This window comes from Giraffa tippelskirchi, chromosome 11 (genome assembly GCF_054371585.1).
Source record: "Giraffa tippelskirchi isolate mGirTip1 chromosome 11, T2T-mGirTip1v1.2.pri, whole genome shotgun sequence".
Lineage (NCBI taxonomy): Eukaryota > Metazoa > Chordata > Mammalia > Artiodactyla > Giraffidae > Giraffa > Giraffa tippelskirchi.
In genome coordinates this window covers 142,293,178-142,581,535 of record NC_137285.1, presented here as the reverse complement: position 1 = coordinate 142,581,535, position 288,358 = coordinate 142,293,178, and the positions used below count along the sequence as shown (strand labels likewise).

General features: G+C 39.5%; 2 long non-coding RNA genes across 3 annotated transcripts; one reads left to right on the top strand and one right to left on the bottom strand.

Annotated features, from left to right (window-relative positions):
- Positions 1-54,290: 54,290 nt before the first annotated feature.
- On the bottom strand, positions 54,291-73,814 carry LOC145527279 (uncharacterized). 2 transcript variants are annotated; one of them, XR_014069628.1, is made up of 4 exons: positions 73,717-73,814; positions 65,265-65,489; positions 60,803-60,864; positions 54,291-55,951 (listed from the first exon to the last, which is right to left on the bottom strand). It is a non-coding gene; the product is annotated as an uncharacterized LOC145527279 (long non-coding RNA). The 2 variants fall into 2 exon arrangements; XR_014069629.1 differs by lacking the exons at positions 54,291-55,951; positions 60,803-60,864 and adding an exon at positions 67,397-67,582 and having other exon boundaries at positions 65,195-65,489.
- Positions 73,815-73,881: 67 nt separating this feature from the next.
- On the top strand, positions 73,882-222,399 carry LOC145527283 (uncharacterized). The gene is made up of 2 exons (XR_014069633.1): positions 73,882-73,975; positions 219,566-222,399. It is a non-coding gene; the product is annotated as an uncharacterized LOC145527283 (long non-coding RNA).
- Positions 222,400-288,358: the final 65,959 nt, after the last annotated feature.

The window sequence follows — 288,358 nt, the reverse complement described above, 5'->3', positions numbered from 1 at the left end:
ACTTTGGGGCTTCCCAAGTGGAGTCAAGACCATTTCTACTCCCTAATCTGCTCACCCCACTCTGCCTGCCAAAGTGGCTACAACCACTGAGATTCCAAGATTTGATGTTAGTTAGTGTTAACACCTTAATTACAGTGGTGATAAGAGAAGCTGATATTTTTGAGCCCTTGCATTAAGATAAGCCTTGGGATCCCATGAACTGTCTCTTCTGCTTTGTAAAACAGCAACTTTATAAGTTCTTTTTTTTTAAATTGGAGTATAATTGCTTTAAAATGTTGTGTTAGTTTCTGCTGTATGGGGAAGTGAATCAGCTCTATGTATACATATATCCCCCCTCCTCAGACCTCCCTCCCACTTCCCCACCCAATCCCACCCTTCTAAGTCACTGCAGGGCACCACACTGAGCTCCCCTGTGCTTTATAGCAGGTTCACATTAGCTAGATATTTTACACATGGTAGTGCATATATGTCAATCCTAATCTTCCAATTTGTCCCACTATCCCCTTTTCCTGCTGTGTCCAGATGTCTGTTTTCTATGTCTAAGCCTCTATTCCTGACCTGGAAATAAGTCCATCTGTACCATTTTTCTAGATTCCACATATATGCGTTAATACACTGTTTTTCTCTTTCTGACTTACTTCACTCTGTATGACAGACTCTAGGTCCATCCACCTCTCTACAAATGACGCAATTTCATTCCTTATAAGTTCAACTAATGTTCCTATTTCAGATTTGAAAGTGACACATACATAGAGGTAAGATACCTTGTCTGATCTCACACACTTAATGTGTGGTTAGAGCAGTGACTTGCTTGAAACCTCAGTCTCCTCTGCATAATAAAATGATAATCTCTGCCCCATTTACCTAAAACCTTATCACATATGTCACAGAAGTTAGGTGGTAGAAACGCACTTGGAAGACTAAAAGCATCACATAAATGCCAAACGTTATTATTATTGATCTCTCTGAGTCTCAATTTCCATAACTGTAACATTTGTTCTACTTAATCAGTCTTTTTAACGCAGTAACACGAACCATTTATGTCTCCATGGAGGCAGGTGATGGTGAAAATCTAATATTCCTTGCCACGTGAATGGCATTTAGGGATAATAGGTACAGGACAGATCAGGGAGCATTTAGGGTGAGTATAAGCAGAAAGATGAAGCAAGAATAGGTATTTATAAGGATTCTTCTCTTACCTCGCCCTCTTCTCTTCTGTTCCCCAACTCTGTAATTAGGTATGCTGTCACCAACTAGTACATGGCATCCTGAATAACCCTGATATTTCTCAAGTGGCTGATATAATACTTACAGAAGTCCAGATCTTAGAACTTAAGGGGACAGGAGAATTCGGCTTTTATAGGTTTTTCTTTAAAGAAAATATCGAAACTATTTTAGCACATGCTAGTTGATACTGATATTCAATTCTGAAATAATTCTCAGTCTAGGCCAGTTCTTAGGACATAAAGAAACGGGGAATATCGGGTTTTTCCTTTAGAAAAAAAGTAACTGTACCACATACCAATTATCTCTGAAGTTTGATTCAAACTTAGAAGGGAGAGATTCATGACAGATGATTGAGATACATTTTTAGCATGTCTGTCATCTAAATTTTAATTCAAACATCACAAGCTATAGGACTCCAATATGTTTCTGACTTTCAGAAGTATTTTGTTTAACTTAAAGACTGACATTCATGAAATGGAGTGTTAAGTTAGTGTCAGGAAATTTCTTACATCCACACAATCTGTACCTGCTTGGCAATAAGAAAGATCTAGAAATTTTGAGGCTGTGTTCCTGCATGACAACAATTTTTTGGAACCGAAGAGTGCTGTACATGTATATAGGCCCTGTACTATCTGCTTGGACACAATCTTCACCACTCCCTCTTGCCTCTCAACATGGCAGCCCAGTGTCAACTCCAATTTAACCCCATCCATCCTGACTGTTTGCTTCATTAACACTGATTTTATGCTTCCTATGCTGAATCTGCTGCCTGAGCATTAGAATATAGCCTCACTAGGAAGAAAATATTTAGGGCTAATGAAATTACACTCTCCTTCCCTGCTGCTTCTGGAGCAGAGAGAATCTACTACTCATTCTGGTTATTGAGTAAGGCAAGCTTTCCAATGTATTGGAAAGAGTACTCCAGTATTCCTGCCTGGAGAATTCCATGGACAGAGGAGCCTGGAGGGCTCTGGTCCACAGGGTCACAAAGAGCTGGACATGACTGAAGTGACTTTGTATGCACACACAGTATGCCTGGCATATAATAGATGTTATGTGTGTGTGTGTGTGTGTGTGTGTGTGTGTGTATGTGTATGGAAGACAGGAAGGAAGGAAGGAAGGAAGGAATTTCTTAGTAACAAATTAGGCTGTTAGCCAAGTTCCCATTGTTATCCTCTACCTTCGTCTCTGTCATTCCAAATCCAGTTGGGCTGCTGCTCATTTCTCATTGAATACCGTTGATGTTTTCTGGTCTGGCTTCCCTTCTCTATTGCTTAGAAAATTTTTAAATAAAACTATCACACAGTGTCTTATTTTATCATACAACCTCTCAGTGGCTTTCGTGATTGTGTGAGTCCCCTTGTTTTGGAAAAGTGAAAGTCGCTCAGTCGTGTCTGACTCTTTGCAACCCCAAGGACTAAACAGTCCATGGAATTCTCCAGGCCAGAATACTGGAGTGGGTAGCCTTTCCCTTCTCCAAGAGATTTTCCCGACCTAGGGATCGAACCCAGGTCTCTGGCATTGCAGGTGGATTCTTTACCTGCTGAGCCACAAGGGAAGCCCAAGAATACTGGAGTGGGTAGCCTCTCCCTTCTCCAGCAGATCTTCCCAACCCAGGAACTGAACTGGGGTCTCCTGTACTGCAGGCAGATTCTTTACCAACTGAGCAATGAGGGAAGCTCCTGTTTCAGAGAAGTCCTTGGTAAATGTTTGTAGTTCTGTAGTTTAGTGTTGGGGCTTCCCTGCTGGCTCAGACAGTAAAGAATCTGCCTGCAATATGGGAGATGTGGGTTCAATCCTTGGGTCTGGAAGACCCTCTGGAGAAGGGAATGGCTACCCACTCCAGTATTCTTGCCTGGAGAATTCCATTACTCATCCTTCTTTATTCCTCAGGCTCTAACATCACCTGCGTCTTTTATCAGAATGATCTCTGCAATTATTAAGGCTCTTTTGGAAGTAAGTGACAAAACTCCACCTTGAACAGTTTGAGAAAAAAAAAGCATTAGATGTTTGCTTTCCCAGATATCGTACAGCACAACTGCATCACGGAAAGAACAAATTTTCAACTTAACGTAAGGGACAGTTGCACTAAAAAACCTAGGGTCATCATGACTATCTCCTGCCTTAATTTGTTCATCTAACAACTCTAGTTAATCAACTTCATTCACTGTGTTGTAAATCCAAAAATTCTAAGAAAGAGCTAGAATTAGCAGTTTGATTATGATTTCTCTTCCTTGGACTCATCAACTCCAGTTAGGGGAAAGTCACACATTTTGTAAAAGGTCTACTTCTGAAGTTTCCATATGTGGAGTGGGGAAAGAGCCAGAAGAATAGGGCAGAGCAGGCAAATAGTATGTCTATTTCATTCCCTGGCTAGACATTTGGAAACTGGTTCCCTGGTGGCTCAGTGATAAAGAATCCATCTGTCAACGCAGGAGGCACAGGTTTGATCCCTGGGTCAGGAAGATCCCTTGGAAAAGGAAATGTCAACCCACTTATTCTTGCCTGGAAAATCCCTTGGACAGAGGCAGGCTATAGTCCCTGGGGTTGCAAAAGAGTCAAACATGTCTTATCGACTAAACAACAACAATCCATGAACTTTAGAGTCACTTGTTGACTCTCTACCATGTGTAGACACAAAGAAATGCAGCAATGAGTAAACTAGATAAAATCACTCCTCTCATAAAATGGACAATTTTTCCATTCATCAACAAAAAATTTCCTGGTTACTTTCTGTATACAAAGGCTGTACTGGAAGCTATGGTGAGGTGAAAATGAAAGATGCAAAAATATACGTATGGTCTCAGCTCTCACAGCGTTTCCAAACTGAATGGGAAATAGGATGTCTGAACAAGTAAATGTTACACAAGACCGGTCAGTTCATCCGTTTAAGCAGACATTCACCGAGTATGCAGCACATGCCATTGTGTTAGACACTGAGGATGTAAAGATGGATGAGAAGCTATTGTGGTTATTAAGATGCTCATAGTCTAGAAAAGCACTCTGAGATATAAACAGCTAATTCCAACCTAGGATAATACAATATTTTCTGACAAAGTTGTATGAAAAAAGGAGATATCTTTATGAAGAAAAATGTTTTAAGAGAATCCAGGAGAAATTGTACAGGTGGCAGAAAAGCCTAAATGAAAAGAATAAATCTCAGCCCACTGGAAGTAACTGGAGCAAAAATGCAGAAGCAGGAGGGTACAGGATAGATGTTTAAAATGGTAACAACCAGTCAGGACTTTTAAAAGAGAGGAAGGAGATAAACCTGGAAATGTAGGTGGGACCAGATTACAGCTTCTTAATGAGTTCAGAGTTTTTGCTTAATAATGAGAAGTCACTGAATCTTTGGGGGCTCAGAGTAGACTGCCCTGGAATATACCACAGTGGTATATTGATTATTCTGAATTAAAGTTACATAAACTTATGTTAGAAATGGCCAATAAATAAGGTACATTCTGACCCTCGCTGATGGCAGGAGATAAATCCCCCTTGTGAAAGGTGCACTACCTGAGTCTAGAGAAGTAAGGACTTTTAGTGACAGAGGCAGGGAATTCAGTCCTCAAAGCCTATAAAAACAGATCTTGTTTCTTCTTTAATTTACCACCCCAACCCCAAACTCTGTGTAGCTGCTGCTCCTGCTATGTCACTTCAGTCATGTCCGACGCTGTGCGACCCCATAGATGGCAGCCCACCAGGCTCCTCTGTCCCTGGGATTCTCCAGGCAAGAATACTGGAGTGGGTTGCCATTGCAGTGTAGAGGCATCATTAATTGAGCACCCAAAATCCAAGTTTCTTTGTCCTGTTAATTTCTTGCAAATGTATTGCTTCTCAATCCAAAAAAAGAGCTGTTTGCTTTGATTACTTCTTAGGTCCTATTTCTATGAGACAAATTGCACCAAATTAAAATTTGTTTCATTTTTTTCTCTTAATCTGTCTTATGTTAATTTTACTGTTAGTCCAAGCCAGAAGAATTTAAGAGGGGTAGAGGGGAAAGTTTCCTCCTCCCTGACAACAGGCAGTACCTTGATCAAAATGCATTTTAATTGATTAAATAAAAGAGGTGCTTCTTCTTGGATTCCTGCTGGGGGAGCAGGTGGGGTACTATTTGGGCAATGGAAAGAAACAAAACGGTCTGTTTAAAAACTGCTGTGATCGAGATTTTTTTCTGCTTTAATTTCTATTACATGTCATAGCTTTTGAGGGATTTAACTTCTAATGCAGCTGAGTTGTCATCTTTCCATTTAAATAGCAAGCTCTTTGAAAATAAGGGGTATTGTTCATTTTTGGATCCTCATGGAGCCTCACGCTCCTGTGCACTAAGTTGCTTCAGTCGTGTCCAGTTCGTGTGACTCTATGGATTGTAGCCCACCAGGCTCCTCTGTCCATGATATTCTCCAGGCAAGAATACTGCAGTGGGTTGCCATGCCCTGCTCCAGGGGATCTTCTAGACCCAGCGATCAAACTCGCGTCTCTTATGTCTCCTGCATTGGCAGGTAAGTTCTTTACCACTAGTGCCACCTGGGAAGCCTTACACAGACCCCACTTAAAGTAGTTTCTAAATAAATACCAAATAGATGTGAAAATTGGTAGATGTACGAATGAATGAAAAATAAATATTTCAAGTTAAGTTGAGTTCAGTCACTCAGTCGTGTCTGACTCTTTGCAACCCCATGAATTGCAGCACGCCAGGCCTCTCTGTCCATCACCAACTCCTGGAGTCTGCCCAAACTCATGTCCATCGAGTCAGTGATGCCATCCAACCATCTCATCCTCTGTCGTCCCCTTCTCCTCCTGCCCCCAATCCTACCCAGCATTAGGGTCTTCTCCAATGAGTCAACTTTTCACATGAGGTGGCCAAAGTATTGGAGTTTCAGCTTCAACATCAGTCCTTCCAATGAACACCCAGGGCTGATCTCCTTTAGGATGGATTGATTGGATCTCCTTGCAGTCCAAGGGACTCTCAAGAGTCTTCTCTAACACCACAGTTCAAAAGCATCAATTCTTCGGCGCTCAGCTTTCTTTCTAGTCCAACTCTCTCATCCATACATGACTACTGGAAAAACCATAGCCTTGACTAGACGGACTTTTGTTGGCAAAGTAATGTCTCTGCTTTTAAATATGCTATCTAGGTTGGCCATAACCTTCCTTCCAAGAAGTAAGCATCTTTTAATTTCATGGCTGCAATCACCATCTGCAGTGATTTTGGAGCCCCAAAAAATAAAGTCTGACACTGTTTCCACTGTTTCCCCATCTATTTCCCATGAAGTGATGGGGCCAGATGCCAATATCTTAGTTTTCTGAACGTTGAGCTTTAAGCCAACTTTTTCACTCTCCTCTTTCACTTTCCTCAAGAGGCTCTTTAGTTCTTCTTCACTTTCTGCCATAAGGGTGGTGTCATTTGCATATCTGAGGTTATTGATGTTTCTCCTGGCAATCTTGATTCCAGCTTGTGTTTCTTCCAGCCCAGCGTTTCTCATAATGTACTCTGCATATAAGTTGAATAAGCAGGGTGACAATATACAGCCTTGACGTACTCCTTTTCCTATTTGGAACCAGTCTGTTGTTCCAGGTCCAGTTCTAACTGTTGCTTCCTGACCTGCATACAGGTTTCTCAAGAGACAGGTCAGATGGTCTGGTATTCCCATCTCTTTCAGAATTTTCCACAGTTTATTGTGATCCACACAGTCAAAGGCTTTGGCATAGTCAATAAAGCAGAAATAGATGTTTTTCTGGAACTCTCTTGCTTTTTCGATGATCCAGCGGATATTGGCAGTTTGATCTCTGGTTCCTCTGCCAAGAGGGACTTAAATATTCTATACCTGGAGTGTCCCCAGCATTTGTTCAAACTTTGAATATTACAGGGAGACAACACATCGTGATGCAAATCCTGACTGTTGCTCTCTGAACGTATGAACTTGTATAAGGTTCTCTGTTTCCCGAGCCTCTAATTATTATTTTTTTCCTGCTGAAATGAGGCTAATAATTTTGACTATCTCACAGTGGTAGTGTGAAGATGAAAAGGAACATTGTGTATAAAGCACTTAGCTTGTTACCAGCACAAGTGAGAACTCATTAAATGGTATGGCTTAATATGTTTTCAAGAGCCTACCAGTGATAGGGCTGGAAACAACCTTTTCTGATTCTTTTATTCGTTCACTCAGACATTTAGTATTCAGTCAAAATATTAATAAGAAGGCACAAGAATGAAAAAGATCCAGCCCACTAGGCTCAAAGAACTCACCGTATCAGGGAGAAGAGAGGTTAGAAAACAGGCATTTCCAATACACTGGGATAAGTGCTTCTAAAAGGGGATGTATTTGGAGGACACGTTTTTGAGCAGACGTGGAGTGTGAGAGCAGGCATGGCTAGTTTAAGGAACTGAGAATTCAATCAGCTGGAGCTTCAAGGGCAGGAAAGTGCAGTCATGGGGCTGGAGAAGCGAGCTAAGTCAAGTCACGGCGAACTTCTCAGTTTTTCACAGCCTTGAGAAGGGACTCCTAAATTCCCTACTGTTCATCCGGCTTCCCTGGTGGCTCAGAAGGTAAAGAATCTGCCTGCAGTGTGGGAGACCCAGGTTCAATCCCTGTGTTGGGAAGATCTGCTGGAGAAGGGCATGGCAACGCACTTCAGTATTCTCGTCTGGAGAATCCCATGGACAGAGGAGGCTGGCGGGCTACAGTCCGTGGGGTCACAAACAGCCGGACATGACTGAGCGGCTAACACTCACTCCATCCATTTCAACCCCAAATATCTTTTTACTCAGGTCTAACCTGTAGTTCCCTTTTTGACTCTGTAGAGTAACCCATGTCTCAGGAAGTACGGGGATTCTCAGAAAGCTGTGGCCGCCCTGGGTAGCAGATTGCCCTTTGTTGGGGTCCAGGCTGCCTTGCTGGGCTTGCCTTGGCAGCAGGAGAAGGGATCCAGCCGGGGCTGACTTGACTCAACATGCAAAATTCATTCTACACACATGTGTTCCCTAGGGCCGACTAAGGAGTACTTCACTGGTGGTGTTAACAATCAGTATTCATCAGTCTGTTTGAATATGGGAGGTCTGGTGCTGGCTGTGCAAGGAGAATCTGAATAGAGCCAAAGAATCAGGCATCAGTTGGTTTCACTGAGCACCAGAAGTCTTTGAAAATGGTTTTGTTTTAGTTCCCTGAACAAAGCCATCATTTTCTTTTTAAAGGCAGGTAAAACAGGGTTGCATTGCTGTGTTTCACCACCAGCCACTTTCCTTTCCAAGATGTCACGGTATAACCAGTTTGGCACCACAGGGTTCTTCTGTTCCTGTTGTCTTCCTTTGTTTGGATTGCTAGCTTGGAAAATTGATTTTTTTTTTTTTTTCAAATTGAGTGAGGTAACCAAAACATGATTGGGCTGGACGAAGGCGGGGGGCTTCACCTTGTAAACCTGATAGTGTCAACTGAGAAAAAAGCACAATGTGGGAGTTGTGAATTAAATTTCATTTGGGGCAAAATATGGGCTCTAGCCCAGGAGGGAGCCTCTCAGAAAGCTCTGAGGAAGTGCTCTGAAGGGAAGGTCAGTATATACGTGATTTTGGTGAAGGGGGACATGGGCAGTCAAGCACACATTTTGGTAGAGGTTTTCTCCTAGTCACAAGAAGGTCACTGCTAGTCATGAGGAAGAGATGTCCCCATCAATGATTTTTAGTACTTTTGTAGATATGAGAAGATGCAAGCAATTGGGTTCATAAAATCCTCTCCAGAAAATATCTAATTATCTGAAGGTCCATTCTGCCTGATTTTCCCAGAGCACAGAGTGCCTCATTCCTGATCTCCTCCTTCAACTCTTTCAGGGTGTGTTGAAGGTCAGGAACTGCAGTGATTAGTGACTTCATTCTTACAGAGGCTGATGTCCAGTGACAATTTTTAGTTGGCAATAAAAAGAGATTAAAAATGAAGTCCAAATTAGGATATCCAGTCCGATACTTTGGCTTCCTAAGTGGCTCAGTGGTAAAAAACCTGCCTCCCAGTGGAGGAGACATGGGTTCGAGCCCTGGGTCTGGAAGATCCTTTGGAGAAGGAAATGGCGACCCACTCCAGTATTCTTGCCTGAAGAATCCCGTGGACAGAGGAGCGTGGTGGCTGCAGTCCATGGGGTTGCAGAGTTGGACACGACTGAGAGACTAAACAACAAGAGTCTGATACTTAAGCTGAAAAATGGACATTATCCTCAGGCTGGTCACTGTGATTCCACCCTGGTCACATTAGTGGTCTTTGCCAAGTGATATTTATTTTCAAAATGGATTCTGTCATAAACCTATGGTCACCCAGCATAGTATTTTGGAATATGTCCGAAATAAAGTTGGATAAACAAATGCTCAGGTTTTTCATGCTGGATTATCTCAAGCCAAGAGGGCAGCTTCTGTTGGCAGCCCATGCCTGGCTAAGACACGCCAGAATTAAATTGTATCTTCTAAGGTGGTTGCTAGCTCATCAAATAAGGGCTACTGACACATTTGTTTAGTTCTTGACCTATGCCACAGGCTTTACCTACACAAGGTTATTTAATCCTCACCACCATCCAGTGAAGCAGGTGGTATTATTTCTCTTTTATCAGATGATAAAAATGGCTCAGAGAGACCAGTGATCTGTCAGCGATCACAAGTCAGTACAATACATGGGGAGTTGGATGAAAATCTGGATTTATTTGATTCCTAAACTTGTGTTTATTCTGCTGTACCCATAGGTAAAAGAAAATTTGGTTGGCAGTCTCAGCAATCTCTTTCTGCGATACATGCCCCTCTTTTTGTGTGTCTGTAGAAGTGAAAGTTTCAGAGTTTTTTAGAGAAATGGCAACACACTGATCTGCTGCTGAGGGGAACACTGTTATGGGTGGGACTCTGGATGGCTGTTCACGTTTCCTCTAGATCTCACAGGCAGTTTTGGAAAGAGGCCAGGTTCAAATAAATAAACCAGTAACTTCTCCTCAGAGCTCAAATACCCAGTATGATGATCCTGGAATCTTAACAGTAACTTGAGAGAATTGAAACTGGGATTTCAATGACGAGACTGGCCTTTGGGGCAGAGAATTCAGCTCTATTTCTGGATAAAGATTTTACTTGCTGTGTTTTCCTGGGCAAGTTACTGCTTGTCTCTGACATTCAGATTCTTTGCCTATAAAATGGTGATATAAAAAAATACATATAAAATAAAATGGTGATTTAAGTTACTTTCTCGCAGTTAATTTGATGATTTAATGTGATAATTAATTCAGGTGCCTGGCACATTATAGGCTGTTCATAAATGGTACCTATTATTAACTTGAAGTCAAAACAATTGGGATCTGATTCTGGTTCTTCTTTTTTGCTTACTCTTAAGTCTTTGCTTAGTTACTTAATATTTATGGAACTAATCTAATGCAAAACTGGGGTTCCCTGGTGGCTCAGATGGTAAAGAATCCGCCTGCAGTGCAGGAGACCTGGGTTTGTTTGATCCCTGGGTCAGGAAGATGCCCTGGAGAATGGAATGGCAACCCACTCCAGTATTCTTGCCTGGAGAGTCCCATGGACAGAGGAGCCTGATGGGCTATACAGTCCATGGGTTTGCAAGGAGTTGGACACGACTGAGTGAATAACTCTTTCTTAATGCAAAACCAGTGCACAAACCCCACAAAAGATAAAACAAAGCAACAAATAAAAACAACTCCATGAAATAAGGGGTTTGAATTAGTTCCCAACACTTTCACTACCAAGTATTCCTCCTCTTAATTTCCATCTACTGCTTGAACTGCATTATTAATACTTAATTTGTTTTCCTATCCTTAATCATATATATATATATATATATATATATATATATATATATATATATATATATATATATATATGAGCAGACAGCACGGACAGGAAAGTTAAGCCAATGGTAGGAACAAAGGAGTCTTAAATATTTTTTTAATGAGTCTGGATTTTCATTGGTAAATGAGGCCTTATCGTATAAGTATTCAATTTCTTACAGTTATTTTTTTAATATCTAAAATAATTCAAAGACCTTCCCTGCTGCTTTCTTGGACCCCTGGAGACATGAAAACTCCAGATTTCATACTACTGCCTTTGTCTAAGGTCCCTTCAGCTAAGTTAGGTCTTCAAAACCCTGGTCCTGTCCTTAAATTTTAAGGTTGATTTTCCCCCAATTTTCTACTATTTTCCCCTCTAGTTTATGATAAACTAATTCACCATTGCTAGCATCTGTGTATTGATTCCCACACTCCCCCCCCTCCCCCCGCCATATAATGCACACATCTAGGGCAAGGACATCACTCTGGATCCTTGTTACTCAAAGCCAGGTCCGTGAACCAGCAGTATCTGTGTCGTCAGACAGCTTGTTAGAAACGTTGACTTTCAGACCCCACTTCAGACTGAATAAAGCTGAATGTATAATTGAACAAGATCCCCAAGTGGTTTTTAGATTCATTAATTTTGAGAAACACTGGATTAGAATCCAGATTCAAACTGAGATCAAGCAGTTCCCTAGTAAATTAAAATTCCTGACCTATTGCCTCGCACAAGCCATTAGACCTCGGTAAGCCTCCATAAAATAAGGATAAAAGTGCTTGCTCATCTCACCTGGAGGTTTTGTTGTTAGTCTCAAGAAAATAAACAACAATAAAATATTTTATAAGCTTGTTAACTAGTCTGAAACTCAGAGTGCCTGTTGTTTCATAACTGAAACATTTTCCCCTAAGAATCAGAGTGAAAAATATACTCAAACTCCTTTTATCATTCAGAAAACTCATCATAACCACATCACTACTCCCTTGCATTTCCCTGGAGGGTTATGCATACCTCCCTCTCAGTTCTGTCCAGATCCAATTAGAGTTATCTGTTTACCCGTCTGCCTCCTCTGGAGATTTATTAACTCCTTGAAAACATTGACATGGAGGCTGTATTTGACTCACCTCCGCTTTCTCTCCTTCCTTCTCTGTGCTCCTCCATCTCCCCCCAGCCCCTAGAACCGACCTGACCCTCCATACATTCTCGCCGTACACAGTACTACTTGACAGCATCTCTCTGGGAAACAAAATGCGGCCAGCGCAGTCCGTACCTGCACCACCTGTTTAATAGGGTTGTTAAGAGAATCAAATGACTGGGCATGCGGTGGCCCTCTGTGAGCTGTAAAACACTAGGTAAAAATGAGGGGCCATTATTAGGCATATGTGGTCTGGCAGGGTCTTACAGATGGCAGTCACCTGTCGTTATGAAAACTGTCTTGGGCCAAAGCCGAACCGGTAGTGACTTTCATGGCTCTTGAGGCAGGGAATGGTAAGTTGTTGCTGCCGCTCCATCCTTCGCCGGAGTTTTCATTTGCCATCTCTGTTTTCTCCTGGGCCGTGTGTCTGCCTCTGCGCTAGGGTGGTGAAGACAACCTCGTTAAGCTGGTGTGCGTACCCTGCTTGCAGCGGCTGTGGGTGGCCTTCTGGGCCTCTGTGTGCGGTTGGCAAGGGCTGGTCCCTGCCTCGTGCTTGCTGTGTTTACGTGCCCTGTTGCTTCATCAGGGAGGCTGGCTCAGACCGTTTCACCAAAAACGATAAAGCCCTCACTGGAATAGAACAGAGTCAAATAGACATTTATCTTTTTCCAGGGCAAATCAGTGAGTCATTTTCTGGTTTGAATGCAATATTTAACATTCTGTCTGGGGAAATGCTGTCAACCATGTCCTATCCCAAGGTGGCTTTATTAAAAAGATTGTAAAAAAAACAAACAAACTTTGGATTCTTAGAATATACTTTTTCCTTTGTTTAAACCTTTCCAGGGAGTAGCTGCTCCCCACATCTTGTTCTCATGTGTAGTCCTCTGAAGTGGGCTCAGAGGTGGGCCCCGTGCTGCCAACACGCATTTGTGCAGGTTAGCTTTCTCTGAATGCTACGAAGCAGGAAGGCAGACAGGCTCTTCAGGCCATCAAATTCAAAGCCATTTCCCATACTGCATGTCAGAGGCAAGGATGGAAAGATGCTTCCTCTTGTCAATAATTGACCTTCTGCCCAAAGCAGAGAGGTGGATTGGAGGTGTCCAAGGATGATCAGTGCCTTGTATTGTCATAAACAGTATAATAGTCCAGTTGTATTTGGCTACTTTTACTCACTGAATCACTTCCAATTTTCAGTATCTTAAAAAAAAGATGTTCCACTTCTATTCTAGCATCCCAAAGCTAATTCATTCACCCAACCGTATCAGTGTACAGGCAAAAATAAGGAAGGCTCAGAGAGGTCAAGTGACCGGTTCAAAGTCACATAGCTTATACTAGCAGAGCTGGGATGACATCCTTTGCTGGTATATTAGCCCCATTGTCTTCATAGAGGAATAGCAGTGTTCATGGAGCCTGGGAGGATGACATTATATTATTGATTGAACCAAAGTTTGAAGGAAATTTGTAGCTGTGGGACCTTGGGGGAGCTACCTAGATATTTTTGAAAACCTCTCATCTAAATTATTCTCATCTATAAATTGGGAATTTCCCTATTACTTAGATTTTATGTGTATTAAATGAGATGATGTCTGTAAACTCAGTACACTTTAGGAATTTGTTGAGTAACAGAAATTCCAAATAGACCATTCTATTCCTGACATACTAGAATCTAGGGCTGTTCAAATACTGAGTTATTATTCATCACATATTAGAAAGTATTCAGGTGTTAAGTATAATGCGACTTGGAGACTATGACTCCATAAACTTAAAACTGAGATGTCCTTACATTGAATATAGCAACATAAAGAGATTTTAACACTGAGTTTGAACACTTTGAAGACTGATTTCAAAGAAAGGTCCAACACAGTGCAGCAGCCTCCTCTAACTGGGTAAACTGCGGATATGAGGACAAGCTGCTGTTTTTTCTCTAGGGACAAAAGAGGACCTGCAATTGATTTTATGGGAACCTGTACTTTATGGCATATTTCCATTGGCAGTAGCTGACTCTTGTCAGGTGAAGACGCTGTCCGGGCCGAACACCAATTACCTGCCTTACGGCAGGGAGTCCTGTGTCATGGAAGCCAGTGTAGTCCTGCCTCCCTGGCCAGCGGGGCGTTTGCTGAAGCCACCGGATCGGCAAGTGATGTGAAGTCGGCGCCTTCTCTGGCGCTCAGCGACTCCCTCGGAGCAGTTCGCTAGGTTGGCTGTAGATGGCGATGTTGCACCAAGAACCTCCGCAGAGGCCGCGGCAGGCGGGGAGCGTCCAGCTGTGGCCTGCTGAGGCTCAACTCTGTGGATCCTGTTTTAAGTTCCTCTGGTTGGTCATGACACAGCGATACCCGCCTGGACCCCCTGCTTACGCATCATCCTCCCCCGCTGCAAGCCCAGAAGGAGAGCTCTGTCTCCCCTCCCTGCTCCCTACGCGCCTTCTCTTTACAGTAGTCTGTGATTAATGGCAGCGCCACCGAACAGTCGAGAGGGAGAAGGTACTGGCGTAATGGAACAGTGGATAGATTAAATGCAACCGGGTGCCGAACCTCTTTAGCGAGAGCATCCTTGCAAATTTGTTTTCCCTTGCCTCCCACGGTGGCCCCACCTCCTCGGAGCCCAGGCAGGCACAGCGACTTCATTAATCACGGCGCTTTGCAGGGGCCGATGAATTTTAACAGGAGATTGTCACTTACAATACTTTGCGGTCTCATGTATCCCTGAGCACTGGTTATTTCATCGTCACCAATTAATCAAGGCAGTCACAAAAGCCACCTTAGAGTTTATTAGCAGAAAACAGGTTGTCTCTTGCCCCAGTGACAAGCTTTTTCTGTTACTTCCAATGCAAAGAGTACCTTTGCTTTAGTCTTTTGGGGTAAGGGACACCCAGGTGGCTTATCTTCCTGTCTTTCTAAGGTGGTCATTTATCACATTGTCCCCAGATCTTATTATATTCTTCGCGGTGAGGACTGGAGCACCTTGAATGGAAGGTTGACAAGAACAAACCTGATACAAGATACTTTTTACCTATAATGGTTCTCAAACCCGGCTGCACATTGGGAGAATTTTAGTGAGCTTTTCAAGAGCACCCATGCTCTTGGGCCACTGAAGGGCAAATTATGACAGTTTCTGGAGCTGTCATCTGGGCATGGGTATTTTAAATTTTTTTCCTTGTGTAATTTGCAGTCTGGCAACTCTTGAAAAGTTTCCTTGCTCCCCTGGAGTGGATATGTTCATTTAGAAAATGAGAGACTTAAAGATTTTCATCATAAGACTATAATCCTCTTTAATTTTCAACATAGATGTTTTGAGGAGCTGCACTTGCTGAAGCAGTAACGTGTGCGTGAAGCTTCAGAGATGCCTTAGAGTGAGGTTGCTTATCCCTTTCCTCTATCACCTTTCCCCAAAATAGAACCACTTTTGTGGTCCGGTATTAGAACCATGCATTTATATTCTATTCTTCTATTTATTCATTCATTATTTTGAACAAATGTTTATTGAACATTTGCCTCTGAACCAGATTAAATCTCTGCCATCGTGGATCTTAAAATTCAACACATACACAAATTTCATTTTGTTACGATTATGATAAGTGCTAGGAAGGAAACAGGCAGGGTGCTTGTGAGAGCGTTTGATAGATTGAATCTAGCTTGTGAGTCAGAGAAGGCTCCCTGGGAGATAGCATTTACTGGGAGAACTGAGAAGTAGGAATTAGTTGATAGGAATGAGGGGTGGAATGGGGAAAGGGAGTTATATAGGTGAAAGAATGATTTGTGCAAAAGGCCAGTGGGAAGAAGGTTTATGGTAGGGACTGAAAAAGGAGTCCAGGCGGAGAACATGAAGTTTGAGACTAAAAGGGAAGGAGGGGCCAGAGTATTGGGGGGCTTTGTAGGTCACTTTGGGGATTTTACCTGAAAATTAAAGGGAAGCTATTGCATACTTTTAAGAAGAGTTAAATACTTAGATAGCTTCTAAAGATACTGCTTTAGGAGAAGAATTTCCAGAATGACAAAGTAAGAACATCAAAAACCCACTCCTTATAATAGCAATAGTGGCAAGAATTGCAAAAATCAGCCTTTCAGAACTTGAAATTAACCGAAGGTTTGCAAAAATTTAAGGACTGTTTTGTTAAGAAAAATAGTTGAAACTCAATATGAACAATGAGTTGGTGTATTTTAACTTGCCTCTTTCCTGTCTCCCACTCTCCAGCTCTCTGATAGCTTTGAAAAGTGGCAGCCTTGCAAACATGGTAGCTACAAAATCCAGAAGGCTAACAGCCCTTGGAAGGCATGCAAAGGTTATGGAGCCTCTCAAAAAGCCTTATCCTCAGAGACTTGTCACTATTTGACCTGCCTGGCAGCTCCCTGGAAAAAGCGATTCACGGAGCTTGTTTTTTTTTTTTTTAATCTGACTCAGTGATCACTCAGTGGGAAAAGCTCCATTTTTCAGGGCATCTGCTGATAATCATTGACATTTGTTTAACACCACAACTGCCTAAGGCAATTTTGCCAATTGAGGGAAACAAGAGACTGACCAAAAAACAAATCAAAACAAAACACCTGGTGTATAACATGTCTATGGGGGGCTTTGGAAAGCTGTGAAATATTCCTGGGGATTTAGAAGGCCGTGCACATGTACAGGGCAGTGCACACACCCAAAAAGACCTAAGAAAGTCTTTTCACCTCTGCTGACCTTAAAGACCTGTACAAGCAGGAAGTAAAGGCCGAGACAGATTTGTAAACTTGAGGGGTTGAGGATGCCCCCTACCACATAATCAGAGCCCCATAGCAAAGAGTGAGAGACTGCTTGGTTCAAGGCATTTAAAGAAAATCTCTGTCTAGTCATTAACTGACCACTGAGATAATTATGGAGAGATTTCAATCAGCAGTCAGACATAGCAAGGAATACAGACTTTGCAGAATTAGATAAAGTAATTCACTAAACAAACAGTAACAAAAGCAGCGGCAACACAAAAACCCTACAGGGTGTGGGGGTTCTGATTTTCAGAGTCGCCACAGTGTAATAATTTTTATGCCAAAGTATTTTTAATGTCCAGTTTTAAAAATAAAAATGTTAGAAAACATGCAAAGAAACAGAGAAGTGTGGCCTATACACAAGGGAAAAAAGCAATAGAAATTGTCCCTGAGGGAGTCCAGATATTAGGCTTACTACAAAGACTTTAAACCAGCTATTATGAATATGTTCAAAGAACTAAAAGAAAATGTACAATGGTTTACAAATAGTGTAAATATATATGTCCCTAACAACAGAGCCCCAAAATATGTGAAGGTGAAGCAAAATTGGACAAAATTGAAAGGAAAAGCAATATTTTTTTGGAAAAAAATCAACAAAGTTAACTAAACCTTAGCTAAACTGAACATGGGAAAATGAAATAATAAATAGAGACTTAAATACCACACTTTCAATAATGGATATAACAAAGTAGGCAGAAGATTAACAAGGAAATGAAAGGCTCATAAAACACTGTAACCTGACTATACCTAACAGATATTTATAGAAGATTCCATCCAACAACAGCAGAATATACATTGATATAGAATATCAATGCAGATATTCTGTATTCTTGATATTGATACAGAATATCAAGGTCAGTGCTACCTTGATACCAAAACATGACAAAGACATCACAAGAGAAGAAAACTACAGATCAAAGTCTCTTTTAAATATAGATGCAAAAGTCCTTTGAAAGATGATAGAAAACTAAAACAACATACATAAAACAAAATTTATACCACAACCAACTGGAATTTATTCTGGGAGTAAAAGGTTAGTTTAACATCTGAAAACTAATTAATGTAATACAGTATATAAATAGAATAATAGATAAAAATCATATGATCATATCAATAAATGCAGAAAAAAGATTTGAAAAAATTCATGATATAAAGCTCAATAAACTAGGAAAAGAAGGGAATTTCTTCAATGTGAAAAAGGATAACTACAAAACACCACAGCTAGCATCAGAATCCCAGGGATGGGGGAGCCTGGTGGGCTGCCATCTATGGGGTCGCACAGAGTCGGACATGACTGAAGCAACTTAGCAGCGACTTAGACGGCAGCTCACCAGGCTCCGCCGTCCCTGGGATTCTCCAGGCAAGAATACTGGAGTGGGTTGCCATTTCCTTCTCCAGTGCATGAAAGGGAAAAGTAAAAGTGAAGTTGCTCAGTTGTGTCCGACTCTTAGTGACCCCATGGACTGTAGCCTACCAGGCTCCTCTGTCCATGGGATTTTCCAGGCAAGAGGACTGGAGTGGGGTGCCATTGCCTTCTCTGCTTAGCAGCAGCAGCAGCAGCAGCATCATACTAAGAAATAAAAGCCTGAGCATTTTCTCCCTAAAATCAGAAGCAACACAGTGATGTACACTCACATGTAATCATCCTTGCACTGGAGATTGTATTCAGAGCAATTAGCAAGAAAATGAAATAAAACAAATATCAAAGAAAAAGAAAGAAGTAAAACTATCCTTGTTCACAGATGACATGAAGTTGTACATAGAGATTCCTAAGAAATCCACAAAAATCTGTTAGAACTAATAAATGAGTACAGAAATATTGGAAAATACAGGTTCAATATATAGAAATTAATTACAATTTTGCATGCTAGCTATAAACATATAAACAAAATTAATTCCCTTTACAGTAGCATCGAAAAGAATAAATACTTAGAAATAAATTTCATACAAAAATGCAAAATGTATAGTCTGAAACCTACAAAGTGTTGAAAGAAGCTAAAGATGATCTAAATTAAAGTCATTCTGTGTTCATGGATAAGAAGAATTAGTATTGTTAAGATGATGTAATCTCCAAATTGACCTACAGATTCAATGCAATTCATAGCAAAAATCCCATCTGGATTGTATGTAGAAATGAGTGAGCTGATTCTAAGATTCACATGGAATTTTAAGGGACCTAGAATAGCAAAAAAAAAAAAAAAGAAAAGAAAAGAAAAAAATCTGGCAAAGAACAATTTGAGAGCTTACGCTTTACAATTTGAAAACTTACTGAAAAGTGATAGAACTCAAACAGTGTGGTACTTGTATAAGGGTGAACATGTAGATCAGTGAAGCAGACTTCAGAGTCCAGAAATAAATCTTGATGTTTATGGTCAATTGATTTTTGACAAGGATGCCAAGACCATGTTACGGGGAAATAAGTTTTTTTCCAAAACAAATAGTCCAGAAAGAACTGGATAGTCACATACAGAAGGATAAAGTTGGATCCCTATGTTATTCTCTGTTCAAAAAATATTTAACAATGGGTTATAGACCTAAGTATGAGCTAAAAATAGAAAACTCTTGGAAGAAAACAGGAGTACATCTTCAGAACCTTTAGTAGGCAACAGTCTCTTAATTCTCATATCAAAAGTACAAGTGACAAGAGAGCAAATAGGCAAATTGGATTTCATAAAAATTAAAAAAAAAAAGAGTATATTTACATCAAAGGATTGCACTTAGGAAGTGAAAAGACAATCTGCTGATTGGGAGAAAATATTTGAAAATCATATATCTGATAAGGGACACTTATCCAGAATAATGAGGATATTTATAGCTCACCCATAAAGACAAACCAGCCACAAAATGGGCCGTAATTTGAATAGACATTTCTGTAAAGACTATATACTGTTGTTGTTTAGTCACTCAGTCATGTCTTTTGGAACCCCGTGGACGGGAGCCCGCCAGGATCCTCTGTCCATGGGATCTCCCAAGCAGAAACACTGGAGTAGGTTGCCATTTCCTTCTCCAGGGGATCTTCCCAAGCCAGGGGTTGAACATGCCCCTCCTGCATTGCAGGTGGATTATTTACTACTGAGCTGCCACGGGAGTGCGCGTACTGACCAGCAATTTAGAGGCAAATTACAGCAAGTCAGGGTGAGTGATGATGGCAACCAGGACTAAAGCAGTAGCAGTAGAAATATATAGAATTGGAAGGTGGCAGATTTGAAAACTATTTTGGCAGGATGTATAATATCAAGAATATAACATTTATAGATATTTAAAAATTATTTGACTTTGTGCTAGCTTCTTTGTGAATACCAGTTCATAATCGTCCCAACAACCCTTTGTGGTAGACTCTATTTTAAACGACATTTTCCTAAGAGGGAAACTGATATATACAGAGATGAAGTCAGTCTATGCTGACTCTGTGTAAAGAGCTTAATTAAACTTTGGTATCATCTATTAATGGAGGAAATGTTTTAGGAAATGTCAGATGACCCTGCTCTCAATTTGGAGGCTGCTTAGCTAGTTCATCATTCCATGTTGTTTCACCTTGGTACTTTAGTGCCTTCTAAATATATGCTCTTAGATAATGTCTCTTAGATTTATGCCCTCCATAATAATAGCTCACGGCCTGGGACTAAGCCTGCTCCCCCAATGGAAAAGATCAAGAGAAAAATTCCAGAAACTCACAACTCTCGACTTCACAATACTCTCAACTTACCATGCTGTATGCTTCCAACTGACCAGCACTGATATCATCATGAACCTTATCCTTTATGTCAGTCATGACAAGAAGCCTGAAACAACTTGGTTATTCCTTACCTCCTGGTTCTTTTTACTCTAATTCTCTGCGTCCCCTCTTTTTTCCTCCTAACTCTCCACTCTCCCTAAACTGCTGAATCTTCTCCACTCTGACATCCGGAGTTTGTGGTCTATCATCAGCAAAACCTCTATTTTTGAAATCTCTTCTTTGAACTTTTTTTTCCCCCCAGTCTTCTTGCTTTGAATAAAACCTTGTTTCTTACCTCTTTTTTCTCTGTACTCTCTTTTTCATGATTTCATTCAGAATTATATCGATTCTATACTCACGACTCTCAAATTTATATATTGATCAGGACCTCTTTTCCAAAGTCTAGATATGTGTATCTATCTGAATTTGTGTGTTCCTCTTTCTCTGTTTTTTCTGTATCTCCTCTGCTTCCACTAGGCTTTGAGTCATCATTATCTGTCTTCCGAAGTACTCTCACTTCATTTTTGCTTTGTTCCTTATACTCTGTTCACATGACTGCTGAAGAGATTCTTTAAAATCCTGAGTCAAATCTTGCCACTCCCCTGCTCAAAAGTCCTGCATTGATTCCCCGTTTCAACCAAAGTATGTCATTGCATGTAATAGCTTTCTATCCATCTGTTACTCTTCTGACTTAAATGCCTCTTTCTCTTCATCTTGGTCATTCTCTTCTCTGTAAAAACTCAAGAGTATAACTCTGACCCAGGACACATACTGCCTGGAACTGTCTTCCCTTAAATATCTACATAGCTCACTAATTCAGTTTCTTCAGATCATTCCTCAAATGCCACCTCTCCCTGAGGCCTATTTTAAGGAACTTTCTTAAAATTGTATCTTCCTTGGCCTTCACAGACCTGGCTTTCCTGATTCTCCTTTTTTTGCTCAACTTTCCCTTTTAGAAAAATGCTGATAATCATTGAATGCTTTGGGCTCTTCAGTCACATATTATGCTTAGTGCTTGTTTTCAGCTCTATCTGCTAGAAGATAAGCTTCTTTAGGAAAGAAAGTTCTCTTCAATTTGGTTTATTCTGCAGTATCTTGCAAGTAATACCTAGAAGAGTATATGGCACAGAGTAGGTGCTTAATCAACATATTTTGAATGGATATGAAAAAACATTTATTGGAGAATATAATGAAAGGTTCTTGATCCCTTTGGAAACATACAACTAATCTCCACTCATTGCAGATAGAAAGGAGGACAATGTTGGACTTTTTTTTTTTTTTAAACAGACAAGTAACAGCATCTATAAAACTAGCCAGGTATACCCCAGCATATACTGTATTGAAGCAACTACAGAGGCACAATTTATTTTATTGCACTTTGCTTTCTTGTGCTTCCCAGATCATGTGATCTTTACAAGTTGAGGATGTGTGACAATGCTGAATCAAGCAAGTCCATCGATACCAGTTTTCAAGCTGCATTTTCTCACCTTGTGTCTCCATGTCTCGTTTTGGTAAGTTTCACAGTATTTCAGACTTTTTCCCTATTAGTTGTTATGGTGATCTGTGGTCAGTGATCTCTCATGTGCATATTATTGTCCTGGTGCACCAAGAACCATGCCTGCATAAGACGATGAACATGGTTGATAAACGTTCTGTGTGCTTTGACTGCTCCACCGGCCGGTCACTCCCCATCGCCCTCTCCTCAGGCTCCCTATTCATAGGATGCAACGATATAGAACTTAGACCTGTTAATAATCCTATGGTGGCCTCTAACTGTTCAATGAAAGAAAGAGTCAATTCATGTGGGCAACCTTCACCTTTCTTATTTTTAAGAAATTGCCACAGCCATCCAACTTTTGCAACCACAACCCTGATTAACTGCAGCCATCAACACTGAGGCAAGACCCTCCGCCAGCCAAAAGACCCTCAGTGAAGGTTCAGATGATGTTTAGAAATTTTTAACAATAAAGTATTTGTAAATTAAGGTTTGTATGTTGTTTTCAGACATAAGTATTGCACACTTAATGGACTATAGCATAGTGTAGGCATACTTTCACAGGCACTGGCTATGAAATGAAACAACCCTTGTGACTTCCTTTATTGGGATGTTTGCTTTATTTTGGTTGTCTGCAACCAAACCACAATATCTCCAAGGCATAATTATAATTAACTTTCAAAAATCTTTGCCTTCTTTATGAGTTTTTATGCTTCATTAAATTAGGCCACCTTACTGGGAAGTTTAGTCTTATATAATTGCCTTTTGAACATCGTACTTTTTGTTTTCATATGGAATATCAGGTTTCCTTGCTATAATTTTCTTCTTTGCATTGCCTATTCTCTTTATTTTATGGCTGCTTTAAATAATCCTTCTGTTCTTTTTAATTTCATATTGAACTTTATCTGCCTACTGCCTGGGTTCTTTCCTCAGATGGTATTAGGTCTTCAGCACTCTGCCTTTCTCCCTGCTCATCTCAGTTTTCAGTTCAATTGAGTCGCTCAGTTGTGTCCGACTCTTTGCATCCCCATGGACTGCAGCACACCAGGCCTCCCTGTCCATCACCAACTCCCAGAGCTTGCTCAAACTCATGTCCATCGAGTCAGTGTCCAGATTAATGGACTAGATACCTATGGTATAGCTGTCTTCTGTGTATCAAACTCTGTCTTAGATTTTACAGGACTTCCCAAATGTAACAAAACATGTGATCCATATTTGCTAGGGCTTTCTTTATTGTGCTTGCTTGCTCAGTCGCTTCAGTTGTGTCCGACTCTTTGTCACCCTATGGGCTGTGGCCTGCCAGGCCCCTCTGTCTATGAGATTCTCCAGGCAAGAATACTGGAGTGGGTTGCCATGCCCTCCTCCAGAGGATCTTGCCAACCCAAGAATCAAACCAGCGACCTATGAGTCTCTTGCATTGTGGATTCTTTGCTGCTGAGCTACTGAGGAAGCCTTTCTTAATTGTAAGTGATATCAAACCCAAAGGAAAGCTGAATAATCAGCTGACTGTGTAGGGTAGTGCTGGGACTCAGAAACAATTAGGGACTCCAGTACCATCAGTCCTCTCTTCATCTTTTGCCACTCCTGAGAATTTTGCTTCATTTTCTTTCCCTGCAGTTTTGCTTTATTCACATGGTAGGAAACCTAGTTTTTGACAACTCACAAATTTTATATTATAGTTTTATCACTGAAAAGAGACTATTCTGCTATTCTCTGTGGCTCAAATACTATGTACACCTGGAGGAAGGGTCTTATCATCCTAGCCAGGGTCTGCTGTTTACCTCTGTGAAAAATGTGTTAGGATGATATTGTACAGAAATTGCTGCTTCCGTGGAAGCCAAGTGGATGGGTGCTTTCATTTCTCATAGAAGCTGGTGCTGTTTAGATGAATCAATATATCCTCTACTTGAAACCTATAATCTCATAGTTTATGTTAGAAGAAAAAGACCAAATGGTAATTGAGGGAAATATACATTTAGAGGAAAGTTTATATTCAATCAAGCTGCATGGAAGGGTTGCTTAAACATAATGAAGCAACTATGAGCTGATGGCATCAATCTTTAGAGTTTGGGGAGGTTAGTATTAAACCAGTATCGTGTAAAGTTAAATTTTAGAAAGATAAGGGACCCAAGATTATTTACTCCAGTTATTCACATAACTGGAGTGTCTGACCCCTTCAGAATCCTGGAAATGGAGAGAGAGTTTTCTGTGAACTATTTCTTAAATGTATCTTTCCTATTAAATTTCTTGCACATGGTACAAAACAACAGCCAAAAAGTCAACCACAAAGCTTTATTTACTGAAACTGCTGATATAACATAAAGTTGTAAAAAACAAAATCTTCCCCTTCACCATTTTCATTGCTTCCACATCACAGAAAGTTATATAATTATATAGAGACACATAGGGGTTATTTCTTTTGACAAAACAGTCAGTATCATATTTTGCATGTTACTTTGAAAATTGATTTTTCTCTCTTAATGTGTTGTGGCCATCCCTTAAAGTCAATAACTATAACCCTAAAGCATTATATTTCAAGGAGCTGCATAAGTTTTCTCAGCAGTAAACTACTACACTTTTTAAAATTAATTGTTACTGGAGTATAGTTGTTTTACAATGTTTCTACTGTACAGCAGACTGAATCCGCTATATGTGTTCATACATGCCCTCTTTTTTTGGATTTCCTTCCCATTTAAGTCACCACAGAGCCCTGGGCAGAGTTCCCTGAGCTATACAGTAAGTTCTCATTCATTATCTGTTTTTATTTAACCATTCATTTATTGATGTTGCTCAGATTATTTCCAGTTTTTCCTCCTTTTCAAACAATGATACACTAAAACTTCCCTTAGTACTTTGATTTGACAACTTGTACTTTTATTTCAAAATGACAGAGTCCTAAGACTTTTATTTCTGTGTCAAATTTTATATATATTTTAATTTTTAATGGATACTACCATACCATTTACAAGGAAGTTGCAGCAATATACATATAAGAATAGCCTTTTTTTATGTCTTCAAAGATGTGATAGTGTGTTCCATTTTAAGTGTGGAAATATAATTTCATCATTTACTTGCTTTGTTCTGATGATTTTTCCACTTGGATATGTTATTATGTTTATTGCCAACTGAAATTTTTCTTTTGAGAACTGCAAATATATCTCCATCACTTCATGGCAAATAGATGAGGAAACAATGGAAACAGTGACAGATTTTATTTTGGTGGACTCCAAAATCACTGCAGATGGTGACTGCAGCCATGAAATTAAAAGATACTTGCTCCTTGGAAGAAAAGCTATGACCAACCTAGACAGCATGTTAAAAAGCAGAGACATTACCAACAAAGGTCCATATAGTCAAACCTATGTCTTTTCCAGTAGTTATGTATGGATGTGAGAGTTGGACTATAAAGAAAGCTGAGTGCCAAAGAATTGATGCTTTTGAAGTGTGGTGTTGGAGAAGACTCTTGAGAGTCCCTTGAACTGCAAGGAGATCCAATCAGTCCATCCTAAAGGAAATAAGTCCCGAATATTCATTAAAGTGACTGATGCTGAAGCTGACACTCCAATACTTTGGCCACCTGATGCAAAGAGCTGAGTTATTGGAAAAGACCCTGATCCTGGGAAAGATTGAAGGCAGGAGGAGAAGGGGACAACAGAGAATGAGATGGTTGAATGGCATCACCAACGCAATGGACATGAGTTGGAGTAGGCTCTGGGAGTTGGTGATGGGCAGGGAGGCCTGGGGTGCTGCAGTCCATGGGGTCGCAAAGAGTCTGACACGACTGAGCGACTGAACTGAACTGATCAGTTGTCCCTTGATTGGTTTGTCAGTTTTTCTGATCAGTTTGGATGAGTTACTTGTATATTGCACAGTAATAATTATTTCTGTTGCATGTGTTGGAAATTTTCTTTAGCTTAATATATGTAATATGATTTTTTGTTGTTTTTTTTCTATGCACACAAACACACATATTTTGCTATCATAGATATACTTTTCCTTTATAACATTTGAGTTTTTGTGTTTTGAAAAACCTAGCAAGAAGATCCCACATAGCTCATTACAAGCTCTCATTTCGAGAGTACAAATATAATTTTGATGAATAAAAAATTATGAAATGAGATAGCTGCTTAATAAATGGGGTTTTCTTAGTAGTGTTCATCTTTCAAAATATGGAGATTATGGTAACTTCAGCAAAAGCTTCCTCAGCTAAATTGTTTGGAAGTTTCTGGTTTAATACAGCTGACTCATTTTAAGGTAAAGCAAAAAAGACAAAAATAGCGAAATGGCTTTTATCAGTCTCTGTTGGTGAAAATGAGCAAATTTAATGAATCTGTGAAATAAAATATCTGCAAATACACTTAATGAGAAGAAGGTGAAACTGGCTACGTATACCTTCCAACTGACTTTTGCCTTGCTACATACGTCTTCCTACTAATTCCTGCATGGCTTTACAGGAAAAAAAAAAAAACCTAGTTCAGCAAAGTGGGTTGAGGGGAGGGTTAATGCTATACAGGTCTTTAAGGGCACACTTGGGAGTTCAGTTACCTTAACCAGACAGAGACAACAAAACTAACTTGATAACACCTGACGGATTTCTGGCAACAGGAGGACATGAGTGTTACAGGCATGATTCAGAAGAAGGGAAGACAGTTTATTTGAATAGTAGAAGTAAAAATCCAAGTCCTTAAGGGACATAGTACTAGCAAGCAGAATAATTTTGAAACTTTATTCTTCTTGTCACCTTTGACAGAGCATGGCATTGTGAGCAAGTCAATAGGACCCACTTTCCAAGGCAGCGTTTGGAATGCTTGAGTCAAGGTTCTAAGAGTTTCTTATACACAAGTGTAAATGTAAGAACAGCTCAGCATGTCCCAGTGGAAGGGAACTCTAAGGATTTGAGTTCAGTAGGAAGCAGAACTTGAAATAAGATCTAAACGTCTCAAATATCAGTCCGACACTAACGATCACTTTCAAAAGTAATCTGGAGCCTGCTCAAAAATTCACCTGAATTATGAGTTACTTTCCTATGATAACTTCTCTTCCTTGATGCGATCTACTCGATGCACTCCTATAATTGTCAGAGACTCCATTTTCAAAAATGGTCCACAGGTTCAATCTTTTCCATGTTGAGGGGCCTTTTTATCTTATGCTACTTATTAGACCTGCTATGGTTGTTTTGGCAGAATCCAAATCAGATATGATATTGAAGAAATGTAAGCTGGCAATATAATTTTTTCCCACTAAGGATTGCATGATGGGCCTCCCAGGTGACACCAGTGGTAAAGAATCCATGTACCAATGCAGGAGACACAAGAGACATAGGTTTGATCCCTGGGTTGGGAAGATCCCCTGGAATAGGAAATGGCAACCCACTCCAGTATTCTTGCCTAGAAAACTCCATGGACAGAGCAGTATGGCAGGCTACAGTCCATGGGATCCAAAGAGCTGGACACAGCTGAGCGACTGAGCACACGAGGATTGCATGTCTCTCAGGTTTTTCTCTGTGCCTCTACACGATCTTTTCAGAGCCTCCAAGAATCTCTATTTTGGAGCTCCCATCAACTCTACCTGTATCACTGCAATAACCTAAATATTCTCCTGATCTTCTGTGTCAAGCTCCTGTTACTTTCTCCACAATGCAGAAATCATTATTCATTTTGATTCTGCAAATATTGAGCCAGATCAATACTTCTAAAATATAAATCTCATCATGATTAAAATACTTCAAGAATCTCCCACGCACACCTTTTAATAGAGTTTGAACACTTTGGGATGATTTTCTATAATAGAGTCAGGCTCCAGTTTTTAGTGCTGGAGTTCTAATAAGTATTAATCATCATCCCTCCCTCTTCTCCTTCTGCTTATATCTGGTCAGGCTTGTAAGAGAGCCTGGGTGCTGCTTCCTTGGTTGACATGAGATTCAATCTGTGTAAGCCGCTATCCACATGTGAGAATCCTTGCCCCAGCCCTACATCCTAACCACAGTGAAAACCCCTACGTGAATCTCCTGACCTTGGTCTCTCAAGTCAGTTTTGGGCCAGCTTGGAAACCCTTCTCTGTCCTCTCTCAGATGTCTCATTATATCATTAATAAACATTTTCATACCCATTTGGTGTGTGTGGCATCATCAGTGTTGACACCTGAACCACATTTTGGTTGAGGGTCCATCCTGTTTATCAGTGTGACTACAACATATTCCAGGCTTTTCTGTCTAGTGCTGGCCCACTACATTTTTCTATATTTCATCCAGCAAATGCTTGTTGAGGACCTCCCTTCTACATGCCGTATACTCTCTAGGCATTGAGGAAATGTTGGAAAACAGCATAAATAAGATTTGTATTCTATCACAGTGAAACAAGCAATAAGCAAATGAATTAATAAATGAATCTCTATAGTGGTAATTACTATATCCAAAAAGAGGGTGATGTGATATAATCTGAGCAGATAAGATTAGATTGAATTGTTAAATAAGGATTCGTTGAGGTGATGAGACTTGAATACTACAAGTAAGAAATTCTCAGTCCTGCAAATGTTTAGGATAAAGTCATTCCAGGCAAGGAAAATAATAAGTATAAAGTCCCTATGGTGTGAAAGAAAGGATATATTGTATTTTAGAAGTAGAATACAGATTATTTGTTCTGAAAATACTGAACAGGAAAAAAAAAAAACAAACAAAAAACAAGAGGAAAGGCCCAGATCATAGCTTCTGGTAGGTCATGTCAAGGAAGATGAATGTTATTCTAAGTTCAGTGGATAGCTAATGAAGGGTTTGAGCATGATCTGATCTGCTTTTTAACCAATTATCCTGGCTGCTAAGAGGAGAATAAATTATACTTAACAAGAGTGGGGACAGAGAACAATTAGTATGCCAAGGAAAATAATTCAGGTTAAGAGATGGTGGAGGTCTGGACAACAGCGGTCATATTAGGTAAGAGAAGTGGATAGGTTTTGAATATATTTAGGAAGTAAAATAAAGAAAGTTTACTATTTTAAGGAAAAAGGAAGGAAGCATCCTTTTCCTGGTCATAGGCAACACCAGGCAGTCCCTGAACACTCCTCTTCCAGGTTTACACTTGATGTGCCCTGTGAAGGTCGTACAGCTCTGCTGAGAGGCCTTTCTTGCCTGGCCCTTTCGTGTTGGGCTTCACACAAAAGCCCGCGAATGCTTTTATCACAGCACTTATCAGGACATGTTGTAATTGTTGTGTCCCTCTCTCTGAGTGGGAGGCTGACCCAGTGGTGAACACAGTGTCTGACATTGTCAGCGTTTAATAAATCTCTGTCAAATGAATAAGTGAGAGCATGTCTTATGAGGCACCGCACCGGAGGTTGTATGTAAGGCTCTGAGCCTCGCCCCGGTCCTGAAGCATTTGATGAGTACTGCCCAAGGCCTGGAGCCATCCGGGGGATTTCTTTTAATTACTTCAGGAATTCTCAAGAAGGATGATCAGAACATCTTAAATGGTAATGATCTGGAAAATGGAAAGGGGCTTACAAATTGGAAAATGAAAATAGTAACCTCAGAAGCTACAAAATTAGCTTAAAAGGCAGACTAACTGGAGGGTGGAAAGCAAGTCATCCCAAGAGAAAAGATTAAATTCCCCTGAGTACAGGTCAAGTCCTATTTTCTAGTACATTAATTTTGCAGAGTTTTTTTTTCATTTCCAAAAATTACTTTTTAAACTCTGACTGATGTCCTATTATTTCAAGGTGTATTTCATACTACAAGATTCCCATGGGGGGAAAAAAACCAGATTTTTGAATAGTATGGTAGTGCAAAGTTACACAAAACTGGTATTTCTGATTCCAGTCATATCTTTACCTTGCTCTGTGGAATAAGTGGGTCTCTGGGACTTGATCTCCTCATACATTATAGAAAAACATAACAATATATAAGTAGTATTTTACCTTCTTTCCAACTCTAATAGTGCATAGGTTTTAGGAATTCACTTTTTTAGGATTTGCCTTATTGACTTGGTGATGATGTGATAAGAAGCAGAGAACATAATACCACTTAAAATATATATAAAATATTAGTGTAGGTATGGTAAATATAGAAGTGTAATAATTGGATTTCTGGTGAGAACACAGACATTAAAATATGTATCTGCTGAATAGTCACTGTTCTTTGCATGAATGTTACCTTGAATTTGTGACTAACACTTTTACAGTTTACAAAGTACTTCCATATCCATCATTTAAATATATTATCAAAGAAATTGGCTACTACATAAAGTTGCTGCTGTCAGTTCCACTTTAGAGATGTGCACACTGGGGCTAGGACTTCCCAGGTGGTGCTAGTGGTGAAGATCATATCTGCCAGTGCAGAAGTCGTAAGAGACACAGGTTCAATCCCTGGGTCAGGAAGATCCCCTGGAGATCTTCTGGCAACCCACTCCAGAATTCTTGACTGGAGAATCCTCATGGACAGAGGAACCTGGCAGGCTACAGCCCACAGGGTTGCAAAGAATTGGGCACGACTGAAGTGACTGAGCACGCACACACACTGAGTCTAACAAAGGTCATATCATAAGACTAGATAACTTTCATGATGCATAACCACAGCTTGAACCCAGATCTTTTGGTATGCAGTCTGGAATTCTTTTCCTAACTCTAGAAAATCTCAATGGCTAAGATTTTTCCCTGTAATACATTATGAAATCCTATGATATAGGACTTATGTCCAGTCCAATTAAGTAGGTATTTACAATTCCCACTGACAAATGAGGAAACCATAAATCTGAGAATTCAAGTGACTTGCCCAAGATTTCAGAGACATCAAGTAACTGAGTTGAGATCTAATTTTAAAGACTGCCCTAAAGGACTGTCTTTCCAAATGCTTGGGAAATAAATGCCAAACTCTTAAGGAATTTTAAAAAAGACTAAGTAGACTTGCCCAGGTATGGACAGTAGTGTTAAAAAAAAAAAAACAAAACATAAGTTAAATTGTAAAGTCAGGATTTTTCCTAGGATGACACAGATGATGCCATTTTTGGCATGCACTAGACATAAAATCCCATCTATTTATCTCCATGTGTCTGTGGAGCAAAGATATCTAAGCCTAATTTAGGGGTACATAAAAGTAATCACCGTGACATAAGGATTCATAATATTTTATATTTAGAGACTGCATCATTCCTTCTAGAAAAAATCTGTAGGTATGAATGATTATGAAATATGATGATGTTCTCCAGGCACATGTTGTTTTTATATCCTACTGCTTCACTGATAATGGCTTATCATATTCTTATGAAGAGTCCATGAACTATATCCCCTAACTATGTAAGTGTTGGTGTTATACCCAATTTCTCCCTTTTCCTGTGTATCAAGATAACTTTTTCAAATTAATTGCTAGTGATTTACGAAGTTCATTGATTAAGTTCTGAAAAGCTCAGGATCATCTCTGCCAGACTGAGTGGCTTCTAAATCCTGTACAGTTTGGTCTTGACATATGCAAGTTTGCTGTTTTTCGGTAATAGCACGTTTTTCTTTTGAAGCTATGTTATTCCAAAATGTCAGTACCATTGTGCCTTTCCTGTTGAGATTGCACCTTTAAAGAAAACAGTTTAGAAACACTTTCTGTCTGTTAGTTACCCTTCTTTGGGGGAGTGTCAGGGCAATCCCTTACCTTATTATACTTTAATTCCTTCTTCAGTCTTTCTGATGAAATCAGAAATCAGATTGATTATATTCTTTGCAGCCAAAGATGGAGAAGCTCTATACAGTCAGCAAAAACAAGACCAGGAGCAGACTGTGGCTCAGATCATGAACTGCTTATTGCCAAATTCAGACTTAAATTGAAGAAAGTAGGGAAAACCACTAGACCATTCAGGTATGACCTAGATCAAATCCCTTATGAGTATACAGTGGAAGTGACAAATAGATTTAAGGGACTAGACCTGATAGACAGAGTGCTTGACGAACTATGGACAGAGGTTCGTGACATTGTACAGGAGACAGGGATCAAGAAAATCCCCATGGAAAAGAAATGCAAGAAAGCAAAATGGCTGTCTGAGGAGGCCTTACAGATAGCTTGGAAGAGAAGAGAAGCAAAAGGCAAAGGAGGAAAGGAAAGATATTCCCATCTCAATGCAGAGTTCCAAAGAATAGCAAGGAGAGATAAGAAAGCCTTCCTCAGCGATCAGTGCAAAGAAATAGAGGGAAACAACAGATTGGGAAAGACTAGAGATCTCTTCAAGAAAATTAGAGATACCAAAGGAACATTTCATGCAAAGATAGGCTCGATAAAGGACAGAAATGGTATGGACCAAACAGAAGCAGAAGATATTAAGAAGAGATGGCAAGAATACACAGAAGAACTGTACAAAAAAGATTTTCACGACCCAGATAATCATGATGGTGTGATCACTCACCTAGAGCCAGACATCCTGGAATGTGAAGTCAAGTGGGCCTTGGAAAGCATCACTACGAACAAAGCTAGTGGAGGTGATGGAATTCCAGTTGAGCTATTTCAAATCCTCAAAGGTGATGCTGTGAAAGTGCTGCACTCGATATGCCAGCAAATCTGGAAAACTCAGCAGTGGCCACAGGACTGGAAAAGGTCAGTTTTCGTTCCAATCCCAAAGAAAGGCAATGCCAAAGAATGCTCAAACTACCGCACAATTGCACTCATCTCACATGCTAGTAAAGTAATGCTCAAAATTCTCCAAGCCAGGCTTCAGCAATACGTGAACCGTGAACTTCCAGATGTTCAAGCTGGTTTTAGAAAAGGCAGAGGAACCAGAGATCAAATTGCCAATATCCGCTGGATCATCGAAAAAGCAAGAGAGTTTCAGAAAAACATCTATTTCTGCTTTATTGACTATGCCAAAGCCTTTGACTGTGTGGATCACAATAAACTGTGTAAAATTCTGAAAGAGATGGGAATACCAGACCACCTGACCTGTCTCTTGAGAAACCTGTATGCAGGTCAGGAAGCAACAGTTAGAACTGGACATGGAACAACAGACTGGTTCCAAATAGGAAAAAGAGTACGTCAAGGCTGTATATTGTCACCCTGCTTATTTAACTTATATGCAGAGTACATCGTGAGAAACGCTGGGCTGGAAGAAACACAAGCTGGAATCAAGATTGCTGGGAGAAATATCAATAACCTCAGATATGCGGATGACACCACCCTTATGGCAGAGAGTGAAGAAGAACTAAAGAGCCTCTTGATGAAGGTGAAGGAGGAGAGTGAAAAAGTTGGCTTAAAGCTCAACGTTCAGAAAACTAAGATCATGGCATCTGGTCCCATCACTCCATGGGAAATAGATGGGGAAACAGTGGAAACAGTGTCAGACTTTATTTTTTGGGGCTCCAGAATCACTGCTGATGGTGACTGCAGCCATGAAATTAAAAGATGCTTACTCCTTGGAAGGAAGGTTATGGCCAACCTAGATAGCATATTTAAAAGCAGAGACATTACTTTGCCAACAAAAGTCCATCTAGTCAAGGCTATGGTTTTTCCAGTGGTCATGTATGGATGTGAGAGTTGGACGGTGAAGAAAGCTGAGCGCTGCAGAATTGATGCTTTTGAGCTGTGGTGTTGAAGAAGACTCTTGAGAGTCCCTTGGACTGCAAGGAGATCCAATCAATCCATCCTAAAAGAGATCAATCCTGGGTGTTCATTGGAAGGCCTGATGTTGAAGCTGAAACTCCAATACTTTGGCCACCTCATGCGAAGGGTTGACTCATTGGAAAAGACCCTCATGCTGGGTAGGATTGGGGGCGGGAGGAGAAGGGGACGACAGAGGATGAGATGGTTGGATGGCATCACCGACTCGATGAACATGGGTTTGGGTGGACTCCGGGAGTTGGCGATGGACAGAGAGGCCTGGCGTGCTGCAATTCATGGGGTCGCAAAGAGTCGGACACGACTGAGCGACTGAACTGAACTCAGTCTTTCTGATGATGTTGCCTCTTTTTGCTGTGTTACTAGACCTTTTGTTCTCCCTTTCATCTCTAAGGGATTCAAGTTACAGAATCATTTTCCTTGTATGCCTACTAACCTCTCTCATCATATCTTAGCATATTCTAGAACAAATAAAAGGCATTGCATAGAGGGAAAAATGATTTCTTACTTTTGTTTATGGGTTAGATTTATATGTCTATTTTATAACTGCAAATATCATGTAAATAATAAATAACATTGATTAAGCAAATAGTATATACCCAGACCTTTAGATAATCAGGAAGATATTTGTAGTTTTTTTTTCTGCTTCCAAGAAATGAAAATTCCGAAAGGAAATATGAGTCAGCTACATGGAATTTCACATTCCTCGCCTTGCTGAATTTAGGGAAAATAATAGGCTTTGGAGTCGATGTTGTCTGGATTCAAATCATAAATTGATCAAATGATATTTTTGTAACCTTGAACACATTCCTCCTTTGCAACTCAGTTTTCTCCTCCTTGTGTTGATCACAAAGGTTTGCAATGAGAATAAAATGGAATATGTATGTGAAAACGTCAACTACCACAGTCTTTTTGAAAGACTTTTGATGTTATCCTTTTGACTGTTCAGCATCCAACCCTTGGCCTATTAGCTACCTGATCTCCCTTCTGGGGAACTTTCTCTTAATGTGCTGCCTAAGTGGGAAGGGAGAGTTGGACCATAAAGAAGGCTGAACACTGAAGAATTGATGTTTTTGAATTGTGGTGCTGGGAAGACTTGAGAGTCCCATGGACTGCAAGGAGATCAAACAATCTATTCTGAAGGAAACCGACCCTGAATATTCATTGGAAGGACTGATACTGAAGTTAAACTCCAATACTTTGGCCACCTGATGCAAAGAATGGACTCATTGGAAAAGACCCTGATGCTGGGAAAAATTGAAGGCAAAAAGAGAAGAGGATGGTAGCAGAGGATGAGATGGTTAGAGAGCATCACCAACTCAGTGGACAGGAATTTGAGCAAGCTCTGGTAGATAGTGAAGGACAGGGAAACCTGGTGTTCTACAGTCCATGGGGTCGCGAAAAGCTGGGCAGAACTTAGAGACTGAACAACAGCAAAGTGAGAAGGGATGTCCTAGTCCCTGTCTCTTCCTGATGTCTCACTCAAAGTAAATAGTGGGAAGCTTGATATTTCCTCTACATATTTTATTGAGGGAATGAGCAAAGGACGTAAGCTTGGCCAAGCAAACTATTGTCTATAGGACAGTGTGCATTGAGTTAGTGAACTCAGTGGAGAAAATGTTTGAAGTTTGAGTGATTACAGAGGTAGTAATGCTCTATCAATCTCTTTCTATGGCACGATGGCAGTAGAGTGTCTTATTCTTTAAAAAGAATCTATATTATGGATATTTCACTGTAGGTAGAAGTTAAGTGTCTTTCAGTATCTTGAATTAAAATGTCTAGTTTGTAAGTTGCACAAAGGACTTGTACAGAAAGCAGTGATTCTGACATTTTGACTCCTATTTTCTCTTTGAAAGGGGAAATAATAATACATATCATATTGATGTGGAATTCAAATAAGAAAACAGAAAGACTGTGTTCCATATGGGCCTAACAGAATGCGCCATTCCTGCTGCTGTTTAGTCGCTAAGTCATGTCTGACTCTTTGCAACTTCATGGACAATATCCCACTAGGTTCCTCTGTCCATGGGGTTTCCCAGGCAAGAATACTGGAGTGAGTTGCCATTTTCCTCTCCAGAGGATCTTGCCTAGAGTTTATGTTGATAGGTGGAAATGAGGGTCTAAGGGTTGAAAGGAGTAATAGTGTCTGCCCCATGCCATTGTAGGAGACTTATCAAATATGGCAAAGCTTTAAATAAGGATCTTACCTGAAATAATAGAAAGCAGTAGTTTTCTTTTGTCTTCATATATGAAAAATATTTGTAGAAAAGAGTAAAAGTGTAATGATACATTTTATACAACAAATTTGAATAACACATGCAACTAAAAGATAATGTAGCTTTTGGATTTTGATCACACCAATTAATGCCATATAGTTATCATGTTTAATTTTACTATTTCTCTTTTTCTCCTGGATGAAGAAACCATGTATCCTCTTTCCAATGCCTGTTCCCCAAGACCACTGCAGTGCTTTCTACTAGTGGGATTTCCTCACTAGCTGTATATTTGCATACTGAGTATTGCTATGTTCTATTGTTTCTCATCAGTAAATTTGTTTAGCAGCACATTAAGACCAAATTAGAAAGGAACAACAGTGAAAGGATTCCCAACTGGTTTTCTTCCCAGGAAAAATAAATGACACCAATGAGATATTTTTCAAGAGTAAGAATTATTGACAAAAAAAATCTGCTCTGTGTCTCTCTGTATCAGTCCTGAGAAGAATAACACTAAGTTTTGTGTAGATGGTGTAGTCTGAAACCACAGCTGTTGACAAGTTTGGGGAAATCAGATGCTTTATGAGCAGATTTCACTTTGCAACCCCCAAATGTAAGCTCGATGGGAAATGGTGAATGAAATCTTTCAAGGTGACAAAGTTTTACATACACTCAGGTGAGCTTAGCAATTTATACCTGTTTAGGAAGAGTCACTTTCATCTCAACTATCAGATATATGTGCAAAAATAAATTTATATCTCAGTGGTGGCCAAAGTTTGTATTCACAAATACAGCCTACTGCTGTGGATGTTCCTGAGCAGTCAGCTGAAATTGCATGAGTGTACACACACACAGACACACACTGACACACACACACACAAGTGAGGTATTGAAATATGTGCTTTTATGGTGAGAAAATGTATAGCTTCTATTAGATTCCCAAAATGTTGTCACCCATAAAAATTTAAGAACTGTTATTCATCCATGTTTATCTCCCACTTACTAAAATATATGAAAATTCAAGTAACTAATAGTTGACTTAATGAATGGAATAACTTTGAACAGATTTTAAATGTTTCACTCATATGCAGGTTTAGCTATTTCTAATAAAATCCGTAGAGTTCATTGTTAACCACCACTCTGTAGCTAGGTTGAGAATCACTGCCCTAGGAAACTACAGGAAATCAAAGAAGCCCAGACTTTCAGAGTTGGATATCACAGTTCATTTATTGCAAATAATTTCCAAATTCATTTTGTGCAAAAAACATAATGTAACCCCCTTCTCAAGTAAAATATGGAAAAATCTCAATATATAAATCACACAGAAAAGCAACCATCTTGGCTGAAGTCTGTGGCCTTGGATTGTTCTTGTTCAGCCTCCTCTACACTTCACACAGCGCAACTACAGAAGCTCCCAAAGTTCTATTTCCTTTATAGTAAGTTATTTTCTACAATCTTCAACCCAGATAAGCACGATGGTGTGATCACTCACCTAGAGCCAGATATCCTAGAATGCAAAGTCAAGTGGGCCTTAGGAAGGTCACTACGAACAAAGCTAGTGGAGGTGATGGAATTCCAGTTGAGCTATTTCAAATCCTCAAAGGTGATGCTGTGGAAGTGCTGCACTCAATATGCCAGCAAATTTGGAAAACTCAGCAGTGGCCCCAGGACTGGAAAAGGTCAATTTTCATTCTAATCCCAAAGAAGGGCAATGCCAAACAATGCTCAAACTACCGCACAATTGCACTCATCTCACACGCTAGTAAAGTAATGCTCAAAATCCTCCAAGTCAAGCTGCAACAGTACATGAACTGTGAACTTCCAAATGTTCAAGCTGTATTTAGAAAAGTCAGAGGAACCGGAGTTCAAACTGCCAACATCTGTTGGATCATTGAAAAAGCAAGAGAGTTCTAGAACAACATCTACTTCTGCTATATTGACTATACCAAAGCTTTTGACTGTGTGGATCACAACAAACTGTGGAAAATTCTGAAAGACATGGGAATACCAGACCACCTTATCTGCCTCCTGAAAATCTGTATGCAGGTCAAGAAGCAACAAGTAGAACTGGACATGGAACAACAGACTGGTTCCAAATAGGGAAAGGAGTACATCAAGGCTATATGTTGTCACCCTGCTAATTTAAATTATATGCAGAGTACATCAGGAGAAATGCTGGGCTGAATGAAGCACAAGCTGGAATCAAGATAACCAGGAGAAATATCAATAACCTCAGATACGCAGATGACACCACCCTTATGGCAGAAAGTGAAGAAGAACTAAAGTGCCTCTTGATGAAAGTGAAAGAAGAGTGTGAAAAAGTTGTCTTAAAACTCAGTATTCAGAAAACTAAGATCATGGCATCTGGTCCCATCTCTTCATGGCAAATAGATGGGGAACCAGTGGAGACAGTGACAGACTTTTTTGGGCTCCAGAACCACTGCAGATGGTGACTGCAGCCATGAAATTAAAAGACACTTGTTCCTTGGAAGAAAAGCTATGACCAAGCTAGACAGCATATTAAAAAGCAGAGACATTGCTTTACCAACCAAGTTCCATCTAGTTAAAGCTGTGGTTTTCCCATAGTCATGTGTGGGTGTGAGAGTTGGAGTATAAAGAAAGCTGAGTACCAAGGAATTAATGCTTTTGAAATGTGGTGTTGGAGAAGAGTTTTGAGAGTCCCTTGGACTGCAAGGAGATCCAACCAGTCAGTCCTGAAGGAATCAGTCCTGAATATTCATTGGAAGGACTGATGCTGAAGCTGAAACTCCAGTCCTTTGGCCACCTGATGTGAAGAACTGACTGATTTGCAGAGACCCTGATGCTGGGAAAGATGGAAAGCGGGAGGAGAAGGGGACGACAGAGGATGAGATGGTTGGATGGCACCATTGACTCGATGGACATGAGTTTGAGTAAGCTCTGGGAGTTGGTGATGGACAGGGAGGCCTGTCATGCTGCAGTCCATGGGGTCACAAAGAGTCGGACACAACTGAATGACTGAACTGAGTGATTTTCTACAGTATCCGTTGTAATTGTTTCAGAGTTTTGTTAGTGAACTTTCAAAGTGTGAATTATGTCATGTAGCTTTTTTACGGGAGAGTTAGAAACTAAAGATCCTGGTTGACTCCTTGTGAACTTTTGCTCATGTTGACTTGAATGCCCTCAGTATTGATCTTTGAGTCAGGTGAATTTTAAATGGAATAATGGTTCTGGGCTTCTCAGGTGGCACTAGTGGTAAAGAACCTGCCTTCCAATACAGGAGCCATGACCTTTCAGCTCTACTCCCTGGGTCAGGAAGATCCTCTGTAAGAAGGCATGGCAGTTCACTCCAGTATTCTTGCCTGGAGAATCTCATAGCTAGAGGAGTCTGGTTGGCTACAGTCCATAGGGTCACCAAGGTCACCAAGAGTTGGACATGACCGAGGTGACTCAGCACTCACGCACACAATCGCTCTGTCATTCATTAGCCGTGTGATCTTGGGCAAATCCCACAACTACTTTATGCTTCAGTTTCCGTACCTGGGAATTGTGATAAAAATTAAAGTAATTATGGTGATGATGGTAATAATGCCAATGATGATAAAAACAATAATGTTGATAATGGTAATACATACCCATGAGGTTGCCATGAAATTGAACTGAAAGAGTGCTCATAACAGGTCATTTCCTTATTCATTTTCTTATTCAATTTCTCATTCATTCCTGATGACCCTGCCTGTAGCTGAAAACTATTCAATATAAATATAGTTTTATTAATTTCAATGGGAAAGTTATGAAACTGTGGCTCCCAATCTAAGACGATTTTCAAAAATAGAAGAATATATCAATTGTTAATGAAAAAATGATAAAAAGTATATGCAAATAAATTGTCATGATTTGTAGTTAAAATTTAATATAACAAAGATTTAGTTTCTGAAGAAGTCAGGGAAAGTTGGATGGGTAATGGATAGTTGTAAAATAAGGTGCAGAGAGTTGTTCTTTACAAGTGCATTATATTTGTTCATATTTCAGCTTTTTTTCAGGTATAATTGACATACAATATAGTAAGAAATTTCAAGTGAATGTTGTATGATTTGATATACATAGACATTTTGAAAGGATTCCCTTGTCAAGTTAATTATCAATAACACATCCTTCACCTCACATACTTACATTTTTTGGGGTATGAGAACATTTAACTTATACTCTCTCAGAAGATTTCAATTAACAATACAGTGTTATCAACTGTAGTCACATGTTTTACAGCAGATCTTCAGTCCTTGTTTTTCCTTTAGCTGCAAGTTTTCACCCTTTCATCAGTCTCTCACTATTTTCCCCACTCCTCAGCCTCTGACAACCACTTTACTCTGTATTTTTATGAGTTTGACTTTTTATAAAAAGCTTCCACATGTGAGTGACACAATGTGATCTTTGTCTTTCTGTCTGGCTGATTTCACTTAGCATAATGCCCACGAATTCCATCCATATTGTTGCAAGTGGCAGGATTTCCCTCTTTCTCATGGCTGAGTTTTATATGTAATTGCATATGAATATATAAACAGGGCTTCTATGGTGGTTCAGTGGTAAAGAATCCACCTGCCAATGCAGGAGATGCAGGTTCGATCACTGGGTCAGGAAGATCCCCTGGAGAAGGGAATGACAACCCACTTCAGTGTTCTTGCCTGGGAAATCCCATGGACAGAGGAGCCTGGTGGGCTACAGTCCAAGAGGTCGCAGAGTCAGACATGAGTTAGCAACTTGTCATTTTTCAGTCACTAAGTTGTGTCCAACTCTTTGCAGCCCCATGAACTGCAGCATGCCAGGCTCTCTTGTCCTTCACTATCTCCCTGAGTTTGCTCAAACTCATGTCCATTGAGTGAGTGATACCATCCAACCACCTCATCCTCTGTTGCCCCCTTCTTCTCTTGCCCTCAATCTTTTCCAGCATCGGGGTCCTTTCCAATGAGTTAGCGTTCGCATCAGGTGGCCAAAGTATCGGAGCTTCAGCTTCAGCATCAGTCCTTCCAAAGAATATTCAGGACTGATTTCCTTTAGGATTGACTGGTTTGGTCTCCTTGCAGTCCAAGGGACTCTCAAGAGTCTTATTCAGCACCACAGTTCAAAAGCATCAATTCTCTGGCACTGCTAAACAACAATAAATATAGATAGATACACAGATACATAGATATATATACCTCACATCTTCTTATCCATTCATCCATTGATACACACTTAGGTTGTTTCTGTAAATTGCTATTGTGAATAATGCTTCAGTGAACAGCAGAATTCACATAAGGGTTTGGATATCTCTTCAATATCCTGTTTTCATTTCCTTTGGAGATGTATATATATATATATATATATATATATATATATATATATATATATATATATATATATACACACACACACACACATATATATATTATACAACTTCATTCTTTTAAAACTATTTTCCCCAACAAATGTTTAGCCTTTTAGGGACTTTAGTGATTCTACCCTCAGTCTACATTTAATAAGATGATAACTTAGAAAACAAACCCTTTTATGCCAAAATAAAAGCTACAACAGTGGTGCTTTGAAACACACGAGAACACCATTCACATAGAGCAAACTGAGGAGTCTTAGTGCCGCCTTGTTATCGCACTTGCTGAGCATTTATATGCAAAACAAACTCATTTAAGTTTATTAAAAATATAACTCATCAAATTTATTCTTTATGATATTCTCTAACTGGAAGCTTTGGTTCAAGTAAATTGGTGAATATGTCTTTGCCTGAAGCCATAATGTTGAAATATTACTTTTATCCTGTATTTATTTAATGTGTTTTGGGAAGGAAAAAAGTCATCATCCTGAAAAAAAAAAAAAAAGAGAGTCAGTGTCCAGACAGCAGAATCACTTCTGAGTAGGATGCTTATGCTTTGACTGAACTGTCATTATGTGTGGTTAAGTCTGTGTACTTCACACAATTCCAGGCACCAGAGAAGGAAATCAACAAATCTAATTGTCTCCTTCAGCACAATTCCCTTTCTCTTCTTATATTCCTTCCATCTCTAACTACTACCTTTAAGACTTCAGCTTCACAGAATAACTCAAAAAGGACCTACAGTTTCTGTGAACTGTAAAACCATGTCTCAAAACCGTGCAAAACAATGTCTCCCTTTCATCTCAGGAGAAACTCAAGCTGACTTTAAATCTGCATCCAGGCTGTGTCTTTTTCCTAAGAATACTGAAATATTTCATAGGCATGTCATGTTGTTTTTTGACATCCCTGTGAGGTATAGTGATAAATAGATACTATTTTTCAGATGAAGAATCCCAGCAGGGCAAAATGAACTGTCTGGGTTTACAAAAGCTGGATTCCAACAGTGTCCCTACCCATCTCTATTGCTGTGTTTCCTCATTTGTGCTTTTCTCAAAGTGTGCACATTGACTGGAGACAGCAGAAGTTCAAACAAACATATCTTTCCCCATAGTATTCTCAGCCTCAGAAGATAAATTATAATTACCAGAAGCATCTGCTTGATATTCTCCCATTAGAAACTCACAATTTATTGCTCATTCTTCCTTCTAGTCCTAACATATTCACAGACTCACATAAGGAAGAATCCATACCTAGAGGTCTGTCACATTTTGCAACTCTACACCGCTGTCTCTAGTAGTGGCTCACTACTGGAATTGTGTTCAATGTGGTGGAAGGAGGAGTCCTAAGGGGCTCCAGAATTATAATTTGAAACACACTGTAACAGCCATGAGTATGTGCTTTGAAAGCTTCAACTTTGGATTGTTTAATTGACTCACAAGTTCCCCAGCTGTGCTCTCTGAAATCCATGCTTTCCATGGCTGCTTGCAGCCAGTGATGATGCACAGCATGGTTCCTAAAGCAGACTTGTTACTGGGAGACATGTTGTGATATGATGGCTAACTTTCCTCAGACTGTAGAAAACTCTAGGATGATTCCACCCATCCTTCTTTCCTTTAGGGTAGACTTCTATCTCGTTGTGTTGGCTTTCCCAGTCTTTAGTTGTGTCGAAAAAGAAATAGATCCAGACTTGCATAAGGAGAAACTTACTCAAAAAGACTGTTGCAAAAAGGGGAGGGAGAGTTCTCTGACCTTGAGACTTACAGGGTCAGGCAGAAAAGGGCCTTTTTTTTCTTTTTTTTTTTTTAATGCTGTTGTTTAGTCACTAAGTCGTGCCCAACTCTTTTGCAGCCCCATGGACTGTAGCCCGCCAGCTTCCAATGTCTATGGAACTTCCCAGGCAAGAATAATAGAATGGATTGCAATTCCTTTCTCCAGGGGTTCTTACTGACCCGGGAATGGAACCCACATCTCCTGCATTGGCTGGCAGATTCTTTACCGCTAAGCCACCAGGGAAGTAAGGTTAATGGGTGTTTTATCCAGTTGGACAGTGGTAACAGTTGAGTCAATAATTTAGGTGACAAAGAATAGGAATTTGCAGTCTGTGTCTGGTTTTGTCATAAATAAAATTTTGGCATAGACTGTTTATCCACCAGTCTTAGATAAGTCAAGGGTGTATTTTTTGCAGGAAGCCATTTCTTGGAACACAGAAAGGATTGGGTTTCTTAACCATCACAGTTTTCCAGGAGCACAGAGCTTAGGTAGAGTTCAACATTGTCAATTGCTTCCTCCTCATTTTTTCTCACAGGCTTAAAAAATTCTTGCATATTTAATCCTATTTGCTGTCTGCTTCTTGGAGAACCTGAACTAGCATACATTTCCTATATTCCTTTTCTTACCTTCCTCATTAGTGTAATGCTCTTTATACCAGTGGTACTCAAATTTTATTTTGTGTAGAATTGATATGTTGAGTTTGCTACAATGTAAATTCCTAAAGACTAGTAGACAAAGATTCCTGGATCTGGGGTGGAACAATGAATTAAACATTCATGTTAGTTAATTGTGAAAGATCTTCAAACCACACATTGAATAATAGTGCTGAAATCAGTCAGTGCAACGTGGGAAAGACATATTTTACTAAAGCTTAACAGTAATTTTCATGTCTCATAGGAATGTGTTTGATACATTTCCTTGATTGAGACTACTGTGGCCTTGCTGCTCATCCATGGAAATTCTTTTGGAAGCAGCTCTATTAGTACTGTGGAAATAATACAACATTATGTAACTGGCCTTGAGTTTGCTCTAATTCAGGGGAAGAGTTTCATCAGTGAAAAATTTTCTCAACCTGTGTTAATCATAATATGAATTGCACACATTATTCCCTGCACCTCTGAGAATAGTTCAGTACAGTAAATGAAGGGCTATCCATTTTGTACTCCAGAAATTCATATTATGATTAGTTTAGCTCATGATAGTGAAGAATTTAATAGTTATATGCCAAATTTAATGAGTTTCTGGAGTGAAAAATGTTTCTCTTTGTGAGTTAGGTAAATCTGTTAGATGCTAATTCAAGAAATCTAAGTAATCAGATTAAGATATAAGTCCCAGCAACAACACATAATGAGTCACACACTATTATAGAGTTGGTGAGACATTAGTCTCAGAACCAAAGACTTTAAATCTAGAAGAGTCAGTTACTACACCAAAAAAAAAAAAAAAAATCAAATAAAAAAAACAATGATCCCAGTTTGTGAGTAAGCATAATTATGCTCTTTAGCCCTTAACATAATTCTGGAATGACATAAAAAATAGTGACTGTTTGGGAATTCTCAAAATTTTTGTCCTTCTCATGATGTGACCTAGGGCACTTATAGAGTAAGTGCAATGCTAAGGTCAAACAAAATCAAATATAAACAAACAAGCATTTTCCTGGATGCATTTACATATATAGAAATCTGTTAACCTGGATCCTCTTGAAAATTATGGAGAAATTACTTGATGATGAATTATTTCTCATTGATCCTACTATCAAAATTTACCTCTGATGTAATTGTAAATATCAAACAATGCCCAGAAGCATGTTGACATATTCAGATCCGTCTACTTGCAACTCAGTATTATAAGGCAATTCTTCTGTCTTTTCTTGATTTCCTCTGACAACCTGGAACTTCCCAGAAGTGCAGCTAGTGCTGGGCATCAGTGAAGCTCTCTGTTTAAAACTGGAATGAAGCAATATGTCTGTTGTTTCAGATTGGTCACCTCTGAGGTTCTGGCTGTTGTTGGGGGTATACATCTGAATAAAAAGACTTCCTGACTTAGGTCATTACTTCTCTAATGGTTGACCCATCCTAGGAATGCCCACAAGCCACCTTCATACTTTCATACCTTTTGATGTAAAACTAAAGAGACTAGCATGGATGAAAGTCATTTTTGTGTGGGACTGGGGAGTTGCCTTCCTGCCTTAGTTTCTCTTCATATTCTCAGTCATCATAAGACTACTAAGAAACCTAATATGAAACTTCAGGCATGACTCATGTACTTCCACATTCCCTTTGAAACTCTTAGAGAACAGAATAACTGTTATCTTATCCCCAAGAAATTTTATTTTTTTGGATAGTCTCTTCTGAAATTTGTGAACATCTTAGGTGTTCCAGTTTCACCCTTATTTTACTTACATTCTCAGTATCATCTTGATGTCCTTTCTTCTGCATTCAAACTGCAACGACCAACAAACAAAAAGAGATGGTGGTAGATTCCCAGGAGGAGTCTTGCCTTTTGTAATATAATGACCTTTGAAATCCTTACTTGTCACTGAAGGCACCATTGGCTGCCTGGCTAATATTCAGTCTTGAGTTGCACCCGGCTAAGAGCCTTTCCTGTTATGGGACTATCACCTTTACCACTGCATTTCCTTTCTTCTTAAAACTCCTGAATAGCAATGTTGCTTTAAGTTTTTCTCCTTTGAAATCTTGACCTCTCAGAGGAATGCATACCTGTCTATGGGACTCCATGACAATGGTAGGCAATTGTCATCTGAGAATCTTAAGTGTACGTCAATTTTACTTTTGTAAGAAAGACAGCGGGTAATTTCTACTCCTAGGAACCCTTCCTTTATTAGAATTATCTTCCTTGAGATATATATTCATCTCAGGGAATACCATACAACCCAGAGTTAGTGTTTGTTTTACCTTGTTTCTACTGATATTCTTAATTGTTATGGAAGTGTCCCTATGCCTAATGTAACATCATCCCATTTAAATTTCCTCAGGGCAATGGGAAATCTTTTACTTCCCAATTAGGTTGATCTCCTATGAGACTCTTGGTCATTATGGGAGTGACCATGAGCACCATGACTCCCACAGGTTGTTCTATTTTAATCAATTTAAAAGACAGATTGTAAGAAAATATAACCATTTTCCTATCTGAATAACTAATTTGTAAAAACATCAAAAGAAGTTTGTAAAATGGAACGATCACAACTGAGTACTAAATCAATATTCTAAAGGACAAAGCATGAAATATCTGAAAGTAAAATTAGAGGGGGAAAGTGAAAACACACATTCAGTATGAAAACTAGCCCACAACTCTTCTCTCTTTTTAATCTTGATGTGATTTTTATCTTAGGGACATCATTTCTTTCCTTGCATTAGTATATTGAACATGTCCGTTCCTCTCTTTCCCCTACCCACTCCCATAGGTTTCAACAATTTGAATTCAAAGGGAGATAGGCGGGTGTCTCCATTCATTTCCACGTACACCCTGGACTCCATACAAGAATTTGACTATTACTTTCTCTGCATGCTTCTAATGCTGCATCTTCAGCATTTCTTCTCTCCCCTTTGCCAAAGTAAGATTTCTGTTTCGTAGAACAAGATTTTACTTAGGATTTATAGTGTCATCTTTCTCAAAAGAATATTAAGACCATGTGGGACACTATAGCTATCTTCTCCATTGCACTGAGGAAGGAGCCTGAAGACACAACCAACTGCATTTAGGAATTTTCAACTTTTCCACTTTTATCAGTTCATGTTATATAAAAGAGAATAAATGGCACTTTAATTGTGCTCTCAGATGATACTAATTTAGGAATGTTGCAAAACCAGGAGAGAGAGAATAATGACTCTGCAGGGACTAAAGAGGTTTAGCTATGTGGGTGGGTAGAACCAAGAGAGCGCAAATCACCCCAGAAAAGATTCCAAGTAATTTAAACCTACCCTATGTTCATATGCATGTGGATTTATGTGGGTTTCTATATGCACCTGTTCTGTTACACTATTTAAGTTTAAACACATATAACTTTATGGAGAAAAAGCAAGCTAGCACTGGCCATAATAACATAGGGTACCTACTGCTTCCTCTCTGCAGTGATTTGGCCATGGTATTAGCTTGTATCAAATAAAAAGTTCCGTTTTCTTATTTATAATATGAGGGGCTTGCATAAAATTAATGAGTCATCCAGCCTTTAAAAGTACATGAATAAACATTTGAGTCATAGTTTTTATGGCATCTAGATTATAGAACATGGAACAATTTGGAAATAAAATATTGACTAAATTATTTCCTGATGTTCTTATTCTTCAAGTGCCCCTTTATGACTTCTTTGCATCATCCCATTTTCATCAGAAATTATTTGCTCAGGCTCAAGCCACACTCATGACTTCTGCCAAAAAGCTTGCAAATATTTTGACCTCATGATATCTATGGGATGGAGGGCATTCTTAGGCATCATTTGGAGGTAAAAGAGGGCACCGAAGTCAATATCCACAAGTTGATCTAAGGATGATCTGCCTAATTGTAGAAACTGAGCTGCACCCTGGGGAAATTTGATTATTATAAATGTAGGAAATAAGAAATACCAAGAGGCCAATTACTTGAAACTGATGAGCTCCAAGTGGATAGAAATAAGCAGAGTTTCTAGGACAGTAAGTTCACTGATACACTGATTCACTGCCCCAGGAGGATGCCACCTACGATACATTCAATATTTACATCTCCCTCTGAGTCACTGCTTGATGAGGTTAGGACAGATTGGAATCGGGATCAAGAGACTAGAAAGGAGTGTGCTGGTTAGACTGTTGTGTTTGAAAGGAAGGAGGTGAGAAGTTCTGATATACCAGAAAATGAAGTTGTTTTCAAAACACAACTGAGCAGTATTTGCAGGTGGAACCTTGTCTGTTCAAAGGTACTTGGGTCTTTTGGAAACAAATAGTTTGGGTTTTGACCTTCCTCTTACTAACTGGTTTGTAGGAAAACCTACTCAGAAGGAGCTACCAACTTAATCTAGTCCAGGGAATGACCAGTAATTACTGGTATCTCCTAGTGGCTGAAGGAATGTTGACATCTGTCATATAGAGCCGGCAGGGATCTTCAGAACTGAAGACTTTGTAGGTCTCTATGTCCCATTGCAGGCTTCCCAGATGGTGCTAGTGGTAAAGAACCTATCTGCCAATGCAGAAGACATAAGAGATGCGGGTTCGATCCTTGGGTCGGGAAGATCCCCTGGAGGAGGGCATGGAAACTCACTCCAGTATTCTTGCCTGGAGAATCCCATGGGCAGAGGAGCCTGGCAGGCTACAGTCCATAGGGTCACATAGGGTTGGACACAACTGAAACAACTTAGCATGCATGCATGCAGGCTCCATTGCTCCTGGTGGCTCAGATGGTAAAGAATCTGCCTGCAATGCAGGAAATCCTGTTTCCATCCCTGGGTTGGGAAGATCCCCTGGAGAAGGGAATAGCCGGCTACCCTCTCCAGTATTCTTGCCTGGAGAATTCTACGGACCAAAGAGCCTAATGGGCTACAGTTCATGGGGTTTCAGAGAGTCAGACATGACTCACTAGTGAGTGACTAACACTTTAACTTTCACATACTCCCTTGCTTCCAGTAGTTGGCTTTTCATATCTTTCACAGTCTTAGAGCATGAGGAAAGGAACCCCAAATGAGTGGCTTCTCTTTTGTGTGTTTTTGCCTTTCTTCTACAAGTAAGTTCTTATTTTTGTTAAAATCACTGTGGGTTGAGTCCATCATATTGGGAATTATTGGTTCTTTCAATCTCTTTATATTCTATCACTGAATGGCCCATCTTGAGGTTGCCTGACATTCCAAAAGGCTTGTGTATATCAAACCTCTCTGTTTTCATTGTCTGACATGAATTTGAGCAAGCTCTGGGAGTTGGTGATGGACAAGGAATCCTGGAGTGCTGCAGTCCATGGGGTTGCAAAGAGTCAGACATGACTGAGTGAATGACTGAACCATACCTTTAAACATTGCCATCTGTCTATGACCAGTACACAAAGGAGTGAATAAATGTGTTCTCATTGGCTTATTAGTCTGTAACATTTTTCAAAGCAAGTATAAAATAGAAAGATATGATGATGATGAGAAAATGACAGATACTTCTTATTAGCTATATATTATGTGTAAGATGTCTCTTTGTTGACTACTCACACAGAAACATACTTACATACCATTAGTTAATATTATTTCTGCTTCCATTTTACAGTTTAGGAAACTAACTTGATGCAATGAAATTAGCCAAATTTTCCAAGACTACACATTTTTTATTTGCAAGTGTTGATGCCCATCTCAAACTGGCACAGATCATTGGGCAATCCATTGGCCCACATTATTGCAATGTCTGTTGGTGGTTCTCTCCAGCCTAAGATGGACTCAGAGGCTTCAGTTATGAATACAAATTTGCTTTCCCTCCATATTTTGATCTAATTTCTTTTGTATTTTTCTGTATCATTTTAACACAGACTCCCTCAATATGCTTTCAGTAATGGCCAGGATAGCTCTAAGTTTGTATTGCACTTTTAATGTGCAATCAGGAGAAAAGACAAAGCACCTCAATCTCTGTAGCTTCAGAAAATGCCTCAGGATGGGCACTGATGGACCAGATTTGGATCATGTACCCAGTGATCCAATCACTATGACCCAAGTGGTGTAAAACTTCAGTTTAGTAAGGCATGGTTACATACCCACCTCTGAAGTACAGACTGGGGAGGAGTGACCTTCATATAAATTACATATTTTGTTCCCTATCAAAGCAGGACTGTTCATACAGGGAAGGTTTAAGGAAGGGAATGCACATGAGTAGTCATAATTTATACATTTTAGCATCCTGTACTGTCAGTCAGATGGTGTGAGATCCAGGATTTAGAAATGGGTAGGTGGCTCAGACGGTAAAGAATCTGCCCGCAGTGCAGGAGATCTGGCTTCAATCCCTGGGTCAGGAAGATCCCTTGAAGAAGGAAATGACAACCCACTCCAGTATTCTTGCCAGGAGAATTTCACGGTCAGAGGACCCTGGTGGGCTACAGTCCATTTAGTCTCAAAGAGTGAGACAGGACTGAGCGACTAACACTTTTGCATCCTGTCCATGGGCATTTTACTGGCTGAAGTGAGATACACGGGCCAGATCTGCATTCATGAACTAGGGAGACACACTCTACCCACAGTAGGAGGAGGGGATTAAATAGTCCAGATAATCTTGCGATACTTTGAAGAACCTAGAGGGAAAGTGAAAGAGAAAGTAAATGTATTCAGACTTGTGCTATTTACTGTTGTTTCAAACGCAACTTGTTAGAAAAGCATTGACAACTAGTAAACCTAGAAGCATAGAGGTCACAAGTCAAATGCAGGAAGTGTTGGTAGTGGAACTGAGATCATATAATGGTAAACCTATGAAATAATATTATTTCTAACAGCCTCTGAGACATGGCTGCTGTGTTGCAAGTCTCTTCAGTCACGTCTTACTCTGTGCGACTCTGTGGACTTGAGCACACCAGGCTCCTCAGTCCATGGGATTCTCCAGGCAGTAATACTGGAGAGGGTTCATGGCCTCCTCCGGGGGATCTTCCCAACCTAGGTCTCTTGCATATCCTACATTGGCAGGCTGGTCCTTTACCTCTAGTGCCACCTGGGAAATCCCTGAAACATGGCTAATACCTATTTACATATTACTGTCTGACATGGATATGAGAATCAAAATGCTCTTTTGTGTGTTGGTGGCGGTGGGAGGGGGAGGAATATATTATGCTTTGGGAAAGTATTTTAAGCTAACATTGAAGGAGATATGGAACTCTGGAGGGAAAAATTGCTGTGACCACTGACAGCTGGGGAGCTAAATGCAACTGTTTGTTGAGGTGTGAAGTAATAGCTATCAAAGTCTTTTTATTCTAGCATCAATTCAGGACTCTGAGGCTTAATAGATAAATTATGTTCTACTGGCTTTATGCATGACTAATAGTTTAAATTCATTCCATTCAAAAGTTCTCTTTATTCATGAAGAGCTACAGCCTGCTTATTTTTTAACCAGTTTTACTTTTCCACTCTACCCCAAAGCCATGGAAGAAAGCCACTAAGGGTGATTCTAACAGTATCTGTGTTCAAGAAAAGGCAATATTTTTCCTATAATTGAAACTGCAGACAATATTATTAAGAGAAAAAGGGTCAGAATTTCAGATGGAATTGAAAGTGCTAAGTTGGTTTCATTATGGAGGGTGAGAGATGTTGAATACATTTGATTGTCTGTTCAATAAGAAGTAAGTGTTCCATGTACCAGTGTACCTAGTATGATTATAGGTACTTTGGAGGAGAAAAAAAAAAAAAAAGCAAAAACAGAAGGTAGGATTTCTAACCGTGGTGGAATGAGAAAACTACAAGTGTTAGTCGCTGAGTCATGTTTGACTCTTTGCTGACCTTATGCACTGTAGCTGCCAGGCTCCTCTGTCCATGGAATCCTCCAGGCGAGAATACTGGAGTGGGTTGCCACTCCCTTCTCCAGGGATCTTCCCGACCCAGAGACTGAACCCTGGTTTCCTGCGTTGCAGGCAGTTTCTTTACAGTCTGAGCCACCAGGGAAGCCACTGGTGGAGAGCGAAGATTCTCAAAAGGAAAGAGACTTGCTGGGAGTCAGAAGTCCTGAATTTTACCAGTAACTCGATTTTGGAGTCTAAAGGCATCATAAAACCTTTCTAACTTTTTTAGGATGTTACTTCTTTATCTTGAAAATAAGACAGTTTTTCCAGATTTACTCCGGTGACAGCTCTGACTCAAACATCAGAGAATGTTAAGGAGTTTTCCTGCCTAACTGGAAAGGCATAAAACAAATAAAGACTTCATGTTTTCAATAACTGTGTGTTGACCACCTGCTAGCTTATAGTAGGTTTTATTCTCCGTGTTGGGAATACGGTCGTAAAGGAGGAAATCTCTGGCCCTGGAGAGCTTAAATTCTAGTGGAGTGACTGTCAGCAAACAAGTAAACAAATAATTATATGATTTATGTTCAGCTATTAATAAATACCATAAAAAATAGGTTTTGAGAGAGTAACTGGGCAGGAGAGTTTATTTCAGGTAATTAGGAAAGTCCTATCTGAGAGATAGCAGTGGAGAATTGAATTAAATTATCTGATTAGTTTTGCAATTATTTTGGGAAAAATCATCTTTCTAGCAAATTCAGTGAGTCTGAGGTCAGACTGTATTTGGTATATTTAAGGAAAAGCAAAAGCAATACCTTAATTACACAGCATAATCTAGATGTAACAAGGTAAAGTATAGATTGTATTCTGTGGCATGACATAAAGGTGTGCTGAATTAATCAGAGGAGGAGGTGAGCTGAATGATTCCTGTGATCAAGTCTTTGTTTCATTTTTGTTGTCTCGTTGGTCACCAAGTTCTGGGTATTTTAACTTCTTAACCTCTTGTATTCACCCCTCATTTTTATTCCAGTATCTGGACTTGAACTCAGCTGGATTGTCCCAGATGGCTTTGAGCCATCTTCTACCCTAAATAAACCTAATCATATAATTCCCCTTCTAAAAAAATATGTATTTTAGATGCATCCCTATCAACCTCAGAAAAAAGTCAATTCGAACTACTTAGCATAAGATGACTTTCATGATTTGTCCCTGCTGACTTCTTTACCCTCCTCCAGTTCCAAACTTCCCTACTTACTCTAATTCTGTGTCCATGCTAAACTAGTTAATCTAGTAAAGAAGTGTTAGTCGCTCAGTTGTGTCCAACTCTTTGTGACCCCATGGACTATATAGCCTGCTAGGCTCCTCTGTCCATGGGATTCTCCTGGCAAGAATACTGGAGTGGGTCGCTAAGATCCTCCAGGGGATCTTCCCAACCCAGGGATCAAAACCACATCTCCTGCTTTGCAGGCAGATTCTTTACTGTCTGAACCACCAGAATCCCAATCTAGTAAGTCACTCTAGTAAATCTAGATTGACTTGTGACAACTCTGATTTCCAGAATGCCTTGCTTCCTTATACGCTTATCTAAGATCTCTGTCCACCCTTCTGTCTAACTTCTTTCACATGTTTTAGGAACCAGTTAGGGTATGTGTCTGCTGGAGTCTTTCCCTTAATGTTACAGTCTGTTTCTGTAGCACTTAGCATGCTCTAGAAGTATGTAGTAGAATTGTCGTCTCATCACCTCATTTGCTTCACCAGACTGTGAGTTCCCTGAGAGTCTGGGAAATGTTATTAATCTCTGTATTCCTGGCATCCAGTTCAACGCCTGGCACCTGGTTCAATAAATGTTTCTAAAAACAATGAATGTGGGACATAATACATGGAGTATTTAATTTTAAGAGCCAGGCTGTGTTTTTAAACCAGTTATTTTGCCCCATTTATTTCTCTTCCCTTTCTCCTGCCTTCCATATCTAAATTCATGTTTTTACAGAAATGCAAGTGATTGTTCCATAAACTGGTTTTTCAGGCTACATGAGAGAACCACATACCATGTGGAAGAGTGGTCTTTGTTAAGGACCAATGATTCTTTTTTTACTTAAACTCTACTCATGGATATTCCATTGGTGGACATTATTATTGCATTAGCAGTCTTTTTAGTTATTTCATTTGCTTCCATGAACAATGAACATTTTGCTTTAGTATTTTCATGTGTAGTCCAGCTTTTATGAAATGTGGCAGGATTAGTTTTCTCACTAAGGTAAATGGCCATAGATTAAGTTAGACTAAGAAAAATCTCATCATCTTTTCGGTTATTATCACCACAGTAACTTTTTCAGATTGTTTCCCCTTGTCCTTTGATCACTGAGTATTGTTTTATCCTTTTTTAAGAAGTAAAAAGAAGGGAACTTGAGAGAAGATTGTAGATCTTTCCTGCTGCTTTTCACAACCAGGGAGGTAGGTGGCTTTATCTCCATTTTCCAGCTGACACAAATGAAATTCAAAGTATAGGGCAGCCCGTTGGTGGAAGATATAGAAACTAACCTAAACAATTCTCTTTTTACTCAATCATGTTCCCTCATTAAAGAGTGACATAAAGCAAAAGATCTATATATTCCCATGTACAGTACCACATAAAAATAACATACACATGTATACACAAAAATTAACTACATTCTCTAAATGGCAGACATACGTTACTGAGAAAGTCTGGAAAATTATTAAGAAAACTTTCTGATATTAGCATGAAGGCAATGATTCATAGACACCCACAATTTCTCTGAGCCAATTATGAACTCATATTTATAACAGAAAGTAAATTTAGAAACATGATGTAAGCAACATCTACAGCTGGAAGAATGAACTTGTTGATTTATTTTGAAATAACCTGTTCTGATTCATAATTACTAGTAAGAAAAACACATGGCAATGCTTGTTCTTGGCTTCTTCACCATGGTCAATGGCATCATCATTGTAAAAATTTCCTTCTTGAATGTGGAGTTGTTAGTGAAGAGTCTGACATCCAATATTTATCGATCTCTTGCAATATTTCAGATAGTGTGTTAGAGTCTTTATTTCTGTTTATTATCAGTATATTCCTTAAGATGGGTGCCCTTTTCTGACAAAAGAAGTGAGGCTTAAAAATAAGTAACTCATTCAAGCTGTACCTACTGAAAAATGACAAGGCAAGACTTGAATCCAGTTCCTCTGACTAGGCAGGCTGAACTCTGACTTTCTATTCTTTGTGCAGTTCTAGAGAATGCACTTGAGCTGAACTCAAGTACTTTAGTTTCAGATTTGGTACTGGCAGACTATGTGAATTCAGGCAAGTCACTTTCTTTCCTTGATCTCGTTTTCTCTTTTGGTAAGGGGAATGGATGATGAGAGCAATGATTTCTGATGTGTCTTGCAACTGAAGAATTAAATGATTGAAATGCCAGAAATGAAAGCTCATTAACTCACAGCAGAATAGAGTAATTTCCCAAGATCATCCTGGCATAAATATCAGTACTGTTACACCACAATACTTTTTAAATTAAAATTCATTTTTACTTAATATTTAGGTTATTCTCCTTATTATCATCTCCTATAGAATTCCTTCAGAGTACTCATCATATTTTATTAATTCCAAATCAGGATGCACAACATAGAGTGTGGAAATGTATTTATGAAATCTGCAGGACTGGATATTTAAATGAGAACTGTCCTTGAGAAGTAGGCATTCTCTTCCATATTTTGCCAGTGAAGAAACCACATCTTTGAAAGCTCAAAGGATGACATGAAATTTTCAGATAGATAGTCTGACTACTTGCAACACTGATTTTCTAGGTCTGGACTTGCCATGTTCTGGGGGTAAATATATTTATTTTACTGAAGCTTCAGTTTTAGCAGCACCTTCCTCTATGAATTAGGAGAGAGATGATTAGTATCTTGTGATGTTTTATAAATCCAAGAAGAAGAAATTTGACAATGACCATAGTGGCTTGGAAGGTACTGATATAAGATAATTTTTTTTAAATGCCAAAAGCTCTAGATATAGTTCCAGTTTCTTGATAGTTATTTTTCCTTGTCTCTGCATAAATATGTTCATAATATACTGCATTCATTACCTATGTAATTATTTGTTGCTTACAACTTAGACCAAAATTCATGAGAAAGGAGTTTCTAAGGGTGTGGATACAGATAATGTTAATGAGGATTTCACCTGATCATGTTCCTAGATTAACTGAAATATTCTCAGCCTCCTCGCCCTTCCCCCTTTCCTTGCCATCGTCTTAACAGCAATATGAAAAAGGATTGCTTGCATAAATCATTGGCTTGTACTAGTCTTTATTAAGTCCCTCTATAGATATTATTTCATTAATTCTTCACTGTAATTCTAGAAGGAAAATATGGTTTTCACCACTACAAATGAGGAAACTGATTATGAGTGAGATTCAAGAAGGAGGGAATATATGTGTACTTATAGCTGACTTGGGGCTTCCCTGATGGCTCAGATGGTGAAGAATCTGCCTGCAATGCAAGAGACCTGAGTTCAGTACCTAAGTCTGGAAGATCCCCTGAAGAAGGGAGTGGCTACCGACTCCAGTATTCTTGCCTGGAGAATTGCATAGACAGAGGAGCCTGGCTGGCTACAGTCCATGGGGTTGCAAAGAGTTGGACATGACTGAGCGACTAACATAGCATAACATACATGTAGCTGACTCACGTTATTGTGCAGAAGAAACAAACACAGCATCATAAAGCAACTATCCTCCAATTTAACCACCCCCCCAAATTTATCTAAGAACACTTAGGTCACCAGCCATTAAAAAGTGATCAAGTTCCTTTTGACTTACAAGCTTACAATCTTTCTACGATGCTATATCATCTGCAAACTGAAACACTCACATCAGCATGATAATCTTGCTATCTTAGCAACATCTGTCTTCATAGGCAACCCCCAACTGTATGTCTATAATATATTTTTATGCATTTTTATTGAAGTAATTATCTATCTATACATCTTATCTATCAACTGTAGTATATACAAATATATTACATCCACAGCTCAGTAAAATTTTATAAAGTCAAAACATACATGCTACTAATATGCATATCAATATGTAGGAACTATCCTCATCCAGCAGAGTTTTGTAGACAGTGCCTAATTCTCAAGCAATGGTGTGTAATGACATCTCTAAGGTATGGCCACCCAAGGGAGCTCTCTCAAGACTTAATGGTATAAGGTTTTTAATGAGAATGAGTCAATAGGCATGGACCCACATGACTACTTGGTTACTCAATCTCAATTTCCAGCCCTACCAGAAGTCAAACTGATATAGTGTGTTGCAAAGATCAAGATCACATCATTAGCATAAACCATCTGGCATGGCTCATGGCCCTGGGTATACAGATCCTCTAATCAGGAATAGTATTCCAAAGACTTAGAGATTATCACCCAGGAGCCAGACCTTTCTTTGGAATGTGCACATTTTGAACACCTATGAATTAACTATTCGTTGCTAATTCTTTATTGCACACCAGGTCTCCTAAAAATAAATTTTCTTAGTCTTTGTTTACCTGAAAAATCTACTTTATTTTTGAAAGTCATTTCCACAGGATATAGAATTCTGGGCTTATAGTGTTTTCCTCTCTATATTCTAAATGCATCACTCGTTTCTCTTGCATAGTTTTGAATGATGAATCTACTATATTTCTTATCATTGTACTTCTGTAGTTAATGTTTCTTTTTTCTTTGAGACTTTCAAGATTTTTTAAAAAAAATCTTGTGGTGTGATAATTATGTATCTAAGTGTATGTGTGTGTCTGGGTACTCACATTTGCTCTATTCATCCTGCCTGAAATTTTCTAAAATTCTTGAAGTAATAATTAACATACCCAGCTTCCACATCTCTTTGATTGCTCTTTATATTTTTTCTCTGCTTTTGTTTATCAGTATTTTTATTATGATATAATATGATATGTCTAGATATCTTTTGTTATGTATATATACTGCTCTGGTTCACAATGTGTCTTGAGTCTGTGGTTTTATCACTATTTTGTAGCAATCTCATCATGCTGTGCCTTCTTGTCTTCATAGTGTTTATCTAGATTGGGGTTTGCTGAGCTTCCTGGAACAGTAGCTCTGAAGTTTTATAAAAGATTGAAAACTTTGATACACTAATGACACATATTAATTGACCTTTCCTCCTTTTTCTCTTCTTTACTTCTTGTACTCTCATATTTCACACCACCCACAGGTCACTGAGACTCAGGTCATTGTTTTCAGTCTTTTATTTCTTATCCTTTATTTCAAATATAACTTCCATTGCCTTGTTTTCAAGGTTACTGATCTTTTCTTCTACAGAATCTAATCTTCCATTAGGCTCTTCTAATTCATTTTCACTTTTACGTATCCTGTCTTTTAGCTCTGCATGTTCTTTCGATTATTTCCCAGTTTGAATGTTTCTGTTTGTTAGGGTTCATGTTTTTACTTCATATCTTTGATGATATTTACAATAGCAGTTTTAAAGTCCTTGTCTTCTACTCCCATTATTTCTGTCATCTTGGGGCCTGGTTTTACTCACTGATTTCTCTTTATTTATAAATAATATTTTGTGAGTAATTTGATATTTATAGTAACGTTTGTCTGATTCTTTGCATGTCACTATTTTTTGAAATACATGGCACTATGCATATAATATTAAGGGTTTGGATGTTTTTGGTTTTCCTTATCAATTGTAAGATGGGCTTCCCTGGTAAAGAATCTGCCTGCCAAGCAGGAGACATGGGTTCAAACCCTGTTTCCGGAAGATACCCTGGAGAAGGAAATGGCAACCAACTCCAGTATGCTTGCCTGAGAAATCCCAAGGAGAGAAGAGCCTAGTGGGTTACAGTCCTTGGGATCACAAAAGAGTCAGACATGACTTCTCGACTAACAGCAACAACAACAATATAGATTGGGGGAATTTGTTTTGATGAGTAGCTTAATTTAATTGTAGTTCAGTTTAATACTTTCAAATGCTCCTTTTGGAGCTCTCTGAATTTGTGTATAAAGTGTATCTGCCATGTCCTGTAAGACTTTCCGTCATCTGGTTTATAACTGTGTCTTTTCCTCCATATCCCATATGCGTTTGACTTTGTTCCATCTGTTTCAGGTAAATCTGTCTTTCTGCTATTCTTTTTTTTTTTTTTTTTTTGACAGGATCTTAGTTGCTCAACCAGGGATTGAACTTGCAGTGAAAATGCTGAGTACTAAGCAATGGAAAACCACAGAAATTCCCTTTTTGCTATTCTTAAAATATGCAAAGTTTGCTTCGGACTTGGTTCTTTATTCTTGCTTTTCTCTTGTCCATGATACTCTTGTTCAACTTGTTTTTAACACTTGTACCCTCACTTCAAGATTTGTTTTGTTGTTATCTCTTCAGAGTGTATTTCTCTGACTACCATTTTAAAAACAGATACCTTTCACTCTCTCACCTAATCACAATTTCCTTCCCTACTTATTTTTTATTCATAGCAATGTTACTACCTGATATAATAAATTCATTTACCTAAAGCACCCTGCTTGTAACATGCACGCCTGAATTTTGTCTTTTTCATATGCATCCCAAGTGACTAACAGGATGCCTGGCACATTCAAAAAACATTTGTTGAATGAGTTAATAAATGATTTCCTAGTTTCTTATGCATCAGATAGTTAGGAAAATACCTACCCTGGAAATCTCGTGTTTATTTTTCTTGAGTGTTAAATAAAATATTATCTGTGTTGTACATGTTTGTTATTTTTTAATATTCTCTTTCTGTACTTGGGGAAATATTTGATTTACCTGTCTCAGGGGTAAACAAGGACCTACATATTGCTCTTGAAAGCTGAAGAATCAGATATTCATTTCCCCAGATATCTTAGGTGGGGTAACAGCTGTTCTGGTTTTATTGGAACTAACGAGTTCCCTAATTTGTGAGGTTTTTAGTGCACATATACTTCTGCACTATTTTGTAGAAATTGCATCATGTTCTGCTTTGTTGTCTTCTTATTATTTATCCAGATTGGGGTTTGCTGAGCTTCTTGAAGCAGTAGCTCTATAAGTTTTAGAAAAGATTGAAAATTTTGCTACTACCTCAGAATCTGACTCTGTAGTGAGTGGTGTAAAGAAGTCAGTGGAGAATTCATTCCAGCCACAGCAGGAATATCCAGTGTCCAAGTACTGTGATGGAGGCAGCAGTGGTTTCTGGTGCTCAATGCCAGTGGTGTTCTGACCAAACTCACCCTATATCTCACTCTTCTCTGTGAATTAAGCCATCTACCTGCTTAATATTAAATATTTTTCCCCAAACCTTCATTTCTGGTTAATTTAATAAAGAGAAATTTCTGTTGCTTGTAGGCAAGAGCCCTGGCTGATATATTCTTTAAACAATTTATAAGAGATAAGTTGTTGAAAAATATAAAAACATTCATTATCACTTTTTATTAGAGCAGAACAGAACTCAGTTGAACATCTAGATAGCCGGTGGGAAACAACTGCAAATACTAGGAGTTTTGCTGAAATGGGTATTGTGTGTGCTTTAAGGAGTCTGATGATAGCAACTCAGGCTGTGTAGGAAAATCACTTTATTTTCTAGTTGTTATACTTGTTGTCTTCTGGTCAAATACATTCCCATGGTATAAAAAGTAGAGATGAGTTTAGTTCCCTTAAAATGTATAGTAGTAGCTGATCATGTATGAGCCATTTGAGAAGAAAATAAAATACATTTTAAATGTCAAGGGAACCAAGGACTTGACCTTCAGAGTTGACTAATAATGCAGCTGTGTCTACCAGGGGTGGGTGGGAATAGCTCATCATAGCATTTCTTGTTAAACTGGAAGATCTTCCTGTTAATGCAATTTTATATTGTCCCTCTTTGTCATAAAGAGAAGCTTGAAGAACATTTTAGAGGGAATTTGAAAGGTTGTGTTTATCAGTTTGGTTTTGATGTTAAATGAACAACCACATAAGCTCAGTGACATATAACAGCAAGTGTTTATTACACATGAATAAGTGTTCAGTGGGCTTCCCTGATGGCTCAGATGATAAAGAATCTGCCTGCAGTGTAGGAGACCTGGGTTAGAACCCTGGGTTGGGAAGATCCCCTGGAGAAGGGAATGACTATCCACTCCAGTATTCTTGCCTGGAGAATTCCATGGACAGAGGAGTCTGGTGGGTTACAGTCCATGGGATTGCAGAGTCAGACACAACTGAGTGACTAATATGTGTTCAGTGTGGGTTGAATAGGTGGCCCTGCTGATTTTGGCTTGTTTCTGTTGGAATGACTGGGGTGACTCAAGTTCTGTTCCATGTGTCTTGAAACTCAAGTTTAGACCTGGCACATGGTCAATCTCACCTTATTCTCTCTTAGGCAAGCCACACAGGCAAGCTCCAAAACCAGAGGCAATGCAGGTCATCCTGTGTACAGGGAAAAAACATTAAACAGTTTCATGGCAAAGGACCATCATGGATCTGGGGATGGGGGAAGAATTGAGTCATTACTGCAGCCTACAATCATGTGTTTTATACCTTCTGAATGTGTAAACTGGGCTTATGCTGGAAAGTTACTTAAACAGTTGAAGGTAAGTGTTGTCACATTGCCTGAGGTTTCCTTGGCTATACCAGTTTATGTATCCTACATAAGTTGCCTTGAAATCCTTGTCCTAAAGTTCTCTTCGTGGGAAAACTGGACAAGCCGGACTATCAGCTCTTGGCCACCCTCTGTCATCCCTTATTTATTTCTCCTTCCTTGCTTTCATTTGTGCATAAAATAAAACTTACCTCATTAATGTAAATTTTGGGCAAACCATCTTTTTAGTCCCTGGAGACAGAGTAGTACAAAAGATAAACATGGTTCATGTTTTCATAGGCTTTAAATTCTAATGATGAAGACAGGCATTCATATGTGATAAACACAATTAAATTTTAATTATAATTCCTTCTATTTTTTCTCTTATTCACTCCTCTCTACTGTTGCCTTACTGCATTCAGTAAACTGTCTCTGCAAGGCCTTTGTATTATACTTACTGCTTCCATTTGGAATATTCATCCTACAGATATCCATATGGGTTACTCCTAAGTGACCCACATGGCTCAGAATGACCCAGGTTGTTCAATGGGTAAAGAATCTGCCTGCAATACAGGAGACACAGGTTCGATCTCTAGGTTAGGAAGATCCCTGGGCTGAGAAGACCTCCTGGAAGAGGGCACAGCAACCCATTCCAGTATTCTTGACTGGAGAATCCCCATGGACAGAGGAGCCTAGTGGGCCACAGTCCATGGGGGTCACAAAGAGTTGGACATGACTGAAGCACTTGAGCTCACACATACTCCTAAATGTCATAACCTCTACAAAAAAATCAGAGGGGCTCTCATGAATGACACACCTTCAACCATTCACTTCCCTCAATCCTGCTTTACGAGTCTCATTATAGAGACTGTATGTGTTCATTATATTTTATTATATATTATAGAGACTATTATATTTATTAAAAATATATATATATACATAATATATTATACTATAGAGACTGTATGTGTATGTATCTTAAAGAGATGGGAATATCAGACTACCTAACTTGCCTCCTGATAAATCTGTATGCAGGTCAAGAAGCAACAGTGAGAACCAGATATGGAACAACAGACTGGTTCCAAATAAGAAAAGGAGTACATCAAGGCTGTTTATTGTCACTCTGCTTATTTAACTTATATTCAGAGTACATCATGTGAAATGCTGGGCTGGATGAAGCACAAGCTGGAATCAAGATTGCTGGGAGAAATATCAATAACATCAGACCTGCAGATGATACCACCCTTATGACAGAAAGTGAAGAAGAACTCAAGAGCCTCCTGATGAAAGTGGAAAAGGAGAGAGAAAAGTTGGCTTAAAGCTCAATATTCAAAAAACTGAGATCACGGCATCCGGTCCCATCACTTCATGGTTAATAGATGGGGAAACAATAGAAACAGTGACAGACTTTATTTTTTTGGGCTCCAAAATCACTACAGATGGTGACTGCAGCCATGAAATTAAAAGACACTTGCTTCTTAGATGAAAAGCTATGACCAACCTAGACAGCACATTAAAAAGCAGAGACATTGCCGACAAAGGTCCATCTAGTCAGAGCTATGGTTTTTCCAGTAGTCATGTATGGATGTGAGAGTTGGACTATAAAGAAAGCTGAGCGCAGAAGAATTGATGCTTTTGAACTGTGGTGCTGGAGAAGACTCTTGAGAGTCCCTTGGACTGCAAGGAGATCAAACCAGTCAATCCAAAAGGAGATAAGTCCTGAATATTCATTGGAAGGACTGATGTTGAAGCTGAAACTCCAATATTTTGGCCACCTGATGTGAAGAACTGACTTATTGGAAAAGACTCTGATGTGGGGAAAGATTGAAGGCAGGAGGGGAAGGGGAAGACAAAGGATGAGATGGTTGGATGGCATCACTGACTCAGTGGACATGAGTTTGGGTAAGCTCCGGGAGTTGGTGATGGACAGGGAAGCCTGGCATGCTGCAGTCCATGGGGTCAGAGAGTCGGACATGAATGAGCAACTGGATTGAACTTGATGTATTCATTATCTCTGTCCACCATCCTTCTCAGATAATAAACTCCATGAAACCCAGGACTTAGGTTGATTTGTGTTCTGATATTTCATGTACGTTCAACAGTGAGTAGCATGTAGTAGTCTTCAACATTTTAAAAATGCCTTATGCCTATATGTCATCATTGCTGCTGCTGCTGCTGCTAAGTCGCTTCAGTCGTGTCCGACTCTGTGCGACCCCATAGACGGCAGCCCATCAGGCTCCGCTGTCCCTGGGATTCTCCAGGCAAGAATACTGGAGTGGGCTGCCATTTCCTTCTCCAGTGCATGAAAGGGAAAAGTGAAAGTGAAGTCGCTCAGTCGTGTCCGACTCTTAGCGACCTCATGGACTGTAGCCTACCCGGCTCCTCCATCCATGGGATTTTCCAGGCAAGAGTACTGGAGTGGTATGTCATCATTACTAAACTTATAAAGCAGTACATTCTTATTCTTATGCTTTCTCAATGATTATGGCCACTAAATGTGTGAGGTGACCACCATAATGTTCCTCCTTTGCTGATGTTGTATGAGTTGACAAGAACGAGACAAAAGTGATATTCCAGCCTTGCTTGTAGGGCCCTTGGACTTTCTGGCTCCTATATCCAACTTTAATAGCTACCTATGTAAGAATATGCAGACATATCAATATTAAATCTTTGATTAGGGTAACACTAAAAATTTACTCCTCAGATACATTTTGAACCACATCTCCTGGCAGTATAACTCTACCAGAGTCAGTATGCTAACCATGATCTTAACTCTACTCTTTATGTCCAGGGAAGGAAAACTAAGCTACTTTCCCACAGTTAAAGATCACTGTGTAAGTGGAATAAAAATCATGGTTCCTTTCTATTATAATTAACCAATCCACCTTCTTGAGCAAGGAAAAATATATTCAGCAATGAAATAAGGCACTTCAAACAAATCTGGCACAATTTGACACCAAATGCAGAGACAACAAAGAAGGAGCAAACTGGATTTCAGGAAAACTAAAAAACCTCTGTGCATAAAGACATTATCAACAGAGTGATAAGGAACAGAGTAACAAAGCAACTCACGAGGGGAGAAAATATTTATAAATCGTGTTACCTGAGAAGATTGATTCAGAATATATAGAGAACTTCTAAAACTCAACAATTCTGATATTAAAATGGGCAAAAGACTTAAATAGACATCTTTCCAAAGAAGATATACAAATGGCCAATAAGCACATGAAAGGTGTTCGCTACTTATTGTTGTTGTTTAGTTGCTAAGTTGTATATCCAGTGGCTACCACACTGGGTAGCAGATCTGTAACGCATCAGACATCAGACATGTGAGAACCAGGAAGATTCAGATGGAGGAGAGGCTGCTATCCCTGATCACAGTATTGACTTTGGTACACCTGGAATCCCTGCTCTTCTTTCTGGATATGGCCCTGTCGTTAAAGAGTGCTGAAGACAATGGAGACATTGAGAAATTATTCTTGAAGCTAGTGTTTTAAAAGAACTCTCAGGTTAAGTTCTGAAACTGCTCTCAGGTCTCAAAAACCATACTTGCCCTGCATTGGATGTATTCTTCCTTCACAGAGCCCAAGTCCAGCAGAGTCTCAAAGGAGTTTCATCACCATCATCATCATCACATTAATGAATAGCAACAGCATGCATAATTAAAGCAGCTAACGTTTGTTTAGTGAGAGCCAAGTGCCATAATCTCTTTATTAGCTTGTTTAATAAAAGAATCCTGTGAGTTTGGTGTAATTATTATTAAAGAGAATATGAAACAAAGGTATGAATGAAAAATAACCAAATTCACATAGCCAGAAAAAGTAAGGGGACTGGGCTCCACCCTCCTTGTCTTGCGCCTACACACCCCTGCTCCTGAGGCCTGACCCATTATCACCATCATTCAGTTCATGTCAAAGCGAACAGTCAAAGCCGAGGGTCAGGGGATACTCTATCAACCTTTCTATGTAGACTCAGGCAGACCGCAGACTCCCACTGATTCTGTTGCCACCTAACTTTTTTTTTGCCTTATTCATTTAATTTCTCTGGACCCCAACTGCAAAATATCTAAAATGGGCATAACGATCCCTACCTCACAGTAGACTTGGGAGAACTGAACGAGACATTGAGCAGCATCCCGTAACTGAAAGTGATTCGTGAAATAGAAAGAAAAATGCATGCTTTGTTTCTGCTATTACTACTATTGTTAGGTTTACTACACCACCAGATGCACAAATTTTATAGTACCTACACTGCCACTGGCAGACAGGATGTGGTGGTTCTTCCTGGTTTGTCTTCCATTTTCATCTGTTCATGGTAGACACTAAATACAAGGCTGATAATCTAGTTTGGTTTCCCTGGGGCCTTCAGGTTTTACACCGTTCTCTGTTCTTCATGAAATGCCCACCTTTTGGCCCATGTTATGCTTCACCATCTTGTTATCACTTGGAGGCAAGAAGTGGGCAAGCGGAGGTGTCTAGAGGTGAGAAAATGAAGAATATGCTTACTCAGGGCAGTTTGAGTCAGCAACATGGCAAGAAGGGCCTGGGTGGAGGTCAAAAGTTATCCTTGAAGATGAAGAAGGTGGAAAGCACGAAAGACAGGCAGTGCGGGGGGCAGAGGAAGCCAGAGGAGCCACAGCAGGCTAGAAGGTGGTCCCAGCGAGGCATCGGGGTTCCAGGCTGTAACGGGTGAAGGCAACAGCAAAGGGACTCACTGTCCCCTTTTTGTTGGGTGAGGTCTCGAACAAGGATGGAAGGATTGTGTTTAGAGTGGCTTTAAATGAACTTTCCTGGGCGTGACTGGTTTCCTGATAGCAGGCTAACAAGAAGCTATTTGAATTTTAAGAGAAAACAAGCCTCAAGGTAAAGCATGAGGGTTTCAGTTCAGCTGCAGGAAGAACATGTCACTTGAGGCCTGTTTTCCTAGCCGTCCTGAAATTCCACTACTGGGTAGTCTGTGGCCCTACCTGTGGGGGTGCCAGCTCTTAGCTTGCAGGGACTCTGGCGTTCTGACTAAACACTGAGTGTGCCTGGATGCTCAAGCAGAAAATCGGAATAACTCTGGGTCCAGTTCTAACCCTTCCTGTGTTTCAGCTGCCTTGATTTTGCAGAAACAAATTCGGGATCTTAGAGAGTTTGCCCATCTGCTCAGTGATATTCAGACTAAAGACCTCTGAATCTGATTTCTCGGGAGCTGAGCTCAATCTCTGGAGGAATCAGCTAGAATGCGAGAGCTGAGAGCATTCCCAAATGCGAAAGGCTTCCTCACTTTTATTATGTTCATTAGAAGCTTCCACAGGTCACGGGGGCATCCGAATTAGCTTTTAATGATGAACTCCACTAACGAAACCGAAAAGAGTGGGTGGAAGGGGAATGGAATGAAACCACGGGATCCCTGCCTGACATCTCCACACAGTCAATCATTAGCTGGTGCTTGAAGATGGAAGAGATCTGTGTGGGAAGAAAACGGAGAGTGGGTGGGTACATATTGTGAGTACATATGATGAAGTTAGAAAGGTTTGGTTTGCATCCACGTGCACAGTCTGTGTGACCCTGGGCAAGCAGTTAACTTTGACTCCATTTCTTTAGGTGTACAATGGAATTATAGCATGAAGCATTTTTTATTAATTATATTTATTTTTAAATATATTTTGATTGATAATAGCTTTACAGTATTGGTTTGATTTCTGTCCTACATCCATATGAGTTAGTCATAAAAACATGAAGTGTTTTTGAAACCATCAATTGTGCTAAATGTATATAAAGTATTTAGCACATTTTCTGATACTTCATATGACACTTAATGCATTATCTGATTATTGTTATTCCTAAATTATGTTCTTTTGTTCTTTTCAAGTTTATACTAATTTATCAATTTGATCCCCCCTGCCTTCTCCCCACCTGTCTCCCCTCCACATCTATATCATATATGATCTTATCAAATGCTACCTGGATCCTTATCCATCATGAGAAACACCTCAGGACTGGGGGTCAAATCAGCATTGGGTTAGGATATGATAGAAATCTTAGCTAATTCCTCAGTCTGATTAAAATTCATATGTTGGGGTGACACCTTAGGACTGGAAGTGTGAACTACGTCTGTGAAATGTGGATCATGATTTTCAGCAGTGGAAGGAATTTGTGCAAACTTTGGCAGGCAACAGGCTTCCCTGGTGGCTTAGCGGTAAAGAATCTACCTGCCAATGCAGGAGATGCAGGTTCCTGAGTCAGGAAGATCCCCTGGAGAAGGCAATGCAACCCACTCCAGTATTCTTGCTTGAGAAATCCCACGGACAGGCGCCTAGCGGGCTACAGCCCATGATTCACAAAAAGAGTCCATGTGTTGCAAAAGACATGGGTTAGTGACTAAACAACAACATACCTGGTAATAGACTCCTCATTCACATAGTATAATGCTTCACCTTCTTCTCAGTAGACATGCTCCTCTCTGGGAAATTAAGGCTCACTAAATTTTATTTTAAATATAATTTTTCTCCCTTTTCAGTAACAACCGTCTTTTCTGGTTCTCATTGTTTCAGTTCTGTTCTTCGGTTAGCATGAGACAAAACTGTCAAAAAAGACAAAGGTCATTTTAACGTTTTCTGAGGTCACCCACCAAAGGCCTGGAAGAGAGCAGCTGTTCAAAAATCTCTGCTCTTCCTTTCTGCTCTTTAGTGAGTCACTGTGGGACTCATGAGGAAGAGACCTGGTCTTTAAAGTAAGAGAGAACTAGCCGTCTGTCTTACCACTCAGAAATTTTGTGGCTTGAGCCAGTTGTGCAGTCTTTTATATTTAGAGTTCTCATCTGAACACGCAAAATGATAAACTTATGTCCACGTGTTGAAGTAAGGGGAGACTGTCATGGAGTAATCCAGTGATTCTCACTTCCCTTATGCTCAAATATTCGTGATTTCTGAAAGCTCTCCAGGTGGTTCTGCTGTCTACCCAGGATTGAGAACTCGTGATTTAGATGGAAGTAACATTAACTCCTTTTCCTTTATTTCTATCTAGACTGAAAAGGGTCTAATATTCTAACTTGCACTAAGGCATAATTTATTTAAATAGAATCATATTATTTCAGAATTAGAGTATGTCTTAAAGGTCACTGTTCAAAATCCTCCTTGATTTTATTTTATTTTTACAACGTTCTTGACAAATGGTCATTCAACTTTTCTTTAAATGCCTTCAGTTATTAAAAAAAATTGACTGTTCTATTAGGGGTCTGGGACTAACAGATATAAACTAATATACATATATATATAAAGATAAGCAACAATAGCATCTGTACAGCACAGGGTATTATATTCATTATATATAGGTAACAACCTATAATGGAGTATAAACTGCAAAAAACACTGAAGGACTGTTCTCTACACATGAAACTAACACAATATTGTGGGTATTATATTCATTATATATAGGTAACAACCTATAATGGAGTATAAACTGCAAAAAACACTGAAGGACTGTTCTCTACACATGAAACTAACACAATATTGTAAACCAACTATACTTCACTTAAAAAAATTACTGTTCTATTAGAATTATTTTTATGTTATTTTGTTTTTTAATTTAGTTTGAGCTCTCTTTTCTTTATAGCTACTCAGAAAAAGTTGAGTCTCATTTCTACAGGTAAATTTTTAGATATTTGAAGATGGCTATAAGGTCCCTTTGAGTCAATTCTTGTTCATGGTTAGTAACCAAAAAGTGACTTCCAAACTGTCTGATGATCAGAGCTCTGAGAAACTCTTAAGACATACTGTTTTCTACTCCTTTGGGGTCAGAATCACCACAGTGGATCCTTGGAGTCAATCATTTTCACAAGTTCTTCGGGAATTCTGTACAGGAATTTCACTTTCCAGTAGTTCTCAACTGGAAATACTTTTGTATTCAGAGGACATGTGGCAATGTCTGGAGACATTTTTGGCTGTTATAACTGGGGAAGGGGGCCACTTATATCTAGAAAGTAGAGGCCAGGGGTGCTGCTAAACATTAAAAAGTACACAGGAGAGCTCCCACAGTAAAGAATCATCCAGTCCAAAATGTCAGCTCTATAGCTCTATACCTCGCCAGGCTCCTCTGTCCATGCGATTTCCCAGGCAAGAATACTGGAATGGGTTGCCATTTTCTTCTCCGAGGGATCTGCCTGACCCAGGAATCGAACCTGCATCTCCTGCTTGGTAGGCAGACTCTTTACCACTGAGCCACCTGGAAAGCCCTGAGAATCTTTTAGGTGCCATTAAGTATCATATGATTTCAGTTCAGCAAATATATTCATGGCCCTAGGCTGCCTGTGGAAACTGGAAGGTTTCTTTGAACTGACTTGGCACAGAGCTTTCTCTCTTCTTCTTTGTCTTTTTTATTATCTCCCCATGAAGAAAACTGCAAAAGGACTTCTCAGGTTGAGTCATCAAGATTTCCTTGACTTGAGTAATTTAGGATCTCGCCTGTGAAGCAGTATTTTGGAATTTAGAAATCCCTTTTCTGTTTTTGCAGAAGCTGATATTCTAGAGACTATTGTCTTTAGAGTAATTTAATTTAAAATACATTTAAAATTTAATTTAAAAATAAAATCTGAGCAGTAGCCTCATTGTTGCAGCCTATCTCTACCCTTTCCCTGAATCCTTGAAACAGATGGTGAGATTTGGTGGGGGAGGTCCAGGTGGTCATTTGCTTAAGAGAAATGAAAACTGCCGAAGTGAATACACCGGATATACAAACAGATATTGGCCAGATCATATGTAAAGACAGAACTCTTACCCATAGTCTGCAGCAAGTGTCCCAGGACACGAACTCATGATCTGCAGTAACCAACCTGGAAGCCAGCCTACTGTAAGTCAGTCTTGCAGGAAGTCAGACCACTATCTCTGGCTAAACAGTGACCTTGTAACAATTGGCCTCAAATGGCTGGAATTTGATTAATAACTGACATCTTTACAAAATTTGTCCCTGCTTCCAACTTACGGACAATTAGAAATAGCTAAATATACTGTCTAACTAATTGTGTAGGATGTCCCACTTCTAGTCAGCTCCCCTCTAGCTTCCACACTCCAACAGATTTCAGAGCTTACCTGAAGTCTTTCCCTTTTTCCATTAGAAAGCTTTCCCATTCCTCTGGCTGCCTTGGAGTCTCTGCCAAAGTGATGGTGGCTGACCCACTCGGTAGAGCAAGCTCTAATTAAATAGCTTTGGCTTATTCTCATTGATTGGTCTTTTTATTTGCATAGGAGTTTAGTATTTTAAACAATACTCATCCCAGTAAGTACCATTATGTCATTTAATCCTCATCTTAACCTTTGAGGAAGATGGCATCACCGACTCAATGGACATGAAGTTTCACAAACTCCAGGAGATAGTATAGGACAGGGAATCTCGGCGTGCTGCAGTCCATGGGGTCTCAGAGTTGGACACGACTTAAGGGACTGAACAACAACAGCAATAACAACACTACATTAGTTAAATGATGAAAAAACGGAGGTTTACAATAGTTTCAGAAAGTTACCCAAAGCCCTCTAGTCAGTCAGTAGCTGCCCTGGAATTTGAACCCAGAATGTTTTATCTCCTTCCTCCCCCCAAATACCTGTCTCACACACTTGATTCCCTAGCTTCTAACTTCTGGATTTGTATCACATTTACAGCTCTTACTTATCCCTAGGATTTGAGGCTTGGCTTTGCTTCCTCTCTAATGATTTTGGGTTCTTTGCCCCAACTCAGTTCCCATCATGTCCAAGTTATGCTGGACCAAGCTTGCTTCTTATGACCTCAATAACAGCAGTCTGTCCCCAGACAGGTGGGGTGGATGTTCTTTACAGGTTTGCCTTCTCTCCAGGGGAGAGATGGAACGTTGGAATGTGTGTTTATCCTTTGGTTAATGAGGCCACCTCTGGGGAGAGATGGCTCACTCAGTAAACTATTGCCTGAAGTTCTAGTATAAGCTATGCTGAGCATTCATTTCACGATTGCACTTCAATCACTTCCCACCCACAACAGTTTTGTTGAGCTCTTTCTCCTGCCACATTAAAATTCCTAAATAAAATGTGCAATTGGAAAGCTTGATATGGGACAGAGAAGAAGTGAACAGAAGTGATTTTCAGAAAGGAAGGGGTGAGAGACCTTGGCAGCCTGCAGTGAGAGTAAATCAAATGGAAGTCAAAGCTGAGAGGTGTCCTGGAATGTCAAAGAAACAGGCAATGGGGCCTAGGAAGATGGAAAAGACTTTAATAGAATGACTCCAAGCTGTGGCTCTGGAGAGGAAATTTCCTTTTCATGCTCTATAATGATATGGAAATGGATCTGTTTAGTGAGGCTCATGCTGGGGAAGAGAAATGAAATGGGGAGCTTTCTGAAAGATCACGAGTCCTTCAGCTTATTGTCAGCCTGAAAGTGCTCCTCAAACTCATTACCATGCAGCAATCTTGCCCTTTAAGATTTTTTTTCAGCACTGATGGCTAAACTTGACCTTTTATGTAAGCATATGTGAAACTGCTAGGACTCTGCCTCTGTTGACTAAAGAAATGACAGAGATGGGACTGAAAAAATAGATGTACCTTTAATCATTTTGCATTTTACAAGCTCAGACAATAAAAACGGCCATCAATCCTCAGAGAAAGCACACCCTGGAAAGAGGGACTGCATTAAGAAGTAAATATCACTGGTTTTATTAGACTCCAACTGCTGTTACAACCTGGTTCTAGAATCAGTCTCAAAGACCAGACTTTGCAAAGTGCCAACTAGTTGTGTCTGCAAGTGAAATCCAGCCATTCTGGTGGAATTCAGATGCTGTGGTGCTGTCTGGGGACGCTTATTTCATATAGGATCAGCAGAACTGAGATGGAAAGTAGCCTTATGGTATTTAACAAAGTTCAAAGCACAGCACTTGCCCAACTATTGAAGTTTTGCCTTCTCTGTATTGTCTCTTACCATTTAATGAATGGTTTGTCAAAATATACTACCATATATAAAGTTTACGAAGTTGAGATCTCATTCAGAAGAGCATTTTGAGACCAATGGATGATCTGAATACTGCAAATGACATTCTTGGAACAAAGATAAAGGAAAAGTCAACTTAGAAATAATAGAGAATTTTCATGGTATTTAGTAGTAGTAGCAGTAATTGCTGGGTTTCCCAGGTGGCACTAGAGGTAAAGAATCTGCCTGCCAATGCGGGAGATGCGGGTTCAATCTCTGGGTCAGGAAGATCCCCTGTAATAGCAAGTGGCAACCCACCCTAGTATTCTTGCCTGGAAAATTCCATGTACAGAGGAGCCTGGAGGGCTACAGTCCATGGGGTCACAAAGAGTCGGACACGACTGAGTGAGCACAAACACACACACACACACACACACACACACGAGTAATAACTACCATATATTGAACACTCATTATAGGTCAGTATCTAGAATAAATAACCTCTAATTGTCATTTAGATTGATGTCTCTGTGAATCTGTGAAAGTCGATCAGTTATGTCTGATTCTTTGTGACCCCATGGACTATACAGTCCACGGAATTCTCCAGGCCAGAGTACTGAAGTGAGTAGCCTTGCCATTCTCCAGGGTATCTTCCCAACCCAGGGATCGAACCCAGGTCTCCTGCATTGTGGAAGATTCTTTACCAGCTGAACCACAAGGGAAGCCCAAGGACTTTTGAGGACTTCCTTGGTGGCTCACATGGTAAAGAATCTGCCTGCCAATACAGGAGATCTGGGTTTGATTCCTGGGTTAGGAAGATTGTTTGGAGAAGGAAATGACAACCCACTCCAGTGGAGAATTCCTGGGCATGCCTGGAGAATTCCATGGACAGAGGAGCCTGGTGGGCTACACTCCATGGAGTCACAAAGAGTCAGACATGACTGAGCGACTAAGCACACTCTGAATTTATCTAGTAAGTTGACATTTAGGAGCACATATCTACTGTTTTGAAAGCTCAGATCCTCTCTAGGGATTAGTGAGCTGGCTGATAGACCAAAAGCTTCATTACCAGACATACAGTGAAAAGACTACAATTTGAAATCTGGAGACTTGAGTTCTAAACTGTTACAGCTCTTCCACAGATTGCATTGTTCCTTGCTTACTTGGTTTACTTTAGGGAGAATGGCACTGAAGCATGTAAATTATCATATGTGAAACAAATCGCCAGTCCAGGGTTGATGCATGATACAGGGTGCTCAGGGCTGGTGCACCGGGATGACCCGAGGGATGGGATGCGGAGGGAGGTGGGAGGGGGGTTCTGGAAAGGGAAATCATGTACACCCATGGTGGATTCATGTCAATGTATGGCAAAACAAATACAATATTGTAAAGTTAAAAAAATAGATAAACTAATTTAAAAAATCAAATAAAATAAAAAAATAGAAAGGCAAGGAGAAGTTCATATGAATGAGTACTTGTAAAAATGTCTTCAACGCATGAAAGGCTAAAGAAATATAAGGGTGATACTAAGTTTTAAGATATTAATTTAACTAACCTGAATACTGACTTAATATTTTCCCTTTATATGTTGATTATACCCATTATATATCTTTAACTATGACTGTAGATTCACTGTCTTTTTCTTGAATGTCTGTAGTGTTTATTCAATGTATTTTGAAATTATATAGTTAATGCCTAATGATTGGTGACTGCTGTCTCCTCACACTCACTGAGCTTACATTCTAATGTTTATGGGTAGCCCCACCCTGGTGGTGCTAGTGGTAAAGAACCCACCTGCCAATGTAGGAGTTGTAAGAGACATGGGTTTGATCCCTGGGTTGGGAAGATCCCTTGAAGGAGGGTATGGCAACTTACTCCAGGATTCTTGACTGGAGAATTCCATGGACAGAGAAGTCTGGCAGGCTATGGTCCATGAGGTCACAAAGAGTTGGACATGACTAAAGTGACTTAGGATGCACCACTCATTGTTCCAATTTTGATGTCTGTTAGGATCCGTTGGTGTTGTTTTGAAGAAATAGAAAGTGGTGCTATGGTGAGTAGCAGCAACAAATCAACACTAAAAGGTGGCTAACGAAGTCAGAGAAAACACTCTGAAAGACTATGTTTAAGAAAGCTTAGAATAAAAGTGCTAGGGAAGATTTAAATATTAGAAGTTGCAGGGTACCCACATCAGGAAACATGTAGAACAAACGATTTTCATCTTTGTTTCACATTTCTTATGATTTAAATTCTATAGGAAAAGCATTATTGGTCTAGATCAAGTAATGTATCTACTTCTTGGCCAAAAAAAAAAAAAAAAAGTAACGGGGTCTTTGGTTGACAGTCCCAGAGTACTATATCCAAAGGGAGAAGGATGAATTCTTAAAGAAAAAAAAAAGTCAATATGCTATTAACAGAAGGAGAAATGAATCCTGAAGAAGACAAAATCAACAGAACTCTGCAACTACTAAACATAATATATCTGCCCCAAATTATATTTTATCATGTTAATCAAATAGGATCTCAAATATATTAGTCGCTTTGGGCTGCTGTAACAAAACATCATAGCCTGGGTGGCTTAAACAACAGAAATTTATTTTCTCACAGTTCTAGGGGTCAGGAAGTCCAAGATCAAATGGTGCCTTCCTTCCTAGCTTGAAGATTGTTGCCTTATCCTCACGTGGCCTTTCCTGAGTGTGTGGGATTGGGGAGGAGGGGGAGAGCAAGAGAGCTCTTCTTCTTATAAGAATACTAGTCCTAGGGATTAGGGCCCAATCTTTACAACCTTGTGTGTGTGTGTGTGTATTCTCAGTTGTGTCTGACTCTTTTCAACCCCATGGACTGTAGCCTTCCAGGCTCCTCTGTCCATGGCATTTTCCCGGCAAGCAGGTTGCTATTTCCTACTCCAGGGGATCTTCCCAACCCAGTGATCGAACCCGAGTCTCTTGCATCTCCTGCATTTGCAGGTGGATTCTTTACCGCTAGTGACACCTGGGAAGGCCTTTTACAACCTTGAAAGGGAAACTTATTGGCTCAGTCGTGTCCGACTCTTTGCGATCCCATGGACTGTAGCCTGCCAGGCTCCTCTCTCCTTGAATATGTGCTCACCTTGATAACTAGCTTAAATAAAAAGCATGGATGGAGGGACATCTTGGAATTTGTAAGATGCAGCTTCTATCAGTCTTTTGGATTTTCTGTGAAAGAAATTCATCTATGCTGAGGCAATCCTGCTCTTAGAAAAATCCAACCCAGAGAACAGGTTCTGAAGGATGAGTCGCTATGTGGAGTAAGGCTCTGTGTGTAGCACTAAGTTGTTGGATATATGCATGGAGAGGCCCTCTTGGGAGTTGATCCTACATTTTTGGCTGCCTCCAGCAATGGCACATGGCACGTAGACAAACCAGCCAGCCAAGCCCATCCCAAAATTCTTACCCACAAAACTGTGAGTGAAAAACTATTGTTTTTTAAATTACTCAGTTTTAGAAATCATTTTGTACTAAAGACTTTAGAAAAAGCATCTGTGTGAGAAAAGAAAATGTTAATATCTAATTTCTAAACATTTTTTTTTCCAAGAAAAATGGTTTTAAGTCTAGAATAGCTCTTAAAATGTTGGTGTAAGGTTAAAATCTCATTTGAGAACTATTGTGCCTTCATGATTTCTAAGGTTCCCTATGTTTATGACAATAAAAATAGGGGGAAATTTCTCCAGGATATACAATGACAAAGGAATGAAAAACCAATAGTCTATGGTTGATGAGATAATTGCCTCAAGGGAAAGATTTTATTTCCACATGAGTAGAAGAACAGCAGAAAGAAACTGAAGGAAAAAACACATAAGATTTCTATATTCTTTTGATTAAAGCCTGTTTCCTCTTTTCTAATAATGAATTTCTTCAGAGAAGTGAAACATAAATGATGCCTCTTAGAAATAATTAATGAAAACTCTACCTGGCATTCAGATGGAGAAAGACTCTTCTATGGACCTATAACTACCCATTAATTTACATTTGGCATGACAACAAAGTTAAAAGTTTCATTTTATTAAAAAGTAAGTAGGAATTACCACTACCTTCCAAATAGGATAAAAACAAACACATTTGCTTCAAACTGCAGAAAATAGGGGGGGCTATAAATGTTCTCTTTATTAGGCCTTTCAAATGGAATATTTTGAAGAAAACAAACAACAATTGTAAGATTATAAAGAGAAATTAGCATTTTGCTTGAGAGAAATGGCAATTAACAATGATGACAATGTGATTTATACTAATTGAGATTAAGTCAGACAAAATGGCAACATTAGTAATCATTTGAAGTGCTGTATTACTCATTACACTGTGCTTTGTAAACATCTCTCTTGAAATTAAAAAGTAATTAGTAGCATTTTAGTCATTTAATTCAGTCTAATTAGGATTTTCAAAAATCTACAGACCTGCTGTTGAAAGCCTTTCCTGTTTTGAATTGAGAAAACACATTCTTTAAAAAAAAAAAATCAGCTTCAAGTGCTAACTCCTTTTTTCTCGACCTCTGGTCTTCTAGTCTTCATAAAAATAAAAAAAAAAAAAAGGAGAGAGGAAAATGGTATAATTAGAAGCAAGAGGTAGGAATTTACTTAAATTGGGCTAAATTAGAAAAATTCAAACCATCATAATTCATGGAAGGTGCCATTTTAATCTAAATTCTTTTGAGTGGAAAGCATGCATGTTTTGTCAGTTGCTAAGAGGAGCTGAACTTTTTTTTTTTTTTAACTAGTCTAGCTACCTTTTCCGAATATGTGTCTAGCTGCTGCTAAATCACTTCAGTCGTGTCCGACTCTGTGCGACCCCACCAGGCTCCCCCATCCCTGGGATTCTCCAGGCAAGAACACTGGAGTGGGTTGCCATTTCCTTCTCCAATGTATGAAAGGGAAAAGTGAAAGTGAAGTCGCTCAGTCGTGTCCGACTCTTAGCGACCCCATGGACTGCAGCCTACTAGGCCCCTCCGTCTATGGAGAGAGGCGGGAAACAAAGCTTTCGTCGGAGTTGTTATTTGGATGGCATGTGGAATATAGAAAATGAAGTTTATCACTAAGGCTTTATGACTGGTGATAACATTCGCTTTATGTACCTGATGAAAGGAGGGACTCAAGTCTCACCCTTGGGGCGTATGTAAATTGAATGACAGAGCAGGCGAAGATTGCCTTTCTCTCTGCCCAGTGCTGTGGTAGGGCACTTCCAGGCTGGATTTTCTTTTGTACTTGATGGTAGTGCTAATTATGAAGGTACTGGTTAGAAATGATGGTAGCCTTATTAGTTTCTTATTGCCACTGCCATGAATTATTTACCACTAAATTGGTGACTTCAAACAACACAAATTTATTATTTTGCATATGTAAAAATTACAAGTCTGAAGTACATCTCACTGGGCTAAAATCAAGACATGAGCAGAACTGTGTTCCTTCTGGAGACTTTAGGGGAGAATACGTTTTCTTGTCTTTTCTGGTTTGCAGAGGTCACTTGAGGTCTTTGGCTTATGACCTCTTTCTTCAAAGCTGGCCATTGCATCACTCTGACCTCAAGGGCTTCTACTGTTCTCTCTCTCTGACTCCTTTCCTCTTTCACTTATAAAGGACTCTTGTGATAACGTGGAGACCCCATGAGTATTTCAGAACACTCTCTCCTAACTCAAGTTAATTGAGTCTTGAGTCCCTCTGCAGCCTAAATGTCCTCTTGTGTGTCACAGCGTACTCACAGGTTTCAGAGGTTGGGGTATGGACATCTGTTCTGTCTACCACAGTGGAGAACTACTGGATAGCATTGGAGGTTAGAGAAAGCAGGAATTCCTAGATCCTGCTCAGATCAACTCTAGGCCTGTCTATCTCAGACTTTTCCAAGGATGCTACACACATCCTTTTTAAACAATGGCAGATGGGAAACAAAGCACCATCCTGATAGATGTACATGGACCCCAACCCATCAGTGCTGCAATAAAGAGGGATGAGCAATGTGGAAACATTTCTTTTCTTTGGTGAACTAGTCCAAAATAGCTCTAATCAAAGCATTCCTGTGATTAGACACCACCTGATCTGTGTCTAAATTTCCATCTGGTGTTATCACACCCATGCATTCATTCATTCTTTCTCCAAATACTCATTGAGCATGTGTTATATGTCAGGCACTGTTGTAGGTTCTGGAGATATAACAGTGAATAAAACAGACCAAGAAAATCTTGTCCTCAAAAGCTCACATTCAAGTGTGTATAAAGGATGGCAGAAGCTACACAATGAACAGAGAATACAAACACAAAATTTGAAAATGGTAGTAAGTAAAGCAGAGACGGGGATACAGGAAGAGAACATTTATATTTATTTAAATGATGTGTCCTGGAAAGATCTCACCCAGAAGGTGAACTCTGTGTGATGATCATAAGGAAGTGTGAGTTGGTCACATGGATCTGTAGGGCAAGAGCAGTCTGGCAGAGAAGAGCAAATATCAAGGCTCTGATGGTTGCTCCTGCTTGGTGTATTTATTAGAGAAGTCAGGCTAGATAGAGTAGAGTGAATTAAGGGAAGATTTAAAGGAGCGAGAATCAGAGAAATGTCTAGATCAGGAGTCCCCAAACCCTGGACCACAGACAGTTATCAGTCCCTGCCCTCTTAGGACCTGGCAGCACAACAGGATATGAGCTGTGGATGAGCGAGAGAAGCTTCATCTGTATTTATAGCTGCTTCCCGTTGCTCCTCTTGCCTTCTGAGCTCTGACTCAGGTCAGATCAGAGGCGGCATTAGAGTCTCATAGGAGTGCAAACCATACTGCACTTAAGTCATCCCCAAACTATTCCTCTCCTTACCTTGGTTCATGGAAAAATTGTCTTTCACAGAACTGGCCCCTGGGACTTAAAATGTCGAGGACCACTGGTCTAGATCCCCTCAGACATTGTAAGAACTTTGGCTTAATTGAAATGGGCATCAGAAGTTAGAGGACTGGTATCATCATGTGACCTAGTTTTCCTGGCTGGTGCTTTGTAAACGGTCTACGGGATACGAGACCACAAGAGGGGGGTGAGTTCAGGGCTCCTGTCTAGTGCAGGAGACGTGATACCAGACAGGTTTGATGGAAGCATAGCAATGAAAAGGGCTCACATGGAAGGACCGGGTGGAAGAGAGCTGAAAGTGAGGAGAGCCACATGGGCTGAAGTGAAAGCACCACGCTGGAGCTAGACATAGCTATTTGCCCACTTGTAAAAGGAGCCCAATCAATGCTCTGAAACCTGATCTGTTTTGATTAGTATTTTTCCTCCCTGAGGGATGACTGAAAGAGGAGACAGTATGGAAGACGTGGGGAAGGAAGATGACTGACATACAATGAATTCCCATCACAAGTTTGTAGAATTTATTTAGATGCTTTCCTGGTGTAACCAACCTGTGCTCAGTTGCATCCCCACAGGGCCAAACTTGCCATACACTTGCCAGTGAATGTGTAAGATGCACTGGCATTATTTACATATGAGAGAAAGGTCTGGGAGGCCAGTGAAAGAACAGAACTTCACAAATTAAAAGCTCTGTATTCTAATTCTGACATATTCACTAATTAAAAAAAAATATCGGGCAAATCCTATATTTTGCTGTATACCATCTTGTATTTTCATATATAATTGCAACAATATCTGCCATCCCCCACGCTTTGCTTCTTCTCAATCGAGAGATGGGGTTTAATTTCCCTCTCCTTGGATCTGGACAGTCTTATAATTCGCTGCAGCCTGTAAAATATGGCTGAACTATGCTATGTGACTTTTAAGAATAGGTCATAAACGGTAATGTGGCTTTTTCCACTCTGATGCCTGAGCTCTGAGGCTGCCCTGCTGTGCAAGAAGACCAGGCCATGGGGGAGGGGGCACAACCCCCAGCCCAGCTCATGTCTCAGCCGACAGCCAGCTTCAACCCCAAGTATGTGATGAAGAGGCCACCAGACTCCATCCTCCAGGTGCTGAGTCACTCCTAGCCTTCAAGTCTCCTTGAATGAGGCCACAGACTCTCTGGAACAGAGACAAGACTTCTCAGCTGCTCCTTGTCCCAAATCCTGATCCCAAAATCTCTGTGAGCATAACAAAATGGGTATTTTATGCCACTGCTAGACAGTAACTCCCCTGCAGAAGGAAATGGCAACCCACTCCTGTATTCATGCCTGTAGAATTCCATAGATTGAAGAGCCTGGTGAGCTACAGCCCTTGGGATCACAAAGACTCTGACGTGACTGAGTGACTTTCACTTTCAGTCACTGGAATCTCAGTTCTCTTAACAGTATATGAAGTAAGGCTAATTTTACTCACTCCCTTGTAAGCATGAAAGCTTGCATGTGAAATTACCTTATACTAGTAAAGCTTTAAAAAAGAAAAAGAAAATTTAAGCCTTATTGAGTGTTCATAAAGAACACATTAGAAATGCTTTAAAGTATTTTGCATGCATTAACTCTTAATCCTCACAACAATCCTATGTGGTAAGTCCTATTATTTAACCCAGTTTACAAATGAGCACACAGAAGCTAAATAACTTCCCCAAGGCCTGATATCTAGCAAATAGGGGTACTGGGGTTTGAAGCCAGGTAACGTTCAGAGCCTGCACACTTAATAAATCGAATGTATGGTTTCTCAAGTAGAGATAGAAACATGTGAATGATTTTTAAGAGCAGTAGATTGAGTTACACTCCTGCTCAGGCCCTCTGCATGTGAGCTGGAGTCACTGTATTCAGAGTCTTAGTTTCCAGATTCTTTAAGTTGGGAATGTGATTGCCTGAACCTCTGATCTCATGGGTTTTGGTGAGGATCAGATGAGACACTGCGGGTGAGAGCCATCTGAAGTTTGTAGAACTATAATGAGGTGCTACCCTTATCACTCCTGTTGGAGAACCTGGAAACAGAACTTGGGTCTTTGAAATAATCTAAAGCAGAATTATCCTTCCTGCTCTTCTGATTGATAAACCTTGTCTTGTTTAAAATCCAAGAGCTCACAATCTCTTTTAGTTTCTTTGTACCAGAGAGGGCTTTCATAACATGCCCTGCTGGATGTAGGGAGGAGTGGTGTGTCTCCTCTGACTCTCTCCTGCACTTAGAGTCTCTGTTTCTAAGCTTTGACTGTGTTTCTAACACAAAGCAAAACATCCATTCACTACCTGTGCGTGTGTGCGTGCTAAGTCTCTTCGGTTGTGTCCGGCTCTTTGCAACCCCATGGACTGCAGCCCGCCAGGCTCCTCTGTCCATGGGGATTCTCCAGGCAAGAAGACTTGAGTGGGTTACTGTGCCCTCCTCCAGGGGATTTTCCCAACCCAGGGATCGAACCCAAGTTTCTTTACATCTACTCGTATTGGCAGACAGGTTCTTTACCACTAGCATGACCTGGGAAGCCCATTCAACAATTAGACTGTAAGAAAGATATCCAAGCAACACAGACCTGCTTGCAGCAGCCATTCTGATTTTTCTCAACAGTTCTTGAAACTTGTCTCACACATTCCGCCTGGTTCTTCCATATCTCTCCCTCTTGTCCAATGTCATCTCCTTCACAGGGGTCCCCCCTTTGTTTTTTTGATACTAACAAGACCCAGCTTCTTCAGTTTAATCCTAAGTGTTCTTCAGTCTTAGTGTATTCTAGGATTGCCAGTCTGTTTAAAACATTCAGCGAAGTTCCAGGATTCTTTCCTGTCCCTTGGAGTCTGACACTGACCCCCTCACGTGGGGCCACTGAGCCATAGCCTTGATAACTGGTATTTCCTATAGGAGAATGCATCACATGGGTAATGCAATCTTCACTCCTTTCTTTATTGTTTTAGTTTTAATAAGACTATGCTTGTTAGTTGTAATTAGATGTCAATTTTATTAACTTCAGTGTTGTAACAGGATAGCAAAAAAAATGAATACATGCTATAAATGCTAACTTCTATGGTGTGTTATTTAGAGCCCCCAAATAAATTAAAGGTAATACATTGACTTCAGTTAGTGAGTAGTAGAAATGAAAGGAGGGACTGAGTCTGAGAGAGAATTAAAGCGACTTGCTATTACAGAGGAGCAGAGGAGTAGAAAGGCAATTCAGCCCAATTAAATTGGATTTTAAAGACCATAAGGAGACAGACTGGGGCCTTAGGGAGGGAAGGAATGCAGTCATTACAACAGTGAAGGAGATGGACACTCCAGATACAGAAGGAAAGGGCTTGGAGGTGTCATGGCAAAGGAGTGATATAATTTGAATGGTAAACACAGGGCACACAAATAGAGCCTTGCAGTGCTTGAGGAAAAGATGGGGAGATTTCGAAGGAAATCTTTCTAAACTGTGTCTGTATATGTGCTGTCAGAATGTGCTCTTTAAGTCCCTCTGACTGTCTCAGACCATGAGATAATGGATTTCAGAAACTAGGGAGTAAAGCAGTTTTTTGTTTTGTTTTGTTTTTATCCTTGGCACTGTTGATATTTTGAGCCAGATGATTCTTTGTTGTGGGACCACTCTGTCCATTGTGGATGTTTAGCAGCATTTCTGGCCTCTACCCACTCTACGCCAGCATTAAGCACCCTCCCAGCTGTGACAACCAAAAAAGTCTCCTAGTTTTCCTTAGGGGACGAAATTGCCCCTGGTTGAGAACCACTGGGATAAAGGAATAAATATTGCTAACATTGATATTTTGGGTGCCTACTATGTGCCAGTCACTAATCCGGGTACTTTTCTTATGTTTTATTTAATTTTCAAATGGAACATAAGGTATTATTGTCCCCATGTTGAAAATAAGAAAATATAATTTGAGAAATTAAGCAAGTCACAGCATATATGCTGTTTTAATTGACATTTATTTAAGTAGCTCTAGAAGATGGTTTGCGTCCTAACTTTCTCTCGCCAAACTCGATTATACTATTGACATTCTGTTAACAAGATCTTTCTCTTTTCCTACTTTTTTTTTCCTTCCTTCCCTACACTGTCCACATAGAATACAGTGGCCACTAGTAATGAACTTAATATTAAAGTAATAATCAATGTGAATCAGGAAGAGGGACTCAATTGGAAGCATCAGTGATCTTACCATAAATGAATCTCCAGGTTACATGACTGAGGTAGTGATTGCTTGTGGTTCAACCACTTTTCAGATTATTGGGGCAACGTGAAATATACAGAAAAAAGTTCTGATCAGTTTAATTCAGTGAAACAAGCAAACGCTGAGAGTTTACTGTGTATCAGGCATGGTAAAATATGTCACAGTTATTTATGTTAGTTACTATTTAATCCTAAAGAATTGGGAACAACAAATGAGTCGGGAAGTTTGGGTACTTTTACTGCACCGTCTATTCAATTCCATGTTAATTTAATACTTTTGTAGTACTTGCTTTGAAACAAGTTCAGGGACTATTTCTGATTCACTTTTAAATTGCACAAATGTAATGAGAGATGACACTATCACTATGATATTAAAAAAGAGACTTGAAGTTACAAAGGTTAGAAGCCTTCCCTGGGTCAACACAAATTCTTCAGTCATGGTGGCTAACACCATACTGAGATCGATCTCCAGGACAATATTTATGGTCAGGTTTTAATGTATTGTCTAATGTTGAGTGGCACTGTAAAGTAAAACTAAAATAATATACTGTAAACAAATAGGTGAAATCTTACCATAATCTCACTTTCAGAGTGTAATGCTAATTCTAAATTTCCATAGAGATATTCAAAGTATTTATTTTAGATCCATTATTTCAAATATTTTCATGTTATACTGTTCTCTAACTTGCTCTCATTGCTCTTCTTTGATTTCTTTTATATCTTTTATCAATTCTAGAAAACAGGTTTCTAATAAAAAATTTGAAAAAAATAAATAACTCAAAAAAACCAAAAGAGTGCTGTTGTCTTATGCCCCAAAGGTAACATTTTGGTTTATATCTTTCCAAATATTTTTTTTATTATATGTACACATCCACCACACATACTGATACACACTTACGTATGTGTGTGTATGTATTTTAAAAAATGGGATTGTACTTTTTCTTCTGCATGCTTATTTCATATTTTCATACACTACCACTCAACATTAGAAAATACTAAAACGTTACTCAACATTAAAACTTGACCTTTTATTTCTGCATCATTTCTAACAAGTAGTAATGTACACTAAAGAAATTTCTAGGTTTTCTCTACTTGTATCAGTTCAGTCGCTCAGTCGTGTCCGACTCTTTGCGACCCCATGAATTGCAGCACGCCAGGCCTCTCTGTCCATCACCAACTCCCGGAGTCCACCCAAACCCATGTCCATCGAGTCGGTTATGCCATCCAACCATCTCATCCTCTGTCGTCCCCTTCTCCTTCCGCCCCCAGTCCTACCCAGCATTAGGGTCTTTTCCAATGAGTCAACCCTTCGCATGAGGTGGCCAAAGTATTGGAGTTTCAGCTTCAACATCAGACCTTCCAATGAACACCCAGGAGTGATCTCTTTTAGGATGGATTGATTGGATCTCCTTGCAGTCCAAGGGACTCTCAAGAGTCTTCTCCAACACCACAGTTCAAAAGCATCAATTCTGCGGCGCTCAGCTTTCTTCACTGTCCAACTCTCACATCCATACATGACCACTGGAAAAACCATAGCCTTGACTAGATGTACTTTTGTTGGCAAAGTAATGTCTCTACTTTTAAATATACTATCTAGATTGGCCATCACCTTCCTTCCAAGGAGTAAACGTCTTTTAATTTCATGGCTGCAATCACCATCAGCAGTGATTTTGGAGCCCAAAAAAATCAAGTCTGACACTGTTTCCACTGTTTCCCCATCTATTTGCCATGAAGTGATGGGACCAGATGCCATGATCTTAGTTTTCTGAACGTTGAGCTTTAAGCCAACTTTCTCACTCTCCTCTTTCACCTTCATCAAGAGGCTCTTTAGTTCTTCTTCACTTTCTGCCATAAGGGTGGTGTCATCCGCATATCTACTTGTATACATTGCTTCAATAAGTAATTTTTTTCTCAGTTCAAATATATTTGTGTCGATATATCTTTAGGATAGAATACTAGAATTGAAGATGTTATATGAAAGGAAACAAACCCATGTAAAATTTGAAATTGGAAAATTATTACCTTGAAAACTCTTGTGCTAATTTATTTATGAATAAATACTAATTTATTCATATTTATATGAATACATTTTTCCTACAGTTTCATCAACACTCTTCAAAAATGGTACCTCATCATTATTTTAATTTACATAGAGTTGGTTTATGAATGGTGTCAAAGATCTTGTATTTGTGTTATACTTCATCTTCTGCAACTCTCTTCTACCTCTTTTCATTTTCTTCTTAGTTTTTTTTTTTTTTTTCCTGGTGTCTGTTTTTTTAATTTATTTTTTAAGTGGAGGATCCTAGAGCCTCTTAGATCGAGTGAAGTAAGTCAGGAAAAGAAAAACAAATATCATATATTAACACATATATATGGAATCTAGACAAATGGCACTGATGAACCTATTTGCAGGGCAGAAATGGGGACACAGACACAGAGAACAGACTTTTCTTGGATTTTTATAAGTTTTCTTGTTATCTTACATGCCTGGATTACCTCTAACAATACTTCCTTTTTTATTTTACATTTAAATTACAATTTTTTTCTTCATTTAAAAAAATTTATACACTGTGATGGCGTTGGACTTTTTTATTTTCTGTAATAACGTTAAATTTTTTCTCTATATAGGACCTAGACTTAATGTCACACTAAAATTAACCACACCCATTGTGAGATTCATGAAATAATTCTCTAATATTTTCTTTTAGGATTTTTAAGGCTTTATTTTTTTTAATTTTAAACTCTTGCATCTTTATGGACTTATCTTTGGTATAGGCTATAAGGTCTGAGTAATTTTCATGTCCAAATGTAATCAATACTAATCCCATTTGTTATTTATTCATCCCATTATGTTTTATTTCCAAAATTTTAGATTTACTCTACTTGAATGGTTTACTTTCAAAGCTAGTGGAAATGGTACTAATTCATTATGTTTCTTTTCCAATATTGTGTTTCCCAAAATTACTTGTGATGTAGGTATGAGAAGGCAGATTTAATGAGGCATATGGAATCAGAAGCCTAAAGTTAAAAGTTTACTGTCTTCAAATGACTCTCCTAATTGTACATATAGGATACGTTTAGCTGTAAACATTTTATTTGCTCCCACTTGATATCTGTGGTATGACTTGAGTCACAGGACTAGGGGATATTCCTGTAGTACATTTCATGTGGAGCAGTTAACTGTATGCCACAGAGCGAAGAGGCCAGTATAAACTAGCAGTTCAGCCCCTGATCTAGACGCTGACCTACAATGGTTGAATATTAAAGATTGGTCCCAATGGATCACGTGATGCAAATTTAAATTCCAGAGTCAATGGATTGAAATTCAGAGTCAGAGTTCCGGGGATCAAACCCAGGTCTCCTGCATGGCAAGCAGACTCTTACCGTCTGAGCCACCAGGGAAGCCTAGAGTCAAAGCAGCAGCTGGAATGAAGAGAGGAAGTGTAGCCAAGGTTTGGTTACTAGGATGGCTTTGGGGGGTTCTTTGCAATCAATTAGGCAGGATTAGTGGACACAGTTAAGAGTTCAAGCCAGAGCTATGTCAACAGTTCAGATGAGGAAACTTGGATTCAAGAGTAGTGCACCTTAGATTGAGTCCCGATATAATGCTAGGATTCATTGTGAAAGACTAGGGTCATATTTGCATATTTTCAGGATTTATTTGCTTAATTTGGACTGTCTTAAAGGAACAGCCAGGTGGCGCTAGTGGTAAAGAACCTGCCTGCCACTGCAGGAGATGCTAGAGATGGGAGTTCTATCCCTGGCTCAGGAAGATCCCCTGGAGTAGGCAATGGCACCCCACTCCAGTATTCCTGCCTGGAAAATTCCATGGGCAGAGGATCCTGGCAGGCTACAGTCCATGGGGCTGCAAAGGGTCGGACATGACTGGGCGACTGAGCACTAAAAGAATAGTTCGTTTTATGGAAGGTAAACTCACCATGTAAGACTGCAAGAATACGGAGCGGAAAACAAGGGAATTCCATATTGAACCATGCCTCATCCTTGTTTAGTTTGGAAATTGACCTGCTGGTTTTTCTTATTGCCTGGTAATTTTGCACATCATTTTGAGTCTCTGACCCAGTATCTGTCTCCTCTTCTGTTCAATGGACTGACCTCTAAGTACTTTATATCTCAAAGCACCCTTTGAATCAATCTCAGTGCTTTTTATGCCCCTGATGGAACCAGTGGGTTTAGATTGCTGTAGGCTCTAAAGAATCAATGACTATATGTGCAATGACTGCTTCATCTCAGCTTTTGTTGAATGATTCTTGTTTGTGCTTCAAGTTTTGCAAACCACTTCGAGATCCCTCTGGGTTGAAAAAGGCAAGAGTAATATAAGATATCACTGGCAGTGGTAATAACCTTTTATTTATCAAACACCTTGCTTCCAGGGAGCTCAGAGTGCCTTATGGATGTTATCTCATGAATCCTCCTGACATCCCTATGAGGCCAGGAACAAATACAGTTCCATTCTGAGTGGCAAGCGAGAAAACAGTAAGGAGGGAAGGTAGAAAACAGAAATCTTTGAAGAAGAATGAGGGTAACTCCTAGTAGGGCCATGATGCAGTGTATTTTGATAGGAAATGGAAAATCTCTCTTCCCAGAAATGTCATTTCTATCAATGTTGACAGCTAATATTGACTGAATGCTTACTATATGCCACATATTTCTTTTAAGCACACTGCTTTTATTAACAAATTGAATCTTCTCAACAGTACAATAATATTATTATGATCATTATACCCATTTTAAAGATGAAGAAAGTGTGTACAGAGGAGTTAAGTGACTTGCTCAGAATTAGGATGTTTGAGTCAATAATCAAAACAAAATAATCAAATCAAATTTAGCTATAAATCTCAAACTCTTAACTGCTCACTACACTGTGGAATTAATGCTATGTTAAGATCCGAAGTAAATACAGTTAGTGGTACATTCCTTTGTCTCATGTATGCTTTCACCTGCAAGTCTTTCAAAATACAGGTAGTCTGAGATGGGATTTTCAGTCAATATTGGCATTATTCCTCCTGAAATACTCAAGTAGAAAAGTGCATAGGTGTGATTTTGAATAATACTCCACATCAAGTGATAGGACTTGCAGAAGATTTTCAAGGCAGGCAAGGACAGAAGAGGGAACTAAAATGGGTTTCATGCTTAGTATACTCCATGCACAGTGCTAGCTAGGCACCACATGTATATTCTCTCATTTCATATTTCCAACAAATCTTCTTTAAGTAGGTAGTAGCATCCTGATTTTGCTCAAGAAGAAATGGTGAATTAAGTCATAAAGGAGTAAGTAGCAGAGATCAGATCAAGGCTCAGGACTCCCAACTTCTAAAATTTCTATTTTTACAAACTGTACTGTCTCACATGGGCGAGGTATAGAGAGAAGAAAGCCCAGGTTGGGACCTTGGGCCAACTAGGCACTCTGTGCATGAAAAGGAAAAAAAAAGAGGAGCTGAAAGGGAAGCTGTTGGTAAGGTAGTAGGCACAGAGTCAAAAGCCTTGGTTAGAGAGGAAAGAATTTCAGCTTGGGAGTAGTCAATGATGATGAATATATGTCAAGAAGGCTAAAGGCCTAAGCAGTGTCCTTTCGGCAAACAGGTAGTCACTAGGATCTTAAACGAAGCAAAAGAATGATGGGGCAAAATCAGGTTTCAGTGGGTGTTATAGAGAACTGGAATAGAGAAAATAGATCGAGAGATTTGAGATAAAACTTAAAATGAATTAAACAGTTTTATGGATTGCTCTGCTTGATATGCATCATCTCCAATTTTTCCAATGACCCTTTGAGGTTCTATTATTATTGCTATATTTCTGATGAGAAAACCGAGTGCCAAAAATTTGGAAATAGTCTGAGATAGTATAGTTACCATGGAACAAAGCCAGAATGCAAATCTACATCTCACACATCCTAAGCAGAATCATTTTTTCATCTTCTCCCTCCAGGAGGAATAGACTGCTCCTTGGGGAAGCCTGCTTGTACTAAACTCTTTTATTGATCACTAATATTTACTACCCCTCCTTTTAAGAGGATTAAACTTCCCTGCACTGCTAATGGCAGGCCTGCAACATGTAATTTGTTTTGGCCAGTTGATGTGAGTGAAAGTAGCATGTGTGACTTCTGGGCAGCACGCTTATCAGCTAAGTCATAGATCACTGTGTTCTTTCTCCCTGACACAAGACCAGCACTGTTGCAGGTGAAGGCTGCTTAGTCAGCTTGGATTCCAGGGTGAAGATAATGGGAAGCAGTATAGCCAGCCTGTGATGGCGTGAGAAATAAGCTATTGGTGTAAAGTACTGATATTCTGGGGTTGTTACTGCCACATAACTATCTATCCTGACGGATTTACTGTCTGTGACTGGGAAGAGGGGAAAGAGTGGAAGCCAGAGGTGAAGGCAATTATAACACGAAGGGTGTATAGCTTGTCACCTTGTAGTTGTTCAGTTGCTCAGTTGTGTCCAACTCGTTCGACCCCATGGACTGCAGCACACCAGGTTTCCCTGTCCTTCAGCATCTCCCGGAGCTTGCTCAAACTCATGTCCATTGAGTCAGTGATGCCATCCAATCTTCTCATCCTCTGTCTTCCCCTTCTTCTCTTGCCTGCAATCTTTCCCAGAATCAGGCTCTTTTCCAATGAGTCAGTTCTTCGCATCAGGTGGCCAAAATATTGGAGTTTCAACTTCAACATCAGTCCTTCCAGTGAATATTCAGGACTGATTTCCTTTAGGATGGACTGGTTGGATCTCCTTGCCATCCAAGGGACTCTCAAGAGTCTTCGCCACAACCACAGTTCAAAAGCATTATTTCTTCAGTGCTCAGCCTTCTTTATGGTCCAGCTCTTACATCCATACATGACTACTGGATAAACCATAGCTTTGACTATATGGACCTTTGTTGGCAAAGTAATGTCTCTGCTTTTTAATATGCTTTTTAGTATCTGTCACCTAATCACTATGAAGTCAACTAGGCAGAATATCATAAGATCAAACTCAATGTCTTAAGAAAAAAAAATCACCAGATTGATAAAATATCCAGTAAGAAAAGAATATCACTGAGAATACCCCTAGGATAACTCCAGACTTTTGAAAAAATTATTACCCTGATGAGCAGGACAGATACTCTCATCTCATATTAAATATGCTGTTGAAAGTGATTTATTCTGAAAAAGATATAGTCCCTAAGCAATCTGAGAAACTCAACAGCAAATACATATTTAATGTGACCATTTTTAAACCTTGGCAGAGAGGGCACCTGCCTCCTAGACCTTGGAGGCTGGGGATAGGGAGAAAGCACTTCATCATGATTATATATAAAAAAAGAAAAAAACTAAAACCATAACCTACATACATGTGTGCATGTGTGTGTATGAGAGAGAGAGAAGAGGAGATGAGATTTGTGAGATGTTAACTTGAACATTATATTCCTTCTCCCAGGACATTTTTCTGAAAATGAATATCATTAATAGAAAAGGTCACTAATTACTTTGGTGAAATTCAATTCTCTAGAGACCTCAACAAGTCAAGATTCTCTTGAAATAGAGACCAAGCCACCTCTTTACAGGACTGTGCAAATTCCAATATTTTTTATTATCTATTTGCTGTCCTCTTGGGATTAGTGAAAAGGTAATTGTGATCCTAACAGCTTCTATATTTTGAGTACTCCTCATGTGCCAGCTCCTTCCTCGAGGTTCCTTCACATACATTTCTCAGCTGACTCTCGTGATATCCTGAGTGAGCAGCCTAGAAAGTTCTGCATAGTTGTGCCCCTGACTGTCATTTGATGCCACGTTCTCTCACACTCATTATACTGTCAGCTTTTTTCATCTCCCTGAATTTTCTTTGCAGGCCCAAAGCATTTGCCCATATTATTTCCTCTGCTTAGAATGTTTTCTCTCACAAACTCTTTCTCAACATTCGGATCTCACTTTCAATTTTCCTTCACGAGGCATGTCTTTCCTTACCAATCTGTGTAACGCAGGTACCCCCTGGTTAGCCCCTATTTCAGCCCCTTTCCTGGATGCTTCATAGTGCTTATCACAATCGTTTAGTTGTCTATTTACTTGTATCCTGTCTGTCTCCCCAGTAAGAAGTTAAGATCAATGAGTATATGAGTTATTTCTAACTTTTTACCCCTGAATCCCCAGCTCTACACACAGCCCTAAAATTGTAGGGATATTCAATTATTGTTTGTTATGTAAATAGATTGTTGTTATTCACTCTTCATGGATGAAGAAACTGAGGCTCAGAGAAGTGAGTTGTCCAAGGAGACTTAGCTAATTAGTGGCAAAGAAATACCCAAACTCAAATCTATCCAACTCAAAGTTGTGAAATTGATTGCCATACATTCATTGGTTTCTTCATTCAGCCGCTTATTAAATATTTGTTCATTGCCAGACACAGCTGTTGGGCATTAAGAATATGGTGGTCAGCACAAACAAATAAATGACCAAACAGATAAACAAAGTTCCTACCTTTAGAGTGATTATATTCTAATGGTGCAGACAGACATTAATCAATGAATCAAGGGAATAAACATTAAAAATACAGCTGTACCAACTGCTGTACGAGAGAAGACTGTGGTAAGGCAGTTAGATTTGACCTAGTTTGGGGGAGAAAGGAAAGTGCCTCCTGAGAAATGACAGCCGAGTAAAGATCTGAAGGAGATGTGGGTGTTTAAGATGCAGGAGGAAGGAAGAGCCTTCAGGGTAAAAGGAAGAAAGTTGACTAAAGCCCCAAGATGAGAAGCAGCCTGCAGTCAAAGAGTTCAAATGAGGCAGTATTACTGGAACCAAGAAAGCAAGGTGAAGTCGGGGAGGTAAGTAGGGGCAGTTACGCCCAACACTGTAAGGCTTGTTAAGGACGAAGGCTGGTGGTTCGGAGATTGAGAATTTGTCTGCCAGCGCAGGGGACATGAGTTCGATCCCCGGTCTGGGAAGATCTGCATCTGGGGAGCAACCAAGCCTGTCAGTCAGTTCAGTCGCTCAGTCGTGTCCGGCTCACTGTGACCCCGCGGACCGCAGCACACCAGGCTTCCCTGCCCGTCACCGCCTCGCGGAGCTTACTCCAACTCATGTCCGTCGAGTTGGTGATGCCATCCAACCTGTACACCGCAGCTAAGCCTGTGCACCACAGCTACTGAGCTCGTGCTCTAGAGCCCGAGAGCCGCACCCACGGGCCTCCTCAAGCCTGGAGCCCGCGCTCCGCGACCAGGGAAGCCCGCACACCGCGGGGAAGAGTAGCCCCCACGTGCCGCAGCTAGAGGAAGCCCGCACACAGCGAGGAAGACCCAGCACAGCCAAAAATCAACCATCCATCAATCCTTATAAAAAAAGAACGAATGAAGGTCGTCTTCCGAAGGGTTTTAAGAAGAGAGGGTAACATCATCAGATTTTCTAGAAGAAAAGAATGTTCTTGGAGTTATGTGGGGAAATGAATTGAGAGGAGGCAGGAGATTACAGGTGGAGCTGTTGGTTTCCCAGGGTAGTAGATGTGGGTAGTTTGAACGAGGAATGGGTCTCTCTCTGTTTTTCCATCAAAACTGGCAAGCTGTTTTGCTGCCTTTTGTACTTTAGTTGTATAAATAGGTGTGCCACTGCTGCCACCGTCATCGTGACTCAGTACACAGGAACTTTAGGTAGCAGGAGCTTCGTGTATTACAGAATGTGACCCTTACTCTGCAAGTGAAAAGAGTTCTAATCTCTACTGCATAGCAACTAAAGTAGCGGTTCTCAGATTGTGGCCCAGGAATCCCTGGAGTCTCTATGATATCATTGTTGTGTATCAGAGGGGAACCACAAGATCAAAAAGATTTTCCTAATAATATTGAAACATTGTCTTTTTGGTCTCATTCTCTCACAAGTATAAAAAGGAGTATTTCAGAGGCAGTATGCTTTATTGCAGCAAATTGAATGAAGAAGCAGGAAAGAAAATTTAATTGGTTTCTATTAATCTAGACTAGAAAGAGTTATGCAAAACTAAAACAAAATGCTACTTTTCATAATAACTATAATTACTTTTTTGTTTTGGAACATGCATTCTTCATAAATAAATCATTTATGCTGACATAGAATGAATTTGTTATTATTATAAGTGAATTTGTAAAATATTTAAAAAATTTCCAGCTTAAACTTTTAATATCATAATTATAGATTGATATGTCACACAAATGAAAGTTTGCAGAGGAGTCCTCAATAATTTTTAAGAATATAAGAGTGTCCCGAGACCAGAAGATTGAAAACTGTAGATATGAAAAATTACTACATTGACACGAGAGCTTGTATAATATTTAACATGATGGAGGAAATTTTTTAACAACTAAGAGTGGTTAATATTTAATCTTTTATCACTAAGAAGTGGTCAAGGGGCTGTGATTCAACCAAGACCTGTTTTTTGCCAGAGTGGATTTTTGCTGAAGCAAATAATATATGCTAGTGACCAAATAAGTATATTTATTTGTATTCTGTCTTACTGCCCCAAAGATGAGTTGGAGATTCTGAATGCATTTTTGGTGCATGAAATTGTACCACAGTAGTGCCTAATTCATAACTTATACATAAAATGTTCTCAAGACATATATCTTGAATGCATAATAAAACCTCATGAATACTATGAAAGATGTGGTTTAGAAAGCTATGATATTGAGTTAGTCTGAGGGAGTATGTGAAGCATAATGTTAAGAGACTTTTTAAATTTACCAAAGTGATATCCAATTCTCCTGTCTCTTCGTAGCGTAAACAAGAACTGATTCCGACAAAACTCAGTCTTCCAAAACAAAATGTATCTAATGTTATTTCTAATACTTACAATCAAGAGGAAGGGTTTTCTTGACTTTAATTCCTTGGTAGTTTTTACAAAAAAAGAAAATAATATTCATATTTTTACACAAATGTACATGCAAACATACACTCTTCAGAGCTATTTTCCTCCTCTGGGCTTCTGAAATTATTGAGATGCTGTTATATTTGATTCTAACCCCCAGTTTAGGACTTAACAAAGACTTTTTGACAGGAGTTTCCATATATTTTAAGCCAAAGAGAAATTTTTTGAATGACAATTAATGGTAGGGGTGTGAGGGGAATTGATGTTTAAAGACCAAAGAAAAGTTCTCTGAAGTTCAGAAGCAGCATCACAGTATTAAGATAAAATGCTAACATATTCTTAAAGGAATTGTTTGTTATAATTCATCATGTATCCTTGTGTTTGTTGTTGTTTTAGTTGCTAAGTTGTGTCCGACTCTTTTGCGACCCCATGGACTATAGCCTGCCAGGTTCCTCGGTCCATGGGATTTCCCAGGCAAGAGTACTGGAGTGGGTTGCCATTTCCTCCTCCAGGGGATCTTCCCCACCCAGGGATGGAAGTCGTGTCTCCTGCACTACAGGCAGATTCTTTACCAGTGAGCCACCTGGGAAGCCTGATCCTTGTGTATCCTCCATGAATGTCTGATGTTTTCATATACGATCTTCTTGCCTCTCTTTACACTCTTCCTTCCTGCCACCAAGTTTCATCATTCACTAGCATAACCCACTGTTAGATTATCTATGCTGCAAGGCATCTTTGTTTTTAATTCTCCAATTTCTTCCAAGTAGAATTGATCACTTCTTCCTTAGGATTTCTGCTGTTTCCTGTCAAGGACTTGTTTATGTGTTCATTGCTTCCATTATTCTTTTATTCTGTTACATGAGTATGCATTACAACATAATGTCTTAAGCAACACTCAGTATGTTGATTTTAATACTACCTTTTCTCCTTCCACTGAAGAAATCAGAATATAAATTGGTGTAAGCAATGTAATTTTAGGTCTAAGCTGTATCTCCAGTACCGAAGCGCTAACAAGAACATAATAGGTGGTCAGTTATGGTTTATTAAATACGAATGCATGGGTGCATTCTGGAGATGATTGCTGGAATCCTGGCTCTGTTATTAATACTTAGTTGCTATATGGCAACTCTAAGTTCACCTTAAGGTGAAGTTTACTTCTCTGTATTTCAGTTTTTACACTGTAATACGGATGCGATATCTTTATTCCTATCTGCCTCTCATATACTAGCCTACAATGTGATTGTAAGACTTTTTCTTGAAGGCTTCCTTTCTCCTTATTTTCATATAAACAGTGAATAACCAAGTGCTTCCCTTGGAAAAATTGATTACTGCTTCACCCTAAGGACTCAGTTGAGAGAACTGATTCTCTGAGCTACCTGAGGGGATATGGAAATAGCTACATTACCCAGAAACTTTTTGTAATAAAAGAGCTTTATCTGTAATATAATGTAGTTCTTCTTTCTCCAAAGAAGTCAGTGCCTGAGATTAAACATTTTCTGCTGCTGAGTCAGTGGCCAAGAGAGATTTTATTGAGTCCCCACTGGCCTGGTACTGGAGGATCAGGACATGATTGAAGGTGGTGATTTCCATAAACTGCTTCTAGGAAGGTTTTAGGACACAGACTGGAGAGAGGTATTACAGGATTCTTTCTTCTTTTCTTTTGTAATTGTTATTAAAACAAACAGGAACAGACCCTGGGCACAGCTTCTGTAAGTAAGGAACGCTCAAGCCTGATAATAACTTGCAACCTACACAGTGCCATCCGATAAGAGAAATGCTGGGGGCAAACGTCCGATAAGAGAAATGCTGGGGGCAAACGGAGGGGAAGGAATCACATCTAGTGTTGTTTTATGGGAAGCAGGTTCCTCTCTCCTTCCTTCCTTTTCTCTCATTTCCTTGAAATGACCAGGCTTTGTAAGTTCCTGATTAACTAGCACTTCATAAACTTTCTCATCACCCGTGAACATGACACAAATTGAGTTCACTTGCTCCTTCTTGCTGGAATTAATCATTTCTTATTCTTTGTGCCACATGGTCAAATTGTGTTTTTCCTGTTTATATCCTATGCATTTTGTGTTTGTTTCACCTTTTCTGAGACATTTCTTGCATGGATTGTCTCTCATACTTCCTTGTATAACCATTTTAATGGCTTGGTTAGGAGTGCTTTCCCTTGAGATGTATCTTGAGTTTACAATTTCAGGGAATGATGCAATCAGTTCTCTATCAAGCAGATTTATGCATGCAGGATGGATGGGGTGGCTACCAAGATCGTAAAGTCATGATATGTTTGTTAGAAATCACAGTTGTAAGAGACAGAGACACAACTGAAGCTGCATTAGGCATTAAAGGGGATTTATTGGCTCACATATCTAGCAAGTCTATTGGCACATAAGCTTCAGCCAGGACTGGATCCAGGGACTTAAATGATGTTATCAGGGCACTCTCCTTCCCTCCATCTTTCATATAAGCTCTCTCACAAATAGGTAAGATAGCTCCAGGTGCATCAGACTCACATCTTACTGGGTTAGTAACTCAGTGGAAAAGGACTGTCTTTCTTAGTAAATATTGCAGAGAACTCCAATAGAGACTGTTTTGTATAGGTTGGAAAAAAATATATGTATGTACTTGTTGTATTGCTTAGTCCCTCAGTCATGTCCGACTCTTTGTGACCCCATGGGCTGTAGCCCGCCAGGCTCCTCTGTCCATGGAATTCTCCAGGCAAGAATACTGGAGTGAGTAGCCATTTCCTACTCCAAGGGATTTTCCTGACCCAGGGATCGAACCCACGTCTCTAGAGTTTCCTGCATTGGCAGGAGGATTCTTTACCACTGTGCCACCTGGGAAATTATATATGTGTGTGTGTGTGTGTGTGTGTGTGTGTGTGTGTGTGTGTGTGTGTGTGTGCATATACAAGCCTATTAGGAGTATGGGATGTTCTAACTGACCAAGTGTGGAATTTGTGCTCACTTCTATGGAGTTCATCTACTCAAATATTAGAGAATGAATCCCCCACTGGAAGTAGAGAGAACAAAAAGCAGGATGAATGCAGAGTCAGTTAAAAATAACAGGTGTCCTTAACATATGGTCAAAGCAAAATATGGTGTAAACATATGTGGTAATTATACCCAATATTTAAAAACACACTTATAGGTCTTTAGTCAGACATATTCCAGAAAATGTCATAGTGTCAGAAAAAAATAATTTAAGAATACAGAACATCAAATAAATTTATTGTGGAAAGTATGGCAAAAGAATATATCTGTAAAATAGTCTTTTCCTGAGTTAGGTGAGATTAGATTTCCGTATTTTAGAACGGGATGTGAATAGGGCAGAAATTCAGTCTCTGTTACACTGTCACTCTCCCACTCACATCTCTTTTCTTGATATCCTCGCCTTTGCAGCCCTTACTCCCTGGTACTATTAGCTGTAGCTACATGGTTTCTTCCATTCTTGTCCCTCTGAAAAGGCCATTAGCAGAGGAAATGACTCATCTAGGATGGTGTGGCTGAGTTAACTTCCTTGTATTCTATGTGTCTGTCATTCTCCACCAAGCTTGCTTAGGCAGAGACGTACGAGGGTGCAGCTGTGCGATGCCTCTTAAAGTCAGAACTGCCGCATCTTCACCGTGTTGTTGTTTAGTTGCCGAGTCATGTCCGACTCTTGCAATCTCCTGGACTGTGGCCCACCAGATTCCTCTGTCCATGGGATTTCATATCTTATTGTCCAAAGCAAGCCACAAGCCCAACCCATATTTAAGAGGCAAAGAAAGATCATCAAATTTATTATGGAGAGAAGTTCAAGGTCTTATTGAAATGGTCATGGTACAAAGAGGTATGGAGAATAACTACAAGTTTCCTCAGATGCTTGTGTTCCCCGTCTAGTTTCCTCATGATAATTTCTGCCAATAAACCAGTTTTTATTTTGTAATTAAAAATGTATTATTGGAGGGACTTCTGGTTTCAGGTTCTGCATACAAGTTGCCCCATCTGTCCTAACAAGAAGTTAAAAGCTGAGCAGACTTAAAAGTCAGTTCCTCCCCTTGGATCCATAAGAGAGAGAAGGACACGGGGAGCTGGTTGCTTCTGGGATTGGAAAGATGAACAAATGCAGGGAATTACAACTTAACAGAGTACAGACTCACAAGCAGAAATTGCCACAGCAGTCACTACAGGATCAGTGTTGGGATAGGAAAACCAGAACTATGATTGACAATTTGTCAGAGGCTCGGTGTGGACAACTCTTGGAGTTAAAAACTCCAGGAGGACACCGTCATAGGAGGCCCCCCACAATATTGCATGATTTACCTCTGGTAGCTGAACCAGAGTCCCACATTAAATATCTGATAAAAATCCCCTCATGCTTCCAGCAGTGGGAGGGGAAAGGAATCATTTTGTAATAAGCTAGAGCACTGTCTTCTTCTTAATACAGCCTGTCTCCATGGAAACTAGTTAACCAGAGCCTAAACTGCCTAGGTATTATCAGAGCCTAATTGACTATGGGAAGGAACATACCCAACTCCAGCCTGCTCTGACTATTCTTTACCACTTAAGGGTGGGGGGCGGAAAAAACCTGAGAAATGCATGTGAAGTTCACATGAGGCATAAGTTCACTAAAAATTGAGACTTAATCGTAGGATGTAGAACACTTTCCTTGATCCCAAATCTTACTACCACATTACTAATGGCATATTTATAATCATTCCATTTACCCAGGGAGCTCCCTGGTAGCTCAGATGGTAAAGAATCTGCCTGCAGTGCAGGAGACCCGAGTTCAATCCCTGGATGGGGAAGATCCCCTGGAGAAGGCAATGGCTACCCGCTCTAGTAATCTTACCTGGAGAATTCCATGAACAGAGGAGCCTGGTGGGCTACAATCCACAGGGTTGCAAAAAGTTGGATGCCTTTTACTCAATACATCATGTCTGACTATCAGGAAAAAATTACAGGACATACCAAAAGCAAAAAAACCTACATAACTTGAAAAGGCAGAGCAAGCATCAGAAAGAAACAGACATGGAAGGGATGTTAGAATTGTCAGACAGGGAATTTAAAACAAATCTGATTAATATGCTAAGAGCTCTAATGGATAATATAGACAGTATGTAAAAATAGATGGGCAGTGCAAACTCATATGAAGCATTCACCAGAACTGACCACATTTGGAACCATAGAATGCATCTTAACAAATTTAAATGAAAAGAAATTACATAATGTCTGCTTTCAGGCTACAGTATAATTAAACTTGACATTAATAACACAAAGCTAACTGGAAAATCCCAGGATACATGGAGATTAAACAATATGCTTTTAGGTAACACATGGGACAAACATGAAATCTCAAGAGAAATTTATAAATATTTTGAATGAAATAAAAACATACCTTATCAAAACGTGTGGGATGCTGCAAACATAGAGCCTAGAGGGTAATTTATAGCATTGAATGCAGTTATTAGAAAAGAAGAAAGATCTAAAATCAGTACTCTAAATTTCCACCTTAGGAAACCAGAAACAGAAGAACAAATTAAATCCAAAGTAAGAAGGAGGTACATAACTATGAGTCAGGGGGAAAGTAATGAAATTTAAAATAGGAAATCAATAAATCAGTGAGCCCAAAAGCTAGTCCATTGTAAAGATCAACAAAATTGATATACTTCTTGCTATTTATCTAGAAAAAAAGAAATAGAACACAAATTACTAATACCAGAACAAAAAAAGGAGGCATTATTATAGATCCTATGGACTTTAAAAGATCTTAAAGGAATAGTATAATATCTATGTCCACAAATTTGATAACCTAGAGGAAATGGACCAATGCCTTGGAAGACACAAGACTTCAAAACTCACACAAGAAGATATAGAGAATCTGACTATACCTGTATCTACTAAAGAAATTGAATTGATAATGAATAACCTTCCAAAACAGAGGTCACCAGGCCTAAAAAGGTTCACTGGTAAATTCTGCCAAACATTTAAGGAAGAAATTCTATCAATTCTCTACCATCTGTTTCAGAAGCTAGCAGCAGAGAAAATACTTCCTAACTCATTCTATGAGGTCAACATTACCTTAAAATCAAAACCAGACAAAAACATTACAAAAAAGTATCCGTGTGTGCATGCTAGGTCGCTTCAGTCATGTCCAACTCTGTGCAACCCCATGGACTGTAGCCCACCAAGCTCCTCTGTCCATGGGATTCTCCAGGCAAGAATACTGGAGTGGGTTGCCATGCCTTTCTCCAGGGGATCTTCCCGACCCAGAGACTGAATCTGCGTCTCTTAAGTCTCCTGTACTGGCAGGCAAGCTCTTTAAAACTAGCGCCACCTGGGAAGCCCACAAAAAATGTATACTACAGACCAATTTCTCTCACGAACATAGATGCAAAAATCCTCAACAAAATATTAGGAAAATGAATCCAACAGTGTACAAAAAGAATTGTACAAATTCTTCACACTGCAACCTAGTGTGATTTATCCTAGGAAGGCAAGACTTGTTCAACACTTGAAAATCAATTAATCACATCAATAGTATAAAAAAATTACAAGATTGTATCAGTAGTGGTAGAAAAAGCATTTGACAAGAAATTCAATATCCCTTGGTATTAAAAAAACAAAAACAAAAACAACTATCATCTAACTACAAATAGAGGGAGCTTTCTTAAATTGATACATAATATTTACAAAAATTGGATAAACTATTGGTATCTTTCGAGAAGAAAATGGCAACCCACTCCAGTATTCTTGCCTGGAGAATCCCAGGGACAGAGGAGCCTGGTGGGCTGCCATCTATGGGGTCACACAGAGTCGGACACGACTAAAGTGACTTAGCAGCAGCAGCAGTAGCATTGGTATCTTTTGATAATGTTGATACTTTTTCGAATTTTTGTGCCAATTACAATATATTGTTTATAGACAAGACACAATATATTTAATTTTTATTAATAACATTTGCTATCACTTAAGTATAGACAGTCAACAAAACAATAAATTAAGCTCTGATTTATAGCATGTGCCAATCTCCATGGTGTAAATACACCTGCTGTGGTCTATTTCAGGCTATCAATGGGATGTCACTGAAAGGGAAGTTGAGAAGAGATACTCGGGAGCAATCATTATTTAGTATTTCCACCAAACAACTACAACAGACATAACCTCTAGTTTATATAAGTTGATTTTTAATAATGGCTGTGCTTGACAAAACAGCTTGCAAAGTTCCCCTAAATTTAGCAGTCAGCTTTCAAGTGCTGATATGAGTTGGCTTCAGGAAAGTACTTAATGTTTCTCTCTTCTTGACCCTCCCTATTTTTTTCCCACATTTTCCATGTGTTCTAGTCCAATTACCTAAATACACTATACTTAATTTTTCTACCAGCTTAGCTCTTAAAGAGGTCTAGTTCTTTTCCTCAGGCAATAATTTTACCGGTTAACTGTTCCTTTTAAAATAGTATATTTTTTCTTTATAATATGGCTAATAAATATTCACTCTAGAAAATTTGAAAATATGAAGAGGAACATAAAAATCACCACTAATTTTATCACTTCTCTGATAATTTCTAAAATATACTGGAATTTTATTCTATGCCTAGCCTTAGCTACAGAGAGCTAAATAATAATTTTGATTTTAGATCGTTTCTTCTTTAGCCTAAAACTCTTATTTCCCCATATTTCTTCCGATAGTCCTGAGATTAATTTTGCAGCAGCGACTTGCCTATCTCTAGTGTTGGAATACTTAGTCCAAACAAGTTATATGACAATTCTGTTCTCCATTTTACCAGTCTCCTTTGTGAGTGGGGAGTTTCCCTGGTGGCTAAGATGGTAAAGAATCCACCTGCAATACGGGAGACCTGGGTTCAGTCCCTGGGTAGGGAAAATCCCCTGGAGGAGGGCATGGCTACCCACTCCAGTATTCTTGCCTGGAGAATCCCCATGGACAGAGGAGCCTGGCAGGCTACAGTCCATGGGGTCGCAAAGAGTCAGATATGACTGACCTTCACTTTTGTGATTGGGAATGCCCAAGTGATTAACATCAGGCCAATGAATCAAATGGGTAGGGGTGGAGATGTTTTTCTGGGAGAGCTTTTAATTTTCCTGATAAAAGCTAGTTGATGTATAGCATAAATGTAATCTCTCCATTTTCCTGTCTTAAACATGTGTCTGGAGCTACCCCAGGCACCTGGAATGGATGGGGTGGCAGACACCAAGGCCGGATTTCAGAAATGCCAACCTTGACAACTCTGAGCTACTGAAAGGAAGCCAGAAGCTTCTTACCTCCAGAATTCTTTTAACAGAGGAGAAAGACGTGTATGTTTAATCCACTCTTAATAAGTTATTCCCCCCTAATATGCCTATTTCTCTTGTTGCTTGCTTTCCCTTTTACAGCCTCAACTCCAGTCAGGCTGAGTTATACCCTTTGATGCTTCCAAGCTTTGCTCATGTGACCCCTCTTGACAGTGTGCTTTTTCTCCTTGATTATTTGGCTTTCAGAATAAGATAAAGTAGCATTTTCCACAAAACTGTTTAGACTCTTCATTGATCCCCTGTCCCTGTAGGTTTGAAAAGTTCTCTTTTGGTCTCTGTTGTACCTTGTATATCCTTGAGCACACGGTCTATTGCATCCACATCTGTTTATATCTGCATCTCTTCAAATTTCCTTTGGCACAAAGTTTCTCAACGAATTTTGAAAATTATTGCCCTCCTAAGAATTCTTTCTGGACAGATTCCCCCCAGCTGTCCCTTTCTCCCCATGAGGTTGTAATGCCAACAGTATACTCCATGTTTCTCCATTTATTGAATGCGCTGTGTTTTATACATAAAGTAGAACAAGATTTTTCCATTCCCAGAAGAACTGATTTTTTATCCCCTTTGGGAGAATAACGTTCCTGTTCAGAGTGCATGCTGTAGCACAAAACCTAATTCTATTGTGCGTTTTGCATTCGTTGAATTGCCTACAGGGGAGAAGCCTAGCAGGCTACAGTCCATGGTGTCACAAAGAGACACAACTTAGCAACTGAACAGCAATAAAATTTTCAGAGACACTGGTATAGAACAATACAAATGAAGATTATTTCAATTGGGTTGTGTTAAGGGCTGAATTGTATTCCCCCTACCCCATAATTCATATGTTAAAGTCCTAACCCCCAGTACTTCAGAATATGATAATTTGGAGATAGGGCCTTCAAAGATATTATTAAGGTAAAACAAAGCTAGGTGAATGGACCCTAATCTTATATGACTCATAGGAAGAGGAGATTAAGACTCAAACACACACAGAGGAAAGATCCAGTGAAGACACAGGGAGAAGTCAGTCATCTATAAGTCAAGGAAAAAGGCCTTAGGAAAATCAACCGTGCCAACACCTTGTTCTTGGACTTCGGGCTTTTAGGATTGTGAAAAGCAAAATGGTGTTGCTTAAGCCACTCAGTCTGTGGCACTTTGTTATGGCAGCCCTGGTAGACTCATACAGGCTGAGTATCCAGAGAGGGAGGCGTCTTGCTCTCTGACAGCAGAATTAATTTTGCTTGGTGTCTGTGAAATGAAGAGATGGTAACAGTGGTTCAGAGAAGCTCTTAGCTAAGGAAGGTTATTGTACTGGGATATGTTCTCAGTTTTGGCTCTAAGGTACTCTCACTGCAAAGATAAATAGACATTTGTGGCCTTTTCTGAGGTGAATTTTTATGGTGAATTTTGACACCTCAATCCACTTAAATTGGGTCCCTTAAACGCTGCCAGAATGGAGATTCTTTCGGTCAGCTTTTCTTTTACAGCCCCCCAAGGGTCGAACCCAGTGCTTTGCAGAGTAGGTACAACTACGAGGTTTAAGGGCAAGGCCAATAGTCCAATAGCTGAAAGTGATGAAAGGATTCTCTTTTCCTTAAAACCCAGAGCAGAGACAGAACATACAGCATCTTCCAAAATGCCGGAAATTGTCCTTTATGGAAGTTATGTGTGTTTAATTGAAATCTGCATTTGTAAGGTTCTTTTTTGAATGTGGGTTTTCTCCAGAAAGTGTCTCTGGCGGTAAAAGGCACAGACTTTGGCATAAGACAGGCCTTGGTTTATTACCTCATTTGGCACTAGTCGGTCATGTGAGCAGTTAAGAAGTTGTTTAAACTTTATATTCTTTTTTATTATTTCTAAAATTGTGATCCTGATAAGACACATCTTACAGAGTTTTGTACGGACTAATTATGTTAATGCTCACAAAGCATCCAGCCTGATACTAGGTTTATATGAAGGTAAACCTGTAGTGCTTGTGTGCTGGGCTAATATTAAATGGTAATTAATAAAAGTAGCATAAAATTTCTGAGACCATTTTGATCATAGAGGTGAAAGAAAGTGACTTTTTTATTTAGCAAGCACTGTTCAAGAAGGATGCCCAGAAAAGGCATGTATTTAAGGCCAGCAGTATGTCAAACTCTCCTAGGTGTAAGACAGTCAGCTCTTATTATATCGAGGACAGAACCAAATGATGCTAAAGTAGACTCATGCTTGACGTATCTTTGGTTTGTCTGGATTTGTTTGTTCTCTTTATTAGCAGCTGGTTATGTTTTTCCTTAACACACGTTTCTTAATTTTGTTCCCTGTTATTCAGAAAGGATTCTCTCTGGGCTCTCTGACCTGTCTTACTACCCACTTCAATCTCTTTTGTGGTGGAGTCTGGTGGTGAAGGTTTTAGTCTTCCATTCAGCCAGTTTTCAGGACTGAAGCAACTTCTTGCATACTTGTCAGCCATTTTCTGTTTTTCAAAGCTCACAGGGAAGCTCAATTTAGTTTTGTTGTTTTTTGGTCTTGAATAATATATCAAAGTAAGAAAAGAAATTAACTCTCATAACTGTATTTTAAGTAAGCAAAACTTTACAGGCTATATGAAAGATTATTTAGTTGGACACATTTGTCTAATATTTTTCATTGTCATTAGTATTTTATGTCAACTATTTCACATTAAGTTTTTTACGTGTTAATTTTATGTAACAATTTTGAAGAAATAGATCATGTGGCATGCTATGGGTGTATGAAGAGATATATTTGTGTTTCTTAAATATCATGAAAGTATACATCTCTATATATGTGTATATAAATATATACATGCATATATGTGTACACATGTACTCGTGTACAATGCCGATTTAAAAACAGTCACAACCTAAAATTGAGAGTTGTGTTTTATTTAGGGACTATTTAGGACTTCAAGACTGAGAGACAGCATCTCAAATGACCCTGAGAGAACTGCTCTGAGGAGGTAAGGGGAGGAGTCATGTTATATAGAATTTTGCAACAAAGGGCGTGTAGTCTGACCATCAAAAGTATTTGTGAATTCAAGAAAGCCAGGTATCCTAAGTTAAGGGATTTAGTGCTTTTCTATGTATGGGAATTCAATGTATCTATTTTGTATGTGTGGGCTTCCCTGATGGCTCAGTGGGTAAAGAATCCACCCGCAATGCAGGAGACACAAGAGAAGTGGGTTTGATCCTTGGGTTGGGATCATATATACATATGAGTTTACAATACATCTGTTCCTTTTCCATGCCTCAGTCTTCCCATCTATATAAAACAAATATGGGGAACAAAGGGTTTTCCAAGTCATATATAAGGACGTTTCTCTTCTCGTGTTCAAAGGGTCTATCTTTGGTCTGTAGTACATGTATTTGTGTGCAGTGACTGGTCATGTGAGTGGGAGATTTGAAAAGGTTGGAGGAGATGAAGGAGATCTCAGAATCAGGGGTATGCACTGGTGTGGTTATACAGAAAGTATATAGGTCCTATAATTTAGAATATTTAGGATCTAATCCAAGCTATGCATGTTAGGAGGACTCACTTGATTTCTCCAGGCTCACTTTTCTTATCTATAATTTGACTATTTCCAGTGACATGATTCCCATCTCATTCCAAATTCAGCACTCATGGCATCACTTAACAGTTGACATAACAGGGTAATACAATAAAAAGAAATCAAACAGGCTCACAGATGCATTGTTTATACTTACTGGTCCTCTTACATCTTTTTTTTTTTTCCACGTCCCACTGTTTTACTGCCCTGTGTAACACAGCACCATGGTTGAGAGTAAGGGCTCTCGAGCCATTGTGGCTTGATTTGAATTTCAGCTTCATCACTTACAAGCATATGATGTTACCGGACACTTCACTTAAGCAATCTTTGCCTCATTTCTCTCATGTTTAAAGTAGCTATGATTATAGTACTGCCTCCCAGGTTGGTAATGAGGAGTAAATGAGTTAAAGCACCAAGAGCTTGGAATGAAGCCTGGTACATCATAAGTGCTTAATAAATACTAGCTAGGATTGTGTCCTTTTCCAAATCCATTCTATATCCAGGCTTTGTCTTGAGCTAGGACATGGTTGTTTCACACCCCTCTGGGTATCTCCTTAATCTCTCCTAGGAATTTTGATGTAGGTGAGGAAAGAGACGGGAAAAGCACTATGGGCTGGAAATTGATAGAGAGTGAGACATGGATAAAAGATTAAGATGAATAGTCTCTAAAACTGCCTGGAGGAAAATGAAAAATAAGAGGAATCATACTGCCCACATAGTTAATTTATGCTGTTTGGCAATTCCATTGTATTTCTGGCAATCACTAATTTTCCTGACACAGATAAAGAGTATGGACTTGATCGTCCCATCATTCTTTCTCTTGATGCTGTAATTCTTTCATTTATTATGCCATCGTTTGTGCTATGCACATGTAAATACATGTTATATAACATTATTTATTCTTATCGTCCAGGAGGTCAAATGCATATCTCATCCATCTCACATGCATAAGAATCCCCAGCATACTGGTCATGTATGTGTTCTGAGTCACTCAGTCGTGTCTGACTCTTTGCGACCCTATGGACCATAGCCTGTCAGGTTCCTCTGTCCATGGGATTCTCCAGGCAAGAATACTGGAGTGGGTTGCCATTCCCTTCTCCAGGGGATCTTCCCATCCCAGGGATCATACCCAAGCTTCCTGCGGCTCTGGCACTGCAGGCATATTCTTTTCCACTGAGCCACCAGGGAAGCCCCATAAAGATTCTCAGTACAGATTTATTGACTAACGCTCATGCTTGGTCGCTGAGTCGGGTCTGACTCTTGCAACCCTATGAACTATAGCCCAGCAGGCTCCTCTGTCCCAGGAATTATCCAGCAAGAATACTGGAGTGGTTGCCATTTCCTCCTCCAGGGAATCTTTCTGACCCAGGGATCAAATTTGTGTCTCCCTCATCTCCTGAATTGGCAGAAAGATGCTTTACCACTGAACTGCCTGGGAAGCCCTTATTGACTAATACACTGGATAAAAATTATCCAAAGGTTTCATGAAACCCTACATAAGCATATGTTTTAAATCACATTAAGTATAGATTATTTCCAATTTTTGTTATTTCCACAGTGTCAAACATTCAGAAATCTATTCTTTACATGGATTTTTTTTGCAGCCACAAAACAGACATAATAGTTCCCCTGCTTCTGTTTTCTACATAGAAATTTTCAAAGCGTTCTAATAATAAATCCTACGAAAGGTTTTGACCATAATGGCTTTTCAAAGCTTCCACACAAAGAAACTCAGTTAAGACCAGGCCATAAATAAGACCTCAGTGCTGAAGCAAAGGAAGGCCCTGTATATCTAAACCCATTAAATGAATCATTTATTTTGCTACTCATCTGTCGTGTTTTCAAGGTCACATAACAATGCTTATTTCTCACAGCCCATCGGCAAGCTGTAGAGTCAGAGGCTGAACCAAGTCCTTGAGTCAAATACTTGTGATGGTTAATTGTATTTCCAGGACTAATACTACAGTTATGTTCACTGGGTAAAATCAAATCTCATGCTCTGGGAGGGCACAGCATGCCTGCAGGAGCAGTAAAAGGACTTCTCCACACTGTGTCTCGTCTCTGAATAGTTATGTCACACTGAAATATTTTTGGAACGTGGTCAGCCTTTTTGTCTCCTCAGATATGTGACTAGGAGATTTTTACAAGTTGGCTTAATAGGTGGTTCAAGTGGTAAGAATCCACCTGCCAATGCAAGAGCCCCAGGAAACTAAGGTTCATTCCCCGGGTCAGGAAGATCCCCTGGAGGAGGACATGGCGTCCCACTCCAATATTCTTGCTTGAAAAATCTCATGGACAGAGGAGCCTGGTGGGCGACAGTCCATGGGGTTGCAGAGTCAGACATGACTGAGCACCCACACACTGCAATGGGGCTGAAAAGATGTGCCTGTGAAGCAGATGGAACTGGATTTGAAACTCCATTTGCCCACTCACACAGTCCATCATCAGACAAGTTGCTTGACCTCTCTGACCCTCCTTTTCCTTACCTATAAATTGCCTAATTCTATCTGTCTTGCAAGGTTGCTAGGAAGATTTAATGATTTAGAATAGATAAAATGATATCCATAATGCCTGACACACAGTAGATTCTCTCAGCGTTTGTTAACATCCACCACTCCAGGTTTCTTTTTACATCTGGAGTCACTTTTGTTAGAATCCTTCCCAGAGCTGTGCAAGAGGGCCTCTGGCAATCCCAGCGTGATTGCTCTTCACATTGCTGTATGTTCTACTTACTCTCTTCCATCTTTGTTAAAATGTATTAATTTACATAAAGTGCACAAATCTTATGTATATAACTTGGTAGATTTTAACATTATACATACACTCATGTAAATACCACCTCGGTCAAGATATAGAAAATTTCCAACATGTGGGAGGTTCTTCTATGCCTTTGTTTAGTCGATTACACATGGGTTGCATCATTTGCAGCTCACAGTCCAAAATGAAAACCTAGGTCCCCTTGTTCAAAAGCAGAGCATTAAAGCAAGCCAAGGACCTTTCTAGATGTGGAGCCTTGTGACGCTTGCACCTGTGAAGGCGGCCCCAGTCACATGCCCTCTCAACCGAGCTAACTATCATTCCAACTTTGATTGCTATCCAAAGATTTACTATGTTATATCATGTTCATACACTTTATATAAAAGATATTAAACAGTACATACTCATGTGCATCTGTCCCTTTATCCCTCCGTATACCTATAAGAATATCCATGATGTTACACATTTTAGTAGTTTTTAAAATTTTTCTTGCTGTGTATATTTCATTGCATGATGACAGTCAACTCCACTTTGTTTATCTACTCTTCTGTTGATAGATGCTTGGATTGTGTCCAGTTTGGGGCTGTTATGAATAAAGCTGCTTGTATATGTCTTCGGGGGCTTCCCAAGTGGCACTAGTGACAAAGAACCAGCCTGCCAATGCAGGGAACATAAGAGATGCTGGCTCGATCCCTGGGTTGGGAAGATCCCTGGAGGAGGGCATAGTGACCCATTCTAGTATTCTTACCTGGAGAATCCCATGGACAAAGGAGCCTGGCGGGCTATAGTCCATAGGGTCACACAGAGTCGGACATGACTGAAATGACTTTTGTTTGGACATATGTGCTTAATTCTCTTGCATGTATACTTAGGAGTGAAATTGATGAGTTATAGGCAGAACCCTGTAACAGGCACTTCATGTAAAATGATCATACATCAGGGAAATGAAAATTTAACCAATATAGTATATTAACACATATATATGGAATTTAGAAAGATGGTAGTGATGACCCTATATGTGAGACAGCAAAAGAGACGCAGATGTAAAGAACAGATTTTTGGATTCTGTGGGAGAAGGCGAGGGTGGGATGATTTGAGAGAATAGCATTAAAACATGTATATTACCATATGTGAAATAGATCGCCAGTCCAGGTTCAATGCATGAGACAGGGTGCTCAGGGCTTGTGCACTGGGATGACCATGAAGGATAGGATGGGGAGGGAGGTGGGAGGGGGGTTCAGGATGGGGAACACATGTACACCTGTGGCTGATTCATGTCAGTGTATGGCAGAAACCACTACAATATTGTAAAGTAATTAGCCTCCAATTAAAATAAATAAATTAATTTTAAAAAAAGAAAATTTAATACCACGGTGAGGTCTCACAAAAAGCTTACCAGAATGGCTAAAATTAAGAAGACTGAAGAGCCCATATCATGTTGAGGATGTAGAAGAATTAGAATTCTCATACCTGCTGGAGAGAGTATACATTTGTTCCATTGCCTTGGAAAACTTTTAGGCAGTGTTTGCCTAAGTTGCCTATATACCTGACTTATGATCCAGCAGCTCTACTCCTGAATATATTTATTTTCTACCTTCTCTAGTCACTTTGAGGAAACATCTAAAAAAGTTTCATCTTGATTCTTGGTTTATTAATATGCTGCAGTGGTCCTTTGCTGGGGAAGTCAAACAGTCATATCGAAGTTTCTAGTCATGATAATGAGGTGGTTTTTACATGCCGGCTTGAAAGCTCCTTCTCCATTACTTCAGTTCTAGCATTTGTAGGCAAGAGATGGGTCCAGGGAAAGAAGGCCTGATGGGATATCAGTAGGATGTCATTAAGAGCTATCTTATATTTCCCATTTCTAAAAATAGCTTATTAGTGGATGAAGGCAGAAATAAGACACATAGGCAATGGGTGTTTTGTGAAATGAATGTTAGTTGGCCTCAGATATATTCCCTTTGAGATCTGACTGCAAGGTGATACATAGAATGTATTCAGGAAGGCCCCCCATCATCAAGGTGACATTTCAGTGTAGCAGACCCAGTTTCATCCACTTTCTTAGCTCACTTGTTTGTGAAAACTAGTTCACAGAATCTGTCCCATATCCTGAGAAAACTTTAGGAAAGTCATATTCCAGTGGCATTACCCCTTGGAGATTCAGCTGAACTGGACTAGGACCCAGAATCTGCATTTTTCAGAAGCTCTTCTGATGATTTAGCAGCCAACCCTAGGCAAGGCAGAGCATGTTAGAACAACTAACAGAACCACTGCCTGTTCACCTGAAGCATGTTCACCGAATGTTCGCAACTCCCTTCCCAGATGGCTGGACCATTTTCTTAGTCTGTGAAAGCCAAAAATTAAAGTCCTAAGAATAGATTGATGTCATCACTCACCTAACAAGAGTATAATCCATCTTCTTTGGCAGGACCCACTTGCTTGGACAGGTCCCTCTTGAATAATAATTGCCTAAACTCTTAAGCCAGTCACCTTGCCCTGGGCCCTCTCGGGTGTCTCTGTCAGAGCCAACCTCTGCAGGTGAGCCAGGTAATAATGACCACCATCTATTGTACATTGGACAGCAAGGTGATCAAACCAGTCAATTTTAAAGGAAATCAACCCTGAATATTCATTGGAAGGACTGATGTTGAAGCTGAAGCTCCAATACTTTGGCCACCTGATGCGAAGAGCCGACTCATTGGAAAAGACCCTGATGCTGGGAAAGATTGAAGGCAGAAGGAGAAGCGGGTGGCAGAGGATGAGATGGTTAGATAGCATCATCAACTCAATGGACATGAATCTGAGCAAACTCAGGGAGATAGTGAAGGACAGGGAAGCCTGGCATGCTGCAGTCCATGGGGTGGCAAAGAGTTGGACATGACTTAGTGGCTGAACAACAAAATTGTACATTTACTATGGCTGAATCTCTCTGCACATTTATTATCTAATCTAATCCATACAACAACTTTTGTGAGCTCAATACTATCATAATACTTATTTCCTAAGAAAAACAAAGGCCTAGAACCCTTAGGCAACTTGCCTAATTAGCATCCTAATAAAGAAGGGGAGAGCTGTAACACTGTACAACTCACCCTTTGGGGTGGGTGTATGTGGGGTTACTAAGGACAAACCAGGATGCGGACACAAACCTTTCTGATTTTTGAGATCCTGGCCTCCTTTGCCGCCTTACTGAGACACATTGTTTAAGTAATAACGTGTCCTGCATTAGGACCTAGATTTTATTTGACATAACGTGTGAGTTGCAGTTCTGGGGCACCAAGAATAGGGATCTTCACACTCTGTTGCAGAGCTAATCTGTTTTCCACCAGGCATGTGAAGCACAGGGATCAGGGGTCGTTTCATAATGAAGCCCCGTTGCAGGCGATACATAAATCGAATTGCTCTTCTTAGTTATGTTTTCCTGATGCCCACAGCAGTTTGACCTAAATGAATAGATAATTATTCAGGCTCCTATAAACATTCCGATCCATTTGGTGATCCCTTTATTAAATGAAACAGGTCCTTTTATTCCTTTTCTGATACTGCCTGTTAATAGAATAATCTCAAAGCTATTAGCATTTAAAGAGGAATTAGACAACGATGTCCTGAATTGTCCCTTCTCCTGGCTCTTGGTGCTCATGGGACCCTTGCTTTAGCTAATTAGCCTGAAATGAATATTAAGTGCATTGATCTCTATCAAGCTCATCCTGGAAGGAAAGCTTTGGTGAAAGTCATTTCAGTTGCAGACTTAGGTTGCCCATACTTAAGCATCCAGCCCAAAACAATAGGCACTGGGAATGTTCCAGAGTTCAAACAAAACAAAATAAAATGTCTAAAAGATAACGTGGGATGGGCTCTGAGATTTCTTGAAATGCCCTTCCTTAAGCCCCAAACTCACATGATTTATTTCCATGACAAGCGACAGAAAAAGTTTAAAATCCCTTTCCTTTTTCTCCTATTTCCCAGGAGCTCATAAGACCTGTGCCTTAAGGCACAGCATAGGGAATAAGTGTTCTACTCTGAAAACAGACAGACCTGGGTTTAGATCCTAACACAGACCTCTATAAACTGTAGGACCTTGGGCAAATAATCTCCTTAAGCCTACATCTGCACATCTCTAAAAGAATCAAATTCTTAAAACATGTTCCTTATGCTATAGTGTTGTGAATGGACATAGTAAAATCATTCAACAAATACTAGTTACTATTAATAATAAAGATTGGGATAAGCATTATGGGACAAGGCCTCAAATATTAGCAATATTCTCACTCTTTCCATTTAAATGTCAAAATTACCAGAAGGGAGAAGAGAACATTTTCTTCCGTCTGTTTGAGAGACAGGGTGGTGGGACAGTGTAGTGAGAATAAAAATTGAAGTTTGGTGACAATAAAAGCCGAAATATGGATCCACATTCTGTCTCTGATTTAGGGCACTTTGCTTACACTCTTTGAAGTCCGATGTCTTTATCTGTAAAATGGAGATGGTCGCACTTGCCTCCAAGTGCTGTATTGTCTGGATTTCACGAGAAAGTGTTCATCAAACGCCTAGCATGCTAATTGCACTCAGTATATTGTGGTTCTGTTTCCCTTTTCCTTTCCTGGCCAGGTGTGAATATTTTCCCACTGATAGAGCTGAGAGAGGAAATGGAAATGAAATGGAGAGGGGCAGACAGCGCACCCGGGTGCAAGAGGGGACTGCAGGAAACCAACTAGTGCTCAGATACAAAAGGAAGGTCACGTTCAACTTTATAAATCCAGTTTCTCTTGCTCCTCCAAACCACTCCGGGAGCCAGCTGGAATGATAACTCCCAATACTTGAGAATCCAGAAACTATTTTTCAAGCAAAACCACTCCACACACTCACATACACACACATACTCAAAAGCATGCTCGCTTTTGTGAGTCGTTTTCCCATTTCTTGCCACTTCACTTTGATTCATAGAGAAAGACAGTGGAAATTCTGTTCTGCCCTCTAGGTCACTCCTAGCTTTCCCTACAGAAGGAAGAGTTGGTAAGAAAGTGAAGGTGATGTTAGAACAACATATGTGCCTCTCTCGAGGCTGGGAAGGCGCTTTTTCTAATCAACAGTGACAAGTCTGGAGCCTGCACCTCCAGACATGTCTCCTTAAGCTTCCAGCCAGGGAAAGCCACATGGGGTGGGTGGAGGTGGGGGCCTCCCTGCAGAGGACCTGACTTGGATTCCTGTACTTTCTCAGCCTTCTCAATCCTCTAACCACTGCTTGGAGCACCATGGGCTCCAGCGCCCTCCTGCTGGAGCCGCAGGGCGGCTGCTGATCCTCTTTCATTCCCCTCATCATTTGAGTCACACGTGTCTCAGTCACAATAAGACGCCTGCACGGGCATCGCCCTTGTCACCATGACAACCAGCACAGGCCGGGCATTAGGCAGGCATCACAGAGGGAGATCTGTCCCTGCTCTCCTGTGGGTGGTGCTGCTGACATGCAGTCCTGCCCACAGCCTCTGTGATGCTGTCCCAGTGGCCTTTCGCTTCCACTTCATGGGTACACGGTGAGGGTAGGGCTGAAAACTGAATTCCAGAAGCCACTCAGTTGTTGGAAAGCAAAGTTCCCAGCCACTAGGGAAGCAGCAGGCCACCTTTCTTTCTTTTTTTTTTCTTTTACTGTTAGCTCTGTCTGAGCTGCAGTCTTTTTTTAACACATGAGGTGCTTTCCTCATGAGCAGGAAGAGGAAAAAAAGAAATTCGATCAATTATTCATTGAGGCTTCCTGATGCTTAACAAGCCACTCATCTCATAGGCCTCCACCTCCAGCCACGACCTTCAAATGGACTGGTCTCAGCAATAAGGCAGAGTGAAAAATACCGAATCTTTGGAATCAGAGATTTAAATCCCAGCTCTACACCTCTCAAGCTACATGCATTTTGTCAACTCCTGACCTCCCTGAGGTTCTCAAATCAGGCATTGATTGCTGATTAGCAAATCTATCTTTGATTCTTTCTGAGGGTGAAAAGATGGTGATAAATGTAATGTTCCCAGCACATCTATGGCCTAGACAGATGAATAACTGTGGCTGTTCCTCTATTACCAGGAACATAGAGGTGATAAGTTCAGATTAAGATTTTGAGTTCTTATTTTTAGACATAGTGGAAATTGACAGAAAACATTCTCCCGGGAGACTGACGCAGCTAGTCCTTGAATCACAGTCATTCTCTCAGTGTGCACCTGGGACTTGGAGCATCGGCATCACCTGGGGCTTGCTGAGGATGCAGATTCTGTGGTGTTTCATCACTAGGTCGTGTCCTTCTCTTTGTGACCGCATGGACTGTAGTCTACAGGCTCCTCTGTCTTTGGCATTCTTAGCACCAACCTACCGATCTACTAAATCTGAACTCTGCGGGTGGGGCTCAGCAATCTGTGTTTTAGTAAGCCCAGATTTAAGAGAGAGAGTCGACTGCTCTAACAGAAGTAGAGAACATTCAACTCAGATCTTCATGAGGAGCAAGAGGGAAGCTTGCTTATTTTTATGTTTCCGGGGGACTGACATGCTGTATTCGCCCTGCAAACTGAGTGAACAGTTCTGCTGCCACCCTGCTGTCGCTGATCTGTCACTGATTCACTATCACTCCGTCTCCTTTGTTCCTCTGCCCCCGTGCAACCCAAAGTCATCAGAGAAACCTGCCCACTCCCCCCACTTACAGTCCCTAAACTGTCTCGATATTTCCATTCTAGAGTCAAAGACACTTGTAAGGACTATTAAATAGAGTTAAACAGGAATTAAATGCAATCAAACAGGAAACTACCTCTGACCTGACCTCTCAGAGCCTTTCATTTTCAATCTGGGTCTGCACTATGGATGCAGGTACATGCTCAGGCATAACGCTGCCTTCAACACTCCTTAGCCATGTGACCTTGGGCAAACTAACACCTTTCAGCCTGTTTTATACAATCATTATTTAAATATTTTTATATTCAAAACATTATATGCTTTGGTGTACAGATTACAACCAACTGAGAAAAAGAAAGATACAGTAAACATTCAAAACATGGATTCTATTGTTATTATCTATTATTCTATTATTATTAATATTATTATTATTATTCTATCAAGTAAATGATAGAAGGGACTTGAGGCTTTTTATTTTTGAAAAATATGCCCAAGTTATTTTTGAGTGGCGTAATCACTGAGCTAGTTATGAGAAGGGAAGTCTCTCTTTGATCTATTATTTTTCCATAGAGGAAAAGTGTTATGAGTCAGTGTTTGGGAAATAGGTAGACCTGGTTATAGAGGAGGCTCTCAATAAGTATGAGCTCTTGTTATTTTCATGAGTATATGGATGGTAACATTTTTGAAAATCTAAGTTTTCCTTGCTCTCCAAGGGACTCTCAAGAGTCTTCTCTAGCACCACGGTAAGAGTGTTGTTGTTCAGTAAATGTGGTCAATACAGGAATGTTAGAAGTGCACAGATGAGACAGCTCCTTTGCACTATCATGTGAGCCTTCCTAGAAGATACAACACTTGATACTGTTTCATCGCTACACCCAGAGTGATTCCTTACCATGTAATTCAGACAGCTCTGCTCCTCTACCCCAAGCTCTGTACTGGATACTCATTTTCTCAGAGTGAAAACCAAAATCCTAACAGTAACCTCATGACTTCCCTGGTGGCTCCCCTTGGATTTCCCTGGTGGCTCAGTTGGTAAATAATCTGCCTGCAATGTGGGAGACTTGGGTTCGATCCCTGGGTTGGGACGATACCCTGGAGGAGGGCATGGCAACCCACTCCAGTATTGTTGCCTGGAGAATCCCCATGGACAGAGCAGCCTGGTGGGCTACAAAGAGTCAGACTTGACTAAGCCCAGCACCGCATCTAACCTCAAGACACTCCTGGCCAGTCTGACCTCATGTCCTGCTACCTTCCTCCTCCTCCTCCTCCTGTCATGCTGCAGACATGCCAGCTCTTCTGCTGTTCTCAGATCAGTCATGCTTTTGTCTTAAGGCCTCGGCACTGGTGGTCCCCTCTGGTTGAATATTCTTCTGCCAAATACCTGGACTTCTAAGGTACTATTTTTGTGTTTTTCACTTATTATATGTTTTTGTTTATTTTTTTAATTTTCTGTCTCCTTTTGGACTAGATGCTTCACAAAGGCAGGGCTTGCTTTTGCTTGTTATTATTGGTGCTTTTTTTAATGTTTTCAATTCACTGGACTAGTACCTGGCTCATAGTAAACACTCAGTAAATACATGCTGAATGAATGAATGAATGAATGAAAGGCGGATAAGATAACCACTCAGTGACTCTCACTCTTTTGAAATGGGGGTAGTAATTTGTTCATACAGGATTGTACATATTTTTTAAAAAACGAATCCAGAGGGTAGATATTTTGACCTATTCTCACTAAAGAAAAGATGAGACTTCCTTCATGGAAAAAATATTTCTGTTTAACAGCCTTCATACTTGACTAGAGGAAATTCTGATTGTGAGTTCACATTCACTTCTGAAAGATGTTACAAACTCCCATTGGGATTTGAGGAAAGATTTACCTATAAAAACAATTTAATAAAGAAATTTCCCAGTGTAATGCTCACTGGAGACCAATGTCTTCAAGATATCATTAAATTGTCACGTGTACAATATGCTTCTTAACTGCCTGGGTCACTTTGCTGTCAGGGTACATCACAAAGGGAAGATGATAAATCTCTGGTTTTTCTCCTGTCTCACCCCATGTCTCAAGTTAGAAAGATCGCACTCCACCCAACACTGATCTAGGTGGGCCGAGAGGCAACAATGGATGTTCAAAAGAAACAACAGAGGCTCCACTCACATGGAGTCTTTCTGAGATGTGAACACTGAGGACCTTGCGTCCTTGGGATGCTTTTGCTGCTAAACTGTATTCCTTTCAAGTGTGGCTATATCGAAAAGAGGAACAATGTTGGGAAGCCATTGTTATGTTCTCCCAGAGCAAATGTGCACAGCTTTCAAGTTGAAACTGGATATTTGAAAATCTAAAAGCACCCTCTATGGGCTTTGTATTAGAAGCTCTCTGTAATACATAGACCAGTGGAATCCTTTGGAACCTATGTCCATCGTGACCACATGAAATAGGCCAGACCTCACTGGGAATAAAAAAAAAAAATAGTAAACTGCTCATTCATTTGGTGGAACTGGGTGGGATTGGGGAGGACAAGATTAACTCTTTCAGGAGAATAAGTACAGATGTAGACATAGGTATATAAACTATGAGTTGGGGAATAGAAGAAGGATTGTTTATAATTACTGTGTCAGCTATACAGACATTTTACTTCCACAGAAAAATCAATGTACTTAATGTAATTTTCAGTGTCTTTCTTCAAATGTATATATGGACTTAATTTTGTAAAAGCATTTCTGTTGCAACAGACTTCCATATCCCAAAATTCAAAGCACCTGAAAGAAAGTGGGAAAAAAATTGCATTCGCAAAAATATATTGTTTTGATGGGGTCCAAAAAGAAGTAATTTTGTCAGATATAATTCTGACAGGCTTTCCTTTGGTTTTTACTTTCTATTTAGACATTTTGGCATAAGGAAGACTTTCTGGATGGTATTTTTGGACCTAAAATCGGTTGCTGCCAAAACATGAAAAATAAAAGAAACCAAAGCTATTATTTCTTGAACATTTATGATAGGCTAGAAACATTGCTAAGAGATAAAGACTTTATTTCACTGAATCTCCGTGGCTATTGTTGTTGTTATTCAGTTACTAACCCTGTCTTGACTCTTTGTGACCCCAGGGACTGCAGCACGCCAGGCTTCCCTGTCCTTCACTATCTCCCGGAGTTTGCTCAAACTCATGTCCATTGAGTCCATGATGCAATCTCACCATCTCATCCTCTGCTGCCTTCTTCTCCTTTTGCTTTCAATCTTTCACAGCATCAGGGTCTTTTCCAGTGAGTCAGCTCTTGGCATCAGGTGGCCAAACTATAGGAGCTTCAGGTTTAGCACCAGTCCTTCCAATGAATATTCAGGGTTGATTTCCTTTAGGAATGACTGGTTTGATTTCCTTGCAGTCCAGGGGACTCTCAACAACCTTCTCTAGCACCACAATTTTAAAGTATCAATTCTTTGATACTGAGCCTTCTTTATGGTCCAACTCTCACATCTGTACATGACTCCTGAAAAAACCATAACTTTAACTAGATGGACCTTTGTTGGCAAGGTGATGTCTCTGCTTTTTAATACACTGTCTAGGTTTACCATAGCAACAGGGCACCTACTCATCAAGAGGCATCCCCGAGAAGTTAGATGATCTGATAATGACTGACATCATTCATTTTTAAAAATCAGCTCATTTCCCTTATCATTCATTCACTGATCAGGGAAGGGTACACACCTTGCTACTATAGAAAATTTAAACTTCAGTTTTTAAGTCCTATGTTCTCTGCCACATTTTTAACTGGTGTCCCTGGGGTAGAAAGATAGCATATTGGAAAGCTTTAGTCACTCAGTTGTGTCCAGCTCTTTGCAACCACATGGATTGTAGCCCACCAGGCCCCTCTGTCCATGGAATTCTCCAGGCAAGAATATTAGAGTGGGTAGGCATTCCCTTGTCCAGGGGATCTTCCCGACCTGGGGGTTGAACTTGGGTCTCCTGAGTTGCCGGCAGATTCCTTACTGTTTGAGCCACTAAAGAGCCTCTTGATGAAAGTGAAAGCGGAGAGTGAAAAAGTTGGCTTAAACCTCAACATTCAGAAAAGTAAGATCATGGCATCCAGTCCCGTCACTTCATGGCAAATAGATGGGGAAACAGTGGAAACAGTGACAAACTTTATTTTTGGGGGGCTCCAAAATCACTGCAGATGGTGATTGCAGCCATGAAATTAAAAGATGCTTGCTCCTTGGAAGAAAAGTTATGACCAACCTAGATGGCATATTAAAAAGCAGAGACATTACTTTGCCAACAAAGGTCTGTCTAGTCAAGGCTATGGTTTTTCCAGTAGTCATGTATGGATGTGAGGTTGGACTGTAAGGAAAGCTGAGCACCAAAGAATTGATGCTTTTGAACTGTGGTGTAGGAAAAGACTCTTGAGAGTCCCTTGGACTGCAAAGAGATCCAACCAGTCCATCCTAAAGGAAATCAATCCTGAATATTCATTGGAAGGGCTGATGTTGAAGCTGAAACTCCAATACTTTGGCCATCTGATGGGGAGAACTGACTCATTTGAAAACACCCTGATGCTGGGAAAGATTGAAGGTGGGAAGAGAAGGGGACGACAGAGGATGAGAGGGTTGGATGGCATCACCGACTCAATGGACATGAGTTTGAGTAAACTCTGGAAGTTAGTGACGGACAGGGAGGCCTGGTGTGCTACAGTCCATGGGGTTGCAAAGAGTTGGACATGACTGAGTGACGGAACTGAAGTTTTTTTATTTATGAAATAAGAGACTGGACCGGATTACTAGGTTTTCTTCTTGCTGTAACAGTTTGTAATTCTTTAGTAACCTACGTCAAGCGCCTACTTCTGGAGCAATACCATTCTGGCTTAGGGAAGTATGAAAGAAATGTCAGATATATTTCCTACTCTGTAGGGACTCTCATTCCATGCACCCACTGGAGAGGTGATACAAAAGTAATGCTCTGAGGATGTCTTGATGATGGATGAGACAATACAGTGTGTGGAGGTTGAAGAAAGAGTATAATGGTCTTGAAGCTGTGAAGACCTATGTCCAAAAATCCTACTACAGCACCTGCGCTGTGTGCTGCTTGGTTTAAGTGATCAGACTTCTAGGATTTAGTCTGCTTATCTATCAGATGGGAAAGTTATAATTCCCTTGAGTAGTTTATTGTTCTAAGAGTTAGAAATGGTGAGTATGGTGTTACTTGTTCCGTGATGTGTTGTAGAGACTAAAAAAAAAAAAAAAAAAAAAGTGTATACCAGATAGGAAGAAGATGTAGGAAGAGGAGAGATGTGGGCAGCATAAAAAGACCTTTGTTCTGGCTAGTAGAGAATTTTTGTTTTGTTTTTTTCTTTTTTTGCCCGTACTTTCAGTAGAGTAGAGGGATTTGAAAAACTTGGCTTGCATATATATCATTTACATTATGGACCTTGATGTTCTAGTGGGAATAAAACAAACAAAAAAGGAAATAAAAATGTCATTACCGCAATGAATGTTTTTAGGTCCACTGTACACTGAGAACTTATATCAAGATGACCTGATTTAATCAGATGTGTTAGAGAGTGATTCTCTAAGGAAGTGACCTCTGTACTGAAATCTGAAAGATGCTTCACAGGAACTGATTAATTGAAGGGAACTACAGATAAAGCCCTGGGATGGGAAGGAGGATGGCACATCCGAGCCACTGGAAGGTTAATAGAACTGGAGCAAGATATGCAGCAAGAACGGCACCAGAGGGCCCAGTGGATGGAAAGTTACTAAATATCAGGGGGAAGAGGAGATTCTTGCCAAAGAAGTTTAATAGGATTCTTGCTGAAGACAGTTCAGACTGACCAGATGTCAGCTGGGGGATGGTGAAGGAGGAGGAATTTGACCTGATATCAAGGTAGGGATGGCATGGGGAAGATTCTCACTAAACAGACGTAGCAAGATTCTTGCTGTAACGAACATCAAGATCTAGGCTTAGAGGGCTTAGAGGAGCCTGACTAGAGTCTAGAAAAGGATAGCATCTGTGTCAAGTATGACTATAATCTGTTTTCAATTAACATCATATCCGATTAAATTAGGAATAACTGAATGACTTTTAAAAAAAGTATTTATTATTATACTTTCTCTTGTAAAGCCATAATATCTTCTAAAACGATATTTTTCTATTATTCACGTACTATGCTAAGTTCAGAATAATCAACATTTATAAATAAGTTTCCTTAAAGAGTAGGTCCTTTATGTGTGTGCTAAACCTTGGAGAATAATGGTGTCACCACCTTTGCAGGGCTGACACTTGAAATAGGTACTTGTCAAATGTGTTCTTTCCTTTGAAAGGGGTTGGTTATGTGTCATCCTTTCAACAAATACATATAATAAGCCAGCATTATGCATTATGGAGCTCGAGATAGAGTCATGAAGAAAAGAAATATCTTTTTGTACTTTAATGGAGCTCTTTCTTTTCTTCTTCAAATCACTACCAAAAGCCTTTAGTTCTGATTGTAAAGTCCTGGATCTATCTTGGCAGACTCTAAAATTTATATTTATATTTTTGCATTCATACGTGACCTTCATGACAATTCTCTGTGAAAATAGAAGCAGTAGAGGGTAAAGATTAAAAACTTGGGTTTAAAAAAAAAAAAAAAAAACTTGGGTTTTGTAGTCAGAGCAGTTGGAGTTCAAATCCCAGCTTTGCTATTTATTAGCTCTTTCTGCTAAGTGCTTTACATGTGTCATTTTAAACTCAAAAATACGTCTATGTGAGAAGTGCTGTTGTTTTCATTTGTAGAGGACAAGTTGAAGCTCAGAGAAGTGAAGTTGTTTGCCCAAGGTCACATGCCTAGCTCTAAGATAGAAGACAATGGTGATTACCCAAGCTTAGCAACTTTCTCTTCTATAATAATTAAAAAATATTTCTTATTTTCCTGACTTGGGAATTCCACAAACCTCTTGAGATGGACCAGTCTCTACGCCTCTAAATACTTTGGCTTATTAAAAACCAACAGAGTCTCCTGTTGAAAGCATTGCCCGGCCAGGGAAAATGTTTTTTCTTGTTTCTTAATAGAAAAGCAAGCCTGCTGATTAAAACAGAGTAATAGTTTCAAAAGCCTGCTCTTGACAGAGCATTTGCTTTCTCACTTCCTAATGAATTACTCCCCAAAGAAACTCATTATATTTCAAGGCACAAGGCTCCCTGGAGACTTTCCCACCTCCACCATTCACTTACTAAAATGTTCATCATTTAGGAACCCATAAGCTTTGCCAGATACACTGAGTCCTTTGAATCCTCTGTTTATCAATAACTCTTTGTTCTATGTTATGATCAAAAGGAGCTTTGTCCTCAGATAAACAAGAAAGGAAGCCTTCTCTTACTTACAGATAAGGAACATTTTGCTGATGAAATGAAAAGATACAATGATGAATATTATTACATTATTGTTATTGTTATTATTATATTATAGTTTAGTTAGGGAGTCTTGGCTGATTGTGGAGTAAACATATAACAGCTTTTTGTTTCCATTAAGAACTCCCAGCAACGCTCAGTCTACCCCTGTCTCTCCCGCAGGGGAGCAAGTGCCTTTCATGATATCTAATTTTATAACATTTTAGTCTCTTTCGGTTATTCAAATGGTTTTATTTTAGTTCTTAAGTTTCATAACTTTTAAAACTTTAAATTCATATCGGAAAGAAAGTTCTCTCTTTCCTCTCCTTCCCTGGGGCTGAGGTATGGAAGCCAGCTCTTCGTAGCAGACACATCTCTCCCTCACTGTGGTAACTCCTTGGGTGGAGAGGTGATAAGAAAGAGTAGGCAAAATGTGCAAGGTGGTTTTTCTCCCAGGAGAGCTTGAACTACTTTTCAAGGCATGGATTATCAGTTTTATGTGGACTGCTGATGGTTTTGAGACTTTGTGCTGATGGAGGGCTCCCCAGATTCAGCGGTTAAAAATCCACCTGCAATGCAAGAGACGCCAGAGATGCTGGTTCTATCCCAGGCTCGGAAAGATCTCCTGGAGTAGAAGGTTGAATCCCGGCAGTCCCACTAGACCCTGGGGGTCCTGGTGAGCTCAGCCCCTGCGTCGTACTGGGGGTGTCCTTCCATCTTTCTTTGCTGTGCATGTCTCCTCGCCCTTCACTCTGGAGTCCTGATCTCACCTCCCCACTGTGACCTCTCCTCTGTTATCTGTGGATGCTACTAGAAACCATCTTCTGTGCCTGTCCATTCTGCCACACCATTCTTCCTCAAGGGTCTTCCCCTTGCTCTGGGAGCACTGGGCAGATGCGTCCAACTGGTCACCATCTCGACATCTGCCACTCTCCCCTTGCATGGGTTTCCTAGAGGTACCATCACAGAAGACCACAAACTGAACGGCTTAAAGTAACAAAAATGTATTCTTTCACAGATCTGAAAACTACACGTCCAAAATCAAGGTGTTGACAGGGCCATGCCCCCTTTGAGACTCAGCACCCTTCCCTCTCTTGTCTGAGCTTCTGATGGTGGCCCAGGCATTTCTTGGCTGGCATCGCTCCAGTCTCTGCCTCTGTTGTCACATGGCATTCTCCCTGTGAGTCTCCACAATATCTTCTTATGAACTTCAATTCAGGGCCTACCTACTGCAGGAGGACCTCCTCTGACTTAGCTAATTACATCTACAACTCATCCCAAATCAGATTACATGCTGAGGTACTCAGAGTCAGAACATAAACACATCTTTTGATGGGGAGCAGGATGCTACCCATAATACCCCTCTTATCAGACACTCCTGAATTTGACAAGTGATTCTTGTGGGTTTGAGGAGCAGAACTAGTCACAGGTTCCCATCCTTCCCCAACCTGAAACGTGAAGAGGAGAGGTAGAATTTCTTCATGAATATGGCATCATTCAAAACTGATAAACTTTGCCCCCCACCCCAGTCTTTTTAAAAGCATCTTGAGGTAAGTGGAGGTGATGGCTAGGTCTGTGAAATGCTGCTTCTTTGGAAGATGTGAGGCAAAGTGAGTGGCCCAAGAACCAGCAGATCTGTGCTCGGTGTTATAGACATCACTTTTGTCCTCACTGATGGCATTTGTTGTCAACCAAGGTACACAGAAAAATTCTTTGTAGTACCTCACACCATCTTTTTATATTAATAATACTGATAATAATAATATGATGATAATTGTGTTCACTTTTTTGTATGTAATTATGCCAGGCACTCATGTTAATGCTTTATATACACTGTCATACTTAATATTTTTGATCAAGGTATTAGCTTTTTTATTTATAAAATTTTTAATTTTAGGCTGATTTTAGCCTAGTCAAAGTCCATCTAGTCAAAGCTATGGTTTTTCCAGTAGTCATGTGAGAGTTGGACCATAAAGAAAGCTGAGTGCCAAAGAATTGATACTTTGAAAACGTGGTATTGGAGAAGACTCTTGAGAGTCCCTTGGACTGCAATGAGATCAAACCAGTTTATCCTAAAGGAAATCAGTCCTAACTATTCATCAGAAGGAGTGATGCTGAAGCTGAAACTCCAATACTTTGGCCACCTGATGTGAAGAACTGACTCACTGGAAAAGACCCTGATGCTGGGAAAGACTGAAGGCAGGAGGAGAAGTGGGTGACAGAGGATGAGATGGTTGGATGGCATCACCAACTCAATGGACATGAGTTTGAGTAAACTCTGGGAGCTGGCGACGGACAGGGAGGCCTGGCGTGCTGCAGGCCATGGGGTCGCAAAGAGACGAACGCGACTGAATGACTGAACTGAATTGAATTTTAGCCTTACAGAAACACACACACACACACAAATACAGAATTTCCATCCATCTCTCATTGCACTTCCCTTAATATAAACACATTTATAACTTTAGTATAATGATCAACACCAAGAAATTAACCTTGTACAATGCTATGAACTAAACTATACAATATATTTGCATTTCACCAGCTTTCCACTAATGTCCTTTTCTATTTTAGAGTCCTATCCAGGGTCCCAAAGTGCATTTAATTTTTATTTCTTTGTAATCACCTACAATCTAATAGTCTTCAGTCTTTCCTTGTTTTTTTATGACCTTAACACTTTGAGTAATATTGGTCAGTTTTTTTGTTGTTGTTGTTGTTTTTTGTCAAATGTCCTTCAACTTTGGTTCATCTGATGTTTTCTTGTGACTGTATAGACTGCAGGTGTGCATTTTGGGCAGAAATACTGCAGAAATGATGCTATATCCTCAGTACATCCTATCGAGGGATTCATTATGTTGATATGTGTTTTCACTGATGATATTAACCTTAGTCACTTGGTGAAGGTAGTTTTGGCAGGTTTCTCCATTGCAAAGTTAGTATCTTTCCCTTTGTAGTAATAAATATCATGAGGGAGATACTTTGAGACCATGCTAATCCCATTTCTCAGCAAACTTTTGCCTACTAATTTTAATATCTATCAGGGATCTTGTCCATGGCAATTATACTGTGGTGTTTATATGATGATTATTTTCTGCTTTCCTCTGTTCTTCTACATTTGTTAATTGAAAATCAACTATAAAAAATGCTGCCTTTCTCCTCCATTTACTCATTGAATTATTTATTAAATCAGGATGGACTCGGGGATGGTTATTTCTAATTTATGAGAATTCAATGTTATCATTATTTATGCTCACATTGTTGCAGGTTTGACATAGATGCATGTGTATGTGTAATGTAACCTTGAGAGAATAAGATGTTGAGGCTATCCAGCCTGAGTATATGATTGAATCTAGTTCAGATCTGTGTCTACCTCTTAAAGATGCTGGCAGGTGGGGGAAGAGATCGAATTGTCTTGAAGATACTCAAGACAAGCCTGCTATGCAAGTTCCTTTGCTTATTAAACCTGCCTCCTGCCAATCTGGAGTGGTCATCCTGTCCTTGCCCTTTTCCTAGGGCAAGTCAGTTTCAGATTTTACCTGAGAAGTTCCTGAGGTTGTGATCCAACATCAACAAGGGATCTTTTTACTGTTTTCAGAATCTTTTTCAGAATGTCATATAAATGGATTTACAAAATATGTATCCTTTACAAACTGGCTTCTTTCACTTAGTAATGTGCATTTAAGGCTATTCAATGTCTTTTTTAGCTTGTTAATTCTTTTCTTTTTATCAATGAATCATATTACATTGTATGGATATATCAACTTCTTAACACATTCACCTATTGAGAAACAACTTGCTGGTTTCCAGTTTGGGCAATTATGAATAAAGTTACTATAAACATTTGCATGTAGGTTTTTGTGTGGACGTAAGTTTTAAAATAAGGTGGGTAAATACCTAGGAGTGAGATGGCTGGATGATAAGACTGCATTTAATCTTGTAATCAGTAGCCAAATTGTCTTTCTAACTGGCTGTGCCATGTTACATTTTCACCAGCAGTGAAGAATTCCTTCAGTGGTATCTTCTGCAGAATTTGTATTGTCAGTTTTCTGGATCTTAGCCATTTGAATAGGTATATATCAATAGGAGGTGTATAGCAATAGGCTTCCCTGGTGGCTCAGACGGTAAAGAATCCATCTGCAATATGGGAGACCTGGCTTTGATCTCTGGGTTGGGAAGATCCCCTCAAGGAGGGCATGGCAACCCACTCCAGTATTCTTGCCTGGAGAATCCCATGGACAGTGGAGCCTAGAGGGCTACAGTTCACAGGGTCGCAAAGAGTTGCACATGACTGAGCAACATACAGCTTATCAGTTTTATCTAATTATTGTTTTAATTTGCAGTTCTCCAATGACAAACGATTGTGAGCATCTATTGATATGCTTACTTGATATCTGTGTATCTTCTTTGATGAATCGTCTGTTCAGATAATTGTTTGTGTCTTTTTAAATAGACTTTAATTTTTAGAGTAGTTTTAGGTTATATATAGTAGAATTGGTCATCAAGTATAAAGGATTCCTCTAAATGTCCTCTCCCAGTGAGTTTCCCCCTTTTTCAAGGAGTCTCATTAGTGTGGCACATTGTTATTAATACAATACAAACTGATACTGATACATTGTTATTAACTGAAGTCCATAGTTTATATTAGCATTCACCCTTTGTGTAATACAGTTCTATGAGTTTTGATAAATGCATATTACCATGTACCCATCACTATAATATCATGCAGAATAGTTTCACTGCCCCCAAATTACCGTTACCTATTTATTATTCCCCTTTTGCCCCCACCTTGAACTTCAGGCAACCACTGATATTTTTGATGCCTCTTCCAGAATTTCACAAAGTTGGAATCACACATCATGTTTTTAGCCTTTTCAGATTGGCTTCTTTCACTGTGTGTGTGTGTGCTCGGTTGCTCAGTTGTGACCAACTCTTTGCCGCCCCATATTTAGCAGTCTGCATTTAAGGCTCTTCTCTATGTTTGTGATTTGATAATTTCATTTGTTTTTATTGCTGAAGAATGTTCCATTTTATGGAAGTATAAGAGTATATTATCCATTCATCTACTGAGTTGCATCTTGAGCACTTCCAAATTTTGGCAGTTATGAATAAAACCGATATAAATATTCCTGTTAAAGTTTTTGAGTGTTCAATTCCTTGGGGTAAATACCGAGGAGCTCAGTGGCTGAACTGTATAGTAAGTCTATGTTTAGTTTTGGAAGAAACTACCAAACTGTCTTCTGAGGTGTATTATTCTGCATACCTACCATCAATGAATGAGACTCTCTGATGGTCCACATCCTTGCCAAATATACTGACTTGGGGTCAGTATATTTCTGATTCAGAGTTTTATCAAACATTTTGAAACGTTTCAAATCATTTTTGAGTATAGCATTATAGTTTCTCAAGTTCAAAGTTACTTTTTGAGCAGGAAGGGAGAAATTTCACAAGCCAAAATGCTTTGATTCATCTTTTCTGTTTTTATTGCTGTAATTTTGTACAAATATGGTCAGATTTATCTCTCTGTCTCTCTGTTTTTTTTTTGCCGTTTCTGTTCATTTTGGAAATACTGTTCGTAGTTCAAGGATTCTCCCTGCCCTCCTTTGTGTGCTCCTCTGTGCAGTTTCTTTTAAGGGATGGGATTGATAGTGACGGTGGGGAAAGAAAGGTCGATGTGCCTTATTTTTCTTTTGTTTGTGTGAGCTTTAATTTCCGCCCTTTGTTCTTTACTTCCTTTCACTGCCTGATTGCTAAGAAGCACCATCCATCCTCTACGTATCCAGTTATCCTCAAAAAGCAGTACTTCCATGTGGTTGCCACTACCTGCCAGGCTCCTTTGCTGTAGCCAGTTCTGCAGACCACCAAGTTCTCACTTGTGTTCACCATATTGGCATTTGATACTGGATTTCACTTTCCTAGGTTACTTTGTCTGTGCTTTTGCTGTGCCCTCTTCATGAAGTCCCTTATGCCTCTTCTATCCCATTCTCCTTATTTACAAGCCTGCAGTGAAGGGTGAAAGCCCTACTGAAATTTTTAAACTTACTTACAATTAGGTTGAAGCTTGCCCTGCTTTTTTACCTTCTAGTAATAGTAAAGCCTCATATTATGTTCATTGATGTTATGAATTTTGTGGGGAGGATGTTGGGAAAATTTGAAATTGGACAGTTACCACTGTATTCACCAACTAGTTTTGATTTAAAAACAAAAAATCCAAAACTTTAGAAATAATATGGCCTAGATGTAGTTTTATAAGAGGGTGATGTCCTGAGCTTTCTTATAATGAGGGTGTATTTCAATACAACATATGGAAAAGTGAACATCTGAAATGAAGATAGATGCTTAGATGAATAGATTGGTAAACAGAAACGTTTGCATGGATGGATAGATAGACAGACAGACACATTGTTAAGATGTATATTAGAGGCAGAGAGATAATGGGGAACTTTTCCTGCTTTGTGAAGGATTAGCTGTTCTTATCTATTGACTAAAACAGGAGATTAAAAAGGAGGGAATTTCCTGCCAGAGAGATACTAATTTGTGGTGTCTCTCCGTCTACAGGTTCCAGTGAAGTTAAATTAGATAAGCAACTATTGCAAGGAAAGAGGTGAAAACAATTAGCCAAAAGTCAAAGAAGTTATTTTCTTAGAGAAAGCAAAAATTTTGAAGCAATTATCCCTCTGTATGGGTGATATTCAGTGAGTAAGGGGATAGAGGTGTCAGATTTGACAAGCATCCCAGCTCACAGACCTTTTCCAAAAGTTTCAGAGCTAAATTGGTAGTCTTTGAGACAGAGATGGAGACAGACCTGGGGTAGGCTGCTTCCCTACTACTTGGCAAGAACACGTGAGTTTTCTCCAAGTGGAAAAGATTCCGTGAAAGGAGGCAGAGCTTAAGGGCCCTGCGTGAGTCCCGCAAATGAGCAACCATACCTGAGCAAGGACATTTAGGCAGAAAATGAAGTAGACCCTCTGTGACATGGAGAGACAGAGGAATCATTTCTTTTTAGAGTCACCAATGTTGGGGATCTACTCAAAGAACAACTTCCGTGAACCCTCAATTAATATGTGTCCCTAATGACTCTCGTTTTGTGTTTTTTTTTCTTTTTAGCTAGGCACTTAGAGCCAGATAATACTAGATGAGAAACTAGAATGGGGAGGAGATAGTGAAGGAGATAGAGAAGCCGATAACAAGCTTGCCAATTAATCTGGATAGTTAGCCTCAAGTGTAGTCCTAGTCTTTCACAGGAAGAGAGATAAGTATTTAGGACTGTTCCATTTGCTGTCTCAACACACACACACACACTTCTGTTGGTAGGTCTTCCAGAAGTTCTGGTAGTGAACAATTGGAGTGTAAAAGATAACAGCAGTACCTGTGAGTGTGTCTTAGTTGCTCAGTTGTGTCTGACTTTTTGTGACCCCATGGACTGTAGCCTGCCAGGCTCCTCTGTCCATGGAATTCTCCAGGCAAGAATACTAGAATGAGTAGCCTTTCCCTTCCCCAGGGCATCTTCCTGACCCAGAGATTGAATCGAGGTCTCCTGCATTGCAGGCAAATTCTTTACCATCTGAGCCACCAGGGAAGCCTCAGTAGCAATACCTAGAGGTAAGCAAATAACTACCCAAAGTGAGACCACAGAGGATTAAATAACTTGCTTGTCACATAGCTGTAAATTGTAGAGGTAAGAAGAATTTAAACTCAGAAAGTCTAGTTTTAGACCATGCTCTTAATTATTAAACTGGTAACTTTTATGGTCTACCCTCCTGTTTTAGTGCAGAGACATTTGAAAATCATCCTATTTAGCTGATAATCTGACTACTTTGAAAATGAAAATTTGTTTCTGTTCTTGCTTATTTATTCACACACACACATACAAGCATTGCCAACTTGCCAACTTCTTTTAGTTTGGAGAAAGATCACTAGGTTTTTCTTAGTCCTGTGCTTAATCCTTCTGTGCTCATGAGTTATGTGTATGTTTTACCTCTGAGTTTATTTTATCTTAAAAAAATGACACAACTTAAAGGTTCTGATTGCCATCCATTGAGAGCACTGAAATAAGAATTATTCTATCCAAGGCTACCATTTATTAACTCTGTGTGTCCTTGGTCTTGTGTAAACATTTTGAGTTTCAATTTCCTTTTCCTTAAGAAAAAGTAATTCTACCCACCTCACAGGTGGTGTGAAGATTGTATAAGATGCTGTGTATAAACTCTAAAGACCTTTGTAAATGGATGGTGCTACTGATAACTAATTTGTCTTCTATTTTCTGTATCATCTCTTCATCTCTCCTTGAAAAATTAGATTTCCCTTGGTCGTCCATCCCCTACCAATACTCTAAAGTTTAAGTAGATAACTCAGGTTTCTCACATAGTAACTTCATCGGAGAAGTAAGAAATATGTATTTGAAAGTGGAGAAAAATGAGGGCAAAGAGTCACACACAGGAATTGGAACCCGAAGCAGTTCCAACTCACAGTCTGAATCCATTTTCTTTAGATAACAGTGTTCACTTTTTCTCACCAGTTTTTTTTTTCTCTCATTTCATCAGACAGTATTTTTATCTCTTTTCAGAGCTAAGGAAGGAAAAAATGAAAACAAAAATTAATTCAAATGTCAATTCAGCAGGGTCTTTTTTCATCAATTTTCAGGTTCCTAGTTCTATGTATGTGTGTGTGTATATATATGTATATAGAGAGAGAATATAAATTGATAATTTAAATTTCTACAGGACTATATTGTTACGTGTCTTTGTTATATGTTTTGCAACACTCATTTTCACTATTCAATATGATTCCTCTCGATAGTTTGTTTTAAGATACATCAAATAGTGGGATCATTCCTATTTTACAGTTAGAGAATCAGAAACTCAAGGAAGTTGGACAGGAAAAACCGCTGGCTAAGGAGTCACAGTTGGTTAAAGGAAGAGGGGCGAAAGCAAGAAGGATCCCTGAAGATTAAATCAGAATGCAGCTCTCCTCTCACCTCAGATGTTACTATTTACTGCTTGATCAGAAGTATTCAACTAAGGATGTCCAGACTTCCATCAGAGGATGGATGTATAACAGATGAATGCAACAGCTTGTTTATTGCACTGGAATCCATGGCAGTCAAATGGCCATTATTTCTAACCCTGCCTGGCAAGGACTCTAACAGCCAATTTGAGATGGTATTCTAGTCAGTAAGTGGTAGGTGTGGCCCCTGAATCCACTGGAAATACCCTGGGGAGAATTCTGTAAAAAGGAAGTGATTTTTAACATGTGATGGATAATCATCATGCTCACAGACATTTGGGCATTTACATATATTATTTGTAATTAGCATATCTAATTGCTTTCTGACATTAGGAATTAGCTTGCCTATTTGCTCTGCATCTCTGCTTAGTGCCATTATCAAATGTGTGGAATCCACTGGTCCCTGCAGACCTGTGCCTATTGCATGGGTCTTCCTTAACTCCCAAAGCGCTTATCACATAAATGAGATAATTCCAGAATTGTCTCTGATCTGTGAAATTCTAGAAGAGAGAGCTCTTTCTATTTTGGTTATTTCTGGAGAGATTATAAATCACAATGATTATAGTGCATGGTAATAGAAAATAAGGGGGCTTCCCAGTGGTAAAGAATCCACCTGCCAATGCAGGAGATACAGGTTTGATCCCCAGGTTGGGAAGATCCCCTGGAGTAGGAAAAAATGGCAACCCAGTCCAGTATTCTTGCCCGGAGAATCCCATGGACAGAGGAGCCCAGTGAGCTACAGTCCATGGGGTTGCAAAGAGTTGGAAATGCCTGAGCACCTGAACACAATAGAAAATAATTAGAGTTTATAGTTAAGGATTACATAATGTTAGTATTACATAATCCTAAAAATCATCATTATTTTACATGGTCACAGACTGCCATCATGCACTCTTTTGCTGGTATATACAGACAGTACTCTAGCCCCAGATGCTTATAAGCCACAAAATAAAGTGCTTGTGGTAATGGCCAGGGTCAGTCACAAAGAACTGCATGGGGGTGATGAATTTTATATAGTTCTGATAGAAAGAAAATGTAGAAATGGAGATGTTAGAGTATTTCCCAGGGCAAGTTGTCCATTGGCGTTCAATAAATTTAAGAGGCATACATTACCTTAGAAGTAGAAATCTTGTGAAATAGAAGTCTCTCCAAGTGTGATGGTTAATTTATATGGCAACTTGACTGGCCATGGGGTGTCCAGAGAGCTGGTTAAACATTATTTCCCAGTATGGCTGTGAGGGTGTTTCTGGAAGAGCTCAGCGTTTGAATTGGTGGGCTGAGTAAAGGAGATGGCCCTCCCCAGGGGGGGTGGCTACACAGTAGGTGGGACCCATGTCCTTGGTCCTCGGTCCTCATTCATTCATTCTGCAAATTGCCATCTGTACCGAAGTGTGCAGCTACGGTTGCAGTGGCCTCTGGAGAGAACAATCTATTTTCTCTCTCTTCTCCTGGGGTTTGAAATGTTACTGGAGTCCTGAGACATAATAGAGGATTTTCATATACATTTAGGTGTATGATTCTTTCTATTATCATTCTGATTATTATTATCATTATTCACATCCTATTAGCTTTTCACCTTGAGCTAATGTGACATTTCAGTGCTATGGAAAAATCAATGAGGCAAAAATTTCTCATGCTACCACAAACAATTACTGTTGATTTAAGTACAAAGACTAAATACCACATAGACAATATGGATAAAGAGATTAAAATGCACACATGCACATACCATCCATTATTGAGAATCTTTTAAGTGGTTTTCAAAATTAGTGTTTTCTGCTGGGAAGAAAAGATTCCCTTATTGAATGACCATAACCTGAACTGAAACTCACTTTCAGCATAATTAGCTATGTCCTCACTTTTGATAGTGGTACCAAACTTTGGATTTAATTAGACCCTAATTGCTGTTTTAAATTGTCTCCTGCCTCAGAGTTTGTATTCTTTGCCATCTCATTCTGTTTTTTTTTTTTTCATTTTCTATATTTGTTCCTGTGCTGAGATCACAATACATAACAAGTTAGTCACAGAATTTAACAAACCAGATAGTCCTAGCAAGAATATCTGGCATTTTCCAAAAAGCTTCTCTACTAATGACTTTGTGTGACAGAGAATGGCTATTTGTCAAGCACATTTCCAGTTTCTACTGGGAAGGAACTGTCTCAAGTATCCTTGAAGTTAGTATGGCCAGATGACCAAATTCTGCCAAACGGAGTGTGAACAGAAGTGATTGTGGCTCAGAAAACCTTTCACTGGACCCTCCATTCTATTTCTTCCTCTGTCTGCTGGCTGGATGTTGGTATCCCGGTGACCTTGGATGTCACATAATTTCCAAACCTTTGCTATGCTGGGTCTCTTCTCCCCATCCCCATCTATTAGATGTTCATTGTGTGAGCGAGAAACAATTGAATGAGTTAAGCTGTAGAAATTCATGGTCCAAGTGCTTTAGTGGCTAGCATTACCTTGTCTGAAACTTTCGGCAGTGTCTCCCCTGGGCCATTGTCTAATGTTTTACTATCCTTCTGAATTGGCAGGGTTTTCCAGAGGAACAGACCCATAGGATATACTTAGTAGGATATATAATATATTGAGATATATGCATTTATATATTATATAATATATATATATATATATATAGAGAGAGAGAGTATAGATTTAAATGAGTATAAAGGAATTTATTTTAAAGAATTGACTTGGACAGTTATAGGGCTGACAAGATTTAAAACCATAGGGCAGTCCTGTGGGCTGGAAACTCTTGTTCTGAGGCAGAATTTCTTCTTCCTTAGAAAACCTGCTTTGCTTTTAAGGACTTTGCACTGACTAGATGAGGTTTTCCTACATAATCAAGGCAATCTTTGTATTGAAAGTGTACTGATTGCAGATGTTAACCACATCAACAAGATACTTTCCCAGCAATGCCTATATTAGTATTTATAACTCTGGCCAGGGTATCACAGTAAACTATCATGGTGAAAAAAGACCTCTTTACTTAAACGCAAAAGTTTAAACTCAGAGACTATGTAAGAACGTCTCATTAATGCAATGTCTAATTAAAAAGCTTTATGAAAAGTGCATATTTTTTTAAATTAGAAAAATCATGCACATACCAGGAGTCACTAAATAAAATCTGCAGTGTCTAGTCAGATACAATGATGAGATAAGTGTGTGGATAAAGTTGAGTCTAACAAGAGGAATAGTGAAGCCTGTGAAAACTGGGGTAGGTTGTCAAATTCAAAAGGTTTGCAACATTGTTGGAAAAAAACAAAACTGTCTGTAGCATTGGCTACATCTACTTTGGAACCTCTAAATAGAAATATACCTTTTTTTCCCCCTAAAAATATTGAAACTATTAGAATCAGATGATTCCACTGAGATTGGTGGCTCAGGAGATCCTCAGCTGTCTACCTGGAAATATGGAAAATGTGAAGAAATAGGAGATCGGCAGAGGCTATTCTCCATACAATAGCTGTAATGAGGCTTAGGATAAAAAGGCAGCGTCAGCCAGCGATATGTGGGGGCATGTATGGGATTTCTGTGATCTCAGTCTTACGGATTATAGAAGGCAGTGATTTCAAGTCATGTAGAAAACCAACGAACACTGGGTGTCCAGACAGTCACCGAATGAGTGTGAGACAACACAATCTTTACCAGGCTGCCTAATCTCTTAACGTTGTGAAGAGATTAGGCGTTGTGAACTTGAACCAACCACAGAACATTCTGAGCCTCGGTTTCCTTACCTGTCAGTTAAGGGGATAGGATTCATCCACTCTCCAAAATGTCTCTCAGCTCTACCATTTGTTGATTATACTGTGTATGTCCTCTGAGAAGAGGTGTGTTTTCCTGCTCACTTCCTGGTGGTGGAGGTGATGGTGTTTAGTCGCTAAGTCATGTCTGACTCTGCAACGCCATAGACTGTAGCCCACCAGGCTCCTGTATCCATGGGATTTCCCAGGCAAGTGTACTGGAGTGGGTTGCCATTTCTTTCTCCAAAGGAATTTCCTGACCCAGGAATCAAACCCACATCTCCTGCGATGGCAGGTGAATTCATTACCACTGAGCCACCAGGAAAACCCCATTTAGAACTCTGCCACCTTCTACATGTCAGGAATTATAATAGCATTTAGTAATGTTTACCAAGACCAAATAAGTGTTTGGCACTTTGTATGTATTGACATGTAGTCATCACAATATTGCAATAAGGTGCAGAAGACTTACATTAATTTTTGAGTTCATACAGAAAAAATGCAGCAGTGCAAGCATCCATATCCAGGCTTCACACCAGTACTATTAACCACTATGCTGTGCCATCCCAGCTAGCCCTCAGCCTTCACCCATCTCCATGCCAGGATGTCTACGAAGCTTTCATGCCTGCATTTCTCTTTGCTCATCTCAGCTCTCTCTTCAAGAAGCATTGTCTAGGCACACTGGCTTCTTATTGTGTCCACTCTCTCCTATGTCCCTCTCCAGATCCTGCACATGTCCCTTCTGCCTTTACCACCAGTTGACAATGACAGCCAGGATGCTTCCCGCTTGCAAATTGCTTTTCACTTCAGCCATTTTCCAGCTGGCTGATGTGAAGTTTGTAAAAGCATGAAAGGGACAGCAAAAGGGGTGGAAGCCTGAGTATAAGACAGCATCTGGCATCTCGTCTCCCCTCTTCCCAGGACCTGTTTGCAATTGGTTACACAATTTAGAGAAAAAGAGAAAAGTTGAAATGAAACACAGTAACATAGAAAACCAGAGAGATTGCTTCTGAAAGGTGGTTAAATTGCCTGGGTCAGTGTCCCCTATGAAAAAGCAAATGGCCTCTTCCCTGAGAAAGGCTCTTTCCTCTCTTGCAAAAAGAAAAGTTCTTCAGGATCATAAACAACTCTCTTCTGCTGAATCAGGGTCACCCTTCCTTGACTCATCCTCCACTTACTGTCAGCTGCCCTGTACTAGGAGATCATATAGCTGTGTTGCCGCACTGATGGAATGATGCCTCTATCCTTTGCCTTTTATCCTTTAAATGCTCTTATAAATGGACTCTTCAGGCTGGTTCCTTGTCATTGCTAAGATTTCTACCCTGAAACTCCAAGTGCTTGTTTAATAGCAAGCTATTATTTGAGAGATTTGGTATGAATTTCAGCTGTGAAGCATTACTAATAAAACCCAGATATCTAGATTTTGGGCTTCCTAGGTGGCTCAGTGGGTAAAGAATCCACATGCAATGCAGGAGATGTGGGTTCAATGCCTGGATTGGGACAGTGCCCTGGAGGAAGGCATGGTTGTCTACTCCACCATTCATACCTGGAGAATCCCGTGGACAGAGGAGCCTGACAGTCTGCCATCCATAGGTCACAAAGAGTTGGACACGACTAAAGTGACTGAGCATACACATAGGCATCTAGAGTTCACAGATTTGTGGAGTGATTCATCTTTCTCCAATTCATAATCATCTAAACCTGTATGTCAACTGATGGTGAGGCGTGAGTTATCTTTTCCAGGTTTCCTTCTTCAATTATGTCCTGGCATTATGGAGAGTGTCTAAATATTGCAAAAATCTGTGCTGAGTGTCACTGTCCACCTCAGCCATGCTAGGACTTGTGCATTACTGGCTCCACAGTCTAGAATGTGGGCCCCCCCATCTCTGCATGTGTATTAGTTTTCTTTTGTTTCTGTAGAAAGGTTCACAGCATAGGAGAGCGCATATTGGTTTTTGTTTGTTCTGTGTTGCTATTTTGTTTGTTTGCTTTTTTACAATCCGAATAGGGCATGTGACTTTTTAAAAATATTTAAGTATTTATTTGGCAGCACTCGGTCTTAGTTGCAGCATGCAGGGTCTTCGAGCTTCAGTGAAGCACGTGGAATCTTTAGCTGTGGCATGCAAACTCTTAATCGTGGCATGTGGGGTCTTGTTCCCTGACCAGGGATGGGACCTGGGCCCCCTGCATTGGGAGAATGGAGTCTTAGCCACTGGACTGCCACCAGGGTACACGATCTGTGGTCTTACAGTTGTATAAGTCAGAAGTCAAGTATGAATGTTTCAGAACTAAAATCAAGTGGTCAGCAGGGTTACATTCCTTCCATGTGGGCTCTAGGGGAGAATTCATTTACTGCTCATTAGGGTTACTGGCAGGTTTCCCTGGTAGTTCAGCTGGTAAGGAATCTGCCCGCAATGCAAGAGACCCTGGTTCAATTCCTGGGTCAGGAAGATTTCCTGGAGAAGGGATAGGCTACCCACTCCAGTATTCTTGGGCTTCCCTGGTAGCTCAGACAGTAAAGAATACACCTGCAATGTGGGAGACCTGAGTTTGATTCCTGGGTTGGGAAAATCCTCTGGTGCAGGGCATGGCAACCCACTCCAAGTGGGCAAGTATTCTTGCCTGGAGAATACTCATGGACAGAGGAGCCTAGTGGGCTACAGTCCGTGGGGTCACAAAATGTTGGACACGACTGAGTAACTAAGCACAGCACACAGCACAGGGTTACAGGCAAAATTCAGTTCCTAGGCTGCAGGCCCAAGGTCCGTGATTTTCTGCTGGCTGTCAGCTGAGTTCTGTTCCCAGATTCTAGAAGCCAAACTACACCCGTTTACTGGGGGTCTCTTGTCTCCACCTTAAAAACCAGGAAAAGTGGGCTCAGAAGCCAAACTACACCCGTTTACTGGGGGTCTCTTGTCTCCACCTTAAAAACCAGGAAAAGTGGGCTCAGTCCTTCTAATGCCATCTTTCTGACACACTGTTATGCCTTCCTCTTCCACATTTAGGCTCAATGATTAGATTGGGTCCACACAGATCATCCAGGATAATCTCCCCATGTCAGAGTCCTTAACCCTGAAGGAGATGTGTGCAAATTCCCTTTTGCCATGTTAAAGAAAATATTCATAGATTCCAGAAATGAGGATGTGGTCATCTTTATTGGGGTCATTTTTCTGCCTTTTCTTATTATTTAGACATGAGCTCAAATGTTCCCCTCTCAGAGCAGCCTTCCTTGATCATAGAAAATATTATTGTCATAGTAATGATTATTACTTGCAGTTATTTTGCTTACATATTGCTTCTGTATTATTTTGCTTATTTATTTTCTGTATCTCTAACTAGAGTGAACGGAGAAGGCAATGGCACCCCACTCCAGTACTCTTGCCTGGAACATCCCATGGGCAGAGGAGCCTGGTAGGCTACAGTCCATGCGGTCGCCAAGACTCGGACAAGACTGAGCGACTTCACTTTCACTTTTCCCTTTCATGCACTGGAGAAGGAAATGGCAACCCACTCCAGTATTCTTGCCTGGAGAATCCCAGGGATGGCAGAGCCTGGTGGGCTGCTGTCTGTGGGGTCGCACAGAGTCGGACACGACTGAAGCGACTTAGCAGCAGCAGCAGCAACTAGAGTGAAAGTTCCTGAAGCAGAGGTTTTGTATGGTGGTGGTTTAGTTGCTAAGTTGTGTCTGACTCATTGTGACCCCATGGGCTGTAGCCCACCAGGCTCCTCTGTCCATGGGATTCTCCATGCAAGAATACTGGAGTGGGCTGCCATTTCCTTCTCAAGGGATCATATCAAACCAGAGATCAAAACAGTGTCTCCTGCATTACAGGTGGATTCTTTACCACTGAGCCACCAGGGAACCGGAAGTGATTAATACACAATAGCTACTCAATAAATGTTTTTGGAGTGGACAAAAACATGAATACATGGAAATGATTTTGAACCTATCTTGTGTAGAGGATTTCAATTTTGAGTCTTTACACTCTCCTGAAATATTCCTCATGTCCATGATGGCTGCCAGAATGTCCACTGCCTTTATCAAAACAACTTCCCATACCCAAAGAACATGTCATTGGCCAGGCCATCTGAATGGTGTATTCCAAGTACAGGGCATTTCCTGAAATCTGAATTTTGAAGTCCGGGAAAAATAACATGTGGAAGCCTTCAGTGGAAAATGGAGACTGGGCTTCAGTCTTGCCTACCAGATTTCTGAGCATCATTCTGTGAACACTTCCTGCCGTGCTGTGCTTCTGAGCACTTCCTGCCATCAACATATCTCTGTGCCAATCTCCAAGTGGGTAATAACAGCTAGCTCATGCATATCTCTCAAGAATTAACATTTTTTTTTGAGAGAAGACAGTTTAACTCATATTTAGGAAAGAGGCATATTCTTTCAGTCCTGAAAAAAAAGGAATATATTGTGTGGTATAGTTTAGCTATCCCCTATCCCAAACTTCTTTCCTTTTGCTTTGCTACTACATCAACAAACTAACAAGTAAAATATTTCTTTTCATAAAAGAGAAAGAAATCCTGCCCCAAAGTTGAAATCAAGAGTTTGTCTATAAAACAGCAGGAGAAATACTTCTGGCTATAAAATGGAAGTCCAGTCCTAAAGGCATACACACACACACACACACGCTCTTCTAGACAGACACACACACACACACACACACACACGCTCTTCTAGCCAGAATTCCAAAAGCTTGGAGCCATTCACACCATAGCATGTCTTTACAACATTTATGGAGTATCAAACATAAAGCATAGCCTGTGCTAAGGGCCGTGTATACAACTGTAATTTAATAATTTTTTGATCTTCTAGGTAGATATAGTTATCTCTGTGTTAAACATGAGGATATTTTCTTGTAGTTATTTGTGATTCCAAACCAGGCTGCTTAATTCCAAAATCAGTGCTCTTTTCAAGGTTCTGCACTGCTCTAAATCTGTCATCATTTCTGCTTCCTTTTAGATCACTTTTACTCTTTTCTTCATATTTATGCACATATTACCCTTATGCTGCCCATGGAAGCATCTTTTTTTAGGTCTGCATTTATAGGGAAATATTCTAACATTCAAAAAAATGCTTCTTTTCCTTGTCCCCAAACACTGTTTCCTTCAAGAGCTTGTGTCGCCAAATAATTTCTGGGATAAATACCAACTATAAGCACTGTGGCATAGTGGGAAAGAAATAGAACTTGATTTTGAGTTATGAATCCACAGATTTCAGTCGTAAGGTCCTGGTCTAGGGATGCTGTAGTAAGGCCCTGGGGAAATGACATCTTCCTAGACTAACACTCATCAAACCTCTACTCTAAAGCTCTGGACTGTGTCTAACACACTGTTTCATCCATTGTCTCATTTTGTTATATTAACATTCTCTGAACCTCAGATTCTTTAACTCCAAAATAGCGTTGAGAGCAAAAGAAACTTTCTTGCATAAATGAGTGTCGAGCAGGGCAGTCTCCAGGTGCAGAATGGAGTAGAGGCGTTATAATGTCATCAGAGTGCCTGGTTCTTATTGTCTTTTCAATCTTCCATCCTCAGTATTGACTTCCTCTGAGGTTGATTGTCTTTAAGATGTTTAAATACTTTAAGTATTTGTGACCAAAAGGATTCCTTTTTGCCTCCAGCAAGGCTGCAAGAGAAAGTGTTGTTCCAAGAATTGTATGTGCACATTTCCCTTTAGTTTGATTGGGTCAATTATGTCTCAAAACCATTGCTCATTGAGGAAGAGTTACCCTAAGAATATCATTCACTGATAAACTCAGGATAACTAAAGATGATGTCACTTCCTTTAGTCTCATTGGAATAAAGGGGACATTTGCACAAATTTGGAGCTGTGTTTGGAAGAACACATTGAATTTCTAGTTCGGCAGCAAACAAATCCATGCTCATGAAGAACCTCTGCCCCCATTTCTACATTTATTCCATGTTTCCTCCCCTCAAAGGCAGACTAGTTACTGATGCAGTTGATGAGAGCCCATGATATTTGTCACTCCTTTTGCTAATGTGGCTTCTCTGGTGGCTCAGTGGCAAACAGTCTGCCTGTAGTGCAGGAGATGTAAGGTTCTATCCCTGGGTCTGGAAGATCCTCTGGAGGAGGAAATGGCAACCCACTCCAGTGTTCTTGCTGGGAAAATCACATGGATGGAGGAGCCTGGCAGGCTACCATCAGTAGAGTCACAAAGAGTCAGACTTGACTGAGCGACTGAGCGCGCACACACACACACACACACACACACACACACACACACTATTTGCTAAGGCGTTGCTTTACTCAAACCTTTTCAGACGTAAGTAGGAAGAAGGTCTTGAGAACAGATCAGATAGTCACAATGATTTCTCCCTACAGTGTGCATGTTTTGTACACTGTGCCTTTCTTACTCTTCCGCTGAAGAGATAGAATATATTTCTCTATCTCATGAATCTGGACTTGCCTTGGAAGTGGCTTAAATCAATACATTGTAATAGAGGTGAAACTTTTCAGCCTACTTCTCAAAAGGCATTATAATTTCTGCTTTTACTTGCTACCCTAGAACTGCTATGTAAAAACACTTGAGCTAAACTTGATGAGTCATCACATGAAAAGACAGATCAAGCCAACAACCAATATGAACAAATACATGATTGCTATTTCAATCCATTGTATTTGAGGTGGTTTGTTACACAGAAATAGATAACTATTATACAATCCATAGATCTGCTATTTAAGAAAAAAAGGCTATTAATATGTATACTTCTATTGAAGTACAAAAACTAAATTATACTTATAATGTATGCTTGTATTTTAACAAGGATAAACCATAATATATTTTTAAATGTTTATTTGTTGGGAAAAAAGGGAATAGAATGAAGGGGGAGGGTATTAAATCTAGACTTCCTTGTTGATTTGAATTTGGAATCATGAAAATGTTATACATAATTATACAACAAAATAAAAAATTTAAAAGAAATACTAAAGATCAAATCAAAACAACAGGCTAATTAAAATTTTCTATCTTGTTATAGAACTATTCAAAATAACTTAAAAACACAATGATTTGACTATACATGCCCGCAGGAGAAAAATAATTGTGAAAACACTCCCAAAACAAAAACAAGACAGTACCAAAAACACAAAGACAATGAACAAAAAACACCTTAGACCTCGGAATTCCAGGAAAATTTCCTCCCTATTTACTATTTGAGTTCACTGTACCTTTTTCAGTCTTCATAATTTTAAGTTATTTTACAACAAAAGAGTTCAATGAGCCCATATGATAATTGAAGGGAAAAAATGAGATTTATTCTATTTCTTTAATGTGAAGTTTTTCTTTTTTTTGTTTTTTCTATTAGATTGAATGAATTCCTGGATGAGAAAATAAAAAAATCTAAGTCTTTATTCCTCCATTTAATGACTATTTTCTGCATTCTTTGTAATAAACTATATTTTACCAAGGTGGGATTTGGCAAAGAGAGAAATCAGATAAGGATGTTATAGGATCCAAATATTCAGCAAATAATTTTTTCTTATACTATGCATCTGCCTTTAAATCAAAATGACTTGTTAGGAAGCAGTTCAGAACCCTAAATATTAAATGTTCTGTTTGAAATACTCCAGTTAGTTGCCTTTGAAAAAATATAACCTTCACCCTTATGAAGACGGTAAATTAAGCTCAGAGTTCCCTATCCTTTTATTTAAGCACTGAAGCAGTACAGCCATGCATTTGGCAGTGACATACTCAGCTATGAAGGACTAATTAGGGAAACCAATTTTTTATTTTTCTTCATTAAAAATCATAAATATGTATATATATGTGAATACCCTCCCTGAAGACTGGAGAGTTTCTAAGATTTTTGTTTTTTTTTTTTGAATGAGAGGAAATAGAGTTTAATTTCTTAGAGCATCTATTTCAGATTGGTTTCACATTTAATGGAATGAGCTGATTGAGTGCCAGTGGAGAACTAAAAATCTCTAGCCCAAGAGTCATTATGGACATATTAGGGGAGAGATCTTGTTAAATTAGATATCAAGCTAAAAGCAAACTTAAATTCTAATCCCATTCAACATAGAAGGTACACTCATGTTTGGTCAGGCACTGATGCAGAGAAAATCATAAAAGGAAAATCTCCTTCCATAAGAGATGACTTCCAAGTGAGGAAAATAATATTTGGAAAAAGAAAATTGACATGATGTGACAATGACTGATGCATACACTGAATTCTATGGTATTCGAAGTGTTGAATGAGTCAGCTTGAACTAGGCAAATAGAGCTTGATTTCAGAAAAGAGTTGATATTTGTCCTAGGACTGAAAGTATAAGGAGTTGATAGCCATTTTGACCAGGGGCCAGCCTTCCCCACCAGACCCCCAAAGTAGTTAGCCCGTGACAACGGAAGGACCCATGCGGCCCCAGTAGCAGGCGCCCCTGGAGCACACAGCAAGGGTGACCAGAGGCAAGTGTGCTACTGGAACACACAGGACTCTCCTACAAGAGACTGCTTCTCCAATGTCGGGAAATCTAGCCAACCTACTAGAAACATAGAAATATAAACAGCAGATTAGGCAAAAGGAAGAAACCTGGGAAGACAGTCAAGAGAAGACCTGAAAAGAACTAAGTGGAGTGGAGATAGCCAATCTACCAATAGAGAGTTCAAAGTAATGTTGATAATCAAAGATCTCAAGAGAAGATTGGATGACCAGCGTGAGAAGTTAGAACTTTTTAACTGAGTTAGAAAGTGTGAAGAGCAAAGCAGAGATGAGGAATACAATAACTGAAATGAAAAGTACGCTGGAAGGAATCAAGAGTAGATTAGGTGACTCAGAGGAATGGATCCGTGAGCTGAAAGACGAAGTAATGGACAACATTAAAGACGTAAAGGAGAAAGAAAAACTAATAAAGAGAAATGAGGACAGTCTCAGAGATCTCTAAGACAGCTTCAGGCATACTAACGTTTGCGTTGCAGGGGTCCCGGAAGGAGAAAAGAGAAAAGGGCAAAGAACTTATTTGAAGACAAAGCAGCTAAAAGCTTTATTAACCTTGGACAGGAAATGGACTTCTAGATTCAGGAAGCACAGAGAGTCTTAATGCAAAGAGGACTACACCAAGACACATTCTAATTCATATGGCAAAAATTAAAGATAAGAGAATATTAAAAGTAACAAGGGAAAAGCAAAAAGTTACATATGAAGGAACTCTGGTAAGGCTAACAGCTGACTTTCAGCAGAAACTCTGCAGGCCAGAAGAGAGTGGCACAATGTATCTAACTGTTATACCTTGTCTATATTACTCACTGCTGGATTTCTATAGCCTAGCTAATTGCTTGACACTTAACTACCCTATGTTCATTTTTGTTTATTGGCTACAAATTTTGATTCTTACAAGAATCATCCAAGATAAATATTATTAGTCCCATTTTGTTGATGAGGAGAAAGAAGTTCAGAAAGGCAAAAGAACTGACCCATATTATATAGTCAGAATGCCAAAAAGAAGCAAATAACACAAAAAAAGTAAGTTAAATTGAGAAGAATTTAGTAGAAGGGCTATTTACAGAGGCATGAATAGAGAGTTCAGTTATCTGGGGTTTGTAACACAGAACAAGGATTCTTGTCAAGGAAAGGAAGCTACCCTATTCCTATACACATTTTTTATGGTATTTGTACTTAAGAAGGTTGTTTTTCATGACTGGAGAGTATTTTCCTTGATGCGTGCAAGTTTAGTCTCTCAGTCATGTCCAACTCATTGTAACCCCATGAACTATAGCCTGCCAGGCTCCTATCTGCATGGTATTTTCCAGGCAAGAATACTGGAGTGGGTAACCATTCCCTTCTCCAGGGGTTCTTCCCCACGTGGGATCAAACCTGGGTCTTCTGAATTGGAGGCAGATTCTTTACCATCTGAGCCATCAGGGAAGCCCATTATCCTTGATAACATGGTTCTATTTTGAGTCTTATGAAAGAAAATGGAAGGGTAGTTGCTGTAAAGTTGCAGAGAACATAAAGGGAGAGATACAATTCTGACATTATTTACTTCCTTTTTGATTGTCAATTTTATTTCATAAAATGAATGTGGACGCGAAGTAGGTTTCAGCCAAGGGAAAGAGCTTGGTAATACAAGCACACACAGAATTTCCAAGTTTCTGGAAGACAATGTGGGGAGTGTAGTAAAGAGAGCTCTGGGTTTGAGATTCTGGTTGTAGATTCCCCTTTGAGAGATGTGACACCCTGCTGTAGTTACTTAAACTCTCAATGGTTCCATCTTCTCATCTCTCAGAATATCACAAGCATGCCAGACCCGTCTACCTCAGAGGGTAGGATGCTGTAACAACCACATAATAACTTTTTTTTTAATCTGTAGCACACTGAAGGATACAGAGCTCTGTGTGTGTAAGGATTCTTCTTTTCAACAAATGCAAATATTCTGTAACCTCCTGGAAAAATCAACCAAACGTGTGGCCTTGTTTCTTTGGACAAATTCAGTTACTCCTGATGGCTTCCCTCCTGAACTCAGTCTTTAAATGCTGGGCTTTGTGGGAAAAGGCCATGAGCTGGTCCCAGAGAGCCTTGACCTTGCATCGCAGTCCTCTGTGCTTGCTGTCCTGGAAAGCCAAGGGCTTCGCCAAGGGTAGCCCTCAAGGATCCAAGAGCAAGAGATGCGTGATTCATTGAGTTCCCTGCTTGAATAAAGAGAGGGGAGCAACTGAAGCCTGGCCTGGATTACAAGATTTATGAGATACAAAATTCACCAGTGGCCTCTGTCTCCTCTTTCCTTTTCACTGATAGGTTAAGAGCACATGTTAGAGAAAATAGAAAGAGAAGAGAGCAGTAGGCAAGTTAGGCAGCGATTCATCATGCTTCTGGCCTGAGTCCAGATGACTGTTTGTACACAGTTCAGTGTTTGCAGAGAGAAGAGAGCCAGATGGGAATAGGAAGAAGTGTGAGCAGAGGGACAGCCAATGTGGTGCAGACTTACGACGGGGAGGGCTCCAAAAGGCAGCTTGTAGGGAAGAAAGTGACTTTGTTTTCCTTGTCTACTCTCTCTTATACCATTCAGATAAATAGATAGAGATGCAGTTGCCCCCAGTCTCATTATACTAGGTCAAAGGAGAAAGAGTCATTTGGTTCAGTGTCAGGTATATTAAGGGAACTTTTCATCTTGTTTTTATTTTAGACAAATGAACTACCTAAACTTAGTACACAGCCCCAAACAAGCCAGTGAAATAGGTTGTAACGCTTATTTATGTTCCAGACGGATACTCCATCCTTTCTGTTATTTCCTAATTATCTGTTTTTTCTCTGATATCTTGTCCCATCCCAGTGCCAAATTTTTGGCACAATACAGATGTAGATATGTAGATATAGGGGCTTCCATCATGCCGCTGCTGCTGCTAAGTCGCTTCAGTCGTGTCCGACTCTGTGCAACCCCCTAGATGGCAGCCTATCAGGCTCCTCTGTCCCTGGGATTCTCCAGGCAGGAATGCTGGAGTGGGCGTCAGACAATAAAGAATTTTGCCTGGATGCAAATTTGGGTTCAATCCCTGGGTTGGAAAGATCCCCTGGAGAAGGGAATGGCTACCCATTCTAGTATCCTTGCCTGGAGAAATCCATGGACAGAGGAGCCTGGAGGGCTACAGTCCTTGGGGTTTCAAAGAGTCAGACACGACTGAATGACTAAGATGAATATAGCTATACAGATATATATACATACATACACATATATATATGTGTGTGTGTGTGCGGTGTTGGCAGAGGTTCCCTATCGTTCGGAGGCTGTCTTCCTCATAGGAGAACAGTGTTATCTCATCTTCCCACTTTTGGCTTCCTGAGCGGTCTCAGAGTAGGTGGTGGATGCCAATCCTAGATCAAAACTGATTCAATGACCTGACACAATTCTGACTCCACTTAGGCAAGAGGAATATGACACGTTCAGCTTCTGAAACTATGGTGACTTTTGTGTGGATGGCTTTTCATTTATTTGTCCTAGATGAGAAAATAATCCAGAGCACATATACCATCACTTTCATGAGAAAAAAAATGTAGCTGTCCAATACTTGCTTGGGATATTGCTTAATGTAGTTCCAATAAATAGCCTTTGTTGCTATTTTACTTAAGACTTCATAGATCTTAGCCTTGGAAAATGCTTGTGGTTTCTTCAGTGAATGGATTAAAATAACTGCATGTATATTTATATCTTTAATATAATTCTCTCAAAGACTAACTCAGAGACACTTATTTAGAATATAGCCAAAAAATTGATGTAAAAAGAGATCAGTCATATACAGTGAAGTGAAAGTTACTCAGTTGTGTCCAACTCTTTGTGACTGCATGGACTTTAGAGTCCATGGAATTCTCCAGGCCAGAATACTGGAGTGGACAGCCGTTCCCTTCGCCAGGGTATCTTCCCAACCCAGGGATCAAACCCAGGTCTCCTGCATTGCAGGTGGATTCTTTACCAGCTGAGCCACCAAGGAAGCCCATATACAGCTTGTCCCCACAATTAAAGGCAAAGGCAGGACTTATGAATATTTCAACTCTAAGTGTACAGGATATGTCTGTATCTGTATAATGGTGACCATCAGATAAGCCAGGCTTTTCATCAATTCCTTCATTATGAATTTTGTTCTCTCTTTGGTCAACCTTAGATATCAGAGGAGCCAAGTTGTCGAGGAGACTTCAGTCTCTTTTTGAAACAATAGTTTCAAATCAGCTGAGTGTTGACTTAAGGTAATAACTGGCTAAAGAAGGCTCAGTGAACCATTTCCCATTAAAAATGGAGTGGTTCTTGTATATTAGTCAATTGAAAGATATTTGTTGATTGTCAGCTAAATGTCAGTGTTATTCAAGTTCAGTTGGAAGAGACATTCAGAAGAAAACCTTCTTTTGAAGGATATGTAGGAAAAATGTTGGGATTAAGATTCAATCTCAGTTAACTGCCAGTAATGTCGAAGAATTGATGCTTTCAAATTATGGTGCTGGAGAAGACTCTTGAGAGTCCCTTGGACAGGAGATCAAACCAGTCAATCCTAAAGGAAATCAACCCCGAATATTCATCAGAAGAACTGATGCTGAAGCTCCAATACTTTGGCCACCCTATGCGAAGAACTGACTCATTGGAAAAGCCCCTGATGCTGGGAAAGATTGAGGGCAGGAGGAGAAGGGGATGACAGAGGGTAAAATGGTTGATGGCATCACTGACTCAATGGACATGTCTTAGCAAATTCCAGGAGATGGTGAAGGATAGGGGAGTGGGGTGGCAAAGAGTTGGACATGACTGAGCAGCTGAAAACAACAACGTCTAACTTCCTAAAAGTAGCTTTTTGTCCTAGCCACTAACATGGAATATCAGCATTTTTGCCTTCATAAAAGTAAGAAAATCCCTATTATCTGAAGACCAACTTGTACCCAAACTTTGGTTCTGAGAAATAGTAAAGAGAGAGAGAGAAGAAGGAAAATATTGAAGGAATACAGAAAAAATGTTGCATTACTTCCTACATTTAGATTCGATCATTTTTCGAGTGAGTCCGTATCCTCTTAAACATTCCCTGAACCGTCACCGTGGGGCTGTGGTTTCACAGAATGCTCTTGGCTGCTCTGTTGGTTCTTCACAAGAAAAAGTCTTATCCACAAGGTTTACAATTTTTTGTAAATCATTCCCTGTATAAAAGTCTATATGAAAAATAAAATTTAAAATTTTGTAGTTGGAATTTTCTTTTCCTATCCAAAGAGTTGACAAAAATTATCCTTTGTTATTTTTCTTATTAGGAAACTCAGCTATAGGCAGTGATGCTACACTCCTCTTCATTTTTGCCATGTTTATTTTCCTATTCTCCCTAGGATTTTGTTTTTATATTCCTTTATTTCCGTTTTCCAAACCTTGTATTTTCTATGCTATCAGCTACTTTTGGTTATTTTTTAAATTTGAGGGTAGATGATGATGATGAAGACAGATAGGAGATAGATAAACGATGGATAAGCTCTCCGACTACAGTCATCAGTAATCCATTCCTGAAAATCAGTCATTCGGCATTCACGCAGCAACTGGGAGCCAATTTCCCCTTACTCTAAGTGGTAAAAATTATAACGTGTTACACATCATCTCAAAATCCACAACCACGTTCCTGAAATGTAACTAAAACAAACTACCTGTATGAGGCTCAAACTATGTTGGTAGGATATAAAGTGCTTAAAACACCACTTTCTGATCATCACTGTAGCAGTCATATTGAATTGCTTTTTATGCAGTAGCATCTTTTCCTTTATTGTAATTGTTTATCCCTTTTGATTTGACTCTTTCTCTATTCTTTAGCAAAATTTTAACTTCTTGGGGGAGTCATTGAACAGCACTAGGCAAAAACAAGTGCTCCACGTAAAAGATAACTATGGAAATCTACTCAGGACAAGGTCACAATGGCAAGAAGAAAGCTCACGTTGAATACGACCCTGTGTTGCCTCTCAGCACCAACACTTAGCTTCATATTCCCATAGTTGGTGCTCAGAATGCTTTTCAAAAGGTCCATCTGTAATGTTAATTCTCTTGTGACTGGAAGTGTAACTCATAGCTGTTACTGCCCATTGTCTTTTCACTGCACATTGTAAATGCTGCATTTAGAATTGGGAGGGTAGATATAAATTTTTCCTAGGCATATTGGCTGAAAAATATGTTGTATCTAGAGATAAGTGCATTCCATAAAGTTAGGCATTAAAAACTAACAAGTATTCTAGAAGGAAAAGAAATTCAATGGGGAGAGTTTCACAGAATATACCTTCACAGTGTAATATAGTTTTCAGATCTGTGTTAAAGATGATTTTAATGCATGCTCCATAGTGGGGATGGGGGAAGTAAATGAATGTTGAATTTAGTTTTGAGTAAGTTAGCTGAAGCAAACCAGAAGAGGGTAGAAAGGGAGCAACTGATGCCAGAAGCAAAAAGAAAAGTCTTTTTAGAATCACCTCATATCATTAGAGGATAGCTGTCATCGGCCTTTAGTTATGTGAAAGATCAATTTTATTACTGTACACATTTTTATGATTATCCTGTATTTACAGCAAGTGCTAGGGGGGGTTACATTTATTACAATAGTGACTTTTCCTTTTAAATATGTCTATTTGAATTGGGTAAAATAAGCGGCATGTGACTGAAACAAAATCATAAAGATATTATGTGATGAACTAGTTTGATAGCAATAAGAATTGTCTTCCACTAATGACTTGTGGGGCTTCCCTGGTAGCTCAGCTGAAAGAATCCACCTGATGCAGGAGGCCCTGGTTCGATTGCTGGGTTGGGAAGATCTCCTGGAGAAGAGATAGGTTACCCACTCCGGTATTCTTGGGCTTCCCTCAGATGGTAAAGAATCTGCCTGCAATGCGGGAAACCTGGGTTCAACCCCTGGGTTGGGATGGACCCTTGGGGAGAGGGCATGGTAACCCACTCCAGTATTCTAGCCTGGAGAATCCTCATGGACAGAGGAGCCTGGTGGGCTACAGTCCATGGGGTCACAAAGAGACGGGCATGACTGAGCGATTAAGCACAGCACAGTGGTTGAGAAGATCCCCTGGAGAAGGGAAAGGCTACCCACTCCAGTATTCTGGCCTGGAGAATTCCATGGACTGTATGGTCCATGGGGTTGCAAAGAGTCGGATACGACTGATCAACTTTCACTTTCACAATGGCTTGTGATCTTGGTCAGGTTATTTAATACTTCTGAGTCTTATTTTCCTACCCATAAAATATGGATAATTACACTCACCTTGTGATAGAAAAACATCTATTTCTGCTTTATTGACTATGCCAAAGCCTTTGACTGTGTGGATCACAATAAACTGTGGAAAATTCTGAAAGAGATGGGAATACCAGACCACCTGACCTGCCTCTTGAGAAACCTGTATGCAGATCAGGAAGCAACAGTTAGAACTGGACCTGGAACAACAGACTGGTTCCAAATAGGAAAAGGAGTATGTCAAGGCTGTATATTGTCACCATGCTTATTTAACTTCTATCAGAGTACATCATGAGAAACGCTGGGCTGAAAGAAACACAAGCTGGAAACAAGATTGCTGGGAGAAATATCAATAACCTCAGATATGCAGATGATACCACCCTTATGGCAGAAAGTGAAGAAGAACTAAAAAGCCTCTTGATGAAAGTGAAAGAGGAGAGTGAAAAAGTTGGCTTAAAGCTCAACATTCAGAAAACTAAGATCTTGACATCTGGTCCCATCATTCATGGCAAATAGATGGGGAAATAGTGGAAACAGTATCAGATTTTATTTTTTTGGGCTCCAAAATCACTGCTGATGGTGATTGCAGCCATGAAATTAAAAGATGCCTACTCCTTGGAAGGAAGGTTATGACCAACCTAGACAGCATATTAAAGAGCAGAGACATTACTTTGCCAACAAAGGTCCATCTAGTCAAGGCTATGGTTTTTCCAGTGGTCATGTATGGATGTGAGAGTTGGACAGTGAAGAAAGCTGAGTGCCGAAAAATTGATGCTTTGAACTGTGGTGTTGGAGAAGACTCTTGAGAGTCCCTTGGACTGCAAGGAGATCCAACCAGTCCATCCTAAAGGAGATCAGTCCTGGGTGTTCATTGGAAGGACTGATGTTGAAGCTGAAACTCCAATACTTTGGCCACCTCATGCGAAGGGTTGACTCATTGGAAATGACCCTGATGCTGAGAAAGATTGGGGGCAGGAGGAGAAGGGGACGACAGAGAATGAGATGGCTGGATGGCATCACCAACTCGATGAACATGGGTTTGGCTGGGCTCCGGGAGTTGGTGATGGACAGGGAGGGCTGGTGTGCTGCGGTTCATGGGGTCGCAAAGCGTTGGACATGATTGAGCGACTGAACTGAACTGAGCTGAACTGTGATAGTTTTTAAAGATAAGTATATTAATTGAGTTTTCTCCAAAAGCAGGCCATGACATAGGACTTGAATATGATCGTTGGGACTACGAGTGAGTGTGCAGTTGAGTTGGGGAACAAAAAATGGGAAGAGTATAGATTACACTTTGGACATCTGGGGCACAATTGCCCTGGAAACCCCTGAAGAAACCACATGAAACTTACCTCTAAAAGGCCCTAACAGAGAATGGAAGGTTGGAACATATTCTCTTATTCCCTGGAAAATTTAACTCTCCCTCTACTTTGAGTTTGTACCTTCATGGATCCAAACATTGACTTGATGCCTTTAAAAACACTCAGGCACAAATGTAGAGAGATGCAGTCACTTGGGACAGGACACAGTCATCAGTTTAGAAATAATTTATCGCAGAGGCAAGTAAATCCAGGGGTGGAATAAGAGAATGGGGTAGTGCATTGACAGTGTCTGATACTGATTCTTGTAACTCTCAGGTCTTCTGGTGCCCCATATCAAGTCCACTCTTTCACTGAAGTTTCAATGGGGTAGCCAAACACAGTCTAAAAATGATTGTAAGTGTAGATAGACATGATAAAACTCCACTCCAAATGATGGCAACTGGTCCCAAAGCCATTGCTCATATTCATCAGACCTCTCCATTACTCCGTATTCTTGATTCTCCTCACCTATGCCCAGTGCTTCCACTAGTCTGACCTGCTTTCCTGGTGGGTGCCCTAAACCTTCATTTTTTGGTCAGAACACCTTCTTACAATGTTTTTATTGGGTTGCATGCATGCATGCTAAGTCGGTTCAGTCATGTACAACTCTTTGCGACCCTATGGACTGTAGCCCACCAGGTTACTCTGTCCATGGGATTCTCTAAGCAAGAATGCTAGAGTGGGTTGCCATGCCCCCTTCCAGGGGTCTTCCCAATCTAGGGATTGAACCCGCGTCTCCTACATCTCCTGCATTGGCAAGTGTGTTGTTTACCACTAGTGCCACCTGGGAAGCCCTTTTATTGGGTTATGATTGATATATTCCCATTTACAACTTGGGGCACTGATGACATCCCCTGAATTCCAGTCATAGTCTTCCAGACCCGCATTAAACAACAATTGCTTGATTTTCCATAATAAAATAGTTTGCTCATCTTTTGCAAGTGTAGTGAGTTTCTTTTCTCCTCTACTGACCTGAGAAGTCCGAAACAACCAAGAGGCAGTAGTTAACTTTTGGTTCAGCAAACTCTTAATCTATCTCTTGTTGGAAATGCCCCTTACCTGGGCAAATAACTCTAATATAGCAGAGACCACCATTGTGGGTGTATTAATTAATGTTGTAGGGCTGTGTAACAAAGTGATTGACTTGAAAACAACAGGAATTCACTCTCTCATAGTTCTGGAGGCTGTAAGTCAGAAATCAAGTTGTAGCTAGGGAAGGATCTTGAAGGATCTAGGGAAGAATCTGTTTCACTCCTTTCTCTTAGCTTTTGGTGTCACTGACAAGCCAAGTATTTCTTGACTTGCAGCTGTGTAACTCCAACCTTTCCCTTCTTGTCACATGGCATTGTCCTCTTTTGTGAGTGTCTTCCCCTCCTAAAAAGACACTAGTCATATTGGATTGGAGGCCAATCCAATGACCTCATCTTAACTTGATTACATCTATAAAGACTCTGTTTAAATCTTATTACATTTACAGATCCAAATCTGTTTAGTAGACACAATTCAACCAATAACAGTGAGTAAGGGAGGCAGAATATTTCCGGGTTGGTCACTGGACATGAAATAGCCGATACTACTTCTACCTTTTAATAGCTGTTGGTTCAAAGTATATACCACATCCTTGTGTGCTGGTCTATTCTCTGTAGGAAGGAGCTGACCAAATCCACCTCCATGTTCTGCTTACTGGGAGGGTTTTCCTCACCAGAGCTCCTGAGTGGTGGTATACAGTGAATGCAATCCATTTTGCTCACATCAGTATTTTGAGCTGGTCTATCCATGAAACAAGTCTGATTTTCTTTCTCTATGTCACCTGGTGCTCGGGGACTCCATAATATGAATTGAGTCCCCCAAGACCTGCTGACAAGTCCATAATATGAACTGAGGGTAAGGTCTTGGCATAGATAGTGTAGGTATTGTCATCTGAATGTAGAGTATCTGGTATGTATTTTACCTTCTGGACCTGCTCAATTCTAGTACCAAATTTTCTATTATCATATGATGGATTAGTTCTGCAGCCTTTTAACTTAATGAACTGAGGAGTCTGTCAATTCCCAGTACATGGTATGTAACTACATTTTCATAGCTATTTTATTTCCCATGATGTAGTGTTTAGTTTCCACTAAGGCCCAGTAGTGTTCCAGAAACAAGTTTTCAGATAATGAATAACACTTGCTGAAGAAGGCATGGCTTTGCTCCAGAACACTAAGGAACTTCACTCTAATTTTCCTGTTGTACTTGCTAGAGACTCCACGTGCCATCCTTACCTGCCACAAACTCTCTAGCATCAGTGGATCTGTCATGACCTGAGCTGAAGGCCAAGTCGTACTCTAACCTATATCTAATGCAAAATCTTCTTTTGTTTTAGAAATACTCTCTGCTTCCAAAATCCAAAGTGGTTCACCAAGCACTCTGCATTTTTCTTCCTGCTGAAGATACAAAGTACAATAATTTTTGTATTACTTTAGAAGCAATGTTCCAGCATTATCTTAGATAACTTTTGATCCCAAAACTTCACAAAAGTGTCAGTCCCTCACATCTCTGTAAGATTTATATTCTGTGGTCTCACACGCATGTGACTTGACAGGGCATTCAAAATAGTTGCCCTTTGTTCTTCACTGGGTTCAAATAATGTGATGTTTCAAGTTGATTTCTCAAGGAAGGAGATCGAAAACCTGAAGGTGGGAGGCAAGAGGTTTATGAGGGAGTGTTCTTAGGAGCAACACTGTAGAAAGTAAATGAAGAAGGATAATTGGTCAGAAGGTAATGAACTATGATGCAGTTTCAGTAGAGACACTGAAGCTGGAATAAACCTTTTCCTTAAGAATTTTTCCCAGGAATGGAGAGACAATCTGGTCTTCATACCCCAGTATTGATCTGTCACTAGAGACAGGTCATTCCAAGAAGAGGGCACAAACCAGGCTAAGGTGGCTCTTTCCAGCAGGGACAGTCCCCAGGGGAACTCAGAACTGAGGTCTATACAGGAACTGGAAGTTCTTCACTCCCGCATGAATGGACATTTGCACAATTTTTTATATTATCCTCCTCCCTATTAATACAGAGAATGCAGGATGACATTCTTCAGACCACTAAGGAAAGCTTAGTCCCTTTGGACATTACCATGAGTGAAAGCTGGAAAGTTAACATAAGTGAATTTATGCCAAGTGGATGAAAGATGCTTTTTATTCTCTTTCCAGTCGGAGACTGAAAAGGACACATTTGTCAGATCCATGACCCCATACTTACTGCCAAGCCTATGTTGATCTGTTCTTTTAAAGATATATCCAGCAGAGTAGACATGATTGGTACTATCATTCACTTGTGCTTAAATGATGATAGCCTTAATCTGCCATGATTCATTTGTCTCTTGCAGAGGCCATCCCAGTGAATCACATGGGGATGTGTTGGATAGCCCAGTCCCCATTCAAATGTTTTAAGATAGCACTAATCTCTGCAAATCCACCTGGGGTGCCTACTGCTTCTGATATGTTCACTTGGCCAGTTGGACAAGTTCAGTGGCTTTTACTTGGCTTTTCCTACCAGTTTGTGTATTTAGACCAAAACACAGTACACCTCTATGGTCCTGTTGTGATATGGACCTGATCCAGGGTTTTGTTTGTTACCTGGAATCTATACAGCTTCATTCTAACAGGAATTCATGCTAGCATTTCAGATCTCATGATCAACATCATGACAAAAATATTTCCTTTAGCCCAGTATAGATTTACACTGAGGCATGACTGCAGGACTCTTTGAGAAAGGTTTGAGAGAATATTTAATATGCATGCTTCTATCACTGTAAGATCCTCCCTCAGGAAAACCCAGTCTCTCCTTCAATAGATGAGTTTCAGAATGGCACAGATTTGGAAACCAGGTGAGAGGTCATGATTTTCTACTGCTGGGATGGCATTCACCAGATTTTGATATGTTGAGAAGTCCTTTGTTGGCTGTCCTCTATTTCATCTCTAGGAATACCTTGGATTACTAGCTACTGCAACAATTCCAGGAGTATCAAGGCCTTCCTGTTTCCAGTCCAGCCTTATTGCCTATGACAGTAATCCATCTACCCTGCCTGAATGTGATGTTCCACCATCCTGCCTCTGCTCTCCTCGAGTCCTACTAACCCACTGATACTAGTGAACACAGATCCATAGCAGCATCTTCTATTATTAATCTCATCTATAGAGGACAATTGGGCTTTCCAGGTGGTACTAGCAGTAAAGAACCTACCTGCCAAGGCAGGAGACGTGAGAGACTAGTATTAGATCCCTGGGTCAGGCAGATCCTCTGGAGGAAAGCATGGCAACCCACTCCACTCTTCTTGCCTGGAGAAACCCATGGACCGAGGAGCCTGTCAGGCTATACTCCATAGGATTGCACAGAGTCGGACATTACTGAAGCAACTTAGTCTGTACGCACACATAGAGGACAATCACTACTACATTTCTCAGTGAAGTCATTGCCCCTCTCCTTGCTAGTGTATTTTTATTGCTTTAATAAATGGAGTTATCTCTGAGCTTCCCAGGAAGTAGTCTGCTGGTGGTTATCTGATTTCATAGAATAAATCTATTCCAGTGCTCACCTCTCTGTTTCCTTTCTAAATTTTATATCAAGGGATTTCTGGTACTTAAACCTCATTTCCTGTAGACCACTACTATTTAAACTATGAGAGCCATACCATTTTAATATTTGAACCTGATCCTAGTATTCTTGCCAAGATATTAAATTTTGGTCATAGGCGAGAATTCCCATATCAATAAACTCCTCGATCCTGCCTCAAATTTCACACTTCTTGGTACAACATCTTGAAGATCCACTCCCATTTTTGTCTCAGTAGGCATTGTGGTCCACATTAACAAAATCCTGTAGTTCCTGGGTCAATAAGAAAGTCTCTACCGAAGTAAGACTCTGTGTTGTTTGTAGACTGATTCTAGTTGTTAGTCTAGAGACAATGAGGGGAAGCGGGAGCAGAATTTGAAGAAGTCAAGCATCATTTTGTGAGATATGCACCTCATCTGAGGCTATTACATGTCCCTGATAAGGCTTTTCACTTTAACACAAGAGAGACACTGGTTTATGAAGTCTTTATAGCTCTGCTACCCTTATGATCAAATACTTGACCTGACGCTCCAGCTGTAGGGAAGGGGATTCTCTTTAAATTCTGACATGAATGCCTCCTGTTTTTCACAAACTAGTTGAAGTGAATAGCAGATTAACTTACACTTCTTCAAGGCTGTTAGAATGGTTAACAAAAGCCAGTTTTCCCAATATCATTCAAGAACTGCAGCCGTTGCCTACCTAAGCTGATATATTCCTTTCTGTGTCCCCCTCTTTGGGACCCTATAGACTGCAGACCACCAATCTCCTCCGTCCATGGGATTCTCCAGGCAAGAATACTGGAGTGGGTTGCCTTGCCCTCCTCCAGGGGATCTTCCCTACGCAGGGATCAAACCCTTATCTCTTAGTTCTCCTGCATTGGTAGGTGGGTTCTTAACCTCTAGCGCCACCTGGGAAGCCCTATATTTCCTTCTATTTGTATCTAATTCTTAATAAACCAAAAGTGAGAGTTTTAGTAATTATGAAATCACAGTTTTCCAGATGTCATCTCCCTGTTAGCACCATAAATGGGCTCTACTGACCATGAGTGATGCAATCCCAGGATCCCTTCGAAGTATTTTCTTTCCAATACAAGAGTCAGAGTTTGAGCTCCCCTAAGAGCAAATCCCTAAGTAAAGAGATAGGTGTGTGGAGTTTATTTTTGAGACAATCCTATGAAGCATACATGTGAGATGAGGAAAGCGGGTGAGAGAAAGGACTCGGGCCAATGAAATCTGTATTCGTATTCAGGCACATTAGCTGGCTACTGCTGTATGACAGATTACCCCAATACTACGTGACTTAAAACAACAGTAAATGTTTATCGTGTCCCATAGGTTCTGTTAGTCAGAAATTTGAGGGTGGCTTAGATGGCTGGTTCTGCTTCAGAGGCTCTCACGCGTTTCAATCACGGTGTTGATCAGAGATGCAGTCACTGAAGGATCTGCTTCTAAGATGGCTTACTCACATGGCTAATATGTTAATGCAAGTTGTTGGCAGTGAATCTCAGTTCCTCATAACCTAAGGGGCTTCACAGGTGGCACTGGTGGTAGAGATCCACCTGCCAATGCGGGAGACATAGAGATATGGGTTTGATCCCTGGGTCAGGAAAATCCTCTGCGGGAGTGCATAGCAACCCACTCGAGTATTCTTGCCTAGAAAACCCCCATGGACAGAGGGGGCTGACTGCAGTCCATAGGATTGCATAGAGTAGGACACAACTGAAGCAACTTAGCACACACACGTACATAATCTATACCTTTCCATAAGGCACCTTGAAAATTTTCAACACATGGCAGCCCTGTTCCCCCAGAGAAAGTGATCTAAGACAGGACAAAGCTGAACCCATAATATTTTTCATGACCTATCCTCAAAAGTCACACAGTATCACTTCATTGAGATCATGCTGATCACATGGATCAGCCCTAGTCAATATGGGGAGGGAATATAGAGAGCAGGTTTACCAGAGCACAGAGATCACTGGGGGCACTTTAGAGATTGGTCACCGTGGTTGGTTTATCCCTACAGGAAACGGTGTCTAAATTCTGCTGGAGAATTCTGAGATGTACTATAATTCAGGATCATCCTACAGAATCACTGGAATGCTGGGGTATTTACCTACAATCTCCAGTTTCTTATTGGTTAGTTGCCCCTGGGGCTTTCATTTGGTTACTCAGGCGTAGCAGAAAGACCTCACAGGTGGAAGCAGAGACATATATGTTCTTGAGTCAGACAGTGATCAGCATACAGACATCTGTTTGCCACAGCTTCAGGCAAAAGTAGCAGTGAGCTGAGGGTATCTGAGATAGGCAGCAATTGCTTGCGAGAGAATAAATGAGAAATACCTGGAACTCAAGAAAGAATACATAATTAATTTTTCTTATTACTATTATTACTTTATTTTATTAGTAAAATTGACCCTCATTTGTGATAGTTATATTCTATAAAGTTGCCACGAACACTGAGTTAGCATATACTGAACCGTTCCTCCTAGGGGAAATACAGGTTTAGAATCCTGCCAGCCTTAGCTTACAATATTTTTGTCAACCAGTCAATACATAACCTTGTTTTATGAGTGTCTCCGTTGAAAGACACCTTGTTAAGTATTATATTGAGACTTTAGCATTGGATAAAGCCTAAATGAAGCTTATCTAACACACATAGTTTCTTCATAAGGCATATCACAGCCTTCTTATACTTGGAACGCTAGACAGTACGTAAGCACTACATTTGGAGGCCATTTTAAATAGAAAAATCACCCAGATAAAGCACAAAAATATGACACAGGTGGACTCAGTAGACCACAGAAAGCGCACTTGCTTTTAGTACAAGAGCTGAAACAAAAGGGTATATTATCATCACCTTGCTGCACCTCAACTGGGACTCGGTACACTGGGCTCCACTATGCCTTTCCACCCCTTTGTGCATGTCCTTGAATGACTACAAAAGCACCATGAGTATGGCTTTGGAGGATAACAGTAAACTTTAGCAAGCAGGGAAATTTGCAAATATGAAAACTGAGACTAATGAGAAACAGCCATACTATTACTTTACCATGTTGATTATATTTAGAAGTCTCTGACTATAAAAATGAATGACAACTAATTCATGAATTGCTTACTCTAAGCTAGCATCTGGACTAATTCCTTTCAGTTCAGTTCAGTTCAGCCGCTCAGTTGTGTCCGACTCTTTGTGACCCCATGAACCACAGCACGCCAGGCCTCCCTGTCCATCACCAACTCCCGGGGTCCTTACAAACCCATGTTCGTCAAGTTGGTGATGCTGTCTAACCATCTCATCCTCTATCGTCCCCTTCTCCTCCTGCCCTCAATCTTTCCCCGCATCAGGGACATTTCAAATGAATCAGCTCTTCGCATCAGGTGGCCAAAGTATTGGAGTTTCAGCTTCAACATCAGTCCTTCCAATGAACACCCAGGACTGATCTCCTTTAGGATGGACTGGTTGGATCTCCTTACAGTCCAAGGGACTCTCAAGAGTCTTCTCCAACACCACAGTTCAAAAGCATCAATTCCTTGGCACTCAGCTTTCTTTATAGTCCAACTCTCACATCCATACATGACCATTGGAAAAACCATAGCCTTGACTAGACGGACTTTGTTGGCAAAGTAATGTCTCTGCTTTTTAATATGCTGTCTAGGTTGGTCATAACTTTCCTTCCAAGGAGCAAACGTCTTTTAATTTCATGGCTGCAGTCACCATCTGCAGTGATTTTGGAGCCCAAAATAATAAAGTCTGACACTGTTTCCCCATCTCTTTGCCATGAAGTGATGGGACCAGATGCCATGATCTTAGTTTTCTGAATGTTGAGGTTTAAGCCAACTTTTTCACTCTCCTCTTTCACTTTCATCAAGAGGCTCTTTAGTTCTTCTTCACTTTCTGCCATAAGGGTGGTGTCATCTGCATATCTGAGGTTATTGATATTTCTTCTGGCAGTCTTGATTCCAGCTTCTGCTTCCTCCAGCCCAGCGTTTCTCATGATGTACTCTGCATAGAAGTTAAATAAGCAGGGTGACAATATATAGCCTTGACGTACTCCTTTTCCTATTTGGAACCAGTCTGTTGTTCCATGTCCAGTTCTAACTGTTGCTTCCTGACCTGCATACAGGTTTCTCAAGAGGCAGGTCCTGTGATCTGGTATGCCCATCTCTTTCAGAATTTTCCACAGTTTATTGTGATCCACACAGTCAAAGGCTTTGGCATAGTCAATAAAGCAGAAATAGATGTTTTTCTGAAACTCTCTTGCTTTTTTGATGATCCAGCAGATGTTGGAAATTTGATCTCTGGTCCCTCTGCCTTTTCTAAGACCAGCTTGAACATCTGGAAGTTCACGGTTCACATATTGCTGAAGCCTGGCTTGGAGAATTTTAAGCATTACTTTACTAGTGTGTGAGATGAGCGCAATTGTGTGGTAGTTTGAGCATTCTTTGGCATTGCCTTTCTTTGGGATTGGAATGAAAATTGACCTTTTCCAGTCCTGTGGACACTGCTGAGTTTTCCATATTTGCTGGCATATTGAGTGCAGCACTTTCACAGCATCATCTTTCAGGATTTGAAATAGCTCAACTGGAATTCCATCACCTCCACTAGCTTTGTTCGTAGTGATGCTTCCTAAGGCCCACTTGACTTCACATTCCAGGATGTCTGGCTCTAAGTGAGTGATCACACCATCATGATTATCTGGATTGTGAAGATCTTTTTTGTACAGTTCTTCTGTGTATTCTTGCCACCTCTTCTTAATATCTTCTGCTTCTGTTAGGTCCCTACCATTTTTGTCCTTTATTGAGCCAATCTTTGCATGAAAATTTCCCTTGGTATCTCTAATTTTCTTGAAGAGATCTCTAGTCTTTCCCATTCGACTGTTTTCCTCTATTTGTTTGCATTGATCGCTGAGGAAGGCTTTCTTATCTCTCTTTGCTATTCTTTGGAACTCTGCATTCAAATGGGTTTATCTTTCCTTTCTCCTTTGCTTTTCACTTCCTCTGTTTTCAGAGCTATTTTTAAGGCCTCCTCAGACAGCCATTTTGCTTTTTTGCATTTCTTTTTCTTGGGGATGGTCTTGATTCCTGTCTCCTGTACAATGTCATGAACCTCCATCCATAGTTCATCAGGCACTTCCTTTAGCTGTATTTTATTCTTAAAACACCTTTATGGTTGCAGGTACTTCATTTTCAGATGTAGTAACGGAGGCAGAAGTCAGTTCAGCAGTTTGGACTGTCCACACAGACAGTAACTGGGAATATGTAAACATTGTGAAGCATCACACTGGTGTTGTGAATGCTGTAATGGTCAACCTGTGCTGGAACTCATAGGCCACAGCTCAGTGGTTCCCTTCTAAGAAGTGCTGTGCATAAAATGAAACTATCTTGCCCAAAGTTATATACTCTTGTATTGCGTCCCATGGCTGCTCAAAGTGGGGAATACAAAGGGCTGGCTCCCTTACCTCCATCGAGGACTCTTGTTAGGACTCCAGAGCCTCCCATGGCATCAGCGAAGCCTCTGTGACAACCACTCCCGAGTTCAACCTCTCCCTCAGCCCAGTTGTTCCCTCACTTCCTTGTAGGTGTTGTTCCTGAAACACCCCCTTAGAAATGATTTGCACACAGTGATCTCCATATCAGGGTCGGTTTCCTGGAAAACCAATCTATGAGGGTTCAAATGGAAACCACTGTTCTTTTCCATTTGCAGCACTAATGGGTAGGGTGCATATGTGCTGAGTCACTTCAGTCATGGCTGACTCTTTGTGACCCCATTGACGGTAGCCCTCCAGGCTCCTCTGTCCGTGGGATTCTCCAGGCAAGAATGCTGGAGTGGGTTGCCGTGCTCTCTTGCAGGGGGTCTTCCCAACCCAGGGATCAAACCCATGTCTCTTCTGTCTCCTGCATGACAAGGGAGTTCTTTACCACTAGCACCACCTGGGAAGCCACACTAATGGATAGATTATTTGCTAATTTATGAAAATAATGTTTACAACAACCCTGGAAGTAAACATGTCCTTTTTAGCCCAAACATATTCAAATGGTTTTATAAATCTGTAGAGCATAAACAATGCTCTCAGGATGCTTCAGACATCCCAGCCACTGTTGCTAGGACTTGGTCGTACGTACCAAGAAGTCTCCCAGGCCCAGAACATTATCAACACCCAAGTCACACATTTAAAGCTTGACCAATGAAGGCAACTTTGTTTGGAAGGCAACTTTGTTTAGCTGTTCAGTCTCTTGAGTGATCGGTGCAAAGTCATTTCTAAATTTTCTTTTTTTTTACTATTTATTTATTTTTACTTTTTTTAAATTTATTTATTTTAATTGGAGGCTAATTACTTTACATTATTGTAGTGGTTTTTGCCATACATTGACATGAATCAGCGATTGTTTATCTTGCCAAGAGGCAGTTAGTTTCTGTAGTTTACCCTGTTTCTGTTTATTCAGCAAATCTGTGTCCTTGGTTCAAGAACTTGCATACCTTTTCTTAGTAGAGATTTCTTCAGTGGATTTCTCCACAACAGCTCTGGCAATGCAAAAACAAACTCAACATCCCAAGGAAAATTTCTTTGAATGAAAAAGTTTCCCCCATTCTGCCACTGATCAGAAGTAACCCACCTCACAAACCATTTGGTCAAGGGCTGGAAAATTACCTAGATGATTATACTAAAAAAAAAGGAAAGAAAATTACTATCCCAGAGATGTCACCAAATACTAGAGTCCTCACTTGTGTAACTGCTAGCAGGATAATATCCAAGAATCTATTCTATTCTGAAAAATGTATTCTTCACGTGGAGGGCTGATACGTGGATGGTTTCCGATCATCTCCTCAGCTCCCCTCCTCAGAAGCTTAGACTTATCTATCAGAATATAACTGATGAAGACTACCTTATTTATCCCCCTGGAGAATGAGGGTTATTCTTGTTTTGAGATGACTTGAAGCTTTAAAGTGTGGACTGCTGCAGCAAGAAGATTCCTCCTTTCTACCGCCTTCCCTTTTGGGCCATTACAGAGCAGTTGCTCTCTTTAGCAAATCTTTCCATTTCAGACACCCTAATGTACCTTTATTAGTTTAAGCAATTGCTGTTTTTATTATTCCAAGTTTTATGACACAGCACAAGTATTTCTTTTTAATAATCTAGCCCCGTAAGTAGCTACTGCTTTAAGGAAGCTGTCTGTTCAGTATAGGTAGCTATTTTTAGAGAGACTGTTCCTGAGCTGTCTGAGAAATTTCTAACCTGCATTTCTACTTCATTTTACTACTTCTCTTAACCTTTTGTGCTTCATTGTTCTGGGATAATATCCAGACCCACTGAAAGGAAAGCAAATCAGGACGAGTTATATTTTCATGCCACCCACGTGCTTGCCAAATATTGTAGGAAAGGATAATTGCAAAACCAATGGGGAAATTGCTAGTATATTCATATTAATTTTTAACAAGAGCATAAAACTTGGATAAGGTATGTCTCTTTAGGATATCAAGCAACAAATGGACTAAGTGGGCCAAGAATAAGAACCCATTGATGGGTTTGATGTTTTATTTATTTGTTTTCTATTTGTATGTGTGTATGTGTTCTCACTTTTTGGATTTTATATTTGACCCTGCAGTAGTTGATTAAACCCTGTATTCAGATGGATTCTAAATAGCCCATGATGATTTTTATTGAAACATACAAAGATGCTGAGTTAAGAGTCTTAGAATCTTAGATGTGTATGAGATTTTATAAATTCACCTTTGCATTTTAAAAGGGTACAAAACTGAGTTTCAGAGAATTTATTCAATGTACAAAATGTCACACAGTGAGAAAGCTAGGACTGAAAACATGTTTTGAATTTTCAATCAAGAATTTATCCTGATATTTCACCATTTTGGTTGATGTAGAATCCCATCGCGTGCATTATATGACCTCTCTGAAACTCATACTGGAAAGAGATAATTCTAGCAGAAGACATTCTAACTTAACTGTGAGTTATCTCAAACTCAAGTTCCTGAAATATGGTATTGGCCTCACTCAGAGTTTTCACAGGAGGCTTGTCTGAGATAGTGAAAATTATTTTTGCATGATTATGTCTATTCTTATCTTCCTGATGTGTACAGTATATTAATTAACCCCAAGCCTAGTGGGATCTGTATTAAAGTGGTAACACAGAATGCCTTCTCTCTCTTTATTTTTCAAGGAGGATAATCTTGAGCTATCTGTCATCCACTACTTAACAAAAATTAAACTGAAGGACATAGTATAGGGGGCTAAATAATGCATAATGTGTATACTCTCTATCCATTCTTCTGTAGTTCATCCCTGCATAAAGTAGCTGAATATCTGGGACACAGTGTTTTCCTCTTTATCATGACATTCTGAAATTAATTAATATATTTTATTTAGCAATATTTACTGAGTGCTCTCTATAGCTCTGTCCTGTGCTAGGTGTTGTAAATATACATCAGAGAGTTAAGCGTAGTCCCGATAATTGTTAAACTTTTAGGGAGAGAGTGGGATTCCACTGAAATAATGGCATAAATAAACTTATATCATATACATAAATATAAAATCATAAATCTTATGAAGGAAATGAACAATGTACAATGTTAGTGAGCTCCCAAGGTGGCAGCAGTGGTAAAGAACCCACCTGCCAATGCAGGTTAGATGTAAGAACTGCAGGTTTGGTCCCTGGGTCAGGAAGATCTCCTGGATGAATACACATCAGTCCACTCTAGTATTTTTGCCTGGAGAATCCCATGGACAGAGGAGCCTGGTAGTCTACAGTCCATAGGGTCACAAAGAGTTGAACATGACTGAAGTGACTTAGCACCCACACACGTACAATGTTAGTATGAAAAAGGGAAGTTTGATCTAGTCTAACGTGTCAGGGGAGTCTCTCCTGGGAAAATAGCTTTTGCTTTGAAAACTAAAGTGGTAAGAAGCAATTGATGAAAAATGTTATGAGAGCTGATATTCAAAAATAGAGCCACATGTGTAAAGCCCTGTGGTGAGAAAGCATGCTTTGTTTGAAGATTAAAAAGAAGGTCAATGTCTCTTAGAACTTTGAAAGCTGAGGGTGTCATGGTGTGAAATGAGACTAAAGCAGTATTTAGGGCCCAGGCCATGCTGAGCCATATGAACTATTTTAATTGTACCCCAAGAGCAAATATTGCTGGGCGAAAAGAGCTTCTTGATGAAGGTGAAAGAGGAGAGTGAAAAAGCTGACTTAAAACTCAACACTCAAAAACTAAGACCATGGCATCTGGTCCCATCACATCATGGCATATAAATGAGGAAACAATGGAAACAGTGAAAGACTTTATTTTCTTGGGCTCCAAAATCACTGCAGATGGTAACTGCAGCCATGAAATTAAAAGACACTTCTCCTTGGAAGAAAAGCTATGACCACCCTAGACAGCATATTAAAAAGCAGAGACATTACTTTGCCAACAAAGGTCCATCTAGTCAAGGCTATGGTTTTTCCAGTAGTCATGGATGGATGTGAGAGTTGTACTATAAAGAAGGCTGAGCGCTGAAGAATTGATGCTTTTGAACTGTGGGGTTGGGGAAGATTCTTGAGAGTCCCTTGGACTGCAAGGAGATCAAACCAGTCCATCCTAAAGGAAATCAACCCTGAATATTCATTAGAAGGACTGAAGCTGAAACGCCAATATTTTGGCCACTTGATGCAAAGAGCTGACTCACTGTAAAAAGCCCTGATGCTGGGAAAGATAAAAGACAGGAGAAGGGGATGACAGAGGATGAGATGGTAGGATGGCATCACTGACTCAATGGGCATGAGTTTGAGCACGCTCTGGGAGGTGATGTAGGACAGGGAAGCCATGGTGTTGCAAAGAGTCGGGACATGGACTAAGTGACTGAACAACAACCAAGAGTAAAGAGAAAAAATAATTCACTGAAGGATTTTACACAGATGTGATACATCACCAGATTTGTACTTAGGAACTACCACTCTGATTGCAGGCAAGAGAATTGATTACACAGGGTTAAGTGGGTGTATTTAGAAGATGTAGTGTTTCAGATTTGTTAATGGAGGTGGAAAAAGAGAGGGTTTGGCCAAAGATGACTCCCGGGCACTTGACATTCTGAAAAGGATTAACAGTGGTATCATTCACTGAGACAGAGGGAAATATAAAAAGAGCTTGGAGTGTTGACTAGCCAGTGTTTAGAGCTTTGGATATGTTCAGTTCAAGCTGATTGTTGTGTGTTAGGAGACTGGTTGAAGATGATGTGTACTGAAGCTCAGGAGGGAATTAGCAGTCATCAACAGATGGAGATGGAATATCCGAATATAAATGAGCATTTTTAATGTTTTCACTGTATTTTCAGATGAACAAACTTAAGTGGAATTACATGGTATTGAGAAAAGTTCAGTATTGGAGTGAGACAGATAATAGAGGGAAAGAACACACTGATTTCCTCTGAGATCAGATAAGAAGACTAAAGTATAGGTGAGCTATAGACAGGATAATATGTACTTCTTCAGTGATAAAGAGGGAAGTGAAGGGACTCGGGGAAAGAAGAAAGTAGTCTTCCAGGGCTGATAGAGAGGTGACAGAGGATTCCTGTGTAATGGCTTACATTTCTCTTTGTTTTAAGCAAGGAGAGTGGGGGTGAGCAGCTGGATAGTCAGAGTTCTGTGGGGAGCACAAAAGTTTAAAATGATTGTTGTGGAAAGGGGACGAGATTTGTGAACCAGAGAGAAGTCTGATTTAAGGCCAGCATTAGGGCCCCTTAATTTGAAGATCATAAAACTCCTAGCATCAGTTTGCTCTTTCATATGATTTTTCTCAAGCTGTATCCAGTTGCTTGGATGACAGTAGAAGGAAAGGGAATATCTGATTTCGTTCAAGGTCGGTATCATTCAAAATGGGTTTAATGAACAATAGAGAGGAACTATTTGGCAAGAATATTTTTGAAATGGTGAATAATTTCAAATCATTTCAACAAACTAAACTGGATAATGAAAGAATTAGTGAAAGCAGAGGGCTATTGGATTGGGAAAAAGGAGAGGGAATTACTCTAACTACAAAGGGGTCAGTTGTCTAAGACAGTTGGAGTAATAGGGGTCGGTGAGCACAAAGTGGATTAAAAGGGTTCACAGTGGATTATGAATGAACTTTTGTGGTAAGAAAGATGATGTTGTTTGGACCACAGTGTTGAGTTGGGTGTGGGCTCAGAGAGAAGGGGGATTAGTCTCTTGGGAATGGAGTTGTTTCAGGCGACAATAAATTCTAGGATGTGAGTCTGAGTAGGTGGTTAAGGAAGCATGTTGGAGAGGATCATCGGAGTTGAGGAAATCAAAAAAGTTGAGGACTGTAGTCTGAATGAATTAACTCTGTGAATGACGATAAAGGTAGAAAAGAAGATGTTTCAAAATACCAAAGTTTTTGATGCAGGAGAGATAAGAATAGAACTGCTGAGAATGATGATTCTAGGAGAGAGGAAAATGATAGAGACAAATGATGGCCGCTCTCAAGGAGCAGCGCATTATAAGAAAGTGGGGAAGAGTTTCAGAGTCTAACCAATCCCATTTCTTCCTCTTGGTCACATCAGAAGACAACGGTTATCAGCCTCCCTTGTAGTTATTTTGGAGCCATGCATCTGAGTTCTGGCCTTTGGTATGAAAAAGAAGCGATGTTGTCAATCTCTTAACAAGATGGTGAAATAACCAGTGCATCTGCCTTTTGATGTCTTCCCTCCATCTGCCTCTGCTGGATATTTTCAGAATTAACTTAAAACAGTAAGATGTAAGGACCAAAAAATGGAAATAGACTGATTTTTGAGTCACTTCTCTGAAGAAAAATGTTCAAACTGCCTTTAATAGGCATGGCAGTGATGTGATTTAGAACAAAAGTTTTCCAAAGGGAGGAGTCCAAGGTCTACAGAGACCGACAGAAACGAGATGTCTCCCAGATAACTAGAATCATAAACCCCAAGCAGGAGACTTTCAGTGTGTCTGCCAGCAATGCTGAAGAATTATTTGGACCAGTGAGAGTGGTGAGATTTTTATTCTTTACTTTTCCAAATGAAAATATTTATGCTGATATCCTGTCCCTATTTCACTACTATATGTGGTGTGTGCATTTGTGAGGGAGGAAAGAAAAAAACATCATTTTCACCCAAAGTTTCTGGGATCAGGATAAACCATATCCAAAGATGAGGGAGAAGGCAGAGGCTCATCCTTTATTTCAGAAATTTAGCCAGAAGGAATGCCTTCATGGAGACTTGGGTTGTTTTGTTATGAGTGAGGATTTTGTGTGTATATATGTAGGTATTTTTTGACCAGAAGGCTGAACTCTGGCAGAAATTGGTTGACTCTTATCAATTGTATGTCTTTTCCCTAAGAGTAGAGAAGACTAGACTTCACAACATCCTTTGGAATTAGGTAGGAGTTGTATGGACTGAGGAGCTTGGTGGGCTGTAGTCCATGGGGTCACAAAGAGTCGGACATGACTGAGCAGCTAACACTTTCCCTTTCATATGATTAGTTATGCTCAAGTAAATGTGAACAGAAATGATGTAAGCTATTTCTAGGCTTGAATTCTCAAACCAACTGAAAACTTCTTGGCCCATTATCTCTCTTTCAAATTTTGTGGATAGGAAAAGAATTTTGAGATGACAGAGACATATGATAGAAGATAACAGGATCTATGAGTGACCACTTAGAGGAAAGCTGCTGGGAATTCTTAACTTTCACAGCTGAAGATGGCAAGAGTGAGAATTAAACTTTTATTATATCAAGTCACTGAATTTGTATACTTATTCAATAGCTCATAGGTTTGATCTTGAGCAGAAATGAATTGATAGCAGAAGAAATTTCCATAAGTCTATGGCACTGGCTTATTATTAATAGGAAAACAAGCAGGGAGGACATGCTATGGGAAGCTTGGAAAAAGGAAACTCATGTTTTGTTGGGGGGCAAAACATTTGGAAAGTTGTCACTTCTGGTAACACTTTGGAGACAGATGATTTGCCTAAGTTGACATGTTTAGCGGAAGAGATGTTGAAAGTATCATATAATTACTGTGAGTTGGCTGTTGTTGGCTGCACTTGGCAAAGTGTTATAAGAAAGGCCTTACATGATGAAAAGTTATCTGATTTACTAGCAGAAATGATAGGGAATATATGGAGTCCAAAAGATTTGGGCCATGTCGAGTCAGAAAAGCATAATGTTAGACTCTAGATAGTAAGAAAAGGAATTAAAAAAATTGGGGAGTTACAAAATCCAGTTCAACTTTTTTTATCTTACCAAAATGGTTCTGGATGAAGATGAAATAGAGTCTATGGTCTATGTTCACATTTATTTCAAGAGAGCATCAAGATAATACATTAAACATAGAGAAAGTCACAGCTCAACAATTTTATCTAGAAAGAACTCTGGATGTGGTTGTTGGACCATGGATATATAGAAAAAGATAAAATCCATGCCTAATAAGTTTTGAAAAATAAAAATAAGTATTGCCAGGAAAACCTCAAGACCAGATTAAAAAATCTCTGATGCTGGCTATCAGCAAAAACAACTCTCAGTTTTCCACAGCTTCCCTAGTGACCCACAATCAAGACACAGTCTTCAAGGCTGCATTGCTTCAAGGAGTTCACACTAGCTAATTCTTGTTTATGACATGGCCATGAAAGGTGGCGGGAAGGAGAACACTTACTGAGAGAAGAACGTGAAGTCATGGAGAGCAAGGACCAAAAGGGATTCTTCCAAAGAGTAGAACCAGTTTGTGGAATCTCGACTGCCTCCCAGAGGAGGATAACTCCCCATTCCTGGTCCCCTGAATTTCAACATTGCTGTGAGCCTGTCACTGCCAGATGTCTCCCATCACCTCCCTATCCCTTTCTTTTGGAGTGAAACTATCTGATGTGGATATCTTTTCCATACTCCAACGTTGTCTATTGAAGTGAGACATATATTTTATCTGTGTGAAAAAGAGCCACATGTGGACTTGGTGTGTAGGATTGGGGATCATCTGGAGGACCTGATTTTGAGTTAGAAACAGTGACCAGATGGGAACTTGGCCTGCCTCTCTTAGGAGTAAAGAGTGTATTCTATAGGTTGGAGAAAGGACAAAAATGGCTATTGGTTGACCGAAATACTGAGTTGTTGTAAATACCCACAGTCTTATTTCCTCTTCCTAGGAACCCTAGAAGTCTATGTTTCAAAACCATTATTTTTGTTAGCTTGGTGCCACATGACTGATTTATAGCTGATGAGATGTAAGCAAAAATAACATGTCACTCTCTGGCTGAGGTGAATCTTGCATAGTGTGTTTTCTTCTCCATATATTTCCCTTCTTGTTGGTTGAATGATACCAACATGACCTTACTGTCAAAAGATGATTGGAACAACTGCAAAAGAGCAGTCTGGTTGAGGAAAGTCAGTTGACCTTCTCTTCAGACTGTTTTTGGAGTGAGAAACTTCTGTGTCACACTTTGAAATTTCAGATGTCTTTGTTACTGTGGCTTATTTTTAACCTATTTTGAACAATACAGGGGATTAGTACTCTGAATATCAAGGACCAGTGCAAAACAGACAAACAAAATACCTAAGTTTTTCCTCAAACTTATAAGGTATGAGCTTGGAGAGAAGACAGAACCATCTTGGGAAACTATATCTCTAGGAGAAAGTAATGTTTTCATTAAAATGAGAAAGTAAAGAAAAAGCTAAGGGAAAAGATGAAAGATAAAAGTGAGTTTGTGTGTTATAGAATAGAGTTTCAAGAAAGGAAAATGAATCATTTGAAAATGTAAACATAAGGATATGGCTAGTTAGAACCGAGAAACTACAGAACATCTTGATGACAGCAATTCCAAGGACTAGAGGGGTCAGGGTGAGGGGTAAGACTCTCATGACAAGGTCAAAAGCTCTGATCGCCCAGTTTTATTGTTAGTTGAATTAAACAAAGTGGCTAGGGGGTATAATTGCTGGAGAAATTGTGTTACTCCATCTGGGGCAGACGGCTGCCAGCCCTTTTTCCCTCATTGCCCCTGAAGCCCAGGATGGTGGCAGTCCCTGGAGCGGTCATGCTTGGATAGCCGTTGATGACAGCAAGAATGATTTTGATCCTTGTATTTTGGTTTCCTTCAAAGGTATTGGATTGCCTGCCCCTGATCCTCCTCTGGAAGCTCTTCAAAGGTCAGTGTGTCACTGAGATGGTCACTGTTTCTTGAAGCATCTTTGGGCCAATTATCAATGTCTTAATGATGCCATTAGAGATTCCTGGTTGTGACACTTCTTTCTTGAAGGTACTGTTTTTGATATTCTGAAGCTGGAGAATAGTTTTCAAAGGAGACATGACTTCTTCCAGGCTTATTTTGCTCTGAAGCTCTTAAATTTCATTTCCATCCAGCTTTATACATCTCTTTCCCTAGGAAGTTTGAGAATGGCATTGTTTAGCACACTGGACAGTGCACACACTTAGGAAGGCCTGGTGTAGAAATGATGATCTTCGTATCAGTAAAAAGTACTTTTCCTGAGAAACACCATTGTTTTATCCTGCCATAGATAATGTGGATCATATCGTGTCTACCCGTGGTGTTGGAAGCTAGAAAGCTTTCATGGGCACTTGAGATTCATCCCTTGTATGAAAAGTATTTTGTGACTAAATCTACCTTGGGTTCACCTTTTCTGTCTTTCTTTTTATTTTTCAAGCTCTTATTTTCCCATTGTTTAGATGTCTTAACTTTAATTTTTTTTTAAATGCTCAGTGGATATATCAAGGTGAATTTAATGGTGGCTTTTTATGGTTGCTATGGTGTTAGAAAGAATGAAAGAGACAAAAAGAAAGAAAGACCTAGTGTAAGAAGGAAAGAGTACTTATGTCGGCTTCTTTCCATGTTCTGTCAGATTCTGCTATTTTAGTGGGGCCTGGCTGAGTTCTAAATGCTTGTGTCTGTATCTATGCTGAGGTCTTTTTCTGGAAATACCAAAGGCTGTGATGCACATGTGCTTGAAAGGCTAGGCTAGAAGTGCCAGGGATTAGCCATCCCTGTGAAAAGGAGATGGGTAATCCGTGACTCTCGGGTTAGTACATAAACACCCAACTTCCCTCACCCCTTGGTTGAGATTATTATGAATTGCTTTATGTCATTTCTCAATATACCCACCAGATTGAGCGCGAGTCACTTACCATGAGCTGTCTTTTCTTCCACATATCATTTCTCTGGTCTCCCATCACTGTTGCCTTCCCTTCTCAAAGATGTCCTTACGTTCAATTCCTTGTGTCAGGTCCACTTCTAGGGAGACTCAACTAACAGAGAGAAAGAGAAAGGGTGTGAGGAAGAGATGGAAGGAGGGAGGGAAGGAGGGACAGACAGACAGAGACAGAGAGGGAAGAGAGAAGGAGGGAGAAAGAAACAGAGAAAAATTCACATTGCTACCTGAAGGATCCTCACTCTTCTTAGGTGAAGTGTTTTTATAGCTAATACGTATACAGTTTTCTCTGTTGATGAAGGAATAAACTAAAACAATTTGAATCACTTTATTAGTGATATAAGACAGTGAATAAATATTTATACAAAAAGTTTCTCTAGTTTATTAACTGATATTCAACTTTAAAAACTTATCTGATTCTGAAAGCTGATTTTATTGTTTTTATTTTACTCTCTTTTTCAGAACCTTAATTAGAACTAACTTCATACCCAACCCATCTCTTCTGCACTCTGCTAAGTGTTGGGCCAGATTTGGCCGCTCACACTCATTCATGCTTAGCTCGGTCTTGGGTACAGGTATAGCTAGAACCATATTCCTTTATCATTCGACAAATTCTAGGTAATACGAAAGTTTTAATGACTTATATGACATATACTTTCAAGGACTAAGGGACAAAAGTCGTATTAATCCAGGTTTTTAAAGCATTTATTCTGAACAAAGTGTTGATACCTAAGGATACAAAAATCCATAGTGTGTAGACAACTTAAAAATCTATTTTAAAATTAAAGACATACCACATGCATTTATTTACTTTTTAAAAAATAGCACTGAATTGGATACTATGACAAATAGCAACAAAAAAATGCATCAGACACACTGGATACCCAACAGAAATGTATTACATATGTGAAGAAATGTATTACATACCTGAAGACTGACCCAGGAAAGCAGCACTTATTTATAATACCTCACAACTGGAAGCCAGCCCTTCCAGGCCTAAACACGAAGGGATACGCTCATGCCGTGAAACATGATACGGTAATGAGACTATGTAAACTATAAGTACACGAAGCAACCTGCTCATAAATGTAAACCAGAGTCAGAGCAGTCAGATACAAACTAGTATGTTCATCTGATCCCAGTTACATGAAGTTTGAAATAAGGCTCTGATGTTAACAAATCAAGACTGTAGACCACCATGGGGGCAGGGATAGTGACTGACAGGGAGCATGAGGTGGCTTCTGGTATTTTGCTAATTTCTCTATTTTTCAATCTGGGCATCTGGGCATCAACTATATTGATACGCCAGTTTCGTAAATGTGTATTTATCCAGGTGTACATTTGTGACTTACGTACTTTTCTGTATCTATAATGATATATATATCTGTAGATACATATATCAATATACAGATATATATGTATATATATATATATATATATAAAGATAAATCAGACATGTTTTGCTTTGAGTTCAGATCTGCTAGGAGAGATGTGGTATATAAACATATACCTTTAATCTTATGTTGAAAGTATTAAGAACCATAAATGTTATACAAGCCAAAGTTCTTAGAATTAAAGATGAATTAGAATTTTTCTTCCACCTGGGATGAATCTGAAATGCTTAGTGGAAGTACTGAATACATTTTGAGATGGACCTGGAAGGATACGTGAGGATTGCCACGTGGGTGAAGATCAGAAGGCTCTAGGTGGAGGAACGGTAAGAAGCAATGTGCTGGCATGTTCTACAAACAAGTTTCCTGTATGGTCGGGACATTAGGAGCTGTCGAACATAAGCCAGATGAGAAGCTGCTGCTGGCTGTTGGAAGGCTTTCAACAGTAGACTGAGGAATTTGAGGACCTTTTGTTGAGTGCCAGTGTTCTTGAGCATAGTCAGCATGACCAGAGCCATACCTAGAAAGAAAGTGAAATCACTAAGCGATACAAAAGGTTGATGTAAGGGGATTCTGGATGAGGGAGACCAGAAAGGACATCTGGAAATGATCCAGCTCACTGGACTTAACAGCTTGTTTAGGGGGCAGTTCAGTTCAGTTCCGTCACTCAGTCGTGTGCGACTCTTTGCGACCCCATGAATCGCAGCACGCCAGGCCTCCCTGTCCATCACCAACTCCCGGAGTCCACCCAAACCCATGTCCATCGAGTCAGTGATGCCATCCAACCACCTCATCCTCTGTTGTCCCCTTCTCCTCCTGCCCCCAATCCTTCCCAGCATCAGGGTCTTTTCCAATGAGTCAGTTCTCCCCATCAGATGGCCAAAGTATTGGAGTTTCAGCTTCAGCATCAGTCCTTCCAATGAACACCCAGGACTGATCTCCTTTAGGATGGACTGGTTGGATCTCCTTGCAGTCCAAGGGACTCTCAAGAGTCTTCTGCAACACCACAGTTCAAAAGCATCAATTCTTCAGCGCGCACATGGGCCCAAAATTGAACCTATATTTTTATGGTTGATTAACTAGGGTTTGGAGAGAAGGAGACTATGAGACTCCATTTGAGGCAGATTAAGTTTGAGTGGTCAGCAAGTTATTTAGAGGTTGGGCAAGTACTTTGTAAATACAAGACTGGAGCTCATGAGAAAGGCTGAGATTTGAATTTGTGAGTCATCTACATAAGTGTGATGCAGGTGATCGAGGACCAAAGTGACAAACAAACAAACAAAACAACTCTATGCTGCATCTTTGTAACTTCACATCCAATGCTGTAGAGCATTAAAGTCAAATGGGTGGAAACGCAACTAATGATACACAACAGTGGGCTTCCCTTGTGGCTCAGCTGGTAAAGAATCCGTCTGCAATGCAGGAGACCTGGGTTTGATCCCTGGGTTGGGAAGATCTCCTGGAGAAGGGAAAGGCTACCCACTCCAGTATTCTGGCCTGGAGAATTCCATGACTGTATAGTGCTTGGGGTCGCAAAGAGTCGGACACGACTGAGCGACTTTCACTTCTACACTTCTAATACACAACAACATCAACAACAGTGGCTCTGTATAAGTTTCTTGAGGGTGAAACATGTGTTTTGTTAACCATCATTATCTTCAGTCCTTTCACAGCTCCTGGCACATAGTAGGCATTTGATAAATGCATTTTTTAAGTTGATATGTTAATTTTATTTGCACAGTGCTTTACCATGTTTGTTTCATTATCAGTACCCTTAACACCTCAAAACTTTATCATTTATACCATGAAGGTGCTATGCAAAAGTTATAGTTTTATACTTATAAATAATATATTTTTTCATACATATTAAAAAAGAATCTTATTTTCATCATGTACTTTCCTGTAGTTAATGAGCAGCCTCGTTCCATTTATCCTGGCACTTGTATGTCAGATACATTTCACAGTGGTCATCACAAAGGAAACTCTGTGAGAGGAGGAGAAAGAGAATTCATAGCTTGCTTCACTTCAGAGAGTATGTGTTTTGCCACACAGCAGACCAAGATCTGTTAAAAATTAGGGCAGTTTTGCTATAGAGTTGCAGCATGGTGTTACCGTGCTATCTTTACAGGGAAAAAAAAAAAAAACAGCTATAATTAAATGAACTTTACAAGGATATACTAAGGGGTCAGTGGAGTAGGTTGTAAATGCAGAGGAAACCCTTGAGCACTAGGGGAGGTGATTCAGATGTTAGTAACAACAGTAAAACTCTTCCAAGATTATCCAAGGTAAATCACCTAGGGGAGGAACATAATGTTACCTGCAACCCAGGGACACAGTCTTAATTGAACCATAACTCTAGTAGTAAAAGTTCTCAACCCTCCTTGCATTTGGGATACACAAGATGTCCATCATTAAACCTGCTCCTTGTTATCACCTGATGATAGACGTGATTTCTGCACAGGAGTCTGTTCATCTCTTAAATACTAAACCTACAACATGGGTGTTAATAGAATGCATCTAATGACAAAAATATCCATAATAAGCACTGGTCATAGTCTATTCCCTTAGAGACAGAGTAACAACCTTGTGCCACTCAATTTTTTAAGCCATTAAGTGGGTTTTAAATACTTTGCCTTACAATCTCTTTGCACTACATGTCAACAAGAGTAAATATTACAGAACCCTATTCTAATTTCTACATTCATCCAGACAAACTAGAATGATAACAATGAAGACACCATTTTGGTGTTATGGATTATTCTCATATTTCCTGTTCATCCTTTTTATATTCTTTTGACAATCAGTGGAGTTCTCTTTGCTTCGCTTCTGGCTTTCCATTTATTCTTCTCTTTATCCTAACCAATAAAGATAGACGGATATGTGATTCGGTAAATAGATAGACACGTATAAATATATTCATTAAACATATGCATAAATATTAATATGTGTGATATATAATACAGGTTATAAATAAATATTTATATTTTATATTAATAGTTATAAACATTTTATTAATATTTACATTTATTAATTTTATAATATGCAGATATTAATTTATATGATATTAATATTGTGGCATTTATAAATTAATATTTATGATATTTACTAATATTTATAAACAGGTTATAAATAAATATTTGTGTTCATAGTTTTTAATTTGCAAAATAAGAACATGTAGAACATTTTCCTTAGGTCTATTTTATGTAAAAAAATCAATTGCAAGATGAGGACAATTTATAATTTCCTTTATGAACCTGAATATTTATAGGACATATATATTATTAACATTTGACAAGTGAAAATTTGAACTTACAGATGCTAAGTGACTTGCTCAAGGTCACACAATCAGTAATGAACAAATAGGTCTTGTACAAGTTAGAGTACTTTTGCAGAGGGTAAAATAAACCTACCTAAAGGGAAAAAGTAAGTTTGTTAGACCCAGAGGTGCTTACCAAAATCAGAAAAGGTGAGGAACTGAACTCATACAGCAGCTGACAAAGTCTCTGTATCATCTCAAGTCTCTGTATCATCTCAAGAGCATTATTTCAACTGTTTTAAGTCTGCTTTGTTTGTCTCCCGGGACTCAGATCCTATAGAGGAGAGCCTGGTTGGTCTTGTTTGGGAAATGCATCTGCTTTTTCTACAGAGGTGTGCTTGACACCTTGATGAAGTGCTCCCAGACTGTGTCAAATGAAAGGAGGACCCTACCCCACTCCCTGCTCCCCTGGAAGAAGGTAGCATAAATGCTGGCTGGGTACAAGTCTGCAAGTGTCCCCACAACCTATTTCCTAGGCTATTTAATAAGTGGGAGGGGACATATGTATACCTATAGCTGATTCATGTTGATGTTTGGCAGAAATCAACAAAATTCTGTAAAGCAATTATCTTTCGATTAAAAATAAATAAATTAAAGAAAACTTTTTATTTTGTATTGGAGCATAGCCAATTAATGTGATAGTTTCGGGTGAACAGCAAAGGGACTCAGCCAGACATACACATGTATCTGTCATCCCCCGTCCAGACTGCCACACTGAGCGCAGGTCCCTGTGCTGCACAGGTGGTCCTTGTTGGCGATCCATTCTAAGTAAAGCAGGGTCTGCATGTCAGTCGCAAACTCCCTGTCCCTTCCTCTCATTCTTCCACCCTGGCAACCAAAAGTCCGTTCTCTTAAGTCTGTGAGTCTGTTTCTGTTTTGTTCATTTGTAGCATTTCTTTTCAGATTCCACATAAAAGCGATGTCGTATGATATTTCTTCTTCTCTGTTTGACTTACTTCATTCAGGATGACAGTCTCTGCATTCACCCACATTGCTGCAAATGGCGATATTTCATTCTTTTTAATGACTGAGTGATATTCCATTGTTTGTTTGTACCACATGGTCTTTATCCATTCCTCTGTCTATTTAGGTTGGACATTTAGGTTGCTTCCATGTCTTGGGTATTGTAAATGAACATTGGGCTGCATATATCATTTTGGACCATGTTTTCTTTCCCAGGCTTTCTATTCCCAGTTCTTATACCTTTTCTGTGATACAAGTAGATTTTTACTCCTTGTAATCAGCAGCTCTAACAGCTACAGACATATTGGCAGTCAGTTTAAACAATTTGAGACATGAGCTAGAGAGTTATAAGTTCTTTGGAATCATGTTAAGATGCGTCTGCCCTGCTCTCATCAATAAACTCCTGGTTCATGTTTGTGAGCACCAATCAGATTGCTTCGGGTGGTCCCATTCTAGACAGAATGAAGTACAAGATGCTTGGTAAAAGCAGTAACACCACTGTCACAGGTAAGGATAAGTTATGTATAAATGATAAGCTGTATTGTAACAAGGTAATATGTCCTCCAGATTTAATTAGCTTGCAATGTGAGTTATAAATTCTTTGTGAAGGAGGGGATTAATTAAATTCTCTGCAGGAGGGGAAAAAGCAGTCTGAAAAATTTCAACACAAATAGATAATATTTTTTCGTATTAACTAAGGCCAGTTCTCATTATTTAAACCTTAGGGCCATGATTGCTACTGTTTATTTTTGCAAGTGGAAGACAAAGCAAATGGAAAGGGGAAACAAGTTAGAAGAAGAAGCAAGGAAAAAAATAAGGAAATACAGAAGAATCAATCCACTTTAACTTTCTGGTAGTGATATTTATAGTCCATTACTTACTCCATCATAAGTGCCAATGTGGGTGAGGAAAAATAATTTTCTGTCTACCCTTTAGGTTTCTTGGCTGAGAAACCTCATGTAATAAAAGGCAAATTAATAGAAAAACATATTTAATAACATGTACACCTCCCATATACATGGAACAGACCCAGAAAAACTGAATAACTCTCCAAAATAGCCCAAGCCACCTCCTTAAATAACATATTTAGCTAAAGGCAAACGAAGATGCTGAGGTTGAGGGATCCAGTTACTGGGGAGAACTGTTAGGAAAGGTGCAGTTAACAAGGGTGTGGTTGTCATTCAGCTTTAACCTGTCTTCTCCACTGATAAATTCCCAGAAATCTGGCCATCCTCCTCTTCTGGTATGGAGAGGAAGATACCCTTTCAAATGGAGGTTTCTCTTATAAATGTAGATATCTCTTACAAAAGGCTAACTTTTACTGGTTTTCCAAGCTGCTTCTAAGTGTGCAATTTCTTAAAAATAACTGGCTTGAATAATCAATATACCAAAGAAGCACCTTTGGGGTGGCACTTTCTGTTCCCTTCACCAATCAACAAGTTTTGTTGAGAGCTGAGACAAAGAAACGGTAAATCTATAACTCTGAAACTATCTGCACCATTTTACTTAGTGAGTTCATTAAACAACAGGTTTATTTGTTCCCATGATTGGTGATCAGAAAAAAAAAAAAAATACAATAAATTTATTTACTAAGGACCTACCCATTTGCCCAGACCCATGGAAGTTATCATGGAATAGTAAAATAGCATGACTTTGAAGTAACATGTCTGGGATATTTGTTCCCTGATATTTACATAAACTTGGGAAACTTTGTTAACCTCTGAGCCTTAATGAAATGATCTGTAAAATAGTGATGATAATTCCTGTAGGCTTATTGAAAAACAAATACAGCATGTGAAATTTCGAATATATACTGGGTAATTGCAAACATTTGTTCAGACTTGCTCCTGGTGCCACAGGGAATGCAAAGATATTTAAGACCACAACAGTAATTTAAGGGCTTCCCAGGTGGCGCTAGTGGTTAAGAACACCCCTGCCAATGCAGATAGACAGAAGACATGTGGATTCAATCCCTGGATTGGGAAGTTCGCCTGAAGAAGGTCATGGCAACCCACTCCCAGTATTCTTGCCTGAAGAGTCCCATAGATAGAGGAGCCTGGTGGGTTATATAGTCCATGGGGTCGCAAAGAGTCGGACATGACTGAAGCAACTTAGCATGCATGCACAGTAATTTAAATTCTAACTAGAAAGTGAAATGATATAAAGAATCAGTCAAATCAGACACACAAACCAGAAATCTTACCTAATATAAAAATTTACGAATAACTTCAGGGACAGAAGGCCTCATGATGCAGGAAAACCCAGCAAATCCCTATAACCATAGTTTTCCGTGTTCTTATATGTCATCTCAGAGGCACACTCACCCATATTAACATGAAATCCTGAAACAATATGTGTGGTTTGCATCACTGACTCAGAAGATAGTGTCTCAGACATGCAACATTTTCATATTAGACTCAGCCAAGTAACTCTTACATGACGTTTTCCAGGAAGAATATGGTTTCCTTCACAATTGTGAAAGAAAAGTTGATAAGTTAACATTCATTAGAATTAAAATTTTCTGCTTTGCAAAAGACACAGCTGAAAGAATGAAAAGGCATGCCACAGACTGGGAGAAAATATTTTCAAAACATATATTTGATACAAGACTTGCATTTAAAATATATAAAGAAGTATTAAAACTTAACACTTCACAGAAGAAGATATACAGAGGTAACTATGCATATAAAAAGATGTTAAGTAACATATGTTATTAGGCAATTGCAAATTAAAACATTCAAGAGATACTACTATATGTCGATTAGAGTATCTAAAAGACAAAACCTTGGAACACCAAATGCTGATCAGGATGTGGATCAGTGGAAACTCTCAGTTATTGCTGGTAGGAATGCAGAATGATATAGCCACATTGAAAAATATCTTGAGAGTCGTAACCTAAATATAAACCTAAATGTGCGTGCATGCTGCATGCTCAGTCACATCTGACTCTTTATGACCCCATGGTCTGTAGCTTACCAGGCTCCTCTGTCCATGGAATTTTCCAGGCAAGAATACTGGAGCGGGTTGCCATTTCCTACTCTGGGTATTCTTCCCAACCCAGAGATCGAACCTGTGGCTCCTGTACCTCCTGCATTGGCAGGCAGATTCTTTCCCACCGTTGAGAGTTCCTTGGACTTCAAGGAGATCAAACCAGTCAATCCTAAAGGAAATCAATCCTGAATATTCATTGGAAGACTGATGCTGAAACTCCAATATTTGGCCACCTGATGAGAAAGAAGAGCCAACTCATTGGAAAAGACACTGATGCTGGGAAAGAATGAAGGCATAAAAGGGGGCAGCAGAGGATGAGATGGTTGGATGGCATCACTGACTCAATGGACATGAATTTAAGCAAACTCCGGGAGATAATGAAGGACAGAGGAGCCTGGCGTGCTGCAGTCCATGGGGTCACAAAGAGTCACACATGACTTAGCACCTGAACAATAAGTGCCACCTGGGAAAACCGCAACTACCTAAATATATATCTTGTAAACCTAAATATGTTCTTATTATATGGGATAGGAGCTGGGCTCCTAGGTGTTTTCACCAACTTGAAAATGTATTTTTAAAAAACTTCATGTGAATATTTATAGCAGCCTTTTATATAATTGCTAAAACCTGGACATAACCAAGATGCTCTTCAATAATTAATGAATCAACCAACTTTGGTATATCCGTTCAGTGGCATGTTATTCAGTATAAGAAGTGAGCTATCAAGCCTAAAATACATGTAGGAACATTAAGCACACATTTCTATAAGAAGGAAGCCAGTCTGAAAAGGATGCATATTACATGACTCCAATTACATGGTGATCTGGAAAAGATAAAAGTATGGAGAAAATGAAAACATCAACAGTTTCCAAGTTCAGGGCAAGGATGACTAGGTGAAGCACAGGGAGTTTTTATGATTCTGCAACTCTTTATCATGTATGTAATGTATCATATATCATAACATGTATTTTGAAAATGTATAGAATTTTATAACACGAATAATGTGTCATTATGTGTGCAAATTAAAAAAAAAAAGCATTTAGAAGCTCAAGGTATCATAGGCAAGAACGTAGGCTCTGCCAAGAATGTCCATCTATATTACAAAGGTATGAAACAACCTCACTGAAGAGGGTAAAGAGGTGAAAATGCTGATGTACGTAACTTTGGAAAGCAGTGAACTATGTAATACTAATGGCCAAAGCAAGCAAAAACGAAACTGTACAGACTCACTGTGCTGTAGCTGAGAAGGTTGTTTCCCTTGAGGGTAGGGGTTGATACTTATGACCCTTCTATACACGTATGCTGGAATTGAACAATTAAGCAAATGGATGGTGGATGGCTAGAGTCAAGATTCACTTTTGGGGTGGGAATTTGTGGATAAGCAAGAGAAGGAGGCTAGAATAAACCATGAGGTAATGGCTTAGAGCTGGAGACATCTGTAAGAACTCGTTTAACTTAATATAGATACATATGGTTATATCTAGAAATATTTATAAATATGTGTATATACATGAGTTAGTTACATGTGTATTTCTTTTCTCCATCTGCTGAGAGAGCCTGAAAGAAATGGCTCTGCAGTAGCAAGGAGCATACCTACCACCCAGATTTTTATTCTGATAATATATACTAAAATTCTTCAAGAGATGGGAATACCAGACCACCTTATCTGCCTCCTGAGAAATCTGTATGCAGGTCAAGGAGCAACAGTTAGAACTGGACATGGAAAAACAGACTGGTTCCAAATAGGGAAAGGAGTACATCAAGCCTGTATATGGTCATCCTGCTTATTTAATTTATATGCAGAATACATCATACAAAATGCCAGGCTGGATGAAGCACAGCTGGAATCAAGATTGCCGGGAAACATATCAATAACCGCAGATATGCAGATGACAACACCCTTATTACAGAAAGTGAAGAGGAACTAAGGAGCCTCTTGATGAAAGTGAAAGAGGAGAGTGAAAAAGTTGGCTTAAAAATCAACAGTCATAAAACTAAGATCATGGCATCTGGTCCCATCACTTCATGGCAAAGGGATGGGGAAACAATGGAAACAGTGACAGACTTTATTTTCTTGGGCCAAAATCACTGAAGATGGTGACTGCAGCCATGAAATTAAAAGACGCTTGTCCCTTGGAAGAAAAGCTATGACCAACCTAGACAGCATATTAAAAAGCAGAGACATTACTTTGCTAACAAAGGTCCATCTAGTCAAAGCTATGGTTTTTCCAGTAGTCTTGTATGGATGTGAGAGTTGGACTATAAAGAAAGCTGAGTGCCGAAGAATTGATGCTTTTGAACTGTGGTGTCGGAGAAGACTCTTGAGAGTCCCTCGGATTGCAAGAAGATCAAACCAGTCAATCCTAAAGGAAATCAGTCCTGAATATTCACTGGAAAGACTGATGCTGAAGCTGAAACTCCAATACTTTGGCTACCTGATGTGAAGAGCTTACTCGTTGGAAAAGACCCTGATGCTGGAAAAGGTTGAAGGCAGGAGGAGAAGGGGACGACAAAGGATGAGATGGCTGGATGGCATCACCAACTCTATGGACATGAGTTTGAACAAGCTCCAGGAGTTGGTGATGGACAGGGAAGCCTGGCATGCTGCAGTCCATGGGGTCACAAAGAGATGAACATGACTGAGTGACTGAACTGAACTGAATCATTTGCTAGAAAAGAGAACCAGGGGTCCCTGGAAAACCAACTGATTGTAGGCCAGATATGAGATGATCCTAGAGCACCTAATAGTGTCAGAAAATATTTGACAATATTTGTTGAGCAAGCGCTCAAACAAACTGCACTGATGGGAGTGTGTCTAAGGGGCGCAGGAGCCAGCTGAAAGAGCTCCTAATGGCCAAAGCCTGAGATACAAGAATAAGTAAAGTCGTGTTGGACTATAATCCAAAGTATAAATAAATATCCATGAATCCATATAGACGTAAACTAATACGTGGTGGAGAAGAGACACATTTTCTCTGCAGAAGAATTCTAAATAAATTGTGTAGATGCTCTGTCCTCAAAAAGAGGGAGCATAAATCTCCAGTCTTTAAATGTGGGTTGTGCACACTGACTTCCTTCCAAAGAGTACAATATGGAAAAAGGGGGAAACTAGAGTAATTTTATAGTGCAGAAACCTGGCAAATGCTACTTCAGCCAGATGATCAAGGTCAACATCAGTGGTCATAAAACATGTTAATAGTATGTACCTTTTATATAGTAGGAGTCTATGAATGAAAACGTACAGAGTTTTTGAGTCTTTTATAGTCCTGGAGAGCCAGCAAATTTGCTTTCATCTGTGTACCATAAAATTCTTTCAACATAAGAAAAAAGCTTCATCACTTTGGATTAAGTGATTTTTCATTGTTTCATTTTAGTTACATCTTCACACTATACCAAAGAAGTCCAGTATTTTTCTGCTCTTTATAAACATGCGTATGAAAAGTATAAAGTGAAAATGGTCATTTTTGAAGAGTCTTCAGAAGCACAATACTAATAACTGTCTTTATACGCCATAAAGAAAATCCTCCTTACCTTCTTCTTTGTTTTCCTTTTAACTAGAAAAATCATCTTTTCAGATTAAGAGGGTCATTTCCTTCTCATTACTAGGAACAAGCTTCTATCAGGGAATTAATTTCTGTTCTTTTTTGTTGCTGCAGTTTTCCCATCATCTAAAGAGGTATATGAAAAGATACTCCATAAATATTTAATAAATCAGTGCATCATTACATTGTTTGCATTTGCCCTTTAAATACTTCCCTCTACCTGGGGAATGCTGGTTGAAGTTAAGGAAGTGGCTGGGATTCTTATGTTAAAATAGATTCTAGGCATATCTCATTTAATTTCAGATTAAATGAGGAAGAAATAGGGACAAAATAGGTGGAGATAGTATGAAAGAAACGGAAGAGAACTCAAATGACGCAGTGTCATGGCATCAAGGGGAGGCCAACATTTCAAAAATGAAGTCCTCAGTAATGAATATTTCAGAGAATGATGAAGAGCAAGCTGCTAGATTTGTTGATATGGAAGACAAAGATGAGTATTGAGAGAACACATGAATGATGGGAATAAACCACCCAGATTTCAAGATTTAAAGTAGGAGCCATTAGAAATTGATGGGTTGAGTAAAGAATTTTCTTTTTACTTCATGATTGTGCATATATATGTAAGGTGATACATACTGTGCTTCAAGTATTTCTTAGCACACATAAATTTAAGCTTAAAAGTGATGATACGTACATTGTATATTGTTCAAGTTGTCTTTGTTCTTTCAAAGCCTTAAGCAGTGTTGAATGTGCAACACACTTTTATACATATGATTTATTTCACTCATTATATTAATTATTCTGTATTCCAGTTCCCTTTTTCTTGCCATCCATAGTAGTCCTATTTCTGTTGCAAAATAATGGATAAATTATACTTAAAATTTATAGGAGTAACAAATGGATTCCTCAATTTAGTAAACAGAAAAAAAGTCACAGTTTGAGAATGGTATACAGTAATCGAAAACTCATTTGTAAATCCTTATATAATTTGTAGAGCACCTTAACTTTCATTGTTTTAACAAATTTCATAGCAACCCCATGAGGAAGCAAGGTATAATATTACTGATTTTTAGAGAAGGTAATATTAATAAAGTTTTTCATTCACCTTGAATTTAGATAGCTTCCATTGTTTTTCACTGTTTGTATGACCTTAGTCGTTTCACTTAACTATTTCTAGTTTTAGTTTTTTCACCTGTAAAATAGTTATGTCTATCTCCTAGACTTACTGAGACAGTTAAATGAATTAATCAAATGCTCAAAAATCTGACCTTTTCATATTTTTTTTTCATTTGCCATGCTATGCATAAGCAGATATAGCCATAAAGCAATTCTAAATTGGTTTAAAGGAAATGTGGGACCAAATAGAATATGTAGTTGGTGAATATAGTAGCTGAGATTAAATTTAATCCTTTGGCTGCTCAAAAGTTTTTCTTGTGCCTTCAATCACACCAACATTTGGAAGTGCTAACATTTGGTATATCCTATATTTATTACATACTGCACTTGATTTTTAGGTTCCTCAGTTTATTCAAGAATATTTTAATAATCATTCTGCTGAAAACCTAATGCAAGGTTTAAGTCCCTTAAAGGTGGATTTCTACTCTCTTAATAATAGCATAGCAAAATTACTCAGAAGTTCCTTTTATTCCACAATATCTCAGAAATTGAGAGCAGATAATGAGAATGTATTCACAGCCTTAACGTAGTAATCCCCAGTGGAGATTTTCACATTTTTTAATTATTTAATGATGTCATTTAAATATTATCTGTCCACTATGAATATTTCATGTTCATCAAAAATTCCCTGTAAAAGTAAAAATAACCTGTACATTTGTTAAAGAAGACAGTATCAATGATAGCATCCAAATGGTATTTCACTGCCTGTGGCATGGGGAATAGATTTTAATCCAATGATTCCAATCAATCATCTCAAATTTTTCTTAGAGTACACAGACTGAGGGCATGTTAACAAAAGGAATCTTGGAAATAGGGCTTGCATAATGAAATAGGACTGAAAATAAGCTGTCTCAAGACTGGATATTCTTCAAGAACATGTAGAAGAATCCCTACAAGTCAAAGCTGAACCATTTCCATTGACATGACCAGTGTGAACAGCTTAGGGTATGGACTGAATTATGCTCACCCCAAATTCATATGTTGAAGCCCTAACCCTCAATGTGACTGTATTTGAAGACATGAACTTTGAGGAGGTAATTAAGGTTAAAAGAGAATGAGGTACTAATTCACTATAACTTGCATGTTTTAAAAAAATGAGAGAGGGAGCTTCCAGAGGGAGGGAACATATGTCTGCCTATGGCTGATTCATGTTGTATATGGCAGAAACCAACACAATATTGTGAAGCAATTATCCTCCAATTAAAAATAAGTAAAGAAAAAACAAGAAAAGAAACAGAAGAGACACTAGGGATGTGTACGCTCAGAGAAAGGGCCACGTGAGGACACAGCAGAAAGGCGGTCATTTGCAAGCCAAGAAGAAAAGCCTTGGAAGACACCGACCCTATTAGCACCTTGATCTTGGACTTTCAGCCTCCAGAGTTGTGAGAAAACACATTTATGTTGTTTAAGTTTTCCAGTCTGTGGTGTTTTATTATGGCATCCCTAGCAAGCTAATGGGCATCTCCTAGGTGGCTCAGTGGTAAAGAATCCATTTGCCCATGCAGGAGAGGCAGGTTCAATCCCTGGGTCAGGAAGATTCCCTGGAGAAGGAAATGGCAACCCACTCCAGTATTCTTGCCTGGCAAATCCAAGGGACAGAGAAGCCTGGCGAGCTGTAGACCATGGGGTCACAACTTAGCAACTAAAGAACAGCAGCAAAGCAAACTAACACAACATGTTTCCATGAGGAGGCATCATGATCTTTGGAATATTAATAGCAGAAGTGTAAAGTTAGACAGTTATGAGTGCTGTGCTTAGTTGCTCAGTCATGTCCGAGTCTTTGCAACCCCATGGACTGTAGTCCATCAGGCTCCTCTGTCCATGGGATTCTCCTAGGCAAGAATACTGGAGTGGGTTGCCATGCTCTCCCCCAGGGGATCATCCCAACCCAGGGCTCAAACCCAGGTCTGCTGCATTGCAGGTGGATTCTTTACCAGCTGAGCTACCAGGGAACAACACCTGGTATGAGAAGTTTAGTTTGATAGTATGAGTTAACATATATAGAACATCTAGTATGTGTTGAGTAGTTGAGACACATACCTTTTATCTCCCAATCACACCTTTAATGTTGGCATTATTAGTCTCAGGATGAAGATGTGAAAAGTGTTAGAGGAATTAAACAACTTCCTCAAACCAGAGAGATGAAAAGTAACTGGGAGGAGATTAGAACTTAGTATTTTTCAACTTAAAGTGATGACCTTGTCATTGTGTCATAATTTCACTATCCATGAATTTTTCTGTGACTCTGGCTTTGGCGGTATCTTCTTGTACTTTGCTCAATCTTTCTTTCTTCCTTTCTCCATCCCTCCTGCCTTCCATCTTTCCCTCTCTTTGTCTTTCTTCTCTCTCCTGCTCCTGCTTATGCATTGTCTAAGCTTAGGAGAGATAAGGGCCCTACACTAAATATTTTCTTCCAGTTTAGAGAGTGAGAGGCCAAGCAGTAGAGAATAAAGTTAGGAAGGACTTTGTTGTGCCTCTTTGATTATTCACCGAGGACAACTTGGCATCAGCTCAACCTATAACCTATTTTGCCTGCTTCTAACCATTTTGTTTTCAATTACTATTTTACCTTGGCAACAAAGTCAGAAACTTAAAATGCATTAGTCTCATTGTTAATTTAATTAAAATACAGCTTCTCACTACATCAGAAAACAATCAACTGCCTCTCCACTCTCTGAGCAACTAAGAAACAAGTTGGAAGCCATTGAAAAGGGAACTATGGGGAGAGTTTTTGAAGGTTATCTGGAAAGGTAAGGTGTTGGGAAGCTCTGCTTTTGGAATGGAAAGCAAAACAATTAATCCATAGCGGGTAGATTGGCTTTCAGGTGTTCTCTTCCTTGATTTTTACTTCCTTTCTTCTACCCTCCTCATCTCCTCCTCCTCGCCCATAAAGGTCTCCTTTCTCTGGAAACCTGTTTGCTTTGTTTCTTAAGAGCCTCTCATGAATGCATGAAATCAACAACCACAGATGTATCATCTTAGCAGTTTTTCCAGCATCTTGTGTTGTTTTGACCTAGAGAAATTTTGATGTGAATCGTTCAGAATGCTTCCACTCATTGATACAGTGTTTAAATTTATTATCTGTTTCACTATTTATAACAACACCAAAGAATTGTTGTGTAGATTATTCCTGTTTGTTATATGTAGAAAATGTGTCATGAAGAAGTTAATTTGCCTGACAGAGACCACATAGCCTTAAAGGTAAACTTTAGTAGCCTAAATCTATGAATTATTCTTGTCATTGCCTTTTTATAGTACATATTTAGTGTCTGTATATTATGCTATTTGTAATACCATTTCAGAAAACAGGAAAGTAAACAATATCCTTCTTAAATAGGCAATAAGTAATATATTTTTATATGTTAAGCTATTAAAAATGGAATTTATCTGTTTGCTTCTTGAATTTTGTATTCCTAACTGCTTAGATATAGATGAATGACTTTCTTACTACATCTGGATATGTGAGAAAAAATATGAATAGTAGACTATGAGATATAAAGGGCTTCCCTGATGGCTCAGAGGGTAAAGCACCTGCCTGCAATGCTGAAGACCTGGGTTTGACCTCCAGATCAGGAAGCTAAATGGCAACCCACTCTAGTACTCTTGCCTGGAAAATTCCACAGACCAAGAAGCCTGGTAGTTTCTAAAAAAGAAAATATGATAAACTTACTCCTCTTATTTGTGTTTGACCCATATTTTATTGTCAGGTATGTAGGTGCATATGTGCATCTTCTTTTGAGGGTTGGGAGAGGGAGATTGTAGTTAATGGTTAAAAGCATAAGCTCTGGGGTAAAAGTATCTGAGTTGTCAGTAGTAAACATTGTACCTTGGACAGACTACTTATGCATTTAGGTCTCAAGTTCTTAATTTGAAAATGGGGTGAAATATAGTACTTGCAATATTGAATTCTTATGGAATGAAATGATAGGATACATGTAAAATATTTCATACTTGTCACCTCTTAATTACTCATGAATAGCTGGATATTTTTCCTTCCATAGCACTTTAATGCTGGGTTATCTATTCTGGGCAAAGGGTGGTTAACAAGATAAGTTCTCAAGGCAATAAAAGATTGAAATGCTTTGAGTATCTGTATCATTTCCATGCACTGAAAGTAATGTTAGTAGTGTCTTCTGATCATCAGCAATTCGTTGCCAAAATGAACAGTTCTTTGCAAAGGACATTTCTCACCTTGGATGTCAAGAGTTGAAAGATAATAAATTTGGGTTGTTTGTTCTTGAGTTAGAAAGAAAACTACATAATTGTTACATGCAGCATTTCAAAGTGGCTTCTGCTAAGGAAGGTAATAAATATTCCAATTGAGGATTCATAATACATCATCTCTCCAAGCCTTTCTTCTTGATGTCTCCTGACCTGTTACCCCTTTCTAAGCACACATACATATATCCAGAATATATAGAGATGTCAATATTAAAGGTATATTTTCTCTATCTGGCTGAATAACATTTACATTTTCTGATTATGAAAGTTCACTATCTCCCTAGACTATATGTAATACACAGAAAAAACACAAAGAAGAAAAATTATCCATTAGCCTACTGTTCAAAATTTTCTGTTGTGAAAAAAATAGACCACCTAAATGATAACAAACAAAGGTGGTTTATTCAGAGCTTATTATAGCAAGGGAAATGGCCATTGTCACTTGTGTTAGTAGAGACTCAAAGACAGACAGAGGGGTGGAAAAGCTTAATAGTTAAACATGGAGAAGGCTTCAAATATGCCTTGAAAGGAGGCTTTTGGCATGAGGAAGCTATCTCAGGCTAAGTAGAAGTAGGATGCTTTATGGGATTGGCTTTTCCCTGGTTGGTCCTAAGTTGGAAGCGGGGGCAAAATTAGGGAAGCTGTCAGCTATTAGTCACATCTTAGCCATTTTTAAAGCCAATTATGATTGTTACAGGGGTTATTGCTTGGCTTCCTAGTTTATTGTTGTTGTTTTTTGCCAGAGATAATCTGACCTTACAAATCTGACTTGTAGATAAGGAGTCTGGTTTCCTGGCATGGTTGCTGACTGTGGGCCAGAGTTTCAGTTTTATATATGGTCTGGGAGTTATTCATTTTATATTCACTTTGTCACCATGTTTGATACAGTATATTCCAGCTCTCCTCATCCCACTACCAAGATGTATGTTTTATTGTAGAGTGACTAACAAATGTTACAGGTAGAAAATGTGTATTAATGAATAATATCCAAGTCCCCAAGGAATTATGTCTGTGGTTTCATTCATCACATACGCTGAATACCTATTATGTAGCAGGTTCTGATGGGCCCAATAAGTTAATGATGGCAAAGTTTCTTACTTCAGAGAACCTAGAATTTTGTAGTAGACATGAAATGGGTCTAGATAGCCTCTTTGTTTAACCATTTTCCATGAGTGACTTCAATCAAGCACTTATGGTTGAAGTGCATATATTAATTTATGGTCTTTGACCCACAAAATTATAGAGGTTCATCACACAAATGGAGAAATATCCAAGTTTCAAGTGTGTAATGCTCAAAGTTAAATAAGTGTTTAAAAATTAAAGCAATTCTGTATTTCAAACTGAAATAATTAGCTCTCTGAAAAGTCTGTAATTAGTATATCATTTGAATTTAGAATTAATATTGCAGATAGCAAATTACTGCTTATTTCAGATGGATTTTAGTTGCTAAATCAAATGCAATTGAATGCATTTGGATGTTCTCAGTGTACTATATTGTATTTATTAATGGAAATTAATTTAAACTTGGATTGCTTGATTTGCCTGTGTATACAAGTTAAATTTATAATTGCTATTAAATGCCAATTCAAGAGACATTTGAATGCAAAATTTAAATGAATTTCATTCATATAACCACCAACTGAAATTCCTACCTATGTTAAATATGTACAACTATTTCTAGCATTTATGATCTTTATATGGAGATCATTCATATTTATTTTGGATGATTGATGACATTAGTTCCCTGAGAATTGATTATTCTAGTATAAAAGTGTTTAGATTCAAAAATCAGTGACTCCTGAATTAACTTCTTTGTTTTTTGAGTTATGTAATGTTGAAGTGAGTTTTTATCCCATAAGGTATTCTTGAAACTAAAACAGAAATGTGTATGTGTGTGCACACCAACACAAATGGTTATATGTATATGTATATAGTTTATATTTTATGCTGGTATGATCTTTTATCACTGAGAAGATAAAGTTTATAAACTCTCTGGAAGCCATTCTGGAAAGCAAGATTTTGACTAGAAATTTTGTTGGGTTTTCTACCCTTAACAAATTTAAGAGATTTTTTCTATATTGGCTCTCTTGAAAGTATATATATATATAATTTGTTGAGAAGAATCTAAATCTGTAGAATGAAAACACAACTCATTAAATATTTTGATTATAAATACATTTTTACTTCCTTCAAGAAACTATTATTAACAAACTAATTCAGATAGAACCACGGAGTGACCTTAATTGCCTGTATAGCAGTCGTTACCCATCAAAATGCATTTTCCTTGAGTGTGGTCTTTGATGCCTTACCTGGATTCAACTCCTGGCTCTACCATTACTGTATCGGAGACGTGGACAAATTATATATGTCCTCTATGTTTCAGTTTTATCATTTGTGAACTGGGAACTTTATAATATCTTTCTCATACAGCTGTTGTAAAGATTGTGAGTGATTATATTCATATGATTTACAGTAGTACCAGGCACATGGTAATCATTTCAATAAATGCTGCTGCTAGAAATCAGAATGAAGAAGGAGGAGGAGTGGGAGAGGAGCAGAAGGGAGCAGAAGGGGAGGAAGAGGAGAAGAGGGGGGAAGGGGAGAGTGGGAGAAGAGGAGGGAGGGAGGGAGGAGAAAATGATGATGACCATCACCATCATCCCAGCACCCATTAGAACGATGTACAGCTGGGCGCTCCCGCCTGCTCCTCATGAACAGTAGGATCTGTAAATACTTTAAAACTCTTTCTCTGATATCTGGGTGAAAGCAGAGAGAAGTTCACTATACCAACCCCTTACACAGTAACAGCACTGCAGTCTTTTTACGCACTTCATTGTGCTGCAAGATTGGCCACTATCCTTAAGTCTTTGCCTGACTTATTTCTGTTCAACAATCTGGAAGCTAGCTGGAATCTGAATCCCCCATCTAGTTCATAATAGCTTCTTTTCCAGGGACTCATATCTTGATTACAGTCACCCTCACAATAATCAGTGTATTTTGAAAATTCCGATTCTTATTTAATACCATGTGTTGCTGCTTAAAACCCCGGTGTGGCACTCTGCAGTACATCCAGATTCTACTTAAAACAAGACTGTCTTGAATAGTTCCCCAGATTGAATGTGGTTTTATACTATGTATGTCCTACAGTTTGCAATATTTGACTTTAACACAGATGTATGTCTGCATCTGCTGGATGGGCCTTGTGGTCACAGTTAATTTTTCTCTGTCCTTATTCAGTCCTTTGAGCACAAGATCAGCATCATTAGCAAAGGGTCTAGCTTGTTATAGGATTGTCACTTATTCTTTACCTGCATAGATTTTCCTATATTCTAATCTATAATGTATTATATGCATTATAAATATATGTTGCACTATTATGTATAATTTACACATATATGTATAATTTGATACACCTGAATGCTTGAGCTATTTGGTTGGTGCAAACTTAATTGCAGTATCAGACAGTGAATTTTAAATCATTATAACTAAGCTGAAACACATCTTTATTAATCAAAATAGGAACCATTACAATCAACACATTTTTGCCAATGAGAAATGTTTGCTTATTCTTGTAGCATAAAAATCCATCTTTGGGATTCAGTGAACTCTTAGAAAGCATTTTCTGCCTCCTGCTGGTTGTAGAAACATTTTCCCTGCAAAAATTTGTCAAGATACTTGAAGAAGCGGTTAGTTGGTTGGTGAGAGGTCGGATGAATATGGTGGATGGGGAAAAACTTCATAGTCCAATTTGCTCAACTTTTGACTCATTGGTTGTGCAGTCAGGCGTTGCCATGGAGAAAAATTGGGCCCATTCTGTTGACCAATACCAGCTGTAGGTGTTGCAGTTTTTGTGCATCTCATGTGTTTGATGAACATACTTCTCAGATGTAATGGTTTCACCGAGATTCAGAAAACTGTAGTGGATCATGCTGGCAGCAGGCCACCAAACAGTGACCATGACCTTTTTTGGGTGCAAGTTTGGCTTTGGGGAGCACTTTGGAGCTTCTTCTCAGTCCAGCCACTGAGCTGGTCATTGCCAGTTGTATAAAATCCACTTGGCATTGCACATCAAAATCTGATTGAGAAATGGTTCCTTGTTGCATAGAATAAGAGAAGATGACACTTCAAAACAAAAATTGTTTTGATTTTTCGATCAGCTCATGAGGCATCCACTGATCGATCCTTTTCACCTTTCCAATTTGCTTTAAATGCCAGAAGACGGTAGAATGGTCAACACTGAGTTCTTTGCCAACTTCTCATGTAGTTGTACGAGGATCAGCTTCAGTGGTGCTCTCAACTGGCCACTTTTAACTTCTGATGGCCAGCCACTGCACTCCTCATCTTCAAGGCTCTCTTCTCCTTTACAAAACTTCTTAACCTGCCACTGCACTGTATGTTCACTAGCAGTTCCTGGGCCAAATGCCTTGTTGATGTTGCAAATTGTCTCCACTGCTTTATGACCTATTTTGAATTTGAATAAGAAAATCACTCGAATTTGATTTGTCTAACATCACTTTCATAGTCTAAGATAAATATAAAATACACAGCAAGTAATAAGTCTTAGTAAAAATATAGAGTGAGAAATGCATGTTAAAATGACGTATAACATAGCCACATTTATTTAAGAATATATTCCAATATCAAATGGCAAATTTCAACAATGCAAAACTGCAATTACATTCACACCAACCTTAATATCATAAAGATTGGGCATATGATAATGGGCTTCCCAGGTGGCGCTAGTGGTAAAGAACCTGCCTGCCGATGCAGGATAGGTAAGAGATGAGGATTTGATCCCTGGGTCGGGAAGCCCCTAGAGAAGGAAAATACTGGAGAAACCACTTCAGTAATTTTGCTTGGAGAATCCCGTAGACAGAGGAGCCTGGTGGGCTGCAGTCCATGGAGTTGCAGAAAGTCAGACACGACTGAAGCAACTTAGCACAATATCATAAAGCTGTACCTAAGATGACAGTGAAAATTATAAAGTCACTATTATTTCTCACATTTTTGTTGTACCTGATCATCTCTCTTTTCTCTGCATTGTTTCAGTCCCCTGGGGGAAATTTGAATGTAGTTAGGAAGTTAAATAGCTCAGGAGTTAAAACAGTGCCTTGCCTTGTGATTGACTGTTAATAGCATGCCTACTCCTCCTTAACAAAGCTGTTAATGCTCTTTGCCTTGGGGTTAGTTCTCCAAAAGCAGGTCCTGAGATGAGGATTTATGAACATCTGATTTATTAAAGATGTACACCTAGGAAAAGCCTTTAAGATAGTGGGGGCAGTTGGACAGAAAAGATCTCAAATCCTGACCTCAGGTGTATCCTTAAGAGTGAATGATACTTAAGAATTTGTTCCAACTTCAAGAGAAGGAGCTGAGCTTTCATTGGCTTAGACCCATTAGTCATTAACTTAGGGTCAACCCATAACATAGCATGAACTCCCAACCACTTTTGGCAAATGACCTTAATAGCGCAAGGGCAGACTCCTGTTGCAGAACGTCACAGAGGGTAGACCAGTAGTTGCAAAGCCCACACAGAAGCCAGGGAAGGGAAGTACACAGACAGAAAAAGAGGGCTGAGAGAATCCCTGTTGGCTTATGTGTGTTTTTCTGCTTGTTCACTCGGAACCAGGGAGTAGGGAGCAGGATCTGAGAAGGCACTGATGTGACAGTAGATGAAAGTTTAAAGATAGGAAGGATTCTGGACTCGCTGGGTTCTTTCATCACTAGGTGGCATTACCATCAATTGGTTGAGTAGCATTGAGAAACGTAATGTCAGGAAAGAAGAGCATTCTGTCTCAGTAGTCGGTAAAAAAGGTACTTTTGCTGACAATCTTCCTGCAAAAATGACTCTTAAATCAGTTCCAGATTGTAATTCACCTGCTTTGTGTAGTTTTCACAGGTCTCATTCTTTGTAATAAATGGACAATTTAGGTTTGCCTGCCTATGTGAGCACTGACTGTTCTCCAGGGGAATTGGTTAAAGAGGAAAAGTACACTTAGGAGAACGGCTCTCTCTACTCTCCCTCTATGGTTCTCGTTATCTTTTCATTAAGCAAACATTCACTGCGGTGCATTAGTGCCAGGACCAGGGCTTCAAGCAGTAAATGCTGTGACAAGGGAACTTACGGAGGACACAGATATTTCAACAGATAGTTACAGCAGGGTTTCCTCACCTGTAATGTGGGTTGCATTAGTTGCATTTTTAAACTATTAGTTATCTATTTCTCCATAACAGATTGCATTAAACTCTCTCCCAGTTTCTGTGGATCGAGAATTAAGGCAGAGCACGGCATGGCTGCTTGTCTTCTCTCCAGGGTTTTAGGACCTCAGCTGGAAGACTCAGAGGCTCATATCACCTCAAGGCCTGTTTGTACACATGCCTGGCAGCAATGCTGGTTGCTTGCTGTGGACTTATGTGGAGTAGTTGGCTATAACGTTCATGTGTGACATTGCATGTGGCCTGGACTTCCTCAGAACATGGTGGCTGGGTTCCAAGAACAAGCATCCCAACTGAAAGAGAACTATCTCATAGAGCTACATGCCACGTGCTAAGTCATTTTAGTCACCTCCAACTCTTCATGACCCTGTGGACTGTAGCCCACGAGGCTCCTCTATCCGGGATTCTCCAGGTAAGAATACTGAAGTGGGTTGTCATTTCCTTCTCCAGGAAATTTTCCCATCCCAGGGATTGAACCCATGTTTCTTATGTCACCTGCATTGGCAGGCAGGTTCTTTACCACTAGCACCACCTGGACCAAAGTGCTACACTGAGGATTAAATCAATTAACTAATATAAAATGCTAAGATCTTTTTCTAGACCTCAGTGCTTAATGAGAGTTAGCTATTATTAATATTGATAATAATATCATTATTATTAACAGTAACTATGAATATAAAGTATGTTAGTTATAGTATTTTACATTCAATGTAATTCATTTCTAATGCATCGAGGTGGATGGGGGTGCATTTATCACCTTTCTAGTTACTCTTCAAAAAGATCAGTTGTTTATTTGGAGGTTGGGCCCCTATTTCTTACTACTGGTCCATGAAATTTTAGCTGATATTAAAAAGAGCTGAGCAGTGTAACCCAAGAGGATTAGGACAAGTTTTGAGTTCCAATGAGAGAAAGCTGCCAGGAAGGATGATCAAGAGTACTGTTAGGCTGGTGAAAAAGTAACTGCAGTTTCAGACCATAAATTTTAAATCATTATAACTAGGCTCAAACACAACTTTATTAATCAAAATAGGAGCCATTGCAATTAACATATTGTTACCAACAAGACATAAGTTTGTTTATTCCTGTAGTGTAAAAACCCATGCTTCAGGATTTGACAAACTCTTGGAAAACATTTTCTACCTCTTGCATTTTCCCTGCAAAAAGTGGTCAAGATGCTTGAAAAAGTGGTAGTCGGTTGACGAGAGGTCAGGCGAATATGGTGAATGAGACAAAACTTAGTAGCCAAATTCACTCAACTTTTGCAGTATTGGTTGTGCGAAGTGTGGTCAGGCACACTTGGAGAAGAATTGGGCCTATTCTGTTGACCAATGCCGACTGTGGTCATTGCAATTATCTGTGCATCTCAACAATTTGCTGAGCATACTTCTCAGATGTAATGGTTTCACCAGGATTCCAAAAACTGTAGTGGATCAGACCAGCAGCAGACCACCGAACAGTGACCATGACCTTCTTTTAGTGCAGGTTTGGTTTGGGGAGGTGCTTTGGAGCTTCTCAGCCCAACCACTGAGCTGGTCATCTCTGGTTGTCATATACAATCCACTTTATATTGCACATCACAATCTGATTGAGAGATGATGTATAATAATAAATGATTAAAATGGTGTATAATATAACTACATTTATGTAATAACGTATTCCAGTGTATGCATGTATGCTATGTAGCTTCAGTCATGTCCAACTCTTTGCAGCCCTATAGACTGTAGCCTGCCAAACTCCTCCATCCATGGGATTCTCCAGGTAAGAAAACTGGAATGGGTTGACATGCACTCTTCTAGGGCATCTTCCTGACCCAGGGATCAAACCCACATCTCTTACAAATAGCACCACCTGGGAAACCCCTGTATTCTAATATCATGTAACAAAATTCAACAATACAAAACCGCAATTACTTTAGCACCAACCTAATACCATTTGGAGAAGGGCACTTCAACCCCCAGTATTCTTGACTGGAGAATCTCATGGACAGAAGAGCCTGGGCTATGGTCCATAGGGTCACAAAGAGTCAGATGCAACTGAAGCAACTTAGCATTTAGCAAATGCAATACCATCATCAGAGAAATAAAATAATTTGGGTGCTTTTAGAACTGTGTCTCCAAGTCTCAATGTGGTGATTGAGTTATAGCTATACACTGATGCCTTCACTTGTTAGCGATTTCATTTTCATTTGTAATGATCACTTCATTCAGTTTTGAAATGAAATTTTTCCCAGTATGTGAGGATATATAAATAATGATTCTCTTCAGTTAGAAGTGGTGAGTATAGTAGTAAAGAAGAATATGGAGACAGGAAAGGAAAATTAGAAAGGACACTGATATGTAACAGAAATTACTTTCATTTAATAAACTCAAATGCTTATTAGGATTGAACTTGAGTGACTGATACCTTCCCAGAGAATCCTTAGTGTGACAGCCTATTACTTTCTAAGGAAGATGTGTAAACTGTAGTGATGCTGTTTGTGTTGATTGATGCTAATCAACTTTTCTGATTCTTCTGCAAAAACTCTAAAGCCATCAGGATTGTCTTCTTTGTCTTTGGTCAGTGAGTTAGGCTTTTCTTCATCTCAGTGACTGTCTTCTTTCAGCCTACAGATTAGCCCAAACTCCTTTTAAAATGTTTACTTCATCCTCCACTATTTCTCATTATGCCTACTTGTCCCTTATACTCAAGCCATATCTGACTTCTTGCAGCCCCTAAATCAGTCACGCAGTTTAACACTTCTCTATTTTATTCTTTTCTACTTTTTATCAGAAGGTTTTATTTTTTATTTTCCACTTTCCAGAATGCACTCCCCTTTTTGTTCTGAAATTTTTTTCCTTTCCTTGTCTCTATTCAGAATTTGTGATTTCCTCTTTCTTGCTCCCACAGCCTTTTCTGGAGGGCATGTGTCATTTGCTATAGATAATGCCTTTCCTCTTCCTTAAGTTGTGACTTCCCCTGGGGCAGAAACTATTCACTACTCATGATTCTCTCTTCAGTGTCTATGACCTGGCCTTTTGTAGATTCAATAAAATGCCTGGTGAATGAATTACTTGAATTTATAAACAACTATACACTGCTCTGGTCTGGCATCTACTTCTTCCTCCATAATGCAGTCTTTCTTCTAGACTACGCTTATGCGTGTGTTTGTGTGTGTGTGTGTGTGTGTGTGTGTATTTTCATCTATCTACTACCATGCAAAGGAGCACCCCAAAACTGAGGCTTAAAGCAACAATGGTGATTTCTTCATTAATTTTTCATGATTCTGGGAATTGACTGTGCTCTGCCAAGTGGTTCTTAATCAGTTTTATGTGGTTGGTGACAGATGAGGAATCAGGCTGGAATCACCCTGAATAGTTCCTCCTTCACAAACTTAGCAGTTGATGTAGACTGTAAGCTGAGACCTCAGTTAGAACTGTTACTGGAAAACTTACATAGAATTGTTTTTATATATAGTGTAGGGAAGTAATAAAAGCTAGATAGAACTTACTTGTTATTATTGTTGCTTAGTCACTAAATTGTGTCGGAATCATTTGCGACCCCACGGACTTTAGACCAGCAAGCTCCTCTGTCCATAGGATTTCCCAGGCAAGAATATTGGAATGAGTTGCCATTTCCTTCTCCAGGGGATCTTTCTGACCCAAGGATCAAACCCTGGTGTCCCGCATTGCAGGCAGATTTTTTACTATCTGAGCCACCAGGAAAACCCATGTATATACATATGATATATATGTATTTTATATCTAGTATTTTGGTCATCTAATGGGAACAGCCGACTCAGTGGAAAAGTCCCTGATGCTGGGAAAGATTGAGGGCAGAAGGAAGAGAGGGCATCAGAGGATGAGATGGCTGGATGGCATCACCGATGCAATAGACAGGAACTTGGGCAAATTTTGGGAGATGGTGAGGGACAGGGAGGCTTGGCATGCTGCAATCCATGGGGTCCTAAAGAGTCAGATACGACTGGGTGACTGAAGAACAACAACAATATATTTATTTGATAATTATATGACCCCAGGTAGTAAAACATTTGCTTTACTGACTTAAACCAGCTTGTTGGTTTTCTGAATGTAATAATATGATGGAAAGAGTTGAAACCGAAGCTGATTTGAATCTTTCTGAGTTTCCTCTGAGATCTGTGAGGTCTCCTCACTGAAGCTTGGGTATGAGGGGTCTTGGCATCACAATGTCTCTGAGACACACAATCTCAGGAGGATGTCAGGTCTACCATCCTAGAGTCTTTTCTTCAGAGGACAGGAACTATAGACCTATCTCTAAGTCGTCTCTTTCTTCACTTCGTCATGCAGGCCATTTTGACTAGGAAAATTTTCAAACATTAGCACATTCACTTTTCCCAGATAAAACAGCTCTATTGAATGACTGACAGCAGAGGTGGCAGTTTCTTGGCCCCGGGGTCTTTCCCCTCCAGCTCTGCACTCATAAGCCCATGAGCCTCATCAGTGGGAAGCTAGATCAGCTCTGCACCACCAGGTGGACCTGTCAGGCTGCCCTTGCCTCTTCTGAAGAGCATGACCATGAGATGATTTTGAGACTGAAGGCGACTTTATTATAAAATTATCCTGGGGCCACAGACAAAACTTGGACTGTTCTAGGCAAACTAGAGTATGTGATTGCCTGGTTGTGAGGATATGAATAGTGTCAAGGATCCTATTGGTCAGATTTTACAGGAGACAGTAGTACTGAATTTTGGACTACCCCACCGAGGCAGCATGATCTAGGTTTCAGTATTTGAATCCTAGGATTTGATGCAAAAGACCTCTGATTCCCACTGTGTTGTCAGGAATGTATGCTGGTCTTTAGGTTTGCCGTTAGTCAAAATTGGGTGCAATGCCTAGATTAGTGACAAAAGCCACTGACGCTAAGTGGATTTTCCTAAGGTACACAAGGGATAAAAAGTAGAATGTTAATATTTAGACAGTCAGTGAAAAAGCATGTACTGATCTGGGAATGACAGGCCAGGCGTCAAAGGTTAGATTATATAAAAACAAGCAAATATTCCTCAAAATGACATTCCTAGTCACTGTGGAATATTATTTAGCCAATAAAGTGAACGAATTTGAAATGTGCCTCTTGGATTTGGAGAAATTTTTATAAGCTATCACTGAGTGAGACAAACAAAATAATAAATTGTATAAAATATGTTTCTCTTTGTATAAAAAATGAAAAGCTTTATGTATATGTGTGTAAGTACTATATTTTACTGAACCTGAAGTACTACTGATTATGAAACACACCATCATTTCATATAATGTAAAGGAAAAAAGCCCTGAGATTAAACTCTGATGGAAGACATTTTTATCACTTAGAAGTTTAACTTTCATTTAAAGAGATATTTTAGAATTAACTAAATATCAATGCTTGTCTTAGATAACTTTGCTATACATAAAAAGGAGCATGTAAGCAAAGCAAATTGATCAGTTTTATTAAAATGTCACATCCACAGTATAATTCTTCTTAGTCCCTTCCAGAATGCAGTCATAGATATTTGGGTTTCCACCAATGTCTTCCTCTGCAATCAAGATTATTAGCATTTTAAAAATAAGAACTCCAGCATTGACTACAGGTTTGTTTTTTTTCTGAGACCCAAATCCTCATTCTTTAGATACATATGTGCCAGTAATAGATAGTAGCAAATGTCACCATTTGGGTGTTCGCAGCAATCATCAAGTGTATCTTAATTTCAGAGACATTAAAATATGACAAAGATGCATCTTAGAATTGATGAAATATGTATATGCTTGTGTTAAGTGATCATATGATGATGGAGAAAGCTGTGGTAGAAAACATGTAAGGCTGTTAACATGCGGTATGTGTGGTTGAGCCGGTAGATGACGTGTGCAGAGGAGATTGAAAAAAAGTCCATCAGCAAGGGAAAAATTACTGTGCCAACACAATACTGAAGGAGAAGGACAAAGTTAAGAGGACTGGTACTACTTAAATTCAGGACTTACTATAAAACTATAGTAATCAAGATGGAGTATCGGTCAAACGATAACCAAACGGATAAATAAAACAGAAGAGAAAGTCCCAAAATAGACTCACATAAATACAGGTAACTGGTCTTTTATAAAGGAGCAAAGGTAACACAATAGAGCAAATGCAGCCTTCTCAACACAGGGCACTGGACATCTGCATGCAAAAAATAAAGAAAAGCATCTAGATACAAATTCTATACCCTTCACAAAAATTAACTCAAAATGCATCATAAAACTCAATGCAAGACACAAACTAAAAATCCTGAAAGGTGACATAGGAGAAAACCGAGATCACCTTGGGTATAGTGGCCCCTTTTTAGATACACCAAAGCCACAATGCATGTGGTAAATAATTGATAACTGTGTTGTGCTAGTTGCTCAGTCATGTCAGACTCTTTGTGACCCCATGGACTGTAACCCACCAGGCTTCTCTGTCCATGGAATTTTCCAGGCAAGAATGCTGAAGTATGTTGCCATTTCCTACTCCAGGAGATCTTTTGAACCCAGAGATTGAACCCAGGTCTCCCACACTGCAGGCAGATTCCTTACCATCTGAGCTACAGGGAAGTCCCTCTGAGCCACCTGGGGAAGACCTAATTGATGAGTAGGACTTTGTTTGTATTAAAAATATATGCTCTGTGAAAGATAATATCAAAAGAATGATGACAAGTCACAGACTAGGAGAAAATATTTGCAAAAAGCACATCTGATAAATCACTCCTAGCCAAAATATACAAAGTACAGTTAAAATTTAACAATAAGAAAACAAACAAAAAATATTAAAAATGATACAAAAACTTTTAGCAGTCATGTCACCAAGGAAGACAAACAGGTGGCAAATAAACATAATGAAAAGATGCTTATGAATGCTTATAGCAGTTTTACTTATAATTGCCAAATTATATTTTCTTCTGGAGGTGAATGGATAAATTGTGGTACATCCAGACAATGCAATATTATTCAGTATTAAAGAGAAATTAGCTATCAAGCCATGAAAAGACACAGATAACTTTACATACATCTTACTAAGTGAAATAAGCCAATCTGAAATAGCTACATATTGTGTGATTCCAATTATATGACGGTAAAAAGATCAGTGGTTGTCAGAGGTGGGGTGAGGTGAGTAGAAAGGTAAAAAGAGCACACAGGACTTCTAAGGCAGTGAAACTGTGTACTATAATAGTAAATATATGACATTATACATTTTCCAAACACACAGAATGTACAATACCAAGAGTAAACCAAATATAAACTAGGACTCTGGGTGATTATGATGTGTCAAGGTAGGTTCATCAATTGCAACAAATGTAACTGTCTGTTGAGGACTATGGATAATGGTGGAGGCTATATATGTATATATATATATATAAATGAGGGGGGGTAGGGTGTGGGAAATCTCTATCTTCCCCTCAGTTTTGTGGGGACCCTAAAGCTTCTGGGGAAAAAAAAATAGTCTGAAAATATTAATTAATCGATTAAAGGCCATCACAATACATATGATTGCACATTTGCATTTCTATACATTTATATTTATGTGCTCATAGATAAAAAGTTTTAAACTTTCAATGCAAGGAAAGAAGGTCGTTGAAGGACTTTACGGTCTGCGTGCTCTGTTGCAGTGGCAGGAGTTCAGGAAACATTTGAAAGGACTGAATGAGAAGGCATGTAAGGTAGTTAGTTACCTGCGGGTTAAGTCGCTTCAGTCATGTCCGACTCTGTGCAACTCTATGGACTGTAGCTTCCCAGGCTCCTCTGTCTGTGGCGATTCTCCAGGCAAGAATTCTGGAGGGGTCGCCATGCCCTCTTCCAGGGGATCTTCCCGACCAAGGGGTCGAACCCGTGTCTCTTATGTTTCCTATATTGGCAGGCGGGTTCTTTACCTCTAGGGCCACCTGGGAAGCCCAGGAGTTTTAAAGTTATTCTATCATTGTGTGTGACAAGTAGAAAATGTTATTTGCTTGTCTTCCCTTTAATTCCTAGGCAGCTCTCCATTCCCACCCTATTTTCCTGAAGAGTGCTGAGAACATTGATGCTTTTCAACACTATTTGTTGATAAAATGATCATTAACAGAAGTTGGCCATAATTGGCATTTCCTGCGGTAAATTTTGTAGAATGTCAGCTATTTAAAATGTTATGTGGAAAAATGGTTCCATGAGTTTAGCCTGAGGAAAACTCCGATAAGGTATCTTCTGTAGATTCACAGTGCTTTGATGAACTCGTAGTAAAAAGATTTTATTGTTTCAGTTATTTCCTAAAACTCTTGATGAAAGAATCTCTGTTTAGCATGTATAAAGCTTGTCATTGTCCAGAATTTGTGTTCTATGAAGTAGAGAGAAGCTGGTTTATAGAAACTGGTTTAGATTACTAACACGAGCTGGAAAGGTGTGCATGCAGCACTCTAAACATTTGTAGTGCAGACCGCTATAATTTCTCTTGATATTTTAGGGCAACAACTTAGGAAGGAATTGGTGTACATTCTAATGAAGCAACTTTTACTACTATATTTCATTGTGAGATAGGGAACATGGTAACTGAAAAAAATAATGGCAATGATGTGGATGGTCCTGCCTGGTGGCTCAGTGGTAAAGAATCTGCTGCCAGTGCAGGAGATGTGAGTTTGATCCCTGGGTTGGGAAGATGCCCTGGAGAAGGAAATGGAAACCCACTCCAGTATTCTTGGCTGGAAAACCCCATGGACAGAGGAGCCTAGTGGGCTACAGCCCATGGGATTGCAAACAGTCTGACACAACTTAGTGACAAGCAACAGCAATTACGTGGATAATAAAGAATGTGTGTAGTTATAACCAGGTTATAAAGCTCTAGCATTAATTTCTGTTTCAGTTTTACTGTTTTTAATAAGGCTCAGAGATTCATTTGGTGGCCCTAGAAGAGTGAATTGCATCTGAGACCTTGCATGACTGACTCTCTCAGGAAACAGTATCTTTTGTGTTTTTAAAGTCTTGGCTAATTTTTTTTTTTTTTTTAAGCTAATCAGACTTGGTTGGCAAGAAAGGAATATAATTGACTTTCTGTGATGAATGATAAACAATGAAATGTGTCCAGAGAGAGGGTAGAGTAGGGGAGAAGCTGGATACCTTTCACAAATGGGTATTTTTTGCTCTAGGGTTTTCTGTCCTATTGGAAATTAATCGAACTCTCTTCTCTAAGAAAAGAAGTAGAAGGCTTTTTTTTTTTTTTTTGCTTTAGCATGGAGGGAAGAATATGGAAACTACATCTGATATAACTTCTGGGGAACCAAGCTTAGAGGAAGGCCGAGTTGAGGATTAAAAGAAAAGTTGGAACATGTAGACGTCGCTGAGCTCGGCATCAAGTGATTGAAGTTGCCTTTCCTCAATGGTCCAGGAGGCCTAATTTTTTTTAAAAAAACCCCCTACTTTCTATAGCAACAATGGATCAGGGAGAGCAACAGAAGCAAAGCTTTAGTGAATCAACTATAGTCTAGGACTCTCTCTGGTTCTGAAATACAGTCAATTGATTGCATCAGCCTTTGTCTGTCCTCTTGTTTGTTTCAGCATTGGTGGTTGGGAGTCCACTCCTCACTTAGAGAAAAGGGCTGGATTTGCTACTATTTTTGATGTGATTTTGAGCTTTCAACAATTCCGTTTTTAGCAATAAAACAGATGAGATTCTACTTCTTACTCCATCTGTAGTGGAGCAGTTCCCATACTTATTATAGACTGAAGTGACTTAGACAAAATGGCTTGAAGTTATAGATTTCCCAGTGCCCCCCCCGCCAGATTCAATAGAGTATGGAATCTATTTTTTAATAAGTTCAGGTGATGGTGAGAAGGTTGACCAGAGTACTGAAATTTGGAAAGGATAGTTATGAGCCATTTATCATTTGAAATGGGGATGTAAATGGAACGTGTTCTAGCATCATCATTACTATGGTCAACCTATGGTAATGTGGCTAAATTTTGATCTGAAAATTTAGATGGAGTCCTGTCGTTTGTGAAAACACTGTTAGGTTTAATGAGTGATAATCCTTACCATATGCGTTACAATGCATTCAAAATTAAAATCATCATTACTTAGCCAGAGAGTATAAAACTATCTATGAAACCAGTCTGTGTCAAACAAAAAATATTGAGTATATTATTTAATTAATTAGTTCTGTATCATCAATGTACCTGGGGTAGGAGGCAGCCCAGTGTAGGGTAAAGGACTGAGTTTTGGAGTCAGAAAGACTTGACTTTAGATTCTGACTCCAACGCTTCCTACCTATTAGGGACAAGTCACGTCCCTCTCTGAAACTTGGTTTGCACATTTATAAAACAGAGCTAAGACCTACTTCAAAAAGGCTGCTGTGAGGACTGCATGGAACTAATGATGCTATAAACTCCAAGACACTGAGTGAATCTTTCTTGTTTATGACTGACCTCCCCTATCCCTCACCCCCACCCCAAACACCATGTCAGACACATAACAGGGGCTGAAGGCAGTGACTTTTATTAACATGATCATTATATTTAGAGACTATCATACTCACCTGTTAAAGCAGTGCCAGTAATTAAGTGTTGTCCTCTTCTCTGGTTTTAATGTGCCACGGAAATGTGTTTTCAATGCTATATCTACTTTGTTAACCACTCACCCATTCATCCACGGAGCTATAAACACAGCCAAGTAAATGTTAAACAGTGAACCCTGTAACATAAATGAGAATCAGGTCTCTCATCTTCTCAGCTCACGGTGAACCTTTACTTATAGTCAAAAGGGAATTGGAATTAAAATCACCAAAACACAATCAATACCCCTGCTCTTTCTTTCCCCACCCCACGTAAACCACTTTCAATTAAAAAATATATATACACAAATGAATAAATAAATATTTCATGGTAACCCCAAGCTTCAGTGATTGAGATCAGAAAACGAAAGGGGAAAAAAATGAAAAAGCACTGTTTTCCTTGCCTTTTCTTTCTTTAAAAACTGACACAAGAGCGTGATTAAAACACTCAGGAAATCTCAGTGTGTGAAGAGGAGAACAGGTGGACATAAATGGATACCTAGATCTGTGTATATATCTATTAATGTTTATATCTGCATTTCAAGTCAGAGATGATAACAGGCTTTAATAAGAACTGGAGAAGGAAATGGGAAGCCACTCCAGTACTCTTGCCTGGAAAATTCCATGGACAGAGGAGCCTGGCGGGCTACAGTCCACGAGGTCACAAAGAGTCGGACACGACTGAGCGACTTCACTTTCACTTCTTTAATAAGAATAGTACCTCATAAACATACCTAATATTGAATAATATTAAGGACAATCATTAACCCTAAAAATCTATGCAAATCAGTTTTGTGTGTGTTTAGGTATAATAATTATATTTGAAAATAAGGTTTCCCTAGATTCTTTAACCTTTACTTATGTTAGAGCTTTATGGGTGTTCACTTTTCACCTTTTCTTCAGCCACTGACATATGATTAATGCTCTGAAACCAAAATTTTTTAAAAATATGGAGGAATGTAAAGTTAATTGCTATATTTTGCTTGTAATGGGTCTCAAGAAAATTGTTCACCCTGGACCAATAAAGGCACAGACGGCATGAGGAAGGCTGTCATGGTTTTAGAATAAGTTCCAAAATAGAAAAGGCAGAATAATCCTTTTCTTTTGGTCCTGGTATAATGGAACTATATTTCTGTGTGTGTGTCTCTGTCTGTTTCTCACACACAACACACACACACAACTGTACACATCTGGTGTGTAGAGTATTTTTTAATCACATTAACTCCTATAGTTCAGTGCCTGACGCATATTTAAGGATCAATTAAAAATTATCTGTTGATTTTGAGTGAACTGTGTTAATGCTAGAATAACATAGAGAGCATTTTTCATATAGATTATAAAAAGATAAGAGAACTGATTCAAAAGAAATTGGGGGATTTGATGATTTGCCTAAATGGTGCAGCAAGGGGGAACAATTTGATGTTAGTGTGAATTTACCTTTGAGCTTTCCTGGTGGCTCAGTGGTAAAGAATTTGCCTGCAATGCAGGAGATGTGGATTCGATCTTTGGGTCAGGAAGATCCCCTGGAGGAAGGCACAGCAACGCACTCCAGTATTCTTGCCTGGAGAATCCTATGGACAGAGGAGCCTGGCAGGCTATAGTCCATGGGTTCACAAAGAGTCGTATGTGACTGAAGCAATAGCATTCACGCACATGGAATTCATGCACATTTACCTGGAATTAATGGGAAGGGAGGAGACAGGCACAAACTCTCTCGTTCCCATTTTTCCTCTAGTTAGATGTGTAGGCACAAGGAGAAGGACATATACTGGCCCTCTATGTGATAGACTGATATGGGAGTCTCCTTGAGAAATCTTTCATTGAGTCATATTTGGTTTTTAAATAATAATATAATGGCCAGTGAAAATCTCCATTTGCCACCAAAAGGTGAGTGAAGTACTAAGGGGTGAAAAACATATACACCCAAAGCTTTGTAATTGTTGTTGAGTCTCTAAGTCATGTCCCACTCCTGTGATCCCATGGACTGAAGCCCGCCAAGCTCCTCTGTCCATGGGATTTCCCAGGCAAGAATTCTGGAGTGAGTTGCCATCTCCTTCTTCAGGGGATCTTCCTGACCCAGGGATCAAACTTGTGTGTCTTACATTAGCAGGCAGTTTCTTGACTGCAGAGCCATTGGGACAGGACACTGAAAAGTTACAATGGGGCTCGATGCAGCTGCTGCTGCTGCTGCTAAGTCGCTTCAGTCGTGTCCGACTCTGTGCGACCCCATAGACGGCAGCCCACCAGGCTCCCCTGTCCCTGGGATTCTCCAGGCAAGAACACTGGAGTGGGTTGCCATTTCCTTCTCCAGTGCATGAAAGGGAAAAGTGAAAGTGAAGTCGCTCAGTCGTGTCCGACTCTTAGCGACCCCATGGACTGCAGCCCACCAGGCTCCTCCATCCATGGGGTTTTCCAGGCAAGAGTACTGGAGTGGGGTGCCATTGCCTTCTCCGATGGGGCTCGATAAGAGACCTTATTTTCCAAAGCATTGTCACCTTTCTGAACAATCAGGCCTTCTACTTAACGTACAATAAACACAGCCTATATTTTGGTATAGCTTCTTTTTCTAAATTCTTAACATAAAAGGAACATATACTTGTTAGTGTTACCTTTATATATAGCAGTAACAATAGCTGTCACTGATGGAATGTGTCTTATGTTCCAGAAACTGCACAAAAGACTTTATGTTAGTTTATTCTCAGGAACTATGAAGTAGTTACTAACTCTCTTTGGGTGATGAGGCTATAGGAGAAGTTATCGACCCAAGGTTAAATAAGTACTGAATAGAGAAGCAAGAACAAACTGAACCTGTTGACCCAGGTGTTGACCCCCCTGAGGGACTCACTCTCAGAATTGAAGCCCTGGTTTACAGAGCAAAGAGCTCGAGTTTTAGAGCCAGTCGACCCTGAGTTCCAAACCTGACCTGCAAGCCTTACTGCCTGTAGGATATTGGGGCAGTATCTTGTTCAGTTGGATCCCTAGCTTCCCCAGCTGGAGAAATGAGGGTAATAATACCTCACAGATTTGTTGAGCAGAGTCAATGAACTAATATATTTATTTTACTGACTATTTTCCTCGAACATCGTAGTAGATATGCAAAAATAAAAGGCATTTCTAAGTTTAAAGTTGTTTAGACTTAAATAAACCATTCCACTTACTAACAAATTGTCCTAATTAGGCTCATTGAGAAACTTAAAGCTGTATGGCTAGAGGCCATCTCCAAATGATAAGCAATTCCTTATTCCCACACCTCTGTATAATTGTTTTCTTCCAATAATGAGACACTGGGAGTCTGAGTCTGTCTGACCGCCTCTGTTTTACTGCTGCTCATGCCCATGATTCCCAAAGTATTTGCCAAGGCACCCTGGGGTGCCACACCAAACTCAAAGGGATGCACTAAGACATTTTAAATCAATAGGAAAACAGTGATATTTGACTTTCGTCAGACACTGTAGGGATGACTCAAAGTAGTTCACATTTTGCACAATAATCACTATAGTTCTTTCAATGGTGTCATATCTTTGGAAAGCTGGGTTTTCAGCAGCTGCTGGTTTAAAAAGCAAGCCTCATGTGAAAAATCCATGTGAACAGGAAATGAGAGTGGCAGTGTCTGGTTCCAAGCTTTGAAAAGATGGGCACGCCCCATAAGTGTACATTTCCCATTGGCCACCATCACTTGTGGTAATCTAATGAGGGAGAGAGTTCATTCTTCTTTCAGTGGTTATGCATCACTTTTTCAAAGAGCTACTAAGTTGTCAGGACCTAAATGCGTCTTAAGTTGTTTGGATTTATGCGCGTGTTCAGTTTCTCAGTTGTGTCCCACTCTTTGTGACCCCGTGGACGATAGTCCGCCAGGCTCCTCTGTCCGTGGCATTTTTTTTTCCAGACGAGAAGACTGGAGTAGGTTGCCATTTCCTCCTCCACGGGCTCTTCCTGACTCAGGGATTGAACCCGTCTCCTCTCCTGTGTCTCGGGCATTGTGGGTGGACCCTTTACCCACTAATTCATCAGGGAAGCCCTGTTTGAATTTAACTGCCTAATGGACAGAACTCTTGGATATTTAGCAGTGATCCTTCAAGAATGATTTATGACCCACCTGCACCGGCACGATCTAGGGAAACTTGCTGCGAATACTCTCGCCACAGGATTTCTGGAATCTGCATTTCTAACGAGTTCTCTGGTTAATCCTCATACACACCAGAGTTTAAAAATCACTCACTCAAATGCACATTTTTGTCCAAATTTCAGATTATCTTTTTTTGTTTTGGGGCCTACTCTCTTTTTGAAAGATCTGTTTGCATCGTGAGGCCTCCCTACCACCTGTAGCTAAAGAAAATCATCCAGCCCTCTTTCACCTTTCTGTCTTTAAAGTGACAGGAGCCACCAACACATGTCCAAGAGCATTTGGGCTGGAAGCCTAGGTTCTCCCTGTTATCATTGTTTATGGGAATGGCCAGGTAGTATTGATTTGTCACCTGGTGATGTTAATTACCAGCCAAGCATTCAGATTGTTTCTTTTTTCTCAGCTCTCAGCTTGATCCCTGAAGTTTCAGCATGGAGTCGGGAAGCATTTAATGGAAAGTTAATCAGCCAAATCCTCCCAGTTCAGAAGTTACTCCCTGGCCCAGGCTCATGCTTGGAACACCAGGGTATCTATATAATATGGGGAAGCAATTATTTACAGAATGCTTCCCAGAGGGCCTGAAAGAGGTAATGACCCTCTACAGGGGCCTTCTGGAGGGCCTAGAAGCCACTTATATACCGCAGAGAAAACGGGCTGACTCATTATATTTTTAAAGACTTGTTTGTTCTTGTCAAAGGAAGAAGCAAATAAGCAGAGGGGTGCTTGCTTCTGAGATGCCAACAAAGAGGATTTCTTTTTTCTTATCTTTTTTTTTTTTTTTTCAAGCAGCTGCATCCTGTCTATATCAGTGGAAGATGATGTTACCTGTGTTAGAGACATAGGTGATCTAGATTTGATTTGCATGTTAACTTTTCTCCTTTCAATCAATAACTACTTAACAAAGTCTCTGGCTAAGCATTCCCAAATTGATTTTCAAAGAGAATTTGCATTTTATCATTTAAAGTGTTTTGCACAAAAACTGGTATTTGGGGGGAGAAACAGAAGGTGGTATGAATGCCATACACAGAAGACTTGAGCTGTGGATACTGATGGTCTCTGTCAGAGACCACAGCTTCAAATGTCTGAGACATCCAACTTTGGGGTGATGGTGTCATGTGGTGGAAAGGGTAAAGCTGGGGGTCTGTCTGGTTTTGAGTTCTTGCTCTGCTCTTAGGCAAATGACTTTCCCTGTATCAACCTTAGCATCTTTCACCTATAAATCAGACATAATGATACCCACCACGTGCGATGTCGATTCTCTGAGTATCTCAAAATGTAACCACATGTCAACAAATCTGTTTCCCATATACACCTCCAATGTAGGTTACCAGCTTATATGTGGGGCATTCATTCCATCAACATATGTACAAAATGCTACCATGTACTCGGTACTTTTTCAGGCACCAGAGACACAGAAAAAATTAAAGACAACCCTTCTTTCACGAAAAAGTTCAAGTCTTCCTGGTTGATTTTGTCAATATCTGCGAAGTACCTCTTGGCATAGGAGAAGCTTTCACTGTTAAATATGGCTTGACATTAAAATATCTACTCTAGAACATATCTACCTTATCAATCATGTCAAATCTTTACAGGGGTCTTTTGGACCGTGTTCTTACTAAATCAGTGAGCCTAATCAAAATTGAGCTGACAAAACATGTCATGTTCTGTCAAGAGAGCCGGCCCATCCCTAAAGGACCCATAAAGACTCTGTGCATCCCTGTATTAACCTTCGAATCTTTTACCCATAAATCACATGTACCTGAGATGTTGATTCTCTCTGAATGTCTCACCGTGTATCCACGTCTCCCATCCCGGCCATCGCGTACCCTCTCTGGTGCAGGCTGCTCTCAGCCTTTACTGAGGGACGCATTCTTCCTGGCCCTCTCAGTTCTCTGGTTGTGCTCTGCCCGAGTCCATTTTGTGGACTAGAGCTGAATTTTTAAAAATTCTTTAGGCTTCCAATGACTTAAAACCATGTGATGGTTCCTCTGAGCCTTAGATCTAAGGGCCCGTTGCTGGCCCAGCCCCTGCTGTTCCCCAGTCTCATCCCTCACACCCCCTTTCATCTTCCAGTCACACCAGTCTTTTCTGGTTTCCTTTGATGTGCCAAGCCCACATTTACGACACACCTTCACGTTAGCTGTTTCTTTCTGCTGGAAATCTCAACCGCTGCTCATTGCCTAGGTATCTGCTTCTCATTTTTTTCAGGATTAGAAAAAGTTACTCGTTATCTAAAATTTCTTTGTATCCATGGAGATTTTAAGTGCCATTCCATGTGTTCCTATGTCACGTCATATGTAGAATTTCTGGCTAAAACTTCTACATTAAAACCTACCATGCAGTCCTGTAGTTGTTTTTCTTATACTTTACAGTCAGCTTCACAAAATCCAGGGCTGGCTCACACTGTGTTTAATAAAAGGTAGATTTTATCAGTATTATTATCTGTAAATAGAGGGTGCTTCTTGATAAGATTATTGTACAAAGTAAGTGTTAAATGAAAAATATCTTTAACAGATACTCAACAAATCCATTTCCAATATATATTTACAATGTAGGTTACCAGCTTATGTCTGAGTCATTCGTTCATTCAAAATACAGATAAAATGCTACCATGCATTGGGTACTTTTTCAGGAATCAGCAACATATAAACAGTTAAACGCAACCCTCTTTCAAAGGTTCATGTAACCATGGAAAGTGCAGCACATGTATGAGTCTTCATGGTTGATTTTGTCACGTTCCATGAAGTACCTTTTTGCACCGGAGAAGCTAAGTTTCACTGTTAAACATAGCTTGACGTTAAAAGATCTACTCTAGAAGGTATCTGTTCATCAAACATGTTGAATCTTTGCTGAGGTCATTTTGACAGTGTTCTTACCAAACCAATGAGCCTAATCAAAACTGAGCTGAGGGAACGAAATGCTGTATCAGAAGAGCTGGCCCATCCCTAAAGGGCCCACAGTGACTGTCTGCATCCCTGTGGGCTCTCTCATGCAGGAAAAAGGAAAAAGACATTGAAGAAACCAATACCTTCTTAGGGGGACCATGAGCAATTGTGTGGACCCAGATAATGTTTCTTATTTACTCTGCAGACATTGTCCTTCCAGCTGAGTAAAGTCACTGATTTTTCTTTCCGTGTACCACCACTCAGGGAATGGAAGTCTAGTTTAATCCACAAAGGTTTATTCAGTAGCTGCTGGGTATAGTCACTGTGCTCAGGGCTGGAGGTACTTGGTGAACAAGACAATAAGTTTTCCCACCATAAAGCTTTCAGTTCAGTATGGGAGAGTAACAGTTAAAAAAATAACCGGTAAAATATATATTTAATCACAGCTTTAAAAAAGTGCACAGATAATTGCAAGGCACTAAGAAAAACAAAACAAACACACTTGTGAAATCTCACCTATTCTGTGGATACAGAAAGACTAACATGCTTATTTGAGAATTGCATTTAAAAAGGTGAAAGCTAAATGTTGGAAAACATTACCCAGGCGGGAGAAGAGTTGGAAACTGAGAGGGCCTTCTAGACAGTGGAAATGTTACAGGTAAATGCTCAGTAATAAGAAAAAGCCTAGAAGGTTTGAGAAACTAAAATAAGGCCAGGGTTTTGGAAGGACAGAGACAGACTTGGAAACTGGCCCAAAATGATGCTGGCAGGAAAGACAGGAGACGGGCTCTTCTGGCCCATCCTTAAGGCTCTGTGCTAAGTGCTGCGTAGATACACTCACTTGGTCATCACACCTTGAACACATTAATAGTTTTCTTTGAATGAACCAACATTTAGGCAGCTAATGTGACTGGTCTGAGGTCTTTTAGCTAAGAAGTGAGAGAGTGGGATTCTAATCAAAGTCTAACTGATTGTAAATTTCTTCTTCTTCCTCCTCCTCCTCTTCTTCTTTTTCCTCCATCTCTTTATTCTTATTATCCCTTATTTCTATTATTGTTAAAATATATTACACTGCCTCTATGCATCTAAGACATTAATAGTTTTCACTTGTCTCGAACTTCAACTCCCAAGAACCAAGAAAGGAAAATTTTTTCTCTGTTTACCTATCTCATGGGGCATCTGGTTTCCCTTCCTTTAATTTTGTGTGGCTTATCAGAATGGGGCTGCTCTGGAGACATATATATACATATATACACACACACACACACATATATATGTATGTATATATACGTATATATGTATATGTATATGTATATATGTGTGTGTGTGTGTGTGTGTGTGTATAGGTCTCTTTGTATATATATATATATATATATATATATATATATATATATATATATATATATAGAGAGAGAGAGAGAGAGAGAGAGAGAGAGAGAGAGAGAGAGAGATGTGTCCTCTGCCATGCAGAAAACATCCAGTGCTCCTGGACTCAGGTGTCCAGGGATGGGATGGGCCTTTAGCAAGGGCTGCAGCCCCTCCCATCCCCAGAGACTTTGCCATCATCTTGGGATTGTGAATTCACAGGTTATGCCTCCATGAACTGGAATAACTTTGTGTTTTAACACATCACTCAGGGCTTACCAGGTGGCATTAGTGGTAAAGAACCCGCCTGCCAGTGTAGGAGACCTAAGAGATGCAGCTTTGATCCCTGGGTCAGGAAGGTCCCCTGGAGGAGGGCAGGGCACCCCACTCCGGTATTCTTGCCTGGAGAATCCCATGGACAGAGAAGCCAGACAGGCTACAGTCCATGGGGTCACAAAGAGCTGGACAAGACTGAGCAACTTAGCACGCGTGCATGCAGGACGTTTTATCCTCAGCCCTTTTATATATTCAAATACAGTTTTCTCTTTCAGTGTCCAAGACTCTAGCAGGAAAAAAAAATCATCTCATTAAGAAAATTGTGCCTTTTCCCCACTACTCTATGACATTACCATCTCCCTAGTCACAGTCACTTTTTTCTTTTCTTCTGTAAGTACAGGATCCAACATTTACACAAATTATAAAAGCTGTGCCTAGAATAATAATTTCTGTAGGCTCAGCCAGGCTATTCTTCACTGCATTTGTGTTTGGAATTGCAGTCAAACTGAGTGAACTTCCTCCTTTCCTCCAACACAGCCGCTGCAGATTGTGAATTATAGCTAAATACCAAAGTGTTATTTAATGTAGCCGGGAAGGAATGGTGCGAATGATAGCCCATTACCACTTTACACCCAGAGATCAGTCTCCAAGTGCAAGGCTACTCTCTTAGCCACGCCAGAAAAATTACACAGGCTGCTACTAGTTTTTATACCCCCCTTAGGCAATGCTGGAGCAATAAACATGATGGGAATGAGGTCTTGCCATGTGTCTCTAACAGCACCAAAGAGAGTGGCTAGCTCAGTGCTGACACGGCAATCAGCTTCTGTTAAAGTTTTAACACGTTACCTAGCTCTCTCTCTTTTTTTTTTTTAATAAATTTATTTATTTTAGTTGGGGGCTAATTACGTTACAATATTGTAGTAGTTTTTGCCATACATTGACATGAATCAGCCATGGGTTTACATGTGTTCCCCGTCCTGGACCCCCCTCCCACCTCCCTCCCCATCCCATCCCTCTGGGTCATCCCATTGCCCCAGCCCTGAGCCCTTGTCTCATGCATCGAACATGGAATGGTGTTCTGTTTCACATATGATAATATACATGTTTCAATGCTATTCTCCCAGAACGTCCTACCCTCACCTACTCTCTCTCTTTTGTATCACATTCTGGGCAGGAGCATACTGGCCGCCAGTCTCCACATACATCCTGTTACACAACTGAGCTCCTGCTTTCACTCTAAAAGGGAAGGAAAGCTTTGTGTTAAGCCCCAGCTGCAGAGATGGGGGGGCTGATGACCATGGTCTCTGAGCAAGTAGGTACCCTGGAAAGGCCAAGACTTAAGTACCTGCTATCCCAAATCCAGTACTGCCACCTGACATGAAGAGCTGACTCAATGGAAGAGACCCTGATGCTGGGAAAAACTGAAAGCAAAAGAAGAGGGAGGCAGAGGATGAGATGATTAGATAGCATCACTGACTCAGTGAACATGAATTTGAGCAAACTCCAGAAAACAGTGGAGGACAGAGGAGCCTGGCATGCTGTAGTCCTGGAAGTGGCAAAGAGTCTGACACAACTTAGCAAATGAAAAACAACAATATCCCAAAACCACATTCTTGAAGTTCCCACCTCCAGCTCCTTCCTAAAGGTTTTCAATTGCATCTGATGCCAAGCTGATTCTATGTGACCCCACCATCCAGAGCTGAATGATCCATAAGTGGATTTTTGCCCCAAAGCAAGTCAATTTGCAAGTCTGTGGAGTGAACTGCAATAAAAACTGTGTTGACCAGTCCAATGGAGACGCACTGAATTCATCAGATAGTCTTCCCTGGAGGAATTAGAAAGATAGTTGGAAGATTAGTAGAAGGATCAAAAGTAGGGATGACAAGCTATACAGTGGATAGTTTATTTAGGATAATGACAGCACCAGCTAGGGATTAACAAAATCTAGTTGAAAAAATGTGGAAGAGTCAATGCTGCTGCTGCTGCTAAGTCGCTTTAGTCCGACTCTGTGCGACCCCATAGACGGCAGCCCACAAGGCTCCCCCGTCCCTGGGATTCTCCAGGCAAGAACACTGCAGAGTCAATGAGGTCATAAGATATTTATTGAATATGGACCATCCTTTTGGTTACTCAACTGTTTGTTGTTGTTTTAAAACTTTTAACTTTGTACTGGGGTCTAGGTGACGCAGTGGTAAAGAATCTGCCTGCCAATGCAGGAGGTGCCAGAGATGTGGGTTTGATCTCAGGGTCAGGAAAATCCCCTGGAGAAGGGAATTGCAACCCACTCCAGTATCCCTGGGTCGGGAAGATCCCCTGGAGAAGGAAATGGCAAACCACTCCAGTATTCTTGCCTGGAGAATCCCATGGACGGAGGAGCCTGGCAGGCTACAGTCCACGGGGTCGCAAAGAGTCAGACACGACTGAGCGACTTTCCTTTCCTTTCCTTTCCTTTCCAGTATCCTTGCTTGGAGAATCCCATGGACAGAGGAATCTGGCAGGCTACAGTCCATGGGGTCGCAAAAGAGTCAGACATGCCTAAGTGACTGAGCACACACACTATGTGAAAAGTTCATGGCTTCATTGCTGATTAACAACCAATGTTGTGATAGTTTCAGGTGAACAGCGAAGGGATTCAGCCATACACGTACATGTTTCCATTCTCCCCCAAACTCCCCTCCTATCCAGGCTGCCACGTAACATTGAGCAGGGTTCCCTGTGCTACAGTAGGTTCTTGTTGGTTAACCATTTTAAATATAGCAGTATGTATATGTACATTCCAGTATGTATATAAATACAGCACTATGTATATATCCCTTCCCCCCATCCTTCAACTGGGTTTTCATCACTGTAAGGTGTATAACTATATGACTTTCCCTGTATTTTTATATTTCTAATTGTACACCTTTTCTTGAGATTATGTAAGCTTATAGCAGTAGGTTATCTTCAGTTTTTATGAGGCTTAAAGGAACAGCTAAGTTTCTATCTTGATTATTTCTGCTGACTGCATGCAATCATTTTGCTGTACGGTATTTGTTGCCTTTCAATAAATATCCATTGCTTGAGTGGCTTGAGTATCTGTCAGGTAACCATCTAATTAACCTGATTTAAAAAAATATGTGAGAAGATACAACTGAGAACAACATATAAGCCACAATGTTCCTCCAAAGGGTCTTTAGAGATTCAAGGTGATGTTTAATCACCCAGGACCCATTTTTTTTCTTGTAACATCATTTTGGGGGGAATAAGTGTGATTATCTATTATGAGATAGTAAATAATCCTGTTGACAAATGGGGTTTCTCTACTTTCATATATTTCTGATAAATTGACACACTGAACAAAGCCTGATACTGATAAAGACAGACAGGCATATATTACAGTTCTCCAAAGAAACAGAACCTACAGGATGCAGATGTACCTTCATCCCTTGGTGTCCATAGGGGGCTGGTTCCAGACCACTGTGGATTCTCAAGTGCCTTATATAAAATGGCATAATATTTATATACAACTTAGGCATATCCTCCTGTATAATTTAAATCACCTCTATATTTCTTATAATATGGTACTAAATGTAAATTCTATAAATAGTTGCTCACCTGTGGCAAATTCAAGTTTTGCTTTGTGGGCCTTTCTGAAATTTTTTTCTGAGTATTATCATTTTGCTATTAGCTGACTCTGTAGATGCAGAACCCGTGATGGAAGGACAACTGGATATGAGGATATTTATGATGAGAATTGGCTCAAGCAGTTATGGAGGCTGAGAGGCCTGTGGCCTGCCCTCTTCCAGCTGGCCAACAGGGAAAGTTGGTGGGCAGGAAAGCCTAGGACCAGGAAGTCTGCCAGTATAAGACCGTGGGTCTGAAGGCCTGAGGACCAGGAGCTTCAATGTCCGGGAGCAAAAAAAGATGGCTGTCCCAACTCAAGAAGAGAGAGAGGGGGGAACCTGCCCTTCCTTTGCCATTTTGATCTGTCTGGGCTCCCGATAGACATCATGATGCCGGACCACACTGGTAAGGCTAGGTCTTTTTATCCAGTCTACTGAATCAAATGCTAATCTTTCCTAGAAACTCCTTTCTATAAGGAACTAATCCAGACATAATAGTGTTTTACCAGCTATATGAGCATCTTTTAGCCCAGTGCAGTTGACATGTAAAATTAATCATCACAGCACACCTGTAAGAAAACAATTATGTACAACTACAGACCATAGCAGAATAGGCCATGACTCAGAAGTAGGATCTGAAGGGTGGACAGATTTGTGATGCTAGAGCAGTGGGAATCCCACCCTAACTCTGTCTCATAGAGTACAAGGACAGGACTCTGGTATAAAGGAAGAAGCTCTCTAGGGGTTCAGCAGCTTTTCTGTGGAACGCCTTGTAAGAGAGATGGAGGTGAGAAGCCGAATCATTTCCCTATAGATGAGAAAGGAGAAGCGCTCCAGAGGCCTGGAACAGATACGGAGTGGCCTGGGAAGGTCAGAGCCCTAGAGATTTTTGCGTAATATACGCATGGGCAGCAGAACAGTGGATTGATTTGGGAGGAGAGTGTTGTGCAGAAAACCGCCTCCCAAAGATACCAGGTCCTAACTGCTGGAATCTGTGAATGCTACTTAACAGATAAAAAGTATCTTTGCAGATGTAACTAAATTAAGGATTTTGAGATGGGACTGTTGGCCTGGATTATCTGAGTGACCCTAAAAGGAGTCACAGGCCTCCGAGGTGGCGCTAGTGGTAATGAATCCACCTGCCAATGCAGGAGATGCAAAAAAACCCGGGTCAGTCCCTGGCTGAGGAAGATCCCCTGGAGAAGGGAATTACAACCCACTCCAGTATTCTTGCCTGGGAAATTCCAGGGACAGAGGAGCCTGGCAGGCTACAGTCAATGGGGTCACAAAGAGTCGGGCACAGCTGAGCGACTGAGTACAAGAGGAGTCACAGTGTATTTTTAAGTGAGAGGCGGAGAGGGGGATTTGAGCAGGAGACACTGGTGTCTAAGGCAGAGATAGAAGTAAGGCAGCCACAGCCGAGGAATGGCAGCGCCCCCTAGAGGCTGAATGAGGCCAAGAACCAGCTCTCCCCTAGAGACTGAGGGTTCAGCGCCCGCCGACATCGTGATTTGTCCAGTGAAACTGGTTTTGGACTTCTGGCCTCCAGAACTGTGAAAGAATACATTTCTGCTGTTTTAAGCCACCAAATTTGTGGTAATTTGTTACAACCACCCTAGGAAACTAAGATAGAAGGGAATCATCAGAAAGATGAAAGTATAATAGACACGGAAGGGAAGGGGTGGCCCATCCATCCACCCAGTGGACCCCGAGGATAAAAGGGTCCTCTCCTCTGACAGACAGGCTGGTAACCACCTCCTAATTCTTAAAGAGTATTTGGGCAGGAAATTTTGAGGAAAGCCTGGACTTTCTGTTAGTCAGACAAATACAGCTTTGAGTATCCATATTTGGGGGATTTCTGTATGTGTTCGCAGATAAAGCATTTTGAGCAATAGTGGAACTGTGAGCTAATATTAACCCCTATGTCTCCTTTTTGGGCTTCCCTGGTGACAGAGAAGGTAAAAAATCCACCTGCAATGCGGGAGACCTGGATTTGATCCCTGGGTTGGGAAGATCCCCTGGAGAAGGCAACAGCTACCCACTCCAATATTCTTGCCTGGGGAATTCCATGGACAGAGAAGCCTGACAGGCTACAGACTATGGGCTCACAAAGAGTCAGACACAACTGAGCAACTTTCACTTTCATGTCTCCTTTATAGATTTGCTACGGCAGCTATTTTATTTTTCTTTCTTTTTCTTTTTTGGTAATGAGTTCATAGATGCACAAAAGTTTTCTAATTAGGAAGTAGCTGAAAAAAAAAAGTAATTTTATTACTTTCCCAAGTCAGATAAATGAGATTCTAAAGATGGATCCACCACAAATGCACCAAGTCCTTTCATGCCCTGGCTTCTTCCACCCATGTTACTCTTCAGGGCTGCTAGTCTCTCCTCCCTAAGACTGAGACTGAACCTTCACTCTTCCTGATCTGGCTTAAAACTTGCTTCTTCAGATCAGCCACCCCGTTTAAATTCTGTCCCCTTTACTCAACTCTCTCATTGCACCTTGCTCTATTCCTTCTGAATACGTAGAGTGGCCAGGCGTTAGGCATCTGTACATGAGCTGTTTGCTTGCTACTGATCCTCTGCTCTGAATGTTTTATGACCCCATCCTTCTCCAGTGCACAGAAACATCATTGATGATGGGAACTCTCTGGTGCTTTGAAATATGTACAGGAGGGCAAAGGTTTTCATATACGCAAGTAGGCCTTCACATTTTTATTTATTAGCTTTCAAAATAACATTTATAATTTAACTTATTGCAGAAATAGTTTAGCATGGTTTAGAAGACAGAGACTATCATTTTGTTCACCTTATAGGACCTTATCAGACTTCAGTCTTCACTCAGCCCACTGCTGATTACAGGAGTCAGCTCATGATCCCCAAGACAAGGCCCCTACAGCTTGTGCTTTCAGCCCTCAACCCAGATTAAAACACTCAAAATCTCTGCTTGGCTCCATCATGCAGTGGGCAAAAGCTCTAGCCAAACATATTATCCACAGAAATGTTTCCTGCCCGTGGTAAAGCCTACCTTCTACATTGTTAAGCAAAGCACTTGAGCCTTCTTGGTGCCTAAAATAGTGGCTGGAACCAGTTAGGAGATCTGTAAATGTCTGTAAAAAAAATCAGATCTCACAGTTGTACAGAACTGGGAAGGACTTCTGAAACTCTTCTCATTGGAACCTTAGGAGAGGTTTCAGTGAACTTTATTCCTTCCTTTGATTCATGAAGCACTTGTTTTCAGCATCACCCCCTCCTGACACTCATCTGGGCTATCTGGTTGCCCTACTTCTGTTTTCCTGGGTGTACCCTGATACCCTGGTTTCCCAAGGGACAGAGTGGTAAAGAATCTGCCTGCCAAAGCAGGAGATGCAGGAGACTCAGGTTTAATCCCTGGGTCGGGAAGATCCGCTGGAGGAGGGCATGGCAACCTGCTCCAGTATTCTTGCCTGGAAAATCCCATGAACTAGGTAGCCTGGCAAGTTACAGTTCATAGGGTCACAAAGAAAACAACTGAGTGACTGAGTACAGACACGCACACACAGCCTGATATTCGAGCTTGTGGAATATGCATCTTAGATTCGTAGTGTCTAAGAGTTGGAAGGAGCCTTAGAAATTAGTGCAGTTGCCTCTTTTGACCCAAAGGAGGATAAGCAGCTTGAAGAGCAAGAAGTTAGTTAACAGTGCAAGTAAAACTGGGTCTTCATTCCCTTCATTTAGTGCTCTCTAAGATCTTCCTTTTTTCCCCAGAATAAAATCCTGTGGGTGCTTGTCAGTAAATATTGCTGAAAACAATGATGCTTTTTATCCACCTGGGTCTCAGGCCTATGAAGTGATTTTTATTATTCATAACCTTTTTACCTAAATCACGCCATTTCCCCGTCTATTGTCTTAGATGTCTCCACTTGTCTTCTTAGACACCCCTCCTCTCCCCTCAGTAACCTTTGAAATCTTTGAGGTTGAAATCTTAATTAAAGAATGATTCTCCCCATTGTGTCCAGAGAATGAGTCCCCAGGGGCAAAGAAGGGCTGGTAAGGGAGGCAAAGGACACAGCCTCGCCAGCATGAACAGAGGAATAAACTGTGACAGTCGCTGACGTGACCAAAGTCACAATCATATCACTTACATTCTGCCTGTGCTGAAGAGACTTAATTCAAATATATGGATCTGCGTTGAGAAATACCTTTCAATTTACAAAACAGATGACTTTCCCTTGTGCTTTTTAAAAGCATGACCCTTTCTATCTGCCTGAACCACAGTGTTCTGAGCTGGAAACCCTTGAGAAACTTTAGCGGGTTGCATAAGCCTAGAGAGGAATAAGTAGGATGGTTATTAGGTATCAGAGAGTCACCCTAAGCATAGCTGAGGTAAACTATATTATAGCTTCTTGAGGCCAAAGACTGGGCTCAAAATAAAAGCCAAATAAACTGCTAATTTTGATCTCCCTTTGACTTTGAATTTATCAATTTATTTGACTTAATATGCATCATTTTTTTTTTTATCTGCAAAATGGACTTAATTATCTTGGCAAGCTCCTGTGAGGATCAGCTAGGTGAATAAAGATTGTGGCATGAAGTATGAACTAAAATGAAGGAAGTTACTCACCTCCCTTCGCCTGCTGTATTTCCTTTGCTTCTCTTCTCTCCCTCCTGTGAGTTTATTCAAATGGTCTGGAAAGCAATAATACATCTGCCTGGGGAGGAATCTCAGCAGGACTGCTGGGATGCAGGAGGAATCAGAATCACCGACCACATGCATAGCAGAGGGAGGGAAAGTGAGGAAGCTGATGCAGGCTTTTGGCTGCTGGTTAAGGTGGCACATCCATCTGCTGCCCAGGAGAATTGAGGCCAGGAGACAGAAGGATCCTCCAGGAAGTGAGGGTCTCCCTGTGCCCACCCTAATTTACTGCCAGCTTCTGATGACCTAGGTTATATATTTTCAGCAGGTTAAAAAAGGTTTTCCTCCATTTCAATAACAAAAATAAATGGATATCCAAAACTCACGTGTGAGGAAGACCATTAAAGAAGAAAAGAAATACAACCATAAAAATGTTATGTCCAGGACTTCCTTGGTGGTCTGGCAGTGAAGAGCCCACCTGCCAATGCAGGGGACACAGGTTTGTCCTTTGGTCCAGGAAGGTCCCACATGCCTCCGGGCAACTCAGCACACGCGCCCCTCCACTGAGCCTGGGTGCTCCAGAACCCTTGCTCCACGACGAGAGAAGGCACCGCGATGAGAAGGCCTCGCACCACACCTGGAGAGGAGCCCCCCATCACTGCAGCTAGAGAAAGCCTGCGAGCAGCAATGAAGACCCAGCGCAGCCAAAATAAATCATAAAATAAAACTTTGAAACGCGATGTCTGGTGAAACAGTTAATAGAGTAAACAATGAAAATCTTTACATTTAAATAAGTTATTTACCCTTAGAGATATTCAAGGGCATCTAAAACAAGAGCAGACTTCTATGAACAAGAGACGGTTGTTGTTCAGTCACTAAGTCATGTCTGACTCTTTGCGACCCCACGCCCTGCAGCACGCCAGACTTCCCTGTCTTTCAGAGATAGTAGAAAGACCGTAACTGAAGAATAAAATTGTTGTATCTAATTAAGTGCCACCATATTTAATTTACAAAGAACTCTTAAAAGTCAATGATAAATACACAAACGACATAATTCAAAAATGTCCTAAATACCTTAACAGATACCTCACCAAAAAGATATACAAATGGAAAATAAGCATATGAAAAAATGCTCCAAATCATATGTCATCAGGAAAATGCAAATTAAAACATTTATTTGGTTTGTTTTAAGGTACAACTACACACATGTTAGAATGGCCAAAATCTGGAAAACTGATAACACCAAATATTGACAATGATGTGGAGGAAAAAGGAACTCTCATTCATTGCTGGTGGGAGTACAAAATGGTACAGCCATGTTGGAAAACAGTTCAAAGGTTTTTTTCATAAAACTAAACATACCCTTACCATATGCTTCAGCCAAAGCACTTCTTGGTATTTACCCGAAGGAGTTGACAAGCTGTGTCCAGACAAAATCTGCATATAAGTGTTTATATTGACTTTATTTCTAATTGCCAACATTTGGAAGCAACCAAGATATCCTTTGGAGGTAAAAGAATAAACAGATTTTGGTCCTTTCAGACAGTGAAATATTATTCAGTATTAAAAAGAAATGAGCTATCAAATCATGAAAAAACAGAGGTAACTTTTATGCATATTACTGAGTACAAGGAGCCAGTATAGAAAGGCTACATAATGCATGGCTCCAACCATTAATATATGACATTCTGTAAAAGGCAAAACTATGGAGGCAAGCAATAATGTATAGCACCTTATGGTTTGTTTTTATTACTCATGAGGCCACTTCTTATATCACTAGAGCAGTGGTTCTCAACTAAGTAAGATTAGGCCTTCACAGTGACATTTGCCAATATCTGGGATTTTTTGTTGTCCTAACTGTGGGAACAGGTGCTACTAGAATCTAGTGAGCAGAAACAGAGATGCTACTAAATGTCTCACAATGCACAGAACACACATCTACAACAAAGAGTTATCCGGTCCCAAGTGTCAGTTGTGCTACACAATAGAGCTCCAATCCCGTTCTGGAGTTAATTGCATCTACAATCTCTGCTACCTAAGTCTGTGTGAGACATAAACACCTCTCACCCTGCTGGGCACTCAGGCTTAACCCACAAAGAAGCTGCTTGTGTAATAGAGTTCTTGACAGAAAATTTAATTGGGATAGATAATTTTGATTGGGATAGATAATTTTAATTGGGACAGATGAAATAAAGCCCACCAGCAATTTGAGAGTGCTTCAAATTAATGTGACTTAAAGCATCCACATCTGCATTTGAGCTGACTGAAAGTAGTTTTCATGTCTACATCCAGATAGTACTTGGCATACTTGTTAAAATAATGTAAGATTGATATGACTGATGGCTAGGTCCTCCTCCTTTCTTCCCAACCTTTCCTAATAGAAGATTTCAATTTTACTTTGGAAATGCAGTACAGAAAATCCCAATACTGTTCTAAGTTATGAATTCCATCATGTTTATTTGTTGTGGTTGATTATTTTATGATTAGATTATGTAAACTTTTTAGGAATACTAATTAGTTATTGCAAAATGCCTAGGAAGAGGTACTAACATTATCTCTCCAAGTGGTTCAAAATTGGTAAAGGAGTACATCAAGGCTATATATTGTCAGCCTGCTTATTTAACTTATATACAGAGTACATCATATGAAATGCTGGACTAGATGAATCACAAGCTGGAATCAAGATTGCCAGGAGAAATATCAACAACCTCATGTATGCAGATGATACCACTCTAATGGCAGAAATCGAAGAGGAACTAAAGAGCCTCTTGAGGAGGGTGAAAGAGGAGACTGAAAAAGCTGATTTAAAACTCAACATTCACAAAACTGAGATAATGGTATCCGGTCCCATAACTTCATGGCAAATAGATGGGGTAAAAGTAGAAACAGTGGCAGATTTTACTTTCTTGGGCTCCAAAATCACTGTGGACATTGACTGCAGCCATGAAATTAAAAGATGCTTGTTTCTTGGAAGAAAAGCTACAACAAACCTAAACAGCACATTAAAAAGCAGAGATATCACTTTGCCAACAGAAGTCCATATAGTCAAAGCTATGATTTTTCCAGTAGTCACACATGATTGTGAGAGTTGGACCATAGAGAAGGTGGAGCACCAAAGAATTGATGACTTTGAATTGTAGTGCAGGAGAACACTCTTTAGAGTCCCTTGGATAGCAAAGAGATCAAACCAGTCAATCGTAAAGGAAATCAGTCCTGAATATTCATTGGAAGGACTGACGCTGAATCTGAAGCCCCAAAACTTTGGCCACCTGATGTGAAGAGCTGACTCATTGGAAAAGACTCTGATGCTGGGAAAGATTGAGGGCAGGAGGAGAAGGAACTGACAGAGGATGAGATGGTTGGATGGCATCACCAACTCAGTTGACATGAGTTTGAGTGAAACTTCAGGAGATAGTGAAGGACAGGGAAGCCTGGCATGCTGCAGCCTACAGGGTCTTAAGGAGTCAGATAAGACTTAGCAACTGAAGAACAATGAGAAACCCAAAATTAAGAGGTTGGGTGGTTACTCGCTTAAGGTCATGAAGCTAGTAGATCATTAAGGAAGTCTGGCTCAAGATTTTTGTACTTATCTTTACTACGGTCTCTTGTTTTCTTGCTCTAGAAAAAAAATTAAGTTGGTAAGATTAAAAATTAAACCCAATCATGTAGGTGTTAGGATGGAAATTGTTTGGTTTATTAATTCTGTTTTGGGTTATGATTCCTTTTCCATATATGTATTTTTATCATATTCTGACACTCATTTGCAGAAAAAGGTAGCAGGCCCTTGGTGTTCAGGAAAATAAGCCATGTCTTCAAGGGTAAAAGGCTTAAATTTTTAAAAATCTATCAACTTACTTAATTTTTAAATATTATAATTATCATTTTTTCTTTAGTCATTAAACATTTCCATTGCAGAGGCAACACTGTAAGTAAAAACAATGACAATAAAGCAACTATATTACCATTTTAAAGATGTTACTATGTGTCAGCTGCTATGCCAGCCATGTTTTATATTAATACATTCATTTAAATTGTACATTTAATTATATATATGAAATACATACCATCATTGTCTCCATTTTAGAGATGAGGAATCTAAGATTATAAGAGGTAAATTGACTGCCCTAAAATTGAGCAGTTTATAAGCGGTGAGACAGGATTTTGTCTTAATGACCCACTCTCCCTACAAAACCGCTCATGTTTTTCAAGCCTTCATTAATTTTTTTTTGCATTCTAAACATAGTCTGTGACAACTAAAATTAACTTTGCTAAGGTAAAGTCCCCCCCAACCACTGGAATCCTTAATTAACCAGAAGAGGTGCTTAGAATGAAGGCAATTCTGAGGGTATTCCCCAAAAGCAATTTGAAGGGACTTGATTAGATGATGGATTTTTTTTTTTTTTAGAGGAAGACTATTCTGAAAACATCTTCTGGAGTAATTGCAAGGCTTTTATTTATTTCTATATCCATTCCTGGGATTGAATAGAGTCTGTAAAAAAAAAAAATCTTAATTTTATATAATTGTATTTATTAAGCATCCTAGCAAGAAAAAACCAAGTTCATTGTTGAATATCCACAAAGCTGTTTTAACAAAAGGGAAATAAAGGCTAGCATCTACCCCTAATCTTTGGTGTCAGTCTTACATGCCTTGTTTCCATTTTGGCGGCCTAGTTTCTGTGAACGTTGTGCTGAGTCACTCAGTCATGTCCGATGCTTTGAGACCCCATGGACTGTAGCCCACCAGGCTCCTCTGTCCATGGGGATTCTCCAGGAAAGAATACTAGAGTGGGTTGTCATTTTGTACTCCAGGGAATCTTCCTCACCGAGGGATCAAACCCACCTCTCCTGCGTTGGAAGTGGAATCTTTACCGTCTGAGCCAGGAGGGAAGCCCAGTTTCTGTGAATGATCATTATTAAATAATTAAAAGTAGATAAGCATTCACAGATTTGAATGCTAAATTTCTGGGACTTTGGGACTTGCTGAAAGATTTGGTGAGATTAAAAAAAGCAAATCTTTATCAAGATTGTTTTGAAGTATGTACTTACACTAGGCTTCCCTGATAGCTCAGTTGGTAAAGAATCTGCCTGCAATGCAGGAGACCTGGGTTCAATCTCTGGGTTGGGAAGATCCCCGGAGAAGGGAAAGGCTGCCCACTCCAGTATTCTGACCTAGAGAATTTCATGGAATGTTTAGTTCATAGGGTAACAGAGTCGGACAGGACTGAGCAACTTTCACTTTCACATACTTACACTAATTTATGTACTTACACTAATTGATCAGTTCAGTCACTCAGTCGTGTCTGAATCTTTGTGACTCCATGAACCTCAGCACACCAGGCCTCCCTGTCCATCACCAACTCCGGAGTCCACCCAAACCCATGTCTATCGAGTCAGTGATGCCATCTAACCATCTCATCCTCTGTTGTCCCCTTCTCCTCTTGCCCTAAATCTTTCCCAGCATCAGGGTCTTTTCCAATGAGTCAGCTCTTCACATCAGGTGCCCAAAGTATTGGAGTTTCAGCTTCAACATCAGACCTTCCAATGAACACCGAGGACTGATCTTCTTTAGGATGGACTGAATGGATGTCCTTGCAATCCAAGGGACTCTCAAGAGTCTTCTGCAACACCACAGTTCAAAAGCATCAATTCTTTGGCACTCAGCTTTTTTTATAGTCCAGCTCTCACATCCATACATGACCACTGGAAAAACCATACCCTTGACCAGACGGACCTTTGTTAGCAAAGTAATGTCTCTGCTTTTTAATATGCTATCTAGGTTGGTCATAAATTTCCTTCCAAGGAGTAAGCGTCTTTTCATTTCATGGCTGCAATCACCATCAGCAGTGATTTTGCAGCCCAGAAAAATAAAATCTGACACTGTTTCCACTGTTTCTCCATCTATTTGCCATGAAGTGATGGGGCCAGATGCCATGATCTTAGTTTTCTGAATGTTGAGTTTTAAGCCAACTTTTTCACTCTCCTCTCTCACTTTCATCAAGAGGATCTTTAGTTCTTCTTTACTTTTTGCCATAAGGGTGGTGTCATCTGCATATCTAAGGTTATTGATATTTCTCCCGGAAATCTTGATTCCAGCTTGTGCTTCCTCCAGCCCAGCATTTCTCATGATGTACTCTGCATGTAAGTTAAATAAGCAGGGTGGCAATATATAGCCTTGACGTACTCCTTTTTCTATTTGGAACCAGTCTGTTGTTCCATGTCCAGTTCTAACTGTTGCTTCCTGACCTGCATACAGGTTTCTCAAGAGGCAGGTCAGGTGGTCTGGTATTCCCATCTCTTTCAGAATTTTCCACAGTTTATTGTGATCCACACAGTCAAAGGCTTTGGCATAGTCAGTAAAGCAGCAATAGATGTTTTTCTGGAACTCTCTTGCTTTTTCTATGATCCAGCAGATGTTGGCAATTTGATCTCTGGTTCGTCTGCTTTTTCTAAAACACTAATTGATGCATTTCCTTAAATATCTTTATAGAGATTGCTTTTATAAATTGTATACGTGTAAGAAATACATTAATATGCATGAATATTTCTATAATCATCAGTTCAGTTCAGTCGCTCAGTCGTGTCCAGCTCTTTGTGACCACAAGGTCTGAAGCACGCCAGGCTTCCCTTCCATCACCAACTCCTGGAGCTTACTCAAACTCATATCCATAGTGTCGGTGATACCATAAAACCATCTCATCCTCTGTTATCCCTTTTCCTCCTGCCTTCAAGCTTTCCCAGCATCAAGGTCTTTTCCAATGTGTCTGTTCTTCACATCAGGTGGCCAAGGCGTTGGAGTTTCAGCTTCAGCATCAGACCTTCCAATGAATATTCAGGACTGATTTCCTTTAGGATGGACTGATTGCATCTCCTTGCAGTCCAAGGGAATCTCACGAGTCTTCTCCCACACCACAGTTCAAAAGCATCAATTCTTCGGTGCTCAGCTTTCTCTAGAGTCCAACTCTCACATCCATACGTGACTACTGGAAAAACCATAGCCTTGACTAGACCGACTTTGTCGGCAAAGTAATGTCTCTGCTTTTTAATATGCTGTCTAGGTTGATCATAGCTTTTCTTCCAAGGAACAAGCGCCTTTTAATTTCATGGCTGCAGTCACCATTGCAGTGATTTTGGAGCCCCCAAAATAAAGTCTGTCACTGTTTTCATTGTTTCCCCATCTATTTGTCATGGAGTGATGGGACTGGATGCTATCATCTTAGTTTTCTGAATGTTAAGTTTTAAGCCTACTTTTTCACTCTCCTCTTTCAATTTCATCAAGAGGCTCTTCAGTTCTTTGCTTTCTGCCATAAGAGTGGTGTCATCTGAGTATCTGAGGTTATTGATATTTCTCCTGGCAGTCTTGATTCCAGCTTGTGCTTCATCCAGCCCAGCATTTCTCATGATGTACTCTGTGTATAAGTTAAATAAGCAGGGTAACAATATAAAGCCTTGACGTACTCCTTTCCCAATTTGGAACAAGTCTGTTGTTCCATGTCCAGTTCTAACTGTTGCTTCTTGACCTGCATACAGATTTTTCAGGAGGCAGGTCAGGTGGTCTGGTATTCCCATCTCTTTAAGAATTTTCCAGTTTGTTGTGATCCACATAGTCAAAGGCTTTGGCATAGTCAATAAAGCAGAAGTAGATGTTTTTCTGGAACTCTATTGCTTTTTCAATGATCCAGCGGATGTTTGCAATTTGATCTCTGGTTCCTCTGTCTTTTCTAAATCCAGCTTGAACATCTGGAAGTTCAAAGTTCACATTTTGCTGAGGCCTGGCTTGGAGAATTTTGAGCATTACTTTGCTAGCGCGTGAGATGAGTGCAATTGTGCAATAGTTTGAACATTCTTTGGCATTTCCTTTCTTAGGGATTGGAATGAAAACTGACATTTTCCAGTCCTGTGATCACTGCTGAGTTTTCCAAATTTGCTGTCATACTGAGTGCAACACTTTCAGAGCATCAGCTTTTAGGATTTGAAATAGCTCAACTGGTACTCCATCACCTCCACTAGCTTTGTTCATAGTGATGCTTCCTAGGGCCCACTTATGATGCTGTATCTTTATTTACTTCCACAGGAAAAATTTTCTAGACTATCACAGATATTTCAAGATGAAATAAGATTTTCATGGAATACTAAAAACAACCTCTTCTTTTGAAATTTGTACAGTTTTGCTAATTTACCTCTGGTTCCCACCTGTGGAAACTTCAAAAAAAAAAAAAGTCATAGAGAAGAAGTTGGAGATTCAGATTCAAGCCTTAAGTGAAGCCTTGGAAGTTGGTGATTGATTGGCTGAAAGACCAAGTTCAAAGGGCAGGTTAATCTTAGATGGAGTAATGAAAGAGTTAGTGAGGAAGAAAGGTGGCTTAAAAATATGAGGACCCATGGTATTTGCCAAGAACAGAGATAGGGTTTGCAAATGCTCTTTGAAAGGTGGGGGTAGGTTTATGACTTGGCTGCACAGCTGTGAAGAACTGAGATGGGTAGTCTTTAAGAGGTCTTGTTTACGGATAAGATTGTCAAATTCTAGTTCCAATAAAGCACAACCAACCCTAAACCCCAGCTCATCCACCACGACCCCTCATAAAAAGAAAAAAAAGAAAAGTAAAATAACCTGCAAAAGAAAGCATTAGTCTTGGAAGGAAGATAATCTTGCAAATGAAAGCAAGAAAGTTGTTAAATGTAGACAGACTCAAAGCTGCTTACAACAGTATTTGCTCCTTTTATATACGTCTATTATAAGATGCTCCTTTCTCATTGTCTTTTATGTACTCTATGCCCTTGCAAGAAGCTTAGCTTTGGGTTTTTCTTATTTTAGTTCCTTAAATGTGGAAATATAATTTGTATTAAAGGAGGTTTTTCATTTAATTAAAAAATGCATTCATTCTAGAACTTGACTACTAATTAAAATCTAATATTTGCTTAATGTGGATGGGTTGATAATTAAAGGGAAATCTTACATATTTTTTTGCACTTCATAATTTAGTTGCTGTTTAATTTTGTGCTCCTAATATTGTAATTAATATATGTCCCTATATTTGATTTTCTGTTTCATTTTTGAAAGTAAGATGGTAAAAAGTGTTCCACTGCTTACAAGGGAACTTATCTAGCATAACTCTTTTACTCTGCCTGATAATTGAATGGCCGCGTCTCAGTTTTGTACCAAATTGATGTTTGTACCTGAATGCCATCTACTCTTTTTGTAAGCTGTTTTGCACCATTGATATCAGTCAGTGTTAAATTTCTTTAATAGGCCTAGATTTATCAAGGTTTTTTTTTTTTTTTTTTAACTTTGGGCTAAATCATGCAGGTATAGAAATAAAAAATGCAAAACTCTTTTCCTCAAGGAGCTCACGGTCTACTGGGACAGACAGACAAGTAAAATAAGGCTTCAGAAACCCATGTAATGTATTACAGTAAAAGCACAAGCTATGTACTTGAGAAACAGAAGAGTGGTGAGTTTAGAAATTATCTGAAAAGTTACATCAAATTTGCTCAGTTTGCATCCCACTCCTTCATGTGATTTACTGGCCAATTGCTTTAGATTTATATCAAAATGTTTACTTCATTTTTTATAACTTTGCTTTCACAAACCAGCCAATTTTATTATAAAAGTAATATTGGTTAATACATTATGTACATTTAATTGTATCTAATAAAAGAAATAAGTATAAAGTCATGTGGCTTATACTAATCCAAAATATTTAAACTCAGCTACTTTATGCCTATTTTGGGAATCAGGTATAAAGGCAATGTGTGGATGAAGATCAAATAGTCCCCTTCGTGGATCATAGCCTTGTCATGGCGAGGGGGCTTGTGTAACTCAATGTAGCTATAAGCCATGCCATGCAGGGCCACCCAAAGTGGACAAGTCATAGTGGAGAGTTCTGACAAAATGTGGTACACTGGAGGAGGGAATGACAAGCCATTCCAGTTTTTTTTTTTTTTGCCACAAGAACCCCATGAACAGTATGAAAAGGCAAAAAAGATAAAATACCAGTAGATGAGCTGCCTGCGATCGTGCCATGTTGCATGATCAGTGCATAAAAGTCTCTCAAAAATGAAGAGTGGTTGACTGCAAATGGCATAAAAACACAGGGGTCGGTGAAAATAGGTTTTTCAGACATTTGTTGAGAGGGTGAACTTTTTGAAATATTAGTTGAAGGGGATGGTGTCCAACATTTATTCCTTACTTGGCAAATAAGCATACCAATGCATGTATGAAATGTACTGACTGGAATAATACCTGCCTTTTACCTTGTCCCTCACCTGATCGAGTAATTTTCTCTTTAGAAATCAGTCAGCCGTATTGGAAAAGCTGTTTGTCTAAAGTTCAGCCTTATAGCAGTGTCTAGAGCATGTTAATGGCCCCTGCACGTTTTATATGCAAAAACAGTTGAACACTTTCCTCAAACATACACAAAAAACAAACCAAACAAAATAAAATGCTCCTTGAGGCAAAAGTTAAGACTTCATCCTTTTTCCACCAAAAGAAAACTTAAGATTTAGAAAAAGGTTTTGTGTCTACAGATGGGTATGAAGAGTGTGCTTGAAGGGACAATTACATTCACAGCATTTTGTCACATATTCACTATGGTATTTGTGTTTATGAATAAAAATGTTCTTGGTAAGGGTAATTGTTAAGTTCTATTGATTGAGATGGATAAAACTGGAGCCCGTTATACAAAGTGAAGTAAGCAAGAAAGAAAAACACCAATACAGTATACTAATGCATATGTATGGAATTTGAAAGATGGTAACGATAACCCTATATGTGAGACAGAATAAGAGACACAGATGCATAGAACAGTCTTATGGACTCTGAGGGAGAAGGTGAGGGTGGGACGTTCTGGGAGAATAGCATTGAAACATGTATATTATCATATGTGAAACAGAACACCATTCCATGTTCGATGCAAGAGACAAACGCTCAGGGCCGGGGCAATGGGATGACCCAGAGGGATGGGATGGGGAGGGAGGTGTGGGGGGTCAGGATGGGGAACACATGTAAACCCATGGCTGATTCATGTCAATGTATGGCAAAAACCACTACAATATTGTAAAGTAATTAGTCCCCAACTAAAATAAATAAATTTATTAAAAAAAAAGAAAGAATGGAAAATATCCTCAAGACCTAAACAGAGAATACTGGTGAACTAAACTAATCAATCACTCAACTAACAATTATACAGCTATTGAAACTCATGTATTTATAGAAGTATGTTGTGCAAATACTCTTCCCAGGTGGCTCAGTGGTAACAAATCTGCCTGCAATGCAAGAGACACAGGAAATGTGGGTTCAATCCCTGGGCCAGAATGACCCCTTGGGGTAGAAAATGGCAACCCACTCCAGTAGTCTTGCCTGGAAAATTCCATAGACAGAAGAGTTTGGTGGGCTACAGTCCATGGGGTTGCAAAGAGTCGGATGGGCTTGAGCACACATTGATATTATACAATCGGGTATTAGTTTTTAAGTGGTAAAGGAAGGAAGTAATAGTGTTTACATAGTATAATTGCAGCTATGTAAAAAAATAAAAATTAAAGGAAAACCATTTCTGTAGAAAATGTAGTATTGAACAAAATGGGCCAAAATATTGACTCATCCATTTATAAATCATTTGTCATGTTATTCACTTATCCCCTTATATATGATATTTATAAAGCTATGGCAAATATACATTAAGAATAGAATAAAGGGAATAAGACAAACTGCAAGTATGGAACATACTCTGAGCTCATTCTGACTGTGGACTATATGTAAGGTTTTAATACTCTTTCCTCTGAATCTGCTGTCTTTTCTATAAAACATACAAATTTATCTTAAAATGAAAAATCACTAAGGTTAAAACAAAAACTGGATATACTAGCACATAATTATGAAACTTCCTAAACCTGGATTTTTGAGCATGGCTAAATGACACTCTGTAAACATAGCTGAGTCCCATTAGCATTGGAAGGGATGGTACATTTTGTGGTCAATTAAAATCCCAGAGGAAGCTCACTCACAGCACCCAAAGACCTAACCTGAAATGTGTCCAAGGAGATTGCAAATCTATAGCTTAGTTCTTACAAAAAACACACTAGAAATTTAACAATCCACAATGGTTGTCGTTATTTAGCCACACAGACCACGCTGACCAACTGACATTTATTTTGTCTGAATGATACCAAACCTAAAGCAAAACAAAAAACCTGCAGGCAGTCAACATCTAAATGCAGTCTCACCAGTTCGCTCTGCTGAACCTGTATACTTTTCTATCATTTGGTGAGTAACATTCACCACCTCTTTTATGGGCTTCCCAGGTGGCACTAGTGGTAAAGAATCTGCCTGCCAATGCAGGAGACATGAGATGGCAGGTTGGGAAGGTCCACTGGAGGAGGGCATCCAACCCACTCCAGTATCCTTGCCTGAAGAATCCCATGCACAGTGGAGCCCAGCGGGCTACAGTTCATGGGCTTACAAAGAGTCAGACAGGACTGAAGCAAATTAGGCCCACATGCACATCTTTTTTCGTAGCATAATCTCTGTTTCAGTCCTGTTCTATTTCCATTGTGGTTAATTATAAAGAATGCACAGTGAATAAGTGAAAGTGAAAGTCGCGCAGGTGTGTCCGACTCTTTGCAATCCTGTGGACTATGCAGTCCATGGAATTCTCCAGGCTGTAATACTGCAGTGGGTAGCCGTTCCCTTCTCCAGGGAATCTTCCCAACCCAGGGTTCGAACCCAGGTCTCCCACATTGCAGGCAGATTCTTTACCAACTGAGCCACCAAGGAAGCCCAGGTACCTGCTGCTGCTGCTAAGTTGCTTCAGTCGTGTCCGACTCTGTGCGACCCCATAGACAGCAGCCCACGAGGCTCCCCTGTCCCTGGGATTCTCCAGGCAGGAACACTGGAGTGGGTTGCCATTTCCTTCTCCAATGCGTGAAAGTGAAAAGTGAAAGTGAAGTCGCTCAGTCATGTCCGACTTTGTGACTCCATGGACTGCAGCCTACCAGGCTCCTCCGTCCATGGGATTTTCCAGGCCAGAGTACTGGAGTGGGGTGCCATTGCCTTCTCCAGGTACCTGCTAACTACCTCTATCACTGCTCCTCTATCTTTCACATAAATATCTTAAGCCTAAGAAGACTGAATCCCCTCCTGGAGAACTTTCATTGTTTTTACCCTGTTTTCCTCGGAAGTTGGGCAACTGCCCTTTTCCACTTCCCAGGCCATACTGACAATACAGAGCATCAGCAGGCTCCCTGAGTACCTCCCTGCCATCATCCTTTCGTTATGCCCAGGAATCTGGCATTCCCTCTCTCTTAACCCTGAGGCTTAAACTCAGTTCTCTAGACACTATTATCCTCAGACTACAATCTTAAGTCCCAAATCCTAGCATCCATACCTCAAAAATATATGGGCCAGAGCAGAGCTCCTATCTCCTGTCTGCATAGAATTTCTCCATGCATTGCTTCTTTCTTTTTCTGGAACCTCTCGCCTGCTTGAATTTCCAACTTGATAAGTATTTCTGAAGTTTACATCCCGTGTGTTAAACCAGCTGCCACCTGCCCAGCTCAAATCAAATAAATAAAAACAAAGCCCTGGGTTTTTATTCCTTCCCATTAGAATTTGCTTTTCACTCTGCATTCTGCAATATGGCTGGGGGGTAGAATATCTTTCCTACTGAGTGAGCTTTTGAGTGAGGTCAAATAATGACAATGCCTTGTGAATGGGGCTCTGCTAGGAAGCCGTGAGATGTATAAAATAGTAATGATGCTTTGTAACTGAAGCTTTCGGTGGGCACTGGGGCAACCCCGCTCCTCTCAGCCTGGACGCAGCCCCGTTATCCAGAAGCCTGAGCCCTGATGGCCCTGAAGAGACAAAGCTCCCAGTCTGTGGCTGCAAGACTCCTGTTTTCGAGAATGCCGTGGAACTGGGGATAGAAGGATGACATTAGGCCAGATTAGAATGTCCCAAACCTCCACTGTTCTGACTGCAGTTCAGCAGTTTTTTTAGGATAAATGCTCTTTAGATTGTTGCAATCTTTTTGTTAATTTCCAGAGTTCTGAAAAAGTTGATTGGGACAGTTTTGCCAGCATTTTGTTTTTGCTTCTATAGAGAAATAGATTTATAGAGGTTCTTGTTCCGCCGTTCCCCAAATCCTTCCCTCTAGTTATAAAAGCTTTCTGGTTTCTGAAAACAAACAAACAAACAAAAAAAAAAAGAGCTGAGGATTTAAACCTGGTGTGGCAAACCCACAAGTAAATCAGCTTCTTAGATTTTATACATTTTATTTGTACTGAATTATTTTAAGGTCTCTCAAAGTCATGTCTTTTATAGACATTTGATTCCAGGTAGCTACAGGTGAATAAATAAAATGACTGTTTTGTTTGCAATGAACTCCCAACACTCCACTTACTGCTAGCACCCATGTTATTAGTGCCTTTAAATCTAACCCATCAGAGAACCAATTATGGATTCCTAGCCTTAAGATTCTGTTCTTCTGGCTCTACTTCTAGGATCAACATGATGATCTATCAGAGAAACTGAGGTACCATAATGTTATGCGATAAAATATTTTTAAAGGCATTAGCAGCATAAATTTAAGCGGGCATTTGGTCTGGAAATATAAGAAACATCAATAATTGCCAGAAGAAGTATGGACCATGGCAGTCTGGGAACTGGTGATGCTAAAGGGCAAGTGTTATGACCTGAATCCAGAAGGGGGGTGACATGGGACAAAAACTCAAGTTTGACTTCTCCTGTCCCCCAGTTTACCTGATTTTGAAGAATCCAGGTAACTGGAAGACAGATTTTGCTAATGTGCTTACAGAGCTATCAATCCAGGAGACGTTTGGCTTAGTTATTGAGTCATTTACTGCCACTCAAATGTGATCTTCTGAAGGTTTAGGGTTGATAGCATATTCAACACTGTTATTTATTATTTAACATACAGGCTTCTCTGGTGGCTCAGATGGTAAAGAAACTCCCTGCAATGCAGGAGACCTGGGTTCAATCCCTGGTTTGGAAAGATCCCCTGGAGAAGGAAACAGCAAACCTCTCTAGTATTCTTGCCTGGAAAATTCCATGGATAGAGGAGCCTGGCCGGCTACAGTCCATGGGGTTGCAAAGAGTAGGACATGACCAAGCAACTAACACACAGCTTTCCAATAGACATCCCCATAGATAGTTACTAGTAATTCCGCACGTGCGCTATACAGCTCATTTCTCCCCAAGGCAAGGATGCTCGAATCACTTGCAAGTCACTGCCTTTTCGCAGAACCTTGCTCTCTGGCTCTAAGTATCAGGAGACCTTCTCAGTCGCAGCCACACATTGCCATGCTGGGCATGAAGGCTGTTTCCCTCTGGTGTTGTGTCAATTCTACTTTATGCACAACGCCAGAGCTAACCCGTCTCGCTTGGACTTTAATTAAATAACCTTCAAGGATGAAGAACCACAGGGGGCAAGGTCGCAGGGATGGCTACAATTATTTCCTGCAGCTATTGATTTTACACTAATGATCTTAAATGATGCATAGCTCTGGATCTAGCAGTCTCACTCAGAATGGCAGGTGGGGACTAACGCTTTGGTTCTCACAAGGGACCAGAACAATTTAGACAGATTTAAACATGTTGATGCTGTTTTCCAAGAGTGAAGGAGGATGAAAGTCTGAAATCTGGAGGTTATGTGAGTGCAATGGAGGGTATCATATTAAGATGAGAGACTTTGGAGCCAGAAAGAACTGAGTTCAAATGACAGTTTTTCCAAAATTGCTTATGGACCTTGAACAAGTAGCTGGACCTCTTGGAGCTTTGGTTTTTCTTATCTGTAAAACAGGGATAATAATGGACCTTTTGCATTTTTAAAAAAAGTATAGGAGATGGCAATTTTAAACCAGTAAACCCTATGCTGCACTAACTGCTGCTTTTTTTTTTTTCCACTTAAGGCACTAGATATATGTTTTCCTCTTAGAGATATTTATCATTTGATTCTTGGTACACCAAAAGCCTTTAAATACCAAGTAAATATATCTCTAATGATGGGATTAGAGACCACACGTCAAGGAAGGTATTGAAAGAACACTTTCAAGACTTCAAAGAACTGGGTTTGCCACCTGATTCTACCCTACTGTGTGACCTTAAGCAACTTTTTGGCCTCTCTGAGCCTCTTGCACTTTCTGAAAAGTATGTGCACTGAGAGATCTCACACTGTGTTGTTTTAATGATAAAGGGGATTAAAAATGTGAAAGCATTTGACTGAAAGATGCAGTGCTGTAAAATACCGTTAGACATTATCCCACAAGTAAGCCTTAATGGTCAGAAAATCTGAAGGACCAGAAATAGAGGCATTTTAACAGCTTTGCAGAGAGTACTGATTTAAACGCTGCTGATACAGGTTGGGAAATGGTGGACACATGCAGGAAAGCTTTTATTTTTCTCCTTTTCTTTGACTTCTGAAGCCTAAAGAGACCAACAATCAAAGGATACAAGAAATCATACCTTAAGGTTAGAAGATTCTACTAAGAGAGTTCTGAAAACAGCCGTGAGTCATGGTCCTCTCTCCTTCTCCAGGAATCTGGAGAAAGGTATATGTATGCCTTCACTTTTGACAGAGGATCTCATGACAAAGAAAGCCTTCTATGTCAAACCATATTTTCTCATCCAGTTTCTCATGGTAAATTTTATCTTCTAATTTTTCAAGACTGTTTCCATGGATTGAAATAGTCATATTCTGACTCTAATTTACCATCTCTGAAACTCATGTATTCAGTTAAACTTTTTTTCAACAAAGATCCAGTCCATATCTTTATCATTATGTAATGCCTATGAGCTGTGAGGTATTGGAAGTCCCATTGAACAACTTCAAGTCACTTACAGTTGAAAAGGGAGTCCAATGCATGAAGAAAGAATGACTGAAACAGTAGTGCACAAGTAAGGAACTTAACCTGCACCCAGGATGTCACGGAAGACATCCAGAAAGAAGTGATGTCTAAGTTGAGGACATGGGGGTAAGTAGGTCGGAGTAGTGGTGCCGGGGATAGACTGTGCTTTCAGGGCCAGTTTGAGAATCTGTAAATTGTGTCCCGTAAAGACGCTGATGCTGGGAAAGATTGAAGGCAGGAGGAAAAGGGGATGACAAAGGATGAGATGGTTGGATGGCATCACCAACTCAATGGGTGTGAATTTGAGCAAACTCCAGGAGATGGTGAAGGACAGGGAAGCCTGGCGTGCTGCAGTCCATGGGGTCGCAAAGAGTCAGACATGACTAAATCAACTTAGCAGGCATGCTTGCCACCCAACTTGATGCTACTTTGAAAGGACCAGTCTAGCTTCACATCTCCCCATGAGGTTGGCTGGTGTGTCCCTTGGCCCCACTTCACAGCTCAGCTTCTCCCCCAGTCACCTCTTGCTTCCTTCACCTCCCTTGCGAAGGTTTCAGTCTTGAGGACACTGCTTAATAACCCTGTCTCACAATCTACTTCCCAGAGTTTTCAGCCCGCTATGGACATCATCAAATCTATGGGATTTAGCTCAGTACACAGGCTAGCAGCTCTCATTTTACAAATTGGTAATTTAGACCACCAAATAAAGTAACTTTTCAAATGATTACTGTTAGTCATGGACTGAATCTGTTCTAGGGTGCGTGTATCTTGACCCTTTGTTCATTCCGCTTTCCCTGTGATGCAAACAATGCCATCTATTTGCAACTCCTATGAATTGAAAAGAGAATTTTTCAAGTTGACCACATCTTCCCTCCCATTGCGTCTCTCCTCACCCTCTGTGCTTTAGCCACAGTAAACTACTATTTTCAGTTCTCCACGTGTGGGTGATGAGTTACTTCATTCCTCATTATTTTTCAGTTAGCGTCTTAATAGCCAGCCCATTGGTTGCCTGGCTACATATGGAAAGCAAGGATTTATCCATAGAGATGCTTGATTTCCCCTGGACAGAATTAGACAAATTTGTCTGCTGCTTTATACCTTCATAATGTATGTAACTTATAGAATAGTCTCTATGTTTTCCTGCATCTTCCCATTCTAGCTTAAAATTTCCTAAAGCCTTGAAAAACTTTTCCCTCACTCCTGTATCTGTATGACTTAGAACAATGAGTAAAAAAAGAAACAAAGGAAGATATTATAAATTTACAAATTTATAATATATGCTGTATACTTCTGGGCATGTATTCCATAGGATGGCAAAGAGTCGGACACAGCTGAGCGACTAACACTTTCACTGATCGTATAAGCTCCTTCAAAATAAATAATGGTTGTGTTGATAGTAGTTGCAGCAATTGTAGCAATCATGAATATTTGAAAAACATAACAACTTTAAAGAACTTTAACAAAATATTTTATGCTATTAAGAAATATTATCCAAAATGTGGAAAAGATTTGGAAAAGAATGATTCAATGTCTTTTCAAAATTATATTGGAGTATTGTCTCACAGGTCTGTCTAAGAATCATTGAGTTCTCAGTGAGTGCACTTCTGATTGACATACTATTTATGATTTATTAGAACCGTGACTCTGTAAAATTATATGTTTTGAGATGGGTTTTTCTGGTAGACATGCAAATTACTTCTGTCCGGTAGAAAAGATATCTGTGAAGCTCATGAATTTAATGCCCTGTGGTTATGTCACTCTAACATTCCCTCTTTCAGTGTCTGTATTTACTCAGTCTCTCTATTTCTGCCTTTGAACTAGTTTTAGCATTCTGCTGTTTCCCTCATTAAAGAGTGAAATATATCTTTGACATGTACTCATTATATGTTTATATGAGAGGCGTATTTTTTCATGTTTTGGAAATTATGCTTTTACAGTCCTTAATGTGAGGTGGGAAAAATGTACCTATCCTAATTTTATAGATGAGAAACTAAGGCTTCAAAAGTTGAATTAACCCAACACAAGGTTTTTGGAGTGCACAGTGGTGGCAGGTTTCAAGTCTAAGTCTCTTTTTTTAAAAATTAATTTTTATTGAAGTATGGTTGCTTTACGATGTTGTGTTAGTTTTGACTCTACAGCAAAGTGAACCAGCTATTCCTATACATACATCACCTCTGTTTTGGACTCCCTTCCCATTTAGGTCACCACAGAGCACTGAGCAGAGTTCTCCGAGCTATACGATAGGTTCTCATTGGTTATCTATTTTATACAGAGTATCAATAGTGTATATATGTCAATAAGTCTAAGTCTCTTGACTTCAGAACGCATGTTGTATGTACAGGAATTTTGGACGTGGCTGAGAATGTGTCAGATGGTGATTCCCAGCAGGGAAGTGTGAGAACGTTGAAAACACACATTGTTGAATATGTGATTTTGCCAGTTGTTGGCCCTGATAAATAATCTAAGAAATATTTCAGGGTCACATTCTTCCCATTGTCTATACATTTTAAGTTCTAGGCCACCACAATGGTGCAAAGATTCAACTTTTCCTACACCCATTCTAGCAATGGTCTTGGCATGTATGACTGTTAGTAGGAAAGTAGGAAAAGGAGAGAGAGGGAGAAAAGGAAAGAAAGTAAGAAAGAAGGAGATCTATGATCTGCCTTCTTTAATAATATTATATTTCTATTGCTTTGTCTTCCCTCTGGGATGTTTCTATGCATGATACACACAGTAAGGGATTGTGCTGTAAGTGATATTTGTGGGTGATGGACTGGACAGAACAATCCTAAACTAACTAAGCATCTTTTTGTTTGTTTGTTTGTTTTGAGAAATGATGCCTTTGTGGAATTAGCTGTATCACTTGAGAAGAAAAAAAAAATTATTGTGAGTTTCTTTTTTCCTTACTCTATCTTTGATCTGACTGAAGAGGTTTATGCTTATTGAATCTATTCCCTAAGGATAAAAGGAGGAAGAAAGAGGTCTAAGATGTTCATGTAATTAATATTAAATGTTATGTGCTTTTTTATATATAATTTAATTTATTTGCTTATTTTTGACTGTGCTGGGTCTTTGTTACTGCGCAGGCTTTCTCTAGTTGTGGTAAACAGGGGCTGCTCTCTAGCTGAGGTGTTGTGGGCTTCTCGTTGTGGTGGTCTCTGGTTGTAGCACGGGCTCTAGGGCAGGTGGGCTCAGTAGTTGCAGCTCCCGGGCTCTAGAGCACAGGCTCAGTAGTTGCAGTGCATGGACTTAGTTGCTCCACGGCATGTGGGATCTTCCCAGACCAGGGATCAAACCCATGTCTCCTTCATTAGCAGGTGGATTCTTTACCACTGAGCCAGCAGGGAAGCCGCTTATGTGCTTTTAGAAATAGTTTTTTGGCCAAGTAGCTCAACATCATTTCACATGCATTTAATTTCTGTCTGTTTTGTACAAGATGCTACATGGAATATCAACTCCATGCCTTGTGCCTTTTCAGGCACTTGAAACGCGGCGTACCATTCAATCTATAGAGCAATGTCATAAAGGACTGAGTGACTTCACTTTCACTTTTCACTGTCATGCATTGGAGAAGGAAATGGCAACCCAATCCAGTATTCTTGCCTGGAGAACCCCAGGGACAGGGGAGCCTGGTGGACTGCCGTCTATGGGTCGCACAGAGTCGGACACAACTGAAGCGACTTAGCAGCAGCAGCAGCAGCAGTTGGAGACATTCTATTTGATCAGTGAAGGAGTTGAAGCTCAGAGTGTTATCTTACACAGCCTATGCATAATTACAAAACCAGAAATGGATTACATTGATATGCATATATCCCGTACCAAGCATAGGACAGTTCATATCTTCCTTTGTGGAGAGCTCAAAATTGGGAGGGAAACCCATGGAAAAGTGAAGAAAAAGAAAGATAGCATCCTAACAAGTCACACCAGCCAAAGTGACCTGATGACTCAACGTGGTACAAGGTGCTGTGTTCTCGCATCATGATCTGTCTCAGACCCAAACTGAACTCCTTCTCGTGCTTTAACAAACAGTCACATAATGATTGTTTCTTTTCTTATCTTGCATCGTTCACACGCCCAATATGTGCCAGGCAAGTTGAAATAGGACAGGCATATAGAATAAATTCTATGAAATAATATGAGAGCAATTTGGTAGGACACACTAATATATTGAAAGCAATACAACCCAAGTATGTTGAAAACAAAGGTTTGGAGAAAAATATGCCAGGAAAATTATAACCAAAACAAATGTTATAACCATATTAATAACAGGTCAAATAAAATTTAAGGGAAATTTATTTTGTACAAGGAACACTATTTTCTACTGTTAAAAACAATGCATAACCCACAATGATCATGCACATGTACACACTTAACAATATCAAATAAATATAAAGAAACAGATAGTGGACATATGAGGATTTACAGATATAGTTAGGACTAAATACATTCCTTGGAAACCTGGTCAAGCAGAAAATGGTATTATTAAACATATACATGATTTAAAGGGCTTCCTTGATGACTCAGTGGTAAAAAATCCACCTGCCAATGCAGGAGATGTGGGTTCGATCCCTGGGTCAGGAAGATCCTTTGGTGAATGGAATGGCAAGCCACTTCAATATTCTTTCTTGGGAAATCCCATAGACAAAGGATCCTGGTGGGCTATAGTCCGTGCGGTTGCAAAAAGTCAGACACAACTTAGTGACTAAACAACAACATGATTTGAAATACATAAATAATTTGATAGGAGGTGTAAAACCTACTCTCAAGCACCAAAAAAAAATTAAATGCTGACACATGCAAATTACATCAAGATAGTACTAATAGAATAATAGTTGTGTAATCCATTAGACTGGGATGGAAAATCTGTGCATATATGTTATTGTCTTACTTTTGGTTATGGGTTTTCAATAGGGAACATCTTCCTGTTCTACTCTGATCAATAACATAGTAAAATCACACTTCTGAACACTTCATGTCTGGTACTTCATTTCATCAGATTCCTATCAGCTATTTATTCTTCTAGCATTTTTACTGAATGCTTTGTATTTGCAGGATCACAGGATCAGTGGTAATAATAGGAACTAAATAGATCCTTCTGTGCCCTATGCCCTCAATGAGTTAGTGGTAGTTCAGTTGGGAAGAGCTACAGGTTAATAGAAAATAATAATTTCTAAATGTGAATTAGAGAAGAAATACCTAAAACCAGGATGGGCTGGAGATAGGAGAGATCAGGAAAGCTTTCTTGAGAACTTGCTGCCTCTTTCAGAAGAAAAGGTGCTGATTATTTGGTGGACAGGATATGAAAGACATTCCATGGGTATGGTATCTGATAGCCTGCCTTCACCAAAGGGTTAGAAAATCAGCTCAGATAATGTTCATCTATGTTTTCCTTCATTAAACCTATTATCTGTAGCCTGAAATTACCCTTTTAAATTTAAGATTGGGTCATCATTTCCAACTTAATTCTCTTTTTCCAAAGGGGACCCCGCAGACATGGCTGTAGTTCAAAAGTCTGCCTATACTATTGATTGCCTTTCCAGCACCAGAATGCTCTGGAAGGGGATGGGAGGTTAAATTATGCCATCCTTATTCATCAGTTTTCCTGGGGAAGAGGGGTTGAGAAGGTTTTAGTTTCTACTTTCAAATCTGTCCAGATCTTTGATCCTTTGATCTCTAAGGAAAACTTGCGCTGGAGTTTCCTACTCAAGTCTTAGGTCTGGCCTCAGGCCATCCTATTTTAAGGTCAACTGAAGATTCATATGTTCCTGACAGTACTACAACTTAATGATATGAGGTCTAGAAAACAAACATAATGGAAACATTTTTTTTTTTCAAGCAGTGAAGGATCTCAAAATACCCACTGATTTTCTCCACAGATATTATTATTGTTATTGTTATTATTATTGTCTGATTGTTGTGCTAATCTACAGTCTCACCAGCAGGAAATAAGTGAAAGTGAAAGTCATTTAGTTGTGTCCAACTCTTTGTGACCCCATGGATTATACGGTCCATGGAATTCTCCAGGCCAGAATACTGGAGTGGGTAGCCTTTCCCTTCTCCAGCGGATCTTCCCAACCTAGGGATCGAACTCAGGTCTCCCGCATTGCAGGCAGATTCTTTACCAGCTGAGCCACAAGGGAATCCCATTATTATTGTATATGATTGCATAATATGCAGCAATAATAGTTTGTACACTAATGTACGATGTACCTATAGCATATACCTAAGTGATTTCATGTTATGTCTATCACAAACCTGTGAGCGAATATTTTCTAACCCATTTTCAAATGAGAATGGAGTTTATGTCAAATAATCAATTAGCTCAACGCCAGTCATATAGCAACTTTGTGGTTAACATCTTAAATCTTTAACCCAAATTCCTTTATTCCTCTACAGTCAACATCTTAAATCTTTAACCCAAATTCCTTTATTCCTCCACAGTCACATATTTCTTTGGAGCGATCCATAAAAAAACAAATAATAATGAGGATTTTTATCCCATTTAAAAATTTTTTTAATTTATTTTTTAATTGGTGGAAAATTGCTTTACAGTTGTATGTTGGTTTCTGCCATACGACAAAGCAAATCAGTCATAATTATATATTTATATCCCTTCCCTCCTGAGCAATAAATGAGGATTTTATTAAATAATTTTAATTTATTCTTAAGAGATATTCAAATGCATTTTAGAAAACATATGATTTTTTTCTCACAATTTCTGTTGTGTAAATATGGCCACTGAGAGTACATCTTCAGTATTTCGAGACAGCTCTTTGGAAGGTGTAATCTGTTTTCCTTTATTATTTTAGAATATCTTGTCCCAGCAGCAAGCTCTCATACACACAGTTATATATATGTACAGTTTACATGTATATACACATGTACATACATATGTATATATCATGTAGACAGTGATGTTATTGTCTGTGCAGCAATACGATTCTTAATGAGAGAGGAAATTAAAAAGCAAGAGGTGATGAAAACAAAATGATTACATCTCTCTGGGCATGAACACTGGCAACACCTGATAATCTTGAAAGACATTTAATTCTGTCCAATGGAACCATTTCTCATTATTTCTGAGTCGTGACCAGATTTTACATGTAAGTAAATTTAATGGTTGTTAGGAAAATGAATCTGAACGCTCTGGAGGTGCTACACAAACCTCCGTTAACTGGCTTTGTTAAGGCTCTTCTTAAAGCTGGAGGACACAGTGTGGGAGTTTCCCTTTGAAAAGGTGGCCGCTGCGATTCTCAACACTGCCCCCTGGTACCCCAAAAGGAGCATGAACAACTTGGCTCCATGTAAAGGAGCCTGTAGACACCGAGAATATGACCTAGTGTGTTTATTTGAACACTGCAGAAACCATATTTATAGGAAAGCAACAGGCTAGTCCCTGGGCTCTCTAATTCTCAAAAAAATAAAAAAAAACTCCAACTCTGGTTCCCTGTATAGCATACTCCTATTCAGCAACCTCTCTGAATGGCAGGAATCTGGTCTCAGCATCGAAGGTTGTCATAACATTTAAATGTTTTCCTATCTTATATAACATCCCTCCAACAACTGTAATGAAGGAAGAGCATTCTCTTTCTATGGTTTGTCAGTAGGAGATGGTGGAAGTTCACCAAGCAGAAGCAGGTCAACAAGTACGGTTTGTTGTTTAAGCAGGGGCTCGGTGATTAAGACCCCTCTCTCTCATCCTTTGCTGTCTGTGGAATAATAAGAGACCTACTATGTTCCAAGTCCTTTTGTATCCTATTTTACTTAATAGTCATAGTAAGGTTGAAATGGAAGTTTGATTGCTCCCTCTTTAATGATAAGCACACTGAAGTTCAGAGCTACAGGGAACATGACTAATGTCACCCAAGTAGAGATGGGCTGGACTCTGTGCTCCAGTCTTGCTAAGTCCACAGGTCTCCCTAAGTCCACAGGTCTTCCTAAGTCCGCAGGGCTTCCTCATGCAAGAAAGAGTTGTACTACACCTGTTTGTGTTAGGTCCGTTCAGTGAATCCTTCTGGTGCATGTATAGTTTAGTGCAGTTCACGTGGGTCACGTATGTGTACTTGTATCAGTTATATTTGTTGGGGAAGGTGTTGAACCTAATCGTTTGACCATTTGAATGAAATTAATTAGTTCAGTCAAACTGCCAGGAAATTCAAGGCTGTCAGTAGAGCAAAAAAAAAAAAAAAAAAAGAAGAAGAATGAAAGTACCTGAAAATAATTTGTATGTGTAGATACACCTCATTGTACTTTGCTTATGTTTATTTTGAAACGGCTTTCTGGATTTCCCACTGTACTTAGAAGAAAATCTGAACTTCTTCTTGATGCCATTAAACTGCACGAGGCAGGGCATGTCTACATAATCCCATTCTCAGCCCCTCATACCATTCTTCTTTCTTCTTGTATTTGAAGCTCAGGACCTTCCGGAGATTCTAGAATCTTCAAGAAGATTTACTGAGCGCTTGCCTGTATTTCTTTCTTCCTTTTTCTACTTTGTCCTTCTCTCCTCCCTTCTTTCCTTTTTTACCTTCTTCCTCCCTCCTTCCTTCCATTTCCCTTGATCATCTTCTTTTAACAAATAATTTTTTGAGAACTTTTATGTTCCATGTAAGAGATGTTAAAGATTGCAGAATGGACAAAGTGGAAAATGTTGACTTTGTATATCTTACAATCTTATACAATGAACAAGAATATTTTTAGTATGTTTAAGGAACATCAAGGAGCCAGAATTACTGGAGCAAAGTAAGAGAAAAGCATGGTAAGAAATAAGATATAAAGGAAGCAAGGGACTGTCAATGGTAAGGATTTTGAATTTTTTTCTAAGTGATATATAGAGGCAATAGATATTTGGGCCAGAAAATGGATATACACTCACTGGCTGCTGTGCAAAGAATAAAATGTAGGAATTCAAGTGTAGATGCAGAAAGACCAGGTAAGACATTTATTCTTGTTCACATGAGATATGACAGTGGTGTGGTTTTATAGAGATGGGAAGTATAAGGATTTTGGAAGTATTTTGAATATAGAGCCAAGATGACTTTTTTTCTTACTTTGCTTAAAAAAGAATGATTCAACCTTTTTGGCTATAAAAAGTGGGTGAATTGTAGAATTTTTGCCAATACGGGAAGAGAAACAAATTTTTGGTAAAAATCAAGAATTTGTGAAATTCAAAATTTTTATTAGATGTGCAGATGCTAATGTCAATAAGCTATCTAGAATTCATGGTGGCATTGTGGGCTGTAGTTGTATATGGGAGTTGTCAGAATAAATCTAATCGTCCCACCTTGAGGCTTTTTACTCTGCCCGGAATGTCCTTATTCTGGATCTTATTTATTTGGCCCTTTGTCATCCCTCAGATTTTAGCTTAAATTCCACCTTCTTAGAGATGTCTTCCCTTACCAAACCTTCCAAAGTGGCCACCTTTGTCTCTCATATAACCTTGCTTACATCTATCTATCTGTCTATCTATCTACCTAACTTTTTGTTGTGCCTTTGCCTTGTAATTGCTATTGGTTTCTTTTCAATTTCTTCAAACTTACCACACACTTTTGCTTCCTAGTTTATTATCTACTCTCTCACAATGCTATAAACCCTGTTAGTCCCAGACCATTACTATCTTATTTATTGTTGCATCCTCAGTACCTACCTAGCTCAGCTCCTGCAGGTAGCAAATACACACATACGTCTGCAATAAATAGATGTTTTTTCTATTCCTCTCATGATTTCCTCTTTAAGTCTCTCAGTACCAGTTGTGCTCATAGCCCGAGCCTATTCAGGAAAGGAGACACAGCAGGAACAGCCTGAAACTGACCTGCAGCAAAAGTCTGGGATGGTCCATTTACTCTGAGGCTGGTGTCCCTTTGTGGTCGTTTGGGGAGGGAGCCTCTGTGTAAATCCTTCCACTTCTCTCTAAAGCCTGTTTTCCTAGGCTTTCTTCAGAGAACCTGCAGTCTTTCTGTGAGATAGTCATTAAGTACACAGTTACAATAGAATGTGATAATCGCTAAAATTGTGGCTTTTCCTCAGAACTCTGTAAGGATAGAGAAGAAAGCACACCTACCTCTAACTGGGGACACAGACAGTGCTTCACAAGACAAGTTAGCCCTTTAGCTGAGCCTATGATAATGAGACATTTTATAGGTTAAAGTGGTCTAATAGAGCTCCAAATATGTGAGTTCTGTACAAAAAGTGTCTAAATTCAAATCCCAGATTTTCCATTTATAACTTATAGCCTAGACCAAGTAACTTGAATATTTTAAACCTCACTTTCCTCTGCTATAAGACATAGGCAAAAATATATACTCTCTAGGGTTTATTTAGCATTACTATGATAGATGTATAGGCTCTAACACTTTGTGCAAAGTACATGCACTAAATACAGTATGAGTGTAGTTGTCATCAGTGGGGAACTATGATGAAAATGGAAGACTATGCAAAGGTACAGAAGGAAGGAAATCATATCATGTTTAAAAAACTGTGTTCCTCATGCTTTAGTTCTAAGTACAGAATACTAAGAAAATATGCTTGTTACTTTTACATGTTTTTAATTATCTAATAAAATGTTAAGTTCCTTAAGGGAGAGAGATGCTTCTTGCTTCTGCTTAGCATATGGAAGCTTTATCTCATCTACTTTGCTTTAGATTTGTAGCTGGTTTTCCAGATTTGCAGAAAGGTCATATTTCATAGAATAGCAAATGCTTTGAAGTAAGGACAAACTATATGTGAACAAAGTGTCCATCACTTCTTTACCTTAACAAGATGCTAAACTTTCTGAACTTCAGATTTCTTACTTGTGGACTGGAAATAATAGTACTTATTTCAGAGGGTTGTTTGATGGAGTTAGATACTATATAGAATTTGCTGCCTATGCTTGGTGGATAATATGATATAGTAGTAGTATAACAGTAGTGGTAGTAACAGTAGTAAAAGTAGTAGCAACAGCAGCAGTAGTAGGTAGTATAAGCAGTAGTAATAGCAGTTGTTGCATTACACTGAAATGTTTAATATCATTATCTGTGCAGCAGGAGATCTGTACAGATGCATCATGGTAGAGAATTCTAGTGCTTATCCAAATCCTGTTCCTTTTCCTCCTGTGCTTCTGGAGTAATATTACACATCTCAAACCTCAGGTGGCTCAGTGGTAAAGAATCCACCTGCAATGCAAGAGATGTGGGTTTGATCTCTGAGTCAGGCGGATCCCCTGGAGAAGGAAATGGCAACCTGCTCCAGTATTCTTGCCTGGGAAATCTCATGGACAGAGGAACCTGGTGGTCTACAGTCCATGGGAATGCAAATGAGTCAGACACAAGTTAGCAACTGAACAACAACCCCTTGTGACTAGGCAGGACAAAGTGCTAGTTTTAGCCAATAAACTAGGCACAGAGTCTATGTATTTCATATTGAGACAGAAGTACAAAAGAGCCAGCAGGTGACCCTTCAATTCTCTCTTCCTTGAGTGAGGCCCCATTCCAGATGGAACAACTACAATATAATGAAATTTCTGCCAACTTAGATCCTGAGTGGAATAGAACTCCAGACAACCTAAGTGCATAATATGTGAGAAATAAATACCTTGTAATGTGATAAGCTAGTGAAAATGGGGGCTATTTGTCACTACAGGATTACCTAATTTATAATGACTAGTACATTTAAGAACAGTTAATCGTGATTTTCAGGACAAGAACAATTCTAATCAGTTCTTCTCTTAGAAGGTATTTATGGACAATAACTCCCTGGTGACTAACATCAAATTAAGGCAATAATAATACTTCGATATCAAAGAGAGAAATATTTCTTCTGTGAACCCTGGAAACATGATAGGCAATATCATTGTAAGACTATCTGATAAAGAGTTCAGGTATTTTGACTAGATTATTATGGATAAAATTGAGTTCAGATGGTCTCTTCTCTTACTTGAAAAAAGGCTGATGCTTCCAATTTAAAGGAATTCCTTTGTGTTCATGTGTGTGTGTGGTGCTTATTTACTAATGCAGAGACTTAGTTGGCTGTTTTGAATGGTGATCTAAAAACAAACAAATAAACAAATCAAAGCCAAAAAGAACCTCCTCAAACCAACAATCTAGTGGAGATTGGAACTGAAGTTACTTTCTCTTTAACAGACATTTTAATACACAGTGCGATAGGTGCGATGATCTACTGCTCTGCATCTGAAAGCCCTTCCTTTGTCACTATCCTCTTGATGGGGGTCTTTAGATAAGTCATTATAAGACTGCATTCCCTAGTCATTAAAAGCCTGAATCTTGGAATCAAACTGCCTAATTCAAATGATATCTCTGTTGTTTCTTCATTGTGTGACCTTAGACAATTGACTTTAAAATCTCTATTCTTCTGTTTTCCTACTAGTAAAATGTAGATGTCCATAATAAATACTCTGTAAACCGGTTGTGCTAATTAAACATGATAAAACATCTAAAGCACTTTTAAAGTACCAGGCATGTGTATAGTAACATTTCAGTAACTATTAGCTTTCTATCTTATTTGTGGCTCTCTGGGACTCTATTTAATTTTCTATAAAATAAAATAATTGAACTAAATGATCCTTCAAAGTCCTGTTATATTTTTTTCCTAAGAATGAAAGTTCCATGACCCAAGACTATATTTGTCCCATTATTTTCCCATAACCTAATTAATTTCAATACAAAAGACTCAGTAAATATTTCTTACATGCATTTGTCAATGACTTTATTATAATAGCTACCATTTTTTTCAGGATTTAAATGTCACACACAGTTCTAGAGTCTATGACCTTAAATTTTCCCAATGAATCAATAAAGTCAGTACTATTATTACCTCATATTACAGATGAAGATGTGATACAAAAAGATGTTAGATAACTAATTCAAGGTCATATAATATAATTACTGAAGACTAGTAGAAGAATGGACTTACCAAGTGGCTCAGTGGTAAAAAATCCTGCAATGCAGGAGATGCAGGCTCAATCCCTGGGTTGAGAAGATCCCCTGGAGAAGGAAATGGCAACTCACCCCAGAATTCTTTTCTGGGAAGAGGAGCCTGGACAAAGGAGCCTGGTGGGCTATAGTCCATGGTGTTGCAAAAGAGTCACACACTACTTAGTGACTAAATAACAACAACAACAAAGTAGAAGAATAAGACCTGGATTTTAATGTATGACTTCTAAGTTCCTAAATGAGACTTGGGTATTTTCATGAAGATAATTCATAATATAACTGAAACTGATAAAGAAAGCTGAAGTCAACTCTTGAAATAAAGTTTCCATTACCCACAGCTCTACCACGTGGAGGTCATCTCTGAACTTGTCTGTGCCACTCACAAAGAAATGAATTATTTGTAAGAACTACAGTTGCACTGATCTTGTCCTCACCACAACGCCTGACACATCTAGGTACTCAGTACATGCTGAAGGGATGGATATGGGAGGAATGAATGGTAGTTAGAAACCTGGTGGATGCTGAGGGAGACGCTGATGGCTTATATTTCATGTGTTGTTTTACATAAAATTACCAATGTCATGATTCAGCTTGACTCTATGTGATGTGTCTTATATCTTTTATTTAAACAATCATCACAAAAATAGGTAAGATGGGAACTGTTAAGCAATTTTACAGACAAGGGCATTAGTTCAACCAAGATGTTACGTTTTTTGAATCCTAACTTCCAGCTGTTTCTACCACATCAAATTAGCATCCAAAAAATTTTTTTTTCTAAAGGAATCCAGTGTAGCTTTCTTCATTATAGCAACTTTCGTGAAGGTTGTACACGTCTCAGGAAGGTGAGGGCACAGAGAACTAAGAGTTGGCATTGACCAACACGCAGCTTCGTATTATTTTGATTTCCATCATTCTATTGTTGAGCAAGTCTTAGATTAATCATTTCTAAATTTTTCTATTTGAAATGGACATTCAATTCATTGCCTCAATGTGCCAGCTTCTTGAGCCATTGACATTTTATAGGAAGCAAAGTGCTCCTAGGTCTTTCAGAGAGTAACTGACCCTGAATATCCGTGGTGAGAGGCTGTATAAGCTGTGTGAGGGGGCTTCGAGTGCCTTGCAAAAGCCGTTCAGGGTTACCTATCAGGTGAGTGAGGTGACATTTATGAGCCAAATATCTGAAGTGCCTTCCACATTTTTGCCTCAGCAGTTCAGCTTGGCAGGGTGACAGCTGACAGTCGTTCAATATCTCACTGTTATAGACAGTCTGTTCTAAATTGAACAATGCTTTGATTAAAGAGTGAAGATGAAACTAGTCAGGATGGTCAAAATGTTTAGTCCTATTAACATTCTCCTGTAAACCACTGAACCATTTGATCAATAGATCAGACTTCTAGATTGGAGAATAATAACTATGCCTGGCCAATTGGTAATGGGTTCTCTCAACCATCATCCAGGGAACTTGTTGCACTATTTTAAAGCAGCATAGCTGGAAAGCTCCACTCCAGTGCTTCACAAAATCATTCTTGGAGTGTGAGACAATTTGGCTTAACATCGAACAAAATGACACATTAATATGGGACCATTTTCTGGGCATTGAATGTATTTTGCAGGAAAAAATGGCAAACTGATTTTGAGAAAAGATTCACAGACCTATGGATGAATGATGAGAGCTTACTTGCTTTTCCTTTTACTTTACAAGTAATACATTGAGTAATTAAGGAAGAATATAGCTACTGAATTATATTTTAAAGTATGTACACTGTTCCTTTCCTCACAATCGACTGAGAAGAAATAACACTTATAATCTTCTAGATGTAATGTTTCTAACCAAATCATAAAGCCAGCACTTGGTTTATATATAAAATTGACAAATTTCAAGGCCAAGTCTCAATGATGAGAAATCAGTGTAATGTATGTTTCTGCAGGGATTTTTAGTTTCTTTAATCTTATACTCCTCTTTGGATAAACAGAAAACATTTTCTGAAAACTGGATACCAGTTTCTTAATATGGTTTTAGAATATCTCAAAGCACAAAAAATACAAGTACAAAGGACCCCTCTTCTCTCCTTATCTGGCCATTCAGGAATAGAATGGTGTTACTCAGATTCTGGAAGTATGCATTTCTTTAAATCAGACCCCTTCCAAGAAGATTTTGAGGCAAAATGGAAAGACATGGGATAAATCATAATAAAATAATAAGTCAGAGTGCTGAAATAGTAAAGTGAGTTGCAAGAACGGTTGGAAATTTTAGTACTGTGATGTAAGTTTTTGAAAAATCATTAGAACTCAGCTAAACTTTTGCTATGAGCTGCTGACAACCAAAGTTAAATTAGAAGATGCCCAATATGTGTAAAGACGACAACAGCTGGAGCTCAGCTGAAGCAAGAAATGTTAAAATTCCAAAATCACCACTTTCCAATAACCCAGGTAAGAATTGATTTAGACAAGCATTATCAAATATTGTTAAACTTATTAACTAAACTACTTTCAGGAATCAGGATATTCATATGGTCTCAAAGTATCTTCTCATAGTTAACCTGATACTGCTAAGGAATAAATATACTTTTCCATGAAATGATTCACTAGTCATGTTAACCAATTTACCAATCTTGGCATCATTAACAATGGAAACACCTTACTATATACCCCTCCTTGTGTGATGCAAAAAGAAGTAAGCAACATCTCTATATAGTATTCCTACCAGAACTGTTTAACTTGACTCTAGTGATGAAGAAACACGCAAAATTAGAATGTGAAAAGAACTGATTTCTGAGTTGTAAGTCCCTATGTTAAGGAAAACACTTTCTATTATGTTTTCCACTCCCCTACAACAAATGCTTGTGATTCAGTGGTCTTAAACCAGTCTTCAAGGGTACCTATTACTTTGAACTTTAGCTTACTTTAGATGCTTTTTCCTTCCATAGGCTATACAAGTCACCTATGACTATCTATTCAGCTGATGAAGCACCAAGAAGGCTATAAGGTGGCAAATTAAATTCCCTTTTCTTAAATAGTTACTTTAACTGGTTCCATTATGACTTCTAGAATTGACATGGGAATCAGCAGGGCCCAGGTAGCATTACTCAAGAAAGATTGCTATGTCTCAGGGCTTAATGGAAATGTGCTTTTAGGTTGTATCCTGAAAGCATGTCTGCTATAGAAAAGGATAAGTCTTATGAGATTGGAGGATGTCAACTCTGAAAGTTCCTGGAGCTAAATGGTGTCTCCTGGTGGTTATTCTTATGACCTGACCTTGTTCTCCCCAAATGTGCAATTATTTGCAGTCATAAATTTTCTAACATTTTTGTGCTTCCATTGTGATAAAAAAGGCAACTAAATAATCTTATTGAATTGATGGGTCAAAAGAAGACGAGACAATAAAAATGGCTGTGGCATGTACCAGTTTTTCTGTCTCTGTGTATTGAAAAGTTTCCATGACTTTAATCAGATTTCTTCATTTGGTAGGGATCATTTATAAGAGACACCAAATAAAAAAAAAAACATACTCATTAGATTTCCCCTTGGGAGACAGTTTTGGAAGTTGTAATTTTCTACTCTTAAGTATGAACAGCTTCACCGTGAAAAGGCTTCAGACAGATAATGACAATAATGCAGTTTATTTCATAAGACATCCAGCCTAAAGGCCTCCTAAATGGAAAACAGATGTTCTCTGCATCTTCACTTTTTCTTCAGAAATACAGCCAATTTTTAGAGAGCTAGGGTGTCAGATGGAGCTGAAGGAAGGACTTGTCTAATGACCTTAGCTACAAAATCCAGCAGAAAAAAAAAAAAAAAAATCATGGCAGTAATATTTATCGGACACTTGGGGTGCACCAAACCTTGGTAGGCAGTTTATGAACATAGCAGCCCTGTGAATCTGGTACTATTGCCATCTTCATTCTATAGTTGAAAAAACTAGAACTCAGGAGAGTTTAAGAGAATTATCCAAATGTAAACTAGGCATCAAGCAGTCTCATCTAGAAATCATGCCCATAAGTGAAGGAAAACTCCAAACTGTGTTAGGGCTTATAGAGATTCTATGGGCTTATGTTCATATTGGTCTAAACTTTTATGACGCCCTCAAGATAAGTATTGCAAGTAGTGTGGAGACAGGGAAATTGAGACTCAGAGGTGAAATACCTTGCCCACAGTCATTCTTCTGGTAACTGGGTAATGTTTTCACATTCAATGTCACCACTTCCAAAGCAGTGTCCTTTAAAGGGCATCATCCTCACGCTATTTCGTGGATAAAGGAATTGTGGACTATATATGCAATGAAATATTACTCAGTCATAAAAAGGAACAAATATGAGTCAGTTGTAGTGCGGTGGTTGAAACTTGAGCCTGTTATACAGAGTAAATAAGTCATAAAGAGAAAAACAAATATCGTGTATTAACGCATGTGTATGGAATCTATAAAAACAGTACCTATGAACCTATTTACAGAGAAGAAATGGAGATGAAAATGTAGAGAATGGACTGGTGGACACATCAAGAGAAGGAGAGGGTAGGACATATTGAGAAAGTAGCATTGACATATACATCCTATCATGTGTAAAATAGCTGAGAAGCTGCTGAATAACACGGGGAGCTCAGCCTGGCACTCGGTGATGACCTGACCTAGAAGGGTGGAATCAGGTGGGGAGGGAGAGGCTATATATATATATTTATACTATAAAATATATATAAATATATATATATATAATTATGACTGACCTGCATTGATGTATGACAGAGACCACCACAACATTGTAAAGCAATTATCCTCTAATTAAAAAAAATAAAGTGTATCATGCTATCTCTATCTTTTGCTTATTGAGTTTTTCTCTTTTTTTGTATGATTTTCTCTTATGCCTCTAAAGGTGTGAGACCGTTAGTTGCCCAGTTGCATCCGACTCTTTGTGACCCCATGGACTGTAGTCCACCAGGCTGGCTCCTCTGTTCATGAAATTTTCCAGGCAAGAATACTGGAGTGGGTTGCCATTCCCATCTCCAGGGGATCTTCCCAACCCAGAGATGGAACCCAGATCTCCTTCATTGCAGGTGGATTCTTTATCAGCTGAACTAGCAGGGAAGTTTCTTGTACCTCTAATTTATATTAAATGCTATGAAATTATATGAAATATTTGGGCTTAAATCTCTGTCATAGATAATCCTAGGATGGTCAGAAAATATGGCCAAAGTAAGTAGAATTTATGTCAAGCTTGGGAAAATAATCCCAGGTCCCAATGATAATCACAACAGATTGAGCCAAATTTAAACTTTTAAATGAGAATATTACACAAACAGCAAAGACCATGCCTTTTTTTCTGTGTAAAATACTACTATAAGCCACTGTGGCAAAGATTCGTTTTCTCTTCGTATACAGTAGCTCCTCCTTTTTAGTAATAGAACACCTCAACCGCCACACATGGCTTTGTTCACATGACAGTTCATATGACCACTCAGATAAATGCCACATTTCCAAACTCCTCTTGCAAGTAATAAGATTATGTAAGTCAACTACATGGAACATGACAGGAAGTGAAGGGATTAATTCAATGCCATGAATTAAAGGAAAACTACTTGTTTTCCATTCCTTCTCCACCCCTTTCTTTGTATCTAAAGAGAAAGTTGTGCCAGGAAGATAGACTCAGCCGTGAAGACGTGAGACAGCCACCTTAGTGAGTAGTAGAATGTCAAGATGAAGGCAACTGGATTCCTGGAAAATCTTGTGGGGCCGAACTGCCCACCTGTGGTCAACTCTGCCAGCGTCTGAACTGAGAGAGGAATATATGTTTATTCTGCTTAGGTTGCTGTGTTTGAGGTACCTTTGTTATAGGAGCTTAGCATATATCTTATTAGATCAGTGTTTACTGAAATAAAAATCAAGATCCATATTCTTAATCAATAAAGCTTTATGAGTTACATGTGATTTTATGTAGTAACCTCTATATTTTCTAGTAGATTCATGGTGATACAGTACATGGCATTATAGGTCAAAATGTATCACCTAAAAATTCATATATTAGAACTTTTTAAAATAGAAAAACAAAACAAAAACCAACAAAAGAAACAAGAGCCATATATGTACTGCTACAAGAGACTGTCTTTAGGTATAAGGACACATACAGACTGAAAGTGAAGAAATGGAAATGGAAACCAAAAGAAAGCTGGGATAGCTATACTTATATCAGACAAGAAAGACTTTTAAACGAAGACTGTAATAAAAGACAAAGAAGATCATTACATAATGACTAAGGGATCAATTCAACAAGAGAATATCACATTTGTATTTATGCATCCAATATAGGCAAGTCAAGAAGCAACACTTAGAACTGGACATGGAAGAATGGACTGATTCCAAATTGGGAAAGGAGTACGTCAAGGCTGTATATTGTCACCTTGCTTATTTAACTTCTATGCAGAGCACATCATGCAAAATGCCAGGCTAGATGAAGCACAAGCTGGAATCAAGATTGCCCCGAAAAATATCAGTAACCTCAGATATGCAGATGACACCACCCATATGGCAGAAAGTGAAGAGGAACTAAAGAGTTTCTTGATGAAAGTGAAAGAGGAGAGTGACAAAGCTGGCTTAAAACTCAACATTCAGAAAACTAAGATCATGGCATTTGGTCCCATCACTTCATGGCAAATACATGGGGAAACAATGGAAACAGTGACAGACTTTATTTTCTTGGACTCCAAAATCACTGCAGATGGTGACTACAGCCACAAAATTTAAAGACACTTGCTCCTTGGAAGAAAAGCTATGATGAAAAAAACTAGACTGTGTATTAAAAAGCAGAGACATTACTTTGCTGATAAAGGTCCATCTAGTCAAAGCTATGTTTTTTCCAGTAGTCATGTATGGATGTGAGAGTTGGACCATAAAGAAGACTGAACACTGAAGAATTGATACTTTTGAGCTGTGATGTTGGAAAAGACTCTTGAGAGTCCCTTGGACTGCAAGGAGATCAAACCAGTGAATCCTAAAGGAAATCAATCCTGAATATTCATTGGAAGGACTGATGCTGAAGCTGAAATTCCAATACTTTGGCCACTTGATGTGAAGAGCTGACTCTTTAGAAAAGTCACCTGATGCTGGGAAAGATTGAAGGCAGGAGGAGAAGGGAGTGGCAGAGGATAAGATAGCTGGATGACGTCACTGACTCAATGGATATGAGTTTGAGCAAACTCCAGGAGATGGTGAAGGACAAGGAAGCCTGGTGTCCTGCATTCCATGGGGTCGCAAAGGGTTGGACACCACTGAGTAACTGAATAACAACAACAACCCAATGTAGGATCACCTAAATATATAAAGCAAATATTAACAGACCTAAAGGAAGATGCTTTTGAACTGTGATGTTGGAGAAGACTGTTGAGAGTCCCTTGGACTGCAAGAAGATCAGACCAGTCCATCCTAAAGGAGATCAGTCCTGGGTGTTCATTGGAAGGACTGATGTTAAAGCTGAAACTCTCAATACTTTGGCCACCTGATGCAAAGAGCTGACTCATTTGAAAAGTCCCTGATGCTGGGAAAGATTGAGGGCAGGAGAAGAAGGGGACGACAGAGAATAAGATGGTTGGATGGCATCACTGACTCAGTGGACATGGGTTTGGGTGGACTCCGGGAGTTGATGATGGACAGCGAGGCCTGGCATGCTGCGATTCATGGGGTCGCAAAGAGTCGGACACGACTGAGCAACTGAACTGAACTGAACTGAACTAAAAGGAAGAAATACAATCTACAGATTCAATGAAATCCCCATAAATATTCCAGTGGTATTCTTCACAGAAATAGAAAAAACAATCCTGAAGGTTGACAGGAATCATGAAAAGACCATAATAGCCAAAGCAAGCTTGAGAAAGAAAAAAGCTGGAGGTGTCAATCTCCCTGATTTCAAAATAAATTGCATAGCTACAGAAATTAAAATAATGTTGGCTTTAAAAAAAACATAGAGCAACAGAATAGAATAGAGAGCTCTAAAATAAGCCCACACATATATGGTCAAATAATTTACGACAAAGGAGACAAGACTATACAAGGGGTCAGGGCAGTCTCTTCAGAAATGAATGGTGCTGGGAAAATAAGACAGCCACATGCAAAGGAATGAAACTGGATTGTTATTTATACCATACATAAAAATTAACTCAAAATGAATTAAAAACTCACATATAAGACCTGAAATCATTAAGCTCCTAGAAGAGAACATAGTCAGTAAGTTCCTTGTTGTAGGTCTTGGTGATACTTTTTTAAAAAAAATCTGACACCAAAAGCAATGGATACAAAAGCCAAGATAAACAAGTGATACTACCTGGAATTAAAAGCCTCTGCACAGCTAAGGCAACAATCAACACAATGCAAAGGTAATATATTGAATGGTAGAAAATATGTGTGAAATATATAACTAATGTTTTAAAATACATAATATTGTAATGGGCTCCCCTGATAGCTCAGTTGGTAAAGAATCTGCCCACAGTGCCAGAGACCCACGTTCAATTCCTGCGTCAGGAAGATACGCTGGAGAAGGGATAGGCTACCCACTCCAGTATTCTTGGGCTTCCCTTGTGGCTCAGCTGGTAAAGAATCTGCATGCAATGTGGGAGGCCTGGGTTCAATCTCTGGGCTGGGAAGATCCCCTGGAGAAGAGAAAGGCTACCCACTCCAGTATTTTGGCCTGGAGAATTCCATGGACTACAGACCATGGGGTTGCAAAAAGTTGGACACAATTAAGTGACTTTCACTCTATATTGTAATGAAATATATAATGATGTATATTTAATATTTAAAGTAATAAAGAACTCATACAGTTCAATCACAAACACACACAAACAATCTCATTAAAAATAGGTACCTCTGACTAGACTTTTTCACAAAGAAGTCATACAGATAGCCAACAGGTACACAAAAAGATGCTCAACATCATTTATCATCAGAGGAATACAAATTAAAGCTACAATGAGATATTACCCACACCTATTTGTATGGCTATGATCAAAATAAACTGGAAATAACAAATATTGGAGAGGGTGTGGAGAAAGGGGAACCCTTGTGCAGCGTTAGTAGAAATGTAAACTGGTACAGCCACTATGGACAACAGTATGGAGATTAAAAAATAAAAAATAGAACTACCGTATAATCCAGTGATTCCTCTTCTGGATATTTATCCAAAGAAAATAAAATCACTAAGTCAGAAAGGTATATATGCCTTCATATCTAATGCAGTACTGTTAATAATAGCCAAAGTATGGAAACAACCTAAGTGTCCACTGATGAATGAATGGATAAAGAAATTGTGGTTTATATGCACATTGGAATATAATTTATAGCCATAAAAAGAGTGAAATCTTGCTATTTGCCATAACATGTAGGACCTTGAATGCTTTATGCTAAGTAGAACAAGTCACTCAGAGAAAGACAAATACCATATGATCTCTTTTATATGTGAAACAAACAAACAAACAAAAAGATGAAAACAAGCTCCCAAAGCAACCTCATAAACAAGAAAACAGATTGATGGAGCCAATTGATGATACCAGGATGGGGAGTGAGAGATGGGAAAAATGGGTAAAGACGATATTTAAAAAAAAAAAAAACAAACACCCAATAGTGGGCAGTTAGGAAGGCTGGGGCTTTGACAACACATTACTATTTGCTGACTATGACAATGCAGCCTATGGGTGGTGGTGGGGGTGTTGGTTTAGTGGAGGGAAGAAGACTGGGAACTTTGCAACCCCATGGACTGTAGGCCGCCAGGCTCCTCTGTCCATGGAATTCCCCAGTCAAGAATACCAGAGTGGGTAACCATTCTCTTCTCCAAGGGATCTTCCCAACTCAGGGATTGAACCTGGATCTGCTGCATTGCAGGCAGATTCTTTACTGTCCGAGCCACCAGGGAAACCGAGAGAATTCCAGTGTCTTAATAACAAATTTAATTTTCCTATAGGACCTTCAGTAATGAAGCTGGGTTTTTAATGGTGCTAACTACTTAGCTATGAAAAAGTTGGTGCTTTCAATTCTTAATAATTGCTAACTCAAGAGAAAAATCTTACATTTGTGCTATTGCTCTAACATAACGTGTCTTCAATTTTTATAGTTATTTTTCCCGTTGTTGTGGAGAATAAACCTCAAATGCTTGTCAAAAATGAAAAGTCAAGCCAAGGCTTTGGAAAGAACCTGACTGGCCTGTTGAAATTGAGGAAACGCCCCCCCATGTCCCTTTGGGAACCGAGAATGTAGCCCTGATGATTTCTGAATAGATCCATTTGATGTCACTGTTGTCTGTACAGATTCATGAAGAATTTTGCATGTTTGAAGCAATAGAAACTATGCAAAATATGTAGCACATGCATGCTGCTTGCTCAGTTGTATCCAACTCTTTGAGACCCTGTGGATTGTAACCCCCCAGGCTCCTCTGTCCATGGGATTCTCCAGGCAAGAATACTGGAGTGGGTTGCCATTTCGTTCTCCAGGGGATCTTCCTGACGCAGGGATCGAACCCACATTTCCTGCATTGGCAGGTGGATTCTTTACCACTACACCACCTGGGAAGCTGCAATAGAAACTGTGATCCATTCCTATAAAATCCAAGAAACGTGATAGCCTTTCTTCCTTCTACTTTGTCTCCATCCCCTTTAGCCCAGACTGGTAGTGCTCCTGCTGGAGTGACTAGTTAGGTCCATGGTTCATATCTAGAACCATCTCCTTATCAAATGCTTGGTCTTGTCACATTCTTATTTTTCTCTCTTGAAGAGGTTCTTCTCATTTTTTGGCAATATGAACAGACAGAATTTCCAAAATCATTTGTTTCTGGTTCTTTTTTCTTAATAATTTCTTCTCCAATTTATTTCTCCCTCTCATATTTCACTGTAAGTCAGGAAGAACCAAGCCACAACTTTAATTCTTGGCTTAGAAATCTCAGCTAAACATCCAATTTCATTGCTTATAAGTTCTTCTTCTACAAAACCCTAAAATACAAACACAAGTTAGCCAAGTTCTTTGCTACCTTTTAAAGACGATTATATTATTCTCATTGGCCTATGACGTGTTCCCCTTTTCCATCTGAGACCTCATCAAAATGGCCTTTAACATTCCTATTTCTACCAATATTCTATTCATGATTATGTATATATTCTCCAATATGGATAATGCCTCTACAGTTCTCTTTTTTTTTTTTTTTTTGCTGATCTGTCAGCAGAATCACTTTTAAATTTTTACTCATGGCAAACTAGGCTTTTTTTAAACTTGCATCTTGAAACTCTTCCAGTCTCTACCTATTGCCTGATTCCAAAGCTCCTTCTGCACATTTAGGTATTTGTTGCAGCAGAATGCCATTCTTAGCACCATTTTCAGTCTCAATTTGCTCAGACTAAGATTTAGTCTGCCTAGTAACATATACCATAGACTGGTATCTTAAACAACATGCATTTACTTCTCAGTTATGGAGGCTGAACATCTGAGATCATGGTGCCAGCATATTGTATATCTTTTGAGGGCCCTACTCTTACTTTTCATACGACCACTTTCTTGCTGTGTTCTCACATGGAGGAGAGGTCATTTCTCCTGTGTCTTTTTCTCTAGCACATGGATCCTATCATGACGATAGAATCTTATCTAAACCTAATTACCTTCCAAAGTCTTCAACTGTTAATAGTTAGGGCTTCAATATATGAAAAAATTGGGAGGGGGGTAGGCACAGAGGGGAGACACAAACATTCAGTCCATAGTACCACTCTCCTCATCTTTGAATCTCAGCTAAATGTTGCCACCTCTGAATGTTTCCTTAAATTCAAGGGCAAAACTAAATTGCTGCCTCCCCTGATGTGTCTAGGCATGTGATTGTATCTTTAATATGGCACCTATTGCATTGACATTATATTTTTTCTGCTCTGGAGTCTCTCCCCACCCCAAATATTAATGAGTTTGTGACTATGTCTAATTTATCCATATAACCTCTATGGCTGTCAGAGGCTCTGGCATCTAGTATGTTCTCAGTAAATGTTGATTGAGTGAATAAATACAAGGACTATTCGTATTTATCTAGGTTATACTATTTATATATTCAAAGAAATGTTCACAGTAAAAGAGAGAAAGGACAGGATTAGGAGGAATTCAGATATGACCATAAATCAAAGTGCCCTGGTGGATTTCTGAAGACAATCAGAAAATTTAAAAATTTCTCTGCTCAATTCCAGTTGCCTTTTGCAAAAGGAAGACTTGTGCCAAAATACTTTCTGAAACAGAAGTTTATCCCTGTTTTTTTTTTTTAATAATAATAACATAGCTTCTCTTATTTGTAATATCCCTCATATATCCTTCCAGCGATCATGCAACTAAATGTTGTCTACAATAATCTCACCTCTGGCATCTCATTAAGCAGAGCCTGGTTCAGTACTGGAGGGAATAACTCGTCAAAGTCAACAAATTGTGCTGAAGGGCAGATTCAGTTGCCTCTAATGTAAGAAAACAGTCCTTTGGGAATCTGCAGGGAAGAAACTAAAGTGACATCTTAGACTGATTTGTATGACTCTGAAGCTCACCTTCATATGATAACGAAGAACACAACTCATTAAACATCATGATTCAGCAAATATTTAATCAGTAACTAATGTTTGTCAGGCATTGTGCTGGGCACTGTAGGTTTGATGATGAATGAGATGCATTCTTTGCTTTCAGGGGACCCAATAAGTTAAGGTGAGACCGATTGTTAAACAAATACACTATTCTGGCGGAACCATTAGGGCAGGGACTGTGTTTGATTTGTTCACTCTTTAGGAGCTTGGGATAGTTCCTGGGACAGTATGACTCTCTACATTTTGTTAAGCAAATTGAAAACAATGTGGGCTGGTATATATAAAAGCAAGGGTATGTTCAAGGCACCATATTCTAATGCACTTTGTTGTGAAAGAGAGGCTGGGCCTGGGAGAAGACTTCATAGAAGCAGGAAAAGTCTGTGTTTTGAAGGGTAACTAGATACCATGTTGGAAGGTATAAAATGGATAAAAGGGACTGAGAATTGAGAGGAAGGAACTTTCCAAGCACAGGAAACAAAGCATGCAAAGGAGAAAGAAAGTGACAGCCGAAAAGAAAATGTCAGAGGAAATGGACGAGAAGGATATAAAAGCAACTTACACTAAGAAGGATGAGCACTCCATAAAGAGAGTGAAGGAGGATGACTCTTTCTGCAGGGAACTAGTGAGATTTGACAGCTTCTTCAGGTTAAGTTCAGCTCTAGTTAATACAAAGCCTGATCTTATGTCAAAGGCTTCCAGAACTGTGCCTCCACTCTTTGAACTAGGAATTCAAAGACCTGGCATATCCATATAATAGAGAGATCATGTTTAAACACTCTCAAGACCTGAAACAGGTACATTTAAAAGTGGGAGGTGGACCAAGGACTACTGCTTAGAAGCTTCCTTGGCTCTCAGCCTTTGCCCAATTTCTTTCTCTGCTGTGTAAATATGACTTCCCAAGTTTGTAGCTCAGGGAACGTGTCTGAGTTATGTTAGTGCCACTGGTAGAGGTACGTCTTTGCTTTTATCCTCTAGTGAAGCCATGGACAGATAATAGATTCATCTGCTTTACTATGCCAGAGGCTTTAAATAAAAACCACAAATCAGAAGTGACATGTTGTGATGGGAAGAGTAAGGCTATCGACATGAGAAAAACTTGAGGTCAAGGTCTTATTTTCTAGCTTCCACCTCAGTGAGTCTTTAGTTTCTCTGAGTCTCAGTTTCCTCATACATATTGTAGGGCTAATGCAATTTATCAAAACTACTAACAAGTTAGTCTTCATGTAAAATAAAAATTGATATAAAGTCATAGAATAATAATGACCATTTTCTGAGTTTTGTTACCTCTTCCCCCTAAGTTTCTCTTGTTATATCATTTAATCATCTTAATTACCCCTAATAAATTTATATTTCTTATTTTTATAATTTTCAAATAGTGAAACTAAATTTCAAATAGATAAACTCAATAACACATACAAATATGAATGCCAGCAATATTTACACTTATTAGTAAATCTTCATTTTTTGGATCATTTTTTGGGGGGTAGGAATCCTGAAGATGGGGAAATTTTGTCTTGCTTAACACTAAACTCTGGAAATAGATATTAATAACTCCTTGAATTCCTAGAGTAATTCATGCAGTAATGGTAATATTATTAGTAGAAGGCAACATTTACTGGGAGTTTTCAATCTGTAGCAGACACTGTGCTACCTTTATATAAGTTATACCTTAGTTCCTCATAATCACACTAAAACGTATACTTTATGCATGACATCTTTCTACCATATGAATAACATTATCACCATTTGCACCACGAGAAAGCTGAGGCTCAGATGAGCAAAGAAAATTTCCCAATGTCAAGCAGAAAGTAGAGGTGCCAGAATTCCATGCAGTCTAACCTCAGCCTAAGCACAGTGTTGCACTGACTCAAGATTTTCTATTGTGCATTTTCAACTGAAAATCTAACATTGATAGAGCAACATGACACCAAAATACCATATTCATCTCAGCCCTCTGTCCTCATGATAGTATACATGCCATAATAATCATCGTAATAGTCATCAACCTCTGTTTTATATCTGACTGTACATGTCCTCTGGAGAAGGCAATGGCACCCCACTCCAGTACTCTTGCCTGGAAAATCCCATGGGTGGAGGAGCCTGGTAGGCTGCAGACCCATGGGGTCGCTAGGAGTCGGACATGACTGAGCGACTTCACTTTCACTTTTCCCTTTCATGCACTGGAGAAGGAAATGGCAACCCACTCCAGTATTCTTGCCTGGAGAATCCCAGGGATGGCAGAGCCTGGTGGGCTGCCATCTATGGGGTCGCACAGAGTCGGACACGACTGAAGCGACTTAGCAGCAGCAGCAGCAGCAGCAGTACATGTCCTCAGTACTGCATTTGGGAGTAGGGTGGGGTGGAATAAAAATTTATACTACAAATATCTTCATCTGGAGATAGGTGGCCTGCCATAATCTTTCTGTGGCCCTTTCCTGAGCCATATCCCAATTCACCAAAAACTATGTGTATTAAGTATTCAGAGTAACAGTAGTTTCCAAAATTGGCATCAACAATTGTGTACTTCTACTATTTAGTTTCTTTACTTAATCAGAAAGAAGAAAAAGAAACTTGACCAACAAACTTTATACCCCATTAATTATATTTATATTTATTTCCATTTCTAAAATTTTTATTTACTTGCACGTTTCAATATTGAATTTAGAAACATTTATAACATTTGCATCAAGAGAAATTTTCCTAGTGGCTTTCCCTCTAGGATCTGAAATTCTATCATTCCTTTTTAGTAAAAAGAGATGATTACTTTGGGTCACTTTAATACCATGCTTATACATTCAGTTTATATTTACTGAGTTCCTACCATGTGTTAGACAGAAACAGTAGATAATCTGGGAAGAGGGAGAAAAATAACAAATTAATACAATAATTTTGAATAAAGATAAAGTTTATGAAAGGACCATAAAATGGCATAATGGATTTAAAATAAGGGGGTCATAAGATGGTCTCAGTTAAGAGATGATGTCTGAGCTGAGACCTGAATGGGGGCAAGAAGGACTCAGCCTGTGAAAGTGTAGGAAAGAGTATTCCAAGAATAGGTGGCAGCAAATGTAAAATCTCTGAGGAGAAAGCAAGCTATGTTCCAGAAACTTAAGTAGATCAATGAGGCTGCAGTGTAGAGAGATAAGGATGTCATGATATGAAATGAGATCATAAAGGGAGGAAGGAAACAGATAGTAGAGTTTTCTGGGCCATGTTAAGATCTTCGGATTTGATTCTGTTAACTGTAATAAGCATTCAATGCAAAAACAAGTGAAAGTTGAAAGAATTTTCCAAACATCATATAAGAATGAGGTTATCAAAATATTTCAGCAGTGGAAATACTGATCCAATTATGGCATCCCAGTTGTACAGAGACCCCAGAGATAGGAAGGGATGTAAAGATGAGCCTGGGATCTGGGTAAAAAGGAGTGAAATGAGCTACAATAGAGGACAATATAACATTTTTCTAAGGCTCAGTCTTCATGCCAATGAAGTGAATTCATTTCCTGTGAGCATTCTTGATTTGTGATCGTCAGCATCCACCTTTCCATCTTTTGCAAGTAGCACAGAGAAATCACCCTTGGGAATCACTTCACTTCCACTCTCAGTCCAAGAACCTCAGATGGTGTTGACTCCTCGTCATGTTCCTGGGACTGTGGAGAGGATGGCATTTGTGATCTTTGCCTGACTAGTTATAGCATCTCATTACTCTGGCCACAAAGTTTGATTCAGGTTTGAGCATGTGCTCCAACTTGGCCTAGTGACTGCTATGTCAAGATTTCCCTTCCAATGTCTGAATAAAAGCAAAACAAAACTGTTTTCCCCAAATTCCAATATGGAAAACTGTAAGTATAGAATTAGTAGCAGCTTTCTTGCTACCACATGGAGCCTAAAAATGAACCAAAATGGAGGAGAGTGAAGCTGAGAAATAGAGAAAGCATAACAGCATGGTTTGAGTTCCATCTCAAGCAGCCCTTAGCTTATGTCAGTCAGGTCCAGGAGAAAGCAGAATTCACTCTAGATGGTTTGTATGAAAGTACTTTAATGGAACAATTATTTTCAGAGGATTGAGCAAAGTTAAGGGAGAAAAAAAAAAAGGAAGGACGTGGCACTCAAATCTAGACAAAAATGAACTTGTTGTCATTTCTGGAAGTAAAGGGACAAGGAGAAGAAATAGTGTTATTCCAGCTCAGTAAAGTTGAAGTAGTGGAGAAGTGCTTTATAAGGGACATTAGAAGTGGAGAGATGGAAACTCAGCCCTGAAGGATAGAGTGAGAAGAAAAGAAGTGTTCTGATATTTTTCTCATCCAGCCTTCTCATCTCTGGCCAGTAACTCCCCCAGTCATCACCCAACTGGAAGAGAGCTGGCAAAGTTAGTGAGGCAATTTAGAGAAATCAGCCTCCAATGTCACAGAGAAGGCTAAAGAAAAGTGGATACTACATGGGAAACAGCACAAAAAGAGAATAATTTGCACAAAGTCAAATTGAATACCTTGTAACTTCTCATACATATGAGCTAAAACATACATACATCCTCACTTTTTTGAGGCCATCAGAAATTGGTATGCCACCTTTTGTAATTAAAAAGATTCTAACTGATTAATCCTTGGGATCTTGAAAAATTGCAGTAGCCTCTCCCACACAGAAATCTTTTATTGTGAAGTATCTTGCTCTGTTGAGGATCAGAGTGATCTTGAAACATCCAGCTATGCAATTGGTAAGTGAAATGTATGGACACATTGTTCCAGTTCTTTCTGCAAAGTCTGGCTGGGAAAGAGATCATGAGTTGGTGAGTCGTCCATATCTGTTAGATGGAAATATTAATAGAATGAGTGGAGTAGTTGGTATATTTTCATGTCTAGTTTCATGTGGATGGGTAAATATTCATTCATATGATAGCAGTTTCTTTTCACACAGAGCTCAGTGAGAACACTTCTTCAAATTAAATGAGTCCAGTGGGACATCTAAAGTTGGATAAAGAGAGATAGGAATGTTTCTGCAAGACATAGATGAATGGTTGTGTGAGCTTTAGGTCTCTAGACACATAAAAGTACTTCCTCTGATTATTCAAAATGAAATTCTGTATCATAATGTAGAAGTAATGAAAAGGTAGCAAATTAATCCTAAAATTTATCCTCTGAAAGGGAGGTCACAAAGTTGATCACCTTCATTTTATGGATGGGAAAAATGCAATCAGAGAGGCGAAGTGACTTGCTGAATGTCACCCAGCTAGTTAGTGGCAGAGCTTGAATTAGACCTTGAATTCTAAATCTTGGCCGTAAGCATTTTGTTCTACCAAGTAATATTATAGAGATTTGAATATAGAGATAAGAGATAGGTCTGAATTCTAGTTCCATAGCTTTGGTGTTGAATCTATTAATGAGGTGCTTACCTTTTCCCTGGTGACTCAGATGGTAAAGAATCTGCCTGCAATGTGGGAGACCCAGATTTGATCCCTGGGTTGGGAGTATCCCCTGGACAAGGAAATATCAACCTACTCCAGTATTCTTGCCTAGAGAATTCCATGGACAATACAGTCCATGGGATCACAAAGAGTAGGACACAGCTGAGCAACTAACACTTACGTTTTCCACAGTGAAATATTCTAGCTTAATGTATAATGCCTATTGGTTTTCAATTATTGTCATTTCTCCAGAGTTCGGCCATGATTGTATTGACACATGTACATTTTCCTTTTCATAGACTTCATATAATCTTGCTCAACCTAGTCAGTCATTTTTAAAATTACAGAATGCTGTTCATTAGGGTACTGTTGGTAAGTCAAAGGATTAGAACTCAGAAGTTCTTCTACTATTCAAATTACCATCATGGTTAATATATCACCTCTCTCTGCTATCTAAAAATGTCAGCGTATAAAGAGTTAACAAGCTTGACAGTGACGATATTTGCTTATCACTGAACTTTTGTGTTTAAGGAAGCTTAACTGTGAATTTTATGGCAGACTCTCAAAGCTTCATCCAGAGTTGAAAAGCAGGCATCAATTTTTCTCTTTGATAATTAACTATGAAATGTCTTGGGTAATCCAGTCCAAAAGCTGGCAGCATCTATGGCCTCCCACTTTTAAGAAGAGCTTGCAGAATGCCTGGGTTCAGCTTTTTTCCCCTCTGTTTCCCCCAAAGAGGCAATAAGGGGTTGACTGTGTTTGCCATTTTTAGCGGCTTAGCCTCTCCTGACATGACAGCAACATTGGGCCAGTAGGTCAGGTTTGATTTACTCTATAATGAGGCTTTAGGGACCGTTTTCTCTACTAATCTCTTACTCCACTTGAGTAGCAGCAACTGTGGCTTATAAATGTTACCATTCTGTAGCTCCCGAAAAGACTTGCTGATCGTGTGAAATGTCAATGTCACTGTTATTTCTTTGAACTTGAATTATTTTAGTCTTGTACCTCAAGCCCTAAATGAAGTTCCCAAACCATAAATAAATGTAGTAATTGGCCCCAACCAAAGTGACACTGGCAAGCCTTTGATATATTACTAAACAGTCATATGCTTCTCTTAGAATCATAGCATTTCAGAGTTGGAGGAGGCCTTAGAGGCCATTTGCTCCTACTTCTTATTTTGCCCTCTAGTTATACAGCAACTAGGGTATCAAAGGTTACACAGGATGTTGATATTTAAAGAAAATTGGTTTGAACTGCCTTAACCCTCATTCCATAAAAGTAGGCACTCTGCAAAAAAGTTTTGCAAATTTTCCACATGGTTATATCCACTCATCCCCTCTCATTTCAATGGCCACCTATCTTAATTTTCAGATAGCTCAGTGGTAAAGTATCCACCTGCCAATGCAGGAGACGTGGGTTCGATCTCTGGGTCATGAAGATTCCCTTGGAGAAAGAAATGGCAACCCATTCCAATCCACTGCCTGGAAAACCCCATGGACAGAGGAGCCTGGCAGGCTTCAGTCCAAAGGGTCGCAAAGAGTGGGACACGACCGAACACATGCGCAGAGTTAAAGGAACAGATCCAACACGGAGTCAAAATTGGCCCTTCCCTGTCACGTCCTCAGCATTAGGTATGGTCACTGTTACAGATTTTGGCCATGCCAACAGATGTGTGGTAGCATCTCATTGTTATTATAATTTGCATTTTCAACTAAAACAAGAAAACCCATACAATATAAGCCTTTACTGAGGGCTGTAGCCCTGAGAACAACCTCTCAGTCCCTCCGAGGAGAATTCTCCATGGAGGTAGGGGAGAAGCTACTGTGTACATGATTTGTGGCTAGGGGATGTGAACAGTCAAGCATGCATCATGGTAATGCTGGTCCAAGGAACGGATATCTCAGTTAATGATTTTAGTGCTTTCTGTATAGGAAGATGCAAGGATCTGTGTTCATTAAAATTCATCCTGAGATACAAATGGTACTGTTTTGCCAAAGCACAGAGAGCCTCATCCTGGTTTTCATCCTGAATTCCTCTCAGGGTGGACTGTTGGTCAGTGACTGCAGTGGCTGATAAAATTAAGCCTTGTAGAACCAGTTACGGAGAAGGCAATGGCACCCCACTCCAGTACTCTTGCCTGGAAAATCCCATGGACGGAGGAGCTTGGTAGGCTACAGTCCATGGGGTCGCTAAGAGTCAGACACGACTGAGCAACTTCACTTTCACTTTTCCCTTTCATGCACTGGAGAAGGAAATGGCAACCCACTCCACTATTCTTGCCTGGAGAATCCCAGGGATGGCGGAGCCTGTGGGTTGCCGTCTGTGGGGTCGCACAGAGTCGGACATGACTGAAGCGACTTAGCAGCAGCAGCAGCAGAAGAACCAGTTAGTGAGCACCATATTTTGTTTTACAATATTTTCCTAATGTCATATAATGTGGAGCATCTTTTCATATGCTTACTTGTCAGATGCATATCTTTCTGATGAGGTGTTTGTTGAGCACTTTGGCCCATTTGTGAATGGAGTTGTTTGTTTTCTAATGTCGTCTAAAAATATGAGTCACATCCTGAAAGTAGAGAGTGACTTTATTTGGTGGGAATGTCAGAGACTCCGAGCCCTGGAGACAGCATCTCAGTAGCCCTGAGAAACTGCTCCAAGGAGGCAAGAGTGGGAGTCAGGCTATATACAAGTTTGCAACAAAGGGGTCAGGCAGCCTGAACATCAAAGATTATTGTTAATTAAGGAAAACCAGATATTAAGTTAAGGGATTTAGCCCTCTTCTATGTATTGGAGAATTTCCCTGGTGGCTCAGATGGTAAAGAATCTGCCTGCAATGCAAGAGATCTGGGTTTGATCCCTTGAGAAGATCTCCTGGAGAAGGAAATGGCTGTCCACCCCAGTGTTCTTGCCTGGAGAATCCCATGGACAGAGGAACTTGGTGGGCTACAGTCCATGGGGGTCACAAAGAGTCGGACATTACTGAACCACTAACACTGTATTATGTATGGGAAGATGCAAGCCTCTGGGCTCACTGAATTCATTCCTTTCATATGCACCTCAGCTGTCTGGGGTCAAAACCTGTTTCTTGATTGTTGACATCCTTCATCCCTTGTTCATCATAAAAGGTGGCAGATGAGGCAGATGGCTGCTTCTTGGATACCCCCAACTCTTCAGCAATCACCATCAGGGGTAGTGACATCTGCTGGATTGCAGGCATTGTGTTCCCTTTTGGGAGCCCTCATTTACATTTGGAGGTCAGAAATCGCTGATGGCTGTGTCATTTCTCGCCCATCGATATGGCAGGACAGAAGAACCAACTCATTGGAAAAGACCCTGATGCTGGGAAAGATTGAGGGCAAGAGGACAAGGGGGCAACGGAGGATGTAATGGTTGGATGGCGTCATTGACTCAATGGACGTGAATTTGAGCAAGCTCAGGGAGACAGTGAAGGACAGGGAAACCTGATGTGCTGCAGCTCATGGGGTTGCAGAGTCTGACGTGACTTAGCTACTGAACAACAACAAATTGGGATTAAGGGGCTTCTCAGATGGCACTAGTGGTAACGCAGGAGACATAAGAGATGTGGGTTTGATCCCTGGGTTGGAAAGATCCCTTAGAGAAGGCATGGCAATCCACTCCAGTATTCTTGCCTGGAGAATCCCATGGATAGAGAGCCTGGTGGGCTACAGTCCACAGGGTTGCAAAGAGTCTGACACGACTGGAACAATTTAGCATGCAAGCATACACTAGGATGAAGAGTTCTTTGTATATTTTAAGTAACTCTCTTTATCAGATGTGTCTTTTGCAGATATTTTCTCCCAGTCTCTTATTGATCTTCTTATTCTCTTGACTCTCTCTTTTACAGAACAGAAATTTCTGATTCTAATTAAGTCTATCTTATCAATTATTTCTTTCATGAATTATTCCTTTGGTTTTGTGTTTAAAAAGTTGTCATCATACCCAAGATAATCTAGGTTTTGTTAAAATCTTTCATTACCATTTTCTGAACTCCACATTGAACCACTGAGGCAGGATGTGATTTTTCATGTTAATTAGTAAAGCTATATATAATAAATGTAGAATCTAAAATTAAGAGGAGTCTAAAATGTAAATATTTACACTATCTTAATGGTAATGGATTTTGGAAAAATAACACTTTTCCTTAAATTTTTTGCCAGAAATTATTTTATACCATTTTATATTACATCTTGGTTTAAAAAATGCTTCCAGCCATATCTCATGCCACATCAAATCCCCCCATATGCTATAGTTCATATGGAATAAATTTTGTAAAGTAAAAGTTTATTTTTTATTGTGAATAGCAAATTAAACTTGCAGGGTTTATTAAAGAGTATTCTTTATGTGCTGAATTTCAGTATCATCTTGGCTGAAAAATCAAATGTCTATTTATGTATTTGTTTCTAAGCTTCCTATTCTGTTCCATTGGATTCTTTGTCTGCTCTTGCATGGACATCACACTGGAGAAGTACTTTAGCTGTATAGTAATTCTTGATGTACTATAATTCATCTAGTTTTGCTCTTATCTTGATTGATATAGTTAATTTTTGTTGCCATTTAATTTTTAAAAGAAGTTTGCCAATTTATACTCAAAGTCCTTGAAGAATTTGATTGATATTGCAATACAATTATCAATAAAATTAGGAAAAATTTATTCTTCACAATATTTAAGCCCATACCATTGTTCAGTTGCCCAGTTGTGTCTGACTCTTTGAGACCCCATGGACTGCAGCAGGCCAGGCCTTTCTGTCCCTCACCATCTCCCAGAGTTTGCCAAGTTCATGTCCATTGCATCGGTGATGCCATCCAGTCATCTTATCCTCTGATGCCCTCTTCTCCTTCTGTCCTCAATGTTTCCCTGCATCAGGGACTTTTCCAAAGAGTCAGCTTTTCACATCTGATGACCAAAATATTGGACCTTCAGCTTCAGCATCAGTCCTTTCAATGAGTATTCAGGATTGATTTCCCTTAAAATTGACTAGTTTGATCTCTTTGCTGTCCAAGGGACTCACAGGAGTCTTCTCCATCGCCACAGTTCAAAGGCATCAATTCTTCAGAGTTCTGCCTTCTTTATGGTCCAGTCTCAAAACTGTAAGTGACCACTGAGACTATATGGACCTTTATCAGCAGAGTAATGTCTCTGCTTTTCAATACACTCTCTAGGTTTGTCATAGCTTTCCAGCCAAGAAGCAAACATCTTCTGATTTCATGGCTGCAATCGCCATCTACAGTGATTTTAGAGCCCAAGAAGAGGAAATCCGTCACTACTTCCACCTTTTCTCCCTCTATTTGCCATGAAGTAATGAGACTGGATGCCATGATCTTAGTTTTTTTAGTATTTGGTTTTAGTTCAGTTCAGTCACTCAGTCATGTCCAACTCTTTGTGACCCCATGGACTACAGCACACCAGGCCTCCCTGTCCATCACCAACTCCCAGAGTTTACTCTAACTCATGGCCATTGAGTCGGTGATGCCATCCAACCATGTCACCCTCTGTCATCCCCTTCTCCTTCTGTCTTCAAACTTCCCCAGCATCAGAGTCTTTTCAAAAGAGTCAGTTCTTCACATCAGGTGGCCAGAGTACTGGGGTTTCAGCTTCAGCATCAGTCCTTCCAATGAATATTCAGGACTGATTTCTTATAGGATGGACTGGTTGGATCTCCTTGAAGTCCAAGGGACTCTCAAGAGTCTTCTCCAGTTCAAAAGCATCAATTCTTCAGCGCTCAGCTTTCTTTATAGTCCAGCTCCATTCACAACTACAGGAAAAATCATATCTTTGAATAGACAGACCTTTGTTGGCAAAGTAATTTAGTTTTAAGCCAACTTAAAACTCTCCTCCTTCATCCTCATCAAGAGTTTCTTTAGTTCCTCTTCGCTTTCTTCCATTAGAGTGGTCTCATCTGCATAGCTGTTTCTCCCGCCTATCTTGATTCCAGCTTGTAACTCATCCAGCCCAGCATTTCTCATAATGTGCTCAGCATATAGATTAAGCAAACAGTGACAGCAGACAGCCCTGCCATACCCTTTCCTCAATCTTGAACCAATCAGTTATTCCATACAGGTGTTCATGTTGATTCTTGACCCATATACAGGTTTCTCAGGAGACAGGTAAGATGGTCTGGTATTCCCATCTCTTTAAGAGTTTTCCACAGTTTATTATGATCCACACAGACAAAGGCTTGGCATAGACAATGAAACAGAGGTAGATGTTTCTGGAATTCACTAGCTTTCTCTATGATCCAGCGAATGTCAGCAATATGATCTCTGGTTCCCCTGCCTTTTCTAATTCCAGCTTGGGCATCTGGAATTTCTTGGTTCACATAATGCTGAAGCCTAGCATGCAAGATTTTAAGCATGACCTTACTTGCATGGGAGATGAGTGCAATTGCTCAATGGTTAGCACATTCTTTAGTACTACCTTTCTTGGGAATTGGGATGAGGATTGACCTTTTCCAGTCCTGTGGCCACTGCTGGGTTCCAGATTTGCTGACATATTGAATGCAACACCTTAACGGCGTCATCCTTCAGGGTTTTGAATAGTTCTACTGGAATTCTATGGCGTTCACTAACTGTATCAATAGCAGTGCTTCCTAAGGCCCACTTGACTTCGCTTTCTAGATTGTCTGGCTCTGGGTGGCTGACTACACCATGATAGTAATTTGGTTCATTTGGATCTTTTTTGTACAGTTCTTCTGTGTATGCTTTCCATCTCTTTTTGATTTCTTCAGTGTCTACTAGTCTCTCCTGTTTATGCCCTTTATTGTGCCCATCCTTGGGAAATCTGTTCTCTTGATATCTCCAATTTTCCTGAAGAGATCTCTTGTTTTTCCCCTTCTGTTGTTTTCTTCCAGTTTTATACACTGTTCATTGAAGAAGGCCTTCTTGTCTCTCCATGCTGTCCTTTGGAAAGCTGTGTTTAGTTGGATATACCTTTCCCTTTCTCCCTTGCTTTTTGCTTCTCTTCTTTCTTTAGCTAGAGGCCTTTAGTAAGGCCTCTTCAGATAACCACTTTGCCTTCTTGCTTTTCTTTTTCTTTGGGATGGTTTTGTTCACTGCCTCCTATAGAGTATTTCGGACCTCCACCCATAGTTCTTCAGACATTCTGTTTACAAGTTCTAATCCCTTGAATCGATTTCTTACCCCCAATGCATATTCATAGGGAATTTGATTTAAATTGTATCTGGCTGGCCTAGTGGTTTTCCCCACTTTCTTTAGCTTAAGGCTGAATTTTGCTATGAGAAGCTGATGATCTGAGCCACAGTCAGCTCCAGGTCTTGTTTTTGTGGACTGTATACAGTTTCTCCATCTTCAGCTACAAAGAATGTAATCAATTTGATTTCTGTATTGGCCATTTGGTGATGTCCATGTGTAAAGTCAACTTTGTCTACCTCAAATTGGACATCCACTGGGGTCAGAAATCTAATTTTTTGCTTTCCCTCTTTTTAATTTACAAAAGTAGCCTTAATTTGGGCCTGAATCCTAGCCTTTCTTGTAGATATTAAATCTCAAGGAAAACTAGATTTATATATTTTACTCTTTATACAGAGCCAAAACCAAGTCAATTATTTTCCCCCATCTCTCTTTGAAGGGAAGATTTGCCTTTTTTTGTTTACATTTTATGTGAGATTGTAGACTTAACTGGTTCCCAGATTTATGCAGCCCTCCATCTTTTGCAAATCTAGCATTTTGTCTTCTGACCACTGTGAGTAACCTTTTAAACCAGAGCAGCCAGTTACCCTAAAATGGTATATGACCTTAAGTTTAGTGCTTGTTTGTGCCTGAAAATAAGTGTGTGCTTTTTAATATTCTAAATTTTATTGCTATAGCAAAGACTTTGTTTATAATTTATGTGACATTTTTTGAATATTTTGTAACAAGACAATTTCAGAAAATCTGAAATAAAATAAAAAGGCAATATTTATTTTGTGTTCTGAGCCATCATCCACATTTTGAGGGCTATGTCTAAATCTCACTTTTGGGAAAGCTTTCCCATTGGACCCTTTTCTCTGCCAATTTATAAAACTTTTATGTATTTAAAGATAAGATAAATAAAGATAAATATATTTGTATGTTTTCAGAGAGAAAACTAAAAATATTAGTAATATTATTTGGCACAACTACTTTTGAATATTGTGATATACAAATATATGTCAGTTAATAAAGGAGACAAATACAATTCATATTTCAAGAGAATCAAATCTGTGTGTGTGTATGTGTGTGTGTGTGTGTGGAATTAGGGTCAGATTTGTTCAGAATGATGTCATTCAATACTTTTTTTTTAAACTGAGTGCTAGTAATATTTCTATAACTCCGCTCTCAACTATGTGAATAGATTAAAACAAAAAATGGAAAAAAGTAATAAAGCTGTTCTATAAAAAGTAGAAAACAATATTTTGGGAGAAAATGCAAAAAATAGCTTGAGGAGGTGCTGTATATTCCCTTCTGTTAGAGTTTGCAGTACACTAAATATTACATAATTCAATATTTATTTGTACTATATCTTCAACATGTTTTTAATTAATATAATTTATTTGTTTCTTTAAAAATCCACATAAAATTTTGCATGATAATAATAATTTTTACTATTATTTTCACTTCACAAATAAGAAAAGTAACATTTACAACGGGTGCATGATATGTAAAAAGTATCAGAACAAAGATTGAAACCCGAGTCTTTAATCTTAACTTTTCATGATGTATTATCGGTTTAAAACTCCAGGGAAATAGTCAAATCTCCATAAGCTTCTTACACTACTCTTTTGTCTTTCAAAGGATGGCATGGTTTGAAAATACAGGTCTCATCAGTTCTCTCTCTTTATCAGTTTTAAGGTCTGTAGGGAAAGGTTGGGCAGATGCCAAATAAAACTTGCTTTGGTAAACAGAATCTGATGAGTGTGATACAGCATAATTCAAAAAGAATTGAAAATGTGAAAATAGGAAGACTAGACACTCACTGTTGCATTGCTGATGCCGGTGTTTCTGGCTGGCATGTAAATGCAGTCATGGGATTCATTTTGTGATTTTCTGTTGTGTGCATTCTTCATTCAGGACGCACATCCAAGCTATAGGTTTTCCAACTCGTCCATGTGAAAGTAACAAACTCTTCATCATGGGGTTGATCTCAGAATGCTTTCATAGGACATCTGTCTTTAGGAATGATTCTGGGCAGATTTTTTTCAGTAGTTTGAAGGCCAATGATATGGATGTTTTCCAGTGAAGAGGATCCAAGATTGTGGCTTGATCAGAGATTGGAAAAAAAAAAAAAAAATATATATATATATATATATATATCAACACTCAATCTCTGAATCAACCAGCATGATTCTCAGCTACAAGAGGAAAATTTGAAAAAGAATGATAGATAAGTCTTTTCATTACAACTGCTGGATATTTCCATTACTCCTCTATCTGGGGATCCGTTCATCATCTTTTCGGCATGAGATCGTGTAGAAAGGAAGATATGATATAATTCATGGCATCTAGATGAGAGATCAGAGAGAAATCCTGTTTCAGTCTAGCAGCACAATAGGAATGTGAGGGAAGAGTGAGTATTGGGGAAATAGAAAATTAGTCTGCCGTGAAGGCTCTCATGCTCAAGTGCATGTCTGTTCTGTAGCATCTGTGATTTGATGATCATTGGTGATGTGACTCTTCCTCCTGCAAATGTCTCATAAAAACTAAGCTGAAGAGAGGAACAATGTGTTTTCAAGACTTTTGACAGAATATTCACTTAATAGTTTCCATCAGGAAAAAGAACTATCGAATGATCTATTTTTGCTCCAGGTGATTAAATATTATTTCTGAACCCATTTTTATAAAGGATACATGTAGAAAGCATGCATATAGAAAAGTGCACGTATAGTCAGCACCAGTTCAAGAAACAGAACATTCCTAGCATCCCAGAAGCCCCGTAATGTTCCCATCCAGTAAAATAGTTCCCTTTTGAAAATTATTTTCCCCAAGAATTAGCAATATCCTGGTTTCTGATATTGAAAGTTTGCTTATGTGTAAACTGTGTAGAAATGGAGTCAGACAGCAGCATTTTGTTTTAGTCTGATGCCTTTCACTCAGTATGATTTTATGTTTTAGTTCACTCATACTCATTGGCTTATGATAATCATTACAAGAATATCTGCTAACCAGGTATTTGTTAGAGAAAGACTTTTAAGTCATTTTATTGGACATTCAGTTATTGAGAGCAAAGTGTGCTGATCAGAGGACAAAATATAGCAATTAAAGAAATCACGATCTTTCCTTCAGGAGATTTCAAGCTATAGGCTGGAGAATAAGTAATAAGTTTTAAAAATCTAATAAATAACTTCAAAATATGCAAATGTTGTGAAAGAAGGGAACAGAGTAAAACATTTTTAAAAGGTAGATCCTGTCTTAAATACTGTGTGAAGAATTGAAACCATTTATCTTGGGTAATGCTTATATCTTTAGGCTCTAAAACAATGGAAGCCAAATATTTTCCATATTTACTTTTTCAATGACTAGCAAACTTAAAGCTAATGATGCCCCCATGAATCCTGTGGATATGGAGGGCAACTGTACTAGCTCATTTATATAAGTGAATTGGGCACCCATGGATTTTAATATCCCCATGCATTCTTGAACCAATCCCCCATGTATCCACCATACCAAAGGACAACTATATACATATATATATACACACACATATATATATACACACTAATTACATACATTTAACAATTGTTCTAAATTTGCATAGTATTTCAGTGTCCAAAAAGGTCAATACCAACAAATGAGCACTTATTAATTAATGCATCTCTCATTTTTCATCATATTAACCCTGTAAGGTAGATGGAGACATTATTGTTTCTTTTTTGTAGTACAGAAATCTGAAGGTTAACTTGTGCAAGTTACATGGCTAGTCAATGCAGTTCAGTTCAGTCTCTCAGTCATGTCTGACTCTCTGTGATCCCATGGACTATAGCACACCAGGCTTCCCTGTCCATCACCAATTCCTGGACCCTGCTCAAACTCATGTCCATCGAGTTGGTGATGCCATCCATCCAACCATCTCATCCTCTCTTGCCCTGTCCCCTTCTCCTTCTGCCTTCAATCTTTCCCAGCATCAGGGTTTTTTCTAATGAGTCAGCTCTTCGCATCAGGTGGCCAAAGTACTGTAGCTTCAGCTTCAGCATCAGTCCTTCCACTGAATGTTCAGGATTGATTTCCTTTAGGATGGACTGGTTTGATCTCATTGCAAAGTCAATAGCAGATCTGTTATTTGAACTCCGAGCTTTAAAGTTAAATTGAGTGTTCTTTCTAGTACCCAAGAAACAAAGTAGGAATGCAAAGAATGTTGAGGGAAAAGGAAAGAAAAATGAGGTAAGAAATTCCAAATTTTAATTTCACCTAGGTTCCTTATACTGGAAGCCCTTAAGACTCGAAACGAACAATACCCAACTGTGTTTCAGTTTTTTTGAAATATCAACAGAATTAGGAAATAAATATAGCACTAACAAAAATAGAGATAGATGGTCAAAAGACAATTTGACCAATGCTAAAGTAATCAAAAGTAAGCAGATTTCTTTGCTATAGAACATGTGTTTGCCTTTAATATGGTAACGTAGAGGGATGATTACTAACCATGGAATTCTTTTGCTTTTTCCTGTGAGACATTTCATATAGTCTCACAAAACACACCTCAGAAAATACATTAATCAATTATCCAAAATCAGCCCACACACAGATTTACACAGGAACAGTTAAGAAAAATACGTGTTATTTTATCTTGAACAGAATTGTACATAATGAACAGAACAGTTTATTACTTAGTGTTCTAAATATAAAGACTGTGTACCCATATTCCCAGATAGAAAATCCGTTCTATAACCTTATCCTCCATCAAAACTAGGCCACAGACTTTAAAGAAGGAAACTGCCTGATGGGTTGTCTCCTGACCTCTCAGTCTTCACGTGATTAATGTTTGACAAGAAATTGCTACTAGACTACACACAGACATGTTTAGGAAAGTAAAATAAGATCAATTATGAAAAAAAAAGATTTATTTTTGAATAGTCTTCCAAGGTGGTCTCTTCTTTTAAAAGTGAGAGTTCTAAAAATTGGAAGCAGCAGTCACAATCCATAAAGATACTTGACACATTAGTTTAACCCAAGTCATCCCAAATGGGCTGATAATTTGATTCTTTTTGATCCCATCTGATTAAATAGGTAAAGTTGCTTAATGAAACATGGGACCTATGTTCTGACCTCTCTTTGGGTTCACCAACTGTTGGTTGAAGATAGCACACCATTTGAATTTCTGTCTGCAATAGAATGATGCTTCTGTTCTTTTTTTTTTTTTTTCTATCATAAAAGTTTCACCTGTGAGAAGGTAGGGATGGACAACTTCTGTCTTAGGTAATTAATTTTTAGCATGCCAGATCTTTTAATAGCGCCTCTATTGTGAGGTTATTTCTGTTCCTGGGTCATTCCCAGGGGGATTTAATGTAGAAACAATGTGTAATTTAAGGAGAATTAGAAACAGTGGAATGCTATTTTTGCCCCACCCAGGTCCCTAATATTCCCTTCAACTCTGATGTGGCATCCATCTTCTATCTGCTGAAAGTTCTTAGACTAATAGCTCACATCTGCATTCTTTCCTGGAAGATTGTCCTTTAGAGATGAACACTGCCTAACCTAGAGAGTTGGGGGCTATGTGGCCCTCTACTTCCCTTGCCTCAAGAGATAGCCTCTGATGTAGTTTAGATTTCAAATCCCTGAGGGATTGATCATGTTGAATTTAAACTTCATCTGAACCCACATTCTGGTTTTGCCCCTTCAGCATTACTATCCCATTCCTCTCACCCTAACTAATTTCTCTTGAGACATTTCTCATCATAAATCACATGTACACAAATGTCAACATCAGGCTCTGATTTAAAGAACCTACCTTAATACAGATGTCAAATAGTAACCAGTAAGGAAAGGAGGAGCAAAGACATGCAACCTCAGAACTTGAAGGATCCAAGAACCAAAGAAAATCCAGTTCTCTAGTCTGTAGCATACTGATTACAACTAACAAACAAACAAACTGGGGTGAGATTAGTCAGACGCTTGTAAGTCATTAGTAAATGCATCAAACTGGAGACTAGTTTGAACAATTAACTAGCAGTGGAAGCGGGCAGTCAAGAGAATCATGCGCAAGTCAATAAAGAGAGCTTTATCTCAAGTTACAGTGTAAAAGGATATTAAAACACAAAAATATACTTTAATAAAAATTATATATGAGACTACTAAAGAATGGTGTGTTCAAAAGAGTCCAGGAAAACTCATTTCAGAAGAAAACATTCTTTCACAAGTGAAGAGAGAGTCCTGGCTCTTTCCTGGGGGAAAATTTCATATTTAGATATGGTCAAGAGAATACCTTCTAGAAAATTTGCAGAGTTAAGGAGAGACCCCTAACAAGAGTGAGCTATTGGTAATGGTGGGGAAGGTAAGGAGATTTGAAGTTGCAAGCCCCCCAAAAGTAAAAGCAATCATTTAGCCTTGAAGTTCACAATTTCACCCAATGTATCTGAGTAAATGACTGTGAAGACAGGACTGAAAAATACAAAAAATATCTGCAGTCTTGAGTACTCTCACTGTGCTTGGAACAAAGTGACCCCTACTGCTGACTCTGAAGGGGAAAGCGTGAACCAACTCTCGTTGGGTCAAATCTAATAAGAGAGATTAGTCATAGTGACTAAAAGGGACCACAGTAACACGCTGGTTGGTGGTTGGACTAACCAAAAGTGCATTCGATTTTATTAAAGCTGAAGCTCAGCTGCAGATTAACTTGACACTTTATCTTCGTTGCCAGATATAAAAAAGACCCACCATTTCTGAGAAAAACTCAACAAAATGATAGTATACTTCAAACTCCACCATTATTCTACTTAAAATACCCCATTGACAATAAAAATGCAAAATATGTGACAAATATTAGAATTAGCAAGCAAGAATCTATAGTAATGATTTTAAATATGTTTAAAGACTTAGATGAAAAGATAATGTGAATAGGTAAATGGATATGGATTCTCCACAAAGAAAGAGCATCTATAAAAATAATTGAGTCAAAATTCTAGAATCAAAAGTACAATACCTAAAATGAAAAAGAAACAAAGACAAAGCATAAAAGGAAACAGTAAACACTAGATAAACATAGTAAATGAATGGACACTGCACTTAGAAAAGTCAATAAACTTGAAGATAGATCAATAAGTATTAACTAATTAACCAAAAATATTTAAAAACAATATGGATAACCATTTGAAAAGTGACAAGCAGTCCAACATATGTGTAATTGGAGTTCAGGAAGGACAAAAAAGTATGTAGTAGTTTTGCTCACAGCTTCATATGTATGAATCTCCAACACTCTGTCTAATTCAGTTCAGTCACTTGGTCGTGTCTGACTCTTTGCGTCCCCATGGACTGCAGCATGTCCATCGCCAACTCCTGGAGTTTACCCAAACTCATGTCCATCGAGTCGGTGATGCCATCCAATCATCTCATTCTCTGTCATCCCCTTCTCCTCCTGCCCTCAATCCTTCCCAGCATTAGGGTCTTTTCCAGTGAGTCAGCTCTTCACATGAGGTGGCCAAAGTATTGGAGTTTCAGCTTCAACATCAGTCCTTCCAGTGAACACCCAGGACTGATCTCCTTTAGGATGGACTGGTTGGATCTCCTTGCAGTCCAAGGGACTCTCAAGAGTCTTCTCCAACACCACAGTTCAAAAGCATCAATTCTTCTGTGCTCAGCTTTCTTCACTGTCCAACTCTCACATCCATACATGACCACTGGAAAAACCATAGCCTTGACTAGACGGACCTTTGTTGGCAGAGTAATATCTCTGCTTTTAAATATGCTATCTAGGTTGGTCATAACCTTCCTTCCAAGGAGTAAGCGTCTTTTAATTTCATGGCTGCAATCACCATCAGCAGTGATTTTGGAGCCCAAAAAAATAAAGTCTGACACTGTTTCCCCATCTATTTCCCATGAAGTGATGGCACCAGATGCCATGATCTTAGTTTTCTGAACGTTGAGCTTTAAGCCAACTTTTTCACTCTCCTCTTTCACTTTCATCAAGAGGCTTTTTAGTTCTTCACTTTCTGCCATAAGGGTGGTGTCATCTGCATATCTGAGGTTATTGATATTTCTCCCGGCAATCTTGATTCCAGCTTGTGTTTCTTCCAGCCCAGCGTTTCTCATGATGTACTCTGCATAGAAGTTAAATAAGCAGTGTGACAACATACAGGCTTGACGTACTCCTTTTCCTATTTGGAACCAGTCTGTTGTTCCATGTCCAGTTCTAACTGTTGCTTCCTGATCTGCATACAAATTTATCAAGAGACAGGTCAGATAGTTTGGTATTCCCAGCTCTTTCAGAATTCTCCACAGTTTATTATGATCCACACAGTCAAAGGCTTTGGCATAGTCAATAAAGCAGAAATAGATGTTTTTCTGGAACTCTCTTGCTTTTTCGATGATCCAGCGATTAGGCTGATTTTTACCTTCTATAACGCAGTTTCTTCTTCTACAGATGTATTTGGAGATGAATCTTCTGGCTCATATACCTCTCAGAGTCTATGAAATTGATGCTTAATTCAAGAGTCAGTAAACTATGGCTGAGGGCCAAATTTGCCCCCTTGTCCACTGTTATAAATAAAATTTTATTAAAACACAGCCATGCTCACTTATTAACATATTGTCTATGGCTTCTTGCAAGCTGAAATGGCAGAGTCAAATTGTGACAACAAAGGTCATATGACCTTCAAAGCCAAAATGTTTGCTATCTGTGTTTATAGGAAAAGTCCATCAACTCTTTGGCTTATCCGAATGGAAAGTGAACCTCTGTAAACTATCCCCTGCGTCCTAGATCTGGCCCCGGGGAGTCTCAGCTCTGCTTCATTAATCTGGTTGCTGCTGGGAAGCACTGACTGCCCTTTCCAAGCCCTTGAACACCAAATTCCCTCAAGAGAGGGTAGTGACACTAAATTGCAGTTAGGAACCATAAAAGGAATTTTCAAGGAGAAAGTAATGCTTAACCCAGAAAAATAAAGTATGAGGATGTTGCTATCCGGAGAATATATTTTATATAAAGGGATTTAATTATCACAAGGATGCTTGAAAAGTATTCTGGTTCTCCTATTTCTGAGCATATAGTAGGATTGCATATTCTATGGAAAATCTCTTTTTTCCATGTAATTTAATACAATTGTTGGTGTTATATATGATTATATTTATAGTCCCAGAGATTCACGTGGGGTATCTTGGTGGAGGATGGTTAAAATTCTAAATAACCCACTTCTGCCTAACATGCTTTATAACATATGAACTGAGATGATATGTTTTGTTTCATGGAGATAACTTTAAGAGTTATGAAAGATTTTCCTTGAATCTTTTCACAGAAAAGATAAACTAGCCATATTCTAACAATATTGCACATAGTGTCTCTTCTGTCAGT